The sequence below is a fragment of the Scyliorhinus torazame genome, chromosome 1, assembly GCF_047496885.1.
Source record: "Scyliorhinus torazame isolate Kashiwa2021f chromosome 1, sScyTor2.1, whole genome shotgun sequence".
In the NCBI taxonomy this organism is placed as follows: domain Eukaryota; kingdom Metazoa; phylum Chordata; class Chondrichthyes; order Carcharhiniformes; family Scyliorhinidae; genus Scyliorhinus; species Scyliorhinus torazame.
In genome coordinates this window covers 36427234-36715591 of record NC_092707.1, presented here as the reverse complement: position 1 = coordinate 36715591, position 288358 = coordinate 36427234, and the positions used below count along the sequence as shown (strand labels likewise).

The 288358-nt window shown below is 51.8% G+C and overlaps 2 protein-coding genes and 1 pseudogene across 3 annotated transcripts in view; 2 read left to right on the top strand and 1 right to left on the bottom strand.

Annotated features, from left to right (window-relative positions):
- Positions 1-6416, top strand: part of pla2g3 (phospholipase A2 group III) — a 240643-nt gene extending 234227 nt beyond the window's left edge. For both annotated transcript variants that reach the window (XM_072486308.1, XM_072486254.1), the window contains 3 exons: positions 1942-2071; positions 4205-4330; positions 5799-6416. In XM_072486308.1, coding sequence (XP_072342409.1) covers positions 1942-2071; positions 4205-4330; positions 5799-6012 — 470 coding nt within the window. In that variant the 3' untranslated portion in view covers positions 6013-6416. The remainder of the gene's footprint in view (positions 1-1941; positions 2072-4204; positions 4331-5798) is intronic.
- Positions 6417-70904: 64488 nt separating this feature from the next.
- inpp5jb (inositol polyphosphate-5-phosphatase Jb) lies at positions 70905-285679 on the bottom strand. Its single transcript, XM_072486193.1, has 13 exons — positions 285483-285679; positions 285287-285388; positions 160970-161077; positions 115095-115203; positions 112060-112176; positions 110071-110246; positions 108823-108934; positions 93049-93158; positions 89481-89697; positions 86820-86957; positions 77582-77665; positions 75381-75485; positions 70905-73168 (listed from the first exon to the last, which is right to left on the bottom strand). Exons 2-13 carry the CDS (start codon positions 285376-285378, stop codon positions 72539-72541), a joined length of 1998 nt encoding a protein of 665 aa, XP_072342294.1. The 5' UTR covers positions 285379-285388; positions 285483-285679; the 3' UTR covers positions 70905-72538.
- On the top strand, positions 186360-186435 carry LOC140430233 (U2 spliceosomal RNA; annotated as a pseudogene).
- Positions 285680-288358: the final 2679 nt, after the last annotated feature.

The following is a 288358-nucleotide window of genomic DNA, read 5'->3' as shown; positions in this document are numbered from 1 at the left end:
AAAGTGCAGAGGATATCGGAAGTCTGCAGAGGGATTTGGATAGGTTAAATGAATGGGCTAGGGTCTGGTAGATGGAATACAATGTTGACAAATGTGAGGTTATCCATTTTGGTAGGAATGACAGCGAAAGGGATTATTATTTAAATGATAAAATATTAAAACATGCTGCTGTGCAGAGAGACCTGGGTGTGCTAGTGCATGGGTCGCAAAACGTTGGTTTACAGGTGCTTCAGGTGATTAAGAAGGCAAATGGAGTTTTGTCCTTCATTGATAGAGGGATGGAGTTTAAGACTAGGGAGGTTATGCTGCAATTATATAAGATGTTAGTGAGGCCACACCTGGAATATTGTGTTCAGTTTTGGTCTCCTTCCCTGAGAAAGGACGTAAGGGGTTGGATTATGAGGATAGGTTGAGTAGACTGTGACTGTACTCGGAATTTAGAAGGATGCAGGGGGATCTTATAGAAATATATAAAATTATGAAGGGAATAGATAGAATAGATGCGGGCAGGTTGTTTCCACTGGCGGGTGAAAGCAGAACTAGGGGACATAGCCTCAAAATAAGGGGAAGTAGATCTAGGACTGAGCTTAGGAGGAACTTCTTCACCCAAAGCGTTGTGAATCTATGGAATTCCTTGCCCAGTGAAGCAGTTGAGGCTCCTTCATTAAATGTTTTTAAGATAAAGATAGATAGTTTTTTGAAGAATAAAGGGATTAAGGGTTATGGTGTTCGGGCGGGAACGTGGAGCTGAGTCCACAAAAGATCAGCCATGATCTCATTGAATGGCGGAGTAGGCTCGAGGGGCCAGATGGCCTACTCCTGCTCCTGGTTCTTATGTTCTCATTTTTTAAAAAACACCTTGATCACCCCTCAGTCTTCTTCACTAAAAAAAAATACAGGCCAGGCCTATGTTCTCATAATTTGACACTTTATACCCCAGTATCGTTCTGGTGAATCTGGGCTGGATGCCTTCAAAGGTCAATACAACTGTCCTGAGGTTTTGTGCCTAAGACTCCGGATGATAACTATCCAAGGCCCTGTGCAACTGAAGCATTGTTCCCTCATTATTGAAACCCAACCCGTACTCCTAGACATGGAAGACTTATTTTTGGTACAGTAAGAAGTCTTACAACACCAGGTTAAAGTCCAACAGGTTTGTTGGAATCAGTAGCTTTCGGAGCACAGCTCCTTCCTCAGGTGAATGAAGAGGTGGGTTCCAGAATCGCATATATAGACAAAGCCAATGATGCAAGACGATACTTTGAATTCGAGTCTTTGCAGGTAATTAAGTCTTTACAGGCCCAGATGGTGCGACTGGAGAAAGAGATAATCACTGGTTAAAGAGGTGTGAATTGTCTCAAGCCTGGACAGTTGGTAGGATTTTGCAAGCCAAGGCCAGATAGTGGGGAGTGAATGTAATGCGACATGAATCCAAGGTCCCAGTTGAGGCCGTACTCATGTGTGTAGAACTTGGATATCAGTTTCTGCTCGGTGATTCTGCGTCGTCGCGCGTCCTGAAGGCCGCCTTGGAGAATGCTTACCCGGAGATCAGAGGCTGAATGCCCTTGACAGCTGAAGTGTTCCCCGACTGGAAGGGAACATTCCTGCCTGGCGATTGTCGCGCGATGTCCATTCATCCGTTGTGTACCGCGTACCTGGTGGGTAGTGTTCTCACGTGTAATGGTGGTAAACTGAGGAGCTGCTGATGTTCTTTAACAATGCTACAGTAATTGTTACCAGCAGATCTGCCATTGCATTGCTCATAGTGAGTTGGAGAACGCACTATTTTAGAATAAGGAGAATGTACCCTGGAGGGATATTATTGGCAATGGTAGATTACCAAAAGTGGGGGAGTTGCAGCAGCTGAAAGGGGCACGAATTAATCCTATATCAAGAATTCTCCAGGAAAGTGCTTTAATAATGTGTACTTCTCCTTTGCAGGCAATTCCAGAAGCTGTAACTGTTACAAACCCCTGGATCGGTGTAAACACAAGATCTCTCCACAGGAATTCAAATTCTCTTACTACAACCAAGAGCACAAAACTCTGTATCACTGTGACTGCACTAAGAGGTAAACTCATTGCTCCACACGCTGTCAGGGCTATCTAAGATCCAGTTCTCCTCCAGTAGGAGTCACCAAACAGTGCCCTGGGAGGAAGCTTCTGGCACTAAGCAGAGGCTTGAACTTGCTGTTAAACATTTTCTTTCTGAGCCTCTGAGAGCTTAAATAACTTACTTCTCAGTTGAGAATCGCAGAAGAGGCCATTTGACCCATCGAGCTTGCACCTTGCATGAAAGGCCCTGACCTGCCCACCTAATCCCACTTGCCAGCACTTCGCCCATAGCCTTGCATGTTATGATGTGCCAAGTGCTCATCCAGGTACTTTTTAAAGGATGTGAGGCATCCCGCCTCTACCACCCTCCCAGGCACTGCATTCCAGACCGTCACCACCCTCTGGATAAAAAGGCTTTCCTCATATTCTCCCTAAACCTCCCACCTCTCACTTTTAACTTGTGTCCCTTCGTAACTGACCCTTCAACTAAGGGAACAACTGCTCCCTATCCACCTTGTCCATGCCCCTCATAATCTTGTACTCCTCGATCAGGTCACCCTCTCAGTCTTCTCTGCTCCAGCGAAAACAAACCAAGCCGACCCAACCTCTCTTGTAACTCAAATGTTCCACCCCAGGCAACATCCTGGTTCTCTGCACCCTCTCCAGTGCAATCACATCTTCCTGTAATGTGGCGACCAGAATTACACACAGTACGGCAGCTGTGGCCTCACCAAAGTTCTATACAGCTCCACCATGATGACCTTGCTTTTGTAATCTATGCCCCGATTGATAAAAGCAAGTGTCCCATATGGCTTTTTCGCTACCCTATTAACTTGCCCTTCTGCCATCAGAGATCTATGGACAAACACGCCAAAGTCCCATTGTTCTTTTGAACTTCCCAGTGTCGGACCTTCATAGTATACTTCCTTGTTAAATCACTCCTTCCAAAGTGTATCACCTCACACTTTTCAGGGTCAAATTCCATCTGCCACCTATCCGCTCATTTGCACATCCCGTCTATATCTTCCTGTAACCCAAGACACTCAACCTCACTGTTAACTACACAGCCAATCTTTATGTCATCTGCAAACTTACTGATCCGACCCCCACATAGCCATCCAGGTCATTTATATAAATGACAGACAATAGGGGACCCAGCACCAATCCCTGTGGTACGCCATTGGTCACTGGCTTCCAGACACTAAAGCCGCCATCTATCATCACCCTCTGTCTCCTACCGCTAAGCCAATTATGAATCCACTTTATCAAATCAGCCTGTATTCCATGTGCATTTGCCTTCTTAATAAGTCTCCCATGCGGGACCTTGTCAAAGGCTTTGCTGAAATCCATGTAAACTACATCAACTACACTACCCTCATCTACACACTTGGTTAAATGCTCAAAAAATTGAATCAAATTTGTTAGGCAACACCTCTCTTTGACAAAGCAGTGCTGACTATTCCTGATGAACCTTGCCTCCCCGGAATCTTCTCCAGTAGTTTCCCTACTACTGATGTGGGACTCACTGGTCTGTAATTCCCAGGCTTATCTCTCCAACCTTTCTTAAATAGTGGAACCACATTAGCTGTTCTCCGGTCCTCTGGCACCTCCCCTGTGGCCAGAGAGGAATTAAAAATTTGGGTCAAAGCCCCAGCAATCCACTCCCTTGCCTCCCACAGCATCCTGGGGCACAATTCATCTGGACCTGGATATCTGTCCACTTTTAAACCTCCAATACCTTGTCACTCCCTATACAATTTGCTCAAGAATTGTCATTCTTTTTTTGCCATTTCTGATTCTGAGTCGACCCAAATATGCTTAATATCTAAAGTAAATGTAGCCAGGGTTAAGAAGAGATTTTGCCATTGTTTGACAGATAATTGAAATGTGTGATCTGCTTCAGAAAGTGGAAGAATATACGGTTAGTCTTGATCAGACGAATCTACAAACTACTAGACATATTTATATAATCCCTCATAACAAAAAGTCTTCAGTTTTGTTACATTTATCAATGACTGCAAACGTTATTAAATTCAACCCTCACTTCATCAACATGTCTGACAAAATCAGGACGAAAGAGGGAACTTAAATATTACCAAGTGGAACATCTCTTGGATTTTGTCACTTTTGTCGAATCCCATTTCCTTTAGATTGGCAAAGCGGATGAGAAGAGTGAAAGTGAAGCCGGTGGCGCAGCAGTTGCTGGAATTTGTGTCGGCGAGCTGTTTCCGGCTCAGATCAGTGCTGAGGAATTGCAGCAAAGGGGAGCGGAGGCTGTGAGTGCTGTTTGCTTTTGGTTTCGGTGCTTTGTGCTGGTGTGGAAGGGGTCACCAGGGTCAATCACATGGTTTCCTTGCTGTGGTGTCCGGGGTGGGCATTTTCTCTGGCTCCCTAACACACCCTCTTGTTGCTGGCCCTCCAATCTCGGCCCTCTATCTGGAAATAGAGGAAACAGTTTAGTCCGGCCCAAGGATGCAAAAATCTACTGTATTGGGACATAGGTTCTCTGATTCAAACTTGTTGTTCCGTAGGTGGCTACAACTTATTTTCAAGTAAAATCAAATGGTTTCTGCCATCAAGACAGATTTTCCACATTGGAAGAGCAAGGCTGCTAAAGTAAATTAAGCAGTCAGCATGTGCTAAGTCAGTGTGTAGGCGATGCAGATTTGTTTTTGGCACAAATTGAATTGTATGTGAAGGAAGCCTGGAAGTTTAGGGGAAAAAGCTGAAGGTTTCTTCACATGTGTAATATTAATAAAAATGGATCTGTAAAGATTGTCCATGCTCTGCGGCCCTCGAATGTCTGAAGGTTATCATATCTGGCTCTAAAGTTTAAAGCGTTTTGCCATCCCTGTACTATTCCTCAGTCGGTCCTGAGGCAGATTAAAGGAGCAGAGTAGAGAGGAGCTTACTCTGCATTTAACTTGTGCTTGAAGAAGTTTTCCTCACCATTCGATCCATGGTGTACCTGGCCTGGGACCTACTTGATGTGGCAACTAACTGAGTTATACTCAACCTGGGAGTGCTCCATACTCACTTAAATGTAGCATTAGGGGCGAATGCATTCCAGTTGTTGGCATCCTTCGCACCTTTTAGGTTGGTGTCGTAAAATAAACAAGTCTTCAACAAATGGACAAAAGTGCAGGAATTAGTTTAACGGAAAAGTACGAAGGCCAGGTCTGTGTTGAATTAAATGATCTGAGGAGGGATGCTGTAATTGAAAATGAGCACCATCATAGAATCCCTACAGGGCAGAAGGAGGCCATTTGGGCCATCGAGTTGCACCGACCCTCTGAAAAAGCACCCTACCTTGGCCCACTCCCCTGTACCCCACCCAAACTGCACATCCCTGGACACGAAGGGGCAATTTAGCATGGCCAATCCACCTAACCTGCGCATCTTTGGACTGGGGAACGAAACCGGAGCACCCGGAGGAAACCCACGCAGACACGGGGAGAAAGTGCAAACTCCACACAGACAGTCACCCAAGGCCGGAATTGAACCCGGGTCCCTGGCACTGTGCGGCAGCAGTGCTAACCACTGTGCCAACATGAGATGAATAAAGATCATTGAGAAGTGAAGCAGAGAACACTGCATCATTCACAATGGCTCAAGAAAAGGTGGTGATTTTGGCTGTCTATTGATGTAAAGGTGGCCCATAATGCACAGAGTGGAGTGGGACATTTGCTCAGTCCTGGTAGTGTCCTCGATATTACCCTTTACAACAAATGATTTATTTTCTAGGTGCGAAAAACAGTTACGTTCCACTGTGGCCGTGCTTTCCAAACCCCAACATCTCCAGAAGATTCTGAAAGTCCAGAGGAGTGTGGATGAATCCCTCTATCCATTAACTGAGCAGCAAGAAAGAGGCATAAATGGAACATCTGTTGGCACCAACTCTGATAAACTCTACAACAAGTGTTTACAAATTACTCAGGCTTTAACTGTAAAGACTTAAGGAATTATTTGCAAGCTGTATTTGAATAATTTTTTTTTTTTTTACCAGATTTGGACAATCTGGGCATCTATGTAACAGAGCAAATATTTTTTATATTCAAGAGCTGAGTTCTGTAATGTGAGGTCACTGCCAAAGTTATTGATAAAAGGTTTACCAGATAGAAGTGGTCAGGTTATACTAGATCGCGTCTCTAAGAGAATGATAAATAAGGCAACGGGTTGAACAAAAGGGGGAAAAAATGTAAGATAAGGGCTTTTTAAACTACTTCAAAATTCTGAACTGTATGACAGAGCAACGATGTCGACAGGTGACAGAGGCCCATGGGTCACCATGGTAATGGGGCAATGTGGTCCAGTGCTGAAAGTGGAGAAAGTTGCATGATGTTAGTAAATGAGTTGACAGATTGATTGATCTCCAGTGCTCCTGTCTAAGTAGCGCCACCATCTCACGGAACATCCCAAAGTTGACTGTCTACCTAGATGCCTCGGGCAATGACATTTAATTCAGCAGATCTCCGTGTCGACTACGACAAGGGACTTATAACTGTTGCAAAACTGTAACGATAAATTACATTGGATTTTGAATAGAATAGTAAAGAGGGCAGCACGGTGGCAGAGCGGTTGGCACTGCTACCTCATAGTGCCAGGGACACGGGTTCGATTCTGACCTTGGGGGACTGTGTGGAGTTTGCACATTCTCCCTGTGCTGCGCGGGCTTCCTCCGGGTGCTCCGGTTTCCTCCCACAGTCCAAAGGTATGCGGGTTAGGTGGATTGGCCATGATAAATTGCCCCTTAATGTCCAAAATGTTAGGTGGGGTTACAGGGATTGGGTGGGTGAGTGGGGCTGGATGGGCTTCGGACGGTCGGTGCAGGCTTGATGGACCAAATAGCCTCCCTCTGCACTGTAGGGATTTTCTGTTCCACATTTTGTAATGCCACATCCCTTGGCCCAGAAGGTCTGTGGATTAGCAGTCATCGCCCGATTGCCACTTTGCGCCTCTCACACTGGAACAGAGCTGCATATCTTTCACCCGATTTCCCGACCCGGGCCTGGTGAGAAATGTGAGCGCAGCACCCAGCGCAGAGTCTTTGCAGCGCAGGAAAGCAGCGTCGACGCAAGTGAACCCCCCCCCCCTCCCCCTTTTACAGCACAAACTGCCATAAAGCAGTACATTTAAAGGTCCCAGATACTCTTGACAGGCGAGAAGGTAAGTATCGAAGTATCGAAGGTATGTGGGTGAAGGGGTCGTCAGATGGTTCGGAAGGGGTAGTTGGGGGCTTGGGGGGTGCGTTAGTTGGCTGGTTAGGGACATAGTTGGTGATGGGTGTAGTTGAGGGGAGATGGAGGGGTGGCTGGGGGGGGCCTCAGATGGTCAGAGAAGGAGTTGGAGGAGGGTAGTTAGGGGGTCAGAGGTTGGGAGGTAATCACGGGGGGTTGGAGCAGTCAGTAGCATAGTTACCCAGGAGTTAGAAGTAGTTTTAATCCTCCTAACTCTTCTGTAGAGAGAATCAGAACCATCCAAAGTCTCTTCCTTTCATTCCTCTGCCTCCACATGTGTCCCAATAACATTATCAGTTTGGTGTCAAATGATCTGACATGACATGGCAGCAGTCCAGTTTGTGTCTGTGACCCCGTACACGCTGGAATTACATCAGGTAAGGACAAGTTCAGGGTCAACAGTGAAACTTTGCTCAATCGATAACCTACTGGCACTCACTGTTGCATTGACACTGAGGAACATAGGAACAGGTGAGGCCATTCAGCCCCTCAAGCCTGCTCCACCATTCAATGAGATCATGGCCGATCTGTGGCCTAGCCCCATATCCCACAATATCTTTGCTTGAACAAAAACTGTTCAGGTTTAAAATGAACAACTGTTCCAGCTTCAACTGCTGTTTGTGGGAGACATTTTGAAACCTCCTTATAAAGAGATATAAAAGCTAGAATTCCATGAGTCTCCTTGGTTACTTTCTGTACTTGTTCGTGGCATTTTAAAGATCTATGCACCTGAACACCCAGGTCTCTGCTCATCCATTGAATTTAGCTTCATACCATCTAGAAGGTATTCTGATCTATCCTTTTCTGGCCCAAAATTGGTGGCACAGTGGTTAGCACCGCTGCCTCACAGCTCCAGGGACCCGGGTTCAATTCCCGCCTCAGGTGACTGTGTGGAGTTTGCACTTTCTCCACATGTCTGCGTGGGTTTCCTCCGGGTGCTCCGGTTTCCTCCCACAGTCCAAAGGTTAGGTGGATTGGCTGTGCTAAATTGCCCCTTAGTGTCCAAAAGGTTAGGTGGGGTTACGGAGATAGGGTGGGGGATCTTTCCAAGAGCCGGTGCAGTCTCGATGGGCTGAATGGCCTCTGTCTGCACTGTAAATTCTATGATTCTATGAAAATGGATATCCTCACACTTGCTTTAATTGAAATTCACCTGCCACAGTTTTGCCCATTCACCTAGTCTATCACTATCCCTTTGTAATTTTATGCTGTCGTCTAGCCTGTCTACAATGCCACCTAACGTTGTGTGACATTATGTAATGTACTGACAGCCTGTCATCCCCATAAACTATACCCCAACCAGTAATTCCAGAACCCAGGAGACAAAGAGCACAGTATTAAGTAATCAACTCCCCTTGCCCTGGCACTTGAAGTGATGGAATTCCTGTCTCCATCATTCCTGACTGACAAGTCCCAGATCACAGTTGATGACACAAACTACAGTGATTTGCAGTGTTAACTTATTGCGTGGTTTTTTTTAGTTGTATGTTTCAGCTGTAGTTTGGTCACAGGATCTAGGGACTGGGCAGGATTACAAAGTTAAATTGTAACTTCAGGACCTGAAATAATGAAGTTAAATTACTGAAACATACTCCAGATTATCTCATTCTTGATAACACACAAGCCAAGTTTGCATTTTTCTTTTATTCTACCAGTCTTTTCACTCTTAAATTGCACTGATATTTGTTGCGGGTGTGCGCATGGTAACTCGCTCCTCGCATTCTGAATGGATGAGTCTAGAAGAGGGATTGTCTGCAGGTTAATGAGTTGTGTAAGACCTCATCGCCAAGTCTGACCTGTCCCCAGTTGATGACCATGCAGGAACAATTCTGCAGCAGTCACTTTTCCGTGGTTAGAAGTGCAAACTCCATCAGATTATTTTCCCCTTCCCTCTCGCTGCCAGGGTGCAGGGGGAGTGGAGGCACTGAAGATAAATGCAGAGCTTAGCCCAGAGAGCAGCTGACGTTGCACAGACCATAACCCTTCCATGAGAACAGGGTGGGTGTGATTTTTCCCCCAGTTTTTAGCATGGTGGGTAGATTATCAAACCGTTACAGATAATGCCGATTCTGGGACTATGCCGGATGGTGTTAACTTTAGTGAAATCAGCCTTTTTTATGGGATGTTAGAGACCGGGTTCATTTTACAATTAGGAACAGGGGGCCTCAGGAAACATTGCACAGGATGGGGCTCCTTTCTCGAGAAGAGACCGAAGGGTGAATTGAAAGAGGTCTTTCAGATTATGCAGAGTTTGATCAGTTAGAGAAAGATAAAACGGGCGTGATTTAATGGCCTCGTTGTGTCTGATTTGGTGACACGTCGAGGCAGCTGAGATTCACGACGCTCGAAACGCCTCGTGAGATTTAACAGAATATCACAGGACGTCTTGCTGGGTGAGATCCAGATTAACAGTGAGCCATCAGGTTCATTTAAATATGTCTGTGTCATATTCACCCAGGGCCCGGGAACTAATAGCCTCGCCTGGGACACATCGCCATGGTACCATTTAGCGCTGGCTTCCACAAACACGGACTAGGCGTGACAGCACCTGTGGGGGTCTCCCAAGCCATTAGAGACCCCTGAGTGGCCAGGTTCTGGGCAGGGTAGTACCCTCTCACTCCCGCTGATACCTGGGCACCTTGGCACTGCCAGTGTGCCAGGTTGGCAGTGCTAGGATACCCAGGTGCCAGGTTGCTTGTGCTAGGGATGCCTTCCCCTGAAGAGGTAGGGTAAAGAGGGTGCTCGAGGACCCTCTAAGAGGCAGGTTGGGGGGGGGGGGGTGGTCGGGAGGTCGCTGTGGGGTGGCTGAATGGGGGGGGGGGGGGTCTAAAGATCAGGGTGGCATTTACAAATGGCGTCCTGATCCGGGAGTACGCGTCCTGCACTGGCGAGCTGAGCCCATCAGTGGGGGAAATTATGTAAGTGCGGCCTAGGTAGGGCATTCCTCGCCACTGCCAAAAAATAACGGCAAAGTGCCATTAAATAGCGGTGTCGCTCCGGGACTCTGTTTCTGTCCTGTTAAACTGTGCCCTATATTTCTACTTGAGGAGACCAGAACTAAGGCCCACAAATAAAGGACCATAAATCCAACAGGGATTTCGGGAGATACTGCTTTATGCAGGAAATGGTGAGAATGTGGAACTCACAGCGCACAGGGATTGGTTGAGGCGAAAGGCATAAGAAGCTAGATAGATAGAGGAGGGAGAAAGATAGGGATTGTGTTGGTAGGGATGGATGAAGAGACTTTGGAGGAGATTCATACGGAGCATAAAGACTGGCGAAGACCAGCCAAATGGTCTGTTTCTGGGTTGTAGATTATCTAATTTCTAAAGAGAAATCTCTGAATATGCACAAGTATTATATGCACCAGGAATCTATGTTTCACGGTGTCCTCAGAATGTTATTATTCATATTCTGTTGCACAATATTAATGGTGGTGTTTGTCTCCACCTTGTGGAAGCAGTGAGTAAAGCAGGGAATAGCGATCCTGTATATCAGTATATGCAAGTATCTACAAGCAGATCATTGAATAGAGTTTCTATTCGGTTGTATTAGTTTGTCTGTGTAAGTGTGCAAAAGATCATAGAATTTTAAACACAACTTATGTTTAGCACAAATCAAGTTCCCATAATTGTTTATCCTGGCTTAACAACATTGTACTGGAAACCAGCCATATCCACTAAACCAGAATTAATTTTCACCATTACAAGTTTCCACTAGTTGCACTCATTTTTGAGCCTTCAAAGAAGTTTGAAAATTAAGCTGGCTCCCTTTGTCATGAGGACACTGATCGGCCCATTTTAAAAGCTCCTGTTTTTTCCCCCAAAGAAACTGACCACTCCCCCCATAACGCAAATAGTCTTGCATTTTAAATTCATTTTCAATTCTTTAAAATTGGGTTGCTCACAGATGACAGGTGTAGGATCGGAATCACCTCCAACTGGACTTTTATTAAATATAAAACCCCAAACGCTTCATGGACAGAAATACTGCAATCAAGCGAAACCTCAACTGTGCGGTAAGGGGTTTGTTAACCTTCAAAACATATTGATACCTAAACTCTTGGGACATCTCAGAGACAAAACAGTGGTGGAGACCATCAGGGCTGATAGCCCCAGACAGGAGCCACTATACAAACAAACATCAACCACAGCTAAGGGGAAGTGGAACTCTTCACACAGTTGGGTGCCAGAGTGATCACATCTAAATGGGATCCATTGTTTCGGATGTGGAAACGCCACCATGATGAATGGTTTGTCTGGACTAAGAGATTAAACACTGGTCACCCAAACAGGGTGTCTCCAAGAATATGCTGTGATATATTTGTTAAAAGTTTTGTAATAAAAAGGGGAACTCAGTCTCATACTGCAGACATGGGGGGATGGGGGGGGGGGGGGGGGGGGGGGGTGGCAGGAGTGGTCACCCTGATTCACAGCCTACAGCTCATACAGGTACGACCAACTGTGTGGTGAGTTATATCAGCCAGATCTGAGGGTGTTGGGGCTGAGGTTTAAAGATAGTTTGAGGCTAGCAATCAAATCCTGAGGGGGTTTAAGTTGAGGGGTGGGCACAATGTGGTTTCTCGTGGAGGATTTTATTAATAAGTCGTTGTTTCGAGTGTTGATCTTCATCACTACATTAGTGTAAAGCTCATTAGACACGAGGAGTGTTTTTCTTCGAATAAAAATGTTTGTGGTTGAGCCTGAAGGCCTGTGTCTGTGTAAATTAGCCCTTTATAAAATCCTCAAGTCAAAACCAGCAGTAAGGGTAAACAGGAGTGAGCACCTCTTACATAAGCATCAGTGATACTTTTTGTGATAACCCATTTTCAGCTGTACTTATCACTCTTAAATATAGCGAGGATTATATTCTGAAGCTTTTAAATTAAACATTTCACTGCGCCTAATCATGGTGGATTTTACATTTATTGGTGTGGAAATAAGTTACAATTCAAGATAAAGCACTTCTCAAAACTAGTGCTACTTGTGCCCAGCTCACTTTTTGTACCCAGAGAGAAAACTACTCACCATATATTTATTATTAACTATGAACATTTTCCACAAAGTTGTTGTCCTGGCCCAAGTCCATCTCCAGCTGCGAGTCACTTGCATCGTTTTGACAGGTTCTGTAACCTTCACTGGGTATCTGCTTGGAAATGGCCACACACACCGACTGCACAGACCTTTCATTGTTTTGTGTTTCCTCTAGCCCCTGTTCTAATATAATAAAATACTTTTTTTAATGTAGCCCTCCAACACCTGAAAATGATTGCTTAAACCGCTAAATTTAATTGCTCAGCCTGAGCTTTTAAATGGATTTAAATTTTAAATGCCTCCTGTACTGCCCAGAAAGATGACCTACGTTGAGCAGGCACCTGTTTCCTATAATTCTTAACAGTGCAAAAGGAGGCCGTTTGGCCCATCAAGTCTGCACCGACCCTCTGAAAGAGCACCCTACCTAGGTCCAGTCCTCCGCCCTATCTCATTAATCCCATAACCCCACCTTTGGACACCAAGGGGCAACCTTTTAGCATGCCTGATGCACCTAACCTGCACATGGGAAGGTTGTGGACTGTGGGAGGAAACGGGAGCACTCGGAGGAAACCGGACCATCCTGTTGATTCCCTTTTTTGCCCCATTCATTGGGTGCAATCGAACAGCCACGCTGCGTCCGCAAAGCAGTGCCACAGCGCAATGTGGCCGATAGAAGCGGGAAACATTGCAATGTGAACCCCGCCCATTGTGGAGACCATGGGAGAGTCCCGTTCATTACTGATCTCCACAAACGGGGATCAGACAGAATGGAACTTGTGGGGGACTCCAGAGGACATGAGGCCATTGGAAAATGGTGTCTCAGTCTCTCGCTACACTGAGGAGTTCTGGCGAGCGGAATTCCTCAAGTGCAGAAAACAGGGCTATGTTCGGACTCGGCTGCACATTCACCAGGAAGACCCCTATCTAACTCAAGTGATGTTTGATAACGTTATTTCTCGCCATTGTGAGCGTCGGGAAACACGTGGACAAAAGCGTACGCTACGGGACTTTGTTCGCATTTAGTTAAATTGCGCTTGTTTTCATTTGATGTTATCATTTTGATCCATGGATGTTTAATGGACCATAAGACATAGGAGCAGAATTAGGCCACTCGGCCCATCGAGTCTGCTCCGCCATTCAATCATGGCTGATATTTTCTCATCCCCATTCTCCTGCCTTCTCCCCATAACCCCTGATCCCTTTATTGATCAAAAACCTATCTATCTCTGTCTTAAAGACACTCAGTGATTTGGCCTCCACAACCTTCTGCGGCAAAGAGCTCCGCAGATTCACCACCTTCTGGCTGAAGAAATTCCTCCTCATCTCTGTTTTAAAGGATCGTCCCTTTAGTCTGAGATTTGTGTCCTCTGGTTCTAGTTATTCCTACAAGTGGAAACATCCTCTCCATGTCCACTCTATCCAGGCCTCGCAGTATCCTGTAAGTTTCAATGAGATCCCCCCTCATCCTTCTAAACTCCAACGAGTACAGACCCAGAGTCTTCAACCTTCCTCATACGACAAACTCTTCATTCCAGGGATTATTCTTGTGAACCTCCTCTGGACCCTTTCCATGGCCAGCACATCCTTCCTTAGATACGGGGCCCAAAACTGCTCACAATACTCCAAATGGGGTCTGACCAGAGCCTTATAAAGCCTCAGAAGTACATACCTGGTCTTGTATTCTAGCCCTCTCGACATGAATACCAACATTGCTTTAACTTCCTAACTGCTGACTGAACCTGCCCATTAACCTTAAGAGAATCGTGAACAAGGACTCCCAAGTCCCTTTGTGCTTCTGATTTCCTAAGCATTTCCCCATTTAGAAAATAGTCTATTGCTCCTTCCATTGCTCCTTCCAAAGTGCATAACCTCCCACTTTTCCACATTGTATTCCATCTGCCACTTCTTTGCCCACCCTCCTAGCCTGTCCAAGTCCTTCTGCAGCTCCCCCGTTTCCTCAACACTACCTGCCCCCCTACAAATCTTATCATCTGCAAACTTAGCAACAGTTCCTTTAGTCCTTCTTCCAGATCATTAATGTATATTGTGAAAAATTATGGTCCCAGCACAGACGCCTGAGGCACACCACTAGTCACCGGCTGTCATCCCGAAACAGACCCCTTTATCCCCACTCTCTGCCTTCTGTCAGTCAGCCAATCCTCTATCCATACCAGAATCTTACCCGTAACACCATGGGTTCTTATGTGGCACCTTATCAAAGGCTCTCTGGAAATCTAAATAAATCAGGTTCACTGGTTCTCCTTTGTCTAACTTCCTTGTTATCGCCTCAAAGAACTGTAACAGATTTGTCAGACATGACCTCCCCTTGACGAAGCCGTGCTGACTCAGTCCTATTTTACCATGCACTTCCAAGTACTCCGCAATCTCATCTTTAATAATGGACTCCAAAATCTTATCAATGACCGAAGTCAGACTAACCGGCCTCTAATTTCCGTCTTCTGCCCCCCTCCCTTCTTAAGCAGCGGTGCTATATTACCCACTTTCCAGTCCTCGGGGACCCTTCCTGCCTCCAGTGATTCCTGAAAGATCACCACCAATGCCTCCCCAATCTCCTTAGTATCTCTTTTAGACCCTACGTCAAGCAGGGGGAGTGTGAAATTCGAAAAGTTACAAAATAGAAAACTTTCAGCTTTCGGACAGCAGAACGCGGACTTTTCGGCATGCGAGAGATCTGTGGGACTTGGTTCATTCAGTTGGCTGGTGGCTGTATTCTGCCCGGTAACAGGCGGTGATTGGGTTCTCTCTGAGTAGGCTGATTTTCAGAGAGCCAGGGTAAGTGCATTGGAGTCCTGAATGCTCAGAGGAAAGGACCCATTATCGCTCTCCAGAAAAGCTGCTGTATTTCTGTAACTGCAGAGACCTGAATGAATGTACAGTGAAAAACATTACAGACTGGAAGCAGAAATCTCGAAGCCTGAATTGAAGGAAGGTGTGCTTGAAACAACCATCTGAAACAAAATGTATCCTTTTACTTCCATTATTATTTTTACACCCCTGTGTTTGTCTTGTGTGTATGTGTAGACGGTCGGGCGAGTTTAAGTGGGAGGGTTTAGGACTTAGATGATAGCTAACCTATTGTATTTGCTGCATATTCTAATTATAGTTACCATTATTAATAACATTGTGTTTTATATTTAGAAACCTGGCAACTGTAATTATTGGGCAGCTAAGGGCCAAAGACTTTGGATGTTTTTCTCCGAATTATTTATTAATTTTAATTGTGTTGCAACTCCAGGTCAAGTGGGGCTGGAATTGACCGCGGACTAGCCCAGGAGGTCGCAACAACACAGATAGTTACCCAAGGTCAGAATTGAACCCAGGTCCCTGGCACTGTGAAGCAGCAGTGCTAACCACTAGGCCACCTTGCCACCCATTTCCAACCACTCAGAATAATAAACCATGATGAAAAAACACTCGGCTAAAATCTCTGTAAATTCAACACAAAGGTCACGATTACACTCAATAAACTTTATTGTGCATCATTGTTGAACCACGGTGAAACTTTTCCATCCACAGAGCACGTCACGTTTTACAGCTGACCTTAATCAATGGAAGATCAGAATCTCACACGCAACACACACACACACATACACGCACACAGCAATGACAGACAGGCAATGCCTCTAGTCCAAACTGCACTTAGAATCCTGCTGCAAAGTGAATGCAATAAATGTTAAGAGCTTTCCTCATATTTAGGCTACAGAATATCTCAATGCGTCACAAAGGTTTTACATTTAGAAAGTGAAGCAGCCTTTGAACTTACTGTGCCCTAGATTGTGAAAGAAAATTCTATCCTAATTTGAAATCCTATTGAAATGTTTCTGGTTGTAAAGTTTGGCTCTAAAAGCCTAAAGTTGTCTCTAAAATCTGTCTCTAAAGGCAAACTTGCTAACAAGTTCCACAAATGTAGAGTGGTTTAGAGTAGTAAAATGACTGCTGGTATACTGCAATTGTGCAGATTTGACAACACTGAACTACGCGGTATAGATGCCATGCTCTTTATTTCACCTCTGATCTCAGTATTTTTCTTTCCTTGCTTTCTCATTGCAAGCCATAAAGTTTTATGACGTGACACTGCTCTTCCCAATCCCCTGGCCATGTCTATACTGAAATGTGACATGTCTGTACTGAAGAATCTACATGTACAATGAATGAAATGAAAATGGAGAATCCGTGTCTACACTAAAGAGTCCTCATTTATACTGAAGAATTCACATGTACACTGAAGGGTCCTTAAACTGAGAAATCTTCCTCTTATACTGGAACGCACATTGAAGAGTCCTCGTCAATAAGAGTCCTCACCTATACCGAAGGATTGTTGTCTCTATTGGGGATTCCGCATGTTTACTTGAGATTTTTACAGTGAAGAGTCTTGATATCGATTAGTCTTAGTCAACACTGAAGGATTAACATATTTACCGAAGAGAGCTCGCCTATACTGTAAAGCTCTTGGGATTCTCCGATTCCGCGATCGACCGTAGAATAGGCTTTTATGCCGAAACGGTCCGCGAAATGTTTCGACGCCGATTTTGATTCTCCACACCCCACAAAATCATGCGATCACGGCGGGCGCCGCACGGCCCGGAGAATCATGACCGATTCTCCAGGCCCCGAACGATTCTGCGCCCTGGATAGGCCGAAGTCCCGACAGCGTGGTCCGAAGTCCCGACGGCGTGGTCCGAAGTCCCGACGGCGTGGTCCGAAGTCCCGACGGCGTGGTCCGAAGTCCCGACGGCGTGGTCCGAAGTCCCGACGCCGTGGTCCGAAGTCCCGACGGCCTGGTCCGAAGTCCCGACCGAGTGGTCCGAAGTCCCGACCGAGTGGTCCGAAGTCCCGACCGAGTGGTCCGAAGTCCCGACCGAGTGGTCCGAAGTCCCGACCGAGTGGTCCGAAGTCCCGACGGCGTGGTCCGAAGTCCCGACCGAGTGGTCCGAAGTCCCGACGGCGTGGTCCGAAGTCCCGACGGCCTGGTCCGAAGTCCCGACCGAGTGGTCCGAAGTCCCGACCGAGTGGTCCGAAGTCCCGATGGCGTGGTCCGAAGTCCCGACCGAGTGGTCCGAAGTCCCGACCGAGTGGTCCGAAGTCCCGACCGAGTGGTCCGAAGTCCCGACGGCCTGGTCCGAAGTCCCGAACGAGTGGTCCGAAGTCCCGACCGAGTGGTCCGAAGTCCCGACCGAGTGGTCCGAAGTCCCGACCGAGTGGTCCGAAGTCCCGACGGCCTGGTCCGAAGTCCCGACCGAGTGGTCCGAAGTCCCGACCGAGTGGTCCGAAGTCCCGACCGAGTGGTCCGAAGTCCCGACGGCGTGGTCCGAAGTCCCGACGGCGTGGTCCGAAGTCCCGACGGCGTGGTCCGAAGTCCCGACGCCGTGGTCCGAAGTCCCGACGGCCTGGTCCGAAGTCCCGACCGAGTGGTCCGAAGTCCCGACCGAGTGGTCCGAAGTCCCGACCGAGTGGTCCGAAGTCCCGACCGAGTGGTCCGAAGTCCCGACGGCGAGGTCCGAAGTCCCGACCGAGTGGTCCGAAGTCCCGACCGAGTGGTCCGAAGTCCCGACGGCGTGGTCCGAAGTCCCGACCGAGTGGTCCGAAGTCCCGACGGCGTGGTCCGAAGTCCCGACGGCCTGGTCCGAAGTCCCGACCGAGTGGTCCGAAGTCCCGACCGAGTGGTCCGAAGTCCCGATGGCGTGGTCCGAAGTCCCGACCGAGTGGTCCGAAGTCCCGACGGCGTGGTCCGAAGTCCCGACCGAGTGGTCCGAAGTCCCGACGGCCTGGTCCGAAGTCCCGACCGAGTGGTCCGAAGTCCCGACCGAGTGGTCCGAAGTCCCGACCGAGTGGTCCGAAGTCCCGACCGAGTGGTCCGAAGTCCCGACCGAGTGGCCCGAAGTCCCGACGGCGTGGTCCGAAGTCCCGACCGAGTGGTCCGAAGTCCCGACGGCGTGGTCCGAAGTCCCGACGGCCTGGTCCGAAGTCCCGACCGAGTGGTCCGAAGTCCCGACCGAGTGGTCCGAAGTCCCGATGGCGTGGTCCGAAGTCCCGACCGAGTGGTCCGAAGTCCCGACCGAGTGGTCCGAAGTCCCGACCGAGTGGTCCGAAGTCCCGACGGCCTGGTCCGAAGTCCCGACCGAGTGGTCCGAAGTCCCGACCGAGTGGTCCGAAGTCCCGACCGAGTGGTCCGAAGTCCCGACCGAGTGGTCCGAAGTCCCGACCGAGTGGTCCGAAGTCCCGACGGCCTGGTCCGAAGTCCCGACGGCCTGGTCCGAAGTCCCGACCGAGTGGTCCGAAGTCCCGACCGAGTGGTCCGAAGTCCCGACCGAGTGGTCCGAAGTCCCGACGGCGTGGTCCGAAGTCCCGACGGCGTGGTCCGAAGTCCCGACGGCGTGGTCCGAAGTCCCGACGCCGTGGTCCGAAGTCCCGACGGCCTGGTCCGAAGTCCCGACCGAGTGGTCCGAAGTCCCGACCGAGTGGTCCGAAGGCCCGACCGAGTGGTCCGAAGTCCCGACCGAGTGGTCCGAAGTCCCGATGGCGAGGTCCGAAGTCCCGACCGAGTGGTCCGAAGTCCCGACCGAGTGGTCCGAAGTCCCGACGGCGTGGTCCGAAGTCCCGACCGAGTGGTCCGAAGTCCCGACGGCGTGGTCCGAAGTCCCGACGGCCTGGTCCGAAGTCCCGACCGAGTGGTCCGAAGTCCCGACCGAGTGGTCCGAAGTCCCGATGGCGTGGTCCGAAGTCCCGACCGAGTGGTCCGAAGTCCCGACGGCGTGGTCCGAAGTCCCGACCGAGTGGTCCGAAGTCCCGACCGAGTGGTCCGAAGTCCCGACCGAGTGGTCCGAAGTCCCGACCGAGTGGTCCGAAGTCCCGACCGGGTGGTCCGAAGTCCCGACCGGGTGGTCCGAAGTCCCGACCGAGTGGTCCGAAGTCCCGACGGCCTGGTCCGAAGTCCCGACGGCGTGGTCCGAAGTCCCGACGGCCTGGTCCGAAGTCCCGACCGAGTGGTCCGAAGTCCCGACCGAGTGGTCCGAAGTCCCGACCGAGTGGTCCGAAGTCCCGACCGAGTGGTCCGAAGTCCCGACGGCCTGGTCCGAAGTCCCGACCGAGTGGTCCGAAGTCCCGACCGAGTGGTCCGAAGTCCCGACCGAGTGGTCCGAAGTCCCGACGGCCTGGTCCGAAGTCCCGACCGAGTGGTCCGAAGTCCCGACCGAGTGGTCCGAAGTCCCGACCGAGTGGTCCGAAGTCCCGACCGAGTGGTCCGAAGTCCCGACCGAGTGGTCCGAAGTCCCGACGGCCTGGTCCGAAGTCCCGACCGAGTGGTCCGAAGTCCCGACCGAGTGGTCCGAAGTCCCGACCGAGTGGTCCGAAGTCCCGACGGCCTGGTCCGAAGTCCCGACCGAGTGGTCCGAAGTCCCGACCGAGTGGTCCGAAGTCCCGACCGAGTGGTCCGAAGTCCCGACCGAGTGGTCCGAAGTCCCGACGACTTGGTTCAAACCACCTTAAAAAAAATCATCAAACAGAGGTGCTGGCTGACGAGACGTCCGGAGGAGGTAGGGGTTGGCATGGTTGGGCTTCAGGGGGGGGGGGTTGGCATGGTTGGGCTTCGGGGTGGGTTGGCATGGTTGGGCTTCGGGCGGGGTTGGCATGGTTTGGCTTCGGGGGGGGTTGGCATTGTTGGGCTTCGGGGGGGGTTGGCATGGTTGGGCTTCAGGGGGGGTTGGCATGGTTGGGCTTCAGGGGGGTTGGCATGGTTGGGCTTCAGGGGGGTTGGCATGGTTGGGCTTTGGGGGGGTTGGCATGGTTGGGCTTCGGGGAGGGTTGGCATGGTTGGGCTTCGGGGGGGTTGGCACGGTTGGGCTTCGGGGGGGTTGGCACGGTTGGGCTTCGGGGGGTTGGCACGGTTGGGCTTCGGGGGGGTTGGCACGGTTGGGCTTCGGGGGGTTGGCATGGTTGGGCTTCGGGGGGGTTGGCATGGTTGGGCTTTGGGGGGGTTGGCATGGTTGGGTTTCGGGGGGTTGGCATGGTTGGGCTTGGGGGGGTTGGCACGGTTGGGCTTCGGGGGGGTTGGCATGGTTGGGCTTCGGGGGGTTGGCATGGTTGGGCTTCGGGGGGGTTGGCATGGTTGGGCTTCGGGGGGGTTGGCATGGTTGGGCTTCGGGGGGGGTTGGCATGGTTGGGCTTGGGGGGGGTGGCATGCGGGGTGGGGGGGTGGAGAAAAGCTTTCCAGGGTCGGGGGAGTTTTGGGGAAGGTGGGGGAAACAGGCCGGGCGGCCGAGAGCGCCCCGTAATGACAGGGCGATGCCCACACAACAGATGCCAATACAGTGGCCATGTTGATGGGCATCACGGCAGTTTGGGTGTTTGCCGGGCCCCTCGCCGGCCACCCCACCCAGCCGCCAGCACCCACCGGGAGTGGAGACGCAGGGCCACACCCACGGGATGGTGGCCCTGACAGAAGGGATGGGCGACAATTGCGGAGGCACGACGGGGAGGGGGTGGGTGGGCATCCGTGGCTGAGTCGCCCGGTGCCAACCGGGGCGACCATGTAGGCCATGGCACCTGGTTGTGGACGGCTGTATGCGCCATGATAACATTTCGTTTCCCCACACCCCCTGCAGATCGTGTTTGGCCACCATCCAGCGAGGTTGGCCGCCGTGGCGGGGCTGCTGCCTGCATGTTGCCCTGTGGGAGTGTGAGCGGGGGTGACTCAGAGAGGAGGCAGAGGCCGCAGCAAAGGAGCAGCTGCAGAGGGGCATGTGCCAGCCGCTCAGGCTGCAGATCTGCCTGCCCGACAGGCCGAGGAGGAGGAGGCGGAGGAGGAGGTGGTGCCACGGACGCGCCTGATGAGGCCCCATGTGTACCGGCGCTGCATGTCCTTCCAGGACCTCCCAGTCAGGTCATGCAGGAGGAGACTGAGGATAAGCCGGGAAACAATGGCCCACATATGCCACATGATGGCACACCTGGCACAGCATCGGACTGGGAGAGGACACCCTCTCCCAGTGGCCGTCAAGGTTATGGTCGCCATAAACTTCTACGCCGAGTGAGGACCTGTCCGGCATCGGTGCACAGGTGCATCCATGCCGTGACTGACATCCTGTATGCCCTTGCGGACTGGTACATACAGTTCCCCGTGGGCCGCGGCCACCAGGATGGCCGGGCAGCGGCTTTCGTCGCCAGGATACCCATGATTCAGGTGGTGATCGATAGGGTTCACGTCGCCATGCGGCCACCATTGTATAACAGGCCGGTGTTCATGAACAGGAAGGAGTACCACTCCATGAACGTGCAGGTGGTCTGTGACCACCAGATGAAGATCTTGCCCGTCTGCGCCCAGTACCCAGGCTGTGTACATGATCCTTCGTGATGGCACAATCTGTGATTCCCGGCATGTTCAAGGGACACCCGCCCCCGGCTGCGGGGCTAGTTGCTGGGCAACAGGGGTTACCCGTTGTGGTCTTGGCTGATGACGCCTATACAGAGGTCACAGACCAACACGGAGCACCGCTACAATGAGGCCCACTGTGCGACCAGGCGTGTGGTCGAGAGATATTTTGTGATCCTGAAAATGCGCTTCAGGTGCCTGGACCGTTCTGGCGGGGCCCTCTAGTACGACTCAAGGAGGGTTGGCCGCGTTGCTGTGGTCTGCTGCGTCCTCCAAATATGGCCCAGCGGAGGGGCGATGCTCTGGAGGTAGAGGAGGGGGAGGAGGAGGATCAGGAAGAGGGGCTCCAGACCCTCCAGAGAGGGAGAGGCGGTCAATGGCATGGACGATGATGCCAGCCTGCTCTGCGATGAGCTCTGAGCTACAAATCAGTAGACAATGTCTCACTCATGCACACACTAAAACTCACCACCTTTTAGCAGGGGGCAGGTTGGTGTGGACGTCCGGGAGGGGGTGGGGGTGGGGGAGCTGCACGACACACCGACTGTGGATGTGTCCTGTGTGGATGTGTCCTGTGTGGATGTGTCCTGTGTGGATGTGCCCTGTGTGGATGTGTCCTGTGTGGATGCGCCCTGTGTGGATGCGTCCTGTGTGGATGCGCCCTGTGTGGATGCGCCCTGTGTGGATGTGTCCTGTGTGGATGCGCCCTGTGTGGATGTGTCCTGTGTGGATGCGTCCTGTGTGGATGCGCCCTGTGTGGGTGTGTCCTGTATAATTGTGTCCTGTGTGGATGCGTCCTGTGTGGATGCGCCCTGTGTGGATGTGTCCTGTGTGCATGTGTCCTGTGTGGATGTGTCCTGTGTGGATGTGTCCTGTGTGGATGTCCCCTGTGTGGATGTGTCCTGTGTGGATATGTCCTGTGTGGATGTGTCCTGTATAATTGTGTCCTGTGTGGATGTCCCCTGTGTGGATGTCCCCTGTGTGGATGTCCCCTGTGTGGATGTGCCCTGTGTGGATGTGTCCTGTGTGGATGTGTCCTGTGTGGATGTGTCCTGTGTGGATGTGCCTTGTGTGGATGTGTCCTGTATAATTGTGTCCTGTGTGGATGTGTCCTGTGTGGATGTCCCCTGTGTGGATGTCCCCTGTGTGGATGTGCCCTGTATGGATGTGTCCTGTGTGGATGCGTCCTGTGTGGATGCGTCCTGTGTGGATGTGCCCTGTGTGGATGTGTCCTGTGTGGATGTGTCCTGTGTGGATGTCCCCTGTGTGGATGTCCCCTGTGTGGATGTCCCCTGTGTGGATGTTCCCTGTGTGGATGTGCACTGTGTGGATGTCCCCTGTGTGGATGTCCCCTGTGTGGATGCGTCCTGTGTGGATGCGTCCTGCGTGGATGCGTCCTGTGTGGATGCGTCCTGTGTGGATGTTCCCTGTGTGGATGTCCCCTGTGTGGATGCGTCCTGTGTGGATGCGTCCTGTGTGGATGCGTCCTGTGTGGATGCGTCCTGTGTGGATGCGTCCTGTGTGGATGCGTCCTGTGTGGATGTGCCCTGTGTGGATGCGCCCTGTGTGGATTTGCCCTGTGTGGTTGTGCCCTGTGTGGATATGTCTTGTGTGCATGTGTCCTGTGTGGATGTGCCCTATGTGGATGCGTCCTGTGTGGATGTGTCCTGTATAATTGTGTCCTGTGTGGATGCGCCCTGTGTGGATGTGCCCTGTGTGGATGTGTCCTGTGTGGATGTGTCCTGTATAATTGTGTCCTGTATAATTGTGTCCTGTGTGGATGCGCCCTGTGTGGATGTGTCCTGTGTGGATGTGTCCTGTGTGGATGTGTCCTGTGTGGATGTGCCCTGTGTGGATGTGTCCTGTGTGGATGTGTCCTGTATAATTGTGTCCTGTGTGGATGCGCCCTGTGTGGATGTGTCCTGTGTGGATGTGTCCTGTGTGGATGTGCCCTGTGTGGATGTGTCCTGTGTGGATGTGTCCTGTATAATTGTGTCCTGTATAATTGTGTCCTGTGTGGATGCGCCCTGTGTGGATGTGCCCTGTGTGGATGCGTCCTGTGTGGATGTGTCCTGTATAATTGTGTCCTGTGTGGATGCGCCCTGTGTGGATGTGCCCTGTGTGGATGTGTCCTGTGTGGATGTGTCCTGTATAATTGTGTCCTGTATAATTGTGTCCTGTGTGGATGCGCCCTGTGTGGATGTGTCCTGTGTGGATGTGTCCTGTGTGGATGTGTCCTGTGTGGATGTGTCCTGTATAATTGTGTCCTGTGTGGAGGCGCCCTGTGTGGATGTGTCCTGTGTGGATGTGTCCTGTGTGGATGTGTCCTGTATAATTGTGTCCTGTGTGGATGTGTCCTGTGTGGATGTCCCCTGTGTGGATGTCCCCTGTGTGGATGTCCCCTGTGTGGATGTCCCCTGTGTGGATGTGTCCTGTGTGGATGTGCCTTGTGTGGATGTGTCCTGTGTGGATGTGTCCTGTGTGGATGTGTCCTGTGTGGATGTCCCCTGTGTGGATGTGTCCTGTGTGGATGTGCCCTGTGTGGATGTGCCCTGTGTGGATGTGTCCTGTGTGGATGTGTCCTGTGTGGATGTGTCCTGTGTGGATGTCTCCTGTGTGGATGTCTCCTGTGTGGATGTGCCCTGTGTGGATGTGCCCTGTGTGGATGTGCCCTGTGTGGATGTGTCCTGTGTGGATGTGTCCTGTGTGGATGTCTCATGTGTGGATGTCTCCTGTGTGGATGCGCCCTGTGTGGATGTGCCCTGTGAGGATGTGCCCTGTGTGGATGTGCCCTGTGTGGATGTGTCCTGTGTGGATGTGTCCTGTGTGGATGTGTCGTGTGTGGATGTGTCCTGTGTGGATGTGTCCTGTGTGGATGCGTCCTGTGTGGATGCGTCCTGTGTGGATGCGTCCTGTGTGGATGCGCCCTGTGTGGATGTGCCCTGTGTGGATGTCCACTTTGTGGATGTCCCCCGTGTGGATGCGCCCTGTGTGGATGTGCCCTGTGTGGATGCCCCCTGTGTGGATGCGTCCTGTGTGGATGTGCCCTGTGTGGATGCGTCCTGTGTGGATGCGCCCTGTGTGGATGCGTCCTGTGTGGATGCCCCCTGTGTGGATGTGTCCTGTGTGGATGTGTCCTGTGTGGATGTGTCCTGTGTGGATGTGCCTTGTGTGGATGTGTCCTGTATAATTGTGTCCTGTGTGGATGTGTCCTGTGTGGATGTCCCCTGTGTGGATGTCCCCTGTGTGGATGTGCCCTGTGTGGATGTGTCCTGTGTGGATGCGTCCTGTGTGGATGTGTCCTGTGTGGATGTGCCCTGTGTGGATGTATCCTGTGTGGATGTGTCCTGTGTGGATGTCCCCTGTGTGGATGTCCCCTGTGTGGATGTCCCCTGTGTGGATGTCCCCTGTGTGGATGTTCCCTGTGTGGATGTGCACTGTGTGGATGTCCCCTGTGTGGATGCGTCCTGTGTGGATGCGTCCTGCGTGGATGCGTCCTGTGTGGATGCGTCCTGTGTGGATGTTCCCTGTGTGGATGTCCCCTGTGTGGATGCGTCCTGTGTGGATGCGTCCTGTGTGGATGTGCCCTGTGTGGATGTGCCCTGTGTGGATATGTCTTGTGTGGATGTGTCCTGTGTGGATGTGCCCTATGTGGATGCGTCCTGTGTGGATGTGTCCTGTATAATTGTGTCCTGTGTGGATGCGCCCTGTGTGGATGTGCCCTGTGTGGATGTGTCCTGTGTGGATGTGTCCTGTATAATTGTGTCCTGTATAATTGTGTCCTGTATAATTGTGTCCTGTGTGGATGCGCCCTGTGTGGATGTGTCCTGTGTGGATGTGTCCTGTGTGGATGTGTCCTGTGTGGATGTGCCCTGTGTGGATGTGCCCTGTGTGGATGTGTCCTGTGTGGATGTGTCCTGTATAATTGTGTCCTGTGTGGATGCGCCCTGTGTGGATGTGTCCTGTGTGGATGTGTCCTGTGTGGATGTGCCCTGTGTGGATGTGCCCTGTGTGGATGTGTCCTGTGTGGATGTGTCCTGTATAATTGTGTCCTGTATAATTGTGTCCTGTGTGGATGCGCCCTGTGTGGATGTGCCCTGTGTGGATGCGTCCTGTGTGGATGTGTCCTGTATAATTGTGTCCTGTGTGGATGCGCCCTGTGTGGATGTGCCCTGTGTGGATGTGTCCTGTGTGGATGTGTCCTGTGTGGATGTGTCCTGTATAATTGTGTCCTGTGTGGAGGCGCCCTGTGTGGATGTGTCCTGTGTGGATGTGTCCTGTGTGGATGTGTCCTGTATAATTGTGTCCTGTGTGGATGTGTCCTGTGTGGATGTCCCCTGTGTGGATGTCCCCTGTGTGGATGCGTCCTGTGTGGATGTGTCCTGTGTGGATGTGCCTTGTGTGGATGTGTCCTGTGTGGATGTGTCCTGTGTGGATGTCCCCTGTGTGGATGCGTCCTGTGTGGATGCGTCCTGTGTGGATGTGCCCTGTGTGGAAGTGCCCTGTGTGGATGTGTCCTGTGTGTATGTCTCCTGTGTGGATGTGCCCTGTGTGGATGTGCCCTGTGAGGATGTGCCCTGTGAGGATGTCCCCTGTGTGGATGTCCCCTGTGTGGATGCGTCCTGTGTGGATGTGTCCTGTGTGGATGTGCCTTGTGTGGATGTGTCCTGTGTGGATGTGTCCTGTGTGGATGTGTCCTGTGTGGATGTGTCCTGTGTGGATGCGTCCTGTGTGGATGTGCCCTGTGTGGATGTGCCCCGTGTGGATGTGTCCTGTGTGTATGTCTCCTGTGTGGATGTGCCCTGTGTGGATGTGCCCTGTGAGGATGTGCCCTGTGTGGATGTGTCGTGTGTGGATGTGTCCTGTGTGGATGTGTCCTGTGTGGATGCGTCCTGTGTGGATGCGTCCTGTGTGGATGCGTCCTGTGTGGATGCGCCCTGTGTGGATGTGCCCTTTGTGGATGTCCCCTGTGTGGATGTGCCCTGTGTGGATGTGCCCTGTGTGGATGCCCCCTGTGTGGATGCGTCCTGTGTGGATGTGCCCTGTGTGGATGCGTCCTGTGTGGATGCGCCCTGTGTGGATGCGTCCTGTGTGGATGCCCCCTGTGTGGATGTGTGCTGTGTGGATGCCCCCTGTGTGGATGTGTCCTGTGTGGATGTGTCCTGTGTGGATGTCCCCTGTGTGGATGTGTCCTGTGTGGATGTGTCCTGTGTGGATGCGTCCTGTGTGGATGTCCCCTGTGTGGATGTCCCCTGTGTGGATGTGTCCTGTGTGGATGCGCCCTGTGTGGATGTGTCCTGTGTGGATGTGTCCTGTGTGGATGTGTCCTGTGTGGATGTGTCCTGTGTGGATGCGTCCTGTGTGGATGTGCCCTGTGTGGATGTGTCCTGTGTGGCTGTGTCCTGTGTGGATGTGCCCTGTGTGGGTGTGTCCTGTGTGGATGTGTCCTGTGTGGCTGTGTCCTGTGTGGATGTCCCCTGTGTGGATGTGTCCTGTGTGGATGTGTCCTGTGTGGATGTGTCCTGTGTGGATGTGTCCTGTGTGGCTGTGCCCTGTGTGGATGTGTCCTGTGTGGATGTGTCCTGTGTGGCTGTGCCCTGTGTGGATGTCCCCTGTGTGGATGTGTCCTGTGTGGATGTGTCCTGTGTGGCTGTGTCCTGTGTGGATGTGTCCTGTGTGGATGTGCCCTCTGTGGATGTGTCCCGTGTGGATGTGTCCTGTGTGGATGTGCCCTGTGTGGATGCGCCCTGTGTGGATGTGCCCTGTGTGGATGTGCCCTGTGTGGATGTGCCCTGTGTGGATGTGTCCTGCGTGGATGTGCCCTGTGTGGATGTGCCCTGCGTGGATGTGCCCTGTGTGCATGTGTCCTGTGTGGATGTCCCCTGTGTGGATGTGTCCTGTGTGGATGTGTCCTGTGTGGCTGTGTCCTGTGTGGATGTGTCCTGTGTGGATGTGTCCTGTGTGGATGTGCCCTGTGTGGATGTGCCCTGTGTGGATGTGCCCTGTGTGGATGTGCCCTGTGTGGATGTGCCCTGTGTGGATGTGCCCTGTGTGGATGTGCCCTGTGTGGATGTGTCCTGTGTGGATGTGTCCTGTGTGGATGTGTCCTGTGTGGATGTGTCCTGTGTGGATGTCCCCTGTGTGGATGTGCCCTGTGTGGATGTGTCCTGCGTGGATGTGCCCTGTGTGGATGTGCCCTGTGTGGATGTGCCTTGTGTGGATGTGTCCTGTGTGGATGTGCCCTGTGTGGATGTGTCCTGTGTGGATGTCCCCTGTGTGGATGCGTCCTGTGTGGATGTGCCCTGTGTGGATGTGTCCTGCGTGGATGTGCCCTGTGTGGATGTGCCCTGTGTGGATGTGCCCTGTGTGGATGTGTCCTGTGTGGATGTGCCCTGTGTGGGTGTGTCCTGTGTGGATGTGTCCAGTGTGGATATGTCCTGTGTGGATGTGCCCTGTGTGGATGTGTCCTGTGTGGATGTGTCCTGTGTGGATGTGCCCTGTGTGGATGTGTCCTGTGTGGATGTGTCCAGTGTGGATGTGTCCTGTGTGGATGTGTCCGGTGTGGATGCGCCCTGTGTGGATGTGTCCTATGTGGATGTGCCCTGTGTGGATGTGTCCTGTGTGGATGTGCCCTGTGTGTATGTGCCCTGTGTGGATGTGCCCTGTGTGGATGTCCCCTGTGTGGTTGTGCCCTGTGTGGATGTGCCCAGTGTGGATGTGTCCTGTGTGGATGTGTCCTGTGTGGATGTGTCCTGTGTGCATGTGCCCTGTGTGGATGTGTCCTGTGTGGATGTGTCCTGTGTGGATGCGCCCTGTGTGGATGTCCCCTGTGTGGATGTGTCCTGTGTGGATGTGTCCTGTATAATTGTGTCCTGTATAATTGTGTCCTGTGTGGATGCGCCCTGTGTGGATGTGTCCTGTGTGGATGTGTCCTGTGTGGATGTGTCCTGTGTGGATGTGCCCTGTGTGGATGTGTCCTGTGTGGATGTGTCCTGTATAATTGTGTCCTGTGTGGATGCGCCCTGTGTGGATGTGTCCTGTGTGGATGTGTCCTGTGTGGATGTGCCCTGTGTGGATGTGTCCTGTGTGGATGTGTCCTGTATAATTGTGTCCTGTATAATTGTGTCCTGTGTGGATGCGCCCTGTGTGGATGTGCCCTGTGTGGATGCGTCCTGTGTGGATGTGTCCTGTATAATTGTGTACTGTGTGGATGCGCCCTGTGTGGATGTGCCCTGTGTGGATGTGCCCTGTGTGGATGTGTCCTGTGTGTATGTCTCCTGTGTGGATGTGCCCTGTGTGGATGTGCCCTGTGAGGATGTGCCCTGTGTGGATGTGTCGTGTGTGGATGTGTCCTGTGTGGATGTGTCCTGTGTGGATGCGTCCTGTGTGGATGCGTCCTGTGTGGATGCGTCCTGTGTGGATGCGCCCTGTGTGGATGTCCCCTTTGTGGATGTCCCCTGTGTGGATGTGCCCTGTGTGGATGTGCCCTGTGTGGATGCCCCCTGTGTGGATGCGTCCTGTGTGGATGTGCCCTGTGTGGATGCGTCCTGTGTGGATGCGCCCTGTGTGGATGCGTCCTGTGTGGATGCCCCCTGTGTGGATGTGTCCTGTGTGGATGCCCCCTGTGTGGATGTGTCCTGTGTGGATGTGTCCTGTGTGGATGTCCCCTGTGTGGATGTCCCCTGTGTGGATGTGTCCTGTGTGGATGTGTCCTGTGTGGATGCGTCCTGTGTGGATGTCCCCTGTGTGGATGTGTCCTGTGTGGATGCGCCCTGTGTGGATGTGTCCTGTGTGGATGTGTCCTGTGTGGATGTGTCCTGTGTGGATGCGTCCTGTGTGGATGTGCCCTGTGTGGATGTGTCCTGTGTGGCTGTGTCCTGTGTGGATGTGCCCTGTGTGGGTGTGTCCTGTGTGGATGTGTCCTGTGTGGCTGTGTCCTGTGTGGATGTCCCCTGTGTGGATGTGTCCTGTGTGGATGTCCCCTGTGTGGATGTGTCCTGTGTGGATGTGTCCTGTGTGGCTGTGCCCTGTGTGGATGTGTCCTGTGTGGATGTGTCCTGTGTGGCTGTGCCCTGTGTGGATGTCCCCTGTGTGGATGTGTCCTGTGTGGATGTGTCCTGTGTGGCTGTGTCCTGTGTGGATGTGTCCTGTGTGGATGTGCCCTCTGTGGATGTGTCCCGTGTGGATGTGTCCTGTGTGGATGTGCCCTGTGTGGATGCGCCCTGTGTGGATGTGCCCTGTGTGGATGTGCCCTGTGTGGATGTGCCCTGTGTGGATGTGTCCTGCGTGGATGTGCCCTGTGTGGATGTGCCCTGCGTGGATGTGCCCTGTGTGCATGTGTCCTGTGTGGATGTCCCCTGTGTGGATGTGTCCTGTGTGGATGTGTCCTGTGTGGCTGTGTCCTGTGTGGATGTGTCCTGTGTGGATGTGCCCTGTGTGGATGTGCCCTGTGTGGATGTGCCCTGTGTGGATGTGCCCTGTGTGGATGCGCCCTGTGTGGATGTGCCCTGTGTGGATGTGCCCTGTGTGGATGTGCCCTGTGTGGATGTGCCCTGTGTGGATGTGTCCTGTGTGGATGTGTCCTGTGTGGATGTGTCCTGTGTGGATGTGTCCTGTTTGGATGTCCCCTGTGTGGATGTGCCCTGTGTGGATGTGCCCTGTGTGGATGTGTCCTGCGTGGATGTGCCCTGTGTGGATGTGCCCTGTGTGGATGTGCCTTGTGTGGATGTGTCCTGTGTGGATGTGCCCTGTGTGGATGTGTCCTGTGTGGATGTCCCCTGTGTGGATGCGTCCTGTGTGGATGTGCCCTGTGTGGATGTGTCCTGCGTGGATGTGCCCTGTGTGGATGTGCCCTGTGTGGATGTGCCCTGTGTGGATGTGTCCTGTGTGGATGTGCCCTGTGTGGGTGTGTCCTGTGTGGATGTGTCCAGTGTGGATATGTCCTGTGTGGATGTGCCCTGTGTGGATGTGTCCTGTGTGGATGTGTCCTGTGTGGATGTGCGCTGTGTGGATGTGTCCTGTGTGGATGTGTCCAGTGTGGATGTGTCCTGTGTGGATGTGTCCGGTGTGGATGCGCCCTGTGTGGATGTGTCCTATGTGGATGTGCCCTGTGTGGATGTGTCCTGTGTGGATGTGCCCTGTGTGTATGTGCCCTGTGTGGATGTGCCCTGTGTGGATGTCCCCTGTGTGGTTGTGCCCTGTGTGGATGTGCCCTGTGTGGATGTGTCCTGTGTGGATGTGTCCTGTGTGGATGTGTCCTGTGTGCATGTGCCCTGTGTGGATGTGTCCTGTGTGGATGTGTCCTGTGTGGATGCGCCCTGTGTGGATGTCCCCTGTGTGGATGTGTCCTGTGTGGATGTGTCCTGTATAATTGTGTCCTGTATAATTGTGTCCTGTGTGGATGCGCCCTGTGTGGATGTGTCCTGTGTGGATGTGTCCTGTGTGGATGTGTCCTGTGTGGATGTGCCCTGTGTGGATGTGTCCTGTGTGGATGTGTCCTGTATAATTGTGTCCTGTGTGGATGCGCCCTGTGTGGATGTGTCCTGTGTGGATGTGTCCTGTATAATTGTGTACTGTGTGGATGCGCCCTGTGTGGATGTGCCCTGTGTGGATGTGCCCTGTGTGGATGTGTCCTGTGTGGATGTGTCCTGTATAATTGTGTCTTGTATAATTGTGTCCTGTGTGGATGCGCCCTGTGTGGATGCGCCCTGTGTGGATGTGCCCTGTGTGGATGTGTCCTGTGTGGATGTGTCCTGTGTGGATGTGTCCTGTATAATTGTGTCCTGTGTGGAGGCGCCCTGTGTGGTTGTGTCCTGTGTGGATGTGTCCTGTGTGGATGTGTCCTGTATAATTGTGTCCTGTGTGGATGTGTCCTGTGTGGATGTGTCCTGTGTGAATGTGTCCTGTGTGGATGTCCCCTGTGTGGATGTGTCCTGTGTGGATGTGCCCTGTGTGGATGTGCCCTGTGTGGATGTGTCCTGTGTGTATGTCTCCTATGTGGATGTCTCCTGTGTGGATGTGCCCTGTGTGGATGTGTCCTGTGTGGATGTGTCGTGTGTGGATGTGTCCTGTGTGGATGTGTCCTGTGTGGATGCGTCCTGTGTGGATGCGCCCTGTGTGGATGTGTCCTGTGTGGATGTGTCCTGTGTGGATGTGTCCTGTGTGGATGTGCCCTGTGTGGATGTGTCCTGTGTGGATGTGTCCTGTGTGGATGCGCCCTGTGTGGATGTCCCCTGTGTGGATGTGTCCTGTGTGGATGTGTCCTGTATAATTGTGTCCTGTGTGGATGCGCCCTGTGTGGATGTGTCCTGTGTGGATGTGTCCTGTGTGGATGTGTCCTGTGTGGATGTGCCCTGTGTGGATGTGCCCTGTGTGGATGTGTCCTGTATAATTGTGTCCTGTATAATTGTGTCCTGTGTGGATGCGCCCTGTGTGGATGTGTCCTGTGTGGATGTGTCCTGTGTGGATGTGCCCTGTGTGGATGTGTCCTGTGTGGATGTGTCCTGTATAATTGTGTCCTGTATAATTGTGTCCTGTGTGGATGCGCCCTGTGTGGATGTGCCCTGTGTGGATGCGTCCTGTGTGGATGTGTCCTGTATAATTGTGTACTGTGTGGATGCGCCCTGTGTGGATGTGCCCTGTGTGGATGTGCCCTGTGTGGATGTGTCCTGTGTGGATGTGTCCTGTATAATTGTATCCTGTATAATTGTGTCCTGTGTGGATGCGCCCTGTGTGGATGTGCCCTGTGTGGATGTGTCCTGTGTGGATGTGTCCTGTGTGGATGTGTCCTGTATAATTGTGTCCTGTGTGGAGGCGCCCTGTGTGGATGTGTCCTGTGTGGATGTGTCCTGTGTGGATGTGTCCTGTATAATTGTGTCCTGTGTGGATGTGTCCTGTGTGGATGTGTCCTGTGTGGATGTGTCCTGTGTGGATGTCCCCTGTGTGGATGTGTCCTGTGTGGATGTGCCCTGTGTGGATGTGTCCTGTGTGGATGTGTCCTGTGTGGATGTCTCCTGTGTGGATGTCTCCTGTGTGGATGTGCCCTGTGTGGATGTGTCCTGTGTGGATGTGTCGTGTGTGGATGTGTCCTGTGTGGATGTGTCCTGTGTGGATGCGTCCTGTGTGGATGCGTCCTGTGTGGATGCGTCCTGTGTGGATGCGCCCTGTGTGGATGCGTCCTGTGTGGATGCGTCCTGTGTGGATGCGCCCTGTGTGGATGTGCCCTGTGTGGATGTCCCCTTTGTGGATGTCCCCTGTGTGGATGTGCCCTGTGTGGATGTCCCCTGTGTGGATGCGTCCTGTGTGGATGTGCCCTGTGTGGATGCGTCCTGTGTGGATGCGCCCTGTGTGGATGCGTCCTGTGTGGATGCCCCCTGTGTGGATGTGTCCTGTGTGGATGCCCCCTGTGTGGATATGTCCTGTGTGGATGTGTCCTGTGTGGATGTGTCCTGTGTGGATGTGTCCTGTGTGGATGTGTCCTGTGTGGATGTCCCCTGTGTGGATGTCCCCTGTGTGGATGTCCCCTGTGTGGATGCCCCCTGTGTGGATGTGTCCTGTGTGGATGCGCCCTGTGTGGATGTGTCCTGTGTGGATGTGTCCTGTGTGGATGTGTCCTGTGTGGATGTGTCCTGTGTGGATGTGTCCTGTGTGGATGCGTCCTGTGTGGATGTGCCCTGTGTGGATGTGTCCTGTGTGGCTGTGTCCTGTGTGGATGTGCCCTGTGTGGGTGTGTCCTGTGTGGATGTGTCCTGTGTGGCTGTGTCCTGTGTGGATGTCCCCTGTGTGGATGTGTCCTGTGTGGATGTCCCCTGTGTGGATGTGTCCTGTGTGGATGTGTCCTGTGTGGCTGTGTCCTGTGTGGATGTGTCCTGTGTGGATGTGTCCTGTGTGGCTGTGCCCTGTGTGGATGTCCCCTGTGTGGATGTGTCCTGTGTGGATGTGTCCTGTGTGGCTGTGCACTGTGTGGATGTGCCCTGTGTGGATGTGTCCTGTGTGGATGTGCCCTGTGTGGATGTGTCCTGTGTGGATGTGCCCTGTGTGGATGCGCCCTGTGTGGATGTGTCCTGTGTGGATGTGCCCTGTGTGGATGTGCCCTGTGTGGATGTGTCCTGCGTGGATGTGCCCTGTGTGGATGTGCCCTGTGTGGATGTGTCCTGCGTGGATGTGCCCTGTGTGGATGTGCCCTGTGTGGATGTGCCCTGTGTGGATGCGTCCTGTGTGGATGCGCCCTGTGTGGATGTGTCCTGTGTGGATGCGCCCTGTGTGGATGTGTCCTGTGTGGATGTGTCCTGTGTGGATGTGTCCTGTGTGGATGTGCCCTGTGTGGATCTGCCCTGTGTGGATGTGCCCTGTGTGGATGTATCCTGCGTGGATGTGCCCTGTGTGGATGTGCCCTGTGTGGATGTGCCCTGTGTGGATGTGTCCTGTGTGGATGTGCCCTGTGTGGATGCGTCCTGTGTGGATGCGTCCTGTGTGGATGCGTCCTGTGTGGATGTGTCCTGTGTGGATGTGCCCTGTGTGGGTGTGTCCTGTGTGGATGTGTCCAGTGTGGATGTGTCCTGTGTGGATGTGCCCTGTGTGGATGTGTCCTGTGTGGATGTGTCCTGTGTGGATGTGCCCTGTGTGGATGTGTCCTGTGTGGATGTGTCCAGTGTGGATGTGTCCTGTGTGGATGTGTCCTGTGTGGATGCGCCCTGTGTGGATGTGTCCTGTGTGGATGTGCCCTGTGTGGATGTGTCCTGTGTGGATGTGCCCTGTGTGGATGTGCCCTGTGTGGATGTGCCCTGTGTGGATGTGCCCTGTGTGGATGTGCCCTGTGTGGATGTGTCCTGTGTGGATGTGTCCTGTGTTGATGTGCCCTGTGTGGATGTGTCCTGTGTGGATGTGTCCTGTGTGGATGCGCCCTGTGTGGATGTGCCCTGTGTGGATGTGTCCTGTGTGGATGTGTCCTGTATAATTGTGTCCTGTATAATTGTGTCCTGTGTGGATGCGCCCTGTGTGGATGTGTCCTGTGTGGATGTGTCCTGTGTGGATGTGTCCTGTGTGGATGTGTCCTGTGTGGATGTGCCCTGTGTGGATGTGCCCTGTGTGGATGTGCCCTGTGTGGATGTGTCCTGTGTGGATGTGTCCTGTGTGGATGTGTCCTGTATAATTGTGTCCTGTGTGGATGCGTCCTGTGTGGATGCGCCCTGTGTGGATGCGTCCTGTGTGGATGTGTCCTGTATAATTGTGTCCTGTGTGGATGCGCCCTGTGTGGATGTGTCCTGTGTGGATGCGTCCTGTGTGGATGTGTCCTGTGTGGATGTGTCCTGTGTGGATGTGTCCTGTGTGGATGCGCCCTGTGTGGATGCGTCCTGTGTGGATGTGCCCTGTGTGGATGTCCCCTGTGTGGATGTCCCCTGTGTGGATGTGTCCTGTGTGGGTGTGTCCTGTGTGGATGTGTCCAGTGTGGATGTGTCCTGTGTGGATGTGTCCGGTGTGGATGTGTCCTGTGTGGATGTGTCCTGTGTGGATGTCCCCTGTGTGCATGTGTCTGTGTAGATATGTGCTGTGTAGATGTGTCTGTGTCGATGTGTACTGTGTCCATGTGTGCTGTGTAGGAGTGTCTGTGTCGATGTGTGCTGTGTCGATGTGTGCTGTGTGGATGTGTCCTGTGTGGATGTGTCCTCTGTGGATGTGTCCTGTGTGGATGTGTCCTGTGTGGATGTGTCCTGTGTGGATGTGTCCTGTGTGGGTGTGTCCTGTGTGGATGTGTCCAGTGTGGATGTGTCCTGTGTGGATGTGTCCGGTGTGGATGTGTCCTGTGTGGATGTCCCCTGTGTGGATGTCCCCTGTGTGGATGTGTCTGTGTAGATGTGTCTGTGTAGATATGTGCTGTGTAGATGTGTCTGTGTCGATGTGTACTGTGTCGATGTGTGCTGTGTCGATGTGTCTGTGTCGATGTGTGCTGTGTCGATGTGTCCTGTGTGGATGTGTCCTCTGTGGATGTGTCGTGTGTGGATGTCCCCTGTGTGGATGTGTCCTGTGTGGATGTGTCCTGTGTGGATGTGTCCTGTGTGGATGTGTCCTGTGTGGATGTGTCCTGTGTGGATGTGCCCTGTGTGGATGCGTCCTGTGTGGATGTCCCCTGTGTGGATGTGCCCTGTGTGGATGCCCCCTGTGAGGATGTGTCCTGTGTGGATGCGTCCTGTGTGGATGCGCCCTGTGTGGATGTGTCCTGTGTGGATGTGTCCTGTGTGGATGCGTCCTGTGTGGATGCGTCCTGTGTGGATGCGTCCTGTGTGGATGCGCCCTGTGTGGATGCGTCCTGTGTGGATGCCCCCTGTGTGGATGCGCCCTGTGTGGATGCGTGCTGTGTGGATGCCCCCTGTGTGGATGCCCCCTGTGTGGATGTGCCCTGTGTGGATGTCCCTGTGTGGATGTGTCCTGTGTGGATGCGTCCTGTGTGGATGTGCCCTGTGTGGATGCGTCCTGTGTGGATGCGCCCTGTGTGGATGTCCCCTGTGTGGATGAGTCCTGTGTGGATGTGTCCTGTGTGGATGTGTCCTGTGTGGATGTCCCCTGTGTGGATGTGCCCTGTGTGTATACGTCCTGTGTGGATGTGTCCTGTGTGGATGTGCCCTGTGTGGATGTGCCCTGTGTGGATGCGTTCTGTGTGGATGCGCCCTGTGTGGATGTGTCCTGCATAATTGTGTCCTGTGTGGATGCGCCCTGTGTGGATGTGCCCTGTGTGGAGGTGTCATGTGTGGATGTGTCCTGTATAATTGTGTCCTGTGTGGATGCGCCCTGTGTGGATGTGCCCTGAGTGGATGTGTCCTGTGTGGATGTGTCCTGTGTGGATGTGTCCTGTGTGGATGTGTCCTGTATAATTGTGTCCTGTGTGGATGCGCCCTGTGTGGATGCGCCCTGTGTGGTAGCGTCCTGTGTGGATGTGTCCTGTGTGGATGTGTCCTGTGTGTATGTGCCCTGTGTGGATGTGTCCTGTGTGGATGTGTCCTGTGTGGATGTGTCCTGTATAATTGTGTCCTGTGTGGATGCGCCCTGTGTGGATGCGCCATGTGTGGATGCGTCCTGTGTGGATGTGTCCTGTGTGGATGTGCCCTGTGTGGATGCGCCCTGTGTGGATATGTCCTGTGTGGATGTGTCCTGTGTGGATGTGCCCTGTGTGGATGTGCCCTGTGTGGATGCCCCCTGTGTGGATGCGTCCTGTGTGGATGTGTCCTGTGTGGATGTGTCCTGTGTGGATGTGTCCTGTGTGGATGTGTCCTGTGTGGATGTGTCCTGTGTGGATGCGTCCTGTGTGGATGCGCCCTGTGTGGATGTCCCCTGTGTGGATGCGTCCTGTGTGGATGCCCCCTGTGTGGATGCCCCCTGTGTGGATGTGCCCTGTGTGGATGTGTCCTGTGTGGATGTGTCCTGTGTGGATGCGTCCTGTGTGGATGTCCCCTGTGTGGATGTGTCCTGTGTGGATGTGCCCTGTGTGGATGTGTCCTGTGTGGATGTGTCCTGTGTGGATGCGTCCTGTGTGGATGTCCCCTGTGTGGATGTGTCCTGTGTGGATGTGCCCTGTGTGGATGTGTCCTGTGTGGATGTGTCCTGTGTGGATGCGCCCTGTGTGGATGCGCCCTGTGTGGATGTCCCCTGTGTGGATGCGTCCTGTGTGGATGCGCCCTGTGTGGATGTCCCCTGTGTGGATGCGTCCTGTGTGGATGCGCCCTGTGTGGATGTGTCCTGTGTGGATGTGTCCTGTGTGGATGTGTCCTGTGTGGATGTGCCCTGTGTGGATGTGTCCTGTGTGGATGTGTCCTGTGTGGATGCGTCCTGTGTGGATGTCCCCTGTGTGGATGTGTCCTGTGTGGATGTGCCCTGTGTGGATGTGTCCTGTGTGGATGCGCCCTGTGTGGATGCGCCCTGTGTGGATGTCCCCTGTGTGGATGCGTCCTGTGTGGATGCGCCCTGTGTGGATGTCCCCTGTGTGGATGTGTCCTGTGTGGATGCGCCCTGTGTGGATGCGCCCTGTGTGGATGTCCCCTGTGTGGATGCGTCCTGTGTGGATGCGCCCTGTGTGGATGTCCCCTGTGTGGATGTGTCCTGTGTGGATGTGTCCTGTGTGGATGTGTCCTGTGTGGATGCCCCCTGTGTGGATGCCCCCTGTGTGGATGTGTCCTGTGTGGATGCCCCCTGTGTGGATGTGTCCTGTGTGGATGTGTCCTGTGTGGATTCCCCCTGTGTGGATGTGTCCTGTGTGGATGTGTCCTGTGTGGATGCCCCCTGTGTGGATGCCCCCTGTGTGGATGTGTCCTGTGTGGATGCCCCCTGTGTGGATGCCCCCTGTGTGGATGTGTCCTGTATGGATATGTCCTGTGTGGATGTGCCCTGTGTCAATGTGCCCTGTGTGGATGTCCCCTGTGTGGATGCGCCCTGTGTGGATGTGTCCTGTGTGGATGTGCCCTGTGTGGATGTGCCCTGTGTGGATGTGCCCTGTGTGGATGCGCACTGTGTGGATGTGTCCTGTGTGGATGTGCCCTGTGTGGATGTGTCCTGTGTGGATGCGTCCTGTGTGGATGTGTCCTGTGTGGATGTGTCCTGTGTGGATGTGTCCTGTGTGGATGTGCCCTGTGTGGATGTGTCCTGTGTGGATGCGTCCTGTGTGGATGTGCCCTGTGTGGATGTGCCCTGTGTGGATGTGTCCTGTGTGGATGCCCCCTGTGTGGATGCCCCCTGTGTGGATGCGTCCTGTGTGGATGCCCCCTGTGTGGATGCCCCCTGTGTGGATGTGTCCTGTGTGGATGCCCCCTGTGTGGATGCCCCCTGTGTGGATGTGTCCTGTGTGGATGTGCCCTGTGTGGATGCGTCCTGTGTGGATGCCCCCTGTGTGGATGCCCCCTGTGTGGATGCCCCCTGTGTGGATGTGCCCTGTGTGGATGTGTCCTGTGTGGATGTGCCCTGTGTGGATGTGTCCTGTGTGGATGCGTCCTGTGTGGATGTGTCCTGTGTGGATGTGCCCTGTGTGGATGTGTCCTGTGTGGATGCGTCCTGTGTGGATGTGCCCTGTGTGGATGTGCCCTGTGTGGATGTGCCCTGTGTGGATGTGCCCTGTGTGGATGTGTCCTTTGTGGATGCCCCCTGTGTGGATGCCCCCTGTGTGGATGCGTCCTGTGTGGATGCGTCCTGTGTGGATGCCCCCTGTGTGGATGCCCCCTGTGTGGATGCCCCCTGTGTGGATGCCCCCTGTGTGGATGCGTCCTTTGTGGATGCGCCCTATGTGGATGCCCCCTGTGTGGATGTGTCCTGTGTGGATGTGTCCTGTGTGGATGTACCCTGTGTGGATGTGTCCTGTGTGGATGCGCCCTGTGTGGATGCGTCCTGTGTGGATGTGTCCTGTGTGGATGTGTCCTGTGTGGATGTGTCCTGTGTGGATGCGCCCTGTGTGGATGTGTCCTGTGTGGATGCCCCCTGTGTGGATGTGTCCTGTGTGGATGTGTCCTGTGTGGATGTGTCCTGTGTGGATGCCCCCTGTGTGGATGCCCCCTGTGTGGATGCCCCCTGTGTGGATGTGCCCTGTGTGGATGCCCCCTGTGTGGATGCCCCCTGTGTGGATGCGTCCTGTGTGGATGTGCCCTGTGTGGATGCGTCCTGTGTGGATGTGCCCTGTGTGGATGCCCCCTGTGTGGATGCCCCCTGTGTGGATGCCCCCTGTGTGGATGTGCCCTGTGTGGATGCGTCCTGTGTGGATGTGTCCTGTGTGGATGCCCCCTGTGTGGATGCCCCCTGTGTGGATGCCCCCTGTGTGGATGCGCCCTGTGTGGATGTGTCCTGTGTGCATGTCCCCTGTGTGGATGTGCCCTGTGTGGATGCGTCCTGTGTGGATGCCCCCTGTGTGGATGTGCCCTGTGTGGATGCGTCCTGTGTGGATGTGCCCTGTGTGGATGCCCCCTGTGTGGATGCCCCCTGTGTGGATGCCCCCTGTGTGGATGCGCCCTGTGTGGATGCGTCCTGTGTGGATGCGTCCTGTGTGGATGCGCCCTGTGTGGATGTCCCCTGTGTGGATGTCCCCTGTGTGGATGCGTCCTGTGTGGATGTCCCCTGTGTGGATGTGCCCTGTGTGGATGTGTCCTGTGTGGATGCGTCCTGTGTGGATGTGTCCTGTGTGGATGCGTCCTGTGTGGATGTGCCCTGTGTGGATGTGGCCTGTGTGGATGTGCCCTGTGTGGATGTGTCCTGTGTGGATGTGTCCTGTGTGGATGTGTCCAGTGTGGATGTGCCCTGTGTGGATGTGTCCTGTGTGGATGTGTCCTGTGTGGATGTGTCCTGTGTGGATGTCCCCTGTGTGGATGTCCCCTGTGTGGATGTGTCCTGTGTGGATGTGCCCTGTGTGGATGTGTCCTGTGTGGATGCGTCCTGTGTGGATGTCCCCTGTGTGGATGTGTCCTGTGTGGATGTCCCCTGTGTGGATGCGCCCTGTGTGGATGCGTCCTGTGTGGATGCGTCCTGTGTGGATGCGTCCTGTGTGGATGCGTCCTGTGTGGATGCGTCCTGTGTGGATGCGTCCTGTGTGAATGTGCCCTGTGTGGATGTGTCCTGTGTGGATGTCCCCTGTGTGGATGCCCCCTGTGTGGATGTGCCCTGTGTGGATGTGCCCTGTGTGGATGTGTCCTGTGTGGATGCCCCCTGTGTGGATGTGTCCTGTGTGGATGCGTCCTGTGTGGATGCCCCCTGTGTGGATGCCCCCTGTGTGGATGTGTCCTGTGTGGATGCCCCCTGTGTGGATGCCACCTGTGTGGATGCGTCCTGTGTGGATGCGCCCTGTGTGGATGCCCCCTGTGTGGATGTGTCCTGTGTGGATGTGTCCTGTGTGGATGCCCCCTGTGTGGATGTGTCCTGTGTCGATGTGTCCTGTGTGGATTCCCCCTGTGTGGATGTGTCCTGTGTGGATGCCCCCTGTGTGGATGCCCCCTGTGTGGATGCCCCCTGTGTGGATGCCCCCTGTGTGGATGCCCCCTGTGTGGATGTGTCCTGTGTGGATATGTCCTGTGTGGATGTGCCCTGTGTCAATGTGCCCTGTGTGGATGTCCCCTGTGTGGATGCGCCCTGTGTGGATGTGTCCTGTGTGGATGTGCCCTCTGTGGATGTGCCCTGTGTGGATGTGCCCTGTGTGGATGCGCACTGTGTGGATGTGTCCTGTGTGGATGTGCCCTGTGTGGATGTGTCCTGTGTGGATGCATCCTGTGTGGATGTGTCCTGTGTGGATGTGTCCTGTGTGGATGTGTCCTGTGTGGATGTGCCCTGTGTGGATGTGTCCTGTGTGGATGTGCCCTGTGTGGATGTGCCCTGTGTGGATGTGCCCTGTGTGGATGTGTCCTGTGTGGATGCCCCCTGTGTGGATGTGTCCTGTGTGGATGCGTCCTGTGTGGATGCCCCCTGTGTGGATGCCCCCTGTGTGGATGTGTCCTGTGTGGATGCCCCCTGTGTGGATGCCCCCTGTGTGGATGTGTCCTGTGTGGATGTGCCCTGTGTGGATGCCCCCTGTGTGGATGCCCCCTGTGTGGATGTGTCCTGTGTGGATGTGTCCTGTGTGGATGTGCCCTGTGTGGATGTGTCCTGTGTGGATGTGCCCTGTGTGGATGTGTCCTGTGTGGATGCGTCCTGTGTGGATGTGTCCTGTGTGGATGTGTCCTGTGTGGATGTGTCCTGTGTGGATGTGTCCTGTGTGGATGTGCCCTGTGTCGATGTGCCCTGTGTGGATGTGCCCTGTGTGGATGTGTCCTGTGTGGATGCGTCCTGTGTGGATGCCCCCTGTGTGGATGCCCCCTGTGTGGATGTGTCCTGTGTGGATGCCCCCTGTGTGGATGCCACCTGTGTGGATGCGTCCTGTGTGGATGCGCCCTGTGTGGATGCCCCCTGTGTGGATGTGTCCTGTGTGGATGTGTCCTGTGTGGATGCCCCCTGTGTGGATGTGTCCTGTGTCGATGTGTCCTGTGTGGATTCCCCCTGTGTGGATGTGTCCTGTGTGGATGCCCCCTGTGTGGATGCCCCCTGTGTGGATGCCCCCTGTGTGGATGCCCCCTGTGTGGATGCCCCCTGTGTGGATGTGTCCTGTGTGGATATGTCCTGTGTGGATGTGCCCTGTGTCAATGTGCCCTGTGTGGATGTCCCCTGTGTGGATGCGCCCTGTGTGGATGTGTCCTGTGTGGATGTGCCCTCTGTGGATGTGCCCTGTGTGGATGTGCCCTGTGTGGATGCGCACTGTGTGGATGTGTCCTGTGTGGATGTGCCCTGTGTGGATGTGTCCTGTGTGGATGCATCCTGTGTGGATGTGTCCTGTGTGGATGTGTCCTGTGTGGATGTGTCCTGTGTGGATGTGCCCTGTGTGGATGTGTCCTGTGTGGATGTGCCCTGTGTGGATGTGCCCTGTGTGGATGTGCCCTGTGTGGATGTGTCCTGTGTGGATGCCCCCTGTGTGGATGTGTCCTGTGTGGATGCGTCCTGTGTGGATGCCCCCTGTGTGGATGCCCCCTGTGTGGATGTGTCCTGTGTGGATGCCCCCTGTGTGGATGCCCCCTGTGTGGATGTGTCCTGTGTGGATGTGCCCTGTGTGGATGCCCCCTGTGTGGATGCCCCCTGTGTGGATGCCCCCTGTGTGGATGTGTCCTGTGTGGATGTGCCCTGTGTGGATGTGTCCTGTGTGGATGTGCCCTGTGTGGATGTGTCCTGTGTGGATGCGTCCTGTGTGGATGTGTCCTGTGTGGATGTGTCCTGTGTGGATGTGTCCTGTGTGGATGTGTCCTGTGTGGATGTGCCCTGTGTCGATGTGCCCTGTGTGGATGTGCCCTGTGTGGATGTGTCCTGTGTGGATGCCCCCTGTGTGGATGTGTCCTGTGTGGATGCGTCCTGTGTGGATGCCCCCTGTGTGGATGCCCCCTGTGTGGATGTGTCCTGTGTGGATGCCCCCTGTGTGGATGCCCCCTGTGTGGATGCCCCCTGTGTGGATGCGTCCTTTGTGGATGCGCCCTGTGTGGATGCCTACTGTGTGGATGTGTCCTGTGTGGATGTGTCCTGTGTGGATGTACCCTGTGTGGATGTGTCCTGTGTGGATGCGCCCTGTGTGGATGCGTCCTGTGTGGATGTGTCCTGTGTGGATGTGTCCTGTGTGGATGTACCCTGTGTGGATGTACCCTGTGTGGATGTGTCCTGTGTGGATGCCCCCTGTGTGGATGCCCCCTGTGTGGATGCCCTCTGTGTGGATGTGCCCTGTGTGGATGCCCCCTGTGTGGATGCCCCCTGTGTGGATGCGTCCTGTGTGGATGTGCCCTGTGTGGATGTGCCCTGTGTGGATGCGTCCTGTGTGGATGTGCCCTGTGTGGATGCCCCCTGTGTGGATGCCCCCTGTGTGGATGCCCCCTGTGTGGATGTGCCCTGTGTGGATGCGTCCTGTGTGGATGCCCCCTGTGTGGATGCCCCCTGTGTGGATGCCCCCTGTGTGGATGCCCCCTGTGTGGATGCGCCCTGTGTGGATGTGTCCTGTGTGGATGTCCCCTGTGTGGATGTGCCCTGTGTGGATGCGTCCTGTGTGGATGCCCCCTGTGTGGATGCCCCCTGTGTGGATGTGCCCTGTGTGGATGCGTCCTGTGTGGATGTGCCCTGTGTGGATGCCCCCTGTGTGGATGCCCCCTGTGTGGATGCCCCCTGTGTGGATGTGCCCTGTGTGGATGCGTCCTGTGTGGATGCGTCCTGTGTGGATGCGCCCTGTGTGGATGTCCCCTGTGTGGATGCGTCCTGTGTGGATGCGTCCTGTGTGGATGTCCCCTGTGTGGATGTGCCCTGTGTGGATGTCGCCTGTGTGGATGTGTCCTGTGTGGATGTGTCCTGTGTGGATGTGCCCTGTGTGGATGTGCCCTGTGTGGATGTGCCCTGTGTGGATGCGTCCTGTGTGGATGCCCCCTGTGTGGATGTGTCCTGTGTGGATGTCCCCTGTGTGGATGCGCCCTGTGTGGATGCGTCCTGTGTGGATGCGTCCTGTGTGGATGCGTCCTGTGTGGATGCGTTCTGTGTGGATGCGTCCTGTGTGGATGCGTCCTGTGTGAATGTGCCCTGTGTGGATGTGTCCTGTGTGGATGTCCCCTGTGTGGATGCCCCCTGTGTGGATGTGCCCTGTGTGGATGTGCCCTGTGTGGATGTGTCCTGTGTGGATGCCCCCTGTGTGGATGTGTCCTGTGTGGATGCGTCCTGTGTGGATGCCCCCTGTGTGGATGCCCCCTGTGTGGATGTGTCCTGTGTGGATGCCCCCTGTGTGGATGCCCCCTGTGTGGATGCCCCCTGTGTGGATGCGTCCTGTGTGGATGCGCCCTGTGTGGATGCCCCCTGTGTGGATGTACCCTGTGTGGATGTGTCCTGTGTGGATGCGCCCTGTGTGGATGCGTCCTGTGTGGATGTGTCCTGTGTGGATGTGTCCTGTGTGGATGTACCCTGTGTGGATGTGTCCTGTGTGGATGCCCCCTGTGTGGATGCCCCCTGTGTGGATGCCCCCTGTGTGGATGTGCCCTGTGTGGATGCCCCCTGTGTGGATGCCCCCTGTGTGGATGCGTCCTGTGTGGATGTGCCCTGTGTGGATGTGCCCTGTGTGGATGCGTCCTGTGTGGATGTGCCCTGTGTGGATGCCCCCTGTGTGGATGCCCCCTGTGTGGATGCCCCCTGTGTGGATGTGCCCTGTGTGGATGCGTCCTGTGTGGATGTGTCCTGTGTGGATGCCCCCTGTGTGGATGCCCCCTGTGTGGATGCCCCCTGTGTGGATGCGCCCTGTGTGGATGCGTCCTGTGTGGATGTCCCCTGTGTGGATGTGCCCTGTGTGGATGCGTCCTGTGTGGATGCCCCCTGTGTGGATGCCCCCTGTGTGGATGTGCCCTGTGTGGATGCGTCCTGTGTGGATGTGCCCTGTGTGGATGCCCCCTGTGTGGATGCCCCCTGTGTGGATGTGCCCTGTGTGGATGCGTCCTGTGTGGATGCGTCCTGTGTGGATGCGCCCTGTGTGGATGTCCCCTGTGTGGATGTCCCCTGTGTGGATGCGTCCTGTGTGGATGTCCCCTGTGTGGATGTGCCCTGTGTGGATGTGTCCTGTGTGGATGCGTCCTGTGTGGATGTGTCCTGTGTGGATGCGTCCTGTGTGGATGTGCCCTGTGTGGATGTGCCCTGTGTGGATGTGCCCTGTGTGGATGTGTCCTGTGTGGATGCGTCCTGTGTGGATGTTCCCTGTGTGGATGTTCCCTGTGTGGATGTGTCCTGTGTGGATGTGTCCTGTGTGGATGTGTCCAGTGTGGATGTGCCCTGTGTGGATGTGCCCTGTGTGGATGTGTCCTGTGTGGATGTGTCCTGTGTGGATGTGTCCAGTGTGGATGTGCCCTGTGTGGATGTGTCCTGTGTGGATGCGTCCTGTGTGGATGTGTCCTGTGTGGATGTGCCCTGTGTGGATGTGTCCTGTGTGGATGTGCCCTGTGTGGATGTGCCCTGTGTGGATGCGCCCTGTGTGGATGCGTCCTGTGTGGATGCGTCCTGTGTGGATGCGTCCTGTGTGGATGCGTCCTGTGTGGATGCGTCCTGTGTGGATGTGCCCTGTGTGGATGTGTCCTGTGTGGATGTCCCCTGTGTGGATGCCCCCTGTGTGGATGTGCCCTGTGTGGATGTGCCCTGTGTGGATGTGTCCTGTGTGGATGTGCCCTGTCTGGATGCGCCCTGTGTGGATGCGTCCTGTGTGGATGTCCCCTGTGTGGATGTGCCCTGTGTGGATGTGCCCTGTGTGGATGTGTCCTGTGTGGATGTGTCCTGTGTGGATGCGCCATGTGTGGATGTGCCCTGTGTGGATGTCCCCTGTGTGGATGTGCCCTGTGTGGATGTGTCCTGTGTGGATGCGCCCTGTGTGGATGCCCCCTGTGTGGATGTCCCCTGTGTGGATGCCCCCTGTGTGGATGTGTCCTGTGTGGATGCCCCCTGTGTGGATGTGTCCTGTGTGGATGCGTCCTGTGTGGATGTCCCCTGTGTGGATGTGCCCTGTGTGGATGTGTCCTGTGTGGATGTCCCCTGTGTGGATGTGCCCTGTGTGGATGTGTCCTGTGTGGATGTGTCCTGTGTGGATGCGTCCTGTGTGGATGTCCCCTGTGTGGATGCGTCCTGTGTGGATGTGCCCTGTGTGGATGTGCCCTGTGTGGATGTGTCCTGTGTGGATGTGTCCTGTGTGGATGTGTCCTGTATAATTGTGTCCTGTGTGGAGGCGCCCTGTGTGGATGTGTCCTGTGTGGATGTGTCCTGTGTGGATGTGTCCTGTATAATTGTGTCCTGTGTGGATGTGTCCTGTGTGGATGTGTCCTGTGTGGATGTGTCCTGTGTGGATGTCCCCTGTGTGGATGTGTCCTGTGTGGATGTGCCCTGTGTGGATGTGTCCTGTGTGGATGTGTCCTGTGTGGATGTCTCCTGTGTGGATGTCTCCTGTGTGGATGTGCCCTGTGTGGATGTGTCCTGTGTGGATGTGTCGTGTGTGGATGTGTCCTGTGTGGATGTGTCCTGTGTGGATGCGTCCTGTGTGGATGCGTCCTGTGTGGATGCGTCCTGTGTGGATGCGCCCTGTGTGGATGCGTCCTGTGTGGATGCGTCCTGTGTGGATGCGCCCTGTGTGAATGTGCCCTGTGTGGATGTCCCCTTTGTGGATGTCCCCTGTGTGGATGTGCCCTGTGTGGATGTCCCCTGTGTGGATGCGTCCTGTGTGGATGTGCCCTGTGTGGATGCGTCCTGTGTGGATGCGCCCTGTGTGGATGCGTCCTGTGTGGATGCCCCCTGTGTGGATGTGTCCTGTGTGGATGCCCCCTGTGTGGATATGTCCTGTGTGGATGTGTCCTGTGTGGATGTGTCCTGTGTGGATGTGTCCTGTGTGGATGTGTCCTGTGTGGATGTCCCCTGTGTGGATGTCCCCTGTGTGGATGTCCCCTGTGTGGATGCCCCCTGTGTGGATGTGTCCTGTGTGGATGCGCCCTGTGTGGATGTGTCCTGTGTGGATGTGTCCTGTGTGGATGTGTCCTGTGTGGATGTGTCCTGTGTGGATGTGTCCTGTGTGGATGCGTCCTGTGTGGATGTGCCCTGTGTGGATGTGTCCTGTGTGGCTGTGTCCTGTGTGGATGTGCCCTGTGTGGGTGTGTCCTGTGTGGATGTGTCCTGTGTGGCTGTGTCCTGTGTGGATGTCCCCTGTGTGGATGTGTCCTGTGTGGATGTCCCCTGTGTGGATGTGTCCTGTGTGGATGTGTCCTGTGTGGCTGTGTCCTGTGTGGATGTGTCCTGTGTGGATGTGTCCTGTGTGGCTGTGCCCTGTGTGGATGTCCCCTGTGTGGATGTGTCCTGTGTGGATGTGTCCTGTGTGGCTGTGCACTGTGTGGATGTGCCCTGTGTGGATGTGTCCTGTGTGGATGTGCCCTGTGTGGATGTGTCCTGTGTGGATGTGCCCTGTGTGGATGCGCCCTGTGTGGATGTGTCCTGTGTGGATGTCCCCTGTGTGGATGTGCCCTGTGTGGATGTGCCCTGTGTGGATGTGTCCTGCGTGGATGTGCCCTGTGTGGATGTGCCCTGTGTGGATGTGTCCTGCGTGGATGTGCCCTGTGTGGATGTGCCCTGTGTGGATGTGCCCTGTGTGGATGCGTCCTGTGTGGATGCGCCCTGTGTGGATGCGTCCTGTGTGGATGCGCCCTGTGTGGATGTGTCCTGTGTGGATGCGCCCTGTGTGGATGTGTCCTGTGTGGATGTGTCCTGTGTGGATGTGTCCTGTGTGGATGTGCCCTGTGTGGATCTGCCCTGTGTGGATGTGCCCTGTGTGGATGTATCCTGCGTGGATGTGCCCTGTGTGGATGTGCCCTGTGTGGATGTGCCCTGTGTGGATGTGTCCTGTGTGGATGTGCCCTGTGTGGATGCGTCCTGTGTGGATGCGTCCTGTGTGGATGCGTCCTGTGTGGATGTGTCCTGTGTGGATGTGCCCTGTGTGGGTGTGTCCTGTGTGGATGTGTCCAGTGTGGATGTGTCCTGTGTGGATGTGCCCTGTGTGGATGTGTCCTGTGTGGATGTGTCCTGTGTGGATGTGCCCTGTGTGGATGTGTCCTGTGTGGATGTGTCCAGTGTGGATGTGTCCTGTGTGGATGTGTCCTGTGTGGATGCGCCCTGTGTGGATGTGTCCTGTGTGGATGTGCCCTGTGTGGATGTGTCCTGTGTGGATGTGCCCTGTGTGGATGTGCCCTGTGTGGATGTGCCCTGTGTGGATGTGCCCTGTGTGGATGTGCCCTGTGTGGATGTGTCCTGTGTGGATGTGTCCTGTGTTGATGTGCCCTGTGTGGATGTGTCCTGTGTGGATGTGTCCTGTGTGGATGCGCCCTGTGTGGATGTGCCCTGTGTGGATGTGTCCTGTGTGGATGTGTCCTGTATAATTGTGTCCTGTATAATTGTGTCCTGTGTGGATGCGCCCTGTGTGGATGTGTCCTGTGTGGATGTGTCCTGTGTGGATGTGTCCTGTGTGGATGTGCCCTGTGTGGATGTGCCCTGTGTGGATGTGCCCTGTGTGGATGTGTCCTGTGTGGATGTGTCCTGTGTGGATGTGTCCTGTATAATTGTGTCCTGTGTGGATGCGTCCTGTGTGGATGCGCCCTGTGTGGATGCGTCCTGTGTGGATGTGTCCTGTATAATTGTGTCCTGTGTGGATGCGCCCTGTGTGGATGTGTCCTGTGTGGATGCGTCCTGTGTGGATGTGTCCTGTGTGGATGTGTCCTGTGTGGATGTGTCCTGTGTGGATGCGCCCTGTGTGGATGCGTCCTGTGTGGATGTGCCCTGTGTGGATGTCCCCTGTGTGGATGTCCCCTGTGTGGATGTGTCCTGTGTGGGTGTGTCCTGTGTGGATGTGTCCAGTGTGGATGTGTCCTGTGTGGATGTGTCCGGTGTGGATGTGTCCTGTGTGGATGTGTCCTGTGTGGATGTCCCCTGTGTGCATGTGTCTGTGTAGATGTGTCTGTGTAGATATGTGCTGTGTAGATGTGTCTGTGTCGATGTGTACTGTGTCCATGTGTGCTGTGTAGGAGTGTCTGTGTCGATGTGTGCTGTGTCGATGTGTGCTGTGTGGATGTGTCCTGTGTGGATGTGTCCTCTGTGGATGTGTCCTGTGTGGATGTGTCCTGTGTGGATGTGTCCTGTGTGGATGTGTCCTGTGTGGGTGTGTCCTGTGTGGATGTGTCCAGTGTGGATGTGTCCTGTGTGGATGTGTCCGGTGTGGATGTGTCCTGTGTGGATGTGTCCTGTGTGGATGTCCCCTGTGTGGATGTCCCCTGTGTGGATGTGTCTGTGTAGATGTGTCTGTGTAGATATGTGCTGTGTAGATGTGTCTGTGTCGATGTGTACTGTGTCGATGTGTGCTGTGTCGATGTGTCTGTGTCGATGTGTGCTGTGTCGATGTGTCCTGTGTGGATGTGTCCTCTGTGGATGTGTCGTGTGTGGATGTCCCCTGTGTGGATGTGTCCTGTGTGGATGTGTCCTGTGTGGATGTGTCCTGTGTGGATGTGTCCTGTGTGGATGTGTCCTGTGTGGATGTGCCCTGTGTGGATGCGTCCTGTGTGGATGTCCCCTGTGTGGATGTGCCCTGTGTGGATGCCCCCTGTGAGGATGTGTCCTGTGTGGATGCGTCCTGTGTGGATGCGCCCTGTGTGGATGTGTCCTGTGTGGATGTGTCCTGTGTGGATGCGTCCTGTGTGGATGCGTCCTGTGTGGATGCGTCCTGTGTGGATGCGCCCTGTGTGGATGCGCCCTGTGTGGATGCGTCCTGTGTGGATGCCCCCTGTGTGGATGCGTGCTGTGTGGATGCCCCCTGTGTGGATGCCCCCTGTGTGGATGTGCCCTGTGTGGATGTCCCTGTGTGGATGTGTCCTGTGTGGATGCGTCCTGTGTGGATGTGCCCTGTGTGGATGCGTCCTGTGTGGATGCGCCCTGTGTGGATGTCCCCTGTGTGGATGAGTCCTGTGTGGATGTGTCCTGTGTGGATGTGTCCTGTGTGGATGTCCCCTGTGTGGATGTGCCCTGTGTGTATACGTCCTGTGTGGATGTGTCCTGTGTGGATGTGCCCTGTGTGGATGTGCCCTGTGTGGATGCGTTCTGTGTGGATGCGCCCTGTGTGGATGTGTCCTGCATAATTGTGTCCTGTGTGGATGCGCCCTGTGTGGATGTGCCCTGTGTGGAGGTGTCATGTGTGGATGTGTCCTGTATAATTGTGTCCTGTGTGGATGCGCCCTGTGTGGATGTGCCCTGAGTGGATGTGTCCTGTGTGGATGTGTCCTGTGTGGATGTGTCCTGTGTGGATGTGTCCTGTATAATTGTGTCCTGTGTGGATGCGCCCTGTGTGGATGCGCCCTGTGTGGTAGCGTCCTGTGTGGATGTGTCCTGTGTGGATGTGTCCTGTGTGTATGTGCCCTGTGTGGATGTGTCCTGTGTGGATGTGTCCTGTGTGGATGTGTCCTGTATAATTGTGTCCGGTGTGGATGCGCCCTGTGTGGATGCGCCATGTGTGGATGCGTCCTGTGTGGATGTGTCCTGTGTGGATGTGCCCTGTGTGGATGCGCCCTGTGTGGATATGTCCTGTGTGGATGTGTCCTGTGTGGATGTGCCCTGTGTGGATGTGCCCTGTGTGGATGCCCCGTGTGTGGATGCGTCCTGTGTGGATGTGTCCTGTGTGGATGTGTCCTGTGTGGATGTGTCCTGTGTGGATGTGTCCTGTGTGGATGTGTCCTGTGTGGATGTGTCCTGTGTGGATGCGTCCTGTGTGGATGCGCCCTGTGTGGATGTCCCCTGTGTGGATGCGTCCTGTGTGGATGCCCCCTGTGTGGATGCCCCCTGTGTGGATGTCCCCTGTGTGGATGTGTCCTGTGTGGATGTGTCCTGTGTGGATGCGTCCTGTGTGGATGTCCCCTGTGTGGATGTGTCCTGTGTGGATGTGCCCTGTGTGGATGTGTCCTGTGTGGATGTGTCCTGTGTGGATGCGTCCTGTGTGGATGTCCCCTGTGTGGATGTGTCCTGTGTGGATGTGCCCTGTGTGGATGTGTCCTGTGTGGATGTGTCCTGTGTGGATGCGCCCTGTGTGGATGCGCCCTGTGTGGATGTCCCCTGTGTGGATGCGTCCTGTGTGGATGCGCCCTGTGTGGATGTCCCCTGTGTGGATGCGTCCTGTGTGGATGCGCCCTGTGTGGATGTGTCCTGTGTGGATGTGTCCTGTGTGGATGTGTCCTGTGTGGATGTCCCCTGTGTGGATGTGCCCTGTGTGTATACGTCCTGTGTGGATGTGTCCTGTGTGGATGTGCCCTGTGTGGATGTGCCCTGTGTGGATGCGTTCTGTGTGGATGCGCCCTGTGTGGATGTGTCCTGCATAATTGTGTCCTGTGTGGATGCGCCCTGTGTGGATGTGCCCTGTGTGGAGGTGTCATGTGTGGATGTGTCCTGTATAATTGTGTCCTGTGTGGATGCGCCCTGTGTGGATGTGCCCTGAGTGGATGTGTCCTGTGTGGATGTGTCCTGTGTGGATGTGTCCTGTGTGGATGTGTCCTGTATAATTGTGTCCTGTGTGGATGCGCCCTGTGTGGATGCGCCCTGTGTGGTAGCGTCCTGTGTGGATGTGTCCTGTGTGGATGTGTCCTGTGTGTATGTGCCCTGTGTGGATGTGTCCTGTGTGGATGTGTCCTGTGTGGATGTGTCCTGTATAATTGTGTCCGGTGTGGATGCGCCCTGTGTGGATGCGCCATGTGTGGATGCGTCCTGTGTGGATGTGTCCTGTGTGGATGTGCCCTGTGTGGATGCGCCCTGAGTGGATATGTCCTGTGTGGATGTGTCCTGTGTGGATGTGCCCTGTGTGGATGTGCCCTGTGTGGATGCCCCGTGTGTGGATGCGTCCTGTGTGGATGTGTCCTGTGTGGATGTGTCCTGTGTGGATGTGTCCTGTGTGGATGTGTCCTGTGTGGATGTGTCCTGTGTGGATGTGTCCTGTGTGGATGCGTCCTGTGTGGATGCGCCCTGTGTGGATGTCCCCTGTGTGGATGCGTCCTGTGTGGATGCCCCCTGTGTGGATGCCCCCTGTGTGGATGTCCCCTGTGTGGATGTGTCCTGTGTGGATGTGTCCTGTGTGGATGCGTCCTGTGTGGATGTCCCCTGTGTGGATGTGTCCTGTGTGGATGTGCCCTGTGTGGATGTGTCCTGTGTGGATGTGTCCTGTGTGGATGCGTCCTGTGTGGATGTCCCCTGTGTGGATGTGTCCTGTGTGGATGTGCCCTGTGTGGATGTGTCCTGTGTGGATGTGTCCTGTGTGGATGCGCCCTGTGTGGATGCGCCCTGTGTGGATGTCCCCTGTGTGGATGCGTCCTGTGTGGATGCGCCCTGTGTGGATGTCCCCTGTGTGGATGCGTCCTGTGTGGATGCGCCCTGTGTGGATGTGTCCTGTGTGGATGTGTCCTGTGTGGATGTGTCCTGTGTGGATGTGCCCTGTGTGGATGTGTCCTGTGTGGATGTGTCCTGTGTGGATGCGTCCTGTGTGGATGTCCCCTGTGTGGATGTGTCCTGTGTGGATGTGCCCTGTGTGGATGTGTCCTGTGTGGATGCGCCCTGTGTGGATGCGCCCTGTGTGGATGTCCCCTGTGTGGATGCGTCCTGTGTGGATGCGCCCTGTGTGGATGTCCCCTGTGTGGATGTGTCCTGTGTGGATGCGCCCTGTGTGGATGCGCCCTGTGTGGATGTCCCCTGTGTGGATGCGTCCTGTGTGGATGCGCCCTGTGTGGATGTCCCCTGTGTGGATGTGTCCTGTGTGGATGTGTCCTGTGTGGATGTGTCCTGTGTGGATGCCCCCTGTGTGGATGCCCCCTGTGTGGATGTGTCCTGTGTGGATGCCCCCTGTGTGGATGTGTCCTGTGTGGATGTGTCCTGTGTGGATTCCCCCTGTGTGGATGTGTCCTGTGTGGATGTGTCCTGTGTGGATGCCCCCTGTGTGGATGCCCCCTGTGTGGATGTGTCCTGTGTGGATGCCCCCTGTGTGGATGCCCCCTGTGTGGATGTGTCCTGTGTGGATATGTCCTGTGTGGATGTGCCCTGTGTCAATGTGCCCTGTGTGGATGTCCCCTGTGTGGATGCGCCCTGTGTGGATGTGTCCTGTGTGGATGTGCCCTGTGTGGATGTGCCCTGTGTGGATGTGCCCTGTGTGGATGCGCACTGTGTGGATGTGTCCTGTGTGGATGTGCCCTGTGTGGATGTGTCCTGTGTGGATGCGTCCTGTGTGGATGTGTCCTGTGTGGATGTGTCCTGTGTGGATGTGTCCTGTGTGGATGTGCCCTGTGTGGATGTGTCCTGTGTGGATGCGTCCTGTGTGGATGTGCCCTGTGTGGATGTGCCCTGTGTGGATGTGTCCTGTGTGGATGCCCCCTGTGTGGATGCCCCCTGTGTGGATGCGTCCTGTGTGGATGCCCCCTGTGTGGATGCCCCCTGTGTGGATGTGTCCTGTGTGGATGCCCCCTGTGTGGATGCCCCCTGTGTGGATGTGTCCTGTGTGGATGTGCCCTGTGTGGATGCGTCCTGTGTGGATGCCCCCTGTGTGGATGCCCCCTGTGTGGATGCCCCCTGTGTGGATGTGCCCTGTGTGGATGTGTCCTGTGTGGATGTGCCCTGTGTGGATGTGTCCTGTGTGGATGTGTCCTGTGTGGATGTGCCCTGTGTGGATGTGTCCTGTGTGGATGCGTCCTGTGTGGATGTGCCCTGTGTGGATGTGCCCTGTGTGGATGTGCCCTGTGTGGATGTGCCCTGTGTGGATGTGTCCTTTGTGGATGCCCCCTGTGTGGATGCCCCCTGTGTGGATGCGTCCTGTGTGGATGCGTCCTGTGTGGATGCCCCCTGTGTGGATGCCCCCTGTGTGGATGCCCCCTGTGTGGATGCCCCCTGTGTGGATGCGTCCTTTGTGGATGCGCCCTATGTGGATGCCCCCTGTGTGGATGTGTCCTGTGTGGATGTACCCTGTGTGGATGTGTCCTGTGTGGATGCGCCCTGTGTGGATGCGTCCTGTGTGGATGTGTCCTGTGTGGATGTGTCCTGTGTGGATGTGTCCTGTGTGGATGCGCCCTGTGTGGATGTGTCCTGTGTGGATGCCCCCTGTGTGGATGTGTCCTGTGTGGATGTGTCCTGTGTGGATGTGTCCTGTGTGGATGCCCCCTGTGTGGATGCCCCCTGTGTGGATGCCCCCTGTGTGGATGTGCCCTGTGTGGATGCCCCCTGTGTGGATGCCCCCTGTGTGGATGCGTCCTGTGTGGATGTGCCCTGTGTGGATGCGTCCTGTGTGGATGTGCCCTGTGTGGATGCCCCCTGTGTGGATGCCCCCTGTGTGGATGCCCCCTGTGTGGATGTGCCCTGTGTGGATGCGTCCTGTGTGGATGTGTCCTGTGTGGATGCCCCCTGTGTGGATGCCCCCTGTGTGGATGCCCCCTGTGTGGATGCGCCCTGTGTGGATGTGTCCTGTGTGCATGTCCCCTGTGTGGATGTGCCCTGTGTGGATGCGTCCTGTGTGGATGCCCCCTGTGTGGATGCCCCCTGTGTGGATGTGCCCTGTGTGGATGCGTCCTGTGTGGATGTGCCCTGTGTGGATGCCCCCTGTGTGGATGCCCCCTGTGTGGATGCCCCCTGTGTGGATGCGCCCTGTGTGGATGCGTCCTGTGTGGATGCGTCCTGTGTGGATGCGCCCTGTGTGGATGTCCCCTGTGTGGATGTCCCCTGTGTGGATGCGTCCTGTGTGGATGTCCCCTGTGTGGATGTGCCCTGTGTGGATGTGTCCTGTGTGGATGCGTCCTGTGTGGATGTGTCCTGTGTGGATGCGTCCTGTGTGGATGTGCCCTGTGTGGATGTGGCCTGTGTGGATGTGCCCTGTGTGGATGTGTCCTGTGTGGATGTGTCCTGTGTGGATGTGTCCAGTGTGGATGTGCCCTGTGTGGATGTGTCCTGTGTGGATGTGTCCTGTGTGGATGTGTCCTGTGTGGATGTGTCCTGTGTGGATGTCCCCTGTGTGGATGTGTCCTGTGTGGATGTGCCCTGTGTGGATGTGTCCTGTGTGGATGCGTCCTGTGTGGATGTCCCCTGTGTGGATGTGTCCTGTGTGGATGTCCCCTGTGTGGATGCGCCCTGTGTGGATGCGTCCTGTGTGGATGCGTCCTGTGTGGATGCGTCCTGTGTGGATGCGTCCTGTGTGGATGCGTCCTGTGTGGATGCGTCCTGTGTGAATGTGCCCTGTGTGGATGTGTCCTGTGTGGATGTCCCCTGTGTGGATGCCCCCTGTGTGGATGTGCCCTGTGTGGATGTGCCCTGTGTGGATGTGTCCTGTGTGGATGCCCCCTGTGTGGATGTGTCCTGTGTGGATGCGTCCTGTGTGGATGCCCCCTGTGTGGATGCCCCCTGTGTGGATGTGTCCTGTGTGGATGCCCCCTGTGTGGATGCCACCTGTGTGGATGCGTCCTGTGTGGATGCGCCCTGTGTGGATGCCCCCTGTGTGGATGTGTCCTGTGTGGATGTGTCCTGTGTGGATGCCCCCTGTGTGGATGTGTCCTGTGTCGATGTGTCCTGTGTGGATTCCCCCTGTGTGGATGTGTCCTGTGTGGATGCCCCCTGTGTGGATGCCCCCTGTGTGGATGCCCCCTGTGTGGATGCCCCCTGTGTGGATGCCCCCTGTGTGGATGTGTCCTGTGTGGATATGTCCTGTGTGGATGTGCCCTGTGTCAATGTGCCCTGTGTGGATGTCCCCTGTGTGGATGCGCCCTGTGTGGATGTGTCCTGTGTGGATGTGCCCTGTGTGGATGTGTCCTGTGTGGATGTGCCCTCTGTGGATGTGCCCTGTGTGGATGTGCCCTGTGTGGATGCGCACTGTGTGGATGTGTCCTGTGTGGATGTGCCCTGTGTGGATGTGTCCTGTGTGGATGCATCCTGTGTGGATGTGTCCTGTGTGGATGTGTCCTGTGTGGATGTGTCCTGTGTGGATGTGCCCTGTGTGGATGTGTCCTGTGTGGATGTGCCCTGTGTGGATGTGCCCTGTGTGGATGTGCCCTGTGTGGATGTGTCCTGTGTGGATGCCCCCTGTGTGGATGTGTCCTGTGTGGATGCGTCCTGTGTGGATGCCCCCTGTGTGGATGCCCCCTGTGTGGATGTGTCCTGTGTGGATGCCCCCTGTGTGGATGCCCCCTGTGTGGATGTGTCCTGTGTGGATGTGCCCTGTGTGGATGCCCCCTGTGTGGATGCCCCCTGTGTGGATGCCCCCTGTGTGGATGTGTCCTGTGTGGATGTGCCCTGTGTGGATGTGTCCTGTGTGGATGTGCCCTGTGTGGATGTGTCCTGTGTGGATGCGTCCTGTGTGGATGTGTCCTGTGTGGATGTGTCCTGTGTGGATGTGTCCTGTGTGGATGTGTCCTGTGTGGATGTGCCCTGTGTCGATGTGCCCTGTGTGGATGTGCCCTGTGTGGATGTGTCCTGTGTGGATGCCCCCTGTGTGGATGTGTCCTGTGTGGATGCGTCCTGTGTGGATGCCCCCTGTGTGGATGCCCCCTGTGTGGATGTGTCCTGTGTGGATGCCCCCTGTGTGGATGCCCCCTGTGTGGATGCCCCCTGTGTGGATGCGTCCTTTGTGGATGCGCCCTGTGTGGATGCCCCCTGTGTGGATGTGTCCTGTGTGGATGTGTCCTGTGTGGATGTACCCTGTGTGGATGTGTCCTGTGTGGATGCGCCCTGTGTGGATGCGTCCTGTGTGGATGTGTCCTGTGTGGATGTGTCCTGTGTGGATGTACCCTGTGTGGATGTACCCTGTGTGGATGTGTCCTGTGTGGATGCCCCCTGTGTGGATGCCCCCTGTGTGGATGCCCTCTGTGTGGATGTGCCCTGTGTGGATGCCCCCTGTGTGGATGCCCCCTGTGTGGATGCGTCCTGTGTGGATGTGCCCTGTGTGGATGTGCCCTGTGTGGATGCGTCCTGTGTGGATGTGCCCTGTGTGGATGCCCCCTGTGTGGATGCCCCCTGTGTGGATGCCCCCTGTGTGGATGTGCCCTGTGTGGATGCGTCCTGTGTGGATGCCCCCTGTGTGGATGCCCCCTGTGTGGATGCCCCCTGTGTGGATGCCCCCTGTGTGGATGCGCCCTGTGTGGATGTGTCCTGTGTGGATGTCCCCTGTGTGGATGTGCCCTGTGTGGATGCGTCCTGTGTGGATGCCCCCTGTGTGGATGCCCCCTGTGTGGATGTGCCCTGTGTGGATGCGTCCTGTGTGGATGTGCCCTGTGTGGATGCCCCCTGTGTGGATGCCCCCTGTGTGGATGCCCCCTGTGTGGATGCGTCCTGTGTGGATGCGTCCTGTGTGGATGCGCCCTGTGTGGATGTCCCCTGTGTGGATGCGTCCTGTGTGGATGCGTCCTGTGTGGATGTCCCCTGTGTGGATGTGCCCTGTGTGGATGTCGCCTGTGTGGATGTGTCCTGTGTGGATGTGTCCTGTGTGGATGTGCCCTGTGTGGATGTGCCCTGTGTGGATGTGCCCTGTGTGGATGCGTCCTGTGTGGATGCCCCCTGTGTGGATGTGTCCTGTGTGGATGTCCCCTGTGTGGATGCGCCCTGTGTGGATGCGTCCTGTGTGGATGCGTCCTGTGTGGATGCGTCCTGTGTGGATGCGTTCTGTGTGGATGCGTCCTGTGTGGATGCGTCCTGTGTGAATGTGCCCTGTGTGGATGTGTCCTGTGTGGATGTCCCCTGTGTGGATGCCCCCTGTGTGGATGTGCCCTGTGTGGATGTGCCCTGTGTGGATGTGTCCTGTGTGGATGCCCCCTGTGTGGATGTGTCCTGTGTGGATGCGTCCTGTGTGGATGCCCCCTGTGTGGATGCCCCCTGTGTGGATGTGTCCTGTGTGGATGCCCCCTGTGTGGATGCCCCCTGTGTGGATGCCCCCTGTGTGGATGCGTCCTGTGTGGATGCGCCCTGTGTGGATGCCCCCTGTGTGGATGTACCCTGTGTGGATGTGTCCTGTGTGGATGCGCCCTGTGTGGATGCGTCCTGTGTGGATGTGTCCTGTGTGGATGTGTCCTGTGTGGATGTACCCTGTGTGGATGTGTCCTGTGTGGATGCCCCCTGTGTGGATGCCCCCTGTGTGGATGCCCCCTGTGTGGATGTGCCCTGTGTGGATGCCCCCTGTGTGGATGCCCCCTGTGTGGATGCGTCCTGTGTGGATGTGCCCTGTGTGGATGTGCCCTGTGTGGATGCGTCCTGTGTGGATGTGCCCTGTGTGGATGCCCCCTGTGTGGATGCCCCCTGTGTGGATGCCCCCTGTGTGGATGTGCCCTGTGTGGATGCGTCCTGTGTGGATGTGTCCTGTGTGGATGCCCCCTGTGTGGATGCCCCCTGTGTGGATGCCCCCTGTGTGGATGCGCCCTGTGTGGATGCGTCCTGTGTGGATGTCCCCTGTGTGGATGTGCCCTGTGTGGATGCGTCCTGTGTGGATGCCCCCTGTGTGGATGCCCCCTGTGTGGATGTGCCCTGTGTGGATGCGTCCTGTGTGGATGTGCCCTGTGTGGATGCCCCCTGTGTGGATGCCCCCTGTGTGGATGCCCCCTGTGTGGATGTGCCCTGTGTGGATGCGTCCTGTGTGGATGCGTCCTGTGTGGATGCGCCCTGTGTGGATGTCCCCTGTGTGGATGTCCCCTGTGTGGATGCGTCCTGTGTGGATGTCCCCTGTGTGGATGTGCCCTGTGTGGATGTGTCCTGTGTGGATGCGTCCTGTGTGGATGTGTCCTGTGTGGATGCGTCCTGTGTGGATGTGCCCTGTGTGGATGTGCCCTGTGTGGATGTGCCCTGTGTGGATGTGTCCTGTGTGGATGCGTCCTGTGTGGATGTTCCCTGTGTGGATGTTCCCTGTGTGGATGTGTCCTGTGTGGATGTGTCCTGTGTGGATGTGTCCAGTGTGGATGTGCCCTGTGTGGATGTGCCCTGTGTGGATGTGTCCTGTGTGGATGTGTCCTGTGTGGATGTGTCCAGTGTGGATGTGCCCTGTGTGGATGTGTCCTGTGTGGATGCGTCCTGTGTGGATGTCCCCTGTGTGGATGTGTCCTGTGTGGATGTGCCCTGTGTGGATGTGTCCTGTGTGGATGTGCCCTGTGTGGATGTGCCCTGTGTGGATGCGCCCTGTGTGGATGCGTCCTGTGTGGATGCGTCCTGTGTGGATGCGTCCTGTGTGGATGCGTCCTGTGTGGATGCGTCCTGTGTGGATGTGCCCTGTGTGGATGTGTCCTGTGTGGATGTCCCCTGTGTGGATGCCCCCTGTGTGGATGTGCCCTGTGTGGATGTGCCCTGTGTGGATGTGTCCTGTGTGGATGTGCCCTGTCTGGATGCGCCCTGTGTGGATGCGTCCTGTGTGGATGTCCCCTGTGTGGATGTGCCCTGTGTGGATGTGCCCTGTGTGGATGTGTCCTGTGTGGATGTGTCCTGTGTGGATGCGCCATGTGTGGATGTGCCCTGTGTGGATGTCCCCTGTGTGGATGTGCCCTGTGTGGATGTGTCCTGTGTGGATGCGCCCTGTGTGGATGCCCCCTGTGTGGATGTCCCCTGTGTGGATGCCCCCTGTGTGGATGTGTCCTGTGTGGATGCCCCCTGTGTGGATGTGTCCTGTGTGGATGCGTCCTGTGTGGATGTCCCCTGTGTGGATGTGCCCTGTGTGGATGTGTCCTGTGTGGATGTCCCCTGTGTGGATGTGCCCTGTGTGGATGTGTCCTGTGTGGATGTGTCCTGTGTGGATGCGTCCTGTGTGGATGTCCCCTGTGTGGATGCGTCCTGTGTGGATGTGCCCTGTGTGGATGTGCCCTGTGTGGATGTCCCCTGTGTGGATGTGTCCTGTGTGGATATGTCCTGTGTGGATGTGTCCTGTGTGGATATGTCCTGTGTGGATGTGCCCTGTGTCAATGTGCCCTGTGTGGATGTCCCCTGTGTGGATGTGCCCTGTGTGGATGTGCCCTGTGTGGATGTGTCCTGTGTGGATGCGCCCTGTGTGGATGCCCCCTGTGTGGATGTCCCCTGTGTGGATGCCCCCTGTGTGGATGTGTCCTGTGTGGATGCGCCCTGTGTGGATGCCCCCTGTGTGGATGTGTCCTGTGTGGATGCGTCCTGTGTGGATGTCCCCTGTGTGGATGTGCCCTGTGTGGATGTGTCCTGTGTGGATGTCCCCTGTGTGGATGTGCCCTGTGTGGATGTGCCCTGTGTGGATGTCCCCTGTGTGGATGCGTCCTGTGTGGATGTGCCCTGTGTGGATGTGCCCTGTGTGGATGTCCCCTGTGTGGATGTGTCCTGTGTGGATATGTCCTGTGTGGATGTGTCCTGTGTGGATATGTCCTGTGTGGATGTGCCCTGTGTCAATGTGCCCTGTGTGGATGTCCCCTGTGTGGATGTGCCCTGTGTGGATGTGCCCTGTGTGGATGTACCCTGTGTGGATGTGCCCTGTGTGGATGTGCCCTGTGTGGATGTGCCCTGTGTGGATGCGTCCTGTGTGGATGCCCCCTGTGTGGATGTGTCCTGTGTGGATGCGCCCTGTGTTGATGCCCCCTGTGTGGATGCCCCCTGTGTGGATGCCCCCTGTGTGGATGCCCCCTGTGTGGATGCGTCCTGTGTGGATGTGTCCTGTGTGGATGCGTCCTGTGTGGATGTCCCCTGTGTGGATGTGCCCTGTGTGGATGTGTCCTGTGTGGATGTGCCCTGTGTGGATGTGTCCTGTGTGGATGTGCCCTGTGTGGATGTCCCCTGTGTGGATGCGTCCTGTGTGGATGTCCCCTGTGTGGATGCGTCCTGTGTGGATGTGCCCTGTGTGGATGTGCCCTGTGTGGATGTCCCCTGTGTGGATGTGTCCTGTGTGGATGTGTCCTGTGTGGATGTGTCCTGTGTGGATGTGCCCTGTGTGGATGCCCCCTGTGTGGATGTGTGCTGTGTGGGTGTGCCCTGTGTGGATGTGCCCTGTGTGGATGCCCCCTGTGTGGATGCCCCCTGTGTGGATGTGTCCTGTGTGGGTGTGCCCTGTCTGGATGCGCCCTGTGTGGATGCGTCCTGTGTGGATGTCCCCTGTGTGGATGTGCCCTGTGTGGATGTGCCCTGTGTGGATGTGTCCTGTGTGGATGTGTCCTGTGTGGATGCGCCATGTGTGGATGTGCCCTGTGTGGATGTCCCCTGTGTGGATGTGCCCTGTGTGGATGTGTCCTGTGTGGATGCGCCCTGTGTGGATGCCCCCTGTGTGGATGTCCCCTGTGTGGATGCCCCCTGTGTGGATGTGTCCTGTGTGGATGCCCCCTGTGTGGATGTGTCCTGTGTGGATGCGTCCTGTGTGGATGTCCCCTGTGTGGATGTGCCCTGTGTGGATGTGTCCTGTGTGGATGTCCCCTGTGTGGATGTGCCCTGTGTGGATGTGTCCTGTGTGGATGTGTCCTGTGTGGATGCGTCCTGTGTGGATGTCCCCTGTGTGGATGCGTCCTGTGTGGATGTGCCCTGTGTGGATGTGCCCTGTGTGGATGTCCCCTGTGTGGATGTGTCCTGTGTGGATATGTCCTGTGTGGATGTGTCCTGTGTGGATATGTCCTGTGTGGATGTGCCCTGTGTCAATGTGCCCTGTGTGGATGTCCCCTGTGTGGATGTGCCCTGTGTGGATGTGCCCTGTGTGGATGTGTCCTGTGTGGATGCGCCCTGTGTGGATGCCCCCTGTGTGGATGTCCCCTGTGTGGATGCCCCCTGTGTGGATGTGTCCTGTGTGGATGCGCCCTGTGTGGATGCCCCCTGTGTGGATGTGTCCTGTGTGGATGCGTCCTGTGTGGATGTCCCCTGTGTGGATGTGCCCTGTGTGGATGTGTCCTGTGTGGATGTCCCCTGTGTGGATGTGCCCTGTGTGGATGTGCCCTGTGTGGATGTCCCCTGTGTGGATGCGTCCTGTGTGGATGTGCCCTGTGTGGATGTGCCCTGTGTGGATGTCCCCTGTGTGGATGTGTCCTGTGTGGATATGTCCTGTGTGGATGTGTCCTGTGTGGATATGTCCTGTGTGGATGTGCCCTGTGTCAATGTGCCCTGTGTGGATGTCCCCTGTGTGGATGTGCCCTGTGTGGATGTGCCCTGTGTGGATGTACCCTGTGTGGATGTGCCCTGTGTGGATGTGCCCTGTGTGGATGTGCCCTGTGTGGATGCGTCCTGTGTGGATGCCCCCTGTGTGGATGTGTCCTGTGTGGATGCGCCCTGTGTTGATGCCCCCTGTGTGGATGCCCCCTGTGTGGATGCCCCCTGTGTGGATGCCCCCTGTGTGGATGCGTCCTGTGTGGATGTGTCCTGTGTGGATGCGTCCTGTGTGGATGTCCCCTGTGTGGATGTGCCCTGTGTGGATGTGTCCTGTGTGGATGTGCCCTGTGTGGATGTGTCCTGTGTGGATGTGCCCTGTGTGGATGTCCCCTGTGTGGATGCGTCCTGTGTGGATGTCCCCTGTGTGGATGCGTCCTGTGTGGATGTGCCCTGTGTGGATGTGCCCTGTGTGGATGTCCCCTGTGTGGATGTGTCCTGTGTGGATGTGTCCTGTGTGGATGTGTCCTGTGTGGATGTGCCCTGTGTGGATGCCCCCTGTGTGGATGTGTGCTGTGTGGGTGTGCCCTGTGTGGATGTGCCCTGTGTGGATGCCCCCTGTGTGGATGCCCCCTGTGTGGATGTGTCCTGTGTGGGTGTGCCCTGTGTGGATGTGTCCTGTGTGGATGCCCCCTGTGTGGATGCGTCCTGTGTGGATGTGTCCTGTGTGGATGCGTCCCGTGTGGGTGTCCCCTGTGTGGATGTGCCCTGTGTGGATGTGTCCTGTGTGGATGTGCCCTGTGTGGATGTGTCCTGTGTGGATGTGTCCTGTGTGGATGTGTCCTGTGTGGATGTGCCCTGTGTGGATGCCCCCTGTGTGGATGTGTCCTGTGTGGGTGTGCCCTGTGTGGATGTGCCCTGTGTGGATGCCCCCTGTGTGGATGCCCCCTGTGTGGATGTGTCCTGTGTGGGTGTGCCCTGTGTGGATGCGTCCTGTGTGGATGTGTCCTGTGTGGATGTGTCCTGTGTGGATGCCCCTTGTGTGGATGCGTCCTGTGTGGATGCCCCCTGTGTGGATGCCCCCTGTGTGGATGCCCCCTGTGTGGATGCCCCCTGTGTGGATGCCCCCTGTGTGGATGTCCCCTGTGTGGATGTGCCCTGTGTGGATGTGTCCTGTGTGGATGTGCCCTGTGTGGATGTGTCCTGTGTGGATGTGCCCTGTGTGGATGTCCCCTGTGTGGATGCGTCCTGTGTGGATGTCCCCTGTGTGGATGCGTCCTGTGTGGATGTGCCCTGTGTGGATGTGCCCTGTGTGGATGTCCCCTGTGTGGATGTGTCCTGTGTGGATGTGTCCTGTGTGGATGTGTCCTGTGTGGATGTGCCCTGTGTGGATGCCCCCTGTGTGGATGTGTGCTGTGTGGGTGTGCCCTGTGTGGATGTGCCCTGTGTGGATGCCCCCTGTGTGGATGCCCCCTGTGTGGATGTGTCCTGTGTGGGTGTGCCCTGTGTGGATGTGTCCTGTGTGGATGCCCCCTGTGTGGATGCGTCCTGTGTGGATGTGTCCTGTGTGGATGCGTCCCGTGTGGGTGTCCCCTGTGTGGATGTGCCCTGTGTGGATGTGTCCTGTGTGGATGTGCCCTGTGTGGATGTGTCCTGTGTGGATGTGACCTGTGTGGATGTGTCCTGTGTGGATGTGTCCTGTGTGGATGTGCCCTGTGTGGATGCCCCCTGTGTGGATGTGTCCTGTGTGGGTGTGCCCTGTGTGGATGTGCCCTGTGTGGATGCCCCCTGTGTGGATGCCCCCTGTGTGGATGTGTCCTGTGTGGGTGTGCCCTGTGTGGATGCGTCCTGTGTGGATGTGTCCTGTGTGGATGTGTCCTGTGTGGATGCCCCTTGTGTGGATGCGTCCTGTGTGGATGCCCCCTGTGTGGATGCCCCCTGTGTGGATGCCCCCTGTGTGGATGCCCCCTGTGTGGATGCCCCCTGTGCGGATGCCCCCTGTGTGGATGTGCCCTGTGTGGATGTGCCCTGTGTGGATGTGCCCTGTGTGGATGTGCCCTGTGTGGATGTGCCCTGTGTGGATGCCCCCTGTGTGGATGTGCCCTGTGTGGATGTGCCCTGTGTGGATGTGCCCTGTGTGGATGTGCCCTGTGTGGATGTGTCCTGTGTGGATGTGCCCTGTGTGGATGTGTCCTGTGTGGATGTGCCCTGTGTGGATGTGCCCTGTGTGGATGTGTCCTGTGTGGATGTGCCCTGTGTGGATGTGCCCTGTGTGGATGTGCCCTGTGTAGATATCCCATCTATTGATGTGTCATGGCTCGTGTCAGACGCAGGGCTGTTGTGACGGCTGGCCTCCTCGTCAGTGCTGGCGTCCCTGGGGTACACCGGCCCTGGCACTGGCTGAGGTTGGGGGGCAGTGGCTGTACCCGGAACATCGCCAACTGGTCCTGTAAGACACAAGGCAGCATGTATGGTTAGACCTACGGACGGGGGTGAGGGGGTTATGGTGAGGGGGGTTGTGGCGAGGGGTATTGTGGTGAGGGGGGGGGGGTGGGGTGAGGGGGGGGGTGAGGGGTGTTGTGGCGAGGGGGTGGGGTGAGGGGGGTGGGGTGAGGGGGGTTGTGGCGAGGGGTATTGTGGTGAGGGGGTGGGTGGGGTGAGGGGTATTGTGGTGATGGGGTGTGGGGTATTGTGGTGAGGGGGGTAGGGTGAGGGGGGTTGTGGTGAGGGGGGGGCGGGGTGAGGGGGGCTGTGGTGAGGGGGGTGGGGTGAGGGGTATTGTGGTGAGGGGGTTGCGGTGAGGGGTATTGTGGTGAGGGGGGTGGGGTGAGGGGGGCTGTGGTGAGGGGGGCTGGGGTGAGGGGGGCTGTGGTGAGGGGGGGTGGGGTGAGGGGGGTGGGGTGAGGGGGGTGGGGTGAGGGGTATTGTGGTGAGGGGGGCTGTGGTGAGGGGGGGTGGGGTGAGGGGTATTGCGGTGAGGGGGAGTGGGGTGAGGGGGGTTGTGGTGATGGTGGGGTGGGGTGAGGGGTATTGTGGTGAGGGGGGGTGGGGTGAGGGGTATTGTGGTGAGTGGGGCTTGGGTGAGAGGGGCTGTGGTGAGGGGGGTGGGGAGACGGGTATTGTGGTGAGGGGGGCTGGGGTGAGGGGGGCTGTGGTGAGGGGGGTGGGGTGAGGGGTATTGCGGTGAGGGGGGGTGGGGTGAGGGGGCTGTGGTGAGGGGGGTGGGGTGAGGGGTATTGCGGTGAGGGCGGTGGGGTGAGGGGGGTTGTGGTGAGGGGGGCTGTGGTGAGGGGGGGTTGGGTGAGGGGTATTGTGGTGAGGGAGGCTGGGGTGAGGGGGGCTGTGGTGAGTGGGGTGGGGTGAGGGGTATTGCGGTGAGGGGGGGTGGGGTGAGGGGGTTGTGGTGAGGGGGGGGTCGTGGTGAGGGGGGCTGTGGTGAGGGGGGTGGGGTGAGGGGTATTGTGGTGAGGGGGGCTGGGGTGAGGGGGGCTGTGGTGAGGGGGGTGGGGTGAGGGGTATTGCGGTGAGGGGGGGTGGGGTGAGGGGTTTGTGGTGAGGGGGGGTGGGGTGAGGGGGGCTGTGGTGAGGCGGGTTGGGATGAGGGGTATTGCGGTGAGGGGGTGTGGGGTGAGGGGGGTTGTGGTGAGGGGGGGTTGGGTGAGGGGTATTGTGGTGAGGGGGGTTGTGGTGAGGGGGGGTGGGGTGAGGGGTATTGTGGTGAGGGGGGGTGGGGTGAGGGGGGGTGGGGTGAGGGGGCTGTGGTGAGGGTAGGGTGGGGTGAGGGGTATTGTGGTGAGGGGGGGTGGGGTGAGGGGGGCTGTGGTGAGGGGGGTGGGGTAAGGGGGGTTGTGGTGAGGGGGGGTGGGGTGAGGGGTATTGTGGTGAGGGGGGTGGGGTGAGGGGTATTGTGGTGAGGGGGAAGGGGTGAGGGGGGGTGGGGTGAGAGGGGCTGTGGTGAGGGGGGGTGGGGTGAGGGGTATTGTGGTGAGGGGGGTGGGGTGAGGGGGGCTGTGGTGAGGGGGGTGGGGTGAGGGGTATTGTGGTGAGGGGGGGTGGGGTGAGGGGTATTGCGGTGAGGGGGGTGGTGTGAGGGGTATTGTGGTGAGGGGGGGTGGGGTGAGGGGGTGGGGTGAGGGGGCTGTGGTGAGGGTGGGGTGGGGTGAGGGGTATTGTGGTGAGGGGGGATGGGGTGAGGGGGGCTGTGGTGAGGGGGGTGGGGTGAGGGGTATTGTGGTGAGGGGGGGTGGGGTGAGGGGTATTGTGGTGAGGGGGGTGGGGTGAGGGGTATTGTGGTGAGGGGGGGTGGGGTGAGGGGGGGTGGGGTGAGGGGTTTTGTGGTGAGGGGGTGTGGGGTGAGGGGTATTGTGGTGAGGGGTGGTGGGGTGAGGGGGGTGGGGTGAGGGGTATTGTGGTGAGGCGGGTGGGGTGAGGGGGGCTGTGGTGAGGGTGGGTGGGGTGAGGGGTATTGTGGTGAGGGGGATGGGGTGAGGGGGGGTGGGGTGAGGGGTATTGTGGTGAGGGGGGTTGGGTGAGGGGTATTGTGGTGAGGGGGGGTGGGGTGAGGGGTATTGCGGTGAGGGGGGGTGGGGTGAGGGGGGTGGGGTGAGGGGTATTGTGGTGAGCGGGGTGGGGTGAGGGGGGCTGTGGTGAGGGGGGTGGGGTGAGGGGTATTGTGGTGAGGGGGGGTGGGGTGAGGGGTATTGTGGTGAGGGGGGGTGGGGTGAGGGGTATTGTGGTGAGGGGGGGTGGGGTGAGGGGTATTGTGGTGAGGGGGGTTGGGTGAGGGGTATTGTGGTGAGGGGGGGTGGGGTGAGGGGTATTGCGGTGAGGGGGGGTGGGGTGAGGGGGGTGGGGTGAGGGGTATTGTGGTGAGGGGGGGTGGGGTGAGGGGTATTGTGGTGAGGGGGGGGTGAGGGGGGGTGGGGTGAGGGGTATTGTGGTGAGGGGGGGGTGAGGGGGGGTGGGGTGAGGGGGGTGGGGTGAGGGGTATTGTGGTGAGGGGGGGTGGGGTGAGGGGTATTGTGGTGAGGGGGGGGTGAGGGGGGGTGGGGTGAGGGGGGCTGTGGTGAGGGGGGGTGGGGTGAGGGGTATTGTGGTGAGGGGGGGGTGAGGGGGGGTGGGGTGAGGGGTATTGTGGTGAGGGGGGGTGGGGTGAGTTGTATTGTGGTGAAGGGGGGTGGGGTGAGGGGGGGGTGGGGGGAGGGGAGGTGGGGTGAGGGGGGGTGGGGTGAGGGGGGTGGGGTGAGGGGTATTGTGGTGAGAGGGGGTGGGGTGAGGGGTATTGTGGTGAGAGGGGGGGTGAGGGGGGGTGGGGTGAGGGGTATTGTGGTGAGGGGGGGTGGGGTGAGGGGGGGTGGGGTGAGGGGGGGTGGGGTGAGGGGTATTGGGGTGAGGGGGGGTGGGGTGAGGGGTATTGTGGTGAGGGGGGGTGGGGTGAGGGGGGGTGGGGTGAGGGGTATTGGGGTGAGGGGGGGTGGGGTGAGGGGTATTGTGGTGAGGGGGGGTGGGGTGAGGGGTATTGTGGTGAGAGGGGGGGGTGAGGTGGGGTGGGGTGAGGGGTATTGTGGTGAGGGGGGGTGGGGTGAGGGGGGGTGGGGTGAGGGGGGGTGGGGTGAGGGGTATTGGGGTGAGGGGGGTGGGGTGAGGGGTATTGTGGTGAGAGGGGGTGGGGTGAGGGGTATTGTGGTGAGAGGGGGTGGGGTGAGGGGTATTGTGGTGAGAGGGGGGGGTGAGGTGGGGTGGGGTGAGGGGTATTGTGGTGAGGGGGGATGGGGTGAGGGGGGGTGGGGTGAGGGGGGGTGGGGTGAGGGGTATTGGGGTGAGGGGGGGTGGGGTGAGGGGTATTGTGGTGAGAGGGGGTGGGGTGAGGGGTATTGTGGTGAGAGGGGGTGGGGTGAGGGGTATTGGGGTGAGGGGGGGTGGGGTGAGGGGGGGTGGGGTGAGGGGGGGTGGGGTGAGGGGGGGTGGGGTGAGGGGGGGTGTGGTGAGGGGGGGTGAGGGGGGGTGAGGGGCACAGTGCTGGGTACTCACCCTGGCTGCCCTGAGTTGGTGGTGCAGGTTCTTCCCGCACTGGTCGACTGCCCGGACAAGCCCGACGGCACTGACGGCCTCGCCCACCTCCACCCACGAACGCCGGACGATGGTGGCTGGTGTCCTGTGACCGGGCGCGGGGTACAGGACCACCCTCCTTTGCTCCACGGCATCCAGGAGTGTGTCCAGTTCTCCCTCCTGAAATCTCGGCACTGCACGGCGGACGGCCATCTTCCCTGCGACGGAAGTGTGTTGGGGGAGATCCCATGGCACCTTGCTGGACCCTTGTGTGCCATTGAGTCAATGGACCTGGGGGCCCGTTGCCGCCTTCGTAAAACTCTACGGTCTTTACAACGGTGTGAACACTTAGCCCCATTATCAGAGAATCCAGCGCCTCGGCTGTACCAAAAATTCTTCATCTATACCCGAGTCCACCTATTTGCTGAAGAGTTCTCATTTATACTGGAGAGTCGAATCCTGGGAATCAAATAGGAGGACCGTTGGACCAACACTAATGTCCTTCCTGAAGCTGTATCTACCAGCATCAAAGCCCTGCTCCTGCGGAGCCAACTCCAATAGACGGGCCATTGCATCCAGGTGCCTGGAAACCACCTCCCTCGGCAGGTTCTCTTCTGCCAGCTTTCTATTGGCCAACGTGGTGAGGGCAGCCAGAGGAAAAGGTACAACAATATGCTCAAGGCCGCCCGAAAGCATGGAGGCATTACCACCACTGGCTGGGAGAAGATGGCTGCGGACCGCTTGGCATCGCTCCACCTGGTCCAACAAGGCTCAAGCCATTTCCAGGTTCCGCGGCTTGATGTCAAGGCAGAATGGCAACAGCAGAGGAAGGAGAGAGAAGGCAACGCAGTGCTGTGAATTTCACTCCTCCACAAAATAACATGCTCTCACTGCGGAAGAAGTTGTGGATCCAGAGTTGGATCTGAAGACTTTGATTTTACATCCTTACTGACGAGGTTTTATTTCCGATTGAAGAGTCCACATCCACATTGAAGAATTCTGATCTATACTAAAGAACCCATGTCTTAACTAACGAGCCCACGGGATGGATTCTCCGATGGCCGGCAGCACACTTACGCCCGCAGATTTCCCGATGGCGTGGGGTGCCCACAATGGAAATACTATTGGCCGGCTGCCAGGACGGAGAATCCTGCTATCAGCGGGATGGAGAATCCCACCCCACACCTTTAAGGAAGAGTCGTGGTCTTTTTTTAAAGTGTCCATGTGTATACTAAAGAATCTTTGCCCATATTGAAAACCCCAAGTCTACACTGGTGGATATACTAAAGAATGCTTGTCCAGGCTTTGGGTGCAATTTAACCAAAATAAATCTGGGCGGGATTGGAGAGGTGGTCCCGGCACGTGTAGTGGCAGGAACAATTCCGCTATCAAACGACACTCTATTGTGTTTTCGGACCATTGGGGGGGGGGGAACCTGACGAGCAGAGCTACTCAGTGCAGGAAGAGATCAGAGCACCATTTTTAAATGGCCCCCCGATCTGTCGACCCACAGACCACCCCCAACAACTCATCTATAAGGGGGTCCTCGAGCAACCCCCCCACACTCCACCTCATCCCCGGGCAAGGCATCCCCGGCACAGACAAAATGCCACCTGGGCAGCACTGCCAGCCTGGCACTTTGGCAGTGCCACGTGGACACCCAGGCAGTGCTAGGCTGGCACCCTGCCCACATATCTGCCACCCCAGGACCTCCAGTTGCCTGGGAAACCCCTTCCACGTGCTCTTCCTCCTGATCCCTGTTTGTGTGGACCGGTGCTGAATGGCGCCTGTCTAGGGTTTCCTCGGGAGGCCAGTAGATCCGGGGCTCCGGTTCCATCTGGTGTCGGCAGGTTAAGTGAGCTTTTAAACTCACCTAACTCTGCAGGTCGGGATCCCACCCATTGTGAGCGGGATCCAGATTGCACCGTCTCACAAGACCTCGCTAGATCCCGCAAAGCGTAACAACTGACGAGGATTCCGGCAAGACACGGCCGGTAAATCAAACCCAATTGTTGTCTCTTATGAAGCATCCTCGTCTCTACTGGTGTCCTCATCTTAAATGAAGACTCCTCGTCCATACTGTTTGATATTCATTTACAAGATGTGGGTGTCACTGGCAAGGCCAGCATCTATCGCCCATTCTGAACTGCCTTGGAGAAGGTGGTGGTGAAACACTTTCTTGAACAGCTGCAGTCCATGAGGTGAATGTTGTAACATTTTGTGAGTTGCTTGTTAAGCCATTCCAGAGGGCAGTTAAAAATCAACCACATTTCTGTGGGTCTGGAGTCACATGTAGGCCAGTTGGGGTAAGGACAGCGGATTTCCTTCATTAATAGGATATTAGGGAACCAGATGGATTTTTATAATAATCCAGTAGTTTCATAGTCACCATTACGGATACTAGGTTTAAAAAAATATCCACATTAATTTTATTTAAATGTCTTTAGCAGCTGCTGAGGATTTGAACTCACATCACTAGATCATCAGTCTCAATTACTAGTCCTGCAACATAACCATTATGCTATCGTACCAACACTAAAGAATCCATGTCTTAGGAGTTGTCATCTATACTGAGGAGTCGTCCTCTCTTATGAATCATCCTCATCTCTACTGAAGAGTTTTCATCTTGAATGAGGAATCCTCATCCATACTGAAGAGCCTTGATCTATACTGAAGAGTCCAAGCCTACACTTAAGAGTCTTGGGCTTATTCTAAAGAGTCCTCTTGTCTCTTTAGAAGTGTCCTTGTCTCTACTGAATAGTCCACATCTTAAATGAATAGTCTTCATCCATACTGAAGAGTCCCACCTTTACTAAAGAGTTCTCATCTACACTGAACAGTCCATGATTATACTGAAGGGGTTGCCAAATTATTTTCTGATTATAATTTTCACCAATACTGACTAACCTTACAGGTGAATCATGGCCAACAGGGCTAGGCAGTAGAAGACATTCAATGTCTCTAGAATCATGCCAAATCCGGTATATTCAGAAGAGGACTGATCCGAGTGGAGGAGGAAGCAAAATAAGTTAAAATATTTGATGAAGATGTTTATGCAGTTTATACGTACACCAGCATAATTTAGTTTTAATGCTTTTTTCCACATTGAGTGAAGCCTGATGTTCACAGTTACTGCACTCCCACATCTGTACTGGATGGATTTCTACATTTGTACTGGATGAATTGTTAACTATTAGCGGAGTTTTATACAGGAACCCCCACTGTTCCTGAGAGGGTGCGGGTCACCCAGCGGGTGAGACATCCCACCCTACACATTGGCTGCAGAAGTAACCCATCAGTGCAGGGTGGAGAGAGCAGCGAGTCCTTTGGGAATGAAGAAGAAAGCTGGACACCTGTTAATGGAGACCAGCAATCTGCTTTGCTCCAGCGTCAATGGGAAAGAAAGGCTGGGAACAGGTTGGGCAAGCAACCTTCCCCACAATTACCCGAGTGCTTGTGGGCAGCCAAGAACCAGCCAATGTTCCAGAGGCCTGCACTCCTCATGTCCTTCCTGATCAGGTAAGGAATGAACGGGTAGCATGCCCAGGAGTTAAAATACCTGGGATATTTTTTTTTGCAGCAGAGAATGATGTCTTGTCCTACATTTCCTAAATTCCTGCTGCTCACATGTATGGCAGCACAGTGGTTAGCACTGCTCCCTCACAGCGCGTGTGTGGAATTTGCACTTTCTCCCCCTGTCTGCGTGGGTTTCCTCTGGGTGCTCCCGTTTCCTCCCACAGTCCAAAGATTTTCAGGTTCGGTGGATTGGCCGTGCTAAATTGCCCCTTAGTGTCCAAGAATGTGTAGATTAGGTGAGGTTATGGGGTTAAGGGGATAGGGCGGGCGAGTGGGCCTCGGTAGGGATTCCATGATTCTATAAAATGACACTCACTGTTACAGTAAAGTTCAGGCAATAGTGAGATGGACGGTGACGATAATAGATAAACATTGAGACAGATTGGAGGCGATTTTGTAATCTCACTCCCAGTAAAAAGCCATACACGGAGTGGGTGGGGGGGAGGAGGAATGGATACAACGTTGTCTTATTGTCTTCCACCCATGCTGCTTGAGAACGTGGCTTCCCCAGGAGGGAACACAATTTCAGAATGACCCCGTTACAGAACTAAAGTGGTGCAAGGCAAATGTAGAGAGACAGACATTGAAAAGAGACAGAGATGAGGATGAATAAGGAAATACACAAACACACAGAGAGAAAAGAAAGCAGCACAAAGAGGGAATGACAGGAAGGCGACAGAAGAGAGAGAGAAAGGCCAGGAAGGCGGCGGAAGAGAGGAAGGCCAGGAGCAGATTTGTTGGCGTGAGCATGCACTGAATTCCAATCACACAATGGTGTTATTTACAGTGCAAATGAGGTAACTAATTCAATAATTACATAATGATTCCATTCACACAGCAACTCCACAGGCTGTAAAAATCATTAGGCCTTTTGGAGAAACTCATATCACATTAAAAATCAGGATAACCCTTACAGGCTGATTGTCCCATACATCTTTCCACTATCAGTAACAATTACAGTCTACAGTCTCTCTGTGCTTTGTTGACCTGACACGGCAACAATAGACCTTTGATTTCTTGTTACTTTGCCTTCTCCAGCGATCATACTCTTCACGCCATTGTTTCCCTCAGAATATACTGCACTGCCCTGGCCTCCTATTGCCATGTTGGTGGTAGTGACGCGGACACCTGAACTTGGACACTTTGACGTGACTTGCCAGTAGAGAGCTGATTTGCGACGGCTCCATGTTGAGGAGGTGATTGAAAGAGTTTTGGAGACAAATGTGGACTCTCATTTTGCTGTATGTCACGGGGTTGTACCCTGAGTTCCTGGGCCTGGCTACTAGGCCTCCCTATAGTGGCAGCTCCTGCATCAGGAATCTGATCTTTACCCCAGGTTGCTGGGTTTTTGAACGTAGACAGGGCTGAAGGTGAAAGTGTCCCTGTCAGGTTGCTTGCTGAGTTCTGGTCGTGTCCTGCAGTGGTTTTGCCTCCTGGCAGTTTGAGTTGTTTGGGGATTGACACCTGAGCTCCCCGAGGCGAGGGACTGCGACTTTTGCTTTTGTGCTTGGAGCTGACAGTGAGGTTGAGACCCTGCAGGGATCTGGTTATTGGAGCGGCCGGGCTCTTACTCCGACTTCGGCTCAGTCTCTTCTTTGTTTTGCCTGGGCTGGGGCTGCGGGATTTGGGTCGAATCAGCTTCAGGGTGCTCATCTCTTCTCCATCAGAGCTAGACTCGGAGCTGTCAGATTTGCTGGAGTCGGAACTTGTGGAGGGCAGAATTATCTGAGGGAAAAAAGAGATTTACTTTGAATTTGTCTGCATTTAATCTTTCCATGTTTGAGTAAAGCAGTGACAAACCTGGGTGTGTGTCTGACTGCCACCTCATACCAAGACAATTGGGAATGAATCATTGGGAGGGACAAAGCAGGAATGCCCAGGTGACACCATCAACTTTGTTTAATGTTCCTCGTTTAAAATACAATTTTACTCAAGAGCACATTGTGTGTGGTCAGGGTGGTCAGATTCTGACTTTGCAAAACTTCACTGTTGTTACACTTGCAAATCAAAAGGTTCTGGATTTAAATCCCACTAGTTGAGGCTGACAGTCTAGTGCAGGACTGAGGGAATGCTGCACTGTTACGGGAGACATGTCTTGACTAAAACACAAAATTGATTCGCCTGACTGCTCTCTCAGGTTACACAAAAGATCCTGTGGCGTGATTTCAAAGAACCGCAGGGGAATCCTCCCCAGTGTCCTGACCAATGTTTATTCCTCAAACAACACCTAGGAACTGATGATCTGATTGTCGTCACATTGCTGTTTGAGGGGGGCATGCTGGGTAAAGATTGGTGGCTACATTTCCTCCATTACAAAGAACAAACAAAGAACAAAGAAATGTACAGCACAGGAACAGGCCCTTCGGCCCTCCAGGCCCGTGCCGACCATGCTGCCCGACTAAACTACAATCTTCTACACTTCCTGGGTCCGTATCCCTCTATTCCCATCCTATTCATGTATTTGTCAAGATGCCCCTTAAATGTCACTATCGTCCCTGCTTCCACCACCTCCTCCGGTAGCGAGTTCCAGGCACCCACTACCCTCTGTGTAAAAAAACTTGCCTCGTACATCTACTCTAAGCCTTGCCCCTCTCACCTTAAACCTATGCCCCCTAGTAATTGACCCCTCTACCCCGGGGAAAAGCCTCTGACTATCCACTCTGTCTATGCCCCTCATAATTTTGTATACCTCTATCAGGTCTCCCCTCAACCTCCTTCGTTCCAGTGAGAACAAACCGAGTTTATTCAACCGCTCCTCATAGCTAATGCCCTCCATACCAGGCAACATTCTGGTAAATCTCTTCTGCACCCTCTCTAAAGCCTCCACATCCTTCTGGTAGTGTGGCGACCAGAATTGAACACTATACTCCAAGTGTGGCCTAACTAAGGTTCTATACAGCTGCAACATGACTTGCCAATTCTTATACTCAATGCCCCGGCCAATGAAGGCAAGCATGCCGTATGCCTTCTTGACTACCTTCTCCACCTGTGTTGCCCCTTTCAATGACCTGTGGACCTGTACTCCTAGATATCTTTGACTTTCAATACTCTTGAGGGTTCTACCATTCACTGTATATTCCCTACCTGCATTAGACCTTCCAAAATTACAACAGTGGCTTCACCTCGAAAGGGCCTCATTGTCTGGAATGCTCTTTGGGATGTCCTGAACTGGTGAAAGGCCCAATATAATTGCAAGTCTTTCTTTGTGACGTTGGGGAAAGAAAATTACTCCAGGTAATTGTTACATTCCTTCAAATGGTTGTCTTGAGAGGCAATGTTGGCCAAAATTGAAAGCTGGCCATGCAAATTCCCTTCCCCATTCTCACAAGCCCCTGTCATTCATAATGTACAGCAGTGCAGATTTGTTTTTGGGAGAGTAAGCTCTCGTCACCTCGGCCTTTTCAAAAGGGGAATGATCTTCCTGGTCTGTTCACTCAGTTACACATTAGATAGAGTTGTTCTGGGAGCCTCGGGAGTCATTGACAAGGTTTACACATCAAGACTGGCCAATTGGTTGAGGTGTCAGAAAATTCTGGCGCCCAGAGTCAGGATCTTCAGGAGAGGATGGGAGAAAATTCAATTTTGCAAAACAGCTTTCCTCATCATTAGCAGGATGTGCCCAGGTTTCTGGTGATGATTTAAGCTATTTGCCACTACAGGCACAGAAAATCAAGGAAGTCCTTGCATAACCCGAGAGCAAGTGGAATCGACAAGCACATCGCCAATTCCAGTCTCTCTAAACACAGACAAGGTTATCACCAAACTGCCCACTTAATTGCTAATAGACTGGCACTAGGCTTGGCATCTCATGGTCTACCAAACTGGGGCACTACATACATGGTGATACCCAATTGTGAAGTTCAACCTTGCAAACAAACACATGCAGCAGAGGTAGGTGGAATGCATTGAGGGCAGTTCTTGGGCTACATCTTCTGACCTGGAAGGGCTCAGTCACTCCGACAATGGTGTTGGAATTGTTGCTGTAGTAGCACAGGATGTACTCCCCAATGCCCTTGGGCACGGATTCTTCATTGAACACGACCTGCAAAGACACAGAAGAAATTCCACAACAGATAATAGGACGGAACTGTTACAGTGCAGCTTGCTTCTGGCCTCTGCTGAATTTTCTCTCCATTCTCTCTTTCCCTGAAGAAGTGGACTCTGGATGGGTGCCAGGCACCTTGCCACACCTCACCAGTCACCATTTTTATGTACCAGTCTAAGCAACGGATTAACATCAGGCTGTTCACTGAGCACTGAGGAGGGCATCACGGATTAACCTAATCCTAGCCCAACTCAATGGCCAAGTCTACAGTGGTCATTGCATAGCGTGGCTGAGTTTTCACCTCTTTTGGCAGAGGGTGGTGGGAAACTGGTGCTGCCAGGCCCTGGGTTGTCTTTAATCACTCAAGATATTTAAAGAGGGAGACGTTTCACTTTCATATAGGAACAAACTTGGGTATCCCTAACAGGTCAGTGTTTGAATGTACCATGTGGACTGGGATGGAGCAACACAGAGCAAGAGGAGAGTGAGCTAGCGGACCTCAGGGTAAGCAGAATGATACCTGGACTCCAAAGGTTAAGTTATTGAGGAGAGTTTACACACTTTAGGGCTGTAATCCCTGGATTTTAGAAAGCTACAGGTTATTTGATCAAAGTTTTCAAGATTTTAAGGGGAACATAGAGCACAGATAGAGAGAAACAATTTTTACTGGGTGGGAAGTCCTGGACTAGGCAGCATGGACTAAAATATTGAACCAGATCTTTCGGGGGTGAAATTAGAAACATTTCTGCACATTAAAGGAGGTAGAATTTGAACTCTCTTCCACAGAAGGCAATTGATGTTAGATCAATTGTTGGTTTTAAACCTGAGATTGATAAGATTAACTGAGGTTATTAAGGCATGTGGGGAAAAGGCAGGTACTTGGGGTTAGGCTGCAGATTAGCCATGACTTCATTGGAACAGACTTGAGGGAGCATAAGATAAGAAATAGGAGTCGGCCAGTTAGCCCACCGTGCCTACTCTGTCATTCAGTCAGATCACACGAATCCATTTTCCTGCCTGTTCCCATAACCCGCAAGACCCTTGTCAATCAAAAATCTGTCTAACACAGTCTTGAATATATTCAGGACCTAGCCCAAACTGCTCACTGTGGAAGAGAATCCTAAAATCTAATGTCACTCAGGAGAAATTCCTCTTCGTTTCCATCTTAAATGAGAGACCCCTCACTTCTAACCTGTGCCCCCTAATACTAGATTCCCCCATGACAGGAAACATACTCTCAACAGCTACCCGGTCAAACCCCCTCAGAATCTTAAATGTTTCATTGAGAGGGACTAAATTGTCTGATTGTGTTCATATGTTCCAACTGTTATTGTGACAATTGACACCATTGTCACTAGAGGGGGAACATCTGCCTGGATTCCTGTTCTTGACCATCAAAACTTACATCTTTGTTTGATTAAGTGGGTTGTTCACATTGATAATTGCTCTTATGCTTTTTGTAGCCATAGCTTTAATAAATGATTGAAATATTGAAATCGCTGCGACCTAGAAACTCAAGCTGGAGGCACCCAAATCAACGTTTTGGTGCCCAACAAGGTGAGGAACCTCAGGTATAGCCCACTTTAGATTCTGCACTGTTCCAAGGGCCTCATTGGAAAACAGCTACAAAACTGCAAAGTTAATGTCAGATTATTTGTGCAATGAGTTCATACCAATTTCAGTCGGATGTGATTGTCCAAACTGATTTCGGTAAGAGCCATCAGAGTGGAAGCTTGCATCTAAACACAATTTAAAACGTGGAAACAGGCCATTTATTCAAACCAGTCTTCCCAGTGTACCTTCCACGTGAGCAAACACTCTGAATTCTATATACCCACGTTGTTCCTATAATTCTCTTATCCTTAATCCAATGTAATCTTGAATGTTGACACGGTTTCTTCCTTGACCACTAATCCTTTGAAACAAATTCACATTTCGCAACTCTTCAATCACAAAGTCTCGCCTGCCAAAGCAATCTGGCTTTTGAACTGGGATTTGAACTCGTAAGACAGAAGAGATGTTTCGGTCTAACCATCCCAGGGCACAAGTTTGCTTCCAGTGTTACTGGGGAACGATTATGTGGCAGTAATTACCTGATAGCACTGCTTCATAGCATCAGCTTCATCATGCTTTGCCCAGACATATGTCACGTAATCCTTGTGATGTCTGAAGCCAACCTGCAGGCATGGATAGGAAAGAAAAGCAAAAGGGGTCTGTCAGATTTTTTTGTTTGAAGCTATTAGTCTATTTTCCCTTCAGTTGCCCTTGGCTCAATGTTTAATTTGACCCAGGGCAGGGCCTGCACTGCTGCCTCACAATTTCCTGCATGAATAGAAACTAAAATTTATGGTCATGAAATTAATTATATTCATTTTTTATGGCTTGTGTCAGAAATAACCTTGGGTTTCAAAAGAGTTGTACATTTTTTTAAACTGTCTAACTGGTAGTAAAATGGTCGCTGCTGGCAATTTATTAGAGGAAGCTACGGGGGAGTTCGGCCTGTTGGAAAACTGAAGCTGTTTCGTGTCTCTGAACGGCATCCCTACCTTCCATTCCTGTTTACACGGCAAGGGAGGAGAAGTAAAAACATTTTTCAGTGTGTCTAATGTATTTTTAATGCAGATTGCCTCCTTATTTTAATATTGAAATCCATGGCTCTGTTACCTTAGCCACACCCCAGGCAAGGTTGTGCAGGTCAGTGAGTCAGAAAGCTCATTGTAACCTTCACCAGAAGGATAACCCCATCAGATGGTGTTTATTTTCCCTCTAGCACAATAACATTTGTCCAGAACTACCTACAGAACAACTCTCTCAATGGGTATCGGTGCCATAGCAACAGAGCCATTTCCTCATGCGGAGCTCAACTACCAATGTCAGGGCATCTGTGGGAGACGTGCAAGTTAAATGTACCAACTTACACATCATCAGATTGCAGAGAAATTGGACCAATCTCTCCTCCATCCAGGATGAACTGGTCTCTAAACAAAATAACGTGGCCTGTCACAATGTGTATAAAGGGAAATATTTCGATGTATTCGCTCTCAGGATGTCATGAGTTGGAATTTATTGCCCAACCCCAGTGACTCTGAAAAAGTGGAGCTGGGCCTTATACTCAACCCCTGCACTGTTTGATACAATTGAATGGCTTGTCAGGCTTCTTCAGAGGGCACTTAAGCTTAAGCGTCAAGCACAGTGGTGTGGAACTGGAGGCACATATAGAACGGCAGGTCTCAAAATGGCATGGTTTCAGAAATTGACTGTTCCCGTGCTCGATCTACTACGCTCATGTAAGATTTTGGATTCTAGAAACATGGGGTACCCATGTTATAAAATGACAGATATGTAAAATGTCAATGATTCTTGTGTTATTCCTTGTGTCTGAATAAAGCTCGTAGTTTTACAGTTGAAGTAGATACTTTATTGTGTGAGTTTGTTCTCTCTCCAGCGCTTATACTATGTTACATCTGAGCTGCCTGTTTGTGTCCTGCTCACCAACTGACGTTCCTGTGAGGAGTTCCCCTTGACTTCCTGTTTTGTCTATTATATACATCTCTGGTGCTCCCGCTGGTGGTTACTTAGTTGTGATGTATTTATATTAACCCCTTGTGTATATACAGTGATGCATATCACTACTTCCCCCCTTTTCCTTTTTACATATTTTCTGTACGTTGTTGAAGAAAATTGTACAAAACATGTAGATAAATGATGATATTTTCAAGTTGTGATGATATTGATGATTATACAAAGCCAATTAATATTTATGAGTCCAATCTTAATTAAAAAATTTATGAGTCCAAACTTTATGAATTTATTCGGTTGAGTTTTTTTTTTCTGTTGTTGACGTGGTGATGTTGATATTGTAATTTCTTTGTGAATGTCGTCAGTGTTCTTGTCTTTAAGTAACCAACAAATCATAACAACGTGTTTGAATGGTCGAACCACTTACGTTGACTGACGTGGACTTTTTTCTGTGCTTGTGGCATCACTTTAGTGTGTCATCTGCCTTAAAAGCTGGTGTGCTTGGTTGTTCTGGAGCAAATGTGAATTTGTGAGATTCGTTGTCACACCATGGTATGTTTATACTCTTGTCATTGTTTTGGAATGTGCTGTTGCATTGTCCTTCATGTGCAGAGTTGTACCATGTTGCACAGGTTACTGTTCATTGTTGCTGTTTTTGTTGTCGTTCTTGTTGTTTTTGTTGTGCTTGTTGTTTCTGTTTTTCTTGTTTTTGTTGTGTTTGTTGTTGCTGTTGTTGTCTTTGTTATGCTTCTTGTTGTTGTTTTTGTTGTTGCTGTTGTTCTTGTTTCTGTTGTGCTTCTTGTGGTTTTTATTGTTCTTGTTGTGCTCAATGACTGTTCCGGGTGGGTAATTTGAGTCAGTGTACTTTGTGGTATCTGATGTTTCATTGAGCGTTTCTTCTTGAGGATTGTGAGAATGATCTGATGTTGCATTGATTCTGGTGACATCAGTCATTTGTGGTGGATTTTATTCCGCTTCTTTGCTTCCTTGGTGCTCCTCTTCTGGAGTCATTTCTGGTTGATCTGCTTCATCTCAGTCGTTTTGCACAGTGCTGAATTTGGGTGCATTTGAGTGCTGTAGTGAGAGTTTGGTGACTGACGAATATTAAGGGTTCATTTTTATCTAAAGTCTAGTCTTTCTTTTATTTAGTTAATTAACTTAAAAGTTGCTGTTTGGGTTTAGAAGAAGGTGAGTTTTCAATCAACTTTGAATTTGGGTGCATTTGAGTGCTATAGTGAGAGTTTGGTGACTGAGGGAGTTAGGTGAGGAGGGAGCAAGACGCTCCTTTCATTTTGTTTCCTACACATCCTCAAAGAGCGAGAAGGGAGCCAGGTGTTTACAGAGAGTGCAGCTGACTGGCAGCAGAGTCAGAGGGCGGAGTTCCAGTTGGTCCACAGGGCAGCTATATTCTGTAAGGTAAGAGGGGATGGAGGCTAGGGCAGTTGCATGCTTCTCCTGTAGGATGTGGGTGGTGAGGGATACCACTGGTGTTCCCGCTGACTACACCTGCGGGAAGTGCACCCAACTCCAGCTCCTCAGAGACCGTGTTAGTGAACTGCAGCTGGAGCTGGATGAACTTCGGATCATCCGGGAGGCAGAGGGGGTGATAGAGAGGAGTTACAGGGAGGTAACCACACCCAAGGTACAGAGCAAGAGTAGCTGGGTTACAGTCAGGGGAAAGAAAACAAACAGGCAGACAGTGCAGGGATCCCTCGTGGCCGTTCCCCTTCAAAACAAGTATACCGTTTTGGATGCTGTTGGGGGGGGGTGGCCTACCGGGGGAAGGCCTTAGCGGCCAGGTCTCTGGCACTGAGTCTGGCTCTGTGGCTCAGAAGGGAAGGGGGGAGAATAGAAAAGCAATAGTGATAGGAGACTCAATGGTTAGGGGAATGGATAATAGATTCTGTAGTCGCGAGCGAGACTCCCGGAAGGTATGTTGCCTCCCGGGTGCCAGGGCCAGGGATGTCTCAGATTGAGTCTACAGGATTCTTAAGGGGGAGGGGGAGCAACCAGAAGTCATGGTGCACATGGGCACCAACAACATAGCTAAGAAAAGGGATGAGGATCTAAAAAGTGATTTTGGGGAGTTAAGTTGGAAGCTAAAGAGCAGGACAAGCAGAGTAGTGATCTCAGGATTGCTACTGGTGCCACGAGCAAGTGAGGCAAGGAACAGAGAGCGAGTGCAGCTGAACATGTGGCTACAGGGCTGGTGCAGGTGGGAAGGCTTCAGATATGTGGATCATTGGGATATCTTCTGGGGAAGGCGGGACCTGTACATGAAGGACGGATTGCATCTAAACCGAGGGGCACCAATATCCTGGGTGGGAGGTTTGCTAGAGCTCTTCGGGAGGGTTTAAACTAGTTTGGCAGGGGGGTGGGAACCAGAGCTATGGATCAGAGGATAGGGTAGCTGTTGAACAGGCAGAAATACTATGCAGCAAGTCTGTGAGGAAGGATAGACAGTTGATAAGGCAAGGTTGCACTCAGTGGAATGGGTTAAAATGCGTCTGTTTCAATGCAAGGAGTGTCAGGCATTAAAAAAAAAAATTTAGAATAGCCAATTAATTTTTTCCAATTTAGCATGGCCAAGCCACCTAACCTGCACATCTTTGGGCTGTGGAGGCGAAACCCACGCAAACACAGGGAGAATGTGCAAACTCCACATGGTCAGTGACCCAGAGCCGGGATCGAACCTGGGACCTCAGTGCCGTGAGGCAGCAGTGCTACTCACTGCACCACCGTGCTGCCCAGGAGTGTCAGGAATGAGGGAGATGAACTTAGAGCATGGATCAGTACTTGGAACTACGGCGACATGGATTTCACAGGGGCAGGAATGGTTGTTAGATGTTCCGGGGTTTAGATGTTTTCAGAAGAATAGGGAGGGAGGTAAAAGAGGAGGGGGAGTGGCACTGTTAATTAGGGAGTGCACCACAGCTGCAGAAAAGGAGGTAGTTGAGGAGGGTTTGTCTACTGAGTCAGTATGGGTGGACACCAGAAACACAAAAGGAGCAGTCACGTTACTGGGAGTTTCCTATAGACCCCCCAATAGCAGCAGAGAGATAGAGGAACAGATTTGGCGGCAGATCTTGGAAAAGTGCAGAAGTAACAGAGTTGTTGTCATGGGTGACTTCAACTTCCCTAATATTGACTGGAACCTCCTTACTGCAAATCGTTTGGATGGAGCAGATTTTGTCGGGTGTGTAGAGGAAGGATTCCTGACTCAATATGCAGATAGGCCCACTTGGGGAGAGGCCATATTGGACTTTGTGGTCGGCAACGAACCAGGCCAGGATATCTCGGTGGGAGAGCATTTCGGTTACAGTGACCACAACTCCTTTACCTTTACGATAGTCATGGAGAGGGATAGGAACAGACAGTATGGGAAGGTATTTAATTGGGGGAGGGGAAATTATACTGCTATTAGACAAGAACTGAGCAGTATAAAGTGGGAACAATTGTTCTTGGGGAAATGCACAACAGTAATGCGGGGGTTGTTTAAGGAGTACTTGCTTCTAGTGCTGGATAGTTTTGGCCCACTGAGACAGGAAGGTGAAGGAGCCTTGCATGACAAGAGATATGGAGCTTCTAGTCAAGAGGAAGAAGGAAGCTTACGTAAGGTTGAGGAAGCAAGGGTCTGGCATGGCTCTAGAGGGTTACAAGGTAGCCAGGAAGGAACTCAAAATGGACTGAGGAGAGCTAGAAGGGGGCATGAAAAAGCCCTGGCGGGAAGGATTTGGGAAAACCCCAAGGCGTTCTACAGTTATGCGAGAAATAAGAGGATGATCAGAGTGAGAGTAGGGCCGATCAAGGATAGTGGAGGGAACGTGCCTAGAGTCTGAGGAAGGAGGGGAGGCCCTAAATGAATATTTTGCTTCAGTATTCATCAGAGAGAGACCTTGTTGCTCATGAGAACAGTGTGAACCAGGTTAATACATTTGAACAGGTTGAAGGAAGAATGTGCTGGAAATTTTGAAAAGCATCAGAATAGATAATTCCCCTGGGCCTGACGGGATATACCCAAGGTTACTACGGGAAGCGAGGGAGGAGATTGCTGCACCATTGGCTATGATCTTTGCATTCTCACTCTCCACTGGAGTAGTACCGGATGATTGGACGGAGGCGAATGTTATTCCCCTATTCAAGAAAGGGAATAGGGAATTCCCTGGGAATTACAGACCCATCAGTTTTATGTCTGTGGTGAGCAAAATAATGGAAAGGATTCTGAGAGATACGATTTATGATTAGTTAGAAAAACATAGTCTGATTAAAGATAGTCAGCATGGCTTTGTGAGGGGCAGGTCATGCCTCACAAGCCTCATTGAATTCTTTGAGGATGCGACGAGACACATTGATGAAGATCGGGCAGTGGATGTGGTGGATATGGATTTCAGTAAGATATTTGATAAGGTTCCTCATGGTAGGCTCATTCAGAAAGTTAGGGGGCATGGGAAACAGGGAAATCTGGCTGTCCGGATACAGAATTGGCTGGCCGAAAGAAGACAGCGAGTGGTAGTGGATGGAAAGTATTCCGCCTGGAGTTCGGTGACCAGTGGTGTCCCGCAAGGATCTGTTCTGGGACCTCTGCTCTTTGTGGTAATTACAAATGACTTGGATGAGGAAGTGGAAGGGTGGGTTAGTAAGTTTGCCGATGACACGAAGGTTGGGGGAGTTGTAGATAGTGTTGAGGGCTGTTGCAGGTTACAACAGGATATTGACATGATGCAGAGCTGGGCTGAGAAGTGGCAGATGGAGTTCAACCTTGATAAATGTGAAGTGATTAATTTTGGAAGGTCAAATTTGAATGCTGAATACAGGGTTAAAGGCAGGAGTCTTGGAAGTGTGGAGGAACAGGGGGATCTTGGGGTCCACGTACATAGATCCCTCAAAGTTGCCACCCAGGTTGATAGGTTTGTTAAGAAGGCGTATAGTGTGTTGGCTTTCATTAACAGGGGCTTGAGTTTAAGAGCCGCGAGGTTTTGCTGCAGCTTTATAAAACCCTAGTTAGACTTGGAATGTTGTGTCCAGTTCTGGTCGCCACATTACAGGAAGGATGTGGATGCTTTGGAGAGGGTACAGAGGAGATTTACCAGGATGCTGCCTGGAGCGGAGGGCATGTCTCATGGAGAAAGGTTGAGGGAGTTAAGGCTTTTCTCACTGGAGCGAAGAAGGCAGAGAGGTGACTTGATAGAGGTGTACAAGGTGATGAGAGGCATGGATAGAATGGATAGCCAGAGACTTTTCCCCAGGGCGGAAACGGCTGTCACAAGGGGACATCATTTTAAGGTGATTGGGGGAAGGTATAGGGGAGATGTCAGAGGTAGGTTCTTTACACAGAGAGTGGTGGGTGTGTGGAATGCACTTCCAGCAGAGGTGGTGGAGTCAGAGTCATTAGGGACAGTTAAGCGACTCTTTGACAAGCACATGGACAGCAGTAAATTGAAGGGGTGTAGGTTAGATTGATCTTAGATTAGGATAAGTGGTCAGCACAACATTGTGGGCTGAAGGGCCTTTACTGTGCTGTACTGTTCTATGTTCTATCTGTGATCTCTTGGTGCTCCTCTTCTGCAGTCATTTCTGGTTAATTTAAATCATCTTTGGTTTCTTGGTGCTCCTCTTCTGGAGTCAAAACCTTCAAGATTTCATTTACTTGTGGGTAGTTTAGAGTGGATGAGGTTTCAATTGACGTGGTCTCTGGACTCATGAGTAGCTCTACTCTGATTGTTGAGTGCTTCTGTACAGACGAGCTGAGATCTGTCAGTCTCGCTGTGATCCTGCACATCCTGTATGTCGATTGTTTTCACATTGTCACTGTTTTCACATACAGTGGGTAGACTTACATTGTCTTCTTGTTGATTATGTGAGCTGGATAGACTTTCATAGTCTGCTTCTGGTTGCTCAGATAAAGTGGATAGACCTTCATGGTCTTGATCATGAATGGCGTTCGCGATGGAGTCTTTAATTGCTTCCATTTTCGAGTCTGTCAACGAGCTCTCTGTGGAGGCTTGCGTCACTCTCTCTGTGGAGTCTTTCATCGCTCTCTGTGTGGAGTCGTGCAGTGTTCTCTCTGTGGAGTCGATCTGTGCTCGCTCAACGATGTCGGCCAGTACTCTCTGTGTGGCGTCATTTTCTTCTTGGGTATTTGACAGGTTGCTGTCATCCAATGTATCGACGATCTGCCATTGCATCATGGTATTGGATTCATCCACCACGAGTAGAGTCGTGTTGAGCTTTTCAACCGTGTCGCTGATGCTTTTATGATCATCATATCCGAATAACTCAGCCATGTCTGAGTAGTATTTTTCGCTAAACAAATCATCTTTTTTTGTTTCGGATTTGTCATTGCGCTCTTCATGTCCAATGAACAAAACATCTTCTTTGGTTTCGGATGTGTCATTGTGCTCTTCACTTTGGGTGGTGCAAACTGCTTGTTCCAGGGTGCTGCGAAAGTTATTTTCAACTCCTGGCAGAAGTTCAGGCAATGTTGTGCCTTTTGAGGTTGAATTTTTTGGTTTTGCGCCTTTAAGAGTCTTGTTTGTGATTTTCGGGCATTTCCCCTTTAAGTGGGTGTGGTCTGAGTCTTCTAATGTCATGACGCTCGTGACGTAAAGCGTAGGAATCGATTGCGCATGCGCATATCGATTTTCCTCCACCGTGCGTTTTTTCTTCAACTGCACAAGCGCGGCTTGCGCATGCGCAGATCTGTCTTCGAACGTTCAATCTTCTTCTGACTGCACATGTGCAGAACGATTTGCTTCCAACCCGGCTATTTTCAACTGCGCATGCGTGGCTGCAGTTTCCTGCGCATGCGCAGACCCAGATTTGCGTCTTTTGTTCCCCGGGCAGTTTAAAATGTGCTCAGACACCATTTTAACGTAGATTTCGGCGTTTTTTCTTGGTAAAAAGTTAATGTTATTTTTTCCTTTCGATCTGCACTTTTCAATCGCGATTTCCAGCATTGAACCTTTCTGTTCTGATAATGATTGTTTGAGTTTCGTATCACTCGTTCCCTGTGCAATTTGGTCTCCGAGCATTGAATGGCTTAAAGCAGCATTGTTACTGGTGTTACAGTGATCTTCAAATTTTTTGAGTATTACTTCTAATTTGGTGTTGTCTTCACCTTTCAAGTATTTAAAGCCGTTATAGATTTCTCTAGCTTCATGTCCTGCTGGGAGCAGTACTATTTTCATTTCTTCCAAGGCCGTTCTCAAATCATTAGCTGTGATATATATTTCGAACATTTGTTTAAACCTTTTCCATCTATGACTTAAATTACCGGTTGTGTTCAGATGCGGTGGAGTTCCAACGAGTTTCATTGAATCAGCGAAGTCACCCCACGTCGAATGTCCGGTACATGTTTTCTCGTCATTTCGATCTTTCTGTAAGCATTCTAAAGTCACCTGGTACCATGTGTTATTCCTTGTGTCTGAATAAAACTCATAGTCTTACAGTTGAAGTAGATGCTTTATTGTGTGACTCCATTCTCTCTCCAGCGCTTATACTATATTACATCTGAGCTGCCTGTCTGTGTCCTGCTCACCAGCTATGGTTCCTGTTTATTATATGCATCTCTGGTGCTCCCTCTAGTGGTTACTTAGTTGTGGTGTATTTACATTAACCCCTTGTGTACATACAGTGATGCATATCACTACAATTCTGTGTTGCTATCTTTCCTCTCATCCATGAAAATACCTTGTGGACATGATTGTCTCCGAGTTACAACATTCACACAACATTCACGCTCCGGCCATGCTCGGCCTGTTGTTGACTTTTGATTTCTAGCCATGCTGCAGAATTGGGCAGTAAAAAGCTTACCCTGTACAAACCAAGCCAATCCCACGAGCTCTTGGCGAAGGAGCTTGCTACCCTGTACCTAACCACGGCGTCTGACGGCTTGTTCCATTCATCCTCCACTTGGAGCTGAATCAAAGGATTCTGCATTTTATGGGAAAACTACAGAAACAAATTTAAAAAAAGAAAAACAGAGCCTTGAGTGAAATACAAATTTTGGTATATGCTATTAATTGATCAACTGAGTGTGCGATTGTCTGGATAGATTTCTAAGAGTGGTAGCGAGCGGAACTGTTGCGAGCTTCCTGGCCCTCGGCCCAGCAAGGCTGGGAATGCTATTCAACGTTAACTGGTCCACTTAACGAGGCCCCACAGGCTTCATGCCACAAACGAAGGCTCACCAGCCGATTCACTGGGACCGCGCTCGCCAGTCCCCCGCTAACAAGGTTGAGAAGCACTTAAACAGCACCAGCCAATACGAGGTGGCCCCCTCCCCTGACCCCCATGAGACCGCCTTGGAGGAGAGCTCCGAGGGTCACAGGCGTCACAGCTGTCATCCCCACCCTCCACCAGTGCAGAGGCACGCACCTCGGTGGGCAATGTTAGTGGACAGGTTTCTGGGGCACAATCTGGCGAGGACCACACAGTCGCTGATGTACATCAGGTGGAGTCGGGAATGCCCAGGCAAGACAGCAGTCGGTGGACCCCAGATCCCAGCTGGATTCCAGCCAGATGCAGTGCCTATGGAACATGCTATCCCTGAACTGATGGAGAATTTAGGGTGTGTCCGGGTCTTTCAGAGGGAAATGTCATTGCCAATTGGAGGAGTCCGAGGCTAGGGGCACTGGAGATGTCGTCGCCAATGCGTGGCACCAATGCCAACACTGCCAGGGAGGCAACCGCAATGGAGGACCTGGCGCATGAGGTCAGCAGCATTAGTGGAGGTGCCCAAGGCCTGGCTCAGTCGATGACGGCCATGGCTGAGGGTCTCAGCAGAATGTCCACCTCATTGAGGGACATGACCCAGTGCCAGGCTGACCTTGAGGGACCCGTCCCGGTCTCAGATGGGAATGGCCGAGGTGCTGCGGAGCTTGTCCCATACACAGGTGGGCACAGCTGAAGCAGAGCATGGCCCAATCCTTGAGGAACATCGCCGAGGGCGTTGGCACCATGGTGCAGCCAATGGGGAACCACCAGGGCTGGCAGAGCCAGGTGACACATGGGCTCCACCATCCCGAGGTGAACCTCAGGGCCCTATGGGCACCGAGCAGAAGGTGGGGCACAGGATTGCAACCCGGACCCTTCCTATGGTGTGGCGATGGTGGCCAATGCTGCCCGAGTTCCACCCCTCTGATGAGGCTGCATCTCGATCAGGGTGGCACGGCTGTGCATGCACCCTCCGGCCTCAGAGGATGCCTGCCAGGGGCAGCGAAGGCCTTGTGATGGGGTAAACAGCTGGCTGCCTCCATCTCTGATGTCCTGGGGATACAGCTAGGTAGAGCAAGGAAGGCCAAGCACCTCGAGGATCACTGAGAGGGCATGGGGGAAAGGGGGGAGAAGAGAGAAGAGAAGAGAAGATGGAGAGGGGCAGGGGGAAGGTGGGGGATACTGGGGCAGCACCCCAGTAACAGTAAACAGGTGGAGTACAGTAAAATACCCTCACCGCAACCAGTATGACCACTCTGGCACATTCAGCCGTGGACATGGCCCGGGGTTGGGGCCCATACCCAGGGTGTTCTGATGTTGGCTGTTGTGTGTGTGGTGCTGTCTCCTGCAGTGTTCAAGCACAGTGTCCATACATCAAGATGTGATTGGGATGCCAGGCAATGAGCCCCACATTCGACATGGCCCACCCACCCATGGGGATGCACTTGGGATGTGTGAAGTGCTCAGTTAACCACAAGTTCCAATTCCCTATTAACAACAACCTTTAGCCGCACAGCCAGAGGCCTCTGTGGTCAACAGGAGTTATGCATGGTCGGTGGGCAAACAGGCAGGGACAAGGGTTGCGCTCGGAATGGGAACACACTGTCCAGGGGTTGATATGAAAGACCCACGCACGGTCGCCACCCCCCCCCCCCCTCCACCCCCCCCCCCCCTCACACACAGCCCTGAGACTCTCTGCACCCCAAGGCGGCCCATCTCCAACTGGGGCTACACCCCCAGGCATGTTCCCTCCCCAGAGCACAGGGCAAGCATGCCCAGTGCCCCCGGGCCCATCGCCTGTGAGCGAAGATGGTTGCTCACCTCCTCGGCTCCCCGACAGCCCTTCCGCCAGGTTCACGTTTTTCAAAAAGAGTACTAATCAATGCCAGCGTGACCACTTGCTGGGAGGCCATTGGATGGTGGGAGCCCGTTGGATATGGGGTGGCTCCTGTTAATTGTATGGACATAGGGCCTAAGTGGTGATAATTGGTTTCTCACCACGCTATGGCAGGATCCTGATTTTGCCTATGGGTCGGTTGCACCGCAAACTGTTTGGCACCCGGCGCAGTTCTCGTTTTTGGTCTCTCTCGCTCTTCACCAGCCTCACCACGCTCTCGCTCGAGCGAAACGAGGTGAGAGAATCACACCCAGAGAGCAAAACTATTCTACATACAGTCGCTATATTGCAATCCTCTGCTCCCACACTGTGCAGAGATGGCTTTTCTTATTTTCTGCTTTTTAGGGCTGTTATTGACCCACCTTCAGGGAGAAGGTGGCTGTGACAGGTTTGTGGTCGCTGATGAGGTACTCCATGTGACTACGATAAACATGCTGGAGCACTTCAATGTGGCGGTTTTTGTTGTCCAGTGATTCGCTCCTCGCCAATAACGTGGTATTGACTGAAAGGTCATAGCAGTCGGACATTTTCACCCTCCAGAGTATCCGATCTGTCCAAGCAGGTTTGCGTTTCTTAGAACTAGGAAACATTGGATAATTGGTTCAGCGTGTACTTTCAAATAAAAAAATAACACATTAGCCAGTCTTTGCTCTGAAAATCATGATGAGGTCAGCAGCACTTGCTGTTACTTATGCCTAGATCAGATGGCAACTTCCAGCCAGCAAAGGTGCACAGTTAAACACAAAGATTAGGAATTTATTGTCCGAGATACTGAGCTCCTTCACAAGCTGCACAAAACCAACATCCTCGCCATCTGACCCCGCCTCCCCCATTCAAATATTTTGACTGTTCTGAGGTTACTATACTTACACGGTGGATAAGGGCTGAACTCACCATGAAAGGTTAGGACTCGTCCGATACAGTCTAAAGATGTTTGAAGTTGTGCGGCTTAATTACTGCCAAACTCTCTAACGCTGAAATTAAAATTTATATGTGTGGAGTCTCATTCCTTCAGCTTTTAATTATTTGTTGTGTAATGAAGGGAGTAAACCAACACATATTCAGCGCCAGGCAGCCACGACTGAACTAACTTTATTGACACCTCCCTGAAAGAGAGGGCAGCAGAGAGGGTAATACAGCAAAATGCTCAGATTTTGCAATGAACTGCAATGTTGTTGGGGATTTTATTAAAATGTTTAAATATATTTTATTTATATTGTTCTTTCTGTCTCTCATCTCTCCCTATCCAATTATCCTTTCCTTCTCTTTATTTCACTTTCTGTATGCAGATAACTTCCTGCTGTATATCACGGACCTGGGTTCTTCGGTGAGGGACATAATGAGGTTGCTAGGTAAATTTGGGGCACTTTTGGGGTATAAATTGAATTTAGGGAAGAGTGAGTGTTTTGTCGTGGCTCCTTCGGGTGGAGGGGCAGGCGTGGAGGGGTTGCCATTTAGGGTGGCAACAACTCACTTTAGGTACTTGGGGATGCAGGTAGCGCAGGGCTGGGCGTGACTCCGTAAGCTAAATTTCACGAAGGTGAAGGAGGATCTGGGAAGGTGGGATAGTCTCCCTTTGTCGCTGGCTGGCTGGGTGCAGGCAGTCAAAATGAATATTTTGCCACGGTTTTTGTTCCTGTTCCAGTGTCTGCCAGTCGTTTTGCCAAAGGCATTTCTCAAGAGGTGGATAGGCTGGTCTCATCGTTGTATGGGCAGGGAAGATGGCGAGGATAAGGAAGGCGGTGCTCCAAAGGGGTCAGCAGTCGGGGAGCTTGGCTCTTCCGAATTTGTTGCACTATTACTGGGCGGCGAATGCGGAGAAGGTAAGGGGCTGGAGGAAGGAGTCGGAAGCTTTGTAGGTGTGGATGGAGACAGGGTCCTGTCAGGGATCGGGCTGTGGGCGCTGGCAATGGCACAGCTGCCGCTAGCCCTAAGGAGGTATTCCGGGAATCCGATTGTGGTAGCCACACTGAGGATCTGGGGGCAATTTCGACAGCTCAAGACAGGGTCGTGGATGATGCCGATAAGAGGGAAACATGGGTTTGAGGCAGGGAGGATTGGTGCGAAGTTCCGGGGATGGGAGGAAAAAGGGGTGAATGAGATGAAGGATCTGTTTCTGGAGGGGAGATACACAAGTTTAGAGGAGTTGGGGGTGAAGTATGGGCTGCAGCGTGACAAAGGCTTTAGGTATATGCAGGTACGGAATTTCACAAGAAAGACTTTTCCGAGTTTCCCCGTGGTGCCGACCTCCTCGTTGCTGGAGGAGGTGCTGCCGGTGGGGGTTGTTTCAGCAATCTGGAGTAGGATTATGGGGGAGGATAAGGAGTCTACGGAAGGGATTAAAGCCAAGTGGGAGGAAGAGCTGGGGATGGGGCTGGAAGAAGGATTCTGGTGCGAAGTGCTGCGAAGGGTCAATTTCTCAACCTCATGTGCGAGGCTGGGGTTGATTCAGTTAAAATTGTATAGAGCGTCCTTAATGAAGGTGAGGATGTGCCGGCTGTTTCAGGGGCTGGATGACAATAGTGAGGGGCATGAGAGGAGCCCAGCCAATCATGTCCATATTTTCTGATCCAGCCCGAAGTTGGAGAGATGTTGGGAGTCATTTTTAGCACCGTTTCCGAGGTTCTGCTTATGAATTTGGAGCTGGGTCCTCCTGGAGGCCATATTCGGGGTGTCTGAGCTGCCGGAGTGCAGACAAAGGCCGGAGCTGATTTGCTGATCGCTTGCAGGCGGGTCCTGTTGGGGTGAAGGTCAGCTTCTCTCCCCCGCCCCCCAGTGCCTTGTTGTGGCCAGGAGTCCTGTTGGAGTTTTTGGCCTTGGTAAAGGCAAAATTTGCCCTGAGAGAGGCAGATGAGGGGTTCCACCTGAGATGGGGGTTGTCCATTTTGCCTTTTGGAGACCTGGTTATCGCCAAGAGTTTTGGGGGGGGGGGGGGGGGGTACGCGTCAGGTACTGTTTGGGTAGAAATGCAAAAATGCTGAAAATGTTGAATAGAAATATTTTTCTAAATAAAAAAGAAGAATTAACTATGCGCATAAAGAGCTTGAGAAAACACTTTCTCTGATTTATTCTTTGCATTGTGGATAGACACCCAGGCAGTGATAGTCTGAGCTTGCATCACCCTACAACAGTGCATGGACTCTCCCACACGCCACACCAAGGTGTTATTGGAGTGGTACTGAGGCGCCTTTCTGAAATCCATTCAATGCTTGGGTCCTCTCCAGGCACTAAGCTCTGTAGAGTCTGGCAGAGCCACACACGGAGGATTCCTGTCCAACATACAGTAATGCAAAGTGCAGCATGTTGGGAGGCAGGAGGTGAAAGTGGAGCAAGAAAATTACACATTTTCAGACGCCTACCTGGTCTCATCAGCCTCTACGACGGGCTACTGAACTAGACACCCTTCGTCAATGCAAAGGAAATGGGAAAACACATTAATAGCTCCCTACACTGGATCAGTTCCTAGGTGGCAGGCCTGGCTCGATGGTAAGAATGATCTGGCCTGGCCTGCCTGAAACTCGATCTTCCAGTGAAAGGAACTGTCCACAACCAAGTGTCGCTGGCATTGTCCTGGACTAAATGCAGAGGGACACACCAACTTTGGGGCAGTCCCACAAATGTTAAATGGGGAACAGCCTCAAGCCCTCATCACCTCAGTGTTTTTTTCACCACGACCTTCTGACCAACATTGAGAATGTAAAGGGAAAAATATGTTTCAAATATCGATTGTGATAATTTCCCATCAAAACGGAGGCAACAAACTGTGAATTCCTTTTGAAATGTACCAAGTAATTCAGATTAAGTTCCTTTTCCAGTGGGTGTATAAAATGTATTTGTCTATGTTTATACATAATAGTCATACAGTTTACTGAGTGTTCCCTGTTGTATACAGAGCAAGTGGAGAGATCCCAGATGCTGAAGCTGCATTACCTGGTGTCAAACGTGTTGGTGCCCACATCATACTTGTATGTTGGCCTGAAGTTGAGAGGACCTTCCTGAAATCCATTCAGTGCTGGCTCAATTGCCTTTGCAATGTTCAACTGTCATGAGAACAAACAGTTCAGAAACAGGGCACACAAATTAACTTAGCATCGACTGATAAGTGGCAGCAGTCTCACCGCGTCGCAGTCAAACGTTTATGGCTTCCAACATTTGAGCGTATAACCTAGGGTAATACTTCAAGGCAGTGGTGAGAGTGCTCCACTGCCAGCAATGCTGAACTTTCAAATGAGACATTAAACCAAGGCCCCACTCACCTCACTGCAGCCCTTTGTCAACACCTGAAAAATAACTGGGGATTCTCCCGGTGCTCTGGCCAACATTGACCCTTCAAGTGACATTATCTAAGGCAGATAATCTGATTATTGTTGTTTCTGCAATTTATAAACGAAAAGGATAAGTTGATAGTGTTAGATGAAGCAGGTGGAAGAAGGAGGGTGTTGAACAGTTATAATAATCTTAATTAGTGTCACAAGTAGGTTTACATTAACACTGCAATGAAGTTACTGTGAAAATCCCCTAGTCGCCACATTCCGGCGCCTGTTCAGGTACACCGAGGGAGAATTCAGAATCTCCAATTCACCTACCTAACAAGCACGTCTTTCGGGACTTGTGGGAGGAACCAGGAAACCCACACAGACATGGGGAGAATATGCAGAATACGCACAGTGACCCAAGCCAAAATCTAACTGGGGTCCCTGGTGCTGTGAAGCAACAGTGCTAACCACCATACAACCATGCCACCCAAAATGGCCCTTTTCTTTGCTGAAGACTGAATGTAATCTATGTAAATTAACAAACACATTTCTCTACATTACAACAGTGCCTACAATTCAAAACCACTTCATTGTGAAGTGTTTATACATGTTTTGCCAGAGCCTGATGCGAAAGGTGTCTGATGTGTGAAAGTAAGTTAGAACATAGAACATAGAACAATACAGCGCAGTACAGGCCCTTCGGCCCACGATGTTGCACCGAAACAAAAGCCATCTAACCTACACTATGCCATTATCATCCATATGTTTATCCAATAAACTTTTAAATGCCCTCAATGTTGGCGAGTTCACTACTGTAGCAGGTAGGGCATTCCACGGCCTCACTACTCTTTGCGTAAAGAACCTACCTCTGACCTCTGTCCTATATCTATTACCCCTCAGTTTAAAGTTATGTCCCCTCGTGCCAGCCATATCCATCCGCGGGAGAAGGCTCTCACTGTCCACCCTATCCAACCCCCTGATCATTTTGTATGCCTCTATTAAGTCTCCTCTTAACCTTCTTCTCTCCAACGAAAACAACCTCAAGTCCGTCAGCCTTTCCTCATAAGATTTTCCCTCCATACCAGGCAACATCCTGGTAAATCTCCTCTGCACCCGCTCTAAAGCCTCCACGTCCTTCCTATAATGCGGTGACCAGAACTGTACGCAATACTCCAAATGCGGCCGGACCAGAGTTCTGTACAGCTGCAACATGACCTCCCGACTCCGGAACTCAATCCCTCTACCAATAAAGGCCAACACTCCATAGGCCTTCTTCACAACCCTATCAACCTGGGTGGCAACTTTCAGGGATCTATGTACATGGACACCTAGATCCCTCTGCTCAGCCACACTTTCAAGAACTTTACCATTAGCCAAATATTCCGCATTCCTGTTATTCCTTCCAAAGTGAATCACCTCACACTTCTCTACATTAAACTCCATTTGCCACCTCTCAGCCCAGCTCTGCAGCTTATCTATATCCCTCTGTAACCTGCTACATCCTTCCACACTATCGACAACACCACCGACTTTAGTATCATCTGCAAATTTACTCACCCACCCTTCTGTGCCTTCCTCTAGGTCATTGATAAAAATGACAAACAGCAACGGCCCCAGAACAGATCCTTGTGGTACTCCACTTGTGACTGTACTCCATTCTGAACATTTCCCATCAACCACCACCCTCTGTCTTCTTTCAGCTAGCCAATTTCTGATCCACATCTCTAAATCACCCTTAATCCCCCACCTCCGTATTTTTTGCAATAGCCTACCGTGGGGAACCTTATCAAACGCTTTGCTGAAATCCATATACACCACATCAACTGCTCTACCCTCGTCTACCTGTTCAGTCACCTTCTCAAAGAACTCAATAAGGTTTGTGAGGCATGACCTACCCTTCACAAAGCCATGCTGACTATCCCTGATCATATCATTCCTATCTAGATGATTATAAATCTTGTCCCTTATAATCCCCTCCAAGACTTTACCCACTACAGACGTGAGGCTCACCGGTCTATAGTTGCCGGGGTTGTCTCTGCTCCCCTTTTTGAACAAAGGGACCACATTTGCTGTCCTCCAGTCCTCTGGCACTATTCCTGTAGCCAATGATGACATAAAAATCAAAGCCAAAGGTCCAGCAATCTCTTCCCTGGCCTCCCATAGAATCCTAGGATAAATCCCATCAGGTCCCGGGGACTTATCTATTTTCAGCCTGTCCAGAATTGCCAACACCTCTTCCCTACGTACCTCAATGCCATCTATTCTATTAGCCTGGGGCTCAGCATTCTCCTCCACAACATTATCTTTTTCCTGAGTGAATACTGACGAAAAATATTCATTTAGTATCTCGCCTATCTCTTCAGACTCCACACACAATTTCCCATCCCTGTCCTTGACTGGTCCTACTCTTTCCCTAGTCATTCGCTTATTCCTGACATACCTATAGAAAGCTTTTGGGTTTTCCTTGATCCTTCCTGCCAAATACTTCTCATGTCCCCTCCTTGCTCGTCTTAGCTCTCTCTTTAGATCCTTCCTCGCTACCTTGTAACTATCCATCGCCCCAACCGAAACTTCACACTTCATCTTCACATAGGCCTCCTTCTTCCTCTTAACAAGAGATTCCACTTCCCTGGTAAACCACGGTTCCCTCGCTTGACGCCTTCCTCCCTGTCTGACCGGTACATACTTATCAAGAACACGCAGTAGCTGATCCTTGAACAAGCCCCACTTATCCAGTGTGCCCAACACTTGCAGCCTACTTCTCCACCTTATCCCCCCCAAGTCACGTCTAATGGCATCATAATTGCCCTTCCCCCAGCTATAACTCTTGCCCTGCGGTGTATACTTATCCCTTTCCATCATTAACGTAAACGTCACCGAATTGTGGTCACTGTCCCCAAAGTGCTCTCCTACCTCCAAATCCAACACCTGGCCTGGTTCATTACCCAAAACCAAATCCAACGTGGCCTCGCCTCTTGTTGGCCTGTCAACATATTGTTTCAGGAAACCCTCCTGCACACACTGTACAAAAAATGACCCATCTATTGTACTCGAACTATATCTTTTCCAGTCAATATTTGGAAAGTTAAAGTCTCCCATAATAACTACCCTGTTACTTTCGCTCATATCCAGAATCATCTTCGCCATCCTTTCCTCTACATCCCTAGAACTATTAGGAGGCCTATAAAAAACTCCCAACAGAGTGACCTCTCCTTTCCTGTTTCTAACTTCAGCCAATACTACCTCGGAAGAAGAGTCCCCATCTAGCATCCTCTCCGCCACCGTAATACTGCTCTTGACTAGCAGCGCCACACCTCCCCCTCTTTTGCCTCCTTCTCTGAGCTTACTAAAACACCTAAACCCCGGAACCTGCAACATCCATTCCTGTCCCTGCTCTATCCATGTCTCCGAAATGGCCACAACATCGAAGTCCCAGGTACCAACCCACGCTGCCAGTTCCCCTACCTTGTTTCGTATACTCCTGGCATTGAAGTAGACACACTTCAAACCACCTACCTGAACGCTGGCCCCCTCCTGCGACGTCAAATCTGTGCTCCTGACCTCTATACTCTCATTCTCCCTTACCCTAAAACTACAATCCAGGTTCCCATGCCCCTGCTGCATTAGTTTAAACCCCCCCAAAGAGCACTAACAAATCTCCCCCCCAGGATATTTGTGCCCCTCAGGTTCAGATGTAGACCATCCTGTCTGTAGAGGTCCCACCTTCCCCAGAAAGAGCCCCAGTTATCCAAAAATCTGAAACCCTCCCGCCTGCACCATCCCTGTAGCCACGTGTTTAAATGCTCTCTCTCCCTATTCCTCATCTCACTATCACGTGGCACGGGCAACAACCCAGAGATAACAACTCTGTTTGTTCTAGTTCTGAGCTTCCATCCTAGCTCCCTGAAAGCCTGCCTGACATCCTTGTCCCCTTTCCTACCTATGTCGTTGGTGCCAATGTGGACCACGACTTGGGGCTGCTCCCCCTCCCCCCTAAGGACCCGGAAAACACGATCCGAGACATCACGTACCCTTGCACCTGGGAGGCAACATACCAAACGTGAGTCTCTCACGCTCCCACAAAATCTCCTATCTGTGCCCCTGACTATAGAGTCCCCAATTACTAATGCTCTGCTCCTCTCCCCCCTTCCCTTCTGAGCAACAGGGACAGACTCCGTGCCAGAGGCCCGTACCCCATGGCTTACCCCTGGTAAGTCGTCCCCCCCACAAGTATCCAAAGCGGTATACTTGTTTCTCAGGGGAACGACCGCAGGGGATCCCTGCACTGACTGTTTTTTCCCAGTCCCTCTTACAGTTACCCACCTATCTCCAATCTTTGGTGTAACTAATTCCCTGAAGCTGCTATCTATGACCCCTTCTGCCTCCCGAATGATCCGAAGTTCTTCCAACTCCAGCTCCAGTTCCCTAACTGTTCCCTAACAGTTCCCTTCTTTCCTCATTACTGACCATTTTATAATGATTGTGATGAGAGAGTTTGGACTGAGGTTTTCTCAATTCATTAATGGGATGCAGCTAGGCCAGCATTTATTGCCCATCCCTAGTTGCCCTTCAGAAGGTGGTGGTGAGTTGCCTTCTTGAACCGCTGCAGTCCCTGAGGTGTAGGTACACCCATAGTGCTGTTAAGGAAGGAGTTCCAGGATTTTGCCCCAGCGCCAGTGAAGGAACAGCGATATATTGCCAAGTCAGGGTGGTGAATGACTTGGAGGGAACCTCCAGGTGGTGGTATTCCCAGGTATCTGCTGCTCTTGTCCTTCTAGATGATAGTGGTTGTGGGTTCGGAAGGTGCTGCCTATGGAACCTTGGGTAGTTCCTGCAGTGCATCTTGCAGATGGCACACACGGTTGGCACTTTGCGTCGGCGCTGGAGGGATTGAATGTTTCTGAAAGGGGGAGTAAGCAAGGGGGCTGCTTTGATCTGGATGATGTCGAGCTTCTGGATTGTTGTTGGAGCTGTACTCATTCAGGCAAGTGGGGAGTATTCCATTACACTCCTAATTTGTGCTTTGCAGATAGTGGACAGGCTCTGGGGAGGTCAGGAGGTGAGTTACTCACCATAGGGTTCCTAGCCTTTGACCTGCTCTGGTAGCCACTGTATTAATATGGCTGGTTCAGTTTCTGATCAATGGTAACTCCCAGGAAGTTAATTGTGGGGATTCAGTGATGGTGATGCCATTGAACGTCAAGGGGCAGTGGTTAGATCTACTCTTGTAGGAGATGGCCACTGCCTGGGACTTGTGTGGTGTGAATGTCAAGCCTGGATATTGTCCAGGTCTTGCTGCATTTGGACATGGACTGCTTCATTATCTGAGGAGTCACGAATGGTGCTGAACATTGCATCAGCAAACATCCCCATTTCTGAGCTTAAGATGGAAGGGAGGTCATTGATGAAGCAGCTGAAGAAGGTCGGGCCTAGGACATTACCATGAGGAACTCCTGCAGTGATGTCCTGGAGTTGAGATGATTGACCTCCAACCGCCACAACCATCTTCCTTTATGCCAGATATGACTCCAACCAGTGGAGAGTCAGGAGCTGAATGACACTGGAGGAACCCAAACGGTCTGTCCGTAAGCAGGTTATTGCTGAGTAGGCGTCGCTTGACAGCACTGAAATGATTCCTACCATCACTTTGCTGATGATGGAAAGTAGACTGATAGGGCGATAATTGGCTGGGTTGGATTTGACCTGCGTACATTTTCTACATTGCAGGTAGATGACAGTGTTGTAGCTGTACTGGAACAGCTTGGCTAGATGTGTGGCAAGTTCTGGAGCACAAGTCTTCAGTACGATTGTCGGGGTATTGTCAGGTCCCATGGCCTTATATCGTCCTTCTCAGTCACAACCCAGGTGAATGTGTCTGCTGTTCGTTGTCTGTATGGATCTGAAGTTGATCAGCTTGGGGCCATCACAACCCAGTTCCTACTGGATATGGGTCCACACCATAAGCCTGTCTTGAATCCAGCAGTAGACTGATAAATCTCACTCAGGGAAGCTGGGGAATGGAAAAATCTCTCACTCGAGCACTCTGGAGATGGGCCTGAGACCCAATGTTGAGTGAACGTGAGTGACCTTTACTCGACCTCTGACAGGGAAGGCTTTATTTGGCACAGCATGGAGATAGAATAAAATTCCATTCAGAGCATTCACATCCCTAAATTTGATAAACATTTTGATAAAATTCATAATGATTTAATATAAATTGGTGCTGATGTCAAGGGCCCTTCAATTAAATTTTATAGCGCATACAAGTATCTGCTATTGATATCTGTATTTAAAGCGTTATGAAGTGTGTCACAACATTGGTTAATGAAGCTGAATGATTTGTGTTTTGCTGTTACTTTTTCTGGCATTTAAAGTGAGGGGATTGCATTTGGTGTGTTTTATTGAAACGCCATGTGGTTAAAATAGTGTTAAATATATTGAAATAAGAAATATCTATAATCCTGGTAAATGAGAAACTCAGGTTTATGATCTATTCTTTTAGTCTCAGGAACGTCAATCAGCAAACACGAAATCAGGTCAGCCGGGAGATACATCACCAATAGAGGGCGCTCAGATCTCACTGAAGTGGCAGATGGTGCTCAGATTTGGTAGTCAGCCATGCAGGCACACAATTGAGAGAGTGCAGCCAGGCTTCACAGTGTAATCAGAGTGTACTCGCTCTTCATGATACCAACAAAGGTATCCAGAGCCTACCTGAATGTTGCCAGACCTGCGCAAGAGGTCTCTTCGGTATTCCTGGCAGTCATTGTGCCGGGACAATCTAACGAGATCTTGCGAGACATTACGATCTGGATCTGGCCAACAATGGGCAGGATCCTGACTTGCATAGTTAAGTGGGCTTAACTGTTCACTTAACTATAACTACGCCAGATCTGACCGATCACCGGGGAGACCCCAGCTGGGCGCCGTTTAGCACTGGTCCCCACAAACAGGGAGCAGGGGGAATGGCAGTTCACCCGGGCATTTTTACATTTCATGATCACCGATATTAATGATGACCATTATTAAGGCTAGTTTTATATTTCAGATATATCAATTGAATTAGCTGCCATGGTGGGATTTGAACCCATGTCCCTATGAGCCTGGGCCTCTGGGTTACTAGTGTAGTGATGTAGCCACTGTCATGTTATGCTTCTTGACGTGGCATAAGCTGCTTCCTTGATGTACACTCTGACAAAGGAAGGTTCAGACTTGGAGATAGCTTTAACACATTTATTGAACTGTTAACTATTCTCCTACTTGAGTTCAACTCTCTTGCTAATCTAACTATAGTAACTATATCTAACTAACCAGTCTGCTCTAATCCATGCAGTGGGGGTGTGATGCTTTCCTGATCTGTCCCTGTGTCTCTGAGTGTCGCTATGGAAAGAGAAAGAGCATGTGTGCCCTGTCCTTTTATATGGGTAGCCCCCTTGTCGCAGTGACACCTCTGGGTGTGTCGTGACTGCCATTTGGTCATGTCCTATCTTACTGACCTATTGGTTGAATGTCTGTGTGTCATGATGTCTCTGGTGCTCCCTCTAGTGTTTAATTAATCCAAGTGTATTTACATTAACCCCTTGTGTATTTACAGTGTCCTAGTGTGTCTACATTAAGCCCCTGTATATTTACAGTGATGCAGGCTAGTTTTATATTTCAGATATATTAATTGAATTAGCTGCCTTGGTGGGATTTGAACCCATGTCCCTATGAGCCTGGGCCTCTGGGTTACTAGTCCAGTGATATAGCCACTAAACCACCATCTCCCCTTGGGCTTTGTTCTTGCTCCACAGGAGGAGGGCATCGTGGGCAATACCCACCCGGGGAGAATCGGCGCTTTCAGATCGGGGCGGAAAATAACAAAGAACTGGAAGTAAAGATAATGCTAAAAGAATCAAGTCTTGGCCCTTCCCAGAACAATTCAGAAAATGAGGCCTGGGTTTGAATGAAGATTCTACACCTCAGTTTTATCTCCATTCAGTGCCTCTGTGCTTTTGCAGTGACTTTCGTTTTCTTTCAGTTTGCTTTGTCAGTCAGGCAGAAAAGCTTTAGGTTCAGCCAGGGGGCTCTGGAATATTCTATTTTTACAATTCCCAAAATGGACTCGTTGCCCTGACAACATGCCATTTTTTCAGACTCTATTTCCTTGGGCAATGACAAAATGGGCAGCTCTATGTCCATGATAGATTCTATTGAGGTAAAGGTAGGCCAAGAGCACAGAGAGGACAGACTGTGCAGAGCGAGTATTAACTCTTTGTCAATCGCATTTGTCACAACCATTTCCCGTTTGCGAGGCCTGAGGTCTCATCGCAGCCAACGTAATGAGCAGTTGCTGCTTTGCTGTAGCCTATTTATGAAGCATGCACCTTAAAAACAGTTTTCTGTAAAATGTCCCATTGCTTATCCAGGCCAGGAAAGGTAAGTCTCTAGTTGCAATCATTACCACACCATGTATTCACCCCATTGAGCTATCGAGTAGGTTCTGGTTTAAATTCTGGTGGATTTTATGTTCATTTTCATAAGAGATTAACCTTTCTTTTCCATGATATTTTTATTGTATTCTATGCCAGACCCACCCACAACCAAGATTCGACACAGAATAAAACTCCCACTTACCACCCCACCCACCATATTCAGCCCCAAATCAAGGGAAGGCAGTGGCACAGTGGTATTGTCACTGGACTAGTAATAAAGAGACCCAATGATATGGGGACCCGGATTCGAATCCCACCACGGCAGATGGTGGAATTTAAACTCAATAAAATATCTGGAATTAAAAGTCTAATGATGACCATGTAACCATTGTTGATTGCCGTAAAAACCCATCTGGTTCATGAATGCCCTTTAGGGTAGGAAATCTGCCACCCTTATCATGACCTGGTCTGGCATACATGTGACTCCAGATCTACACTAATGTGATTGACTCTTAAATGGATCAGCAAGTCACTCAGTTGTATTCAAAGGCTACGAAAACACAAAAAAGGAATTAGCTGTCATGGTGGGGTTTGAACTCATGTCCCTATGAGCCTGGGCCTCTGGGTTACTAGTCCAGGAGGGTGTGCACCGGAGCAATAGGTAAGAAGGTGAAAAAATTGAGGGAGAACTAGGGAATAGGGCCAGTATGGCTCTGAGGAAGAACAGACAGGGAGATGTTGCTGAAAACAGGGGGACTGATGGCCTGAAGTGCATATGTTTTAATGCAAGAAGTATAACAGGTAAGGTAAATGAACTTAGAGCTAGGATTAGTACTTAGAATGATGTTGTTGTTGCCATTAAACAGATCTGGTTGAGGGAAGGACAGGAATGGCAGCTAAATGTTCCAGATGTTTCAGGCGGGATAGAGGGGGAGGTAAAAAGGGTGGAGGAGTTGCACTCGTGGTTAGAGAGAGCATCACAGCTGTACTGCGAGAGGGCACCTCAGAGGGCAGCGAGGCTATATGGTTAGAGATCAGGAATAAGAAGGGTGCAGTCACAATGTTGGAGGTTTGCTACAGGCCTCCCAACAGCCAATGGGAGATAGAGGAGCAGATAGGTAGACAGATTTTGGAAGGAGTACCATGTGAGAGTACCTTTAAGAAATGGGTGTTTAAGAAATGTACCTTTAAGAAATGGGTGTTTAAGAAATGTACCTTTAAGAAATGGGTGTTTATCAGTGATGTCAGTGTGGGTGGAGCTGCGCTGTCTGTCAGCTTTTTACTTTTGTTTTAGGCTGTTTGCTGCAGGGTGTGCTTTAGTTTCGTTTTCAGTGTTGGAGCTGAAGCCAGACAGAGCAAGTGTACTGTTAATCTCTCTGCCATGGAATGACTATCTCTTGATCATTTGGTGAATTCAGAATTATAAATGTTCTCAGTAGTGAATGTAAACCTAATGTGCTTTTGTTAAAAGGTGTTTCTTTTGTCTTCTGGATGTTGTTTGGGAAGTCATTAAGGATTACATAGTGTTGTATTCTTTGGGGGTTGTATTTGAATTAATGGTTGCTAAGATGTTCACTGTATGTTTTAAAAAGGTTAACTTGAATTCATAGAATAAACATTGTTTTGCTTTAAAAAATACTTTTCCATTTCTGCTGTACCACACCTGTAGAGTGGGCCGTGTGCTCCCCATACCACAATCTATTATAAGTTGTGTGTCAGGTGAACTCCATGATACACTTTGGGGTTCTCTAAACCCAGGCCCATTACAAAAGCAACAGGGTTGTTGTGATGGGAGACTTTAACTTCCCTAATATTGACTGGGACTCACTTAGTGCCAGGGGCTTAGACGGGGCAGAGTTTGTAAGGGGCATCCAGGAGGGCTTCTTAAAATAATATGTAGATAGTCCAACTAGGGGAGGGGCTATACAGGACCTGATATTGGGGAATGAGCCTGGCCAGGTGGTAAAAGTTTCAGTAGGGGAGCATTTCGGGAACAGTGACCACAATTCAGTAAGTTTTAAAGTGCTGGTGGACAAGGATAAGAGTGGAACTAGGGTGAATGTGCTAAATTGGGGGAAGGCTAATTATAACAATATTAGGCGGGAACTGAAGAACCTAGATTGGGGGCAGATGATAGAGGGTAAATTAACATCTGACATGTGGGAGGCTTTCAAATGTCAGTTGAAAGGAATTCAGGACTGGCATGTTCCTGTGCGGAAGAAGGATAAATCTGGCAAATTTAGGGAACCTTGGATAACGAAAGATATTGGGCGCTATTCTTTGAGCCCCGCGCAGGGCCGGAGAATCAGGGCAACCGCGTCACGCCGCCCCGACGCTGGCGCGTGATTCTCCGAGGTGCGGAGAATCGGCGCCATTTGCGCCGGCGCGTTTGGCGCGGCGCCGGTCACGGGCCGCTGTCCGCGGCTGGGCCGCTTATTCTCCGGCCCAGATGGGCCGAGTGGCCGCGCAGAAACGGCAGAGTCCTGCCTGCGCCGTTCACCCCTGGTCGATGCCAGCGGGAATTCTGCGCGAAGGGTCGGGGGGTGGCCTGTGGGGGTGGGAGGGGTGGGGGAGGGGGCTCCGTCCCGGGGGGGGGGGGGGGGGGGGGGGCCTCCGATGGGGTCTGGCCCACGATTGGGTCCCACCAATTGGCAGGCCGGCCTCTTCCCCCCCCCCGCCCCCCCCCCCCCCCCCCCCCCAAGGCCTACCTTTTTGCACAGCTGGCCCCTGAACCCCCACGCCATGTTTTGTAGGGGCCGGCGCGCTGAAGAAGTCCCCCGCGCACGCATGCTGAACCACTCCAGCACCGTGCTAGTCCCCTGTGGGGGTCAGAATTGGTTGTCCCCGTGCCCGTTTCGTGCCGTCGTGAAACGCGATGGCGTTCACGACGGCGTGAACACTTAGTCTCCATTTTGGAGAATCGCACCCAGTGTAGGTCTCGTCAAAAAGAAAAAGGAGGCATTTGTCAGGGCTAGAAGGCTGGGAATAGACGAAGCCTGTATGGAATACAAGGAAAGTAGGAAGGTATTTAAGCAAGGAGTCAGGAGGGCTAAAAGGGGTCACGAAAAGTCATTGGCAAATAGGGTTAAGGAAAATCCCAAGGCTTTTTACACGTACATAAAAAGCAAGAGGGTAGCCAGGGAAAGGGTTGGCCCACTGAAAAACAGGGGAGGGAATCTATGTGTGGAGCCAGAGGAAATGGGTGAGGTACTAAATGAATACTTTGCATCAGTATTCACCAAAGAGAAGGAATTGGTGGATGTTGAGTCTGGAGAAGGGCGTATAGATAGCCTGGGTCACAGTGAGATCCAAAAAGACGAGGTGTTGGGCTTCTTGAAAAATATAAAGGTTGATAAGTCCCCAGGGCCTGATGGGATCTACCCCAGAATACTGAAGGAGGCTAGAGAGGAAATTACTGAGGCCAAAGAGATCCTCTCTTTGGATCCGCACTGTCTTCAGATGATGTCCCGGAGGACTGGAGAATAGCCAATGTTGTTCCTTTGTTTAAGAAGGGTAGCAAGGATAATCCAGGGAACTACAGGCCGGTGGAGCCTTACGTCAGTGGTAGGGAAATTACTGGAGAGAATTCTTCGAGACAGGATCTACTCCCATTTGGAAGCAAGTGGACGTATTAGCGAGAGGGAGCACGGTTTTGTGAAGGGTAGGTCGTGTCTCACTAACTTGATAGAGTTTTTCGAGGAGGTCACAAAGATGGTTGATGCAGGTCGGGCAGTGGATGTTGTCTATATGGACTTCAGTAATGCCTTTGACCAGGTCCCTCATGGCAGACTGGTACAAAAGGTAAAGTCACACGGGATCATGGGTGAGCTGGCAAGGTGGATACAGAACTGGCTAGGTCATAGAAAGCAGAGAGTAGCAATGGAAGGGTGCTTTTCTGATTGGAGGGCTGTGACTAGTGGTGTTCCACAGGGATCAGTGCTGGGACCTTTGCTGTTCGTAGTATATATAAATGATTTGGAGGAAAATGTAACTGGTCTGATTAGTAAGTTTGCGGACGACACAAAGGTTGGTGGAATTGCGGATAGCGATAAGGACTGTCAGAGGATACAGCAGGATTTAGATCGTTTGGAGACTTGGGCGGAGAGATGGCAGGTGGAGTTTAATCTGGACAAATGGGAGGTAATGCATTTTGGAAGGTCTAATACAGGTAGGAAATATGCAGCGAATGGTAGAACCCTCAAGAGTATTGACGGTCAGAGAGATCTAGGTGTACAGATCCACAGGTCACTGAAAGGGACAACACAGGTGGAGAAGGTAGTCAAGAAGGCATATGGCATGCTTGCCTTCATTGGCCGGGGCATTGAGTATAAAAATTGGCAAGTCATGTTGCAGCTGTATAGAACCTTAGTTAGGCCACATTTGGAGTATAGTGTTCAATTCTGGTCACCACACTATCAGAAGGATGTGGAGGCTTTAGAGAGGGTGCAGAAGAGATTTACCAGGATGTTGCCTGGTATGGAGGGCATTAGCTATGAGGAGATGTTGAATAAACTCGGTTTGTTCTCACTGGAACGACGGAGGTTGCGGGGCGACTGATAGAGGTCTACAAAATTATGAGGGGCATAGACAGAGTGGATGGTCAGAGACCTTTTCCCAGGGTGGAGGTGTCAATTACTAGGGGGCATAGGTTTAAGGTGCGAGGGGCAAGATTTAGAGGAGATGTACGAGGCAAGTTTTTTGCACAGATGGTAGTGGGTGCCTGGAACTCGCTACCGGAGGAGGTGGTGGAAGCAGGGACGATAGTGACATTTAAGGGGCATCTGTACAAATACATGAATAGGATGGGAATAGAGGGATACGGACCCCGGAAGTGTAGAAGATTTTAGTTTAGACGGGCAGCATGGTCGGCACAGGCTTGGAGGGCCGAAGGGCCTGTTCTGTGCTGTACTTTTCTTTGTTCTTTGTTCTTTGAAACCGGACAGACCACCCAGCATTGACCTGGGCACCCACAACTACAATTGCAAACCCAGCCCTGTCTATCCTGAAAGGTCCTCCTTGCTAACATCTGGGACCTGTGCCAAAGTTGGGAGAGCTGTCTCACAGATTAGTCAAAGAACAGCCTGACAGAATCATACCTTACAGACAATATCCCAGACACAACTATCACCATTCCTGGATATGTCCTGTCTCACCGGCACAGACCCAACAAGGATGGCATTATGGCACAGTGGTTAGCACTGCTGCCTCATGGCGCTTAGGACCCGGGTTCGATCCTGGCCCCGGGTCACTGTCTGTGTGGAATTTGCATATTCTCCCAGTGAATGCGTGGGTCTCACCCCCACAACCCAAAAAGATGTGCAGGATAGGTGAAGTGGCCACTCTATTAATTGAAAAAATTAATTGGATACTCTAAATAAGAATTTTTTTTTAAAAGACAGAGCCAGCAGAGATGGTGGCACAGTGGTACACAGTTGGGAGCGAGTGCCCTTGGGAGTCCTCGTCATCAACTCTGGACCCCAGGAAGTCTCATATCTTAAACATGGGCAAGGCAACCTCCTGCTGATTACCATGTACCGTCTATCATCAGCTGATGAATCAGTACTTCTCCATGTTGAACACCACCTGGAGGAATTTTAACATTCAATGTCATTACCATCACTGAATCCCCCACAATCGACATCCTGAGGGTTACCGTTGATCAGAAACTGAACTGGACTAGCCATATTAATACTGTGGCTACCAAAGCAGGTCAATGGCTAGGAATCCTACAGCAAGTACCTCACCTCCTGACACCCCAAAGGCTGTCCACCATCTACAAGGCACAAGTCAGGAGTGCAATGGAATACTCTCCACTTGCCTGGATGAGTGCAGCTCCAACAACACTCAAGAGGCTTGACACCATCCAGCACTAAGCAGTCTGCTTGATTACTTCCCCTTCCACAAACATTCAATCCCTCCACCACTGTCGAACAGTGGCAGCCATGTGTAGCACCTACAAGATGCACTGCAGTAACTCACCAAGGTTCCTTTGACAGCACCTTCCAAACCCACGACTGCTACCATCTAGAAGGACAAGAGCAGCAGATACCTGGGAACCCCACCACCTGGAGGTTCCGCTCCATGTCACGCACCACCCTGACTTGGAAATATATCGCCGTTCCTTCACTGTCGCTGGGGCAAAATCCTGGAACACCCTCCCTAACAGCACTGTGGGTGTACCTACACCTCAGGGACTGTAGTGGTTCTAGAAGACAACTCACCACCACCTACTCAAGGTTAACTAGGGATGGGCAATAAATGCTACCCAACCAGCGACGCCCACAACCCCTAAAAAAAAATTTTTTTAAGCATGGCATTTACCAAATTTACCAATTGGCTGGCTTCTCTCAGTGAGATTGACAATGAGAACCAATTGGTGAGATTGTTATTGACTCATTGTCCACTGGGAACTGGCGTGAGATTAGTCCTAAGAGTGACAACCAGGGAACCTTGTACCCGATTAGCCCGAGCTGAAGTGAAGTCTAAGATCTTGAGGTGAAAGGTCAGCAGCAGGTTTTTTTTTCTTACTTGTTCTTGGGATTGGAGTGTTGTGGTAAGGTCAACATTCATTGCTCATCCCTTATTGCATTGAACGGTGGTGGTGAGCCACCCACAACTGATTGGCTTGCTAGGTCATTTCAGAGGGCAGTTAAATGTCAAGTACATTGGTGTGGTCAGACTGGTTAAAGACAGGAGGCTTCTTCCCCTGTCGGGGACTTGTGAACCAGATGGGATTTTATAACTGGCTGGTACTTTCACAATCTTTATTAATGAAACTTACACTTTATTCTCCAGTTGCCATGGTGGAATTTGAACTTGTGTCTCCAGAGCAAGTCACTGATTTACTAGTCCAATAATACTAATACGATATTACCATCCCATTGTGGGACAGGGCCACTTGCTTCCTGAACACACAATAACACATTGGCCCACAATCCTGATATCGGTCTTTGTAAGGCTCTTTATTTCGATAAGTTAGACAATGATGCTGGGTTCGAGGTTCCTGGCAAGGGTGTTTGTCTCATTGATCCTACCTGGTCCTTCTCCCACAAAAGGCCCAACTTGTTCCTTTCGATGGCACTTTTCACAAAACGAATATCGTACTGTTCGATTCGAAAGTTCAAATCACCAAACCAGAACACAATGCTGTACCAAAATACAACACAACAGCTATTATGATTCATCAGAATTCCCCCATCCCCCTCCCCTAAATCAAACCTTGCTTTCCTCCTACACTCTTCCGAACTTCAAAATTCTTGGGCTGGATTCTCCGATTTTGAGGCAATGTCCGGAGGAAGTGTCTGATTTTACGATGAAAATGTTGGTGACGCTCCTGCACTGATGCTCCGACCGGTGTGGGGCTAGCAGCCACGCCACATAAAACGCACGGCCTTCCCGATATATGAGCCTGGAGAATTGCCGGGTCCGTGGTTGCGCATGTGCACGACAGCGACCTGCTGCGGTTTCACCGTACAACATGATGCCGGCCGCGTGCAGACCCAACCTGACAGATAGTGTGTCCTTGGACACCCCTGGGCCTCCCCCTTCCAGCCCTCTAGCCCTCGCCGAAGCCCCCCCCCCCCACCCGGCCAGCAACACGGCACCCCCCCCCCCCCCCGACTGTGGCGCCGCTGGACACAGTCCGCAGCCGCCACGCCGGGTTCCTGACCGCTGAGACTATGAGTCAATTGCACGCCGGGAACACTGGCCATCGGGGGCGGAGCATCGGGGGAGGGCCTTCAGGTAACGTCCTGAGGCCGTCCCAACGGCATGCGGCATACCCAGCGATGACACCATTTTATCGGGGGTGGCGCCTGCTCGGTCGTAAAAAGGGATTCTCCGCTCGATCGCCGATTATGACATTAGTGTCGCAAACAGAGAATCCCGCCCCTTATCCACCACAGTTTTGCCCCACTTTATCTCTGTCTCTTCCTCCAGTGCACCACTAGGGCTCGCATCCTTGGCACTGCTAAGCCTGTGTTACTGTACGTTTCTCTCCCCAAACACCTTTCCCTTAACTCAATCACGAGTAGGACTTCCAGCCTCTAGTCTAGAATTCCCCTCCAGCCTAGAATTCTTACTGAAATTCTTCACCTTTCTAACATAGCATCATAAGACAGCATATCTCAGAAGGATGCCTTTTGATTCAGCCAGCTGGCCCTCTATTTCAAACCTGCTTAAAAACTTCCCCTTCTACTAAAGCCTGAGGTAAATGTCCCTTAATCTCCTCCCATAGGGCACTGGATAAAGGACTTATTATGAGGGGCGAGGTTGACACTTACTCGTGGTCGAGGACACCACTGGCAACAGGCCCGTTGAACTGCTGCAGCTGTAGAATGCTCTCAAAGTTATCCATTCTCTGATCAGAGTTCTCCATGTGAGCTGGCAAATGGCAGTTGAGGAAACAAATCATGTGACCACACAGAGATAGTCTGGCACTGACTCCTCCCTTGTTCCCCTGCGACAATGATGAGAAAAAGTTGGCCATTTATATGTCACCAAATTACAGGGGCATTATTGCACAGAGCCGTTCACTCACTGTAGATGGAGGATCTGAAAATGATGGGGTCCTGCTTTTCCATTGAAGTGCAGCATGATGGGAGTTCTGACCACTGACTGCTCAACACATAGGCCCCATCCCAAATCATGGGATGGCATTAGGGTTGGGCAGTCAGAGGCTCCTTAACAGATTGAATATTAATCTTTTATCACAATATAAATCTTATTTCCCTCTGCCATTTTGGGATAATTGATCCCCAGCTCAGATTCAAAACCTTTGACCTCTGAAGTTTTGGGGGCTTTCAGAAGGTCCAGTGTAGAACCAATTCCTGCTGTTAGCAAGTGTGGCTCCAGTGGTCCTGTAAGCTAGCGTGCTGTGGTAGGATTCCTGGGGTCAACTGGGAATGTCCCTTAGACATGCCCCGTAACCACACTCTCTCAACTGGGATTGACAATGTTGTGTCAATGGGATTCTATCCAAAAATATGCTCCTTTTCTGGTGATCCACCCACCCACAGTGATCCACCAAGTGACAGACAGTGAGTTATGGGGTGATGGACAGTAAACCACAGAGTGAAAGGCAGTTTGTCGTGGAATGAACATTTAACTTCCTGCAACAACTCAATCTCAGAACAAAATTGGAGATCTACAAATACACATCCACGTACACACTGTCAATCACGTGCAGGCACACATGCTGTCTCCCCGTCACTTCCCCCACAGCAAGGGCTGTACAAACAGCACGACATTGTCAAGTCTACATCAAAGAATAGATTAACCATCTACAGACAGTAATTAGAGAACAGGTTCATGTTCATGGATCCTGGAATAATGAGCTGATTCCGATATCAAACGACAATAAAACAAATGTGGGCAGGATATGGACGAGCAGTACAATGGGCTGTTTCTGACCTAACGCACTAAAAAAAAACTATGAATGTTTATATAACCGAACTGGGCTAATTACAGAGCTGCAATCTCAATGAGAGGTTCAAGGCAACCTCGAGTTGCTGCAATACTTTCAAATCCCTCTCCGCAAAATGAAATGGTTTCTGATTTTTGTGGTGGGAGTTCTGCTTTTTATTTATTTTTTCCTGGGGCCGAGATCATTTTCTGGGATGATTCGCGGTGGCGTGATTGGCGTTTGTGCTGAAACTATACATGAAAAATGAGTGTGATGTAATCAAAACAGATTTATAATCTGTTAACCAGCACCCGGTTCCTAGTTAATCATAGATTCAGTGTTAGTTTTAAATTCCGCTTTCTAGAGCTTATCTCACAGTTCAGTCGATCAATGCGTGCATATATTACTGTGTTGTACTAGAAAGGTCAAGCTTTATTTTACTAGCCTATGCTGATTTAATTGCTGGTGATAGAGTTGGCCTCAGGACCAAGTGGTTCTACAGAGGGCAAACTCAGCTAGTGGACCGGTTCTCCATTGCTACCCTAAACCTTTTCCCCATGTCAGCTGAAGCCCAGCTTGGCTGTGACACTCTCAGGGTGCAATTGCTATCTCACCCCGAGTGATCAGACTTGTGGTCATTATGACAAGACACTGAAAGAACATTGAAACTAGTAAAGCTGTATTCCAGCCCCCTCCGGGGTGAGAGGATAAATATGAGGCACAGGGAGAGACAGTGCAGAGTGATCCCCGCACCATCTCAGACCCGACTGAACATCTTTAGAAGATGAAGATTGTGATTTGCAACGGAGAAAGAACAGACGATTCCTCCAAATCCAAGATTTCTATCCACCAGGACCTTGAGGCTTACCCAGTATCCACCAAGCCCAGTTCTGGTGCAGTCAGTTTGGATGTCCTGCAAATTAGGAAGGAGATAGTATTTGGCAAACACTAGCAGTAGTTGCCCCTGCATCCTCTCGGAGGTCACCTAAACCAGGGAGACAGACTGTCACTGCCTTTTAAACACAGATATATCTCCTCAATAATACATTACGAAAAGCAATATCTTCCATTAACATAGGAATATCACCTGAGGCACTTCAGAGTTGAGTAATCGAGGCAAAAACAGAACAAGTATTGTTAGTGAAAGGGATAGTTTTTGAGGAAGATCTAAAGGAGGGGAGGGAGGTGGAAGATTTAAGGAAGAAATTCGAGGGTGTGGGGCCGAGGCAGCTGAAGGCAAAGTTGCCAATGGCGGGGGAAAGACAGGGAGAGGATTGTCAAGAGAACAGGGTTAGTGATACGAGTTCAGAGAGCAGAGATTACAGAGGTCGGGGGTACAGATTTGGTTGAGCTAATGAAGCTTACAAACAGTCGGTCGGGGGAGAATTGGGGTCTGAAGATGCTCAGGGGCACAGATAAGGGATGAGGGCTTCAGCACCAGGTGACCAGAGGCAGGAGCAGAGTCAGGTAATGTTCGAGACAATCTTTGTGAGAGAGGGAATATGGAGATCAGAAATTCAGCTTTGCTTCAATCTGGACACTGAAGTTGTGAAAAGTCTGATTCCGCCTGAGACAACGGATAAAGAGGAGGATGGAATCAGTGATTAGAGTAAGGAGTTTATGGTAGCAGCCCAAGACAATGCTCAACTATTTTATCAGCTCATCTAACACCAGGCATCGGACAGTCAGTCTGACAGGTGTTACATTTCCCATAGAGATTGATAACTTTAAAAAAGATATTAGAATTTCCAGTGACTGACTGGAAACATCAACCAACAGGTTTTCTAATTAGACTTTTCTGTAACAAGAAAAAAAAACCAACAGCGACTAAACTCCTTCAATAGACAGATTACAGTCTTTTTCCTCATTTAACTTTTCAAACAACTGAAAATCCCCTCCATGGTTTTCCTTCATCTCTTAAGTGACACTTTCTTTTCCAGAAACCAGTCCAAAGGTATCTTCAGCTCCCAATAGCTTGCTTCCATTTTGCTTTTCCAGCCAGATAATTCCTAATGCCTAAACTGATTTGTATAGTGAGGGTTACTCTGAAGATTCCTCCCTTCAGCCAAATCTAGGTAATTCTTGTTTAAATCCTCATGAACTTGGTCTCTTCAATCGGAGCGTGAGCTCCCACCCGCATTCTGCATGGTGATCAATACAGATTAGCTGCCTCTATGTGTCTACTTTCCCACTCTCAGATTCTTGCAGACTGACCAGGTGTTCAGGAATACCTTAAGAATATTACAATGGCTAGCCAGGTACTCTTCCTTCCTAAAGCCTGCTTCCATGGCAATGTGAATCACAAGTATCCAAGCAGCACTGCTAATTAGCTATCCCAAAAACCCCCAACTCCATTCTACCTTGAACTTAAATAGACAATTTGATTATAAAACCTGACATTCCTAACACTTCCTTACGAGACTTGGAAACTAACAGTCTATCCATCATCAACACAGCTGCTCTGTTCATTGTTTATATGTCTGAATGTGTTCTACTTTCTTCCCAATAAATCAATCTGGGCCTCACTGGCCCCATAGCAACCAAGTTACCCAGGCTGGTTGTCAAACAGGATTTGGAGCAGGTCATATGATCCCCCTCATTACTCCATTTTACCTAAACTATACAGACAATCCCAAAACATACCAAACTTATAAACTTCCTATTTGTAACAGAGTGCAGAGGGTACAACAAATAAAGAGCGATGTGCTGTAACTGTTTACAGGTAAGGTAGTGTGATGGATATATTACTAGATTACTAATCCAGAAGTTTAGGCTGAGTGCCCAGAGATAATTATTTCAAATTGAGCCATGGCAGTCTGAAAATTTGAATTCAGTTTGGATGAAATCTTGAATACAAAGCTGGTATCAATGATCATGAAGCTAGGAGGTTGTCGGTAGATCCCAACTGGGTCATTTAAAATAATAATAATAATAGCTTATTGTCACAAGTAGGCTTCAATTAAGTTACTGTGAAAAGCCCCTAGTCGCCACATATTCGGGGAGGCTGGTATGGGAATGGAACCCACACTGCTGGCCTTGTTCTGCATTACAAGCCAGCTATTTAGCCCACTGTGCTCCGTTTAATATCCATTAGGGAAGTAAATCTGTCTTTATCTGGTCTGGCCTATTCGTGACTCCAGTCCCAAAGCAACATGGTCGCCTCGGGGATGGGTAATAAATGCCCATCCAAATGCCCACATCCCATGTCCAAGTATGTATTTACTGCAAGTAATTAGGAAATCTAATAGAATGTGATCATTTATTGCATGGGGATTTGAGTATTCTTCAGCTATGCTTCAATTGTACAGGGCACTAGTGAGACCACATCAGGAGTATGGTGTACAGTACTGATCTCTTCATTTAAGGATGGATGTAAATGCGTTGGAAGCAGTTCAGAGAAGGTTTACCAGACTAATAGCTGGAACGAGTGGGTTGGCTTATGGGGAAAGGTCGGACAGGCTAGGCTTGTATCCACTGGAGTTTAGAAATGATGGCCTGATTGAAACATAGATCTTGAGGAGTCTTGACAGGGGGGATATGGAAAGGGTGTTTCCTCTTGTGGGAGAATCTAGAACAAGGGGGTCACTGTTTAAAAATAAGGAATGGCCTATTTAAAACAGAGATGAAGTGAAATTATTTCTCATGGGGTAGTGAGTTTTTGGAATTCTCTACCTGAAAAGGTGATGGAAGCAGAATCTTTGAATATTTTGAAGGCAGAGGTCTCTTGGCAAACAAGGAAGTGGTAGGTCATCGGGGGCTAGACTGGGTGCAGATTTGAGGTGACTATAAGATCAGTCTTGATCTTATTAAATGGTGAAGCAGGCTTGAGGGCCGAATGGCCTATTCCTCCTCCTTGTTTGCATGTTCATATGAATCAACAGGGCTATATCCTTATAAACTTACCAGCACATAACCAAAGGGACTAAGTGTGTCCATAAAGAGCTCACTCCATTGGTCAGTGAAGATGGCATCCTTCAGTCTTTTATTTATCATTGAGTTCACTTCCTGCAAACTTCAAACAGAAAAAGATTGTTATCGAATTTTTTCAAAGGAATTAATTGCTTTCCCAATTCTCTCCCTTCCTCTCCTGAAAGTGGTTCCTCTGCCACAGTCTTCAGGTGCTGTCAGCCTTCTCCTACCTCTTATTGCTGACTTTTCTTGATCTGTGGGTTATTTGATTCTGGACAGACCATATACCTGAGTCAGATGCCTCCTTCAAGTCCACTCAGCCAGAAACAGAGAGTCAAATCAGCCATTGCCCACCTTGATCACTACCCGGGACTCCTGCTGGATGAGGGGGAATAGGTTCAGCTGGGATTTAAATCCCCAACTCTATAGCTGCGATTTGGTCTCTTCCGATCAGGCAGACACAGGCGGAAAAAGGCAACAGGGCAGTGGAAGGAACTAGAAAATAAGTGTCCAAAATTTTTGTGAGCCTGACTTTCTAACACTCCTGGCTGATTAGCAGCAAAATGAGTCAAACCTTTTTGGTGTCCATTTCAGGATCTCAGAAAACTATCTCACATGCCACAGGCAGAGAACAAGCAACAGCATGGAGTGTCAGCTCTTTCAACCTCCCCGACAAAGGCAGGCAAGATACAGGCAGATCTATGTTCCTCCTCCTATTGGTATTCTGAAAACAATCACACTGTTCACCTTATATGAATAGCTGTAGAAGCCTGCACCCTATTCAGGGGCTTATTCACACTGTATCTGGCAATATCTGTTGTCAACTTCCCCAACAGAGATTTACTTACATGGAGGACCTGAAAAACTGTTCCTCCTCAGCAACTGGGTGTTACCAAGAGATCCAATACATCTGTCATCAGTATCTCTTCGCAACAGCAGGCTTCAACTAACTATCTGAATCTTCCACATCACGTCAATAAAAAGTAGGGTTCCAGAGGAGGCATCCAGGTGTTTGGAGAACTGACTCCCCCTCAGGACAGGATGGTGGGCTGGTGGAGAGGCTCTGGCTATGGGGGATGAGAGATAGTCAGATTGTGGAATAGAGCAGATCCAGGCAATTGCCCGAGCACCTTTGTGAATAGGAGGTCACCACAATCTCCCTCACTCTACCACAAGGTGTTCTCCTCAAATATTTTTACTTTGTGTCATCCTATCTGCTGGTCCATTATAGCAATAATTCCTTAGGATGATGGGGAGGAAGAGAATGATGCTGCCAATACCATGCAGCCTTATTGGACTTCGCGCCCGGCACGTCACCCGACGTGCTACACCTGATGCGATCTGGATCACCCCCTCACTGGGCCATTAAGCTCATTTTGATATACACAATACACAACCCCAGGTTTTACTGTCCCAGTGCCCTCAATGTCACTTCCATGTACTCTCAAATACCTCCAATAGAAAAAAGGGGAAAAAAGATACTTGTAATTAATTAGCGTTGTTCACAACCTCAGAAGTGCCAAAGCAGTTATAACCAATGAAATAACTTTGAAATGTAAACACTGCTATAACAACCAATTTGCACAAAGCAAGTTCCCACAAACAATGATGGTGGTAATGAGATCATCTGGGTTCTTTTAGGTATTGCTAGAGGTATAAATATTAGTCAGAAACTAGGAGAACTGTCCATCTGAAAGAGCAGATGAGGCCTTGTTCAACAACTAACCTCCCACAGTGTAGCACACCCTCAATTAGGGCAGAGATAAATGCAAGATGCTGGGAGATGGTAGTGGGGGCAGGGGGAAATATGGGACCTGATTCACCAGACAAATGTCAAAGTGCGGTTTCAGCTGGGTTTGGCAGGGTGTTTGGTGGTGGCTGCAATGCTGAGATTGAGACTGTTTTTCAATAGCAAAGCCATTTTTTGCAGCCTCACGGAGTGTCTCCCTGGTCGAGACCACATTTTGACATTTTTCTGGCACTGGAGAGCCGAGTCCGCCAGCAGGACCGACTCCTCACAGATCAGGGTGCCATTTTGAAAGGCTGCCCCAATCTCTACAGCACCACCCCCCGCTCCCCCCTTTCAGGAATCCCCTTCACTTCCCAAACTTTTCTGCAGCCCCCTCAAAAAACCCTCATGCATGGCCACCCAGGCCCCAGCCCTTGGCAGTGCCAATCTGACATCCGGTCACCTTGGAAATGCCAGGCTGGCACCCTGGAAGTGACCCTGGCACCCCAACAGTGCCAACCAGGCACCCTGGCAGTGCAAGGTACTACCTTGCCCTGTCTGCAGCCAACCCGGGAACTCTAATGGCCTCCAAGACCCCCTGACGTGCCATCGCAGCTGGCCCGCACATGTGTAAACCAGTGTTAATCTGCGCCCGGTTGAGGCCTCGCAGGTACACTGCGGACTCCTGGGCGCCGGGTGAGTACAGCGTCAGGATATCGAAATGAGCTTAATGGCCCATTGAGGGGGGGATCCAGTTCGCATCAGGTGTAGCACGTCGGGTGACGTGCCTGGCGCGAAGTCCAATCTGGGGCTCTCCCGGGATTCGCCCGTCGTTCATGGCTCCGCGCCAGGCACAGCGGGTGGCTGAATTGACAAAGAAAATTCAAGGGGGAGGGGGGGAAGGTGGGGGGGGGGGGGGTGGATAAGGAGAAAGACTTTTACACAGAAAGTGGTTATGATCTGGAATGCACTGCCTGAATGGCTGAATGGTCTTCTTCTGCGTTGTATGATTCCATGATTTCCAAACACGATGCGAATTAAGACATAATATCATGTATCTGAGGGCAACAGATACTCAAGATGTGCTCGGAGGATGGGTGTTGTGAGAAAAAAAATCCCTTTGCTTCCTTCTCAGCATCTTTCCTTCCACTCCTCGCCAACAACAAAAGATTGGAATATGTTGCACAGTGGTACCACTGGTTGATCAGGTGGCATCAAACAGCAGGAAACCATGCCCTTCACCTCCCTCTGCTCAAATTGGCTGCAGGAGTAAAGACACAGCTATCTAGGTAATATGTGGCATTGTGCTGCTGTCACATGTCTCTGGTGATCAGCCAATAAGACCACAGGTGGAACTTTTGTCATCTGCTTGCTGTCAGGAAAGGTGTTTTCATTTGTAATATTTTGGGGCTTATTGTGTTGTTAAGCAGGTTTGGGTATGTGTGTGTGTGTGTGTGTGTGTGTGGGCGCGACTAATTCAATTAAACTGAAGACAATAAGGTTCAGGACATCAAATGGAGTCTAGGTGTGAAAGGTGTGCGCACTTGTAGTAAATATAGCTAAACTGAATTTTCTATAAAAAGCCATAGGTAGAAATTTGCATTAGATGAAGAAAGTTTGTGTTTAGCTGTTAAACTTCAAGGGGAATAAAAAGGGTTTACAATTTGGAAACGGTCATCAATAAATAAGGCACAGTTCTTAGATTTTATTTAACCTGAGAGTGGTAGTAATAAAGGTATGTTAAGATCCTAGGTTTTTTTTAAACTTAAATTTAGAGTACCCAATTCTTTTTTTCAAATTAAGAGGCAATTTAACGTGGCCAATTCACCTACTCCGCACAGCTTTTTGGGTAGTGGGGTGGGACCCAAGCAGACACGGGGAGAATGTGCAAACTCCACACAGACAGTGACCCAGGGCCGGGATCGAACCCGGATCCTCTGCATCCTGAGGCAGCAGTGCTAACCACTGTGCCACCATGCTGCCCTGTTGCGATCCTAGGTGATGGTATAACTGGATGGGAAGATCCAAGAATAGAATACTGGCTCAAAAAAATTTAACTTTTATTTTTCTTTTATAAATGTGGAGGAATAGTCAAGGGATTGCTAATTAGATGCAACAAGAAAAAATTCATTAAAAAATTTTTTTTTTACAGTACCTACTTCACTTTTTTCCAAATAAGGGGCAACTTAGTGTGGCCAATCCACCTACCCTGCACATCTTGAGGTTGTGGGGGAGACACCCACGCAGACACGGGGAGAATGTGCAAACTCCACGCGGACAATGACCCAGGCCGGGATTGAACCTGGGTCCTTGGCACCGTGAGGCTGCAGTGCTAACCAACATGCCACCATGCTGCCCGAAATAAAAAATATTTATTAAACATGAAAAAATTGGGTTATGGTACATTACCCATGAGAGCTCCCAAACTCTACTCCCAAAAACACATTTTAAAATTTCTCATGACAACAGTTTCCCTCTGCGGTTTGCATTCATAAATCCAGATTAGATTTTCCAAATGACACCTTCCAACAAAGCTCCTGCTACATTTTTATACAGCGAATCCAGTCCAGGATTTTACACCACCCCTTTAGGATTTATTTTGTCTGCTTTTACACAAACTCCAAGGTCCAGCCACCGATTTCATTGTTATTTCAACGCATGTTGGTCGGAACAGTTCTCTGTTTTATTACCTTTAACTTTAGACTTCTTGGAAACTTATTTTAATTTCTCCAGTTCCCTTAACTAGCTGCTCTTCAGACTTTGGCACTTGTTTTCTTAATCATTATTCCATGGTGTGGCTTTTCTTTTAGAAAAGCTGAGAGAGATATTCCCTCTCTAGTCTTCTAATCCAACTACTTCTAGTAGAGCTGTGAGAGCTGCCTTCTCTCTCACTACCTATCTTCAACTGCAATCAAATTAGCTTAACTAAAACTAAAAGCTTACAAGGCCCCAGCTGGTAAGCAATCGCTGCTGGTGTATTTATTATTCACGCCGTAGCCATTACTAAGCACAATAAAAATACAGTTGGTACTTAAACAACCCCGGCACATACAAACACTTTTGTCTAGCATGAATCTAATCTAGCTATAGCCACAATGCCTCCTAGGCACAGAGGCATTAAATTAAACCTACTTTAAAGTATAGCTTATTTCTAATGTTTATCAATCCAAATATAATTCCCTTAAAATTACCTTTATTTTTCTAACAGATAACATAAAAGATTTTTATATTCTGGGAAAGTAAAATTTCAAATAAGGGCCAAGGATAATGGAATATAGATGAAATAAAATAAAGACTGCTTAAGGAGACATGTGAGAGCTGTGTGGGGAGTGGCCATGTAAGAATTCCTGGAGTGGGCTCTGTGCTGGAGGAGAACTGTAAGAGGAAAGGTGAAGCAGCCTTCAGGGGGCTTTCAGAAGGGTTTTGTTTTAAAATTTCTTGTATTTCTACAGCAGAGTGGAAGTAAGAGTGAGAAGCCCAGTGACATTCCTTCCTGACAGACACAGTAGGTTTATCTTGTAGTATTTTACCAGATTTTTGATAGTGAAATAAAAGGGATTGTTGCCTAAAGGGTTGTTTATTTTGTGCGTCTACTCAAGTAGGAAATCCTTTTTGGGGAATGGTCTGCAAGACTAACTTTAACTGTGTAAATGTAATCCTGTGTGCTTACGTTTTCTTTTGTTAATAAATGTTTTAATTTAATATTTAAAATCCCCAAAATTATCGCTGGAATTTGTGGCTTCTTATTTCAGTACACACATCTTCCCATGGTCAAAATACAGAAAGAAAAGTTATAATAATCTTGCCAATTTTCCCTTTGGGATTTGGTTTGGAAAGTATAACATTTTGACAGGGCTGGACAGTCTAGGTGCATTGAAGTTGTTGCATCAGGGCTGTGGGGGAGGGGCATCTAGAACAAAGGGTCACAGTCTCAGGGTATGGGGTAGGCCATTTAGGACTGAGATGAGGAGAAATGTCTTCACTCCGAGGATGGTGAACCTGTGCATTTCTCGACCACAAAAAGCTGCGGAGGCCAAATTACTGAATGTATTTAAGTAGTAAGAAGTTTCAGAACACCAGGTTTATTTGAAATCACAAGCATTCGGAGCCCTGTTCCTTCATCAGGTGAAGTGGCGGCGGGTTCACAATCACAGCACATATAGGAGAGACACAACTGCAAGATAATTACAGATTGGAATATGAAGAATGGTTGGAATGTGAGTCTTTACAGGAACAAAGAGTGTGAATGGAGCGAGTGATATATTTAAGAAGGGAATAGATAAATTTCTAGACACTAAAGGTGTCAAGGGGTACGGGAAGAGAGCAGGAGTATGGCTTCGAGATGGAGGATCAGCTGTATCATATTGAATGGTGGAGCAGGCTTGAAGGGCCGAATGGCCTACTTTGTTCCTATCTCCAATGTGGGGGCAGCACGGTAGCACAAGTGGATAGCACTGTGGCTTCACAGCGCCAGGGTCCCAGGTTCGATTCCCCGCTGGGTCACTGTCTGTGCGGAGTCTGCACGTTCTCCCCTTGTCTGTGTGGGTTTCCTCCGGTTTCCTCCCACAGTCCAAAAGACGTGCAGGTTAGGTGGATATGGCCATGATAAATTGCCCTTAGTGACCAAAAAAGGTTAGGAGGGGTCTTCCGGGTGCGGCAATGACCAGCTAAGTCGCACGTTTCGGCAGCTCCCGGTGGAGAGGACTTTTGGGCTCTTAATAGGAGCCCCAACGGCAATTTTAACGGCTAAAAACACTGTGCGGTAAACCAGAAGGGAATCCCCCCTGGACACGGATGGAAAAAGGAGAGGAAAGTGGCCGGATTGCGGTGGATCCTCTAGAGCAGCGGCCAGGAAGGCAGGCACAAAGCAAGATGGCGTTGGAAGGAGGCAGTTTAATATGGGGCCCTGACCAACAAGAGTTCCTGCGGCGCTGCGTGGAAGAACTTAAAAAGGAGATGAAGAAGGAGCTGTTGGCCCCAATATTACAGGCGATTGAAGGGCTAAAGGAGGAGCAAAAGACCCAGGAGCAGGAGCTTCGGGTTGTGAAGGCAAAGGCTGCTGAGAATGAGGACGACATACAGGGCCTGGTGGTAAAGACAGAGATGCACGAGGCACAACACAAAAGGTGTGTGGAAAGGCTGGAGGTGCTGGAGAATAATGCGAGGAGGAAGAATTTAAGGATTCTTGGTCTTCCCGAAGGTGCAGAAGGGGCGGACGTCGGGGCATATGTGAGCACGATGCTGCACTCGTTAATGGGATCGGAGGCCCCGACGGGCCCGTTGGAGGTGGAGGGAGCTTATCGAGTTATGGCGCGAAGACCGAGGGCTGGAGAAATTCCCCGAGCCATAGTGGTGAGATTTCTCCGATATAAGGACAGAGAGATGGTCCTCAGATGGGCAAAGAAAACTCGGAGCAGTAGGTGGGAGAACGCGGTGATCCCCGTATATCAAGATTGGAGTGCGGAGGTGGCGATAAGGAGGGTAAGCTTTAATCGGGCCAAGGCGGTGCTGCACAAAAGGAAGGTTAAATTTGGAATGCTGCAGCCGGCAAGGCTGTGGGTCACACATCAAGGGAAACACCACTACTTTGAAACGGCAGAAGAGGCGTGGACATTTATTGTCGAGGAGAAACTGGAATAAGCGGGCTAGAAAAAGAACGTTTGGGACAAAGTGGTGGGGCGAATATGTGGGGTGAAGAGGGGGAAAAGGGGGAAGAGATGATTTCCCAAGTTGTTAATCCTGCGACCCTGTAACTTTTCTCTCTTCCCCATGTCGTGGGGAGGGGGGGAGGGAGGATGAGGAGCTGGGGGCGCCGGCCATTGGGGGCGGGGCCAAATGGGAAGCGCGGGCTTTGTTCCCACGCTATGGTAATCATGGCGGGAACAGGGAAGCAGGAAGGAGGGGGCCTCGCACAGTGGGAGCTGAGGTCACGGGGGGAAGCCGAGGTCGGCCAGAGTTTGCTGACTTCTGGGAGCAACATGTGGGGTGCAATTACGCGAGTGAGGGATCTAGCGGGGGGGGTTAACTGGGTTGCTGCTGCTGGGGAGAAGGGGGAGCTGGTATGGGGTGGGGTGGTCGGGGCGGGAGGGCGCCGTTGGGGGGAGATACGGCTACGTGGGAACCGGGTGAGGAGCTGGATAGAAAAAGGAGATGGCTAGTCGACAAGGGGCGGGGGGGGGGGGGGGGGGGGGGTAAAGAGCCGCCCAACCCGGCTGATCACGTGAAATGTGAGAGGGCTGAACGGGCCGATAAAGAGGGCACGGGTACTCGCACACCTAAAGAAACTTAAGGCAGATGTGGTTATGCTGCAGGAGACGCATCTGAAACTGATAGACCAGGTCAGACTACGCAAAGGATGGGTGGGGCAGGTGTTTCATTCGGGGCTAGACGCAAAAAACAGGGGGGTGGCTATATTAGTGGGGAAGCGGGTAATGTTTGAGGCAAAGACCATAGTGGCGGATAGTGGGGGCAGATACGTGATGGTGAGTGGCAAATTGCAAGGGGAGGCGGTGGTCTTAGTGAACGTATATGCCCCGAACTGGGATGATGCCAAGTTTATGAGGCGTATGTTAGGACGTATCCCGGACCTAGAGGTGGGGAAGTTGGTAATGGGTGGAGATTTTAATACGGTGCTGGACCCAGGGCTGGACAGATCGAGGTCCAGGACCGGAAGGAGGCCGGCTGCAGCTAGGGTGCTTAAGGAATTTATGGAGCAGATGGGAGGAGTAGACCCCTGGAGATTTAGTAGACCTAGGAGTAAGGAGTTTTTGTTTTTCTCCTATGCCCACAAAGTTTATTCACGGATAGACATTTTTGTTTTGGGAAGGGCACTGATCCCGAAGGTGACAGGGACGGAGTACACGGCTATAGCTATTTCGGATCACGCTCCACATTGGGTGGACCTGGAGATAGGGGAGGAAAAAGAACAGCGTCCACCCTGGAGAATGGACATGGGATTATTGGCAGATGAGGGGGTGTGTTTAAGGGTGAGGGGGTGTATTGAAAGGTACTTGGAACTCAATGATAATGGGGAGGTTCAGGTGGGAGTGGTCTGGGAGGCGCTGAAGGCAGTGGTTAGAGGGGAGCTGATATCTATTAGGGCACATAAAGGAAAGCAGAAGGGTAGGGAAAGGGAGCGGTTGTTGAAAGAACTTCTGAGGGTGGACAGACAATATGCTGAGGCACCGGTGGAGGGACTGTACAGGGAAAGGCAAAGGCTACATGTAGAATTTGACTTGTTGACTACGGGTAATGCAGAGGCACAATGGAGGAAGGCACAGGGTGTACAGTACGAATATGGGGAGAAGGCGAGCAGGTTGCTGGCCCACCAACTGAGGAAAAGGGGAGCAGCGAGGGAAATAGGGGGAGTGAGAGATGAGGAGAGAGAGATGGAGCGGGGAGCGGAGAGAGTGAATGGAGTGTTCAAGGCATTTTATGAAAGATTATATGAAGCTCAGCCCCCGGATGGGAAGGAGAGAATGATGTGCTTTCTGGATCAGCTGGAATTTCCTAAGGTGGAGGAGCTGGAGAGGGTGGGACTGGGAGCACAGATTGAGACGGAGGAAGTAGTGAAAGGGATTGGGAGCATGCAGGCGGGGAAGGATTTCAGACGGATTCCCAGTTGAATTCTATAGGAAATATATGGACTTGCTGGCCCCGCTACTGATGAGAACCTTTAATGAGGCGAGGGAAAGGGGGCAGCTGCCCCCGACTATGTCAGAGGCAACGATATCGCTCCTCCTAAAGAAGGAAAAAGACCCGCTGCAATGCGGGTCCTATAGGCCTATTTCCCTCCTGGATGTGGACGCTAAGATTCTGGCCAAGGTAATGGCAACGAGGATAGAGGATTGTGTCCCGGGGGTGGTTCATGAGGACCAAACTGGGTTTGTGAAGGGGAGACAGCTGAATACAAATATACGGAGGCTGCTAGGGGTAATGATGATGCCCCCACCAGAGGGGGAAGCGGAGATAGTGGTGGCGATGGATGCCGAGAAAGCATTTGATAGAGTGGAGTGGGATTATTTGTGGGAGGTGCTGAGGAGATTTGGTTTTGGAGATGGGTATATCAGATGGGTACAGTTGCTGTATAGGGCCCCGATGGCGAGCGTGGTCACGAATGGACGGGGGTCTGATTATTTTCGGCTCCATAGAGGGACGAGGCAGGGATGTCCTCTGTCCCCGTTATTGTTTGCACTGGCGATTGAGCCCCTGGCCATAGCATTGAGGGGTTCCAGGAAGTGGAGGGGAGTACTCAGGGGAGGAGAAGAACACCGGGTATCTCTGTATGCGGATGATTTGTTGCTATATGTGGCGGACCCGGCGGAGGGGATGCCAGAGATAATGCGGATACTTGGGGAGTTTGGGGATTTTTCAGGGTATAAATTGAACATGGGGAAAAGTGAGTTGTTTGTGGTGCATCCAGGGGAGCAGAGCAGAGAAATAGAGGATTTACCGTTGAGGAAGGTAACAAGGGACTTTCGGTACTTGGGGATCCAGATAGCCAAGAATTGGGGTACATTACATAGGCTTAATTTAACGCGGTTGGTGGAACAGATGGAGGAGGACTTTAAGAGATGGGACATGGTGTCCCTGTCACTGGCAGGGAGGGTGCAGGCGGTTAAAATGGTGGTCCTCCCGAGATTCCTTTTTGTGTTTCAGTGCCTCCCGGTGGTGGTCACGAAGGCTTTTTTCAAAAGAATCGAGAAGAATATTATGAGTTTTGTGTGGGCCGGGAAGACCCCGAGAGTGAGGAGGCGATTTTTGCAGCGTAGTAGGGACAGGGGGGGCTTGCACTACCGAGCCTAAGTGAGTACTACTGGGCCGCCAATATTTCAATGGTGTGTAAGTGGATGGGAGAAGAGGAGGGAGCGGCGTGGAAGAGATTGGAGAGGGCGTCCTGCAGTGGGACTAGCCTACAAGCTATGGTGACGGCACCGTTGCCGTTCTCACCGAAGAAATACACCACAAGCCCGGTGGTGGTGGCTACATTGAAAATTTGGGGGCAGTGGAGACGGCATGGGGGAAAGACGGGAGCCTCGGTGCGGTCCCCGATAAGAAATAACCATAGGTTTGTTCCGGGGAGAATGGATGGGGGATTTGGAGCATGGCAAAGAGCAGGGGTAGCACAATTGAGAGATCTGTTCGTAGATGGGACGTTTGCGAGTCTGGGAGCGCTGACGGAAAAATATGGGTTGCCCCAAGGGAATGCATTTCGGTATATGCAATTGAGGGCTTTTGCGAGGCAACAGGTGAGGGAATTCCCGCAGCTCCCGACGCAGGAGGTGCAGGATAGAGTGATCTCAGAGACATGGGTGGGGGATGGTAAGGTGTCGGACATAAATAGGGAAATGAGGGACGAGGGGGGAGATCATGGTAAATGAGCTGAAAGGGAAATGGGAAGAAGAGCTGGGGGAAGAGATTGAGGAGGGGCTGTGGGCTGATGCCCTACGTAGGGTAAACTCATCGTCCTCGTGTGCCAGGCTAAGCCTGATACAATTTAAGGTGTTACACAGGGCGCATATGACTGGAGCACGGCTCAGTAAATTTTTGGGGTAGAGGATAGGTGTGCGAGATGCTCGAGAAGCCCAGCGAATCACACCCACATGTTCTGGTCATGCCCGGCACTACAGGGGTTTTGGGTGGGGGTGGCAAAGGTGCTTTCGAAGGTGGTGGGGTCCAGGTCGAATCAAGCTGGGGGTTGGCTATATTTGGGGTTGCAGAAGAGCCGATAGTGCAGGAGGCGAGAGAGGCTGATGTTTTGGCCTTTGCGTCCCTAGTAGCCCGGCGCAGGATATTGTTAATGTGGAAGGAAGCCAAACCCCCGGGTGTGGAGACCTGGATAAACGACATGGCAGGGTTTATAAAGTTAGAACAGATTAAGTTCGTACTAAGGGGTGCGGCTCAAGGGTTCACCAGGCGGTGGCAACCGTTCGTCGACTACCTCACAGAAAGATAGAGGGAATGGAAAAGAAGAAAACAGCAGCAACCCAGGAGGGAGTGGGGGGGTGGGGGAGGAGGGGTGGGGGGGGGGGGGGGAGAGTGATCGGACGGACTCTCAGGGATGTTTTGTATATGTATAGGCACTTGTTTTAGGTAATGTATATTGGACTGTTGGATTGTATCTTTGGAGAGTATTTATTTTTGACCAGGCAGTTGCCATTTAGTTTGGTTTATGTTTCTGTTCATATATTATTTATTTATTTGTTTAAAACTGGCCACTGTTATTTATATTGCTTTATTGTTGTTTAGAAGAAACACTACGTACTGTTATGGTTGGCCAAAAAATCTTGACTAAAATATATATTTTTTAAAAAAAGGTTAGGAGGGGTTATTGGGTTGCAGGGATAGGGTGGAAGTGAGGGCATAAGTGGGTCGGTGCTAACTCGATGGGCCGAATGGCCTCCTTCTGCACTCTATGTTCTATGTTTCTATGCTTGCGTGGCAATTACCACCTGCTGGATCATAACACTGCACCATCAGTGACAGGAGTATGTAATGGAGAAAGCAGAGTGTCACTGCCTTCACCAGAGAGCAAATACTTCCAAAACTGAATGGAACAGATTGGAAAGATCTAGATTATAGCACTTAGATAATATTCAAGTTATAAACAGGCCAACAATATTCTACCATTTCAGCTGGATCAGTGTCACTGCAAAGTGAAATGCCTATGGTGTCACGTTGATGTATTCAGTGTGCGCGTGTGTGTGCGTGTGCGTGTGTGTGTAACAGCAGCCTTTAACACAGTTTCAATGGGCACAAACCAAAGATCAGGAGATGCACAAAAATCAGAAGCAACAAATCAAGTTCTCCATGGAAACGGTGGGAGGGAGTTAGCTGGAGGCTGAAAATAACAGTGGTGGGATCTGTCAGCATCTAAACACAGTGAGAAATAACTCCAAAGAGTCGCGAGTAACAGTGAATTGTATTCCAGACATTCCTTTATAAACCAGAAACAGAAAATGCTGACAATACTTGGTCGCTCAGTCAGCATCTGTACAGACAACAGACAACCTGTGCAGGTGGATATTAATTCCTTGGCACTACTTGAAAGAAACTAGGGAATTTTTCTGGTATCATTACCCAATATTCTTCCTTCAACCAGCACTAGAAGAATATTGACAGGTATGCCGTTTGCAGAGCACTGCTGTGAATGCTTTGTTTGTCGACATAACATGGTGACTGCACTTTAAAGCAATTCCTTACAGGGCCGGTTCGGCACTCCAGTGGGAAACTGTAATAATCCACAGGAGGCAGGGGTACCGTCACTACATCAGTATTTATTTGCAATAACTTATATACAAGAACAGCTCCAAACAGTGCTGCTAGCACCCCAGTCAACTTAAAACTGCCTCACTAAGCCTACACAGGTGCTTATATGGGCCCCCTCAATGAGCTATCATTGAGGGAGCTCATACTCCAATTGGCCAACCAATAATGCCAATTGGAGGTCATTACAGAAACAAATTGCAGGAGATCATAGACACATCGCCGATCACTTTCCACTATTGAAGTGAATCAATGGAAATTGCAGCTTGTTTTCACACTATGGGTGCAATTCTCCCAAAAGGGAACAAAATCCCCTAGTGAGTGCATTTAGCTGCGGGTTTCCCAGCGCTCACAGTGCTGAGAAACACATGGCTATTCATCACGACTTGCGTTGAATAAGGGGCTGGACATGGGAGGGTTGGAAACCAGAGAACACAGATTTGAGGTAATTGACAAACAAACATGATTGTTTTCTTCAAGGAGTTGCTCTGACCTGGAATTCATTGCCTGAAAAGATGGTGGAAGTACAGTCAATAGCAACTATTGAGGAGGACAGTTTGTGGCTCAGATGATTGGATTGGATTTGTTTATAGTCACGTTTTTTCTGCGAGCAGCTCAAACAGATCATTTAGTACATAAAAAGAAAAGAAAATACACAACATAATAGGGCAACACAAGGCACACAATGTATATACATAGGGATGGATTCTCCAAAAATGGGGCTATGTCCCCTCGCCAACGTAAAAACGCTGGGGTTTTACTCTGGAGATTCCTTAGAAATATTAGCAGCTGTTCACCTACCTGCAGGGAGCTGGCAGGGCCCCAGAGTGCTTCTCGCAGCTTCAGCTGCGGATACGGGCCCCCACACCTCCGGTTCCAAGTCCGCGCATGCGCACAGCGGCGGCCTCAAGTGGCCACACTGGACGCGATGGCAGACTCAGCCGGTGGACCCGGACGAGGAAAGAAGGTCCCAACAATCGGCCCCGCACCGCTACATATAACACGACCAATCGCCGCCCATAAGGCCCCCCACAGTACTTGATCCACCCGCCCCCCACCAGGGTGGCCGTGGACTGAGTCCGCAGCCGCCACCCGTAGTTCCCGACCGGCCAGACGTGATTAGAACCACGCCGTCGGGAACTCGGCCAGTTTTGCCCGGAGAATCGTGGAGGGGGGGGCCTCTGTCAATGGCCCCCCAAACGCGCTCCGTAATGCACGCGCGGGGACCGGAGAATCGTGATAGCGGCGCCGGGTACAATTCCCGCCTGAACATCGATTCTCCGGCCCCGCCTCAAACGCGATTTCAGCGCAGGGCTGCGAAGATTCCCACCCATAGACACCGGCATCGGGTGAAGCATACATGGTGTAGTATTAATCAGGTCAGTCCATAAGAGGGCCGTTTAGGAGTCTGGTAACAGCGGGGAAGAAGCTGTTTTTGAGTCTGTGCGTGTTCTCAGACTTCTGTATCTCCTGCCCAATGGAAGTTGGAAGAGTGAGTAAGCCGGGTGGGAGGGGTCTTTGATTATGCTGCCCGCTTTCCCCAGGCAGCGGGAGGTGTAGATGGAGTCAATGGATGGGAGGCAGGTTCGTGTGATGGACTGGGCTGTGTTCACGACTCTCTGAAGTTTCTTGCGGTCCTGGGCCGAGCAGTTGCCATACCAGGCTGTGATGTAGTCAGATAAGATGCTTTCTATGGTGCATCTGCAAAAACTGTTGAGAGTCAGTGTGGACATGCCGAATTCCCTTAGTTTCCTGAGGAAGTAACGGTATCCTCCAGTTCGACAGATAGTCAGTTTATCCACTTACAATAAGGCATTTCCACTGGGTGAAAGAACCAGAGGGCAGACCACACCTACAGGAGGATGGCACTCGGTGAAATGCCCATTTGGAGAGTCAGTGCAGATAAATGGGCCAAATGGCCTCCTGCTTCACTGTAACAATTCTTGAACAAGTCAAAATTCCCAGCTTGAATGGGTTATACCTAAGGTTACTCCAAAAAGCGAGGGAGGAGATTGCTGCCCCGTTGCCGATGATCTTTGCGTCCTCACTCTCCACTGAAGTAGTACTGGATGATTGGAGGGAGGCGAATGTTGTTCCCCTGTTCAAGGGAATAGGGAAATCCCTGGGATTTTAGGGAGTTAGGTTGGAAGCTAAAGAGCAGGACAAGCAGAGTAGTGATCTCAGGTTTGCTACCGGTGCCATGGGCAAGTTAAGCAAGGAACAGAGAGCAAGTGCAGCTAATACGTGGCTACAGGGCTGGTGCAGGAGGGAAGGCTTCAGATAGGTGGATCATTGGGATACCTTCTGGGGAAGGCGGGACCTGTACATGAAGGACGGATTGCATCTAAATTGGAGGGGCACCAATATCCTGGGTGGGAGGTTTGCTAGAGCTCTTCGGGAGGGTTTAAACTAGTTTGGCAGGGGGATGGGAACCAGAGCTATGGATCAGAGGATAGGGTAGCTGTTGAACGGGCAGAAATAGCATGCAGCAAGTCTGTGAGGAAGGATAGACAGTTGATAAGGCAAAGTTGCACTCAGTGGAATGGGTTAAAATGTGTCTGTTTCAATGCAAGGAGTGTCAGGAATAAGAGAGATGAACTTAGAGCATGGATCAGTACATGGAACTACGATGTTGTGGCCCTTACGGAGACATGGATTTCACAGGGGCAGGAATGGTTGTTAGATGTTCCGGGGTTTAGATGTTTTCAGAAGAATAGGGAGGGAGGTAAAAGAGGAGGGGGAGTGGCACTGTTAATTAGTGAGTGCACCACAGCTGCAGAAAAGGAGGTAGTTGAGGAGGGTTTGTCTACTGAGTCAGTATGGGTGGAAGTCAGAAACAAGAAAGGAGCAGTCACTTTATTGGGAGTTTTCTATAGACCCCCCAATAGCAGCAGAGAGATAGAGGAACAGATTGGGCAGCAGATCTAGGAAAAGTGCAGAAGTAACAGAGTTGTTGTCATGGGTGACTTCAACTTCCCTAATATTGACTGGAACCTCCTTAGTGCATATGGTTTGGGTGGAGCAGATTTTGTCAGGTGTGTACAGGAATGATTCCTGACTCAATATGTAGATAGGCTGTCTAGGGGGGAGGCCATATTAGACTTGGTGCTTGGCAACGAACCAGGCCAGGTGTCAGATGTCTGGGAGAGCATTTCGGTGACAGTGACCACAACTCCTTGACCTTTACCATAGTCATGGAGAGAGATAGGAACAGACAGTATGGGGAGGTATTTAATTGGGGGAGGGGAAATTATACTGCTACTAGACAGGAGCTGAGCAGTATAAAGTGGGAACAATTGTTCTTGGGCAAATGCACAACAGTAATATGGGGATTGTTTAAGGAGCGCATGCTGTGAGTGCTGAACTGTTTTGTCCCACTGAGACGAGGAAGGAATGGTAAGGTGAAGGAGCCTTGGATGACAAGAGAAGTGGAGCTTCTAGTCAAGAGGAAGAAGGAGGCTTACGTGAGGTTGAGGAAGCAGGGATCTGACTCGGCTCCAGACTGTTACAAGGTAGCCACGAAGGAACTCAAAAATGGACTAAGGAGAGCTAGAAGGGGGCATGAAAAAGCCCTGGCGGGAAGGATTAGGGAAACCCCAAAGCGTTCTACACTTATGTGAGAAATAAGAGGATGATCAGAGTGAGAGTAAGGCCGATCAGGGATAGTGGATAGAGTCTGAGGAGATGGGGAGGCCCTAAATGAGTATTTTGCTTCAGTATTCACTAGAGAGAAGGACCTCGTTGCTCATGAGAACAATGTGAACCAGGTTAATAGACTCAAACAGCTTGATATTAAGAAGGAGGATGTGCTGGAATTTTTTTTCCGGTGCTCGCAGTGCCGGGAAACACGTGGCTATTCAACGAAACTCATGTTGTATAAAGGGCCTCAACGGGGAACGCACGGCTGAGGCCGCACATAGCCCCATTTTGAGCACTGGGAAGCTCTGCTCTGTTACAAGGCCCCAAAGTGGTCCCTGACCTCCCCCCAGCCCAAACTCACTATGGGAGGGTCACAGGCCCCCCAACACCCACGCAGGGCACCCCTGGCCTGGTTATGCGTGCAAAGAAAATGCCAGCTTGGCACTTTGGTAGTATTGACCTGGCACCCTGGCAGTGCCCATGCCAGCTCTCAATACCACCTCTGCACCATGGCAGTGCTAGGCTGGCACCCAGATGGCACTGTCAGGGTGCCAGGCTGGCACAAGGTGCCCAGATAACACCAGCAGTGCCAGGACACTACCCTGCCCAAAGGGCATGCAGCTGGGGTCTTGTGATTCCTTGGGTGGCCCCCACGAGTGCCGCTCCGGCTGGTCCCCGTTTCTGGGGGGCAACGCTGAACGGTGCTCGCCCGAGGTCTTCGAGGCGAAGGGGATGAATCCCAAAGCCTCCGGTACTTCGGGAAGCTGCATATTAGTGTGAGACGAACTGTCTCGCTCTACGTGCACATTTGCCAAAAGGTGATCCTGCCCACAATGGATTTTTAAAATAAATTTAGTGTCCCCAATTTTATTTTCCCCAATTAAGAGGCAATTTAGCGTGATCAATCCACCTACCCTTCACATCGTTTTGGGTTGTGAGGGTGAGGCTGACGCAGACACGGGGAGAATGTGCAAACTCCAGAGGGACAGTGACTCGGGGCCGAGATCGAACCCGGGACCTCAGTGCCATGAGGCAGCAGTGTTAAACACTGCATCGCCGTACCCTGCAATGGGCGGTATTTACATCGCAACCGTTGCAAAATCATGTGAGGTGTTGTGAGCCGGATAAATTGGGAGCGAGGTCTCCCAGCTTTTATCAGCCATGTTGTGGTACGTGAGCTGCTTTTCAGGCCCAGCGTGGCCATTGGAATGTGCTCATAGGTTTTTGATTAATAAGGGGACCAGAGGTTATGGGGAGAAGGCAGGAGAATGGGATGAGAAACATCAATCATGATTGAATGGCACAAGCAGACTCGCTGGGCTGAATGGCCTAATTCTAATCCTATCTTATGGTCAGCATTGCAGCCTCTGGTGTCAGGGACCCGGGTTCTGTTCTGACTTTGGTTAACTGTGAGGCATTTGCATGTTCTCCCCGTGTTTGTGTGCATTGCCTCCGGGTGCTCCGATTTCCTCCCACAGTCCAAAGATGTGCAGGTTAGGTGGATTGGCCATGCTAATTTGCCCCTTAGGGTCCAGAAAGTTAGGTGGGGTTACTGGTTGACGGTGATAAGGTGGGACCGTGGGCCTAAGTCTCTTTCGGAGGGTCGGTGCAGCCTTGATGGGCTGAATGACCTCCTTCTGCACTGCAGGGATTCTTCCCTAAAGTGTTCCAACTAGCTCTATTTATAGTACAATCGATGTCCCATGTTTAGTAGCAATTCTCTCAACAAGGTAAACACTGGTTTGCAGTACATTGACAGAGAGATTCCAGCTTCGATCCCCAATCCCTGCTGAATCAGCAGCAAGCAGAGATTGAGGGCAGCTGGGCCCAGGGTCCTATAACTAGTCTGTGTCACGGACGATGGATTAACCGTGATTCTTTACCAAGTTACTCCCCGAGGAATTTTGTGAAGACAGGGCCAGCATGCTTCTGAGGCTGACACTCACTGCAAAGAAAAATAGACCAGGGGCGAAATTCTCCGGAAACGGCGCGATGTCCGCCGACTGGCGCCCAAAACGGCGCAAATCAGATGGGCATCGCGCTGCCCCAAAGGTGCGGAATGCTCCGCATCTTTGGGGGCCGAGCCCCAACCTTGAGGGGCTAGGTCGGCGCCGGACGAATTTCCGCCCCGCCAGTTGGCGGAAAAGGCCTTTGGTGCCCCGCCAGCTGGCGCGGAAATGACATCTCCGGGCGGCGCATCCGCGGAAGCGTCAGCGGCCGCTGACGGCATTCCCGCGCATGCGCAGTGGAGGGAGTCTCTTCCGCCTCCGCCATGGTGGAGACCGTGGCGGAGGCGGAAGGGAAAGAGTGCCCCCACGGCACAGGCCCGCCCGCGGATCGGTGGGCCCCGATCACGGGCCAGGCCACCGTGGGGGCACCCCCCGGGGCCAGATCGCCCCGCGCCCCTCCCAGGACCCCAGAGCCCTGTCCCGCCGGTAAGGTAGGTGGTTTAATTTACGCCGGCGGGACAGGCATTTTAGCGGCGGGACATTGGCCCGCCAACCGGCGCGGCGCGGCACGATTCCCGCCCCCACCGAATATCCAGTGCCGGAGACTTCGGCAACCAGCGGGGGCGGGATTCACGCCAGCCCCCGGCGATTCTCCGACCCGGCGGGGGGTCGGAGAATCTCGCCCCAGAATGGGAGATGAAGGGCAAGTGTTGAGGACAGATGGAAAATGTCACCCAACCATGGAGTCAGCACCTTTAGAGAAGAATAATGAACATTCAGACAACAATCAAACTAAATGCAGTTGACATTGAAATTATAACAAACTGAGCTTGTGTAATAAACAGAAATGGTACTTCCTATTAAAGACCAAATGATTGCCACAAAGACATTTCCTTGTTCACACACTCTGATAACATTTCATACTGTGACACATATTTATCAGCAACAGTACGTAACCTTCTGATTACCCCATACACCATAAATGCACATTCAGAATGTTGGGGGATGAAAAGAACTCCATGATAGTACAACTTGAATCCAATTGTTTGTGTAGTGGTATTGTCACTGGATTAGTAATGCAGAGACTCGGAGTACTCTGGGGTCCCAGGTTCAAATCCCACCACTGAACAAAGAACAAAGAAAAGTACAACACAGAAACAGGCCCTTCGGCCCTCCAAGCCCGTGCCGACCATGCTGCCCGACTAAACTACAATCTTCTACACTTCCTGGGTCCGTTTCCCTCTATTCCCATCCTATTCATGTATTTGTCAAGATGCCCCTTAAATGTCACTATCGTCCCTGCTTCCACCACCTCCTCCAGCAGCGAGTTCCAGGCACCCACTACCCTCTGCGTAAAAAACTTGCCTCGTACATCTCCTCTAAACCTTGCCCCTCGCATCTTAAACTTATGCCCCCTAGTAATTGACCCTGCAGATGGTGAAATTTGAATTCAATAAAAATCTGGAATTAAAAGTCTAATATGACCATGACATCATTGTCGATTATCGGAAAAACCCATCTAGTTTACAAGGCGGCACGGTAGCACAGTGGGTAGCACTGTTGCTTCACAGCTCCAAGGTCCTAGGTTCGATTCCCGTCTGTGTGGAGTGTGCATATTCTCCCCATGTCTGAGTAGGTTTCCTCCGGGTGCTCCGGTTTCCTCCCTCAAGTCCCGAAATTAGGTAATTTGGACATTCTGAATTCTCCGTCAGTGTACCCGAACAGACGCCGGAATGTGGCGACTAGGGGCTTTTCACAGTAACTACATTGCAATGTAAGCCTACTGGTGACAATAAAGATTATTATTATAATAATGTCCTTCATGGAAGGAAATCTGTCGTCCTTACCTGGTCTGGCCTACATGTGACTCCAGATCCGCAGCAATGTGATTGACTCTTAACTGCCCCCTCAAGGAAAATTAGGGATGTGCAACAAATGCTGGCATAGCCTGCAACGCCCACTTCCCATGAACGAAAAAAAAAACTAAAATCTTAACTGCTACCCTTGCACAAGTGGCAAGTGCAGTGTTAATCAATTTGCAGTTTGTGCAAAGTCCACAGCTGAGTTTATTTTGAAATTGGTTTTGTTTTAACGGTTGGTTGCATTGCCCATATTGCAGTGCTTGGAATACACTCACCCTGAGGCAGATGGTCAGGGTCGAAAGTTCACAGTCTCGGCTAGCATGGCAGTGCAGTGTGGAATGGATTGCATTTGTCTGAGGTGTCAATCTTCACTTGACATGTTAAACTAATGCCCCAACTGCTTGGTGATCAGAAGCACTTATGGTGCTACTCAAACCAGAGCAGGAAACACTCCAGGTGGACCAGCAAACACTCCTCCTTCATCTGACATCAGGGGGGAAAAACCTGATTAGCCCGATTCATCTCACTGCCTTCTGTAGAACCTCATGTGCAAAATGTCAGACACACGTCTGCCCAACAGTTACTGCAATACAAAGTCATTCATTCTATGTGAAACATGTTGGAATGTTAATAAGGATTTTGATAAGGCAGGGTACAGGATTGTTTTGGATCATTTACTTATCATGAACCTTTGACTCTTTGGAATGAGCTCACATGGTAAAAATGCCGGGCGGGATTCATCATCCAGCGATGCCGGAATCGTAAAATACGATTGGGCGGAGAATTCGGAGTCAGCGAATGCCATGCTCCAGTCCCTCGACAGCGGTGTGAATGCGTTCTACACCACATGCCCGCGTGGGCATGCAACGTGTATAGTAAATGCCATTGACATATCATTGCCGGGCCCGACCCGGCATTTTCCCAGCCTCCCGCGATGCTCCACCTCCGCCAGGAAGAATTACCGACGACGAAGTTCCCTTACGGTATTTACAACGGGGAAACAGGCACCGTGGTTGCTGAGGGGGAGAGAGGGGGTACGAGTAGTGCCTAAAATAGCTATAGTGTGCTGCCACTTGTGCTGCTGACTGGGGGGCATCTGCCAGGGCCGGGCGGAGTAGTTGGGGAAGCCATGACGTGAGCCGTGGGTTGGGGTGGCCGATCACAGACTACCATTATCACAGCCGGCAAGGCAGCCAACCGGCTGAGCACACCGCTGACTGCTCACTGTGAACTTAGTGCCACAGGTCAGAGGGTGCCCCCGCCTGGCCACCTCTCTACGTAACCTCTGGCCACAGACGACCCATCAACCGAGTGTGCATGCTTCAATGCAACCAGTGCCATGTTCATGGCTGGGATGATGGTCGGCATGCATTGGAATTCCATAGCTACCACGGGGCCCCCGGTGCTAGCCCATTAACGAGACCTGAAATGCCCAGGGACGGTACCACTTTCATTTCTTTTAAAAAATATATATTTATTCAAATTTTTCAAAAGATTTTCAACAAACCCCCCCCCCACAACAAAAAAAGAAACAAGAACACAACAATCAAAAATTGTACATTGGATTTCCCCCATCCACAATAACCCCCCAGAAAACATTTAAAAACACAAATAGGGAAAACCTCCCCAACCTCACCCAAACGGCACCCCAAGAGAAACCCCCCCCTCCCTCCCCCCGCCCCTGCCCTTGGGCTGCTGCTGCTGCTGACCTCCTCCTAACGCTCCGCGAGATAGTCTAGGAACGGTTGCCACCGCCTGAGGAACCCCTGCACAGACCCTCGCAAGGCAAACTTTATCCTCTCCAGCTTGATGAACCCTGCCATGTCATTGATCCAAGCTTCCACACTGGGGGGCTTCGCATCTTTCCATAGTAACAAAATCCTCCGCCGGGCTACCAGGGACGCAAAGGCCAGAATACCGGCCTCTTTCGCCTCCTGCACTCCCGACTCGTCCGATACCCCAAATAATGGCAATCCCCAGCTCGGCTTGACCCGGTAGTTCACCACCACGGACATAGTCCTCGCAAAACCCATCCAGCGCCGGGCACGACCAGAACATATGGATGTGATTTGCCGGGCTCCCCGAGCACCTCCCACATCTGTCCTCCACCCCAAAGAACCTACTCAACCTCGCCCCTGTCATGTGCGCTCTGTGAGTAACTTTGAACTGTATTAGGCTGAGCCTGGTGCAAGAGGAGGAAGAATTAACCCTACTCACGGCATCAGCCCACAGACCCTCCATATATCTCCTCCCCAAGCTCCTCCTCCCACTTGCCCTTTAACTCCTCCACCGAGGCCTCCTCCTCTTCCTTCACCCTGTCCTGAATCCCAGTGGGAATTCCCTCACCTGCCGCCTCACAAACGCCCTCACTTGCATGTACCTGAAAGCGTTTCCCGGGGGTAGCCCAAACTTCTCCTTCAGCGCCCCTAGGCTCGCAAACGTCCCATCGATGTACTGATCCCCCATTCTTCTAATCCCTGCCCGATGCCAGCTCCGAAACCCCCCATCCATCCTTCCCGGGACGAACCGATGATTCTCCCGAATCGAGGACCAAACCGAGGCCCCCACCTCGCCCCTGTGTCGCCTCACCTGCCCCCAGATCTTCAGCGTCTCCACCACCACCGGACTCGTGGTGTACCTTGTTGGCGAGAGCGGCAGTGGTGCCGTCACCAGCGCCCTCAGGCTCGTGCCCACACAGGACGCCATCTCGAGCCTCTCCCACGCCGCCCCCTCTCCCTCCATTACCCACTTACGGATCATCGCCACATTGGCTGCCCAATAATAGCCACACAAATTCGGCAGCGCCAGCCCCCCCCACCCCCTGTCCCTGCTACGGTCCAGAAACACTCTCTTCACCCTCGGGGTCTTATTTGCCCACACAAATCCCATGATGCTCCTGCTTACCCATTTGAAAAAGGCCTTGGGGATCATAATGGGAAGGCACTGGAACACAAAGAGAAACTTCGGGAGGACCGTCATTTTGATCGACTGCACCCTACCCGCTAGTGAGAGTGGCAGCATATCCCATCTTTTAAAATCCTCCTCCATCAGCTCCATCAACCGTGTCAAATTGAGCTTGTGCAGGGCCCCCAACTCCTAGCTACTTGGATCCCTAGGTACCGAAAGCTCCTTTCCGCCCTCTTCAGCGGTAGCTCATCTATCCCCCTTCCCTGGTCCCCTGAATGCACCACAAAGAGCTCACTCTTCCCTACATTGAGTTTATACCCCGAAAAGTCCCCAAACTCCCTTAGGATCCGCATGACCTCCGCCATCCCCTCCACTGGATCTGCCGCATACAGCAACAGGTCGTTAGCATACAACGACACCCGGTGTTCCTCTCCCCCCAGACCAGTCCCCTCCACTTCCTGGACTCCCTCAGTGCCATGGCCAGAGGCTCAATTGCCAATGCAAACAACAAGGGGGATAATGCCTTGTCCCCCGGTACAGCCAAAAGTACTCCGACCTCCGCCGGTTCGGAGCCACACTCGCCACCGGGGCTCTATATAGCAGCCTGACCCAACTGATGAACCCCTCCCCGAACCCAAACCTCCGCAACACTTCCCAAAGATACTCCCGCTCCACCCGATCAAAGGCCTTCTCCGCGTCCATAGCTGCCACTACCTCCGCTTCCCCCTCCACCGAAGGCATCATAATCACATTGAGGAGCCTCCGCACATTTGTGTTTAGCTGCCTACCCTTCACAAATCCCATCTGGTCCTAATGAATCACCCCCGGGACACAGTCCTCAATTCTCGTAGCCAGCACCTTCACCAGCAACTTAGCGCCAACATTGAGGAGCGAGATCGGTCTATACGACCCACGTTGCAATGGATCCTTGTCCCGCTTCAAGGTCAAAGAAATCAGCGCCCTAGACATTGTCGGGGGCAAGGTCCCCCCCTCCCTCGCCTTATTAAAAGTCCTCACTAACAACGGGCCCAGCAGGTCCACGTATTTCCTGTAGAATTCAACCGGGAACCCATCCGGTCCCGGGGCCTTCCCCGCCTGCATGCTCCCCAATCCTTTAACCAGCTCCTCCAGCCCAATCGGCACCCCCAAACCAGCCACCTCCTCCTCCTCCACCCTCGGAAACCTCAGCTGATCTAAGAATCGTCGCATCCCCCCCTCCCCCGCTGGGGGCTCAGACCTGCACAGATCCCCATAGAAGTCCCTAAATACCTCGTTTGTTCTCTCCGCACTCCGCACCATATTCCCCCCTCTATCCTTAACTCCATTAATCTCCCTCGCTGCCTCCCTCTTACGAAGCTGATGTGCCAGCATCCGACTCGCCTTCTCCCCATACTCATACGTCGCCCCCTGCGCTTTCCTCCACTGTGCCTCTGCTTTCCCCATGGTCAACAGGTCGAATTCCGTCTGGCGGTTCCTTCGCTCCCTAAGTAGCCCCTCTTCGGGGGCCTCTGCATAACTCCTGTCTACCCTTAGAATCTCCTCCACCAACCTCTCCCTCTCCCTCCTCTCTCTTCTCACTGTGGGCCCTAATGGAGATTAGCTCTCCCCTGACCACCGCCTTCAACGCCTCCCAGACTACCCCCACCTGCACCTCTCCGTTGTCGTTGGCCTCCAAATATCTTTCAATACATACCACACCCGCCCGCATACCCCCTCGTCTGCCAACAATCCCAGATCAAGGCGCCACAGCGGGCGCTGGTCCCTCTCCTCCCCCAACTCCAGCTCCACCCAATGCAGGGCGTGGTCCGAGATGGCTATGGCCGAATATTCCGTTCCCTCCACTTTTGGGATTAGCGCCCTACTCGAAATGAAAAAATCTATCTGGGAGTAAGCTCTATGGACGTGGGTAAAGAAGGAAAATTCCCTGGCCTGCGGCCTGGCAAACCTCCATGGATCCACTCCCCCCATCTGGTCCATAAACCCCCTGAGCACCTTGGCCTCAGCCGGCCTCTTACCCGTCCTGGACCTAGAACGGTCCAGTGCTGGGTCCAGCACCGTGTTGAAGTCCCCCCCCATTATCAAGCTTCCTACCTCCAGATCCGGAATCCGACCCAGCATGCGTTTCATAAATCCAGCATCATCCCAATTCGGGGCATATACGTTTACCAGTACCACCCGCACCCCCTGCAACCTACCGCTCACCATCACATATCGACCTCCATTATCCGCTACAATATTCAGTGCCTCGAACGACACCCGCTTCCCCACCAGTATTGCTACCCCTCTGTTCTTCGCATCCAGCCCTGAATGAAAGACCTGCCCTAACCATCCCTTTCTCAGCCTAACCTGATCTGCCACCTTCAGATGTGTCTCCTGGAGCATAACCACGTCTGCCTTCAGACCCTGTAAGTGCGCGAACACCCGGACCCTCTTGACCGGCCCGTTCTCCTACCCTTTTGGCCAATGCAGCAGTAACCCAGTTCCCCCCCTCCTCCACGCTAGATCCTCATCGAGCCATTTTGCTCCCCCCATGTCACTCCCATAAGTCAGCTGACTCCTGCTGACCCCGGCCTCTCCCGCCATTCCATCGACCCCCCCAGTGTGAGAATCCCCCCACACCTTGGCAGTCAGTGTGCACTCCTCTCCAGCAGCCGCTCCCCCGCCCCCCTCCCCCACCCCCCCCCCCCCCCCCCCCCAAACCGGCTCTGCCCCCATCCTTCCCTAATGCAGGAAAAAGCCCGCACTTTCCTGAGCCGGCCCCTCCCCCTCTGGCGCAGCTCCTTTTTGCGGCCTTACCCCAACTCCCCATCCCCGGGCCTCCACCCCCCTCTTCCTCCGTGGGGCCCTACCCCTCCAACACCGACGCCCACACACTCCCGCAGCCCCCACATCAAATACATTTTCACCCATCCCCGCCCAGCACTCAAACAAAAAGAACATTCCCCAAACGCGGTAAACACAGTAAACATCCCCCCACGACAAACCCTCAATTTGAGTCCAACTTTTCAGTCTGTATAAAGTTCCATGCCCCATCAGGCGTTTCAAAATAGTGGTGCCGATCTTGGAACGTGACCCACAATCGCACTGGCTGCAGCATCCCGAACTTCACCCCCTTCCGATGGAGCACCGCCTTAGCCTGGTTGAAACCAGCTCTCTTCTTAGCCACCACCGCACTCCAGTCCTGATAAATTCGGATCTCCGTGTTCTCCCACCTGCTGCTCCGCTCATTTTTGGCCCATCTCAGGACACACTCTCTGTCTATAAGGCGGTGGAACCTCACCACTACAGCCCTTGGCGGCTCGTTGGCTTTGGGTCTCCTTGCCAGGACCCGATGAACCCCATCCAGCTCCACGGGCCTCGGGAAAGCTCCCGTGCCCATCAGCAAATTGAGCATCGTGCTCATATATGCCCCGGCATCGGGCCCCTCCACTCCTTCAGGGAAACCCAGAATCCGAAGATTCTTCCTCCTCGACCTATTCTCCAGGTCCTCGAATTTTTCCGCCCACCTCTTGTGCAGCGCCTCCACCTTCACCGCCAGGCCCAAAATCTCGTCCTCGTTCTCCAAAGCTTTTTGCCGCACCTCCCGGATCGCCGCCCCTTGGGCCTTCTGGGTCTCCACAAGCTTCTCAATCGCCGCCTTCATTGGCGCCAGCATTTCTGTCTTCAGCTCCTCAAAGCAGCGTTTAAGAAACTCCTGCTGCTCCTGTGACCACTGCGCCCATTCTGCTTGGTCTCCACCCGCCGCCATCTTGCTTTTCCTCTCTCGCACTTTTTGCTGCACCAGGATCACTTTTTTAACCGCTCCATTCCTGGTCCAATACATATAATGTCGGGGGGACCTTGCTGTCACCTTCCCACAGTGGAAGCCATCGAACAACTGACATTGGGGCCCCTCTGAAGAGCCCAAAAGTCCGTTCCCAGCGGGAGCTGCCGAACGTGCGACCTACCTAGGCATAGCCGCAACCGGAAGTCCTCACGGTACCACTTTCATGAACATAGAACACTCGCGATTCAGTCCCGGCGTCAGTGATATGGGCCAGAGTATAGAGAACCCCAAAGTGTATCATGGAGTTCACCTGTCCCACAACTTTTAATATATTGTGGTACGGGGAGCACAGGGCCCACTCTACAGGTGTGGTACAGCAGAAATGGAAAAGTATTTTTTAAAGCAAAACAATGTTTATTCTATGAACTCAAGTTAACCTTTTAAAACATACAGTGAACATCTTGGCAACCATTAATTCAAATACAACCCCCAAAGAATACAACACTAAGTAATCCTTAATAACTTCCCAAACAACATCCAGAAGGAAAAAGAAACACCTTTTAACAGAAGCACATTAGGTTTACATTCACTACTGAGAACATTTATAATTCTGAATTCACCAAATGATCAAGATATAGGGCGGGATTCTCCGACCCCCCCCAACGGGTCGGAGAATCGCCAGGGGCTGGCGTGAATCCCGCCCCCGCCAGTTGCCGAATTCTCCAACACCGGATATTTAGCGGGGGCAGGAATCGCGCAGCGCCAGTCGGCGGCCCCCCCCCCCCCCTGCGATTCTCCGGCCCTCGATGGGCCGAAATCCCGCTGCTGGAATGCCTGTCCCGCCGGCAAGAATCAAACCACCTCTGTTACCGGCGGGACTAGGCAGCGCGGGCGGGCTCCGGGGTCCTGGGGGGGGGGGGGGGGGGGGGGGGGGGCGTGGGGCGATCTGGACCCGCAATCGGGTCCCACCCATCCGCAGGTGGGCCTGTACCGTGGGGGCACTCTTTTCCCTCCGCCACGGCCACAGCCTTCACCATGGCCAATGCGTAAGAGACCCCCCACCCCCTGCGCATGCGCGGGAATGACGTCACAGCCGCTGACGCTCCTGCGCATGCGCGGACTTCTGCCGGCCAGCGAAGTCCTTTCAGCCCCAGCTGGCGTGGCGCCAAAGGCCTTCCACGCCAGCCGGTGGAACGGAAACTACTCCGGCGCACGCCTGGCCCCTCACGGTGTAGGCGTGGCCCCTAAAGTTGCGGACAAATCTGCACCTTTGGGGCGGCCCAACGCCGGAGTGGTTCACGCCACTCCATCCCGCCGGGACCCCCTGCCCCGCCGGGTAGGGGAGAAGCCCGGCCATAGTATTTTCATGTACACCTGCTCTGTCTGGCTTCAGCTCCAACACTGAAAACGAAACTAAAACACACCCTGCAGCAAACAGCCGAAAACAAAAGTAAAAAGCTGACAGACAGCCCAGCTCCACCCACACGCTGACATCACTGATAAACACCCATTTCTTAAAGGTACATTTCTTAAGCACCCATTTCTTAAAGGTACTCTCAAGACATCAGCACTTAATCTCTCAAAAGGAGAATCCAGCCCGACATTTTCCAATATATTTGCAGTTTACATTGAATAACTTGAAACAAATACAAGAGCAAAACACTGCAGAAACTGAAATGTAAGTCAAAACATAAGATGCTAGAAATCCTCAGCAGGTCAGGCAGCATCTGTGGAGAGAAACAGAATTAACCCGTTTCAGGTTAATTATCTTTCAACAGAACTGATAAAAGTTAAGAAATGTGACAGGTTATAGACAAGAAAAATGTCAGGGAAAGAGTGGAGGAGAGGGAAGAAGACGCGGGAAGATCTTTGATAGGATGGGAGAAATTAAGTGGCAAATGGGACACTGGCACAAAGCGAGAGGGAATGATAATAGAGGAGGGGGTGTAAATGGGAAAAGCACAATCATTACCACAGCTACCTTCGGAAAAATGGGAGCAACACAATGCTGAGTACAAACGTTTGTAAAGTGCCCGATCGGAAGACGTATGATTTGGGCAGGAGCAGGAAATTACCGTTAAAGGAGGTGATGGATAGGACCCGAGTAGGAGTTCCACACATCCCGTGAAGCAGACATAGCTAAGATCCGTACCGGTGCCTACAGCAACACCTCTTATTTGGAGGATGAGTGGAGGCAAAGGGAGAAGCTGTTCAATGCTAGGCCGAAGATGAGGGATGGGTGGTTGGGCCCCCGATCAGGGAATAAGTAAATTTTGCACTGACATGAATGAAATTTCCACTTAATTTTGCAAGATTACTTCATTATCATACTAAAAGCCTATCCACGGGTGTTACTTTGGACCCATGCAAAGAACACATTAATGGCAGCAATGGAAAATTGTGCGTGAATCAAGTGATGGTGGAGAATGTCACAATAACAACTGTACAAACCTCTGGAGACATCAGAACCTATTGACATCCTTTCCCAATGCTGAGGGAGGAAAGAGTACCAATGACAGGAAAAATAAGGTGCTGGTATGAGCCTTCAGAGAGGTGGTGAAACAGCCCCATTGTCTGCCAAGTTGGACTTTGTGAAGACACTTACGCCACAGTTTTTGCCAATTAGGTTTGTCAAAGCTGCAGAAACACTTGGCAGGATCTTGGTGGACACAGCAAATCGATGCTATCTATTGAGTGGCAGTCACTAAACAGAGACAGGGAACAAGAATGGGCGGCACGGTAGCACAGTGATTAGCACTGTTGCTTCATAGCGCCAGGGACACTGGTATGATTCCCGGCTTGGGTCACTGACTGTGCGGAGTTTGCGCTTTCTTCCTGTGTCTGCGTGGGTTTCCTCCGGGTGCTCCGGTTTCCTCCCACAGTCCAAAGATGTGCAGGATAGGTGGATTGGCCACGATAAATTGCCCTGAGTGACCAAAAAGGTTAGGTGGGATTACTGGGCTAGGGTGGAGGTGTGGGCTTAAGTAGGGTGCTCTTTCCAAGGGTTGGTGCAGACTCGATGGGCTGAAGGGCCTCCTTCTGCACTGTAAATGATTTTCAGTGCTGTGTTTTAATACATAAGGTTGCCTGTCAATGATATCAAATTCCAATAAGGACAGCTCCCTTCAAGATATCTCTTGTTCTGGGCTGTCATTCTCCTACTTTGCTATTTATCAACCTCCCAGGGCCCAGCCAGGACTGGTAATTACCCAGTGCCTTGTTGTTTGGGGGAGCTTTAAATTGCTCAGCATGGTCAGTATTGCTTGACCATGTTCTCACACTCAAAATCTGTGCATCTACCCACCCCCCCAAATAGCCAGGATCCCGAGCTGAAAAAGTATCATAAATACTCTGCTAGATGATTAGAAGGTGGGTAATCGGTGTTATGTGTGTGTGCTGTTGTGAGGCAGTTACAATGAATCTTTGAAATAGCTCACGACAGGCAGGGATTTGTTACAAGAGTGCTGTGTGTCACAACCACAGTACACCATGTTACGATACTGGGATCTCACTCAACATGTTCGAACTGAAAGTACAGGCATATAGCCAGCTGCTAACTTAATTGAGCTGCAACTCCAGTTAACTGTATTCAATTATTCAGACAGCCACACACATTGCTGCTGATCAAATTTGCGCTCACACCGCAAGAACCGAGAAGAGGAAGTCACCCCTTCGCTGTCCAAAGATGAGATCATACAGTATTTACAGAATCATAGAATCTACAGTGCAGAAGGAGGCCATTCGGCCCATTGAATCTGAACCGGCCCTTGGAAAGAGCACCCGACCTAAGCCCACACCTCCACCCTTTCCCCACACTTCCACCCTACCCCCGTAACCCGACCTTACCTTACCTTTTTTGGACACAGGGCAATTTAGCATTGCCAATCCACCTAACCTGCACATCTTTGGACTGTGGGCAGAACAGTGATAGGTGTATTTCAACACAGATAAATGTGAGGCCATTCATTTGGGTCCAAAAGGGAGAATGTGAATATTAGTCAAATGGTGAAAGTCTGGGAACAGATAATAGAAAGTCAGCCTATATAACTTACAGGCTGGAATATGAAAGAAAGGAAGTTGTGTTGCAGCTATATAAAATGTTAGCTACACTACATCTGAAAGATGGCAAAGGGTTGCCACTCCAGGATTGGCCTGGAGCCCCTAGGGATTGAAGATCAATCTGAGGACACTGTTGTGTGCTGCTCTGGAGGAAAAAAAATCACAGGGACATAAAAAATATTTATTTTGTCATTTTCTTTAAACATTTCACTTTACCAGATAGGGAAACTTTGATAAAGGTTGTTTGATTGACAGTCAAGCATCATCCAAATGGGAAATTAGTCTTTTTGGCTTTCCAGTTGGAAGGCAGAACATCACATGGATGGATGTATGGGCCAAATAATGGTTGAAGCATGGGGAATACATTTAATCACAGTTGGCAATCCTAATACAGCATAGGGTTCCGAGCACTGCACCTGAGAAAGGATATAAGCATCAGAATGTTACCAGGGTTTCAAGGGCAAGGTCAGAAGAGATCACAGTAACTTAGATACAAAACCAAAAATGCTGGAAATACTCAGCAGATCTAGCAGCATCGACGGAAAGAGAACCAGACTGAACATTTCAGGTCAATAACCTCTCGTCAGTCCAAGGGAAAGTGGATTTCAAGCAACTGAAATTGGGAGGGCGGGGATTGGAAGCAGTGAATAACTGCTCAAAACTTGCTTAAAATCTGAAGCTGCTCAAAACTTGCTTAAAATCTGAAGCCGACTGATTTTGGTGTTAAATGTTAGCACTTATTGCAAAAGGTCTGAAGTATAAAAGTGGAGAAGTAGTGTTGCAATTGTATAGGGTGTTGGTGAGACCACATCTGGAGTATTGTGTCCAGTTTTGGTCTCCTCATTTGAGGAGGGATGTGGCGGCATTGGAGGCAGTTCAGAGGAGATTCACCAGATGATTCCGGGGATGAAAGAGTTGAGGTATGAGGAGAGATTAAACCATTTGGTCTTATACTCACTGGAGTTTGGGAGAATGAGAGGGGAGCTTATTGAGGTATAAAAAATACAAAAAGGGATTGATAAAGTAAACGTAGACCAAATGGTCCCCCTTATAGGGAAATCTAAAACGACAGGTCACGAATATAGGTTGAGAGGTGGTAGATTTAGAACTGAGATGAGGAGGAACTACTTCTCGTAGAGGGTGGTGAATTTGTGGAACTCGCTGCCCCATAGTGTTTTCAAGAAGGACAGACATATTTCTGATTTTTAAAAATGGGTTAAAGGGCTATGAGGAACAGGCAGGAAGGTTTATTTGAAACCAGGAAGAGATCATCCATGATCTGGTTGAATGGTGGAGCAGGCTCGAAGGGGTGAATTGCTGACTTCTATTCCTAATTCCTATATAAACCCAGTAGTGACAGTGCCAGTGTGAGGTATGCAGTTGCTTTCTCCATCTTCGTCCACTTTTCAGCCAGTCCGGCAGCATTGACATAGCAATCTATTCATTCATCTGGTAAAGGAGATGCTTAAGGTGCAGCTGACTGCCCACACAAACTCCAGTTAACATTATAATTTGCCAAACAAACTGCATGTATTTATTTTCTTAAGCCTCCATAAATTGTCATTCAAAAAATATTTTGCTAATTAAAGTCTTGATTATAAACATTGTTTTAATTTTAATTTGATCCAAAAATTTTATTTTAGAATAAGTTCTGAAAAAAAAATTCAGGAAATCTAAGGGAAGCTGTGAGCTGTACGTTCGAACAGGACAAATCACGATGTTTTCACAAGGGGTCATGGTTTGTCACGAGATCTAAATGTTTTCACGTAGAATTACAGCCTGTCTATTTGGGGCTGACCGTTTGATTTCAAGTAGACTAAACACACAAAAAAGATGTTTTGTAATAAAAATTCATTCTTATCATGCTTGCTTCTCTATCTCAAAATGTGGGGGCTTCAATCAATGATTCACATTATTGCGTAATTATTTGTCCTGACAGGGGTTCTCGGATGTGATGTCCAAGGTTCTGAGTGTGGAGGTGATTTCAAGTCCAGAGGTGGCGCTATTTGGGATGTCGGAAGACCCAGGAGTCCAGGGGGTGAGAGAGGCCGATGTTTTGGCCTTTGCCTCCCTGATAACCTGGAGACGGATTTTATTAAGACGGTGGCCGCATTCGGAGCCACCAAAAGCGGGAGTGTGGGTGAGCGACCTGGCAGAATTCCTGAGGCTGGAAAAGGTTACGTTCGCTCTGCGAGGGTTGGCAGATTCACCCGGAGTTGAAAACCGTTTATCGATTTCTTTAAGGAGCATTGAGGGGTCAGCATTATTCCTGACTGAGGTTATAATTGAATCTCCATCATCAGCAACTCAATCCTCCAAACTCAAACTGTGATCCCACCCTGACCTGTTCTTGCTCTGCTCAAGTCTGTATCCAATCCATTTGCTCAATTCCAGCAGGCATGGATGACAATGTTTTACTCTGTTCAAAACAAGACAGAAGAATAGAAGCAGTGGAAAGAAATGTGGATCAGCACATTCACTGCAAACGACAGTCCAATTGCACATACCCACACATTGGAGAAACAGATTTTCTTCGTCCATTTTTCCTTTATCCTAAGTCGGTTCTTGGGAGAACTACCTGGGTACACTGTTCCCCGCCTCCACGTTCAAAAGGTGCACTGAGAACGGCAAGGGCTCAGCTGTGAAGGCTCTGATATGTTGCAGAGGCACAAGAGCGGCCATGACAGTTCGGCTATTACACCTGCGCAAAATACTATGATTACACTTCAATAAATTGCAAGACACATCGACACGCAGGGCAGCACGGTGGCGCAGTGGGTTAGCCCTGCAGTCTCACGGCGCCGAGGTCCCAGGGTTGATCCCGGCTCTGGGTCACTGTCCGTGTGGAGTTTGCACATTCTCCCCATGTTTGCGTGGGTTGCGCCCCCACAACTCAAAGATGTGCAGGGTAGGTGGATTGGCCACGTTAAATTGCTCCTTAATTGGAAAAAAATGAATTGGGTACTCTAAATTTATAAAGACACATCGACACGCCTGATGACACTATAGGGTCAAGTTATTGCTGGAGTAGTGACTGGGCTCAGAAAGAGATCCTTGTAAGTCGGGAAGACAGCTGCTGAATGGCGGTCATTAAATCTCTGAGGAGTTTCGTTTTGCCAACGACAGCAGAAAAAAACAACTTAAATTATCTATGAGTTGTAATTTAACGCCCAAACTGAATTATGTAATATCTGTGAAAACCAATAAAAACATTTATTAAAAAAATATCTATGAGCTCTTCAGTTAGCCATGGTGGAAGGGGCAGAATAAATACAAATCTGCTGCTTTTTAAAAAAACAAAACAACCAAAATCCTTTTAAGGATCATCATGGTTTCCAGACGAACCAAGGGCCGTTTGTTGAGACAACACAAATGATCCCAAACGATCCCTGCTGTTAAAATATTAATTTGGATTATTAACAACATTGGTAAGTAATAATAAAAATCTTTATCCAATATTGTACTCTGGCTTTTTACAGACTTGAACACATCTGTCAATGGAAAGGAAAATAAAATCTTAATTGTGTAAATAATCATTTTTGACAACACTTGTTTAGTACTTTCCAGTAATTGAAGCTGTTGCCCCAAACCGGTGACTGCTTCACTCAGGTGCAGAGTCAAGTAGCACGTGCCAGTAATAGGCATCTTAACGGGGAATTGACTTTGTGGGAAAAAAATGCCTGGTAAACCCTTCCACATTTGTTTGGAGATGTCTGAATGTTTAGATCATGTCAGAAACCACCGTTACGAGTATGTAACCCCACAAAGATGAAGAGTACAAATGGCTGCTCTAAATTTTGTACCACACCGAAAATAAAAGTATTGGCAAAGACCTGGTTAATGGAGCCATGGAAAAAGATGAGTGAAATATCCATTTAAGGGGAAGGGAGAGACAAAGAGAATGGAAGTGAATGTACTTCGGAAGGAGGCTCCTGTGAATCACAACACCAGATGGAGCAGTTGGGCCAACTGGCCTGTTTTTCTGCTATACATTCCATGTGGTTCATGTAAAGGTGAGTAACGGAGGGATGGAAGGAGCCTGTGACCAGAGATACAGAGGTGCAGTTTAGGCACAGAAGGATACCTTCTAAAGAGAGGGGATGAACAATGTCAGAGGAACCACTCAAGATCAAGATTCACAGAGGTAGATTTTGACTTTGTGCGACAGTGTAACAACAACCTGCAATTAGAAAGCACCTTCAAACTTTCTCTCCATATAGGAGCTATCAGGACAGTTTTGATCAAGGAACTAGTTTTTAAGGAATGTTTTAAAGGAACTGAGCATGGTAGAGAGAATTAAGAAACCAATTCCAGAACATAGGGTCAAGATGCTGAACAGTAAGAAATCTTACAACCCCAGGTTAAAGTCCAACAGGTTTGTTTCAAATCACTAGCTTTCGGAGCACTGCTCCTTCCTCAGGTGAATGCCTGGTGTTGTAAGACTTCTTACTGTGCTCACCCCAGTCCAACGCTGGCATCTCCACATCAAGATGCTGAAGGTATGGTTGCCAAACAAACAGGTAATCATAAATTGGCAGGCCATTTAAATCTCTCCCAAGCTTGTTTCCCAATCCTGTCCATTGGAAGGAATTTTTTTTATTTTTTATTATTTGTTCATGGGATATGGGTGTCGCTGGTTGAGCCAGTATTTATTGCTCATCCCTAATTGCTCTTGAGGGGGCAGTTAAGAGTCAACCACATTGCTGTGGGTCTGGAGTCACATGTAGGCCAGACCAGGTAAGGATGGCAGATTTCCTTCCCGAAAGGACATTGGTGAACCAGATGGATTTTTCCGACAATCGACAATGTTTTCATGGTCATCATTAGACTTGATGATGACCTGCTGTGGTGGGATTCGAGCCCAGGTCCCCAGATCATTATTCTGGGACTCTGGATTACTGGTCCAACGACAATACCACTATGCCACCACTTCCCACGGTGTAGACTGGCCTCCTCGTTCAAGATCAAAATCTGCCTCATTGCTCTGGAACTGATTTTATAGTGTGTGTTACAGTTTGGAGATGATCCAAGTTCATTAATCTGAAGTCAGAACATGAGCACATTTTGATGCATTTCAGTGAGTGTTAATTAGCCTTTACAATATACAGAGAAATGCTTCAGTAAAAACCCTACATCCTGTGGTCACCGGATGTTGGTAATTTTCAGTGCTCAAGTTAAAGTACCTTCTCAGGCACTTTGTTAACAATATAAGATTCAGGAAATGCTGGAAAACTCAGCCTGTCTGGCTGTATCTGTGGAGAAGGAAACAGAGTTAATTCTGAGTTCATGAATCATATGGACTCAAAATATTAACTCTGGTGGGAATTTCTGCGCAACCCGCCGTGTGATTTTCGGCGGTGGAGGCAGCCCACCAGCGGGAAATTCTGGTTGTCCAACGGGATTTCCCGTTGAATGCACCCCTTGTCACCGGGAAATCGGCCGGAATATCCTGACGGAGTAAACAGCCGGTAAATTCCACCCTCTGTTTTTCTCTCTCCACAGATGCTGCCCGAACTGCTGAGTTTTCCCAGCAATTTTCGGCTTGATTTCAGATTTCCAGCATCCACAGTGTGACATTATGTGGAATGTCTAGAATATAAAAGGTTAATGTAATATCATAATTGACCACTAGATGGAGCTTGATGCAGAACTATATAAAGCACTGACTCTCAGGCTTCTTGGAGAGGGCTGGAGAGAGTGCAGAGGAGAGATCTAGAGAGGCCAGAGTACAGTTATAGACAGAGTGTAGAGACTAGTGTCAGTAGAGTGTAGATTACTAGATTATTGTTTGCTATAGGAGTAACTGGTCGAGCTTTGATAAGTAGTGTAATAAATGTTGGCTTTGTTATTGAATTTAGCTTCTGTGGTCTTTGTGAAAACTACGACATCTATCCTGATAATAAGAATCAGAAAGAACACAGTATTTTGCTTTTATTAACACAAGATTCACATTAGGTTGGAGGGTGACCGAGTAGATCTTGTACTTTCATCAACTCCCTGTCCCCATATTAATACACATGTGCACAATGTTACAAACATCTTGATGCAATCGGAGTTTATTTCATTCCAGCACGTGCTGGAATAGCTGACTCCTTCAATCTCAGAGAGATTCAGCACTGCAAAGCATTCCTGGAGAATTGTGAAAGGGTGTTTTGAAGAAGTCTGCAATTCATGCTGTGCTCAATCCTAACATCCCTGTCCTGCTGCTTCCTGCCAGCAACAAGTGCAATGAACCCAGATCAATAATTAATGCAGGCACCACAACGAGCTGCTGACAGTTTCTGGTATTTTTCCACTTCTCCCTTGCCAACAAATTTGATGGATGAAATATTTGGAGAGAATACCTCAGTGGCTCATTTGGTGTGATCAGAGAAAGGAACAAACACATTTCATACCTGCTCACACCCACCTCTTGCTGGCTCCCTCGCTTAAGAAACATTTGCATCTATTTTAAAGGCAGGTTTATACAGAAACAAAAGTAGAATATTCTACTTGTCCAGACAATTACATCTAACACACATCTGGAGAGGTTCATGAGGAACTTTCCGTCTGAAAGCAAACAATAACACAGCAGAAGGATCTGGGGGTCCAGCTGCTGGTCAGTGCTGAGCGAGCAAGTCCCAACTGGATCATTTCAGCTAAAGTATCCTTGAGCTTGGGAGTGGAAAAGGAATAAAACATCCCAGCCCCTGATCCCTAGGCAGTGAAAAGAACTTGTGTACAGACGCCATGATCAGGAAACAGAACATCATCCCAGGAGGTATTTGGGAAAGGAAGGTTGAAATTCTGAATGGATGCACGACAGGTTTAACATTTTCTAGATCCGTACTGAAAACACCGATCTCTTAGTAACTATAAAAATATTAGTGAAGATTTCGGGTATCGATCTCTTTGATCCGACTACACCGCACGCACATGTCCTAGACTAGAAAAAGCTGTTCATTCTAAAAGTCTAATGGGCATCATTCATGAGATTACTGGTTGCTATGCCGACGCTTGTAATCTAAATCATCCACAAATCCTGAAGAGGAGCCGATTTCCCTCGAAATAAAACATCAATCCACAGGTTTTTATTTGTCCTAACATCCTCACAGTGGCAGTTCCAAAGAAAAACCCGTCTTCATCAAGCATGCACGTGAAACACTATTTTCGAAAACTGTTTTGTTCTGTAAACCAAAGCTACAGTGTGTACAGAAAATAAATGAATGACCAATGAATCTATCGATGTTGAGATTCATCACCCTAATCTTGCAGGACCTCAAATCAGTGGGACACCAACATCCCTCAGTATTGTCTTCCTTTCCAATGTGAAAAGCTTTTAAAAACAAGCTCGGCATTATTGGCAGTTAAATCTAATGCAGTGCAGTGAGGAATGATTCATTTTAGTGGGAAGAACGAGGAGAGGCAAAATAAACTGAAAGATACAATTCTAATGAGGGTGCTGAGGTAGATGCACCTGGGGCTATGAGTGTACAAACTATTGAAGGTGGCAGGCTGGTTGAGAAAGGCAAACATCCTGGGCTTTATACATATAATGCAGGGACGTATCGTACAGAAACAAATAAGTTGTGAGGAACATTTATACAACATAGGTCCGGCATCAATTGCAATATTGTGCCCAATACTGGACACCCCATTATGGGAAGGATGTGAAGAAGATGCAGAAAAGATTTACAAAAACGGTTCCTGGGATAGATGGACTGGAAAAGATGGGGCTGTCTCCCAAGAGGAAACAGAAACATAGAAACACAAAAGGTAGGAGTAGGAATAGGCCATTCGCCCCTTCGAGCCTGCTCTACCATTTATCACGATCCTGGCTGATGATAGAACATACAGTGCAGAAGGAGGCCATTCGACCCATCGAGTGTGCACCGACCCACTTTTTAAAAAAAAATTCATTTCTTCCAATTAAGGGGCAATTTAGCATGGCCAATCCACCTAGCCTGCACATCTTTTGGGTTGTGGGGGGCGAAACCCACGCAAACACGGGGAGAATGTGCAAACTCCACATGGACATTGACCCAGAGCCGGGATCGAACCTGGGAACTAGGCGCCGTGAGGCAGCAATGCTAACCACTGCGCCACCGTGCTGCCCTCACCAACCCACTTAAGCCCAAACTTCCACCCTATCCCCGTAACCCAATAACCCCTTCTAACCATTTTGGACACCAAGGGCAATTTATCATGGCCAATCCACCTGACCTGCACCAGTTTGGACTGTGGGAGAAAACCGGAGCACCCGGAGGAAACCCACGCAGACACAGGGAGAACGTACAGATTCCGCACAGACAGTGACCCAAGCTGGGAATCGAATCTGGGACCCTGGCACTGTGAAGCCACAGTGCTATCCACTTGTGCTACCATGCTGCCCGACTCAATCATCCAACTCAATAGCATAATCCTGATTTCTCCCCATAACCCATGGTCCTATTCACCTCAAGTGCCATATCTAGCAGCCTCTTGAATCAATTCAATGTCTCAGCCTCAACTACTTCCTGTGGTAATGAATTCCACAGGCTCACCACTCTTTGGGTGGAGAAGAAATTTCTCCACATCTCTGTCCTAAATGGTCTACCCCGAATCCTCAGATTGACCCTTGGTTCTGGACACACCCACCATCGGGAACATCTTCCCTGCATCCACCTTATCTAGTCCTGTTCGAATTTTATAAGTCTCTATGAAATCCCCCCTCATTCGTCTGAACTCCAGCGAAAACAATCCTCAACCCTCAGAGAGAAGAGGGGAGTTAATAGAGGTATTCAAAAACGTGAAGGGTCAGGACAGAGCAGAGAAGGAGAAACAGTTCCTGTTGGTGGAAGGATTGGGAATCAGGGACTGGTAACAAAGCCAAAGATGACATGAGGAAAAACCGTTTTTTTACACAGTGAGTGGCTGGGCCTGAAATGCACTGTCTGCGAATGTGGCCAAGGCAGTTTCAATTGTGGGTTTCAAAAGGAAATTGGAGAAGTGCCTCCAGAGAAATATTTGCAGGGCAAGAGGAAGAGGCGGGAGAGTGGGACGATATGATGCTCTTGCAACGAGCTAGCACGGTGGACTGAATGGTTCACTTCTGTGCTACAACCATTCTATTTAATGACTATTCCTGATTTAGGTAATCTCCTATCAGTCTTGAAGGTGCCCTGCACAGGGCACATTATCCTTTTAGTTACGTTTCTCAAGTTAAAAATGTAGTCGGTACAAAAATCAATCAAGGCAAATTTTCTGCCTGTTTTGGGTTTTGCTGGTGAAACGACGCAAGACTGATTAGGACCTGGGCAAAGACTGCAAAGCATGATCATTCACCGCACAGTAAGTGATAACAGTCTACAATTCTTTTGATAACCAAAGCCTAGTCTTGCCGCACTCTGTGCTGATCCTCTCCAGTAGTTAAGGGTTACAACCACCGGTCTTCTCGAAAGTTACAGACTCCAGGGGCGTGAATCCCGCCCCCGCCGGCTGCCAAATTCTCCGGCGTCGGAGATATGGCAGGGGCGGGAATCGCTGGCAGCGCCCCCCCCCCGGCGATTTTCCGGCCCGCGATGGGCCGAGCGGCCGCCCGTTTTTTTGCCGGTCCTGCCGGCGTAAATTAGAGTAAGTCCTTACCGGCGGGACCTGGTGGCGAGGGCGGCATCCGGGGTCCTCGGGGGTGCGCGGGGTGATCTGGCCCTGGGAGTTGCCCCCACGGTGGCCTGGCCCGCGATCGGGGCCCACCGATCCGCAGGCATGCCTGTGCCATGGGGGCACTCTATTCCTCCACATCGGCTGGTGTGGTCCTCTGCCATGGCCAATGCGGAGATGATCCCCCCTGCGCATGCACTGGGATGACCCCAGCACACGCTGGCGCTCCCGCGCATGCGCCAACTCGCGCCGGCCGGCAGAGGCCCTTCAGCGCTGGATGGCGTGGCGCCAAACCCCTTCCCCGCCAGCCGGCGCGGCGCAAACCACTCCGGTTCACGCCACTCCTCGGCGCCGGGACCCCCACCCCGCCCCTGATTCTCTACTCCAAAATACGGCTTCTACCTCATGAACTCACTTCTCTCCTTCGCTCACTCAAGGAAATCACTTATATCTAATGTGAACTGAGAGCACCTTGCCTCGCACTGTCTTACATTTCTCTCTTATAATAAATTACCAACGACGTAGGTAGGAAAAGGGATGTGGGTGCAATAAACGAGTTTAGGGAGTTAGGCTGGAAGTTAAAAGCCAGGACAGACAGAGTTGTCATCTCTGGTTTGTTCCCGGTGCCACGTGATAGCGAGGCTAGGAATAGGGAGAGAGTGCAGCTGAACATGTGGCTGCAGGAATGGTGTAGGAGGGAGGGCTTCAGGTATTTGGATAATTGGAGCGCATTCTGGGGAAGGTGGGACCTGTACAAGCAGGACGGGTTGCATCTGAACCAGAGGGGCACCAATATCCTGGGAGGGAGGTTTTCTAGTACTCTTCGGGAGGGTTTAAACTAATTTGGCAGGGGAATGGGAACCGGATTTGTAGTCCAGCAACTAAGGTGGCCGATGTTCAGGACGCCAAAGCGTGTAATGAGGCAGTGGGGAAGGGAACACTGACAAAGGAGAGTACTTGCAGGCACGGAGATGGGTTGAAGTGTGTATACTTCAACGCAAGAAGCATCAGGAATAAGGTGGGTGAACTTAAGGCATGGATCGGTACTTGGGACTACGATGTGGTGGCCATTAGTGGGGGGGCATTTTGGAGATAGTGACCACAATTCTGTGACTTTCACTTTAGTAATGGAGAGGGATAGGTGCGTGCAACAGGGCAAGGTTTACAATTGGGGGAAGGGTAAATACGATGCTGTCAGACAAGAACTGAAGTGCATAAGTTGGGAACATAGGCTGTCAGGGAAGGGCACAATCGAAATGTGGAACTTGTTCAAGGAACAGGTTCTACGTGTCCTTGATATGTATGTCCCTGTCAGGCAGGGAAGAGATGGTCGAGTGAGGGAACCATGGTTGACAAGAAAGCTTGAATGTCTTGTGAAGAGGAAGAAGGATACTTATGTAAGGCTGAGGAAACAAGGTTCAGACAGGGCATTGGAGGGATACAAGATAGCCAGGAGGGAACTGAAGAAAGGGATAGGAGAGCTAAGAGAGGGCATGAACAATCTTTGGCGGGTAAGATCAAGGAAAACCCAAAGGCCTTTTATACACGTGAGAAATATGAGAATGACTAGGGCGAGGATAGGTCCGATCAAGGACAGTAGCGGGAGATTGTGCACTGAGTCTGAAGAGATAGGAGAGGTCTTGAACGAGTACTTTTCTTCTGTATTTACGAATGAGAGGGGCCATATTGTTGGAGTGTGAAACAGACTGGTAAGCTCAAGGAGATACTTGTTAGGAAGGAAGATGTGTTGGGCATTTTGAAAAACTTGAGGATAGACAAGTCCCCCGGGCCTGACGGGATATATCCAAGGATTCTATGGGAAGCAAGAGATGAAATTGCAGAGCCATTGGCAATGATCTTTTCATCCTCACTGTCAATAGGGGTGGTGCCAGGGGATTGGAGAGTGGCGAATGTCGTGCCCCTATTCAAAAAAGGGAATAGGGATAATCCTGGGAATTACAGGCCAGTTAGTCTTACTTCGGTGGTAGGCAAAGTAATGGAAAGGGTACTGAGGGATAGGATTTCTGAGCATCTGGAAAGACACTGCTTGATTAGGGATAGTCAGCACAGATTTGTGAGGGGTAGGTCTTGCCTCACAAGTTTTATTGAATTCTTTAAGGCGGTGACCAAGCACGTGGATGAAGGTAAAGCAGTGGATGTAGTGTACATGGATTTTAGTAAGGCATTTGATAAGGTTCCCCATGGTAGGCTTATGCAGAAAGTAAGGAGGCATGGGATAGTGTGGAATTTGGCCAGTTGGATAACGAACTGGCTAACCGATAGAAGTCAGAGAGTGGTGGTGGATGGCAAATATTCAGCCTGGAGCCCAGTTACCAGTGGCGTACCGCAGGGATCAGTTCTGGGTCCTCTGCTGTTTGTGATTTTCATTAATGACTTGGATGAGGGAGTTGAAGGGTGGGTCAGTAAATTTGCAGACGACACAAAGATTGGTGGAGTTGTGGATAGTGAGGAGGGCTGTTGTCGGCTGCAAAGAGACATAGATAGGATGCAGAGCTGGGCTGAGAAGTGGCAGATGGAGTTTAACCCTGAAAAGTGTGAGGTTGTCCATTTTGGAAGGGCAAATATGAATGCGGAACACAGGGTTAGAACATAGAACATAGAACATAGAACAATACAGCGCAGTACAGGCCCTTCGGCCCACGATGTTGCACCGAAACAAAAGCCATCTAACCTACACTATACCATTATCATCCATATGTTTATCCAATAAACTTTTAAATGCCGTTAATGTTGGCGAGTTCACTACTGTAGCAGGTAGGGCATTCCACGGCCTCACTACTCTTTGCGTAAAGAACCTACCCCTGACCTCTGTCCTATATCTATTACCCCTCAGTTTAAGGCTATGTCCCCTCGTGCTAGCCATTTCCATCCGCGGGAGAAGGCTCTCACTGTCCACCCTATCTAACCCTCTGATCATTTTGTATGCCTCTATTAAGTCTCCTCTTAACCTTCTTCTCTCTAACGAAAACAACCTCAAGTCCATCAGCCTTTCCTCATAAGATTTTCCCTCCATACCAGGCAACATCCTGGTAAATCTCCTCTGCACCCGCTCCAAAGCCTCCACGTCCTTCCTATAATGCGGTGACCAGAACTGTACGCAATACTCCAAATGCGGCCGTACCAGAGTTCTGTACAGCTGCAACATGACCTCCTGACTCCGGAACTCAATCCCTCTACCAATAAAGGCCAACACTCCATAGGCCTTCTTCACCACCCTATCAACCTGGGTGGCAACTTTCAGGGATCTATGTACATGGACACCTAGATCCCTCTGCTCATCCACACTTTCAAGAACTTTTCCATTAGCCACATATTCCACATTCCTGTTTTTCCTTCCAAAGTGAATCACCTCACACTTCTCTACATTAAACTCCATTTGCCACCTCTCAGCCCAGCACTGCAGCTTATCTATATCCCTCTGTAACCTGCTACTTCCTTCCTCACTATCGACAACACCACCGACTTTAGTATCGTCTGCAAATTTACTCACCCACCCTTCTGCGCCTTCCTCTAGGTCATTGATAAAAATGACAAACAGTCATTAACGGTAGGGTTCTTGGCAATGTGGAGGAGCAGAGAGATCTTGGGGTCTATGTTCATGGATCTTTGAAAGTTGCCACTCAAGTGGATAGAGCTGTGCAGAAGGCCTATGGTGTGCTAGCGTTCATTAGCAGAGGGATTGAATTTAAGAGCCATGAGGTGACGATGCAGCTGTACAAAATCTTGGTAAGGCCACATTTGGAGTACTGTGTGCAGTTCTGGTCGCCTCATTTTAGGAAGGATGTGGAAGCTTTGGAAAAGGTGAAAAAGAGATTTACCAGGATGTTGCCTGGAATGGAGAGTCGGTCTTACGAGGAAAGTTTGGGGGTGCTAGGCCTTTTCTCATTAGAATGGAGAAGGTGAGGGGCGACTTGATAGAGGTTTATAAGATGATCAGGGGAATAGATAGAGTAGACAGTCAGAGACTTTTTCCTCGGGTGGAACAAACCATTATAAGGGGACATAAATTTAAGGTGAATGGTGGAAGATATAGGGGGGATGTCAGAGGTAGGTTTTTTACCGAGAGAGTAGTGGGGGCATGGAATGCACTGCCTGTGGAAGTAGTTGAGTCGGAAACATTATGGACCTTCAAGCGGCTATTGGATAGGTAGATGGATTACGGTCGAATGCTAGGGTGTAGATTGATTTGTTCTTAATCTAGGACAAAGGTTCGGCACAACATCGTGGGCCGAAGGGCCTGTTCTGTGCTGTATTTTCTATGTTCTTATTATTGTCACAAGTGGGCTTACATTAACACTGCAATGAAGTTACTGTGAAAATCCCCTAGTCACCACAGTCCGGCGCCTGTTCGGGTACACAGAGGGAGAATTCAGAATGTCCAAATTACCTAACAGCACGTCTTTCGGGACTTGTAGGAGGAAACCGGATCCAACAGGAACTCAGGCAAACATTTTTCCTTCTTACTGATGGATACTAAGGTAAACTACAACATCCATCATGAACCACAGCTGACATAGAATCCCTACAGTGCAAAAAGAGGCCATTTGGCCCATCGAGTCTGCACCAACCCTCTGAAAGAACATCCCACCCAGGCCTAATTCCCCACCCTATCCCCATTACCCCACCTAACCTTTGGACACTAACGGGCAATTTGGCACGGCAAATCCACCTAATCCGCACATCTCTGGACTGTGGGAGGCAACCGGAGGAAATCCACACAGACACGGGGAGAAAGTGCGAACTCCACACAGACAGTCACCCGAGGTCGGAATCAAACCCACGTCCCTGGCGCTGTGAGGCAGCAGTGCTAACCACTGCACCACCCGTGCCAGTCTCAGCCCAAACTCGGAGCCTGAAGTAAAACACCACAGGGTGCAATGGGGGATACAATCTGTGAACTACACAGCCCCAAAGGTCTTGCCATTGATACCTAATTTGCATTGAGTTAGCAAATGTAAATGAAGAGACATTCCATTTCTTTCCACTAACGTCACTCATCCACTTGACAAATACAAGATTCCCAACTGCTAAAAAAAAGAAAAGTCTTTACTTACCCAATGACGTACATGTCGATTCTTGCATCAACCGAATTAAGGCCCAAAAGAGAAGTGACGTCATCAGGGGGGACAGCAGTGCCAACATTCCATGTGACTATTTGCATACTGTCAAAATATGAAATAAGTTTTTTTTTAAAAGGAGGAAACAGCTTTGAAGCAGAGCACATTGAACAAGCACAGGCCCAGCTTACTCCTTTGTGTTGCTGAATAAGTGGGATTGGGGCCTACAGAGTTCAGTGCCAACTAAGACTCTCCACGAGATAAAGTGGGTTTCGCCCTGCCCGAAAGGCTGGGGAGAGGATTGTTGTGTGTGAGGCAGCAGGAAAGGAAGGATTGAGTACTGGTGTTGTAGGCCTGCATCAGCACTCTGGAGTTTGCTCCAAAACCTTTTGGTATCAGGGAGAACTTATGCAAGACTTTCTTTCAAGAGCAAACAGATGGCAAGGTATATGGCAAAACGTGCGTGGAAGGAAAGGATTGGATTGGCCAATTATCCCTCTTCCATTTTATGTTCCCTTGATCCTTTCTTCTAGTTACTTTATTTTCAGGAGGATCAGGTTTTGCAATGGCTCCCAGCCTACTTGCTTCATCAACATTCATCTGTTTAGTTTTAATTTCAGAGGCACTTTTTGACTCTCAAGTTCCACTGCACGCACTCAATGTTCCTGTTTCTCGGTGTTCTTTCATTCTGTCCTGAAAATTCTTAAATACAAAATTGCAAACAGAGTAACCTCTGAATTAAAATAAGTAAACAGGAAACACAGTTGGAACAAGTAGATTCACTGAGCGAGATCTTCTGGTTGCTCATGCCGATGGGAGGTTTTGGTCCCGCCGATGGCACACCAACGCCCGGTTTCCTGGCGACATGGGATTCAATCGGAAACCCCATTGACAGCGGCGGGAGAAGATCCCAGCACTGGCCAAAGGCAGGCTGCCTCCCGCCACAGAGAGACATATCACAGGAAAGCCAAAGAACCTCGTCCACTCTCAAACCCTTCATCATTTTAATAATATCTTCTTAGCCTTTTTCTGCTCAAGTGGAGGTGATCCCAATATCTCACAAGTTTCTCATCCCGGTGAATCTACCTGTTTGAAACGGGTGTCCGATTTAATACCATAGAATCATAAAATTTACAGTGCTGAAGGAGGCCATTCGGCCCATCGAGTCTACACTCCGGACCTTGAAAAGAGCACCCCACCCCAGCCCACACCTCCACCCTATCCCCGTAACCCCACTTAACCTTTTTTGGACACGAAGGGCAATTTATCATGGCCAATCCACCTAACCCGCACGTCTTTGGACTGTGGGAGAAAACCGGAGCACCCGGCGGAAACTCACGCAGACACAGGGAGAACGAGCAGACTCCACACAGACAGTGACCCAAGCCGGGAATCGAACCTGGGATCCTGGAGCTGTGAAGCAACTGTGCAAATCACTATGCTACAGTACTGCCCCTCACTAAAATATGTTTTAGTTAAAAAGTCGCTCTTTCATTGAAGAAAGTTACTTCATTTGAAATATCTTATTTAAGAGTTTCCATAACAGAATGAGAAATAATTGGGCTATGCAGTTGAATTGCAACTCTCCTCAGATTAATGGGAGTATTTATCATTCATCCTGCTCAGTCATTCAAGTGTGCTGGGAAATGATGAGTCTCAATGTTAATATTAAATAGGTGTCTAATTGTATTCAGATAGTGGGCATTAACTGAGGATTAACATGTGCTTCCACATATAGAATCAGGGTGAAACAATGGATTTGGAAGCACATGTTTGTAATATGTTTCTCTGCAATTAAATATTACCATTGTGTAAAGGCTCAGCTCCAGTTTAATCCATCACGGCCTAATTATCTTAACGGTAATACTTGTTGATCTTAGTCACAATTGTGGGAAAGATACTACAATTGATCTTAGCTTTCCTAATTGGTCTTAGCTTTCCTAATTAGGGTCCTGTTTGCCACTTCTTAACGTATCTTAGAAAATGAATATCAGAAGAGAGAATATTAGTTTGTGATGGTCGCCATATTAAAATAATCTGCCCATAATTGCTCCATGTTAAAAAAGCTAATTACCTACAATAGAAGCACTCAAGCGCTTTGAGACATTTTGAACTTGTGAAAGGTCCTATATGAATGCAAGAGAGGATCTAACCATCACCCCTTGACATTCAATGGCATGCCCATTGCTAAATCCCCATTATCAACATCCTGGGGGTTACCATTGACCAGAAACTGATATCAAACTAGCTATATAAATACTGTGGCTACCAGAGCTAGTCAAAGGCGAGAAACTCTGCAACGTGTACCTCACCTCCTGACTCCCCAAAGTCTGTCCACCATTTACAAGGCACAAGTCAGGTGTGTAATGGAATACTCTCCACTTGCCTGGATGAGTGCAGCTCCAACAACACTCAGAGGCTTGACACCATCCAGGACAAAGCAGCCCACTCAATTGCTACCCCTTCCACAAACATTTGCTCCCTCCATTTCTGATGAGCAGTGGCAGCCGTGTGTACCATCTACAAGATGCACTACAGTAACTCACCAAGGTTCCTTAGACAACGCTTTCCAAATCCACAACCACTACCATCTAGAAGGACAAGAGCAGCAGATACCTGAACCCCACTACCTGGAGGTTCCCCTCCAAGTCACTCACCAACCTGACTTGGAAATATATAATAATAATGTATAATAATCTTTATTAGTGCCTCAAGTAGGCTTACATTAACACTGCAATGAAGTTACTGTGAAAATCCCCTAGTCACCTCACTCCGGCGACTGTTCGGGTACACTGAGGGAGAATTCAGAATATCTAATTCACCTAATAGCACGTCTTTCGGGACTTGTGGGAGGAAACCAGAACACCCAGAGGAAAACCATGCAGACATGGAGAGAACGTGCAGACTCCGCAGACAGTGACCCAAACCTGGAATCGAACCCGGGTCCCTGCTGTGAAGCAACAGTGCTAACCACTGTGCTACCACACCACCCGCTTGCGGGCATTCCTTCACTGTCGCTGGGTCAAAATCCTGGAACTCCCTCCCTAACAGCACAGTGGATGTACCTACACCTCAGGAACTGCAGCGGTTCAAGAAGGTAGCTCACCACCACCTTCTGAAGGGCAACTGGGAATGGGCAATAAATGTTGGTCTAGCCAGCGATGCCCACATCCCGTAAATTAATTTTTAAAAGTCTTTCTTTCTATTTGGGTGAGGTGCAGAAGGGTTTCCCAGTTGCATGGAACTATATCATGACAGGGGTCTTCATCTTCAGGACACAAGAGACAGACTCTCAGGTGGATGGTCATTACCAAGATAGAGTCACACATTCACTGATGGAAATCTAACCGCACAGGAGGAAATAAACCTGAGAGCAATTCCATCTTTGAAGATGTAACTAGTAGTGTTGACCAGGGAGAACCAGTGGATGTGGTTTATTGAGACTTTCAGAAGGCGTTCGACAAGGGGCGCTATTCTCCCAAAAGGGAACAAAGTCCCCTAGTGAGCGCATTTCGCCACGTGTTTCCAGATGCTCGCAGTGCTGAGAAACACATAGCTGTTCAACAGAATTCGCATTGAATAAGGGACCTGAACGGGGAACACGCGGCCGAGGCTGCACAAAGCCCCGTTTTGTACAGTATTAAATGCCGTCCCGATCGCAGAGGCCCCAAAACGATCCCCGAGCGCACCCCAGCCCGAACGCACTATAGGAAGGTCCCCGCACCCACTCTAACACACACACAAAATCACACGTGTGCATAAAATGCCAGCTTAGCACCTTGGCAGTGCAAACTTGGCAATATCCATGCCAGCTGGCAGTGCCACCTGTGCACCTTGGCAGTGTCAGGCTGGCACCCATGTAGCACTGCCAAGGTGTCAGGTGGCACCAGCAATGCTAGGGCACCACTCTGCCCAAAGGGCATGCAGTTGGGGCCTCCGATTCCCAAAGAGACTCCCGTTTGTCGGGACCAGTGCTGAACGGAGCTCGCTCGAGTTCTCTGAGGTGAAGGGATTGAATCCCAAAGCCTCAGTTACCTCGGGAATCGGCACATTAGAGTGCGGCTTACTGCCTTGCTCTAATATGCAGATTTGCAAAAAAGCGATCCCATGGGCGCGATTTACATCACAAAGTCTTGCGAGATCGCATTGGATCTCGCGAGGCATGGCAAGCCGGGTAGATCCGGGGAGCAGGGTCTCCCAGCTTTCAACGGCCATGCTGCGCCACGGCGAGCTGCTTTCTCTGTGCAATGCGACCGTTGGATCGCATCCAAGGTCTCACATAGCAGATTAATAGTAAAGTTAAAAGGCATGGGATTACAGGTAGTGTCTTGAGATGTATAGAAATCTGGTTAGCAGACAGGAAGCAAAACATTGGAATAAATGGGTCGTTTTCTGATTGGCAGGCAGTGTCTATTAGGGTACCGCATGGATCGGTGCTCGGACCACAACTGTTCACATTATGTATTAATGATTTGGATGAGAGAACTAAATGTATTAGCTCCACATTTGCAGATGATACAAGGTTGGGTGGAAGGATGAGCTATGAGGAGGATGCAGAGATGCCTCAGTGTGATTTGGACAGGCTGAGTGAGTGGGTATATGCATGGCAAATGCAGTATAATGTGGATAAATGTGAGGTTATCCGCTTCGGTAGCAAAAATAGGAAGGCAGATTATTATTTGAATGGATGTAAATTGGGAGAGGTAGATACTCAGTGAGACCTTGGTCCCCTCGTGCACCAGTCACTGAAAGGAAGTGCGCAGTACAGCAGGGATTAAAGAAGGCAAATGGTATGTTGGCCTTCATAGCGAGAGGATTTGATATAGGAATAGAGATGTTTTACTGCAATTCTACAGGGCATTGGTGAGGCCACATCTGGAGTATTGTGTGCAGTTTTGGTGTCCTTATCTGAGAGGGATGTTCTTGCTCTCGAGGGAGTGCAGCGAAGGTTTACCAGGCTGATTCCTGGGATGGCGAGACTGTCATATGAGGAACAACTAAGTCGGTTAGGATTATATTCATTGGAGTTTAGAAGAGTGAGAGGAGTTCTCATCATAGAAGTTACAGTGCAGAAGGAGGCCAATCGGCCCATCAAGTCTGCACCGGCTCTTGGAAAGAGCACCCCACTTAAGCCCACACCTCCACCCTATCCCCGTAACCCAGTAACCCCACCTAACCTAAGAGCAATTTAGCATGGCCAATCCACCTAATCCTGCACATCTTTGGAGTGTGGAAGGAAACCGGAGCACCGGAGGAAACCCACACACACGCGGGGAGAACGTGCAGAGTCCGCACAGACAGTGACCCAAGCCAGGAATCGAACCTGGAACCCTGGAGTTGTGAAGCAACTGTGCTAACCACCGTGCTACCATGCTGCCCCTGAGTTTCTCATAGAGACTTACAAAATTCTAACAGGATTAGACAGGGTAGATTCAGTAAGTATGTTCCCGAGGACTCGGGGTCATATTTTGAGGATCAGGACTGCGGTGAGGAGAAATCTCTTCACCCAGAGAGTGGTGAATCTGTGGAATTCACTCCCACAGAAAGTAGTTGTGGCCAAAACATTGCGGGATTTCAAAAAGGAATTAGATATAGCTCTTGGGCTAAAGGGCTCACGGGAAATGGCGGGGGGGGGGGGGGGGGGGGGGGGAACTAGTTGTGACTCTAAAAAAAAAAATCCTCAATTGGATGAGAGATTTTGATTCAACAAGATAAGGAGAAATTACAATGCAATATAACCCATGACCTCCTCAACCAAACATATAGCCATTAATTATTTCTTATTTACCCTATAATCACCTCTCAGTGACATCAATCAGTACAATGTCAGTCGCACAGTTGTTTCCAAACACAGCAAATTATATATAAAGCTCATCGAGTAGGAGGCTGCAATTGCGATGACGTCAATAATTCTCTCAAACTGTTCTCAAGCTGCCATCGCCTCCTCCTCCTCAATTAGCTCTCTGCATTGATGCTGTTGGGAGTTCTCGCAGAATGCAAAGATCAGGTAGAGGGTCACCAACAGGAAAGCTCTCCAATTTTGAAAGAACCAATGCTATCACTGGGACTGGCAAAGCTGAACACACAGACGAGGAGAGACACATCCAGCAGCTGAGCTGGCCTTGTAATGACTCAAATACAATAACGGCAACACACCATGGTGCAAGTGACACTTAGTTCACTTCTTCTTAAACAATCATTGCTCTAAGCCTCTCCATAGCCCCTTCACAGAACGGAGAGATTGTCATTTTCTCATTCATTCCAGGTGCCCTACAATTAACAATTGCTTCCATTTTCCTTATTAGGTGGGTGATGCGACCATCAATTCACTTGAGACAGAGAGTTGAAGTGAACAGTGGCTTTAATCAACTAGAACAGTGCCTGCCTGCGACTGCTCTGCACTGAGAGCCACCGACAGGGCAGCTGTTCTTTATACCTCCCCTCAAGGGGGCGGAGCCAGGGGTGGAGCCCACAAGGGCACCAACATGATACAATCAGTGTAGTACAGTACAATGGTCCATAGGTGGAGCCCACATGGGCAACAGCATGGTACAGTGTAGTACAGTGGTGAATGGTTACCATAATACGTTCACCACAGTGGGTATCGTTGACATTCAGATCACATAATACCTCGTTTCGATCTGCTTTAACAGTTAGTTAAATTGGGAATAGTTGCCAACAATACAGCTCTAACACCCTACTTTATACTGGAACACACTGTATACAGCTCACTGTATATCAAAGGAATGCAATTTGCATAATTATTGCTTTTCATATATGATCAGATAACTGGTTCATTTGCATGTGATTAGTTCAAAATTGTAACTGACGGTAATGTTCCAATGATTGCAGCTCAGCTTTTTCCCTTCACTCCTCCCCTGAAGGATTTACATTTGTTGAGGTGCAGCTCTATCATTCTGGTTAACCCACAGTGTCTCAGCCAGGTTAGACAGCAAGTGTTGGAAGGTTTCTCAACTACTGGCTCCACCACAGCCACATGTACTATCTTCACTCCATCCTAACACATGCACATTTCTCAGCAGAAGTCACTGGATAACTATTAGCAGCAGGAGACATATAACCATAAGAAATAGAATTCAAACATTTGACCCTTCGAGCCTGCTTCGCCATTGAATGTAATCTTCCACATCAACTCCACCTTCCTCCTCCATTCCCATATCCGTCCTTCCTCTTAGAATCCAAAAGCCTCTGTTTTGAATAAATTCATTGCCGGAATTTTCCGGCCCCTCTGCGGTAGGTTTTCCCATGGCATAAGCGACTTGCCATCGACCGCTGGTGGAATCTTCCAGTCCTGCCAAAGTCAATGTCCATTTGCTATGCTCGCCCGTCCCACCACTGGAGAACCCGGTGCGGAAGATCGCCTTCAGCAGGACCAAAGGACCCTGCTCTCCGGAAGATCAAAAAAAAGCTTTCTCAGAGAATTCCGAATGAGTGCAGAAATTTCTCCTCACAAAATGGTTGATCCCGTCTTCTCAAGATGGTGACTCTGGTTCGAGGTACCCAGCCGGGGAAACATTCTCAACACCTAAGTTCCTGAAGAATTATATGTTTTAATTAGATCACAACTCATTCTTTTGAATTCTAGGACCTGTAGATCAAGGATTCTAGGACCTGTAGATTCTAGGACCTGTAGATTCTAGGACCTGTAGATCAAGGCCACATATGATTGTAATAAGGCTTAAACTCCAATCCCTCATAATGAAGGTTAGTTAGCTTCTCATTTGCTTTCCCAATGGCTTGCTGTACAGGCATGCCAACCTCCGACAGATTGTGCATGAGAACTCCCAGACTCCTCTGAACACAGGCGTCTCTCACCAATCACAGAATATTCCACCTTTTTATTATTTCTTCAAAAGTAGATAACTTCCCAAAATGTTATTCCACTGTCATATTCTTTCCCACTCACTTAACCTGTCTAAATCTTTTCTCAGCCTCAATGCGAGCTCCTCACAGTTTACATTCCCACCTAGCTTTTTACCTTCAGAAAATTTAAAGGCATATAGAATCATTTCATTTATGAGCTGAGGCATAGAATACAAGAGGAAGGAGGCTGGAACTATATAAACCTTTAGTTAATCCACAACTTGGCTACAGTGTGTAGCTCTGGTCACCTTATTACAGAAATTGCATGAGAGATGGTGTAGAGGAGATTTCATAGAATCATAGAGTCTACGGCATGGAGACAAGCCCTTCGGCCCAAACTGATCCATGCCAACTAAAAAGCCCATGAAAGCTAACCCCATTTTCCTGCATTTGGCCCATATCCCTCTCAACCTTTCCTATCTGTGTATCTGTCAAATTGCCTTTTAAATGCTGTCAATGTCCCTCCCTCAACCACTTCCTTTGGCAGCACATTCCACATACGTACCATCCTCTGTGTAAAAAAAAGTTGCTCCTCAGGTTCCCATTAATTCTTTCCCCTCTTAACTTAAACCTATGCCCTCTAGTCCTCGATTCCCCAACCCTGGAAAAAGATTGAGTGCTTTCACCCTATCCATGCCTCTCATGATCTTATACACCCCTGCTGCCTCATGGCGCCGAGGACCTGGGTTCGACCCTAGGTCACTGTCCATGTGGAGTTTGCACATTCTCCCGGTGTCTGCGCGGGTCTCACCCCCACAACCCAAAGATGTGCAGGGTAGGTGGATTGATCATGTTAAATTACCCTTTAATTGGAAAAAAATAATTGGTTACTCTTAAATTTATTTTTAAAAATTATCTTATTCGCCTCCATAAGATCACCCCTCAGTCTCCTACGCTCCAAAGAAAAAAGTCCTCGCCTGTCCAATCTCTCCCTATAACTCAGTCCCTTGAGTTCTGGCAACATTCTTATAAATCTCTTCTGCACTCTCTCCAGTTTAATAACATCTTTCCTATAGATTTACGAGTGCGCTGCCAGGACTGAGGAAATTGCAGCTATGAGGTAAGATTGGATGGGGTGGGGTTGTTTTCCTTTGAACAGAAGAGGCTGAGAGGAGATTTGATTGAGATGCACAAAATTATGAGGGGCCTGGGTGAAGTAGATGGGAAGGGCCCCACAGCATAGAGGTCGGTAACTAGAGGGCATTAAAGTGATTGGTCAAAGGATTAAAGAGGAGATGAGGAAGATGTTTCTCACCCAGGGGGTGGGAACCCTCAGCACATTTAAAAGGTGTCGGGATGTGCACCTGAAGTGCTATAACCTGCAGAGCTAAGGGCCAAATGCTGGAAAGTGGGATGAGGCTGGGTGGCTTGTTTTTGGGCCGGCACAGACATGATGGACCGAGTGGCCTCTGTTTTCTGTCCTCAATCCATGTTAATATATTATCCAAAATCCCATGAACCCTAATCTTGTGTGATAACATTTTACGCTACATCTTATTGAATGCTGTTTGAAAATTCAAATGCAACATTCTCTGGTTCCCCCTTATCTACCCTGCTAGCCACACCTTCAGAAAACTCTAAATAGTTTGTCAAACATGATTTCCCTTTTATAAATCCATGCTGATTTTGTCTAATCATATTCTGATTCCTTAAGTGCTCCATTGCCAGGTCCCTAATAGTAGATTTTGGCTTTTGCTCTACTACTGATATCGGGCTAACTAGCTAATATCTTCAGGTTTCCTCTCCCCCTCCCATTTTGGAATAGCAGGGATATGTTTAACACCTTCTAATCCATGGACTCTGTTCTAGAATCTAGGGAATTCAGAAAGACCACAGCTAATGCCCACACTAACTCTGTAGCTACCCCTTTAAAAACCTTCGGATACATGTTACCAGCTCGAGAGGATTTGCGGACTTTCAAGTTCCATTAATCTTCCCAGTAATATTTCTTTATTAATAATAATATCCTTAAGTTCCTCATTTTTACCAGAGCATTGGTTCATTACTCCTTCCAGAACATTTGTGTCTTCTACCTTGAAGACAGATACAAGGTTTAATATCTCTACCATTTTCTTATCTTCTATTAGGATTTTTCCTGTCTCTGACTCTAAGGAACCCACGTTTACTTGAGCTAATCCCTTCCTTTTACATACAGATCGAAGCTTTCACAATCCTGTTTTTATGTCTCTTGATAGTTTAATCTCACATTCTCTGTTTCTTTATCAATTTCATGGTCATACTTTGCTGAATTCTATAATCCTCGCAATCTTCAGGCTTATTCTGTTCCTAGTAATGTTATAAGCATCTTCCTTTAATCCAATATTATCTTTTCCATAGAATCCCTCCAGTGCAGAAGGGGCCATTCGGCCCATCGAGTTTGCACTGACCCGGACTTCCGGTTGCGGCTATGCAGAGCTAAGTCGCACATTCGGCAGCTCCCGCAAAAAACGGACTTTCGGTTTTTTTCAGGGCCCCCAACGGAATTTTTTTCGACGTATCCCGCTGTGTGAAGGAGAGTACAATAGTTCCCCGACAGTATATGGCTTTTACCAGGAGCGGGGCGACTAAAAAAATGGTGGTGGACCCGAAGAAGGTACGAGGGAAGAAGAACAAAATGGCGGCGGGCAGAGACCAGGCAGCGTGGATGCAGTGGGCGGAGGAGCAGCAGGAGGGTATCCAGCGCTGCTTCAGAGAGATTAAAGCGGACCTGCTTGAGCTGATGAAGGCTTCCATCGATAAGCTGCTGGAGACACAGACGGCCCAGGGGGTGGCGATCGGCGAGGCCCGACAAAAGATCTCCGACAACGAGGACGAGATCTTAGGCCTGGCGGTAAAGGTGGAGGCGCACGAGGCGCTCCACAAGAAATGGCAGGAGCGGTTCGAGGAGATGGAGAATCGGTCGAGGCAGAAGAACTTGCAGATTCTGGGCCTGCCGGAGGAGCTGGAGGGGCCGGACGTGGGGGCCTATGTGGTCACCATGCTAAGCTCGCTGATGGGAGCGGGGTCCTTCCAGGGGCCGCTGAAGATGGAAGGGGCTCATAGAGTGCTGGCGAGGAGGCCCAAGGCTAACGAGCCTCCGCGGGCGGTGTTGGTGCGGTTTCAGTGGTTCGCTGATCGGGAGTGTGTGCTCATGTGGGCCAAGAAGGAGAGGAGCAGCAGGTGGGAGAACGGTGAGGTTCGAATATACCAGGACTGGAGTGCGGAGGTGGCGAAGAGGAGGGCCGGGTACAATCGAGCGAAGGCGGTGCTGCACAGGAAGGGGGTGAAGTTTGGCATGTTGCAGCCGGCGCGACTGTGGGTTACCTACAAGGACCGGCACCATTATTTTGAGTCTCCGGAGGACGCGTGGACTTTTGTTCAGGCCGAGAAGTTGGACACAGATTGAGGGTCGGGATGGGCTTTTGGGGATTGAGGTTGATGTGGTACTTTTTGAGGGGGGGTCCTTTGCTCTTGTTTTTTTTTCTTTCTGGTTGGGTGAGGGTGGTTAGGGCGGGTTGGGCACTGTTTTGGTTGGGTTGGTCAGGGGGCTCTTGGAGGGCGGTAAGCAAATGGAACAGGGGTGGATGGCCAGCAGTGAGATGGGGCCCCGCGGGGGAGGGGGCGGCCCGAGTCGGAGGTGAGGGGACTGGGCCTGTAAAAGGAGCTGCGTCAGAGGTGGCAGGGCCGGGTAGGTGGTAAGCACAGGCTTTTTCCCACGCTGAAGACTGGAGGGGGCGGGGACGGAGCGGGGAAGCGAGGGTTGTTTCCCGCGCTTGGGATGGAAGGGGGGAGGTGGAGAGCCTGTGGATGGGTAATGGAGGAGGAGGGTGTGTCACACAATGGGAGGAGTCGAAGGAGAGGCGTGAGTGGCCGGGGTCAGCAGGAGTCAGCTGACTTGCGGAAGTGCAATGTGGGGAGTAAAGCAGCTAGGAGGGGTCCTGGAGTTGCTTCTATGGTCAAGGGGGAGCTGGAGCGAGTGGGGGGGCGAGACTGGGGTCTGCCGCCGTGGGGAACGGGCCGGGCGTGAGGTGCAGGCGCGTGGCTGGCCGAGTAGGGGTTATGGCTAGTCGGCGGGGGAGGGGGCGGGTAGCCCCCTGATCTGGCTGATAACCTGGAATGTAAGGGGACTGAACGGGCCGGTCAAGCGGGCCCGCGAGTTCGCGCACCTGAAGGGGCTGAAGGCGGATGTGGTCATGCTCCAGGAGACACACCTGAAGGTGGCAGACCAGGTAAGATTGAGGAAAGGGTGGGTAGGTCAGGTGTTTCATTCGGGGCTGGATGCCAAAAATCGCGGGGTGGCGATCTTGGTGGGAAAGAGGATGTCGTTCGAGGCGTCGAGCATTGTGACAGACAATGACGGTAGGTACATAATGGTAAGTGGTAAGCTGCTGAGAGAGAGGGTGGTACTGGTCAATGTGTATGCCCCGAACTGGGATGATGCGGGTTTTATGCGGCTCATGTTGGGTCGGATCCCAGACTTGGAAGTGGGGGGCCTGATAATGGGGGAGACTTTAACACGGTGTTGGATCCGGCACTGGATCGCTCCAGGTCTAGGACGGGTCGGAAGCCGGCGGCGGCTAAGGTGCTGAGGGGGTTTATGGACCAGATGGAAGCGGTGGACCCTTGGAGATTTGCAAGGCCGGGGGCTAGGGAATTTTCATTCTTCTCGCATGTTCATAAGGCTTATTCCCGGATCGATTTTTTATTTTGAGCAGGGCGCTGATAGCGAGAGTGGAGGATACGGAGTACTCGGCGATAGCCATTTCGGAACACGCCCCGCATTGGGTGGACTTAGAGCTGGGGGAGGAGAGGGACCAGCGCCCGTTGTGGCGCTTGGAGGTGGGGCTGTTGGCGGACAAGGTGAGTGAGCGGGTCCGAGGAAGCATAGAGGGATACCTGGAGGCCAACGATAACGGGGAGGTCCGAGTGGGCATGGTATGGGAGGCGCTGAAGGCGGTGGTGAGGGGAGAGCTGATCTCCATTAGGGCCCACAAGGAGAGGAGGGAGCAGAGGGAGAGGGAGAGGCTGGTGGAGGAGATGGTGAGGGTAGACTGGAGGTATGCGGAGGTGCCTGAGGAAGGGCTGTTGAGGAAGAGGCGCAGCCTCCAGGCCGAATTCGACCTGGTGACCACTAGGAAGGCAGAGGTGCAGTGGAGGAAGGCCCAGGGGGCGATTTGAGTATGGGGAAAAGGCAAGTCGGATGCTGGCGCATCAGCTTCGGAAGGGGGACGCAGCTAGGGAGATCGAGGGAGTTAAGGACAGGGGAGGGAGTGTGGTGCGGAGTGAGGTTGGCATCAATGGGGTCTTCAGGGACTTTTATGAGGAATTGTATCGGTCCGAGCCCCCACTGGAGGAGGGAGGGATGGGTCGCTTTCTGGACCAATTGAGGTTTCCGAAGATGGAGGAGGGACTGGTGGCGGGACTGGGGGCCCCGATTGGGCTGGAGAGCTGACCAAAGGGATAGGGTGCATGCAGGCGGGGAAGGCACCGAGGCTGGACGGTTTCCCGGTCGAATTCTATAAAAAATACATGGACCTGTTGGGGCCGTTGCTAGTTAGGACCATCAATGAGGCAAGGGAGGGGGGAGCATTGCTCCCAACGATGTCCCGGGCACTGATCTCCTTGATCCTGAAGCGGGACAAGGATCCCCTGCAGTGTGGGTCTTACAGACCGATTTCCTTGCTAAATGTAGATGCCAAGGTGCTGGCGAAGGTCTTAGCCACGAGGATTAAGGACTGTGTGCCGCAGGTCATCCACGAAGACCAGACGGGGTTCGTGAAGGAGATGCAGTTGATCGCGAATGTGCGGAGGCTTCTGAACGTTATCATGATGCCGGCGAGGGAGGGGGAGGCGGAGAGAGTGGTGGCGATGGATGCTGGGAAAGCCTTCGATAGGGTAGAGTGGGGGTACCTGTGGGAGGTGCTGAAGGGGTTTGGGTTTGGGGAGTGGTTTGTCAGGTGGGTTAGGCTGTTGTATGAGGTCCCGATGGCGAGTGTGGCCACAAACAGGAGGAGGTCTGAGTGCTTTCGGTTGCACCGAGGAACGAGGCAGGGGTGTCCCCTGCTCTTTGCATTGGCGATTGAACCCCTGGCTATGGCACTGAGGGAGTCGAGGAACTGGAGGGGGTTAGTGCGGGGTATGGAGGAGCATAGGGTGTCGCTCTATGCGGACAAATTGCTGCTCTCTGTGGCGGACCCGGTGGGGGGGAATGCCGGAGGTAATGAGGATCCTCAGGGAATTCGGCGATTTCTCGGGGTACAAGCTCAACATGGGGAAGAGCGAGCTGTTCGTGGTTCACCCAGGGGACCAGGAGAGGGGGATTGGCGAGCTCCCACTAAAAAGGGCGGAGAGGAGCTTCAGGTATTTGGGGGTCCAGGTGGCCAGGAGCTGGGGGGCCCTGCTTAGGTTTAATTTCACAAGGCTGGTGGAGCAAATGGAGGAGGAGTTCAAGAGGTGGGATGCGTTGCCGCTGTCCCTGGCGGGTAGGGTGCAGTCAGTCAAAATGACGGTGCTCCCAAGGTTTTTGTTCCTGTTCCACTGCCTCCCCATGTTTATCCCGAGGGCCTTCTTTAGGTGGGTCAACAGGAAAATTACGGGGTTTGTGTGGGCGCGAGGGACTCCGAGGGTGAGAAGGGTGTTCCTGGAGCGGAGTAGAGATAGTGGGGGACTGGCGCAGCCCAACCTCTGTGGGTACTACTGGGCTGCCAATGCGACAATGGTGCGCAAGTGGGTGATGGAGGGGGAGGGGGCTGCATGGAAGATGCTGGAGACGGCGTCTTGTGTGGGTACGAGTCTGGGGGCGCTGGCAACGGCGCCGCTGCCGCTCCCTCCAAGGAGGTATACCACAAGCCCGTTGGTGGCGGCTGCCCTCAAAATCTGGGGGCAGTGGAGGCGGCACAGGGGGGAAGTTGGGGCCTTGGTGTGGACCCCAATACGGGGGAACCACCGGTTCATCCCAGGGAGGACAGATGGAGGGTTTTTGGGGTGGCACAGGGCAGGGATACGAAGGTTGGGAGACCTGTTTGCGGACGGGATGTTCGCGAGCCTGGGTGAGCTGGAGGAGAGGTACGGGCTCCCCCCGGGGAACACCTTCAGGTACTTACAGGTAAGGGCGTTTGCTAGGCAGCAAGTGGTGGAATTCCCGCGGCTGCTGCCACGCACAGTACAGGACAGGGTGCTCTCGGGGGGGTGGGTGGGAGTGGGGAAGATCTCGGAAACTTACCAGGTGATGCAGGAGGAGGAGGCCTCGGTGGTGGAGTTGAAAGGTAAGCGGGAGGAGTTGGGAGAGGAGATCGAAGAGGGGATGTGGGCAATGCCCTCGGGAGGGTGAACTCTTCCTCTTCGTGCGCGAGGCTCAGCCTCATACAGCTTAAGGTGCTGCACAGGGCACACATGACCGGGACAAGGATGAGCCGGTTCTTTGGGGGCGAGGACAGGTGTGTTAGGTGCTTGGGGAGCCCAGCAAATCACACCCATATGTTCTGGGCATGCCCAGCGCTGGAGGAATTTTGGAGGGGTGTAGCGAGGACGGTATCGAGGGTGGTAGGTTCCAGGTCAAGCCGGGCTGGGGGCTCGCAATGTTTGGGGTGGCAGAGGAGCCGGGAGTGCAGGAAGCGAAAGAGGCCGGAATTCTGGCCTTTGCGTCCCTGGTAGCCCGGCGAAAGATTCTTCTTCAGTGGAAGGATGCGAAGCCGCCAAGCGTGGAATCCTGGATCAACGATATGGTGGGATTTATTAAGTTGGAGGGGGTGAAATTCGCCTTGAGAAGGTCGGTACAAGGGTTCTTTCGGCGGTGGCAACCGTTCTTCGACTTTCTGGCAGAACGGTAGACATTGGTCAATGGCAGCAGCAACTCGGCGGGTGGGGGTTACTTTATTTTTTGTTTTAGTTTATTTACACTGGGGGGGTCTGAGGGGGTGTATATATTTGCTATGTTTGCTTTGTGTTAAGTCGGGGTGTTAATTTATTATTTATGTACAGGGGGGAGGGGGGGGATGGAGGGTTGCTCCTTTGGACTGTGTTTTGTACTTAACCCTGTTAGGTTCCTTTTTCATTTTGTTACTGATATTCTGTGAAAACCTTAATAAAAATTATTTTTTTTTTAAAAAAAAGAGTCTTCACCGACCCTCGCCCACTCCCCCGTCGAATCCCCGGAACCTCACCCTAACCTGGACAACTTTGGACTGTGGGAGGAAACCCAAGCAGGCACGGCGAGAACGTGCAAACTTCACACAGTCACCCGAGGCCGTAATCGAACCCAGGTCCCTGGCACTGTGAGGCAGCAGCGCTACCACTGTGCCACCCTGTCGCCCTCTTTACTTCTCTTGTTAGCCACCCCAGGACCACTTGTCCCATTGGGTTTTCATTTTTCAAGGAAATTGTATATTTGTTTCAAATTATTGAATTAACAGTGACAGGCATTTAAATTAACATCTGCCATCATATCTTTGAATCTAAGGGCAGCACGGTGGCGCAGTGGGTTAACCCTGCAGCCTCGCGGCGCCGAGGTCCCAGGTTCGATCCCGGCTCCGGGTCACTGTCCGTGTGGAGTTTGCACATTCTCCCCGTGTTTGCGTGGGTTTCGCCCCCACAGCCCAAAGATGTGCAGGGTAGGTGGATTGGCCACGCTAAATTGCCCGTTCATTGGAAAAAATGAATTGGGCACTCTAAATTCATTTTAAAAAAAGCTTTGAATCTAGCTTAGAACCAGGAAAGTGGTTATCTGATTTGTTCTACCGTAGCTGCCCCCCAGCCTGGCAACAGTGCGTCGCCACAATTGTTGTCAGTGTCCTGGGGGACATGGAGACAATGAAGTCAAATAAATCAGGTTTCTCCTTCTGATCACTATCCAGGGAGTATGCAGGGCAGGTCTGGTCATCGAACTCAGTAGCGTGATCCCTCCATCCCCCATAGCCTGTGATTCACCTTCACACCAAGTGTTATATCTAATTGCTGCTTGGAAACATACAGGGGTGAATTCTCTGTCCTGGGATACCCGAAGCGTGTTTCCTGATGGGAGGGAGGATCGAAAAATCAGGATGGGGGCCAGGCGTCGGCTGATCCGGACACGATGCTCCGACCCCCCAGCTGGCAGCGGGATCAAGGTTCACACCCATGCACCAGGGGGAGGATGTAAATTAATACACATGAGCCTTATTGGCCCATTTGCATCCATTTAGCCCAGCATCCTATTCTCCAGCCCTCCCAAGGAACCCCATAATAGGGAGATCCCCCTCCCCAGGGACCCCCTTAATAGGGAGATCCCCCTCCCCAGGGACCCCCTTAATAGGGAGACCCTCCTCTCTAGGGACCCCCTTAATAGGGAGATCCCCCTCCCCAGGGACCCCCTTAATAGGGAGACCCTCTCTCCAGGGACCCCCTTAATAGGGAGACACCCTCCCCTAAGGACCCCCTTAATAGGGAGACCACCCCTCCCCAGGGACCCCCTTAATAGGGAGCCCCCCCAGGGACTGGGACCTCCTTAATAGGGAGACCCCCTTCCCCAGAGGCCCCCAGAGGGGCTGTTTAGCACAGGGCTAAATCGCTGGCTTTGAAAGCAGACCAAGGCAGGCCAGCAGCACGGTTCAATTCCCGTACCAGCCTCCCGAACAGGCGTCGGAATGTGGCGACTAGGGGCTTTTCACAGTAACTTCATTTGAAGCCTACTTGTGACAATAAGCGATTTTCATTTCATAATAGGGAGACCCCCCTCCCCAGGGACCCCCTTAATAGGGTCCCCTGGGGCTGGAATCACATGGGCAGGGACTACTACAGGGCCCAAACATGGGCCTGACATGGTGGTCTTTGCTGTGGGTCAAGGGGGTAACCCCCTTAAGGGAGTTAACCCCAAAGTCAGCGGAGGGCCATCCTCACCCCCCTCAATGCATTACTCGCCCAGTCTTCCCACCACACCCCCCAGAGACCTCCTTAATAGAGAGATCCCATTCCCCAGAGACTCCCTTAATAGAGAGACCCCCTCCCCAGAGGCCCCCTTAATATAAAGAGCCCCCTCCCCAAGGACCCTCTTAATTTTTTTAAATAAATTTAGAATACCCAATTATTTTTTTCCAATTAAGGGGAAATTTAGTGTGGCCAATCCACCTAACCAGCATATCTTTTGGGTTGTGGGGGTGAAACCCACGCAAACACGAGGAGAATGTACAAACTCCACACGGCCGGTAACCCAGGGCCGGGATTCGAACCCGGATCCTCAGCGCTGCAGTCCCAGTGCTAACCACTGCGCAACTGTGCTGCCCCTGGGACCTCCTTAATAGAGAGACCCCCCTCCCCAGGGACCTCCTTAATAGAGAAATGCCCCCAGGGACCCCGTTAATAGAGAGACCCCCCTCCCCAGGGACCTCCTGAATGGAGAAATGCCCCCAGGGACCCCCTTAATAGGGCGCCCCCTCCCCCAGGGACCCACTTCATAGGGAGAGCCCCCAGGGACCCCCTTAATAGGGAGAACCCCCCAGGGACCGGGGGCCCCCCAATTGGGAGACCCCCCTCCCCAGAGACCCCCTTAATAGGGAGAACCTCCTCCCCAGGGACCCCCTTAATAGGGAGACCGCCCTCCCCAGGGACCCCATTAATAGGGAGACCGCCCTCCCCAGGGACCCCATTAATAGGGAGACCCCCCTCCCCAGGGACCCCATTAATAGGGAGACCCCCCTCCCCAGGAACCACCTTAATAGGGAGACCCCCCTCCCCAGAGACTCCCTTAATCGAGCCACCCACCCTCCCCAGCACCCCCTTAGGGAGACCCCCCCTCCCCAGGGACCCTCTTAGGGAGACCCCCCTCCCCAGGGACTCCCTTAATACGGAGAGCCCCCTCCCCAGAAACTCCCTTAATAGAGCCCCCCCCCCCCCACTCCCCGGCACCCCCTTAGGGAGACCCTCCCTCTCCAGGGACCCCTTTAGGGAGCCCCCTCTCCCCAGGGTCCTCCTTAATACGGAGAGCCCCCTCCCCAGAGACTCCCTTAATAGAGCCCCCCCTCCTCCCTGGCACCCCCTTAGGGAGACCCCCCCCTCTCCAGGGACCCCTTTAAGGAGACCCCTCTCCCCAGGGACCCTCTTAATACAGAGAGCCACCTCCTCAGGGAGACCCCCCTCAAGAGGGTGGCCCCCTCTCCAAGGAACACCTTAATAGGCAGACCCCCGGGACTCAATTAACAGGGAGACCCCCACAGACACCCCCCTACAGAGACCCCCTAACTGAAGGGACACCCAACAGACCCCCCTCAAAAAAGAGACCCCTGTCTGAAAGTTAGAGAGCTGTCCAGACAGGGGCAGTGAAAAAAATTACAGTTGTAACACATACCTGGAAGCTCCACTGTCCATTCCTGGAAGGAGAACATCTGTGACCTGTGTTTCAAACCTTCAGATCCATTAGCTGCAAACCATTCATTCATTCTAGTAGTGGGCTGTGATTGACAGTTTCCACAAAACAGCTGTAGCCTGGATTCATTCATCCCCCTTCATGAATGAGTGACTCTAAGCGCAGAAACCCAATGTATACAAACATCAACCACATCAAAGAGAGCTAAGTGTCTTCCAATCACGCGCTTGAGTGATTGGAATGCACTTACCTCTTGCCAGTGATGGGGGAGGAGGAGCCTTGCCAGTAATTGTGGGCGGGAGCTTTGCCAGTGTTTTGGACGGGGTATTGCCAGCGATCTTGGGGGGGAAGCACCAATGATTTGGGAGAAGGAGGCATTGCCAGTGATTTGGGCAGAGCGGGGGGCATTGCCAGCGATTTGGGAGTGGGGCTGTAGGGTTATTCTGAGATTAGGGTGCACTTTAAATAGGAGGCTCTGATCTCGGAGATCCGGTCTTGCCGTTTTCTGTGGGTCCCACAGTGCGATCTCCCCAACTCCAAAATAATATCTAAGTATCGGTGGATTACGCTCTGGATCGCACCAATCCACCTGGTGAGAATTGCACATTGTGTCTTTTCCACCACAGACCACACTTACAAATTTCTCCTGAGAATTGCACCCCAGAAACCCTCGAAGGAAGGGCAAAAAGAAAATAATTAAGACTCAATGAGGGAGAAGGTGGTGTGGTGGTCATGTCACTAATCCAGAGGCCCAGGCTAATGCTCAAATCCGACTACGGCAGGTGATGGAATTTCATAGAATCATAGAATTTTTACAGTGCAGAAGGAGGCCATTCAGCCCATCGAGTTTGCACGGCCCTTGGAAAGAGCACCCTACCCAAGCCCACACTGCCATCCTATCCCCGTAACCCCACCTAACCTTTTTTGAACACGAAGGGCAATTTAGCATGGCCAATCCACCTAACCCGCACATCTTTGGACTGTGGGAGGAAACTGGAGCACCCGGAGCAAACCCACACAGACATGGGGAGAATGTGCGGACTCCGCACAGTCAGTTACCCAAGCCAAGAATCGAACTTGGGACCCTGGAGCTGTGAAGTAACTGTGCTAACCACTATGCTACCATGGTGCTAACAATACATTTTTAAAACTGTAATTGAAAGACATACAGGAATGGTGAGCATGAAATTATCACTAGTTATCATGAAAACCGACCTAGTTCACGAATATCCTTCAGTAAAGTAAATCTGCAGTCCTTACCTGGTGTGGTCTGCATGTGACTCCAGGCCCACAACAATGTGATTGACACTTAACTTCCCTCAGAAAAGGGGTGGCACAGTGTGGTGCAGTGGTTAGCACTGCTGCCTCATGGCACTGAGGACCTGGGTTTGGCCCCAGGTCAGTGCCCATGTGGAGTTTGCACATTCTCCCTGTGCCTGCGTGGGTCTCACCCTCACAACCCAAAGATGTGCAGGGTAGGTGGATTGGCCACGCTAAATTGCCCCTTAATTGGAAAATATAAGAGAATTGGGTACTTAACATTTCTTTAAAAAAAGAGGATAATAAAAAAATTCCCTCTGAAATGGCCTAGTGCAGGTATTTTCTAGTGGGGGTCGTGACCTGTGGGTGGGTCGCAGGCAGGTGTCGGGAGGGTCGCAGCGTTCCCGATCACGCAAATTCACGCGCAATAGCCACATAAGCCGGCTTTTAACAATGCCGGCTGCGAGCGGCTTTGAAAGTGACGGCCGCGACCATATAAAAAATATGTGGGCACGCTCATCAGTACGCATGCGCAGCACCCAGCGAGGAGCACCGCCTCCTCCTAACGTCAGCGTGCTGATGCAGAAGATTTTTCAAAAATTCATTGTAATCTTCCTGCCTGAAGCGAGACAGAGAGCAGGTCACATGCCCGAACGCTGACATCATGCGCTTTGGGCATGACTGCAAATCCTCCATTTTGTCAGCAGCAAATAGGTAAATGAGGACCAAGCAGGCTCACCTCTCGCATTAAAGGTAAGAGAAAATGGTGGGTCGTGAATGTCGGCCCGCGTGAGTCACGAAGGTCGGCCGGTTGGTAAAAATGGGTTCCCGGAAAAAAAGTGTGAAAAGCACTGGCCTAGTGAGCCACCCAGTTCGAGGGCAATTAGGGATAAGCAACAAATGCTGGCCTCGTCAGTGACATGCCTGTCCCTTGAATGAATAAATAAAATTACTATCCCGGTGCCCCTATCTCTTCTTGCATTGAGGAACTCCACTAGTCTGAGCTCCTCTGCAGGAAATGCAGCTAAGTGCAGCCTCGGGGAGAGGCGTTCCCCATGGGGGGCCGAAATAGCAAGAAACCACCATTAGGGAGCGGGATCGTTCCCAGCGCTTAACAGACTGATTTTTGGGGATTAAGTTGCGCCTCAAATGTGTTATCTCGTAGCTGAAATAATAATAATCTTTATTAGTGTCACAAGTAGGCTTACATTAACACTGCAATGAAGTTACTGTGACCAACCCCCTAATCGCCACATTCCGGTGCAGGAACATACTCCAGCTGTTCGGGTACACAGAGGGAGAATACAGAATGTCCAATTCACCTAACAAGCACGTCTTCGGGACTGTGGGAGGAAACCGGAGCACCCAGAGGAAACCCACGCAGACACGGGGAGAACATGCAGACTCCGCACAGACAGTGACCCAAGCTGGGAATCGAACCCGGATCTCTGGAGCTGTGAAGCAACAGTGCTAACCACTGTGCTACCGTGCCGCCCTAATTAACCAATATCATGATCAGGTGATATTCAAAATTTGGGTTCAGAAATGGGTTCGGAAGCAGACAATTTAAAGGTTTAAACAGACTGAAGCAAATTGCTGTTAGCCCGAAACTCAAAAGGTATACCCCACACTTGGCTGAGTCACGTGCTCCCATTCAGACTTAAACTCATTAGGGAATGCAGAATGTGATTATCCAAATGCGGACAGAGTATCATTGGGCGAGATTATCCGGGTGTTTCCCAGCACTCGGAGTGCTGAGAAACTCCCCGCTATCTAACACCAATCCGGGAAATTCAGAGAGCCTCAGGTGTTTTCAGCTCACCGGACGGAACTCATCAGTGCAGCAAGAGACCGGATGCCATTTACTCTCGAGGCAACCACCAAACCGCGCCTATGCCCTAAGTCACTATGTCCCCAGGTGCCCCCCGCACCCCTCCACACCCTCGCAGGGCACACCCCAGCCCAATCACCGCCGTGCAAAACAAATGCCAGTTAGGCACCTTGACAATGCCAGCCTGGCACCTTGGCAGTGCCGCTGCTGGCCTCCAATCCCCTGGAAGATCCCCACCCGGGGATCCCACTGGAAGTGCCGTTCTGTCTGGTCCCTGTTTGTGGAGACCAGCACTGAATGACACTTGCCCAAGGTCTCCAAGGCAAGGGGTTAGATCCCACGCCTTGGTTAGATCTCAGGAATGCACATTAGCACTGCTGCCTCATGGCGCTGAGGACCCGGTTTCAATCCATGCCTTTGCATATTCTCTCCATGTCTGCTTGGGTCTCACCCCAACAACCCCAAAGATGTGCAGGGTACGTAGATTGGCCACGCTAAATTGCCCCTTAATTGGAATTTTTAAAAAAAACAGGAATATATATTAAAGTGAGACTAGCTGTCTCTTGCTAATATGCAGAATTGCCATAAAGTAATCCCACCCACAATGGGCGGGGTTCACATCACAACATTTCGTGAGATCACATTAGATCTCACGAGGCATGGAGAACCGGGTAGATCCCGGATGCTTTTTGGGTGCAACGCGACCGGTCGACCCTGCCCATTGTCTTGCAGGACATTCCTGCATGACCAGCCATTATCCCATTCACAGAGTGTGATAGTTACATATGAATGGCATAGCTCTGGCCTTTTGTGTAAATGGGCTATCAACCAAATAACGAGAATAGATTCAAGTTTGACCACCTCGGGGGGGTGAAGCTTTGTTTGAAGGGCTGGGCGGTACTTAAGAGAGGGAGAGAGCATGTCTTTTGGGAACAAAGGCAGAAGTAGATGGGAAACCAAGATGACAGGTCAGGAAACATGGAAGTAGAAGTCTGTGGAGAGCAGCCAGTCAGGTCATGAAGCCTACTAGCTGAAAGATTTAAGCAGCCTTGGAACAGGCCATGGAAAACTGCCACAGAGAGAGAAAGCTTTGAAAAAGGATTCTGAAAGAGATATCCTAACAGAAGAAAGATTGCTTCCTAAATGAAAGAGCTGCCTTTTCCTGGGTGTGTAAGTGGAACAAGAGCTGTATTTTCATGCCAAGTGTTGTTTAATGGGACCTTGTTTCTTAAAAGTTAAGAATCTGCATAGAATTTGTTAGTGTTAGTACTCTGAAGTTTGAAAGTTTAAATATTGTTCTCTTTTCTTTTGTTTTAATAACGTTTTGTTTATAAAATAACAACGTCCAATTTCTTATATTATCACTTCCAAAATGAACCTATCTTTTCGGCACAGTAATAAAATTTAAAAACATTAAAAGCATCGGGTTCAATATCTGAACCTTTGTTGAGGGGCGTCCATAACACTAAACAAATCAGTGGAATATGAGATTCATGCAATGGCCTCAGTGAAGGAGGGCCTTGTCAGACCAGCCAAGAGTACTTTACGAAGCAAATTGGATGCAAACAGTCGAGTTGGCAACTGCTTCTGTACAAAGAAACCAGATGGCTGTTCATTCAGTCCTTATTTATTCAATATTTTGCCCTTTTGGAATAGCTTCCACTCCTGAAATTTTCCAGAGAACAATGTCTCACAGTCTAGAAGGCATGGAAGGAATAATATGCCATATGGACGACATACATGTACATGGCGCCATGAGAGGTGAACATAATCGCAGAGTAAGATCTGTCCGTGAGTCTTACAGGAAGCAGGCCTAACGCTGAATAAAAATGTGAATTTGTCAAACCTACCTCCAAGTTTCTAGGTCACAGTGTAAGCCACTTGAATTACAGTTGATCCACAAGAAAATAAGTAACCAAAGGATTTGCACAACCCAAGGACATACTGAGCTTCAAAGTTTCTTTGGGATGGTCAACCAAGAAGGCAAATTAAGACCAAATACAGCCGAAGAGGTCAACAAGCTTTTGAGGCAGCTGTTGAGAAGGGTCAACAGTGGAACTGGATTATGAACGGATTAAAACATTTCTAATCCCTTCTCAAATCTCGGCACCTTACGTCCCAGAATTACCATCCATGGTACCAACAGATGCATCATTTTACTACACGGGCTTGGAGGGCCGAAGGGCCTGTTCCTGTGCTGTACATTTCTTTGTTGTTCTTTGTTGTACAGGGAAAAGTTTTATTTCATATGCAAAGAGATGTCAAGCGCAGACCAGTCTACTCTGGCTCTAGTTCACAAACAGAAATATTGGCGGCAACATGGGTGTGCAAAAAAAAAACCCAGGCCATGTTATGGGATTGCGTTTCAAAGTCAAAACAAACTATAAACCACTAGTCACCCTTCTGACTATGAAAGAAATTGTGAAGTTGCTGACCAGGAGCCAATGATGTAGACTGACCTTAAGGAGATATGACTCCATCACAGAGTATGTGCAAGGGATGTATTGAGCAAGGCAGACATACTGTCAGGGGAGGTGGTGGCGTAGTGGTATTGGCACTGGACAATAGTAATCCAGAGACCCAGAGTACTGCTCTGGGGCCCCAGGTTCAAATCCCGCCACTGCAGATGGTGAAATTTGAATTTTAAAAAGTCTGGAATTAAAAGTCTAATGATGTCAATGAAACCATTGTTGATTGTTGTAAAAACCCATCTGGTTCACTAATGTCATTTAGGGAAGGAAATCTGCCATCCTTACCTGGTCTGGCCTGGTTCACTAACGTCATTTAGGGAAGGAAATTTGCCATCCTTACCTGGTCTGGCCTCTATGTGACTCCAGACCCACAGCAATGTGGTCAAGTCTTAACTGCCCCTCAAGGGTAATTAGGGATGAGCAATAAATGCTGGCACAGACTGCAACACCGGACGGTCACCCGAGGCCGGAATTGAACCCAGGTCGCTGGCTTGTTAGGCAGCAGCGCTAACCACCGTGCCGCACTGTAATCTAAATCCTCCTATAATCCAAGGCTATTTACCACCCCACCAATTTTCGTATCATCTGCAAACTTATTGGTCAACTGCTATATTCATGTCTAAATCAATCGCTTCTCGGCCTTTTGGCTAAGATCAAGTGTAGTATTCATGGCGAAATCATTTATATAAATCACAAACTGATTCTCCCAAATGGAGAATCTTGCTCATTGTCTAAAAGGATGGCCAGACTATATTGCTAGGAAAACAAAAGGTAATTTTAAGGAATTTATATTTGTATTGGTAAACATTAGAAGGCATAGTTTTAAGTGGGTTTAATTTCATGTTTCTGTGCCTGGAAGGGAATCTAACCTATTGTTAGATTCATGCTTAATAAAGGTGTTTTGTATGTGTGGGGGTTGGTTTCAATTCAATCCAACTATAATTCTATTGTGCTTAGAAGGGGTTACAGCATGAAGCATAAATAGAACTAGCAACTGGAAGGCCTTGTACGGATAAAAAAGTTTTACATTTTTTGTTTTCGCTGAATATATTGGCAGTTGGAGGCAGGACCTTGGTGGACAGGATGGGAGCTGCAAAGAGGCAGGCTTCCTAAAGTACAAGTTACAGTCCAGATAACTAGGAATGTTGGGGCAGAAAGAATGTTTAAGACAACTTTGAATTGGATTTGTTTATTGTCACGTGTACCGGAGGTATAGTGAAAAGTATTTTTCTGCAGATCATTAAGTGCATGAAAAGAAACTGGAGGTAAGTGAACAGAGACCAAGGTATTGTTCAGAAAAATTCAAGGAACAGTAAACAAAGCATTCTGAGTTAAAGAGACAATTACAGTAACCAGATTTAAAGTGGGACAGCAGCCTTCAAAAGGTAAATCAAACATCTAATGCCTAGCAGTCTTGCAAATTTTAATACAGTCTGGAATCGAGAGTTAAAGCAATTGTTAGCAGTTTGTACAGCAGTCAAGACAAAGAAATCCTGAAGGTGTTGGTGCAAAACCCTGGACTGGATCCGCTGTTAAAAGTGGAGCAGGAGCGATATTTAAATGTGTCATTTGGATAACCTGCTCTGAATTTCAGTATGCAAACCACTAAGGGAAAGCATAATGAGAGAAGATTTTAAAACTTATTTTTGGGAGTGGTGTTTGGAAACTCTCACATGACAATCATCTGGGGGATTCTGAGGAGACATCACTTGGAGTTCAGAGTACTTTCCCACAGTCACCTTGTTTGCTTAAAAGGAACTTTGTGTAAAGGAGATCATTTGTGTACTTTGCAATCCATGTTATTCTTAAAACCTGGGTGTAATTGTGAAGATCAAGGCATATCGTATAATAATCCAATTTTTTCATGCTTAATAATTGTTTTTTTCTTCTTCTCCCTTTTTAAAAATTCCGATCTCTTGAGCCAGGGTTCCATTCTGGGATCTTCCCGTCCAGTTATAACACCAACTGGGATTGTAACAATATCCCCATTAATCCAATACTATGGAGGCAATTTGAACAGTACAAGCACCTTATAGCCATGGACAATTTACTTGCCTTCAACAAGAGAACAGTCAAACCAAGAACACTTTGGTTTGATATTCTTCAAAGACTTCACCAAGATCCTGTAGAAACAGCAAAATGTCATATTTCCAACCGTCTTACTTGTGCCTTCAACAATCAAGAACAATAGAACCACTCTGACCTTCTACTTCTCCATCAAGGTCGTGGGAGCGCCTGGGAATTGACTTATTTGAATTTAGAGGGAAAACCTTCCTCATTATCATTGATTACTAATCACAGTGCATTACAGTAAAGCAGAAGCAGTCATGAAATCCCTCAAGAGAATTTATCCCAGACATCGTGGTATTTGTCAATGGGCCGCACTTTGCTAATAATCTATTCCACAATTTCACACATGAATGTGACTTCAGTCATGTAGTCAGTTCACCTTGCTATTGTCACAGTTGAGACGTGATTTTTTTATTTGATTTATTGTCACATGTACCGAAGTACAGTGAAAAGTATTTTTCTGCGGCTGAGGGAACGTACACAGTACGTACATAGTAGACAAAAAGAATAATCAACAGAGTACATTGAGAAATGGTACATTGACAAACAGTGATTGGTTACAGTGCGGAACAAGGGGCCAAACAAAGCAAATACATGAGCAAGAGCAGCATAGGGCGTCGTGAATAGTGTATATATATCAGCTGGACTACGTCATAAAGTCTTTTTTTTTGTGTTTTTCAAAATGGACAAATCTGAGTTGGCGAGATGTCTCCATCAGCTTCAAAATAAACAAAGGTTAACACTTCAAACAACTGGAATGTAACCACCCCCTCCCCCCCAATCCTGGCACAACATAAACATTCCACATTCCAAACAAGCTACCGCAATGGCCCAGGAGACAATCAGTCTGCTCCAGCCAACTTCGAATAAAGACAACCCTTTGCTTATCCTAATCTCCAGTAATGCTGCTAATGGCCTAAGCATTAGCTGCTCTAACTTCAGCAAGAGGGCCTCGTTTAACACAAGTAAAACCCTAGCTTGTATCATTGTGGCCGTGCCCACAATCAGCTTCCTTTTCCTTATCCCCTGTTTATTGTGTGAATGAAATGGGGTGGACTTTGCAAAACCCCGCTTGCACGTGTAAAAACTAACTTTATCTTACCTCAGGTTTGCTGTGCAAGTGATTCACAGTGGTTTGGAAGACTCCAAATTTAAATGTTGGGGAAAATACGTCTCATAGATTATCATGGAATTTACACTGCAGAAGGAGGCCATTTATAAAGGGGGAAATCAGAAGAAAAAAAATCACCTGACTGTTCACAGACTGTAGCAAGCAGGGAAATCAGGACAGTTTAAATTGATCCCCCACACCTCCTGCCCATGACACTATCCTCAATGGAGGTGCTGAGAAAGGAGCACAAACCATCAAAGATTCATTGCCGAAAAATTAAGGCTTAATCTAGCTATTCTGAGTTATCGAACCTCGCCACTACAAAATGGTTTCTCACCATCAGAGTTACGAATGGGTCGGAGATTGAGGGCAAGACTTCTGTCTCTCGGACAAAAACTCAACCCTAACGTCACCACAAAATGACCATGAGAGGGTAAAACTGTGTGAGGAAGATTCGAGGTAACCAGGCTCGGAACTTAAATCATAGGAATAGAACACGTGAATTACCAGTGCTTCAGCCCGAGGATAGGGTGTGGATATGAGACCAACAGAAGGAAGGCACGACCATCGAAAATACTGCAGAACCAAGATCATACAGGATTGAGAGGGACCAGGGTATCGAAGAGAGGCCACAGTGCCTTAATATCCTTGGAGAGAAAGCCAATAGAAACTTGGACTTGTCATAATATATACATCAGTATATGATGGTGCAGAGACACACACTGACTGACACACTGCAAGACCAATCAACACACACAACACAGCAGCCAATCACCAGTTCGGGCACGGTCACTATAAAGACAGAGGGCACTAGTTTTCCCGCTCATTCGGGATGCGGCCTCTGAGACAGACAGAGCCCGCAGTCACTAGCACAAACATCCACCATGTGCTAGCAGTACAGGCTGGTCAGGTTAGGCATAGGTCTTCAGTCAATCTAACCTAGTGTTGACCCACAGTGCAAGTATGTTTAACAGCTCTTAGATAAATAAAATAGAGTTGTACTATTACAAGTGTTGGTAGCCTGTCTATGTTACTGCTAAGGTAAACACAGTCTCCACAGATCCAGAGTACCCAACACATCAGGGCTTACTGTTCAGATCCTGACTGAGAAAAAGGAAGGCTTATTGCAGGCTCTACAGCTACCCAGGAGAATATCACTCATGAGGATAGGAGGCAGAACGTGGAATATCTTCAACCCCAAAGAGCGATCAGAATGAGATCAGGGCGATCCGAGACGTAGACACTAAACCTGGGAAGCCTGAGACTTTGGGAGAACATGTAGGAAGATGTAAGTATGGCAAAGACTTGCAGGGAGATGTAAAGAGTGAACTGCAGAAGCATACATGATGATGATATAGTAATAATGGCAGATTACATGCCTGAGAAGAAAGAAAGATCTGGGAGGAGGTAAAGTTCCAACCTCATGTGAAGGTCCAAATGTGTAAATATCTTTTCTAAATAAAGAGTAATGGCTTTGGAATGTATATTTGGGGAGAATCGACAATCCCCAAACTCTTGTCTAGACCCCGATCAGCCAATGAGACACTAAGAAAAGAATCTATACATTCTCCTTGTGTCTGCGTGGGTCTCACCCCCACAACCCAAAGATGTGCAGGGGGGGTGGATTGGCCACGCTAAATTGCCCCTTAATTGGAATTTTTTAGAATAAGTAAAAAAAATAAAGAATAGAATCCATAGAATTCCTATTCAGCCCATCAAGTCTACACTGATCCTGCGAAAAAGCACACTACCTCGGCCCACTCCCCTGCCCTATCCCCATAACCCCATTCAGCCTACTCATCCTTGGACACCAAGGGGCAATTTAGCATGGCCAATCCACCCAACCTGCACATCTTTGAACTGTGAGGGGAAACCGGAGCACCCGGAGGAGACCCACGCAGGCACGGGAAGAGTGTGCAAACTCCACACAGACAGTGACCCAAAGCTGGAATCAAACCCGGGTCCCTCGCTGAGAGGCAGCGGTGCTAACCCCTGTGCCACCCAGCTTTGTGCTGGTTATGTCCACTGCTTTAATATCTTCCTGTATTTCTAAGACCAGCATTGGAAGCTGCACAACCTGCCCTCTGACAGGGACACAGTCGGTGTTTTTGACTATTTTGACCCTGTAGCTCCATATTTACATTGTTGATTGCTGATACTCAATGGCTGGACATTTTGACAAACAAACATAAAAAAACCTCAAAGAATGTCAAAGATTTCTTCCTAATTACCGATTCCAACACCACTCAGTGAGTACAACTGTAATCCATTCCCAATTACTCTTGGGGAATTTTACATTTGTTCATATTAGATTTCAACTGACATTATTCGTCTTGCACACAGTGCCAGTAAGCACCACAATCGGAGGCTTTTTACAGGTCAGATTGATACAAAAGAGGTACAAGTAAACAAAATATATTTTCTATGTGTTGTTGGACATTGTTATGGGAGAGGCGTATTCAGAGCCCCAAAATGTATCATGGAGTTCAACCAACCTCCCCCTTTAATGTATTGTTGCTTTTCCGAGCACACAGCTTGTTCTCCAGGTGTGGGATTACAATTAAGGACACATGGGTTTTTTTAAACACAAAACACTGTTTATTTCATGAACTCAACTTAACCTTTAAAATAAACATTGGTTCATTTAACAGCCCTTACTTCAAAGATAACCCCGAAAATAATACAACACTAAATAATCCTTCAGTTATTCCTTTCTACATCCAAGAGACTTTACACCTTTAAACAGAAACACATCAGGTTAAAGGCTTTACTATTATGAGTTTAAATCACCCAAATAATCCAGAGATAGTCTTTCATGGCAGAGATCACAGCAGATCCAGCTCACTGCCAACACAGACACACCCAAGCTCTTTAAAACTGAAACTAAAAACTGCAAAATGGCTGATCTAAAGCCCAGCTCCACCCACACTCTGACATCACTGCATTTCTTAAAGGTACATTGCGTAAACATCCATTTCTTCAAGGCACTCTCACATGACACCTCCCCCCAAGAAAAAAAATAAACCATCAACTTCAAGGTGGTTTCATTTTTCACTTTTGCACCATCCACCAAGAAATGCACACATTAAAAATACCTTTTCGTTTCACCAAAAAAACACATACTCAAACAGGCATAATAATATAGTCCATTTTTCTCATTCTTCCGCCTCCAACCGAAATCGTTCTCGATTAACAGTCTCTTTGAACAAAGTCTCTGCATGATCCATCCATTCCTCTACTCCTCGGCATTTCTCTTTAGAATCAGATACATTAGTTCAATCTGACCACAGAGTCCCTTGCAATTCTCCAATATAGGTAATTTAACAGCCCTTACTTCAAAGATAACCCCGAAAATAATACAACACTAAATAATCCTTCAGTTATTCCTTTCAACATCCTATAGGCATTGGTAATCATAGCTTTCAGGCAGTCAAATGCCTGTTGAAAGTCCGCTGTCCATTGAATTCTTTGACGTGTCTTCAGCAATTCTATCAGTGGAGTAATCACGTCACAAAACTTTTGCACAACTGTTCGATCAAATCCACTCATGCTACAAAATCGCATTATTTCCCTTCGTTTTGAGGGTATCGGAAACTCCGCAAGGAAAGTGATTCGGGCTTCTCCAAATTCACTTTCGACTAAGTTCATCACCAAACCCGCTGCCTGAAGACGATCGAAGAACGATGTTTTAAATGTTCTTTCCATGTCTGGAAGTTGTAAATAAAAGCAGATTGTCCCAATTTCTCAATGCAATCCTTCAAACACGGGAGAGGATAAGAGTCCGTTTTTGTAACTACATTCACCTTTCGATAGCCCACACACAACCGTTGGGTACCGTCTGGTTTAAGTACCATCACTATGGGTGAGCTCCATTGGCTGCAACCCACTTCAATTATGCCATTCTTCAGCATACTCTCAATCTCTCTGTTAACCTGTGCCAATTTTAAAGGATTAAGTCTATATGGATGTTGTTTGATAGGAACAGCATTTCCCACATCTACATCATGTATAGCCATTTTAGTACTTCCCAATTTATCTCTACAAACTTGCCCATGTGATATCAATAACTCTTTCAGGTCAGTTTGTTTTTCCTCTGGAAGGTAACTTAACAATTCATCCCAATTTTTAAGAACATCCTCATGTTCCAATTTAATTTGAGGTATGTCAAATTCACAGTCATCTGGATTTGGTTCGTCACTTTGAGTTAGAATCATTAAAACCTCCTTTTTCTCTCCTTCCCTTTCAAAGTACCTTTTAAGCATATTCACATGACACACTCAGTGAGGCTTCCTTCTCTCTGGTGTTTTTACCACATAATTCACCTCACTTAATTTCCTTTCTATCTGATAAGGTCCACAAAACCTAGCTTTTAAAGGTTCACCTACCACTGGTAACAACACTAACACTTTATCTCCACTGGCAAAACTACGAACTTTGGATTTCTTGTCCGCTACCCATTTCATCACATGTTGTGCAACTTTCAAATGTTGTCCAGCCAATTCACCTGCTCTATTTAATCGTTCCCTAAAATTTGACACGCAATCCAATAGTGTAATTTCTGATTTCTCACCCACCAATTTTTCCTTAATCAATTTAAGAGGCCCTCTTACCTCATGACCAAAAATTAGTTCAAAAGGACTAAATTTGGTAGACGCATTTGGTGCATCCCTAATTGCAAACAATACGAATGGAATTCCTTTATCCCAATGCTCTGGATAATCTTGACAATACGCCCTCAACATTGTCTTTAATGTCTGATGCCACTTTTCTAACGCTCCTTGCGATTCTGGATGGTACGCAGTTGATTTAAATTGTTTTATTCCTAAGCGATCCATAACTTCTTTGAATAACTTTGAAGTAAAATTTGATCCTTGATCCGATTGAATTTCTGTAAAGAATTTAAGTAACTCCTCCACAATCGTTTTAGCGGTAATATTACGTACTGGAATGGCCTCTGGAAACCTAGTAGACACATCCATTATAGTCAAAAGATATTGATTCCCACTTTTTGTTTTAGGAAGAGGTCCTACACAATCAATTATGACCCTCGTAAAAGGTTCTTCAAATGCTGGAATGGGTATTAAGGGCGCTGGTTTTATAACTGCTTGAGGTTTCCCCATCACTTCACGTGTGACATGATTGAAAAAATTCGGCCTTCGATAGGGTAGAGTGGGGGTACTTGTGGGAGGTGCTGAAGAGGTTCAGGTTTGGGAGGGGTTTGTCAGGTGGGTTAGGCTCTTGTACGAGGTCCCGATGGCGAGTGTGGCCACGAACAAGAGGAGGTCTGAGTACTTCCGGTTGCATCGAGGGACGAGGCAGGGGTGTCCCCTGTCCCCCCTGCTCTTTGCACTGGCGATTGATCCCCTGGCTATGGAGTATTTCTCATGTCCCCAGTTTCTATCCCTCACCGGCTGAAACTGATGTTGGAAATCAATCTTTGATTTATGAACTAATTCATAATCATCTGCCATTTCTGCTGCTAATCTCACAGTTTTAACCCTCTGTTTTTCCACATGAGTTCTCACTACATCAGGAATTGAATTTTTGAACTCCTCCAAAAGTATAATTTCGCTGAGAGCTTCATACGTATGGTCTATTTTAAAAGCCCTTATCCACCTATCAAAATTACTCTGTTTGAGCCTTTCAAACTCCATGTATGTTTGACCAAATTCTTTCCTTAAATTTCTAAATCTTTGTCTGTAAGCTTCAGGCACTAGCTCATATGCACTTAAGATGGATTTCTTCACCTCCTCATACGTTCCAGAAACCTCCTCCGGCAGTGATGCAAACACTTCACTAGCTGTACCTACCAGCTTTGTTTGAATCAGTAACACCCACATGTCCTGTGGCCATTTCATTTGTTTAGCTACCTTCTCAAATGAAATGAAAAAGGCTTCCACTTCCTTCTCGTCAAACCTTGGCAATGCTTGGACATATTTAAATAGATTCCCACCAAGCCTTCGACTATGACGCTCTTTCTCACTATCCTCATCACTATCATCCAACTGTACGTTTCCCTTTACGTCTGCCAATTTTAATTGACTGTCATGTTTCATGGCCATTTTCTGAAGTTCAAACTCCCTCTCGTTATCTTTTTTCCTGAGCTGTATCTCCCTTTCTTTTTCTTTTTGTTCTGCTAGGGCTATTCCTTCTTTTCTCCTTTCTTCTCTCTCCTCTCTCCTTTTCTTTTTGCTCTCTCTCTCTTTCGTTTTCCTCTCTCTCTCTTTTTCCTCTCTCCCTCTCTCGTATTCCAGCCGCTTTAATTCTTTCTCATGTTCCATTTGTTTAATTTGCAACTGAATTTTTGCCATATCTAATGAGTCAGAATGTATCACAGGCAAACTTAAATGCGCAGATACCGCGTTAAGTACCTCATCTTTTCGTATTTTGCTAGGCAGTGTTAACTGCAATGCATTTGCCAAACCTAACAGTCTGTTTTTACTCTCTGAAAGTAAGGTATCACGTGTCACCGTGTCCACCCCCAAAAACTTCTGAGCCTCTGAAAGAGCCATTGTCCACAACACACTTAAACTAAAATACCACACCGGAAAAGCAACAATCCTTCACTGTCTTTAAGTTCACAAAAGCCAATCTAATAGATAGACGTTTATCCCCCTCGAGCCCCCAATTTTTATAGGAGAGGCATTTTCAGAACCCCAAAATGTATCATGGAGTTCAACCAACCTCCCCCTTTAATGTATTGTTGCTTTTCCGAGCACACGGCTTGTTCTCCAGGTGTGGGATTACAATTATAGACACGTGGGTTTTTTAAATACAAAACACTGTTTATTCCATGAACTCAATTTAACCTTTTAAATAAACATTGGTTCACTTAACAGCCCTTACTTCAAAGATAACCCCGAAAATAATACAACACTAAATAATCCTTCAGTTATTCCTTTCAACATCAAGAGACTTAACACCTTTAAACAGTAACACATCAGGTTAAAGGCTTTACTATTATGAGTTTAAATCACCCAAATGATCCAGAGATAGTCTTTCATGACAGAGATCACAGCAGATCCAGCTCACTGTCAACACAGACACACCCAAGCTTTTTTAAAACTGAAACTGAAAACTGCAAAATGGCTGATCTAAAGCCCAGCTCCACCCACACTCTGATATCACTGCATTTCTTAAAGGTACATTGCATAAACATCCATTTCTTAAAGGCACTCTCACATGACAACATAATAAATTAGCTTTTGTGTTCAGCATTCAGAGATATTTCTGCAGTATGATATGGATATTGGGTCAAGCACGCCTATCTTTTTTTAACTTTCTTCTCACCATAGCCTTGAATCTTCTTTCTCTAGAATATAACATTTTTATATTTTGTTATATATATTTTGTTTTATATACACAACACATAGAAAATATTTTTTGTTTACTTATACCTCTTTTATATCAATCTGTCCTGTAAAAAGCCTCCGATAGTGGTGTTTACTGGCACGGTGTGCTTAGCTATCAAAAAGAAAAGATTTGCATTTATATAGCACCTTCACAACCACCGGACAGGTTTCAAAGCATTTTGCAGCCAATTAATTATTCCTGAACTGTAGACACCGCTCAGCAAACTCCCACAGACAGCAAAGTGATAATGGCCAAATAACCTGTTTTTTTTGTGACGTTAATTGAGGGATAAATATTGGCAGGACACCAGGCACAACACCTCACCATGAAAAAATACACCCTGAAAAACACGCCCTCAACAGTGTAGAACTCCTTCAATACTGCACTGGTGTGTCAGCCTTGATTTATATTCTTAAATCCTAGAGTGGAACCTATACCCACAACCTTCAAACTCAGGAGCAAGGGAGTTACCAGCTAAACGACAGCCGACAGACATGCCAACAGGATGGGGCCTGAGGCAGCTGAAGACACAGCTGCCAATGGTAGGGTCAGGTGAATCATAGAATTACAGAGCCGTGGGCAGCACGGTGGCCCAGTGGTTAGCACTGCTGTCTCACAACACTGAAGACACGGGTTCGATCCTGGGAAGCACAGCAGCACAGTGGTTAGCACAGTTGCTTCACAGCATCCGGGTCCCACGTTCGATTCCCGGCTTGGGTCACTGTCTGGGCGGAGTCTGCATGTTCTCCCCGTGTGCGTGGGTTTCCTCCGGGTGCTCCGGTTTCCTCCCACAGTCCAAAGATGTGCAGGTTAGGTGGATTGGCCATTCTAAATTGCCCTTAGTTTCCAAAAAGGTTAGGTTGGATTACAGGGATAAAGGGGATAGGAGGGAGGCGTAGGGCACACGTAGGGTGCTCTTTCCAAGGGCTGGTGCAGACTTGATGGCCTCCTTCTGCACTGTAAGTTCTATGATTCTATGATCCCGGCACCGGGTCACTGTCTGTGTGAACTTTGCACATTCTCCCCGTCTCTGCGTGGGTCTCACGCCCACAACCCAAAACGTGCAGGGTAGGTGGATTGGCCACACTAAATTGCCTCTCAATTGGGAAGAAAAGAATTGGGTACTCTTAAAAAAAATTTTTTTTAACAATCATAGTGTCACTTCAGTGGAGAGGGGGGGCCATTCAGCCCATCGAGTCTACACCGACTCTCCGAAAGAGCACCCCGTCCAGGCCCACTTCCCCGCCACCCCTCCGCAACCCCATCCAATCGTTTTGAACACTGAAGGGGCAATTTTGCATGGCCAATCCACCTAACCTACACATCTTTGGACTGTGGGAGGAAACCGGAGCACCCGGATGAAACCCACGCAGACACGGGGTGAATGTGAAAACTCCAGACAGAATGAAGCCTGGTATCTGTGACACTTGCGAATGGCAGTTGGTTAAAAATTGTGCTTGCAGCTTCTGGCTGAGAGGAGAAGTGCTAATCTGGGCCGTAGGCACTGCTTTTTATATTACATCTCTGTTACGCGTCATTACACTGTCTCACCAAAAAGCAAAGAGCCAACCTCATAACCTTGATGACAAGAATTAACTATTGAACACTGCTGTACCTGGTTGACAGGTGCTGCCCTCAAGCTACAGTTTTGGTTACATCAGGAAGCAAAGAGTCAAAATAGACGCCTTCTAATGACAGAATCGCTTAAGCGCCTCCGTCATGAATGGCTAAACCTCAGAATGAATAAACAATTATCCAGCCCGTGTGCAGCTCCCATCTGACCAGACCCAATCCCAATACAAAACTGGTATGGGTAAACCCATTTGAACACGAGCCAGTCCCAGGTCAAAGGAAACTTGGGTGAGAAATACGATCCACAGCTGATCTCAGGCTGAAGATGTGTGCAGTCTAAAAGCAGCACGTGGCTGGCTCCCTCTCCTCTGCGTTCTGTCACTGATTCAGCTCCAGCTTACTCTGTCCTTTCTCATTAGACACAGAGACTATTCTTAGCTTCTAGTTTATCAGACATTCCACCTGAGGAGAGCAGTCAGAAAACAGGGCTAAAAACAACGGCATATTCCAAAGCTGCAATTAGGGGGAAAACACCATCTCTTTGAGAGGGTTTGGCTTCCTCTGTCTAATGAAGGTAATTGTGACAGGTAACCGGAGGTTCTGGGATTTGTGCCAGAATAAAGGTGCACATTTCTGAAAAATACCAAGGCCTGTCACATGCCCCCTGGCCCCCATTACACTGAGCTGCTGAGATGGCTATCGGTACAGTGCAAAGCCAGATGGTATCTGAATTATTTATTGCAACAAATTCTCCTTTCTCACAAACAGTGGCAGTAGCATGGGGGGGGGGGGGGGGGGGGGGTAGCACGAGGAAAACTGGCAATGATGGAAGCAGGTCAAGCTTCAAAATCACCACAATATTAAAAGCTTCCCTCCCTTCTCATCCGGCAGCTCTTCTTACTGGTATGCAGAGTCCCAATTCCAACAGCCCTCTGTTAGTTCACCCCAGTAACAATCCCTCATTTAGGTGATCAGACAATCAGCATCAGTAGCTACTCCACTACAGGAGGTATCACAGGCAACTTGACTATCTCTTCAACATTACTAACTCTGAAATTACAGTCAAGGGCTTCATTTTGTAATAATAATAATCGTTATTGTCACAAGTAACACTGCAATAAAGTTAATGTGAAAAGCCCCTAGTTGCCACATTCCGGCACCTGTTTGGGTACACGGAGGGAGAATTCAGATTGTCCAAATTACCTAACAGCACGTCTTTCAGGACTTGTGGGAGGAAACCGGAGCACCCAGAGGAAACCCACACAGACACGGGGAGAACGTGCAGACTCCGCACAGACAGTGACCCAAGCCAGGAATCGAATCTGGGACCCTGGCGCTGTGAAGCAACAGTGTTAACCACTGTGCTACCGTGCTGGATGAGTTAGCAGAGCCTTGCATAGCAGGGGCACTCCAGCTTTGATCACTGGTCTATTGAATAAGATGGTCTTTGCTTAGATGGACATACAAATGATTGTGGGAAATACTCAACAGGTCAGGCAGCAACTGTGGAGGGAGAAACAGAGTCAAATGCTTCAGGTCGATAACCACGCTTTAGAACAATAACTCTGTTTCCCCCTCTGCTGCTACTATCTGACCACTGAGTATTTACAGCAGTTCCTGTTTCTGTTCCAGATTTTCAACATCTGCATTAATTAGCTTTTGTAAAAAAGATTTTGGTGGTCGGACACGCATCCCAGCGAGAATCAGAGTTAAGAATGGAACAGAAAACAAATTCATCATTCCTCCAAAAAGTGATCAACCAGCAACAAATTGAAATGTAGTCACCATTGTTGTGTAAACATGAAGGGCGAAGAGCAAGATCTCATAAACGACAAATGAATGAATTTGGAATGTGTTGTGTTGGGTGCTCTGGATCCGTGGAACACATAATGGGCAGCACGGTAGCCTTGTGGATAGCACAATTGCTTCACAGCTCCAGGGTCCCAGGTTCGATTCTGGCTTGGGTCACTGTCTGTGTGGAGTCTGCACATCCTCCCCGTGTGTGCGTGGGTTTCCTCCGGGTGCTCTGGTTTCCTCCCACAGTCCAAAGATGTGCGGGTTAGGTGGATTGGCCATGATAAATTGCCCTTAGTGTCCAAAATTGCCCTTAGTGTTGGGTGGGGTTACTGGGTTATGGGGATAGGGTGGCGGTGTTGACCTTGGGTAGGGTGCTCGGTGAGCCGGTGCAGACTCGATGGGCTGAATGGCCTCCTTCTGCACTGTCATATGTTCTATGTTCTGTTCTATGATACAGGCCACCAACACTTAAAATAGTACAACACTATTTTATTAAGTTAGAAACTGTTGAGCATACTTTCACTGTGGGTTAACACGATGTTAGATTAAACTAAAGACCTATGCCTGTCCTAACCAGTCTATGCACTCAGCACATGGTGAAGATAGGGTGGACAGTGAGAGCCTTCTCCCGCGGATGGATATGGCTGGCACGAGGGGTCATAACTTTAAACTGAGGGGTAACAGATATAGGACAGAGGTCAGAGGTAAGTTCTTTACGCAAAGAGTAGTGAGGCCGTGGAATGCCCTACCTGCTACAGTAGTGAACTCGCCAACATTGAGGGCATTTAAAAGTTTATTGGATAAACATATGGATGATAATGGCATAGTGTAGGTTAGATGGCTTTTGTTTCGGTGCAACATCGTGGGCCGAAGGGCCTGTACTGCGCTGTATTGTTCTATGTTCTATGTTCTAAGATCTGTGCTGTAAACTCTGTCCTTCTGCGAAGCTGCATCCCGAATGAGCGGGAACTCTGATGCCCTCTGTCTATATAGTGAGTGTGCTCTAACTGGTGATTGGCTGCAGTGTTGTGTGTGTTGATTGGTCCCGCTGTGTGTCCATCAGTGTGTGTGTGTATCTGCACCATGACATACTGGTGTATATTATGATGTGGAGATGCCGGCGTTGGACTGGGGTGAGCACAGTAAGAAGTCTTACAACACCAGGTTAAAGTCCAACAGGTTTGTTTCGATGTCACTAGCTTTCGGAGCGCTGCTCCTTCCTCAGGTGAATGAAGATGCATGTTCAGAAACATATATATAGACAGATTCAAAGATGCCAGACAATGCTTGGAATGCGAGCATTAGCAGGTGATTAAATCTTCACAGATCCAGAGATGGGGTAACCCCAGGTTAAAGAGGTGTGAATTGTGTCAAGCCAGGACAGTTGGTAGGATTTCGCAGGCCAGATGGTGGGGGATGAATGTAATGTGACATGAATCCCAGGTCCCGGTTGAGGCCGCACTCATGTGTGCGGAACTTGGCTATAAGTTTCTGCTCAGCGATTCTGCGTTGTCGCGCGTCCTGAAGGCCGCCTTGGAGAACGCTTACCCGGAGATTAGAGGCTGAATGCCCTTGACCGCTGAAGTGTTCCCCGACTGGAAGGGAACATTCCTGCCTGGTGATTGTCGCGCAATGTCTGTTCATTCGTTGTTGCAGCGTCTGCATGGTCTCGCCAACGTACCACGCTTCGGGACATCCTTTCCTGCAGCTTATGAGGTAGACAACGTTGGCCGAGTCGCACGAGTATGTACCGCGTACCTGGTGGGTGGTGTTCTCAAGTGTAATGGTGGTATCCATGTCGATGATCTGGCACGTCTTGCAGAGATTACCATGACAGGGTTGTGTGGTGTCGTGGTCACTGTTCTGAAGGCTGGGTAGTTTGCTGCAAACAATGGTTCGTTTGAGGTTGCGCGGTTGTTTGAAGGCAAGTAGTGGGGGTGTGGGGATGACCTTGGCAAGATGTTCATCTTCATCGATGACGTATTGAAGGCTGTGAAGAAGATGTAGTTTCTCCGCTCCGGTAAAGTACTGGACGACGAAGGGTATTCTGTTGGTTGTGTCCCATGTTTGTCTTCTGAGGAGTTTGGTGCGGTTTTTTGCTGTGGCACGTTGGAACTGTCGATCGATGAGTCGAGCGCCACAAAGCAAAAAGTGCAGAGGATACTAAAGCCAAAAGTGCAGAGGATACCGTAAGTCTGCAGAAGGATTTGGATAGGTTAGGTGAATGGGCTAGGGTCTGGCAGATGGAGCTGCTGAAAGCTAGTGTTTGAAACAAACCTGTTGGACTTTAACCTGGTGTTGTAAGACTTCTTACGGTGCATATTATGACAGAATGAACTTTTCTTTTTGGTTAAGGAAAGATTGCCAACTAGAACAGCACAATACTCACTACTCCTCTGAATGGAATCATGGGATCTTTTTCCATTCCCCAGAAAAGGCAAGCGGTGACTTGACTTAACATCTCACCTAGAAAATGACACATCTGCCACGTCCTGCTGCCTCACAGCGCCTGGGACCCAGGTTCAATTCAGACCTCGGGTGACTGTCTGTGTGGAGTTTGCACTTTCTCCCCGTGTGTGTGTGGGTTTCCTCCGGATGCTCTGGTTTCCTCCCACTGTCCAAACATGTGCAGGTTAGGTGGATTGGCCATGCTAAATTGCCCCTTCGTGTGCAAAAGGTGAGGTGGGGTTACGTGCATAACGTGGGGGAGTAGGCCTAAATAGGGTGCTCTTTCCAAGGGTCAGTGCAGACTTGATGTGCCAAATGGCCTCCTTCTGCACTGGAGGGATTCTATGATTCCTGCCAAGCTGCACTATGTGCTCAAGTCGTGGAATATGCTTTAGAACCCCCAATTATCTTAATCTGATGTGAGAACCCTACCAATCATGTTAAACTGACATACATTTAATATCCACATAAAAGATACAAATAACAGATTCAAATCAAACAGGATATTGCCACAGCAATGCCAGCATTGATCAAAATGCTGATTAGGATAATGTTTAGCTAGGCACCATCAATACTGGTCCAGGGCATGGTTCCCAGCCGACACTCTCTCTCTACAGCTGAGATCTTAACAGTACAGACTCTGGGTTTTACTATTTTCCATAAAACACAATAAGACCCACAGTAATCCAATCTATCAGAATTATCACAAATATTTTCAAGCCTCAGAAATGCCAGGCAGGCAGTTCCTCAACATACATATTCGCACAGCCCTACACATTCACACAGCCCGACACGTTCACACAGCCCTACACATTCACACAGCCCTACACATTCACACAGCCCTACACCATCGCGCAGCCCTACACAATCACACAGCCCAACACAATCACACAGCCCGACACAATCACACAGCCCGACACAATCACACAGCCCGACACAATCACACAGCCCGACACGTTCACACAGCCCGACACGTTCACACAGCCCGACACGTTCACTCAGCCCGACACGTTCACTCAGCCCGACACAATCACACAGCCCGACACAATCACACAGCCCGACACGTTCACACAGCCCGACACGTTCACACAGCCCGACACGTTCGCACAGCCCGACACGTTCACACAGCCCGACACGTTCACACAGCCCGACACGTTCACACAGCCCGACACGTTCACACAGCCCGACACGTTCACACAGCCCGACACGTTCACACAGCCCGACACCATCGCACAGCCCGACACGTTCACACAGCCCGACACGTTCACACAGCCCGACACGTTCACACAGCCCGACACAATCACACAGCCCGACACAATCACACAGCCCGACACGTTCACACAGCCCGACACGTTCACACAGCCCGACACGTTCACTCAGCCCGACACGTTCACTCAGCCCGACACAATCACACAGCCCGACACGTTCACACAGCCCGACACGTTCACACAGCCCGACACCATCGCACAGCCCGACACGTTCACACAGCCCGACACGTTCACACAGCCCGACACAATCACACAGCCCTACACAATCACACAGCCCTACACAATCACACAGCCCTACACATTCACACAGCCCTACACAATCACAGAGCCCGACACGTTCACACAGCCCGACACGTTCGCACAGCCCGACACGTTCACACAGCCCGACACGTTCACACAGCCCTACACAATCACACAGCCCGACACGTTCACACAGCCCTACACAATCACACAGCCCGACACGTTCACACAGCCCGACACAATCACACAGCCCGACACAATCACACAGCCCGACACGTTCACACAGCCCGACACGTTCACACAGCCCGACACAACCACACAGCCCGACACGTTCACACAGCCCGACACATTCACACAGCCCTACACAATCACACAGCCCGACACGTTCACACAGCCCGACACGTTCACACAGCCCGACACGATCACACAGCCCGACACGTTCACACAGCCCGACACGTTCACACAGCCCGACACGTTCACACAGCCCGACACGTTCACACAGCCCGACACGTTCACACAGCCCGACACAATCACACAGCCCTACACGTTCACACAGCCCTACACGTTCACACAGCCCTACACGTTCACACAGCCCTACACAATCACACAGCCCTACACAATCACACAGCCCTACACCATCGCACAGCCCGACACATTCACACAGCCCTACACAATCACACAGCCCCACACAATCACACAGCCCGACACGTTCGCACAGCCCGACACGTTCACACAGCCCGACACGTTCACACAGCCCGACACGTTCACACAGCCCGACACGTTCACACAGCCCGACACAACCACACAGCCCGACACGTTCACACAGCCCTACACGTTCACACAGCCCTACACAATCACACAGCCCGACACGTTCACACAGCCCGACACGTTCACACAGCCCGACACGTTCACACAGCCCGACACGTTCACACAGCCCGACACGTTCACACAGCCCTATACGATCACACAGCCCGACACGATCACACAGCCCGACACGTTCACACAGCCCGACACAACCACACAGCCCGACACGTTCACACAGCCCGACACATTCACACAGCCCGACACGTTCACACAGCCCGACACAATCACACAGCCCTACCCAATCACACAGCCCGACACAATCACACAGCCCTACACCATCGCACAGCCCGACACATTCACACAGCCCTACACAATCACACAGCCCGACACATTCACACAGCCAGACACAATCACACAGCCCTACACAATCACACAGCCCTACACATGCGCACAGCCCTACACAATCACACAGCCCGACACATTCACACAGCCCGACACAATCACACAGCCCTACACAATCACACAGCCCTACACATTCACACAGCCAGACACAATCACACAGCCCGACACAATCACACAGCCCTACACAATCACACAGCCCTACACAATCACACAGCCCTACACATTCACACAGCCCTACACAATCACAGAGCCCGACACGTTCGCACAGCCCGACACGTTCGCACAGCCCGACACGTTCACACAGCCCGACACGTTCACACAGCCCGACACGTTCACACAGCCCGACACGTTCACACAGCCCGACACGTTCACACAGCCCGACACGTTCACACAGCCCGACACAATCACACAGCCCGACACGTTCACACAGCCCGACACGTTCACACAGCCCTACACGATCACACAGCCCGACACGTTCACACAGCCCGACACGTTCACACAGCCCGACACGTTCACACAGCCCGACACGTTCACACAGCCCGACACGTTCACACAGCCCGACACGTTCACACAGCCCGACACGTTCACACAGCCCGACACGTTCACACAGCCCGACACGTTCACACAGCCCGACACATTCACACAGCCCTACACAATCACACAGCCCGACACGTTCACACAGCCCGACACGTTCACACAGCCCGACACAATCACACAGCCCGACACGTTCACGTTCACACAGCCCTACACAATCACACAGCCCTACACAATCACACAGCCCGACACGTTCACACAGCCCGACACAATCACACAGACCTACACGATCACACAGCCCGACACAATCACACAGCCCGACGCGTTCACACAGCCCGACACGTTCACACAGCCCGACGCGTTCACACAGCCCGACACAATCACACAGCCCTACACATTCACACAGCCCTACACGTTCACACAGCCCTACACAATCACACAGCCCTACACAATCACACAGCCCTACACCATCGCACAGCCCGACACATTCACACAGCCCTACACAATCACACAGCCCGACACAATCACACAGCCCGACACGTTCACACAGCCCGACACGTTCACACAGCCCTACACAATCACACAGCCCGACACGTTCACACAGCCCGACACGTTCACACAGCCCGACACGTTCACACAGCCCGACACGTTCACACAGCCCTACACGTTCACACAGCCCGACACGTTCACACAGCCCTACACGTTCACACAGCCCGACACGTTCACACAGCCCGACACGTTCACACAGCCCTACACGTTCACACAGCCCGACACGTTCACACAGCCCGACACGTTCACACAGCCCGACACGTTCACACAGCCCGACACGTTCACACAGCCCGACACGTTCACACAGCCCGACACGTTCACACAGCCCGACACGTTCACACAGCCCGACACGTTCACACAGCCCGACAGGTTCACACAGCCCGACACGTTCACACAGCCCTACACAATCACACAGCCCTACACCATCGCACAGCCCGACACATTCACACAGCCCTACACAATCACACAGCCCGACACATTCACACAGCCCGACACGTTCGCACAGCCCGACACGTTCGCACAGCCCGACACGTTCACACAGCCCGACACGTTCACACAGCCCGACACGTTCACACAGCCCGACACGTTCACACAGCCCGACACGTTCACACAGCCCGACACGTTCACACAGCCCGACACGTTCACACAGCCCGACACGTTCACACAGCCCGACACAATCACACAGCCCGACACAATCACACAGCCCGACACGTTCACACAGCCCGACACGTTCACACAGCCCGACACGTTCACACAGCCCGACACGTTCACACAGCCCGACACAATCACACAGCCCTACACATTCACACAGCCCTACACAATCACAGAGCCCGACACGTTCACACAGCCCGACACGTTCGCACAGCCCGACACGTTCACACAGCCCGACACGTTCACACAGCCCGACACGTTCACACAGCCCGACACGTTCACACAGCCCGACACGTTCACACAGCCCGACACGTTCACACAGCCCGACACGTTCACACAGCCCGACACGTTCACACAGCCCGACACGTTCACACAGCCCGACACGATCACACAGCCCGACACGATCACACAGCCCGACACGATCACACAGCCCGACACGTTCACACAGCCCGACACGTTCACACAGCCCGACACGTTCACACAGCCCGACACGTTCACACAGCCCGACACGTTCACACAGCCCGACACGTTCACACAGCCCGACACGTTCACACAGCCCGACACGTTCACACAGCCCGACACGTTCACACAGCCCTACACATTCACACAGCCCTACACAATCACAGAGCCCGACACGTTCGCACAGCCCGACACGTTCGCACAGCCCGACACGTTCACACAGCCCGACACGTTCACACAGCCCGACACGTTCACACAGCCCGACACGTTCACACAGCCCGACACGTTCACACAGCCCGACACGTTCACACAGCCCGACACGTTCACACAGCCCGACACGTTCACACAGCCCGACACGTTCACACAGCCCGACACGATCACACAGCCCGACACGATCACACAGCCCGACACGATCACACAGCCCGACACGTTCACACAGCCCGACACGTTCACACAGCCCGACACGTTCACACAGCCCGACACGTTCACACAGCCCGACACGTTCACACAGCCCGACACGTTCACACAGCCCGACACAATCACACAGCCCGACACGTTCACACAGCCCGACACGTTCACACAGCCCGACACGATCACACAGCCCGACACGATCACACAGCCCGACACGTTCACACAGCCCGACACGTTCACACAGCCCGACACGTTCACACAGCCCGACACGTTCACACAGCCCGACACGTTCACACAGCCCGACACGTTCACACAGCCCGACACGTCCACACAGCCCGACACGTCCACACAGCCCGACACGTCCACACAGCCCGACACGTTCACACAGCCCGACACGTTCACACAGCCCGACACGTTCACACAGCCCGACACGTTCACACAGCCCGACACAATCACACAGCCCGACACGTTCACACAGCCCGACACGATCACAGAGCCCGACACTATCACACAGCCCGACACGTTCACACAGCCCGACACGTTCACACAGCCCGACACGTTCACACAGCCCGACACGTTCACACAGCCCGACACGTTCACACAGCCCGACACGTTCACACAGCCCGACACGTTCACACAGCCCGACACGTTCACACAGCCCGACACGATCACACAGCCCGACACGATCACACAGCCCGACACGATCACACAGCCCGACACGTTCACACAGCCCGACACGTTCACACAGCCCGACACGTTCACACAGCCCGACACGTTCACACAGCCCGACACGTTCACACAGCCCGACACGATCACACAGCCCGACACGATCACACAGCCCGACACGTTCACACAGCCCGACGCGTTCACACAGCCCGACGCGTTCACACAGCCCGACACGTTCACACAGCACGACACGTTCACACAGCCCGACACGTTCACACAGCCCGACACGTTCACACAGCCCGACACGTTCACACAGCCCGACACGTTCACACAGCCCGACACAATCACACAGCCCGACACGTTCACACAGCCCGACACGTTCACACAGCCCGACACGATCACACAGCCCGACACGATCACACAGCCCGACACGTTCACACAGCCCGACACGTTCACACAGCCCGACACGTTCACACAGCCCGACACGTTCACACAGCCCGACACGTTCACACAGCCCGACACGTTCACACAGCCCGACACGTTCACACAGCCCGACACGTTCACACAGCCCGACACGTTCACACAGCCCGACACGTTCACACAGCCCGACACGATCACACAGCCCGACACGATCACACAGCCCGACACGTTCACACAGCCCGACACGTTCACACAGCCCGACACGTTCACACAGCCCGACACGTTCACACAGCCCGACACGTTCACACAGCCCGACACGTTCACACAGCCCGACACGTTCACACAGCCCGACACGTTCACACAGCCCGACACGTTCACACAGCCCGACACGTTCACACAGCCCGACACAATCACACAGCCCGACACGTTCACACAGCCCGACACGTTCACACAGCCCGACACGTTCACACAGCCCGACACGTTCACACAGCCCGACACGTTCACACAGCCCTACACATTCACACAGCCCTACACAATCACAGAGCCCGACACGTTCACACAGCCCGACACGTTCACACAGCCCGACACGTTCACACAGCCCGACACGTTCACACAGCCCGACACGTTCGCACAGCCCGACACGTTCACACAGCCCGACACGTTCACACAGCCCTACACATTCACACAGCCCTACACAATCACAGAGCCCGACACGTTCACACAGCCCGACACGTTCACACAGCCCGACACGTTCACACAGCCCGACACGTTCACACAGCCCGACAAGTTCACACAGCCCGACACGATCACACAGCCCGACACGATCACACAGCCCGACACGTTCACACAGCCCGACACGTTCACACAGCCCGACACGTTCACACAGCCCGACACGTTCACACAGCCCGACACGTTCACACAGCCCGACACGTTCACACAGCCCGACACGTTCACACAGCCCGACACGTTCACACAGCCCGACACGTTCACACAGCCCGACACGATCACACAGCCCGACACGATCACACAGCCCGACACGTTCACACAGCCCGACACGTTCACACAGCCCGACACGTTCACACAGCCCGACACGTTCACACAGCCCGACACGTTCACACAGCCCGACACGTTCACACAGCCCGACACGTTCACACAGCCCGACACGTTCACACAGCCCGACACGTTCACACAGCACGACACGTTCACACAGCCCGACACGTTCACACAGCCCGACACGTTCACACAGCCCTACACGATCACACAGCCCTACACCATCGCACAGCCCGACACATTCACACAGCCCTACACAATCACACAGCCCGACACATTCACACAGCCAGACACGTTCGCACAGCCCGACACGTTCGCACAGCCCGACACGTTCACACAGCCCGACACGTTCACACAGCCCGACACGTTCACACAGCCCGACACGTTCACACAGCCCGACACGTTCACACAGCCCGACACAATCACACAGCCCGACACGTTCACACAGCCCGACACGTTCACACAGCCCGACACAATCACACAGCCCGACACGTTCACACAGCCCGACACGTTCACACAGCCCGACACGTTCCCACAGCCCGACACGTTCACACAGCCCGACACGTTCACACAGCCCGACACATTCACACAGCCCTACACAATCACAGAGCCCGACACGTTCGCACAGCCCGACACGTTCGCACAGCCCGACACGTTCACACAGCCCGACACGTTCACACAGCCCGACACGTTCACACAGCCCGACACGTTCACACAGCCCGACACGTTCACACAGCCCGACACGTTCACACAGCCCGACACGTTCACACAGCCCGACACGTTCACACAGCCCGACACGTTCACACAGCCCGACACAATCACACAGCCCGACACATTCACACAGCCCTACACAATCACAGAGCCCGACACGTTCGCACAGCCCGACACGTTCGCACAGCCCGACACGTTCACACAGCCCGACACGTTCACACAGCCCGACACGTTCACACAGCCCGACACGTTCACACAGCCCGACACGTTCACACAGCCCGACACGTTCACACAGCCCGACACGTTCACACAGCCCGACACGTTCACACAGCCCGACACGTTCACACAGCCCGACACGTTCACACAGCCCGACACAATCACACAGCCCGACACAATCACACAGCCCGACACAATCACACAGCCCGACACGTTCACACAGCCCGACACGTTCACACAGCCCGACACGTTCACACAGCCCGACACGTTCACACAGCCCGACACGTTCACACAGCCCGACACGTTCACACAGCCCGACACGATCACACAGCCCGACACGATCACACAGCCCGACACGATCACACAGCCCGACACGTTCACACAGCCCGACACGTTCACACAGCCCGACACGTTCACACAGCCCGACACGTTCACACAGCCCGACACGTTCACACAGCCCGACACGTTCACACAGCCCGACACGTTCACACAGCCCGACACGTTCACACAGCCCGACACGTTCACACAGCCCGACACGTTCACACAGCCCGACACGTTCACACAGCCCGACACGTTCACACAGCCCGACACGTTCACACAGCCCGACACGTTCACACAGCCCGACACGTTCACACAGCCCGACACGTTCACACAGCCCGACACAATCACACAGCCCGACACAATCACACAGCCCGACACGTTCACACAGCCCGACACGTTCACACAGCCCGACACGTTCACACAGCCCGACACGTTCACACAGCCCGACACGTTCACACAGCACGACACGTTCACACAGCCCGACACGTTCACACAGCCCGACACGTTCACACAGCCCGACACGTTCACACAGCCCGACACGTTCACACAGCCCGACACGTTCACACAGCCCGACACGTTCACACAGACCGACACGTTCACACAGCCCGACACGTTCACACAGCCCGACACGTTCACACAGCCCGACACGTTCACACAGCCCGACACGTTCACAGAGCCCGACACTATCACACAGCCCGACACTATCACACAGCCCGACACTTTCACACAGCCCGACACGTTCACACAGCCCGACACGTTCACACAGCCCGACACGTTCACACAGCCCGACACGTTCACACAGCCCGACACGTTCACACAGCCCGACACGTTCACACAGCCCGACACAATCACACAGCCCTACACGTTCACACAGCCCTACACGTTCACACAGCCCTACACGTTCACACAGCCCTACACGTTCACACAGCCCTACACGTTCACACAGCCCTACACGTTCACACAGCCCTACACGTTCACACAGCCCTACACGTTCACACAGCCCTACACAATCACACAGCCCTACACCATCGCACAGCCCGACACATTCACACAGCCCTACACAATCACACAGCCCCACACAATCACACAGCCCGACACGTTCACACAGCCCGACACGTTCACACAGCCCGACACGTTCACACAGCCCGACACGTTCACACAGCCCGACACGTTCACACAGCCCGACACGTTCACACAGCCCGACACGTTCACACAGCCCGACACGTTCACACAGCACGACACGTTCACACAGCCCGACACGTTCACACAGCCCGACACGTTCACACAGCCCGACACGTTCACACAGCCCGACACGTTCACACAGCCCGACACGTTCACACAGACCGACACGTTCACACAGCCCGACACGTTCACACAGCCCGACACGTTCACACAGCCCGACACGTTCACACAGCCCGACACGTTCACAGAGCCCGACACTATCACACAGCCCGACACTATCACACAGCCCGACACTTTCACACAGCCCGACACGTTCACACAGCCCGACACGTTCACACAGCCCGACACGTTCACACAGCCCGACACGTTCACACAGCCCGACACGTTCACACAGCCCGACACGTTCACACAGCCCGACACAATCACACAGCCCTACACGTTCACACAGCCCTACACGTTCACACAGCCCTACACGTTCACACAGCCCTACACAATCACACAGCCCTACACAATCACACAGCCCTACACCATCGCACAGCCCGACACATTCACACAGCCCTACACAATCACACAGCCCCACACAATCACACAGCCCGACACGTTCACACAGCCCGACACGTTCACACAGCCCGACACGTTCACACAGCCCGACACGTTCACACAGCCCGACACGTTCACACAGCCCGACACAACCACACAGCCCGACACGTTCACACAGCCCTACACGTTCACACAGCCCGACACGTTCACACAGCCCGACACGTTCACACAGCCCGACACGTTCACACAGCCCGACACGTTCACACAGCCCGACACGTTCACACAGCCCGACACAATCACACAGCCCGACACAATCACACAGCCCGACACAATCACACAGCCCGACACAATCACACAGCCCGACACGTTCACACAGCCCGACACGTTCACACAGCCCGACACGTTCACACAGCCCGACACGTTCACACAGCCCGACACGTTCACACAGCCCGACACGTTCACACAGCCCGACACGTTCACACAGCCCGACACGTTCACACAGCCCGACACGTTCACACAGCCCGACACGTTCACACAGCCCGACACGTTCACACAGCCCGACACGTTCACACAGCCCGACACGTTCACACAGCCCGACACGTTCACACAGCCCGACACGTTCACACAGCACGGCACGTTCACACAGCCCGACACGTTCACACAGCCCGACGCGTTCACACAGCCCGACGCGTTCACACAGCCCGACGCGTTCACACAGCCCGACACGTTCACACAGCCCGACACGTTCACACAGCCCGACACGTTCACACAGCCCGACACAATCACACAGCCCTACACCATCGCACAGCCCGACACATTCACACAGCCCTACACAATCACACAGCCCTACACAATCACACAGCCCGACACGTTCACACAGCCCTACACGTTCACACAGCCCTACACGTTCACACAGCCCTACACGTTCACACAGCCCTACACGTTCACACAGCCCGACACGTTCACACAGCCCGACACGTTCACACAGCACGGCACGTTCACACAGCCCGACACGTTCACACAGCCCGACGCGTTCACACAGCCCGACGCGTTCACACAGCCCGACGCGTTCACACAGCCCGACGCGTTCACACAGCCCGACACGTTCACACAGCCCGACACGTTCACACAGCCCGACACGTTCACACAGCCCGACACGTTCACACAGCCCGACACAATCACACAGCCCTACACCATCGCACAGCCCGACACATTCACACAGCCCTACACAATCACACAGCCCTACACAATCACACAGCCCGACACGTTCACACAGCCCTACACGTTCACACAGCCCTACACGTTCACACAGCCCTACACGTTCACACAGCCCTACACAATCACACAGCCCTACACAATCACACTGCCCGACACAATCACACAGCCCGACACGATCACACAGCCCGACACGATCACACAGCCCGACACGTTCACACAGCCATACACAATCACACAGCCCTACACAATCACACAACCCGACACGTTCGCACAGCCCTACACAATCACACAGCCCGACACAATCACACAGCCCTACACAATCACACAGCCCTACACAATCACACAGCCCTACACAATCACACAGCCCGACACATTCACACAGCCCGACACATTCACACAGCCCTACACAATCACACAGCCCGACACAATCACACAGCCCGACACAATCACACAGCCCGACACAATCACACAGCCCGACACAATCACACAGCCCGACACAATCACACAGCCCGACACGTTCACACAGCCCGACACGTTCACACAGCCCGACACGTTCACACAGCCCGACACGTTCACACAGCCCGACACGTTCACACAGCCCGACACGTTCACACAGCCCGACACGTTCACACAGCCCGACACGTTCACACAGCCCTACACGTTCACACAGCCCTACACGTTCACACAGCCCGACCCGTTCACAGAGCCCGACACTATCACACAGCCCGACACGTTCACACAGCCCGACACGTTCACACAGCCCGACACGTTCACACAGCCCGACACGTTCACACAGCCCGACACGTTCACACAGCCCGACACGTTCACACAGCCCGACACGTTCACACAGCCCGACACGTTCACACAGCCCGACACGTTCACACAGCCCGACACGTTCACACAGCCCGACACGTTCACACAGCCCGACACGTTCACACAGCCCGACACAATCACACAGCCCGACACGTTAACACAGCCCGACACGTTCACACAGCCCGACACGTTCACACAGCCCGACACGTTCACACAGCCCGACACGTTCACACAGCCCTACACGTTCACACAGCCCGACACGTTCACACAGCCCGACACGTTCACACAGCCCGACACGTTCACACAGCCCGACACGTTCACACAGCCCGACACGTTCACACAGCCCGACACGTTCACACAGCCCGACACGTTCACACAGCCCGACACGTTCACACAGCCCGAGACAATCACACAGCCCGACACGTTCACACAGCCCGACACGTTCACACAGCCCGACACGTTCACACAGCCCGACACGTTCACACAGCCCGACACGATCACACAGCCCGACACGTTCACACAGCCCGACACGTTCACACAGCCCGACACGTTCACACAGCCCGACACGTTCACACAGCCCGACACGTTCACACAGCCCTACACAATCACACAGCCCGACACGTTCACACAGCCCGACACGTTCACACAGCCCGACACGTTCACACAGCCCTACACAATCACACAGCCCGACGCGTTCACACAGCCCGACACGTTCACACAGCCCGACACGTTCACACAGCCCGACACGTTCACACAGCCCGACACGTTCACACAGCCCGACACGTTCACACAGCCCGACACGTTCACACAGCCCGACACGTTCACACAGCCCGACACGTTCACACAGCCCGACACGTTCACACAGCCCGACACAATCACACAGCCCTACACATTCACACAGCCCTACACGTTCACACAGCCCTACACAATCACACAGCCCTACACAATCACACAGCCCTACACCATCGCACAGCCCGACACATTCACACAGCCCGACACGTTCACACAGCACGACACGTTCACACAGCCCGACACGTTCACACAGCCCGACACGTTCACACAGCCCGACACGTTCACACAGCCCTACACAATCACACAGCCCGACACGTTCACACAGCCTGACACGTTCACACAGCCCGACACGTTCACACAGCCCGACACGTTCACACAGCCCGACACGTTCACACAGCCCGACACGTTCACACAGCCCTACACGTTCACACAGCCCTACACAATCACACAGCCCTACACAATCACACAGCCCTACACCATCGCACAGCCCGACACATTCACACAGCCCTACACAATCACACAGCCCGACACATTCACACAGCCAGACACAATCACACAGCCCTACACAATCACACAGCCCTACACATGCACACAGCCCTACACAATCACACAGCCCGACACATTCACACAGCCCGACACAATCACACAGCCCGACACGTTCACACAGCCCGACACGTTCACACAGCCCGACACGTTCACACAGCCCGACACGTTCACACAGCCCGACACGTTCACACAGCCCGACACGTTCACACAGCCCGACACAATCACACAGCCCGACACGTTCACACAGCCCGACACGTTCACACAGCCCGACACGTTCACACAGCCCGACACGTTCACACAGCCCGACACAATCACACAGCCCGACACAATCACACAGCCCGACACAATCACACAGCCCGACACAATCACACAGCCCGACACCTTCACACAGCCCGACACGATCACACAGCCCGACACGTTCACACAGCCCGACACGTTCACACAGCCCGACACGTTCACACAGCCCGACACGTTCACACAGCCCTACACCATCGCACAGCCCGACACGTTCACACAGCCCTGCACATTCGCACACCCTTTCACAATCACACAGCCCGACACATTCACACAGCCCTACACAATCACACAGCCCTACACAATCACACAGCCCGACACAATCACACAGCCCGACACAATCACACAGCCCGACACAATCACAGAGCCCGACACAATCACACAGCCCTACACATTCACACAGCCCGACACCATCGCACAGCCCTACACAATCACACAGCCCGACACAATCACACAGCCCGACACAATCACACAGCCCTACACATTCACACAGCCCGACACCATCGCACAGCCCTACACAATCACACAGCCCTACACATTCACACAGCCCGACACAATCACACAGCCCTACACATTCACACAGCCCGACACCATCGCACAGCCCTACACATTCACACAGCCCGACACCATCGCACAGCCCTACACAATCACACAGCCCGACACAATCACACAGCCCTACACATTCACACAGCCCGACACGTTCACACAGCCCTGCACATTCGCACAGCCCGACACCATCGCACAGCCCTACACAATCACACAGCCCGACACAATCACACAGCCCGACACAATCACACAGCCCGACACATTCACGCAGCCGGACACAATCACACAGCCCGACACAATCACACAGCCCGACACATTCACACAGCCCTACACGTTCACACAGCCCGACACGTTCACACAGCCCGACACGTTCACACAGCCCTACACGTTCACACAGCCCTACACAATCACACTGCCCGACACAATCACACAGCCCGACACGATCACACAGCCCGACACGATCACACAGCCCGACACGTTCACACAGCCCTACACGTTCACACAGCCCTACACAATCACACAGCCCTACACAATCACACAACCCGACACGTTCGCACAGCCCTACACAATCACACAGCCCGACACAATCACACAGCCCTACACAATCACACAGCCCTACACAATCACACAGCCCGACACATTCACACAGCCCTACACAATCACACAGCCCGACACAATCACACAGCCCGACACAATCACACAGCCCGACACGTTCACAGAGCCCGACACGTTCACACAGCCCGACACGTTCACACAGCCCGACACGTTCACACAGCCCGACACGTTCACACAGCCCGACACGTTCACACAGCCCGACACGTTCACACAGCCCGACACGTTCACACAGCCCGACACGTTCACACAGCCCGACACGTTCACACAGCCCGACACTATCACACAGCCCGACACGTTCACACAGCCCGACACGTTCACACAGCCCGACACGTTCACACAGCCCGACACGTTCACACAGCCCGACACGTTCACACAGCCCGACACGTTCACACAGCCCGACACGTTCACACAGCCCGACACGTTCACACAGTACGACACGTTCACACAGCACGACACGTTCACACAGCACGACACGTTCACACAGCCCGACACGTTCACACAGCCCTACAAAATCACACAGCCCGACACTATCACACAGCCCGACACGTTCACACAGCCCGACACGTTCACACAGCCCTACACGTTGACACAGCCCTACACAATCACACAGCCCTACACAATCACACAGCCCTACACCATCGCACAGCCCGACACAATCACACAGCCCGACCCAATCACACAGCCCGACACAATCACACAGCCTGACACAATCACACAGCCCGACACGTTCACACAGCCCTACACAATCACACAGCCCTACACAATCACACAGCCCTACACAATCACACAGCCCGACACAATCACACAGCCCGACACGTTCACACAGCCCGACACGTTCACACAGCCCGACACGTTCACACAGACCGACACAATCACACAGCCCGACCCAATCACACAGCCCGACACAATCACACAGCCCGACACGTTCACACAGCCCGACACAATCACACAGCCCGACACGTTCACACAGCCCGACACGTTCACACAGCCCGACACGTTCACACAGCCCGACACGTTCACACAGCGGGACACGTTCACACAGCACGACACGTTCACACAGCCCGACACGTTCACACAGCCCGACACGTTCACACAGCCCGACACGTTCACACAGCCCGACACGTTCACACAGCCCGACACGTTCACACAGACCGACACGTTCACACAGCCCGACACGTTCACACAGCCCGACACGTTCACACAGCCCGACACGTTCACACAGCCCGACACGTTCACAGATCCCGACACTATCACACAGCCCGACACGTTCACACAGCCCGACACGTTCACACAGCCCGACACGTTCACACAGCCCGACACGTTCACACAGCCCGACACGTTCACACAGCCCGACACGTTCACACAGCCCGACACGTTCACACAGCCCGACACGTTCACACAGCGGGACACGTTCACACAGCACGACACGTTCACACAGCCCGACACGTTCACACAGCCCGACACGTTCACACAGCCCGACACGTTCACACAGCCCGACACGTTCACACAGCCCGACACGTTCACACAGACCGACACGTTCACACAGCCCGACACGTTCACACAGCCCGACACGTTCACACAGCCCGACACGTTCACACAGCCCGACACGTTCACAGATCCCGACACTATCACACAGCCCGACACGTTCACACAGCCCGACACGTTCACACAGCCCGACACGTTCACACAGCCCGACACGTTCACACAGCCCGACACGTTCACACAGCCCGACACGTTCACACAGCCCGACACGTTCACACAGCCCGACACAATCACACAGCCCTACACGTTCACACAGCCCTACACGTTCACACAGCCCTACACAATCACACAGCCCTACACATTCACACAGCCCGACACGTTCACACAGCCCGACACGTTCACACAGCCCGACACGTTCACACAGCCCGACACGTTCACACAGCCCGACACGTTCACACAGCCCGACACGTTCACACAGCCCGACACGTTCACACAGCCCGACACGTTCACACAGCCCGACACGTTCACACAGCCCGACACGTTCACACAGCCCGACACGTTCACACAGCCCGACACGTTCACACAGCCCGACACAATCACACAGCCCGACACAATCACACAGCCCGACACAATCACACAGCCCTACACATTCACACAGCCCTACACAATCACACAGCCCGACACAATCACACAGCCCGACACGTTCACACAGCCCGACACGTTCACACAGCCCTGCACATTCGCACACCCTTACACAATCACACAGCCCGACACATTCACACAGCCCTACACAATCACACAGCCCTACACAATCACACAGCCCGACACAATCACACAGCCCGACACAATCACACAGCCCGACACAATCACACAGCCCGACACAATCACACAGCCCGACACGTTCACACAGCCCGACACGTTCACACAGCCCGACACATTCACACAGCCCGACACCATCGCACAGCCCTACACAATCACACAGCCCGACACGTTCACACAGCCCGACACGTTCACACAGCCCGACACGTTCACACAGCCCGACACGTTCACACAGCCCGACACGTTCACACAGCCCGACACGTTCACACAGCCCGACACAATCACACAGCCCTACACATTCACACAGCCCTACACGTTCACACAGCCCTACACAATCACACAGCCCTACACATTCACACAGCCCGACACGTTCACACAGCCCGACACGTTCACACAGCCCGACACGTTCACACAGCCCGACACGTTCACACAGCCCGACACGTTCACACAGCCCGACACGTTCACACAGCCCGACACGTTCACACAGCCCGACACGTTCACACAGCCCGACACGTTCACACAGCCCGACACGTTCACACAGCCCGACACGTTCACACAGCCCGACACGTTCACACAGCCCGACACAATCACACAGCCCGACACAATCACACAGCCCGACACAATCACACAGCCCTACACATTCACACAGCCCTACACAATCACACAGCCCGACACAATCACACAGCCCGACACGTTCACACAGCCCGACACGTTCACACAGCCCTGCACATTCGCACACCCTTACACAATCACACAGCCCGACACATTCACACAGCCCTACACAATCACACAGCCCTACACAATCACACAGCCCGACACAATCACACAGCCCGACACAATCACACAGCCCGACACAATCACACAGCCCGACACAATCACACAGCCCGACACGTTCACACAGCCCGACACGTTCACACAGCCCGACACATTCACACAGCCCGACACCATCGCACAGCCCTACACAATCACACAGCCCGACACAATCACACAGCCCGACACAATCACACAGCCCGACACGTTCACACAGCCCTGCACATTCACACAGCCCGACACCATCGCACAGCCCTACACATTCACACAGCCCGACACGTTCACACAGCCCGACACCATCGCACAGCCCTACACAATCACACAGCCCTGCACATTCACACAGCCCGACACCATCGCACAGCCCTACACAATCACACAGCCCGACACAATCACACAGCCCGACACAATCACACAGCCCGACACGTTCACACAGCCCTGCACATTCACACAGCCCGACACCATCGCACAGCCCTACACATTCACACAGCCCTGCACATTCACACAGCCCGACACCATCGCACAGCCCTACACAATCACACAGCCCGACACAATCACACAGCCCGACACAATCACACAGCCCGACACGTTCACACAGCCCTGCACATTCACACAGCCCGACACCATCGCACAGCCCGACACATTCGCACAGCCTTACACAATCACACAGCCCGACACATTCACGCAGCCGGACACAATCACACAGCCCGACACAATCACACAGCCCGACACATTCACACAGCCCTACACGTTCACACAGCCCGACACGTTCACACAGCCCGACACAATCGTACAGCCCGACACAATCGTACAGCCCGACACAATCGTACAGCCCGACACAATCACACAGCCCGACACAATCACACAGCCCGACACAATCACACAGCCCGAAACAATCACACAGCCCGACACGTTCACACAGCCCGACACGTTCACACAGCCCGACACCTTCACACAGCCCGACACAATCACATAGCCCGACACGTTCACACAGCCCTACACGTTCACACAGCCCTACACGTTCACACAGCCCTACACAATCACACTGCTCGACACAATCACACAGCCCGACACGATCACACAGCCCGACACGATCACACAGCCCGACACGTTCACACAGCCCTACACAATCACACAGCCCTACACAATCACACAACCCGACACGTTCGCACAGCCCTACACAATCACACAGCCCGACACAATCACACAGCCCTACACAATCACACAGCCCTACAGAATCACACAGCCCTACACAATCACACAGCCCGACACATTCACACAGCCCTACACAATCACACAGCCCGACACAATCACACAGCCCGACACAATCACACAGCCCGACACAATCACACAGCCCGACACAATCACACAGCCCGACACAATCACACAGCCCGACACAATCACACAGCCCGACACAATCACACAGCCCGACACAATCACACAGCCCGACACGTTCACACAGCCCGACACGTTCACACAGCCCGACACGTTCACTCAGCCCGACACGTTCACACAGCCCGACACGTTCACACAGCCCGACACGTTCACACAGCCCGACACGTTCACACAGCCCGACACGTTCACACAGCCCGACACGTTCACACAGCCCGACACGTTCACACAGCCCGACACGTTCACACAGCCCGACACGTTCACACAGCCCGACACGTTCACACAGCCCTACACGTTCACACAGCCCGACACGTTCACAGAGCCCGACACTATCACACAGCCCGACACGTTCACACAGCCCGACACGTTCACACAGCCCGACACGTTCACACAGCCCGACACGTTCACACAGCCCGACACGTTCACACAGCCCGACACGTTCACACAGCCCGACACGTTCACACAGCCCGACACGTTCACACAGCCCGACACGTTCACACAGCCCGACACGTTCACACAGCCCGACACGTTCACACAGCCCTACACAATCACACAGCCCGACACTATCACACAGCCCGACACGTTCACACAGCCCGACACGTTCACACAGCCCGACACGTTCACACAGCCCGACACGTTCACACAGCCCGACACGTTCACACAGCCCGACACGTTCACACAGCCCGACACGTTCACACAGCCCGACACGTTCACACAGCCCGACACGTTCACACAGCCCGACACGTTCACACAGCCCGACACGTTCACACAGCCCTACACGTTCACACAGCCCGACACGTTCACACAGCCCGACACGTTCACACAGCCCTACACGTTCACACAGCCCTACACGTTCACACAGCCCTACACAATCACACAGCCCTACACAATCACACAGCCCGACACAATCGCACAGCCCGACACAATCGCACAGCCCGACACAATCACACAGCCCGACACAATCACACAGCCCGACACAATCACACAGCCCGACACGTTCACACAGCCCGACACGTTCACACAGCCCGACACGTTCACACAGCCCGACACGTTCACACAGCCCGACACGTTCACACAGCCCGACACGTTCACACAGCCCTACACGTTCACACAGCCCTACACGTTCACACAGCCCGACACGTTCACACAGCCCGACACTATCACACAGCCCGACACTATCACACAGCCCGACACGTTCACACAGCCCGACACGTTCACACAGCCCGACACGTTCACACAGCCCGACACGTTCACACAGCCCGACACGTTCACACAGCCCGACACGTTCACACAGCCCGACACGTTCACACAGCCCGACACGTTCACACAGCCCGACACGTTCACACAGCCCGACACGTTCACACAGCCCGACACGTTCACACAGCCCGACACGTTCACACAGCCCGACACGTTCACACAGCCCTACACAATCACACAGCCCGACACTATCACACAGCCCGACACGTTCACACAGCCCGACACGTTCACACAGCCCTACACATTCACACAGCCCGACACGTTCACACAGCCCGACACGTTCACACAGCCCTACACGTTCACACAGCCCTACACAATCACACAGCCCTACACAATCACACAGCCCTACACCATCGCACAGCCCGACACAATCACACAGCCCTACACAATCACACAGCCCTACACAATCGCACAGCCCGACACAATCGCACAGCCCGACACAATCGCACAGCCCGACACATTCACACAGCCCTACACAATCACACAGCCCGACACATTCACACAGCCCGACACAATCACACAGCCCTACACAATCACACAGCCCTACACATTCACACAGCCGTACACAATCACACAGCCCGACACATTCACACAGCCCGACACAATCACACAGCCCGACACAATCACACAGCCCTACACATTCACACAGCCAGACACAATCACACAGCCCGACACAATCACACAGCCCTACACAATCACACAGCCCGACACATTCACACAGCCCTACACAATCACACAGCCCGACACAATCACACAGCCCGACACAATCACACAGCCCGACACAATCACACAGCCCGACACAATCACACAGCCCGACACAATCACACAGCCCGACACAATCACACAGCCCGACACAATCACACAGCCCGACACAATCACACAGCCCGACACGTTCACACAGCCCGACACGTTCACACAGCCCGACACGTTCACTCAGCCCGACACGTTCACACAGCCCGACACGTTCACACAGCCCGACACGTTCACACAGCCCGACACGTTCACACAGCCCGACACGTTCACACAGCCCGACACGTTCACACAGCCCGACACGTTCACACAGCCCGACACGTTCACACAGCCCGACACGTTCACACAGCCCGACACGTTCACACAGCCCTACACGTTCACACAGCCCGACACGTTCACAGAGCCCGACACTATCACACAGCCCGACACGTTCACACAGCCCGACACGTTCACACAGCCCGACACGTTCACACAGCCCGACACGTTCACACAGCCCGACACGTTCACACAGCCCGACACGTTCACACAGCCCGACACGTTCACACAGCCCGACACGTTCACACAGCCCGACACGTTCACACAGCCCGACACGTTCACACAGCCCGACACGTTCACACAGCCCGACACGTTCACACAGCCCTACACAATCACACAGCCCGACACTATCACACAGCCCGACACGTTCACACAGCCCGACACGTTCACACAGCCCGACACGTTCACACAGCCCGACACGTTCACACAGCCCGACACGTTCACACAGCCCGACACGTTCACACAGCCCGACACGTTCACACAGCCCGACACGTTCACACAGCCCGACACGTTCACACAGCCCGACACGTTCACACAGCCCGACACGTTCACACAGCCCTACACGTTCACACAGCCCGACACGTTCACACAGCCCGACACGTTCACACAGCCCTACACGTTCACACAGCCCTACACGTTCACACAGCCCTACACAATCACACAGCCCTACACAATCACACAGCCCTACACCATCGCACAGCCCGACACAATCACACAGCCCTACACAATCACACAGCCCTACACAATCACACAGCCCGACACAATCGCACAGCCCGACACAATCGCACAGCCCGACACAATCACACAGCCCGACACAATCACACAGCCCGACACAATCACACAGCCCGACACGTTCACACAGCCCGACACGTTCACACAGCCCGACACGTTCACACAGCCCGACACGTTCACACAGCCCGACACGTTCACACAGCCCGACACGTTCACACAGCCCTACACGTTCACACAGCCCTACACGTTCACACAGCCCGACACGTTCACACAGCCCGACACTATCACACAGCCCGACACTATCACACAGCCCGACACGTTCACACAGCCCGACACGTTCACACAGCCCGACACGTTCACACAGCCCGACACGTTCACACAGCCCGACACGTTCACACAGCCCGACACGTTCACACAGCCCGACACGTTCACACAGCCCGACACGTTCACACAGCCCGACACGTTCACACAGCCCGACACGTTCACACAGCCCGACACGTTCACACAGCCCGACACGTTCACACAGCCCGACACGTTCACACAGCCCTACACAATCACACAGCCCGACACTATCACACAGCCCGACACGTTCACACAGCCCGACACGTTCACACAGCCCTACACATTCACACAGCCCGACACGTTCACACAGCCCGACACGTTCACACAGCCCTACACGTTCACACAGCCCTACACAATCACACAGCCCTACACAATCACACAGCCCTACACCATCGCACAGCCCGACACAATCACACAGCCCTACACAATCACACAGCCCTACACAATCGCACAGCCCGACACAATCGCACAGCCCGACACAATCGCACAGCCCGACACATTCACACAGCCCTACACAATCACACAGCCCGACACATTCACACAGCCCGACACAATCACACAGCCCTACACAATCACACAGCCCTACACATTCACACAGCCGTACACAATCACACAGCCCGACACATTCACACAGCCCGACACAATCACACAGCCCGACACAATCACACAGCCCTACACATTCACACAGCCAGACACAATCACACAGCCCGACACAATCACACAGCCCTACACCATCGCACAGCCCGACACCATCACACAGCCCGACACGTTCACACAGCCCGGCACGTTCACACAGCCCGACACGTTCACACAGCCCGACACGTTCACACAGCCCGACACGTTCACACAGTCCGACACGTTCACACAGTCCGACACGTTCACACAGTCCGACACGTTCACACAGTCCGACACGTTCACACAGTCTGACACGTTCACACAGCCCGACACGATCACACAGCCCGACACGATCACACAGCCCGACACGATCACACAGCCCGACACGATCACACAGCCCGACACGTTCACACAGCCCGACACGGTCACACAGCTCGACACGTTCACACAGCCCTACACGTTCACACAGCCCGACACGTTCACACAGCCCGACACGTTGACACAGCCCGACACAATCACACAGCCCGACAAGTTCACACAGCCCTACACAATCACACAGCCCTACACAATCACACAGCCCGACACGTTCACACAGCCTGACACGTTCACACAGACCGACACAATCACACAGCCCGACCCAATCACACAGCCCGACACAACCACACAGCCCTACACAATCACACAGCCCGACACGTTCACACAGCCCGACACGATCACACAGCCCGACACGTTCACACAACCCGACACGTTCACACAGCCCGACACGATCACACAGCCCGACACGTTCACACAGCCCTACACAATCACACAGCCCGACACGTTCGCACAGCCCGACACGTTCACACAGCCCGACACGTTCACACAGCCCGACACGTTCACACAGCCCGACACGTTCACACAGACCGACACGTTCACACAGACCGACACGTTCACACAGGCCGACACGTTCACACAGGCCGACACGTTCACACAGCCCGACACCTTCACACAGCCCGACACAATCACATAGCCCGACACGTTCACACAGCCCTACACGTTCACACAGCCCTACACGTTCACACAGCCCTACACAATCACATAGCCCGACACGTTCACACAGCCCTACACGTTCACACAGCCCTACACGTTCACACAGCCCGACACCTTCACACAGCCCGACACAATCACACAGCCCGACACGTTCACACAGCCCGACACGTTCACACAGCCCGACACGTTCACACAGCCCGACACGTTCACACAGCCCGACACCTTCACACAGCCCGACACAATCACACAGCCCGACACGTTCACACAGCACGACACGTTCACACAGCCCGACACGTTCACACAGCCCTACACGTTCACACAGCCCTACACGTTCACACAGCCCTACACGTTCACACAGCCCTACACAATCACACAGCCCTACACAATCACACAGCCCTACACCATCGCACAGCCCGACACAATCACACAGCCCTACACAATCACACAGCCCTACACAATCACACAGCCCGACACAATCGCACAGCCCGACACAATCACACAGCCCGACACAATCACACAGCCCGACACAATCACACAGCCCGACACAATCACACAGCCCGACACGTTCACACAGCCCGACACGTTCACACAGCCCGACACGTTCACACAGCCCGACACAATAACACAGCCCGACACGTTCACACAGCCCGACACATTCACACAGCCCGACACGTTCACACAGCCCGACACGTTCACACAGCCCGACACAATAACACAGCCCGACACGTTCACACAGCCCGACACGTTCACACAACCCGACACGTTCACACAGCCCGACACAATCACATAGCCCGACACAATCACATAGCCCGACACGTTCACACAGCCCTACACGTTCACACAGCCCTACACGTTCACACAGCCCTACACAATCACACAGCCCTACACAATCACACAGCCCTACACCATCGCACAGCCCGACACAATCACACAGCCCTACACAATCACACAGCCCTACACAATCACACAGCCCGACACAATCGCACAGCCCGACACAATCACACAGCCCGACACAATCACACAGCCCGACACAATCACACAGCCCGACACAATCACACAGCCCGACACTTTCACACAGCCCGACACGTTCACACAGCCCGACACGTTCACACAGCCCGACACGTTCACACAGCCCGACACGTTCACACAGCCCGACACGTTCACACAGCCCGACACGTTCACACAGCCCGACACGTTCACACAGCCCGACACGTTCACACAGCCCTACACGTTCACACAGCCCGACACGTTCACAGAGCCCGACACGTTCACAGAGCCCGACACTATCACACAGCCCGACACGTTCACACAGCCCGACACGTTCACACAGCCCGACACGTTCACACAGCCCGACACGTTCACACAGCCCGACACGTTCACACAGCCCTACACGTTCACACAGCCCTACACAATCACACAGCCCTACACAATCACACAGCCCTACACCATCGCACAGCCCGACACAATCACACAGCCCTACACAATCACACAGCCCTACACAATCGCACAGCCCGACACAATCGCACAGCCCGACACAATCGCACAGCCCGACACATTCACACAGCCCTACACAATCACACAGCCCGACACATTCACACAGCCCGACACAATCACACAGCCCTACACAATCACACAGCCCTACACATTCACACAGCCGTACACAATCACACAGCCCGACACATTCACACAGCCCGACACAATCACACAGCCCGACACAATCACACAGCCCTACACATTCACACAGCCAGACACAATCACACAGCCCGACACAATCACACAGCCCTACACAATCACACAGCCCGACACATTCACACAGCCCTACACAATCACACAGCCCGACACAATCACACAGCCCGACACAATCACACAGCCCGACACAATCACACAGCCCGACACAATCACACAGCCCGACACAATCACACAGCCCGACACAATCACACAGCCCGACACAATCACACAGCCCGACACAATCACACAGCCCGACACGTTCACACAGCCCGACACGTTCACACAGCCCGACACGTTCACTCAGCCCGACACGTTCACACAGCCCGACACGTTCACACAGCCCGACACGTTCACACAGCCCGACACGTTCACACAGCCCGACACGTTCACACAGCCCGACACGTTCACACAGCCCGACACGTTCACACAGCCCGACACGTTCACACAGCCCGACACGTTCACACAGCCCGACACGTTCACACAGCCCTACACGTTCACACAGCCCGACACGTTCACAGAGCCCGACACTATCACACAGCCCGACACGTTCACACAGCCCGACACGTTCACACAGCCCGACACGTTCACACAGCCCGACACGTTCACACAGCCCGACACGTTCACACAGCCCGACACGTTCACACAGCCCGACACGTTCACACAGCCCGACACGTTCACACAGCCCGACACGTTCACACAGCCCGACACGTTCACACAGCCCGACACGTTCACACAGCCCGACACGTTCACACAGCCCTACACAATCACACAGCCCGACACTATCACACAGCCCGACACGTTCACACAGCCCGACACGTTCACACAGCCCGACACGTTCACACAGCCCGACACGTTCACACAGCCCGACACGTTCACACAGCCCGACACGTTCACACAGCCCGACACGTTCACACAGCCCGACACGTTCACACAGCCCGACACGTTCACACAGCCCGACACGTTCACACAGCCCGACACGTTCACACAGCCCTACACGTTCACACAGCCCGACACGTTCACACAGCCCGACACGTTCACACAGCCCTACACGTTCACACAGCCCTACACGTTCACACAGCCCTACACAATCACACAGCCCTACACAATCACACAGCCCTACACCATCGCACAGCCCGACACAATCACACAGCCCTACACAATCACACAGCCCTACACAATCACACAGCCCGACACAATCGCACAGCCCGACACAATCGCACAGCCCGACACAATCACACAGCCCGACACAATCACACAGCCCGACACAATCACACAGCCCGACACGTTCACACAGCCCGACACGTTCACACAGCCCGACACGTTCACACAGCCCGACACGTTCACACAGCCCGACACGTTCACACAGCCCGACACGTTCACACAGCCCTACACGTTCACACAGCCCTACACGTTCACACAGCCCGACACGTTCACACAGCCCGACACTATCACACAGCCCGACACTATCACACAGCCCGACACGTTCACACAGCCCGACACGTTCACACAGCCCGACACGTTCACACAGCCCGACACGTTCACACAGCCCGACACGTTCACACAGCCCGACACGTTCACACAGCCCGACACGTTCACACAGCCCGACACGTTCACACAGCCCGACACGTTCACACAGCCCGACACGTTCACACAGCCCGACACGTTCACACAGCCCGACACGTTCACACAGCCCGACACGTTCACACAGCCCTACACAATCACACAGCCCGACACTATCACACAGCCCGACACGTTCACACAGCCCGACACGTTCACACAGCCCTACACATTCACACAGCCCGACACGTTCACACAGCCCGACACGTTCACACAGCCCTACACGTTCACACAGCCCTACACAATCACACAGCCCTACACAATCACACAGCCCTACACCATCGCACAGCCCGACACAATCACACAGCCCTACACAATCACACAGCCCTACACAATCGCACAGCCCGACACAATCGCACAGCCCGACACAATCGCACAGCCCGACACATTCACACAGCCCTACACAATCACACAGCCCGACACATTCACACAGCCCGACACAATCACACAGCCCTACACAATCACACAGCCCTACACATTCACACAGCCGTACACAATCACACAGCCCGACACATTCACACAGCCCGACACAATCACACAGCCCGACACAATCACACAGCCCTACACATTCACACAGCCAGACACAATCACACAGCCCGACACAATCACACAGCCCTACACCATCGCACAGCCCGACACCATCACACAGCCCGACACGTTCACACAGCCCGGCACGTTCACACAGCCCGACACGTTCACACAGCCCGACACGTTCACACAGCCCGACACGTTCACACAGTCCGACACGTTCACACAGTCCGACACGTTCACACAGTCCGACACGTTCACACAGTCCGACACGTTCACACAGTCTGACACGTTCACACAGCCCGACACGATCACACAGCCCGACACGATCACACAGCCCGACACGATCACACAGCCCGACACGATCACACAGCCCGACACGTTCACACAGCCCGACACGGTCACACAGCTCGACACGTTCACACAGCCCTACACGTTCACACAGCCCGACACGTTCACACAGCCCGACACGTTGACACAGCCCGACACAATCACACAGCCCGACAAGTTCACACAGCCCTACACAATCACACAGCCCTACACAATCACACAGCCCGACACGTTCACACAGCCTGACACGTTCACACAGACCGACACAATCACACAGCCCGACCCAATCACACAGCCCGACACAACCACACAGCCCTACACAATCACACAGCCCGACACGTTCACACAGCCCGACACGATCACACAGCCCGACACGTTCACACAACCCGACACGTTCACACAGCCCGACACGATCACACAGCCCGACACGTTCACACAGCCCTACACAATCACACAGCCCGACACGTTCGCACAGCCCGACACGTTCACACAGCCCGACACGTTCACACAGCCCGACACGTTCACACAGCCCGACACGTTCACACAGACCGACACGTTCACACAGACCGACACGTTCACACAGGCCGACACGTTCACACAGGCCGACACGTTCACACAGCCCGACACCTTCACACAGCCCGACACAATCACATAGCCCGACACGTTCACACAGCCCTACACGTTCACACAGCCCTACACGTTCACACAGCCCTACACAATCACATAGCCCGACACGTTCACACAGCCCTACACGTTCACACAGCCCTACACGTTCACACAGCCCGACACCTTCACACAGCCCGACACAATCACACAGCCCGACACGTTCACACAGCCCGACACGTTCACACAGCCCGACACGTTCACACAGCCCGACACGTTCACACAGCCCGACACCTTCACACAGCCCGACACAATCACACAGCCCGACACGTTCACACAGCACGACACGTTCACACAGCCCGACACGTTCACACAGCCCTACACGTTCACACAGCCCTACACGTTCACACAGCCCTACACGTTCACACAGCCCTACACAATCACACAGCCCTACACAATCACACAGCCCTACACCATCGCACAGCCCGACACAATCACACAGCCCTACACAATCACACAGCCCTACACAATCACACAGCCCGACACAATCGCACAGCCCGACACAATCACACAGCCCGACACAATCACACAGCCCGACACAATCACACAGCCCGACACAATCACACAGCCCGACACGTTCACACAGCCCGACACGTTCACACAGCCCGACACGTTCACACAGCCCGACACAATAACACAGCCCGACACGTTCACACAGCCCGACACATTCACACAGCCCGACACGTTCACACAGCCCGACACGTTCACACAGCCCGACACAATAACACAGCCCGACACGTTCACACAGCCCGACACGTTCACACAACCCGACACGTTCACACAGCCCGACACAATCACATAGCCCGACACAATCACATAGCCCGACACGTTCACACAGCCCTACACGTTCACACAGCCCTACACGTTCACACAGCCCTACACAATCACACAGCCCTACACAATCACACAGCCCTACACCATCGCACAGCCCGACACAATCACACAGCCCTACACAATCACACAGCCCTACACAATCACACAGCCCGACACAATCGCACAGCCCGACACAATCACACAGCCCGACACAATCACACAGCCCGACACAATCACACAGCCCGACACAATCACACAGCCCGACACTTTCACACAGCCCGACACGTTCACACAGCCCGACACGTTCACACAGCCCGACACGTTCACACAGCCCGACACGTTCACACAGCCCGACACGTTCACACAGCCCGACACGTTCACACAGCCCGACACGTTCACACAGCCCGACACGTTCACACAGCCCTACACGTTCACACAGCCCGACACGTTCACAGAGCCCGACACGTTCACAGAGCCCGACACTATCACACAGCCCGACACGTTCACACAGCCCGACACGTTCACACAGCCCGACACGTTCACACAGCCCGACACGTTCACACAGCCCGACACGTTCACACAGCCCGACAGGTTCACACAGCCCGACACGTTCACACAGCCCGACACGTTCACACAGCCCGACACGTTCACACAGCCCGACACGTTCACACAGCCCGACACGTTCACACAGCCCGACACGTTCACACAGTCCGACACGTTCACACAGCCCGACACGTTCACACAGCCCGACACGTTCACACAGCCCGACACGTTCACACAGCCCTACACAATCACACAGCCCGACACTATCACACAGCCCGACACGTTCACACAGCCCGACACGTTCACACAGCCCTACACGTTCACACAGCCCGACACGTTCACACAGCCCGACACGTTCACACAGCCCTACACGTTCACACAGCCCTACACAATCACACAGCCCTACACAATCACACAGCCCTACACAATCACACAGCCCTACACCATCGCACAGCCCGACACGTTCACACAGCCCTACACAATCGCACAGCCCGACACCATCGCACAGCCCTACACATTCACACAGCCCGACACGTTCACACAGCCCGACACGTTCACACAGCCCTACACAATCGCACAGCCCGACACCATCGCACAGCCCTACACAATCACACAGCCCGACACAATCACACAGCCCGACACAATCACACAGCCCTACACAATCACACAGCCCGACACAATCACACAGCCCGACACAATCACACAGCCCTACACAATCACACAGCCCTACACATTCACACAGCCCGACACGTTCACACAGCCCGACACAATCACACAGCCCTACACAATCACACAGCCCTACACATTCGCACAGCCCGACACAATCACACAGCCCGACACATTCACACAGCCCTACACAATCACACAGCCCGACACAATCACACAGCCCGACACAATCACACAGCCCGACACCATCGCACAGCCCGACACGTTCACACAGCCCGACACCATCGCACAGCCCGACACGTTCACACAGCCCTGCACATTCGCACAGCCTTACACAATCACACAGCCCGACACATTCACGCAGCCGGACACAATCACACAGCCCGACACAATCACACAGCCCGACACATTCACACAGCCCTACACGTTCACACAGCCCGGCACGTTCACACAGCCCGACACAATCACACAGCCCGACACAATCGTACAGCCCGACACAATCGTACAGCCCGACACAATCACACAGCCCGACACAATCACACAGCCCGACACAATCACACAGCCCGACACAATCACACAGCCCGACACAATCACACAGCCCGACACAATCACACAGCCCTACACATTCACACAGCCCGACACGTTCACACAGCCCGACACCTTCACACAGCCCGACACGTTCACACAGCCCGACACGTTCACACAGCCCGACACGTTCACACAGCCCGACACGTTCACACAGCCCGACACAATCACACAGCCCTACACAATCACACAGCCCGACACAATGACACAGCCCGACACAATCACACAGCCCGACACAATCACACAGCCCTACACGTTCACACAGCCCGACACGTTCACACAGCCCTACACCATCACACAGCCCTACACGTTCACACAGCCCTACACAATCACACAGCCCGACACAATCACACAGCCCGACACAATCACACAGCCCGACACGTTCACACAGCCCGACACAATCACACAGCCCGACACGTTCGCACAGCCCGACACCTTCACACAGCCCGACACAATCACACAGCCCGACACAATCACACAGCCCGACACGTTCGCACAGCCCGACACCTTCACACAGCCCGACACCTTCACACAGCCCGACACAATCACATAGCCCGACACGTTCACACAGCCCGACACCTTCACACAGCCCGACACGTTCACACAGCCCGACACGTTCACACGGCCCGACACGTTCACACAGCCCGACACAATCACATAGCCCGACACGTTCACACAGCCCTACACAATCACACAGCCCGACACAATCACACAGCCCGACACAATCACACAGCCCGACACGTTCACACAGCCCGACACCTTCACACAGCCCGACACCTTCACACAGCCCGACACGTTCACACAGCCCGACACATTCACACAGCCCGACACGTTCACACAGCCCGACACGTTCACACAGCCCGACACGTTCACACAGCCCGACACGTTCACACAGCCCGACACGTTCACACAGCCCGACACGTTCACACAGCCCGACACGTTCACACAGCCCGACACGTTCACACAGCCCGACACGTTCACACAGCCCGACACGTTCACACAGCCCGACACAATCACACAGCCCGACACGTTCACACAGCCCGACACCTTCACACAGCCCGACACGTTCACACAGCCCTACACAATCACACAGCCCGACACGTTCACACAGCCCGACACCTTCACACAGCCCGACACAATCACATAGCCCGACACGTTCACATAGCCCGACACGTTCACATAGCCCGACACGTTCACACAGCCCGACACGTTCACACAGCCCGACACGTTCACACAGCCCGACACCTTCACACAGCCCGACACCTTCACACAGCCCGACACCTTCACACAGCCCGACACGTTCACACAGCCCGACACGTTCACACAGCACGACACGATCACACAGCCCGACACGTTCACACAGCCCGACACGTTCACACAGCCCGACACGTTCACACAGCCCGACACGATCACACAGCCCGACACGTTCACACAGCCCGACACGTTCACACAGCCCGACACGTTCACACAGCCCGACACGTTCACACAGCCCGACACCTTCACACAGCCCGACACCTTCACACAGCCCGACACAATCACATAGCCCGACACGTTCACACAGCCCGACACCTTCACACAGCCCGACACAATCACATAGCCCGACACGTTCACACAGCCCTACACGTTCACACAGCCCTACACGTTCACACAGCCCTACACAATCACATAGCCCGACACGTTCACACAGCCCTACACGTTCACACAGCCCTACACGTTCACACAGCCCGACACCTTCACACAGCCCGACACAATCACACAGCCCGACACGTTCACACAGCCCGACACGTTCACACAGCCCGACACCTTCACACAGCCCGACACAATCACATAGCCCGACACGTTCACACAGCCCTACACGTTCACACAGCCCTACACGTTCACACAGCCCTACACAATCACACAGCCCTACACAATCACACAGCCCTACACCATCGCACAGCCCGACACAATCACACAGCCCTACACAATCACACAGCCCTACACAATCACACAGCCCGACACAATCGCACAGCCCGACACAATCACACAGCCCGACACAATCACACAGCCCGACACAATCACACAGCCCGACACGATCACACAGCCCGACACGTTCACACAGCCCGACACGTTCACACAGCCCGACACAATAACACAGCCCGACACGTTCACACAGCCCGACACGTTCACACAGCCCGACACGTTCACACAGCCCGACACGTTCACACAGCCCGACACAATCACATAGCCCGACACGTTCACACAGCCCTACACGTTCACACAGCCCTACACGTTCACACAGCCCGACACGTTCACAGAGCCCGACACGTTCACAGAGCCCGACACTATCACACAGCCCGACACGTTCACACAGCCCGACACGTTCACACAGCCCGACACGTTCACACAGCCCGACACGTTCACACAGCCCGACACGTTCACACAGCCCGACACGTTCACACAGCCCGACACGTTCACACAGCCCGACACGTTCACACAGCCCGACACGTTCACACAGCCCGACACGTTCACACAGCCCGACACGTTCACACAGCCCGACACGTTCACACAGCCCGACACGTTCACACAGCCCGACACGTTCACACAGCCCGACACGTTCACACAGCCCGACACGTTCACACAGCCCGACACGTTCACACAGCCCGACACGTTCACACAGCCCGACACGTTCACACAGCCCGACACGTTCACACAGCCCTACACAATCACACAGCCCGACACTATCACACAGCCCGACACGTTCACACAGCCCGACACGTTCACACAGCCCTACACATTCACACAGCCCGACACGTTCACACAGCCCGACACGTTCACACAGCCCTACACGTTCACACAGCCCTACACAATCACACAGCCCTACACAATCACACAGCCCTACACCATCGCACAGCCCGACACAATCACACAGCCCTACAAATTCACACAGCCCGACACCATCGCACAGCCCTACACAATCACACAGCCCGACACAATCACACAGCCCGACACAATCACACAGCCCTACACAATCACACAGCCCTACACAATCACACAGCCCTACACATTCACACAGCCCGACACCATCGCACAGCCCTACACAATCACACAGCCCGACACAATCACACAGCCCGACACAATCACACAGCCCTACACAATCACACAGCCCTACACAATCACACAGCCCTACACATTCACACAGCCCGACACCATCGCACGGCCCTACACATTCGCACAGCCTTACACAATCACACAGCCCGACACATTCACGCAGCCGGACACAATCACACAGCCCGACACAATCACACAGCCCGACACATTCACACAGCCCTACACGTTCACACAGCCCGGCACGTTCACACAGCCCGACACAATCACACAGCCCGACACAATCGTACAGCCCGACACAATCGTACAGCCCGACACAATCACACAGCCCGACACAATCACACAGCCCGACACAATCACACAGCCCGACACAATCACACAGCCCGACACAATCACACAGCCCGACACAATCACACAGCCCGACACGTTCACACAGCCCTACACCATCACACAGCCCTACACGTTCACACAGCCCTACACAATCACACAGCCCGACACAATCACACAGCCCGACACAATCACACAGCCCGACACGTTCACACAGCCCGACACCTTCACACAGCCCGACACCTTCACACAGCCCGACACAATCACATAGCCCGACACGTTCACACAGCCCGACACCTTCACACAGCCCGACACAATCACATAGCCCGACACGTTCACACAGCCCGACACCTTCACACAGCCCGACACCTTCACACAGCCCGACACGTTCACACAGCCCGACACGTTCACACAGCACGACACGTTCACACAGCCCGACACGTTCACACAGCCCGACACGTTCACACAGCCCGACACGTTCACACAGCCCGACACGATCACACAGCCCGACACGTTCACACAGCCCGACACGTTCACACAGCCCGACACGTTCACACAGCCCGACACGTTCACACAGCCCGACACCTTCACACAGCCCGACACAATCACATAGCCCGACACGTTCACACAGCCCGACACCTTCACACAGCCCGACACCTTCACACAGCCCGACACAATCACATAGCCCGACACGTTCACACAGCCCTACACGTTCACACAGCCCTACACGTTCACACAGCCCTACACAATCACATAGCCCGACACGTTCACACAGCCCTACACGTTCACACAGCCCTACACGTTCACACAGCCCGACACCTTCACACAGCCCGACACCTTCACACAGCCCGACACAATCACACAGCCCGACACGTTCACACAGCCCGACACGTTCACACAGCCCGACACCTTCACACAGCCCGACACAATCACATAGCCCGACACGTTCACACAGCCCTACACGTTCACACAGCCCTACACGTTCACACAGCCCTACACGTTCACACAGCCCTACACAATCACACAGCCCTACACAATCACACAGCCCTACACCATCGCACAGCCCGACACAATCACACAGCCCTACACAATCACACAGCCCTACACAATCACACAGCCCGACACAATCGCACAGCCCGACACAATCACACAGCCCGACACAATCACACAGCCCGACACAATCACACAGCCCGACACAATCACACAGCCCGACACGTTCACACAGCCCGACACGTTCACACAGCCCGACACAATAACACAGCCCGACACAATAACACAGCCCGACACGTTCACACAGCCCGACACGTTCACACAGCCCGACACGTTCACACAGCCCGACACGTTCACACAGCCCGACACAATCACATAGCCCGACACGTTCACACAGCCCTACACGTTCACACAGCCCTACACGTTCACACAGCCCGACACGTTCACAGAGCCCGACACTATCACACAGCCCGACACGTTCACACAGCCCGACACGTTCACACAGCCCGACACGTTCACACAGCCCGACACGTTCACACAGCCCGACACGTTCACACAGCCCGACACGTTCACACAGCCCGACACGTTCACACAGCCCGACACGTTCACACAGCCCGACACGTTCACACAGCCCGACACGTTCACACAGCCCGACACGTTCACACAGCCCGACACGTTCACACAGCCCGACACGTTCACACAGCCCGACACGTTCACACAGCCCGACACGTTCACACAGCCCTACACAATCACACAGCCCGACACTATCACACAGCCCGACACGTTCACACAGCCCGACACGTTCACACAGCCCTACACATTCACACAGCCCGACACGTTCACACAGCCCGACACGTTCACACAGCCCGACACGTTCACACAGCCCGACACGATCACACTGCCCGACACGTTCACACAGCCCGACACGTTCACACAGCCCGACACGTTCACACAGCCCTACACGTTCACACAGCCCGACACGTTCACACAGCCCGACACGTTCACACAGCCCGACACGTTCACACAGCCCTACACGTTCACACAGGCCGACACGTTCACACAGCCCGACACGTTCACACAGCCCGACACGTTCACACAGCCCTACACATTCACACAGCCCGACACGTTCACACAGCCCGACACGTTCACACAGCCCTACACGTTCACACAGCCCGGCACGTTCACACAGCCCGACACAATCACACAGCCCGACACAATCGTACAGCCCGACACAATCGTACAGCCCGACACAATCACACAGCCCGACACAATCACACAGCCCGACACAATCACACAGCCCGACACAATCACACAGCCCGACACAATCACACAGCCCGACACAATCACACAGCCCGACACAATCACACAGCCCGACACGTTCACACAGCCCTACACCATCACACAGCCCTACACGTTCACACAGCCCTACACAATCACACAGCCCGACACAATCACACAGCCCGACACAATCACACAGCCCGACACCTTCACACAGCCCGACACCTTCACACAGCCCGACACCTTCACACAGCCCGACACAATCACATAGCCCGACACGTTCACACAGCCCGACACCTTCACACAGCCCGACACAATCACACAGCCCGACACGTTCACACAGCCCGACACCTTCACACAGCCCGACACCTTCACACAGCCCGACACGTTCACACAGCCCGACACGTTCACACAGCACGACACGTTCACACAGCCCGACACGTTCACACAGCCCGACACGTTCACACAGCCCGACACGTTCACACAGCCCGACACGATCACACAGCCCGACACGTTCACACAGCCCGACACGTTCACACAGCCCGACACGTTCACACAGCCCGACACGTTCACACAGCCCGACACCTTCACACAGCCCGACACCTTCACACAGCCCGACACAATCACATAGCCCGACACGTTCACACAGCCCGACACCTTCACACAGCCCGACACCTTCACACAGCCCGACACAATCACATAGCCCGACACGTTCACACAGCCCTACACGTTCACACAGCCCTACACGTTCACACAGCCCTACACAATCACATAGCCCGACACGTTCACACAGCCCTACACGTTCACACAGCCCTACACGTTCACACAGCCCGACACCTTCACACAGCCCGACACAATCACACAGCCCGACACGTTCACACAGCCCGACACGTTCACACAGCCCGACACCTTCACACAGCCCGACACAATCACATAGCCCGACACGTTCACACAGCCCTACACGTTCACACAGCCCTACACGTTCACACAGCCCTACACAATCACACAGCCCTACACAATCACACAGCCCTACACCATCGCACAGCCCGACACAATCACACAGCCCTACACAATCACACAGCCCTACACAATCACACAGCCCGACACAATCGCACAGCCCGACACAATCACACAGCCCGACACAATCACACAGCCCGACACAATCACACAGCCCGACACAATCACACAGCCCGACACGTTCACACAGCCCGACACGTTCACACAGCCCGACACAATAACACAGCCCGACACAATAACACAGCCCGACACGTTCACACAGCCCGACACGTTCACACAGCCCGACACGTTCACACAGCCCGACACGTTCACACAGCCCGACACAATCACATAGCCCGACACGTTCACACAGCCCTACACGTTCACACAGCCCTACACGTTCACACAGCCCGACACGTTCACAGAGCCCGACACTATCACACAGCCCGACACGTTCACACAGCCCGACACGTTCACACAGCCCGACACGTTCACACAGCCCGACACGTTCACACAGCCCGACACGTTCACACAGCCCGACACGTTCACACAGCCCGACACGTTCACACAGCCCGACACGTTCACACAGCCCGACACGTTCACACAGCCCGACACGTTCACACAGCCCGACACGTTCACACAGCCCGACACGTTCACACAGCCCGACACGTTCACACAGCCCGACACGTTCACACAGCCCGACACGTTCACACAGCCCTACACAATCACACAGCCCGACACTATCACACAGCCCGACACGTTCACACAGCCCGACACGTTCACACAGCCCTACACATTCACACAGCCCGACACGTTCACACAGCCCGACACGTTCACACAGCCCGACACGTTCACACAGCCCGACACGATCACACTGCCCGACACGTTCACACAGCCCGACACGTTCACACAGCCCGACACGTTCACACAGCCCTACACGTTCACACAGCCCGACACGTTCACACAGCCCGACACGTTCACACAGCCCGACACGTTCACACAGCCCTACACGTTCACACAGGCCGACACGTTCACACAGCCCGACACGTTCACACAGCCCGACACGTTCACACAGCCCTACACATTCACACAGCCCGACACGTTCACACAGCCCGACACGTTCACACAGCCCTACACGTTCACACAGCCCTACACAATCACACAGCCCTACACAATCACACAGCCCTACACCATCGCACAGCCCGACACAATCACACAGCCCTACACAATCACACAGCCCGACACATTCACACAGCCCGACACATTCACACAGCCCTACACGTTCACACAGCCCGACACAATCACACAGCCCTACACAATCACACAGCCCGACACATTCACACAGCCCGACACGTTCACACAGCCCTACACGTTCACACAGGCCGACACGTTCACACAGCCCGACACGTTCACACAGCCCGACACGTTCACACAGCCCTACACATTCACAAAGCCCGACACGTTCACACAGCCCGACACGTTCACACAGCCCTACACGTTCACACAGCCCTACACAATCACACAGCCCTACACAATCACACAGCCCTACACCATCGCACAGCCCGACACATTCACACAGCCCGACACCATCGCACAGCCCTACACAATCACACAGCCCGACACAATCACACAGCCCGACACAATCACACAGCCCTACACAATCACACAGCCCTACACATTCACACAGCCCGACACCATCGCACAGCCCGACACGTTCACACAGCCCTGCACATTCGCACAGCCTTACACAATCACACAGCCTTACACAATCACAGAGCCCGACACAATCACACAGCCCGACACAATCACACAGCCCGACACATTCACACAGCCCTACACGTTCACACAGCCCGGCACGTTCACACAGCCCGACACAATCACACAGCCCGACACAATCACACAGCCCGACACAATCGTACAGCCCGACACAATCGTACAGCCCGACACAATCACACAGCCCGACACAATCACACAGCCCGACACAATCACACAGCCCGACACAATCACACAGCCCGACACGTTCACACAGCCCTACACCATCACACAGCCCTACACGTTCACACAGCCTGACACTTCACACAGCCCTACACAATCACACAGCCCGACACAATCACATAGCCCGACACAATCACACAGCCCGACACCTTCACACAGCCCGACACAATCACATAGCCCGACACGTTCACACAGCCCTACACGTTCACACAGCCCTACACGTTCACACAGCCCTACACAATCACATAGCCCGACACGTTCACACAGCCCTACACGTTCACACAGCCCTACACGTTCACACAGCCCGACACCTTCACACAGCCCGACACAATCACACAGCCCGACACGTTCACACAGCCCGACACGTTCACACAGCCCGACACCTTCACACAGCCCGACACAATCACACAGCCCGACACAATCACACAGCCCGACACGTTCACACAGCCCTACACAATCACACAGCCCTACACAATCACACAGCCCTACACCATCGCACAGCCCGACAGAATCACACAGCCCTACACAATCACACAGCCCTACACAATCACACAGCCCGACACAATCGCACAGCCCGACACAATCACACAGCCCGACACAATCACACAGCCCGACACAATCACACAGCCCGACACGTTCACACAGCCCGACACGTTCACACAGCCCGACACAATAACACAGCCCGACACGTTCACACAGCCCGACACGTTCACACAGCCCGACACGTTCACACAGCCCGACACAATCACATAGCCTGACACGTTCACACAGCCCTACACGTTCACACAGCCCTACACGTTCACACAGCCCTACACGTTCACACAGCCCTACACAATCACACAGCCCTACACAATCACACAGCCCTACACCATCGCACAGCCCGACACAATCACACAGCCCTACACAATCACACAGCCCTACACAATCACACAGCCCGACACAATCGCACAGCCCGACACAATCACACAGCCCGACACAATCACACAGCCCGACACAATCACACAGCCCGACACGTTCACACAGCCCGACACGTTCACACAGCCCGACACGTTCACACAGCCCGACACGTTCACACAGCCCGACACGTTCACACAGCCCGACACGTTCACACAGCCCGACACGTTCACACAGCCCGACACGTTCACACAGCCCGACACGTTCACACAGCCCGACACGTTCACACAGCCCGACACGTTCACACAGCCCTACACGTTCACACAGCCCGACACGTTCACAGAGCCCGACACGTTCACAGAGCCCGACACTATCACACAGCCCGACACGTTCACACAGCCCGACACGTTCACACAGCCCGACACGTTCACACAGCCCGACACGTTCACACAGCCCGACACGTTCACACAGCCCGACACGTTCACACAGCCCGACACGTTCACACAGCCCGACACGTTCACAGAGCCCGACACGTTCACAGAGCCCGACACTATCACACAGCCCGACACGTTCACACAGCCCGACACGTTCACACAGCCCGACACGTTCACACAGCCCTACACGATCACACAGCCCTACACAATCGCACAGCCCGACACAATCACACAGCCCGACACGTTCACACAGACCGACACGTTCACACAGACCGACACGTTCACACAGACCGACACGTTCACACAGCCCGACACGTTCACACAGCCCGACACGTTCACACAGCCCGACACGTTCACACAGCCCGACACTATCACACAGCCCGACACGTTCACACAGCCCGACACGTTCACACAGCCCGACACGTTCACACAGCCCGACACGTTCACACAGCCCGACACGTTCACACAGCCCTACACGTTCACACAGCCCTACACAATCACACAGCCCTACACAATCACACAGCCCTACACCATCGCACAGCCCGACACAATCACACAGCCCTACACAATCACACAGCCCTACACAATCACACAGCCCGACACAATCGCACAGCCCGACACATTCACACAGCCCTACACAATCACACAGCCCGACACATTCACACAGCCCGACACAATCACACAGCCCTACACAATCACACAGCCCTACACATTCACACAGCCGTACACAATCACACAGCCCGACACATTCACACAGCCCGACACAATCACACAGCCCTACACAATCACACAGCCCTACACATTCACACAGCCAGACACAATCACACAGCCCGACACAATCACACAGCCCTACACCATCGCACAGCCCGACACCATCACACAGCCCGACACGTTCACACAGCCCGGCACGTTCACACAGCCCGACACGTTCACACAGCCCGACACGTTCACACAGCCCGACACGTTCACACAGTCCGACACGTTCACACAGTCCGACACGTTCACACAGTCCGACACGTTCACACAGTCCGACACGTTCACACAGTCCGACACGTTCACACAGCCCGACACGATCACACAGCCCGACACGATCACACAGCCCGACACGATCACACAGCCCGACACGATCACACAGCCCGACACGATCACACAGCCCGACACGTTCACACAGCCCGACACGGTCACACAGCTCGACACGTTCACACAGCCCTACACGTTCACACAGCCCGACACGTTCACACAGCCCGACACGTTCACACAGCCCGACACGTTCACACAGCCCGACACGTTCACACAGCCCTACACAATCACACAGCCCTACACAATCACACAGCCCGACACAATCACACAGCCTGACACAATCACACAGCCCGACACGTTCACACAGCCTGACACGTTCACACAGACCGACACAATCACACAGCCCGACCCAATCACACAGCCCGACACAATCACACAGCCCGGCACAACCACACAGCCCTACACAATCACACAGCCCGACACGTTCACACAGCCCGACACGATCACACAGCCCGACACGTTCACACAACCCGACACGTTCACACAGCCCGACACGATCACACAGCCCGACACGTTCACACAGCCCTACACAATCACACAGCCCGACACGTTCGCACAGCCCGACACGTTCACACAGCCCGACACGTTCACACAGCCCGACACGTTCACACAGACCGACACGTTCACACAGACCGACACGTTCACACAGACCGACACGTTCACACAGGCCGACACGTTCACACAGGCCGACACGTTCACACAGGCCGACACGTTCACACAGGCCGACACAATCACACAGACCGACACAACCACACAGCCCGACACAATCACACAGCCCGGCACAACCACACAGCACGACACAATCACACAGCCCGACACGTTCACACAGCCCGACACGTTCACACAGCCCGACACGTTCACACAGACCGACACGTTCACAGAGCCCGACACGTTCACAGAGCCCGACACTATCACACAGCCCGACACGTTCACACAGCCCGATACGTTCACACAGACCGACACGTTCACACAGACCGACACAATCACACAGCCCTACACAATCACACAGCCCTACACAATCACACAGCCCGACACAATCACACAGCCCGACACAATCACACAGCCCGACACAATCACACAGCCCTACACATTCACACAGCCCGACACCATCGCACAGCCCTACACAATCACACAGCCCGACACAATCACACAGCCCGACACAATCACACAGCCCTACACATTCACACAGCCCGACACTATCGCACAGCCCGACACGTTCACACAGCCCTGCACATTCGCACAGCCTTACACAATCACACAGCCCGACACATTCACGCAGCCGGACACAATCACACAGCCCGACACAATCACACAGCCCGACACATTCACACAGCCCTACACGTTCACACAGCCCGGCACGTTCACACAGCCCGACACAATCACACAGCCCGACACAATCGTACAGCCCGACACAATCGTACAGCCCGACACAATCACACAGCCCGACACAATCACACAGCCCGACACAATCACACAGCCCGACACAATCACACAGCCCGACACAATCACACAGCCCGACACGTTCACACAGCCCGACACGTTCACACAGCCCGACACGTTCACACAGCCCGACACGTTCACACAGCCCGACACAATCACACAGCCCGACACAATCACATAGCCCGACACCTTCACACAGCCCGACACCTTCACACAGCCCGACACAATCACATAGCCCGACACGTTCACACAGCCCTACACGTTCACACAGCCCTACACGTTCACACAGCCCTACACGATCACATAGCCCGACACGTTCACACAGCCCTACACGTTCACACAGCCCTACACGTTCACACAGCCCGACACCTTCACACAGCCCGACACAATCACACAGCCCGACACGTTCACACAGCCCGACACGTTCACACAGCCCGACACGTTCACACAGCCCGACACCTTCACACAGCCCGACACAATCACACAGCCCGACACGTTCACACAGCCCTACACGTTCACACAGCCCTACACGTTCACACAGCCCTACACAATCACACTGCTCGACACGATCACACAGCCCGACACGATCACACAGCCCGACACGATCACACAGCCCGACACGATCACACAGCCCGACACGATCACACAGCCCGACACGTTCACACAGCCCGACACAATCACACAGCCCTACACAATCACACAACCCGACACGTTCGCACAGCCCTACACAATCACACAGCCCGACACAATCACACAGCCCTACACAATCACACAGCCCTACACAATCACACAGCCCTACACAATCACACAGCCCTACACAATCACACAGCCCGACACATTCACACAGCCCTACACAATCACACAGCCCGACACAATCACACAGCCCGACACAATCACACAGCCCGACACGATCACACAGCCCGACACGTTCACACAGCCCGACACGTTCACACAGCCCGACACGTTCACACAGCCCGACACGTTCACACAGCCCGACACGTTCACACAGCCCGACACGTTCACACAGCCCGACACGTTCACACAGCCCGACACGTTCACACAGCCCGACACGTTCACACAGCCCGACACGTTCACACAGCCCGACACGTTCACACAGCCCTACACGTTCACACAGCCCGACACGTTCACAGAGCCCGACACTATCACACAGCCCGACACGTTCACACAGCCCGACACGTTCACACAGCCCGACACGTTCACACAGCCCGACACGTTCACACAGCCCGACACGTTCACACAGCCCGACACGTTCACACAGCCCGACACGTTCACACAGCCCGACACGTTCACACAGCCCGACACGTTCACACAGCCCGACACGTTCACACAGCCCGACACGTTCACACAGCCCGACACGTTCACACAGCCCGACACGTTCACACAGCCCGACACGTTCACACAGCCCGACACGTTCACACAGCACGACACGTTCACACAGCACGACACGTTCACACAGCCCGACACGTTCACACAGCCCGACACGTTCACACAGCCCGACACGTTCACACAGCCCTACACAATCACACAGCCCGACACTATCACACAGCCCGACACGTTCACACAGCCCGACATGTTCACACAGCCCTACACGTTCACACAGCCCGACACGTTCACACAGCCCGACACGTTCACACAGCCCTACACGTTCACACAGCCCTACACAATCACACAGCCCTACACAATCACACAGCCCTACACCATCGCACAGCCCGACACAATCACACAGCCCGACACAATCACACAGCCCTACACAATCACACAGCCCGACACAATCACACAGCCCTACACAATCACACAGCCCGAAACAATCACACAGCCCGACACATTCACACAGCCCTACACAATCACACAGCCCTACACAATCACACAGCCCTACACAATCACACAGCCCGACACAATCACACAGCCCGAAACAATCACACAGCCCGAAACAATCACACAGCCCGACACATTCACACAGCCCTACACAATCACACAGCCCGACACATTCACACAGCCCGACACATTCACACAGCCCGACACATTCACACAGCCCGACACAATCACACAGCCCGACACAATCACACAGCCCTACACAATCACACAGCCCGAAACAATCACACAGCCCGACACATTCACACAGCCCTACACAATCACACAGCCCTACACAATCACACAGCCCTACACAATCACACAGCCCGACACAATCACACAGCCCTACACAATCACACAGCCCGAAACAATCACACAGCCCGACACATTCACACAGCCCTACACAATCACACAGCCCGACACATTCACACAGCCCGACACATTCACACAGCCCGACACATTCACACAGCCCGACACATTCACACAGCCCGACACAATCACACAGCCCTACACAATCACACAGCCCTACACATTCACACCGCCGTACACAATCACACAGCCCGACACATTCACACAGCCCGACACAATCACACAGCCCTACACAATCACACAGCCCTACACATTCACACAGCCAGACACAATCACACAGCCCGACACAATCACACAGCCCGACACGTTCACACAGCCCGGCACGTTCACACAGCCCGACACGTTCACACAGCCCGACACGTTCACACAGCCCGACACGTTCACACAGCCCGACACGTTCACACAGTCCGACACGTTCACACAGCCCGACACGTTCACACAGCCCGACACGTTCACACAGTCCGACACGTTCACACAGCCCGACACGTTCACACAGCCCGACACGTTCACACAGCCCGACACGTTCACACAGCCCGACACGTTCACACAGCCCGACACGTTCACACAGCCCGACACGTTCACACAGCCCGACACGTTCACACAGCCCGACACGTTCACACAGCCCGACACGTTCACACAGCCCGACACGTTCACACAGCCCGACACGTTCACACAGCCCGACACGTTCACACAGCCCGACACGTTCACACAGCCCGACACGTTCACACAGCCCGACACGTTCACACAGCCCGACACGTTCACACAGCCCGACACGTTCACACAGCCCGACACGTTCACACAGCCCGACACGTTCACACAGCCCGACACGTTCACACAGCCCGACACAGTCACACAGCCCGACATGTTCACACAGCCCGACAAGTTCACACAGCCCGACACTATCACACACCCCGGCACAATCACACAGCCCGACACGTTCACACAGCCCGACACGTTCACACAGCCCGACACGTTCACACAGCCCGACACAATCACACAGCCCTACACGATCACACAGCCCGACACGTTCACACAGCCCGACACGTTCACACAGCCCGACACGTTCACTCAGCGCGACACGTTCACACAGCCCGACACGTTCACACAGCCCGACACGTTCACACAGCCCGACACGTTCACACAGACCGACACAATCACACAGCCAGACACAATCACAGAGCCCGGCACAATCACACAGCCCGACACGTTCACACAGCCCGACACGTTCACACAGCCCGACACGTTCACACAGCCCGACACGTTCACACAGACCGACACAATCACACAGCCCGACACAATCACACAGCCCGACACAATCACACAGCCCGACACGTTCACACAGCCCGACACGTTCACACAGCCCGACACGTTCACACAGCCCGACACGTTCACACAGACCGACACGTTCACACAGACCGACACGTTCACACAGACCGACACAATCACACAGCCCGACACAATCACAGAGCCCGGCACAATCACACAGCCCGACACGTTCACACAGCCCGACACGTTCACACAGCCTGACACGTTCACACAGACCGACACAATCACAAAGCCCGACACAATCACACAGCCCGGCACAATCACACAGCCCGGCACAACCACACAGCCCTACACAATCACACAGCCCGACACGTTCACACAGCCCGACACGATCACACAGCCCGACACGATCACACAGCCCGACACGTTCACACAACCCGACAAGTTCACACAGCCCGACACAATCACACAGCCCTACACAATCACACAGCCCTACACAATCGCACAGCCCTACACAATCACACAGCCCTACACAATCACACAGCCCTACACAATCACACAGCCCTACACAATCACACAGCCCGACACGTTCGCACAGCCCGACACGTTCGCACAGCCCGACACGTTCACACAGACCGACACGTTCACACAGACCGACACGTTCACACAGGCCGACACGTTCACACAGGCCGACACGTTCACACAGGCCGACACAATCACACAGACCGACACAATCACACAGACCGACACAACCACACAGCCCGACACAATCACACAGCCCGGCACAACCACGCAGCACGACACGTTCACACAGCCCGACACGTTCACACAGCCCGACACGTTCACACAGACCGACACGTTCACACAGACCGACACGTTCACACAGACCGACACGTTCACACAGCCCGACACGTTCACACAGCCCGACACGTTCACACAGACCGACACAATCACACAGCCCGACACAATCACATAGCCCGGCACAATCACACAGCCCGACACAATCACACAGCCCGACACGTTCACACAGCCCGACACGTTCACACAGCCTGACAAGTTCACACAGACCGACACAATCACACAGCCCGACACAATCACACAGCCCGGCACATCCACACAGCCCTACACAATCACACAGCCCGACACGTTCACACAGCCCGACACGTTCACACAGCCCGACACGTTCACACAGCCCGACACGTTCACACAGCCCGACACGTTCACACAGCCCGACACGTTCACACAGCCCGACACGTTCACACAGCCCGACACGTTCACACAGCCCGACACGTTCACACAGCCCGACACGATCACACAGCCCTACACAATCGCACAGCCCTACACAATCGCACAGCCCTACACAATCACACAGCCCTACACAATCACACAGCCCTACACGATCACACAGCCCGACACGTTCACACAGCCCGACACGTTCGCACAGCCCGACACGTTCACACAGACCGACACGTTCACACAGACCGACACGTTCACACAGCCCGACACGTTCACACAGCCCCACACAACCACACAGCCCGACACAACCACACAGCCCGACACGTTCACACAGCCCGACACGTTCACACAGCCCGACACGTTCGCACAGCCCGACACGTTCACACAGACCGACACGTTCACACAGACCGACACGTTCACACAGCCCGACACGTTCACACAGCCCCACACAATCGCACAGCCCGACACGTTCGCACAGCCCGACACGTTCACACAGCCCGACACGTTCACACAGGCCGAAACAATCACACAGACCGACACAATCACACAGACCGACACAATCACACAGACCGACACAATCGCACAGCCCGGCACAACCACACAGCCCGGCACAACCACACAGCCCGACACAATCGCACAGCCCGACACGTTCGCACAGCCCGACACGTTCACACAGCCCGACACGTTCACACAGGCCGAAACAATCACACAGACCGACACAACCACACAGCCCGACACCATCACACAGCCCTACACAATCACACAGCCCTACACAATTACACAGCCCGACACAATCACACAGCCCGACACAATCACACAGCCCGACACGCTCACACAGCCCGACACGCTCACACAGCCCGACACGCTCACACAGCCCGACACGTTCACACAGCCTGACACGTTCACACAGCCCGACACAATCACACAGCCCGACACAATCACACAGCCCGACACAACACACAGCCCTACACATTGGGCAGCACGGTGGCATGGTGGTTAGCACAATTGCTTCACAGCTCCAGGGTCCCAGGTTCGATTCCGGCTTGGGTCACTGTCTGTGCGGAGTCTGCACATCGTCCCCGTGTGTGCGTGGGTTTCCTCCGGGTGCTCCGGTTTCCTCCCACTGTCCAAAGATGTGCAGGTTAGGTGGATTGGCCATGATAAATTGCCCTTAGTGTTCAAAATTGCCCTTAGTGTTGGGTGGGGTTACTGGGTTATGGGGATCGGGCGGAGGTGTTGACCTTGGGTAGGGTGCTCTTTCCAAGAGCCGGTGCAGACTCGATGGGCTGAATGGCCTCCTTCTGCACTGTAAATTCTATGTTAAAAAAATTCTATGTTCCCACAGCCCTACACGTTCACACAGCCCGACACGTTCACACAGCCCGACACGTTCACACAGCCCGACACGTTCACACAGCCCGACACGTTCACACAGCCCGACACGTTCACACAGCCCGACACGTTCACACAGCCCGACACGTTCACACAGCCCGACACGTTCACACAGCCCGACACGTTCACACAGCCCGACACGTTCACACAGCCCGACACGTTCACGCAGCCCGACACAATCACGCAGCCCGACACAATCACGCAGCCCGACACGTTCACACAGCCCGACACGTTCACACAGCCCGACACGTTCACACAGCCCGACACGTTCACACAGCCCGACACGTTCACACAGCCCGACACGTTCACACAGCCCGACACGTTCACACAGCCCGACACGTTCACACAGCCCGACACGTTCACACAGCCCGACACGTTCACACAGCCCGACACGTTCACACAGCCCGACACGTTCACACAGCCCGACACGTTCACACAGCCCGACACGTTCACACAGCCCGACACGTTCACACAGCCCGACACGTTCACACAGCCCGACACGTTCACACAGCCCGACACGTTCACACAGCCCGACACGTTCACACAGCCCGACACGTTCACACAGCCCGACACGTTCACACAGCCCGACACGTTCACACAGCCCGACACGTTCACACAGCCCGACACGTTCACACAGCCCGACACGTTCACACAGCCCGACACGTTCACACAGCCCGACACGTTCACACAGCCCGACACGTTCACACAGCCCGACACGTTCACACAGCCCGACACGTTCACACAGCCCGACACGTTCACACAGCCCGACACGTTCACACAGCCCGACACGTTCACACAGCCCGACACGTTCACACAGCCCGACACGTTCACACAGCCCGACACGTTCACACAGCCCGACACGTTCACACAGCCCGACACGTTCACACAGCCCGACACGTTCACACAGCCCGACACGTTCACACAGCCCGACACGTTCACACAGCCCGACACGTTCACACAGCCCGACACGTTCACACAGCCCGACACGTTCACACAGCCCGACACGTTCACACAGCCCGACACGTTCACACAGCCCGACACGTTCACACAGCCCGACACGTTCACACAGCCCGACACGTTCACACAGCCCGACACGTTCACACAGCCCGACACGTTCACACAGCCCGACACGTTCACACAGCCCGACACGTTCACACAGCCCGACACGTTCACACAGCCCGACACGTTCACACAGCCCGACACGTTCACACAGCCCGACACGTTCACACAGCCCGACACGTTCACACAGCACGACACGTTCACACAGCCCGACACGTTCACACAGCACGACACGTTCACACAGCCCGACACGTTCACACAGCCCGACACGTTCACACAGCCCGACACGTTCACACAGCCCTACACAATCACACAGCCCGACACGTTCGCACAGCCCGACACGTTCGCACAGCCCGACACGTTCGCACAGCCCGACACGTTCGCACAGCCCGACACGTTCGCACAGCCCGACACGTTCGCACAGCCCGACACGTTCACACAGCCCGACACGTTCACACAGCCCGACACGTTCACACAGCCCGACACGTTCACACAGCCCGACACGTTCACACAGCCCGACACGTTCACACAGCCCGACACGTTCACACAGCCCGACACGTTCACACAGCCCGACACGTTCACACAGCCCGACACGTTCACACAGCCCGACACGTTCACACAGCCCGACACGTTCACACAGTCCGACACGTTCACACAGCCCGACACGTTCACACAGCCCGACACGTTCACACAGCCCTACACGTTCACACAGCCCGACACGTTCACACAGCCCGACACAATCACACAGCCCGACACAATCACACAGCCCGACACGTTCACACAGCCCTACACGTTCACACAGCCCGACACAATCACACAGCCCGACACAATCACACAGCCCGACACGTTCACACAGCCCTACACGTTCACACAGCCCTACACAATCACACAGCCAGACACAATCACACAGCCCGACACAATCACACAGCCATACACAATCACACAGCCCGACACGTTCACACAGCCCGACACGTTCACACAGCCCGACACGTTCACACAGCCCGACACGTTCACACAGCCCGACACGTTCACACAGCCCGACACGTTCACACAGCCCGACACGTTCACACAGCCCGACACGTTCACACAGCCCGACACGTTCACACAGCCCGACACGTTCACACAGCCCGACACGTTCACACAGCCCGACACGTTCACACAGCCCGACACGTTCACACAGCCCGACACGTTCACACAGCCCTACACAATCACACAGCCCGACACGTTCACACAGCACGACACGTTCACACAGCACGACACGTTCACACAGCCCGACACGTTCACACAGCCCGACACGATCACACAGCCCGACACGTTCACACAGCCCGACACGTTCACACAGCCCGACACGTTCACACAGCCCGACACGTTCACACAGCCCGACACGTTCACACAGCCCGACACGTTCACACAGCCCGACACGTTCACACAGCCCGACACGTTCACACAGCCCGACACGTTCACACAGCCCTACACAATCACACAGCCCGACACAATCACACAGCCCGACACGTTCACACAGTCCGACACGTTCACACAGCCCGACACGTTCACACAGCCCGACACGTTCACACAGCCCGACACGTTCACACAGCCCGACACGTTCACACAGCCCGACACGTTCACACAGCCCGACACGTTCACACAGCCCGACACGTTCACACAGCCCGACACGTTCACACAGCCCGACACGTTCACACAGCCCGACACGTTCACACAGCCCGACACGTTCACACAGCCCGACACGTTCACACAGCCCGACACGTTCACACAGCCCGACACGTTCACACAGCCCGACACGTTCACACAGCCCGACACGTTCACACAGCACGACACGTTCACACAGCCCGACACGTTCACACAGCCCGACACGTTCACACAGCCCGACACGTTCACACAGACCACCACAATCACACAGCCCTACACGTTCACACAGCCCGACACGTTCACACAGCCCGACACGTTCACACAGCCCGACACGTTCACACAGCCCGACACGTTCACACAGCCCGACACGTTCACACAGCCCGACACGTTCACACAGCCCGACACGTTCACACAGCCCGACACGTTCACACAGCCCGACACGTTCACACAGCCCGACACGTTCACACAGCCCGACACGTTCACACAGCCCTACACGTTCACACAGCCCTACACGTTCACACAGCCCTACACGTTCACACAGCCCGACACGTTCACACAGCCCGACACGTTCACACAGCCCGACACGTTCACACAGCCCTACACGTTCACACAGCCCTACACGTTCACACAGCCCTACACGTTCACACAGCCCTACACAATCACACAGCCCGACACGTTCACACAGCCCGACACGTTCACACAGCCCGACACAATCACACAGCCCGACACGTTCACACAGCCCGACACGTTCACACAGCCCGACACGTTCACACAGCCCGACACGTTCACACAGCCCGACACGTTCACACAGCCCGACACGTTCACACAGCCCGACACGTTCACACAGCCCGACACTATCACACAGCCCGACACGTTCACACAGCCCGACACGTTCACACAGCCCGACACGTTCACACAGCCCGACACGTTCACACAGCCCGACACGTTCACACAGCCCGACACGTTCACACAGCCCGACACGTTCACACAGCCCGACACGTTCACACAGCCCGACACTATCACACAGCCCGACACTATCACACAGCCCGACACGTTCACACAGCCCGACACTATCACACAGCCCGACACGTTCACACAGCCCGACACGTTCACACAGCCCGACACGTTCACACAGCCCGACACGTTCACACAGCCCGACACGTTCACACAGCCCGACACAATCACACAGCCCGACACAATCACACAGCCCGACACGTTCACACAGCCCGACACGTTCACACAGCCCGACACGTTCACACAGCCCGACACGTTCACACAGCCCGACACGTTCACACAGCCCGACACGTTCACACAGCCCGACACGTTCACACAGCCCGACACGTTCACACAGCCCGACACGTTCACACAGCCCGACACGTTCACACAGCCCGACACGTTCACACAGCCCGACACGTTCACACAGCCCGACACGTTCACACAGCCCGACACGTTCACACAGCCCGACACGTTCACACAGCCCGACACGTTCACACAGCCCGACACGTTCACACAGCCCGACACGTTCACACAGCCCGACACGTTCACACAGCCCGACACGTTCACACAGCCCGACACGTTCACACAGCCCGACACGTTCACACAGCCCGACACGTTCACACAGCCCGACACGTTCACACAGCCCGACACGTTCACACAGCCCGACACGTTCACACAGCCCGACACGTTCACACAGCCCGACACGTTCACACAGCCCGACACGTTCACACAGCCCGACACATTCACACAGCCCGACACAATCACACAGCCCTACACAATCACACAGCCCTACACAATCACACAGCCCGACACGTTCACACAGCCCGACACGTTCACACAGACCGACACGTTCACACAGGCCGACACGTTCACACAGGCCGACACGTTCACACAGGCCGACACGTTCACACAGGCCGACACGTTCACACAGACCGACACGACCACACAGCCCGACACAATCACACAGCCCGACACAATCACACAGCCCGACACAATCACACAGCCCGACACAATCACACAGCCCGACACAATCACACAGCCCGACACAATCACACAGCCCGACACAATCACACAGCCCGACACAATCACACAGCCCGACACAATCACACAGCCCGGCACAATCACACAGTCCGACGCGTTCACACTGCCCGACACAATCACACAGCCCGACACAATCACACAGCCCGACACAACCACACAGCCCGACACAACCACACAGCACGACACAATCACACAGCCCGGCACAATCACACAGTCCGACGCGTTCACACTGCCCGACACAATCACACAGCCCGACACGTTCACACAGCCCGACACGTTCACACAGCCCGACACGTTCACACAGCCCGACACGTTCACACAGCCCGACACAATCACACAGCCCGACACAATCACACAGCCCGACACAATCACACAGCCCGACACAATCACACAGCCCGACACAATCACACAGCCCGACACAATCACACAGCCCGACACAATCACACAGCCCGACACAATCACACAGCCCGACACAATCACACAGCCCGACACAATCACACAGCCCGACACAATCACACAGCCCGACACAATCACACAGCCCGACACAATCACACAGCCCGACACAATCACACAGCCCGACACAATCACACAGCCCGACACAATCACACAGCCCGACACAATCACACAGCCCGACACAATCACACAGCCCGACACAACACACAGCCCTACACGTTGGGCAGCACGGTAGCATGGTGGTTAGCACAATTGCTTCACAGCTCCAGGGTCCCAGGTTCGATTCCGGCTTGGGTCACTGTCTGTGCGGAGTCTGCACATCGTCCCCGTGTGTGCGTGGGTTTCCTCCGGGTGCTCCGGTTTCCTCCCACTGTCCAAAGATGTGCAGGTTAGGTGGATTGGCCATGATAAATTGCCCTTAGTGTTCAAAATTGCCCTTCGTGTTGGGTGGGGTTAATGGGTTATGGGGATCGGGTGCAGGTGTTGACCTTGGGTAGGGTGCTCTTTCCAAGAGCCGGTGCAGACTCGATGGGCTGAATGGCCTCCTTCTGCACTGTAAATTCTATGTTAAAAAAATTCTATGTTCACACAGCCCTACACGTTCACACAGCGCTACACGTTCACACAGCCCGACACGTTCACACAGCCCGACACGTTCACACAGCCCGACACGTTCACACAGCCCGACACGTTCACACAGCCCGACACGTTCACACAGCCCGACACGTTCACACAGCCCGACACGTTCACACAGCCCGACACGTTCACACAGCCCGACACGTTCACACAGCCCGACACGTTCACACAGCCCGACACGTTCACACAGCCCGACACGTTCACACAGCCCGACACGTTCACACAGCCCGACACGTTCACACAGCCCGACACGTTCACACAGCCCGACACGTTCACACAGCCCGACACGTTCACACAGCCCGACACGTTCACACAGCCCGACACAACCACACAGCCCGACACAACCACACAGCCCGACACGTTCACACAGCCCGACACGTTCACACAGCCCGACACGTTCACACAGCCCGACACGTTCACACAGCCCGACACGTTCACACAGCCCGACACGTTCACACAGCCCGACACGTTCACACAGCCCGACACGTTCACACAGCCCGACACGTTCACACAGCCCGACACGTTCACACAGCCCGACACGTTCACACAGCCCGACACGTTCACACAGCCCGACACAATCACACAGCCCGACACGTTCACACAGCCCGACACGTTCACACAGCCCGACACGTTCACACAGCCCGACACGTTCACACAGCCCGACACGTTCACACAGCCCGACACGTTCACACAGCCCGACACGTTCACACAGCCCGACACGTTCACACAGCCCGACACGTTCACACAGCCCGACACGTTCACACAGCCCGACACGTTCACACAGCCCGACACGTTCACACAGCCCGACACGTTCACACAGCCCGACACGTTCACACAGCCCGACACGTTCACACAGCCCTATACGATCACACAGCCCTATACGATCACACAGCCCGACACGTTCACACAGCCCGACACGTTCACACAGCCCTACACAATCACACAGCCCTACTCAATCACACAGCCCGACACAATCACACAGCCCGACACAATCACACAGCCCGACACGTTCACACAGCCCGACACGTTCACACAGCCCGACACGTTCACACAGCCCGACACAATCACACAGCCCGACACGTTCACACAGCCCGACACGTTCACACAGCCCGACACGTTCACACAGCCCGACACGTTCACACAGCCCGACACGTTCACACAGCCCGACACGTTCACACAGCCCGACACGTTCACACAGCCCGACACGTTCACACAGCCCGACACGTTCACACAGCCCTATACGATCACACAGCCCTATACGTTCACACAGCCCGACACAACCACACAGCCCGACACGTTCACACAGCCCGACACAACCACACAGCCCGACACAACCACACAGCCCGACACAACCACACAGCCCGACACAACCACACAGCCCGACACAACCACACAGCCCGACACAACCACACAGCCCGACACAACCACACAGCCCGACACAACCACACAGCCCGACACAACCACACAGCCCGACACAACCACACAGCCCGACACAACCACACAGCCCGACACAACCACACAGCCCGACACAACCACACAGCCCGACACAACCACACAGCCCGACACAACCACACAGCCCGACACAACCACACAGCCCGACACAACCACACAGCCATAAATTCCTATATTTTTAAATTACAAGAACAAATTATTTGGATTCACTTGCAATGCTATACTTCTGTCAGGAATTGATTTTAAAACATTCCTCTTGGATCACCATCTTCCCAGTTACACCGTTCATTTGCTGAATGCAAAGACATAACTGCTTGACCCAAATCTGTATAAAAGATGTTAATTCTGAGGACACTCGATTAACAAGGTACCTCAGTTGGGTTCTGTCTTGCTTCTCACTTCACAAAATTCTCCACATTCAGTGGGGTTAATGTTAAATTTTGCTGCGGTATTTAATGATTCAATATCAGATCACATGCCTACATATCTCTCTCCTGATTTTCAGTTCTGAAACAAGTACTGGGAGAGGTGTACAACAGGCAGGCAATCCAATGTCAATTTGTTTAGTCCCCCACCATCAACATCTTGGGGGTCATCCAGAAACTGAACTGGCCCAGCCACATGAGCAGGTCAGAGGCTGGGTATTCTGCAGCAAGTAATTCACTTTCCGTCTCTCCAAAGCCTGTCCACTAAGATACAAGTCATGAGTGTGGGGGAATATAATCCTCTTGGCTTGGTGGGTGCAGCTCTAACAACACTGAAGAAGCTCAAGACCATTCAGGTCAAAGCCACTAGTTTGGCAATCCAGCCACTACCTTAGACATCCATTCCTTCCATTACTGGTGCACAGCAGCAGCAGTGTGTAACATGTACATGATACCATGACTGGGAAAAATATTGCTGTTCTTTCATCAAAATCCTGGACCGACCTTCCTAACAGGTGTACCTGCACAATAATGACTGTAGCAGTTCAAGAGGGCAGCTCACCAAGGGCCTTCTCAAGGGCAATTAGGGGTGGCCCATAAATTTTGACCTCGCCAGCGAAGCCCACATACCGTGAATGAATAAAAATGCACTCTCGGCAAGAGTTTAAATTAAGTGAATCTGCAATCAGACCAACTGTCAAAGAATAGAGACAGACTTAGGATCAACTAAGAGAGTATTATTTTTTTTAAGTGAACAAGTCAGAAACCAATAGCTGCACATAATGGGATTATATTTCAGAGGAATTCATATCATCATGGTGAGAAAACTTGGTGTCAGGACCAGGCCGTTGAATCTCGCGAGAAGGTGTGGCCCAGATCAGAGTATCGCGAGAGGGCGTGGTCCAAGTGAGCGTATCGTGAGAGGGCGTGGTCCAGGTGAGCGTATCATGAGAGGGCGTGGTCCAGGTGAGCGTATCACAAGAGGGCGTGGTCCAGGTGAGCGTATCATGAGAGGGTGTGGTCCAGGTGAGCGTATCACAAGAGGGCGTGGTCCAGGTGAGCGTATCGCGAGAGGGCATGGTCCAGGTGAGCGTATCGCGAGAGGGCGTGGTCCAGGTGAGCGTATCGCGAGAGGGCGTGGTCCAGGTGAGAGTATCGCGAGAGGGCGTGGCCCAGCTGAGCGTATCACGAGAGGGCGTGGTCCAGATGAGTGTATCGCGAGAGGGCGTGGTCCAGGTGAGTGTATCGCGAGAGGGCGTGGTCCAGGTGAGCGTATCGTGAGAGGGTGTGGTCCAGGTGAGTGTATCGTGAGAGGGCGTGGTCCAGATGAGCGTATCGCGAGAGGGCGTGGTCCAGGTGAGCGTATCGTGAGAGGGCGTGGTCCAGGTGAGCGTATCGCGAGAGGGCGTGGTCCAGGTGAGCGTATCGCGAGAGGGCGTGGTCCAGGTGAGCGTATCGCGAGAGGGCGTGGTCCAGGTGAGCGTATCGTGAGAGGGCGTGGTCCAGGTGAGAGTATCGCGAGAGGGCGTAGTCCATGTGAGCGTATCGCAAGAGGGCGTGGTCTAGGTGAGAGTATCGCGAGAGGGCCTGGGCCAGATCAGCATATTTAAATGAATCATTCGAGCACTCATTTCAGCTCGCCAGCAGGTAATGAATCCCGGTGCGGTCTTGGCAGAGAGAAACTTCCCACGGCCAAAAGAAAACGACAAAGTGCCGTTAAATAGCGGGGTTTCCAACATTGCAGCTGCCGAGATACACCCCGGTAAACGCGCCCAAAACCGGACATAAATTCTTTCTGGTTAAATCAGGCCCTAAAAATGGCAGTGCAATTAGAAAGAAAAATGTTAAATTACCTACTTCCTGTAATGTAGTAGTGTGTAAGTGTACCCAGTATACTCTGCCGTACAGGGTTAGAAGGATCAGATTTCATTGGCAGGTCGGGAATTTACCAAGACGGATGTAGTAAGGGTGAAGAAAGCTGAGCTGGCAGAGTGAATCCTGATCACCTGATTTTTGATTGGTTACAGGAAATTTGAGATTTTGTACTGACAAGTTGTAAAGTGTTACATGTATGATATACAGGAATCTTAATATATTACATAGCAAGCTTTTACATAATCTACAAAATAATTTTTATATCTTAGGAATTAGGAACAGAGTGTTATAATATGCATTGTGGTCTTATAAATTGTGATTTACAACCAGCACAAAGTACCATGGGCGGGATTCACTCAGCCCAGGCTGGGCCGGAGAATCACCGGGATGGGCGCGAATCGCGAGACGCCACCCCGATGCCGGTCCGCCAATTCTCCAGTGGGCGGAGAATCGGCAGCACTGGCACCGGGACAACGCTGGTCGGGGGCCGCTCTACGCGCATCCCGCCCCCCCCGGTGATTCTCCACCCGGAATGAGCCGAGCGGCCGCGCAAAAAATCCGAGTCCCGCTGGCGCCGTCCACTTGTGCTTCTACCTGGCGGGACCTCGGGGTGCATGCATCCGGGGCGGCCTGGTTGGGGTGGGGAGGTTCGACCCCAGGGGGGACTCCGTTGTGGCCTGGCCCGCGATCGGGGCCTACTGTTCGGCCTCTCAGGCTGGGAGCCTCTTTTGCTCCACGCCATCCCCTGTAGGCCTACGCCATGTTGCGTCGAGGCCGGTGTGGAGAAGGGAGCCACTGCGCATGCGCGCATTGGCGACGGTCCCACTGCGCAAGCGCAGACCCGTGGCGCCCATCTGACACCAGTATCAGCAGCTGGAGCGGCGTGGGTCGCTCCAGTGCCGTACTGGCCCCCTGTAAGGGTCAGAATCGCTGCTCCTGAGGGCATGTTGACGCCATCAAGAAACGCAACGGCGTTTACGACAAAATCAACACTTAGCCTGAGGGTCAGAGAATCCCGCTCCTTATTGCGTCTTTCTCGAATTGATCTGCATAAATTGGTTGTTGGATTTCCTACAATCACAAAAATCCCGATAAATCGAGACAAAGTAAAAGTATTTTGGCTGTAAGGGGTGCTTTCTTTATACAAGTATGTTTCCTAGTATAGAAATATACTTCAGAAATAATCTGTATTTATGTTGCATTTTTAATAGGAACATAGGAATTAGGAGCAGAAGTAGGCAATTCAGCCCTTCGAGCCTGCTCGATCATGGCTGATCTCTTCCTGGTCTCAAATCCACCTCCCACCTCTTACCCATATTCCGTTAACACACTTATTTTAAAAAATCAGAAATATATCAATCTCCTTCTTGAAACCATTTAATGACTCAGATTCCACCGCACTATGGGATAGCAAGTTCCTCAAATTCACCACCCTCTATGAGAAATAGTTTCTTCTCATCTCAGTTTCAAATCTACCGCCTCTCAACCTATATTCGTGACCTCTCGCTCTAGATTGCCCCACAAGGGGAACCTTTGGTCTACATTTATTTTATCAATCCCTCTTGGCATTTTATGTACCTCGATCAGATCCCCTCTCATTCTTTTAAACTCCAGCGAGCAGAAGCCTAAACTGTTTAATCTCTCCTCATATGTCAACCCTTTCATCCCCGGAATCAATCTGGTGAACCTCCTCTGAACTGCCTCCAATGCCGCCACATCCCTCCTCAAATGAGGAGACCAAAACTGGACACAATACTCCAGATGTGGTCTCACCAACACCCTATACAATTGCAACACTACTTATCGACTTTTATACACCAGTTCTTTTTCAATAAATGCTAACATTCCTTTGCCTGTTTTAATTACCCCAAACAGGCGCCGGAATGTGGCAACTAGGGGTTTTCACGGTAACTTCATTTTTTGAAGCCTACTTGTGACAATAAGCGACTTTCATTTCATTTTGATTAATTACATGCTGTATCTGCATACCGACTTTCATAGAATTTACAGTATAGAAGGAGGCCATTCAGCCCATCGAGTCTGCACCGGCTCTTTGAAGGAGCACCCTACATAAGTCTACACCTCCACCCTATCCGCGTAACCCAGTAACCCCAGCTAACCATTTTTTTTTTGGACACTAAGGGCAATTTATCATGGCCAATCTACTTAACCTGCACATCTTTGGACTGTGGGAGGAAACCGGAGCACCTGGAGGAAACCCACGCACACACAGGGAGGATGTGCAGACTCCGCACAGACAGTGACCCAAGCGGGAATCAAACCTGGGACTCTGGAGCTGTGAAGCAACTGTGCTAACCACTGTGCTACCCTGCTGCCCACTTTCTGCGATTCATGAACAAAAACATCCAGGTCCCTCTGCCCAGGTGCAGCTTGAATCTGCTTTCCATTTAGATCATAATTTGCCTTCCTATTTATCCAACCAAAATGGATAGCCTCACACTTATCTACATTAAACTTCATCTGCCAAACTTTGGTCCAAGCTCCTAACCTATCTATATTGGTGTTATAACCTGCCTGCTTACCATTGGCTGGGGACTAATGACAATCCCACAATCCTGTGGGAGTATGAGCTTCCCCAATGAGGGGGGCGGAGAAACCATTAGTAAACACCATGTATAAATAAAGCTGGCCAGTTTGGAACCAGCAGGAAGGAGTGTGCAGCAGGGGAAGTTGCTGCTGCTGTTATATATGTTATTGTAAATAAATGTTATTACTTTGTATCCTTAAAACTCATGCTGGATTTTTTGTGGCCCTCACAAAACTGGCGACGAGGGTTAAAGTGAATAGCTGTCTACACTGCTGAAGCCACCTCCCTGGATTTTTGTTGGAAGTTGTTTTCTATTATACCATGCCTCTGTACGGACGTTTGGATGTTTTTGATGCTGCGCTGGAAAGCTGGAACCAGTACGCACAACGGATGCGTTACTATTTCCGGGCAAACAATATCACCGAAAACGAGCGCCAGGTGGTCATATTGCTCACTGCCTGCGGCCCGCATACGTTTGGGGTGATTAGGAGCCTTACCCAGCTGCGCCGGACACCAAACCGTTTGATGAACTTGTGAATATAGTGGCGCAACATTTTAACCCAACTCTGTCCACGATAGTCCAGCGTTACCGGTTTAATATCGCTGAGAGGATCCCTGGAGAATCCCTTGCCGATTTTCTATCCAAGCTACGCAGGATTGCGGAGTACTGTGACTATGGTGAGACCTTGTCAGAAATGTTACGCGACCGTTTGGTTTGCGGTATAAACAATGCGGCCACCCAGAGAAAGTTGTTAGCTGAGCCAACATTGACTTTTCAACAGGCCATTCAAATAGTATTGTCCTGAGAGAGCGCAGAACGAGGAGTGCAGGAGCTACAGGGAATGGAAGTGCATGCCTTGGGGCGCAACCCCTTCCGTCAGAAAACCGCACTCCTGCGGTACCTTGGGCGAGGCGACGTCCGGACCGACGCCAGTGGCCGTCGGACATTCCTCCCCGAAAGGAGCCTTCTCCATAACCAATGGATGAGGAGCCATGTCCGTGTCAGACTTGTAGGCGCCGACCCCGTCGCGGACGCCGGTCCTGGGGGCGTCAGAGGCGCCGTCGTTCCAACCGAAACTGGGACCAACCCAGGGGCCGTACCTTCCATGTGGATGAACCTGCGCCGACTACTCCTGAGGACGTGGAGACGGAGGACGACTGCCTGCAGCTGCATTGTGTGGCAGCTCCCCGTGTGGCCCCCATTAAGGTGACAGTACGGGTCAATGGTCACCCGCTTGAGATGGAGTTGGACACTGGCGCAGCAGTCTCCGTGATCGCCCAGAGGACATTCGACCGCATCAAGCAAGGTATACAGACCCTTACATTAACCGACTCACAGGCCAGGTTGGCCACCTACACGGGGGAACCACTGGACATTGCAGGAACTACAATGACCCCTGTTGTTTATGGACGCCAGGAGGGGCATTTCCCACTTATCGTGGTGCGCGGCCATGAGCCCAGCCTGTTGGGTCGGGACTGGGTGCGCTATTTGCGGTTGCAATGGCAGCACATCCTCCAAACAGTTTCTGAAGGGTTGACTGAGGTGCTAGGACGATACCCAGATGTATTCCAGCCTGGTTTGGGGAAAATAAAAGGGGCCGTAGCCCGTATCCAAGTCGAACCAGGAGCCACACCGCGCTCTTTCCGGGCGCGCCCGGTGCCTTACGCCTTGCTTGAGAAGGTAGAAGGGGAGCTCACTCATTTGGAGAGTTTGGGTATTATCAGGCCCATCCGTTTTGCTGACTGGGCAGCACCAATTGTACCTGTAATGAAGCCAGATGCCACAGTTCGCTTGTGTGGCGACTATACACTTACAGCGAATACGGCTTCCCGACTCGACCGATATCCAATGCCTCGCATAGAGGATCTCTACGCGAAGCTTGCAGGCGGACTCTCCTTCACAAAATTAGATAGGAGTCACGCCTACCTACAGTTGGAGCTGGACCTTGCCTCCCGACCATATGTAACGATTAATCCACACCGGGTCCTGTATGAATATACACGGTTGCCCTTTGGAGTATCCTCTGCCTGCGCTATTTTTCAACGTGTTATGGAGGGCATTTTGAGAGGTTTACCACGTGTCGCTGTCTACTTAGATGACGTTTTGATTACAGGGACGTCGGAGCAGGAACATTTGGAAAATCTGGAGGCTGTCCTTAGACGCTTTTCGGAGGCTGGAGTCCGTTTACGTCGCACAAAGTGCGTATTTCAGGCAAAGGAAGTAGTCTACCTAGGTTATCGGGTGGACCACGAAGATTTGCACCCCGCCGCAGAGAAGGTGCGTGCGATTCAACAGGCCCCCGCCCCGACTGACACTTCGCATCTTCGTTCTTTTCTCGGTCTCGTAAACTATTACGGGAAGTTCCTCCCCAATCTGGCAACTACGCTGGCCCCGTTGCACCTTCTGCTAAAGAAAAATCACACCTGGGTTTGGGGTCAGCCGCAAGAAACCGCTTTCCGGCGGCTAAAGCAACAATTGTTGTCGTCTGGGTTACTAACCCACTATGATCCTGGAAAGCCTTTGCTCGTCACATGTGATGCATCCCCGTATGGTATTGGGGCCGTCCTGTCCCACAAGATGGAGAATGGGGCCGAGCGACCGATAGCTTTCGCCTCCCGCACATTGACTGCAGCGGAGAAAAAGTACGCGCAGATCGAGAAGGAGGGCCTGGCAGTGGTCTTTGCGGTGAAACGCTTACACCAGTACGTGTATGGCCGCCATTTCACTATCGTGACTGATCACAAGCCTCTGTTGGGACTTTTCAGAGAGGATAAGCCAATACCGCCCATTGTTTCCGCATGGATCCAGCGCTGGGCTTTGTTGCTTGCTGCATACGAGTATTCTCTGGAGCACAAACCAGGAACGCAGATAGCAAATGCCGACGCACTGAGCCGATTGCCTTTATCGACCGGCCCCATGTCGACCCCCACGACCGGTGAGGTGGTTGCAACCCTAAATTTTATGGGCACCTTGCCTGTCAAGACATCACAGATCCGTGAGTGGACCCAGACAGAGCCAGTCCTGTCAAAGGTTCGGCACATAGTCCTGTATGGCGGGCAGCATAGACAGCTCCCAGGTGAGTTGCGCGCATTTTCCTCCAAGCTGTCAAAATTCAGCGTGGAAGACGGCATCCTCTTGTGGGGGACGCGTGTGATTGTCCCGGAAAAAGGCCATGAGCTGATACCAAGAGACTTGCACAATTGGCACCCAGGTGTGACCAAAATGAAAATCATCATCATCATAGAATTTACAGTGCAGAAGGAGGCCATTTGGCCCATCGAGTCTGCACCAGCTCTTGGAAAGAGCACCCTACCCAAGGTCAACACCTCCACCCTATCCCCACAACCCAGTAACCCTACCCAACACGAAGGGCAATTTTGGACACTCAAGGCAATTTATCATGGCCAATCCACCTAACCTGCACATCTTTGGACTGTGGGAGGAAACCGGAGCACCCGGAGGAAACCCACGCACACGTGGGGAGGATGTGCATACTCCGCACAGACAGTGACCCAAGCCGGAATCGAACCTGGGACCCTGGAGCTGTGAAGCAATTGTGCTATCGACAATGCTACCGACTGCCCCAATGTTGGCCCAGAGTTATGTCTGGTGGCCAGGCCTCGACACCGACATTGAGAAGGTGGCCCAAAACTGCTCCATTTGCCAGGAGCATCAGAAGCTTCCGCCGGCCGTGCCCCTACATCACTGAGAATGGCCAGGGCGGCCTTGGGCACGCTTGCATGCAGATTTCGCAGGCCCTTTTCAAGGATCCATGTTCCTTCTATTAATCGACGCCCAGTCTAAATGGCTAGAGGTGCATAAGATGCAGGGGACAACGTCCTGCGCAACAATTGAAAAGATGCGTTTGTCTTTTAGTACGCATGGCCTCCCCGAGGTGCTGGTCACGGATAATGGCACTCCATTCACGAGTGAGGAGTTTGCGAGGTTCATAAAGATGAATGGCATACGCCATATCTGCACTGCCCCTTACCACCCGGCTTCAAATGGGTTAGCAGAGCGCGCAGTGCAGACATTGAAAAGAGGCCTAAAGAAGCAGTCTTCCGGATCAATGGACACGAGACTGGCTCGCTTTTTGTTTACGTATAGGACCACCCCCCATGCGGTGACTGGGGTAGCTCCCGCAGAACTCCTAATGGGCCGGAGACTTCGCACCCGCCTTAGTATGGTTTTCCCGGACATTGGCGCAAAAGTACGCCGCACACAAGAACGGCAGGGACAGGGATTTTCTCGGCATCGGCCGATTCGGCAGTTTGCGCCCGGTGACCCAGTGTTCGTTCGGAATTTTGCTGGTGGTGCCCAGTGGGTTCCTGGCGTAATCTTTCACCAAATGGGCCCTATATCTTACCAGGTGCAAGCCCAGGGTCGTCTCCAGCGCCAACATGTAGACTGTCGGTCCAGAAGACTATCCCCTCTAAAGATTCCCCGCCCCCGGAGCTCATTTATACAGCCGCAGAGACCAGAGACAAGGGAAGGTAGTCCTCACAATCTTCCACTAGTGCCTCACTCGAAGCCTGCGCAGGTCGTTACAGAACCAAATGGAGATAGAGACGCTGACATGACGGAGGCAGCAGACTCTGACTCCGAGATGGAGACACAGGACGCATCAGAGGGGGAATCCTCGGGTCCACGGGCCGTGGATGTACAACCGTTACGCCGTTCATCACGGAAGCGCCGGTCTCCGTCTTGTTACACGCCGCCTGATCCAGCGCCGCGTGCAAATGGTGTCCGGCCTGCGGCAAAACGAGTCCGACGCCCTCCTTCGCCAGGGTCTTCTGTGGATTCCTTGGACTTTGGGGGGGAGGGATGTTATAACCTGCCTGCTTACCATTGGCTGGGGACTAATGGCAATCCCACAATCCTGTGGGAGTATGAGCTTCCCCAATGAGGGGGGCGGAGAAACCATTAGTAAACTCCAAGTATAAATAAAGCTGGCCAGTTTGGAACCAGCAGGGAGGAGTGTGCAGCAAGGGAAGCTGCTGCTGCTGTTATATATATATATATATGTGTTATTGTAAATAAATGTTATTACTTTGCATCCTTAAAACTCGTGCTGGATTCTTCGTGGCCCTCACAAAAATCGGTCTATAAAATCTTTATCTCCTCTTCACTGCCTGCTTTCCCACCTCTTTTAGTGTCATCCGCAAATTTTGTTATGTTACACTCTGTCCCTGCTTGCACGGAGGACTGACCCCTGCGGCATCTCACTGGTTCCTGTTCACCATCCAGAGAAGGACTCATTTATCCTGACCCTCTACTTTTTGTCAGTCAGCCAATCCTCAATCCAGCCTAGTATTCTACCCCCAACCCCCTGCGATCACACCTTATGGATCAGTCTTTTATGTGGCACCTTGTCAAATGCCTTCCAGAAGTCTAGATATACCACATCCACAGGTTCCCCATTATCCGCCTTGCTGGTTGCATCCTCAAAGAACTCAAGCAAGTTTGTCAAACATGACTTACCCTTCATAAAACCATGCTGACAATGGTGGATTGAGCTTTGTCTTTCCAAATGTTCAGTCATCTCCTCCTTAATGATTGATTCCAGCAACTTCTCCACCACAGAGGTCAAGCTAACTGGTCTATAGTTTCCTACTTTTTGCCTCCTCCCTTTTTGAATAGAGGTGTCACATTACCATGTTTCCAACCCACAGGGACCCTTCCAGAGTCCAGGCAATTCTGAAATATCATAACTAATGCAATCACTATCTCCGCTGCCACCTCCCTTAATACCCCTGGGTGCAGGCCATCAGGGACCGGAGACATTTCTGCCCTCAATACCATCAGGTTATTCAACACCGTATCCCTAGTGATGGTAAGAAATAATCTAAGCGACATTAGTCAGGAGGGAAACATGGGATTGAATGAAAGCTTCGTCAAAGAGATGAGTTTTGAGAAGCTTTTTATAGGTCGAGAAAGAGGAATGGGGAGCGCGTTCCAAAATGTGGGATTGAGGCAGCTGATAGATCCCTTTCCCAGTGAAGGAAATGAACAGGGAAGGAAATGCAGGTGATGGAGTCTGAAGAATGAAGCACTCAGGGGGAGAAGAAGAGCAGGAGGATTTTAGATCGGGAGCAGCCCAATTGTACATATAACGTATTGGGGTCTGACAGTCAATGTATGTTTGAGAGACTGAGCAATGGGTGTAGACAATTCCGTCAAACATGAGGATATGTAAGGCAGATGTTTGGAGTTTATGGAAAGTATAGTCTCAAGAGGGTCAAAAAACGAGAGGTGAATAAGATAAAGTTTACAGTTCATCTTGCTTAATATTTGTGAATTCTTTAAAGGATTAGATTACAGGATATATCTGTCGTTTTAACTGGCCAGATTTCTCTGGTCACTTTTCCCACCAGCAGCGTTTCCCCGCTGGCGGGTTTCGCAGTGATGTGGGATGTTACAATGAGAAATCCCACTGACAAGCGGCGACAAGATAGAATCCCGCTGCCAGCGAAAGTGCGCCGTCAAGAAACACATGGCTGGAGAACGGGAGAAGCCAGCCCGTTGAGACTGATGGTAATCAAATGACAAAACCTGATAGGCCCAAAACTGGTGAAGTATTGTTTTACCCAATGTTAATATTGATAAATATGGACAAGTGAAGAAATTTTAATTTCAACAGCACATGTTACATTTACACTAATAATTGGGCGGAGTGTCATTTTGGGCAGGAAAACCAGTGCAAATCCTGCCAGTTGTTTCGGTGCAATTCCCATTGCAAATCACCCACTCCTAAATCATTTATTTGGAGCCTCCGTGAAACCCACCGAGAAAGTGATGTGTGGGACCTGGAAAAGGCGGCAAGCTCAACTTCACGGAGATCGGGACAAACTTCTAAAAGTGAGAGTGCAGCCGCCCCCCCCCAACCGCCGAGCTGACCCAAAGAATCACTGGTATCAGGGCCTTCATTAAGGGTCTCCCTTCAAGCCCGCCCCCTTCTAGCCAGCATCAGACCCCTCCACCCCAATTGTCACCCCTCCCCTATGGGGTCGCCAGGTGCCCCCCCCCCCCTTTTATGGCCCTCTTTTAATACCTGTCCATCCATGGCCCCATCTTTCATGACCACACCCCACTTACATGCCCCACCTCTTGACAGTGCCCCTTGGCACCCTGGCAGTGCCAACCTGTCACTCTGATTGTGACCAGATTGCATCCGATGCTGTGGGCATCACGCTCCATTCGGCACTAACTTGAACCCCACTTAGGGGCTCTCCCGTTATTCTCCTGGCTCCTCCGATAATTCTCCATTCACATTCAGTTACTCAAGCACCAACGTTTACACGCGCATTGCAATAAAATTGCTTACTATGGTCAATTCACGATTAAAGAACTTAGTTACGTTTAAGGGATAAAAAAGAGCTCTTCAAGATGGATACCAGATGTGCTGGTGCTTGGGAGTCGACATTTACCAAAACCCAGGGCTTTTAGTGTTTTGACTGACGGGCTTAGATCAGTTAAAGGAAACGTGATGGCGTCTTAATGAAGAAATGATCAGCAGATTGGAATGCCCTTGGATGCTGAAGTAAAAGAGTGGTAGCTTTATCCCAGTTATCCAGAGATGAGAGAGGCAGAAAGAGACATGTCAAAACTAGAAGAGGAGGCAACACAAAGGAAGAGAAAGATGTTTGTGCAGAAGAAGCAGAGTCAGAATAAAGTCAGTTCAGAGAGAAATGAAAATCGCTTATTGTCACAAGTAGGCTTCAATGAAGTTACTGTGAAAAGCCCCTAGTCGCCACATTCCGGCGCCTGTTCAGGGAGGCTGGTACGGGAAGGATAGGTGATTGTAACCAACCATTTTCTGAAAGTAGAATTCTAGAAATCAAGATCCACTGTTAGCAGCAGAGGACCTTACACATTCCTAGAGGTCCCAGTGTATTCAGACTTATGGAAGCATTAGGCCATTTCATAGAAATAATGGATCCATTTACAAAACTGGCATGGGAATGTTGTACAAACTGGTTAATCAATGATTTCCTTGTATTGTTATCAACAGTAGTGTCTGGAGTATAGAGTGAACAAAGTAAGTGGGGAAAGTGCCACCTGATAACCAAGCATGCGAGTTAGTCAGTGTGAACCTGCTGAAGCTCTAACCGGCCATAACAAGTATATTAAACAAGGAGACGGAACCAGCTCACTGTAGAACATTCAAACAAGAGCAAACGATTCTCAACCTTCTATTAGTACCATTGGCTTAAACAGAAATTATGCAACTGCTGTCAATTATGCTACTTCACAAGATTACCTAGGAACACAGAGGCAGAAGTCGGCTATTTAGAAGCCTATTTCTCCATTCAATGAGAGCACGGCTGGTCTGTGATCAAACTCCACCTATACCCCATACCCTTAAAACCTTTGGTTAGCAAAAATCTATCAATCTCAGACTCAAAACTAACAATTGGCCGAGCATTGATTGTCATTTGCAAGAGATTTCCAGACTTCTGCCATTCTTAACTTCAATCCTGAAAGATCCTGCTCTCATTTTTTGACTATGCCTCCAGTCCTAGACTCCACAGCAATGGAAATAGCTTCCTTCTATCTATCCTATCTTTTCCCCTTATGATCTTGAAAACATTGATCAAATCATCCCTTAACCTTCTAAATACCAGGGAATAAAACCTTATTTTGTTATGTAACAGGCGGAGGCGATGGGCAGGATTCCCCCTTGTACTCTAGTCCTCCAGATATAAAGACCGCATTCTGTTAGCCTGTCTGATTATTTTCTATGCCTCTTCATGACATTAATTATTTGTCTACATGGATTTCAAAGTCTCTTTGGACTTCCATAGTTTCTAGATTTTCAACATTCAGAAAATACTATGTTCTATGTTCTAGAACCTTAGTTAGGCCACACTTGGAGTATAGTGTTCAATTCTGGTCGCCACACTACCAGAAGGATGTGGAGGCTTTAGAGAGGGTGCAGAAGAGATTTACCAGAATGTTGCCTGGTATGGAGGGCATTAGCTATGAGGAGCGGTTGAATAAACTCGGTTTGTTCTCACTGGAACGAAGGAGGTTGAGGGGAGACCTGATAGAGGTCTACAAAATTATGAGGGGCATAGACAGAGTGGATAGTCAGAGGCTTTTCCCCAGGGTAGAGGGGTCAATTACTAGGGGGCATATGTTTAGGTGAGAGGGGCAAGGTTTAGAGTAGATGTACGAGGCAAGTTTTTTACGCAGAAGGTAGTGGGTGCCTGGAACTCGCTACCGGAGGAGGTGGTGGAAGCAGGGACGATAGTGACATTTAAGGGGCATCTTGACAAATACATGAATAGGATGGAAATAGAGGGATACGGACCCAGGAAGTGTAGAAGATTGTAGTTTAGTCGGGCAGCATGGTCGGCACGGGCTTGGAGGGCCGAAGGGCCTGTTCCTGTGCTGTACATTTCTTTGTTCTTTGTTCTCCCGTTTCTAACTCTGGGATTAAAACTATTGTGTCCTGGGGATTTGCCATTCTTGAGTGCCATTATTTTCTTCATCACTGTTAACTTGCTTATGTAAATTCTCATGAATTCTCATCCTTAATTCCTCAAGATGTCCAGCATGGTGTCCTCTTCATCTGCTGTAAATACTGCCATGTCCATTTTCTTCTTTTCATTTTTATTGTTATCATTTTTCAAACACTACATTGTTCCCTTCCACCCTCTCCGTGCTTAATTTGATATTCCTGACAAGTTTATTTTCCTACTCCCTTTTTGTAGCTCTTACTATCTGTTTCTTCACTTTTAGCTGGTTCTCTGTGTCTCTCAGTTGCCAAGATCTGTGCTAGATTTTGCATTTTCTATGTCCTTTCTTTAGTTTTATGTTGTCACTTATCTCTTTAATCATCCACGGCTGATTTTTTTGGCATGTAGATCTGTTATCCCTTAAGAGGTATAAACTGGTTCTGTATCATACTAAATTCATTTTTGTACACCTCCCACTGATCTTCCATCATTTTACCCATTGCCAGATTTGCCCAGTTTACTTGAGACTGTCTCGGTCTTATCATATTGAAGGTTCTTAACCGTTTCATGTTTCTCTCTTTCAAACACCATATTGAACTTGATCATATTATGATCACTATTAGATAAGTGTTTATGTCCTGTTAGGTTGCTAACTAAATTGATTCATTACTCATTATTAAATCTAATATGCTCCAGCCCCTTGTTAAGTCTTGGACACAGTGTTGCAGAAAATGTCCATTAACGAACTCAGGAAAATGACTGTCTTTTTGGGCTGAGCTCGGTCTGCTTATCCCAATTTATATTGAAATTTAAAACCATTCTGACTTGCTACATCCTTGGCCAATCTCTGTACTTACACATTTACCAATTCATACTGCTAGTAGAGATCTATACTCAACTCCCAACAGAGTCCTAATTCCATTTATTTTTCTTAATTCTACCCATGAAGTCTCCATTGTCCCCTTACCTATCATTATAACTGAAGTGATTTGATTTCATCCTTAATCACTAAAGCTACACTTCCCCTTCTACTGTCTTTCCCCTAGACCTTGTAACCTGGTATGTTAAGTTCCTGGACCACTATGTTTCGCAGCCTTGCATCAGTAATAGCTACCATGCCATATCTTCCCCAAGTTGAATTTGAACCTGAAATTCATTCAATTTGTTCCTTATACTCGATACTTATTTGGATCACACATCCTCAGAGTAGTGTCTCAGGCCCGACCACCTTCAGCTGCTTCATTAATGACCTTCCCTCCTTTATACGGTTAGAAGTGGGGATGTTCGCTGATGGTTACATACAAAATAGGGGCAGAAGTAGGTCATTTGGCCTCTTGAATGTGCTCTGCCATTCATTGAGATCATGGTTGATCTGTTTATGTTGAATTTCACATTCCCCATCTACCCTCGGCAACCTTTGATTCCTTTGCCTAATAAGAATCTGTCAACCTGCCTTAAAAATATTCAGTGATCCCATTTCCACCGCCTTCTGAGGCAGAGTTACAACGCGCAGAGAAAAAAAATTCTCCTATCAAGGCGCCCCTAATTTTAAAACAGTGCCTCCTATTTCTGGACTCACACACAAGAGGAAACATCCTTTCAACGTCCACCTTGTCAATACCGTTTAAGATCTTGGCTAGAAATCTCCGGCTGTTAGGATTCTCTTTTCCTACCGGCAGAGCACCCCTATCCACAGGTTTCCCGGTGGCGTTGGGTGGCTTCAATGGGGAATCCCATTGACAAGCGGCAGCAGTAGAGAATCCCGGCTGGGGGATTGGAGAATCCAGCCCATTATATACTTCAATCAAGTCAACACACCCTCTTCTAAACTCTAGTGAAAGCAAGCCCAGCTTTTCCAACTTATCCTCATTAGACAACCAGCTCATTGCAGATATCAATCTAATCAACCTCCTCTGAACCGTCTTAAAAACATTTACATCCTTCCTGAAAAAAGGAGACCAGACCTGCACACAGTATTTGAAATGTAGTCGCACCAATGCCCTGTATAACTGAAGCACAACATCCTTACTTTTATGTTCAATTCTTCTTGTAAGGTATAGCATTCCATTAGCTATTTTGATTACCTGCTGCACCTGCATACTAACCTTTTGTGACTCCTGCATGAAAACAGCTACATCCCTCTGCACCTTGGCATTCTCCATTTAAAAAGTACTCTGCTTTTTTATTCTTCCTGCCAAAGTGAACAACTTCACATTTTCCCATATTATACTCCATCTGCCAGATGTTTGCACACTCATTCAACCTATCTATATCTATCTGCAAATTCCGTACGTCTTCTTCACAACACACTTTCCTACCCAACTTTGTGTCGTCTGCACATTTAGCTACCATGCTTTGCTCCCCTCATCTAAGACATTAATGTAAATTGTGAAACATTGAGACCCAGAACAGGCCCCTGCAGGACTCCACTCGTCACATCCTGCCATTCAGACAAAGACACATTTAAGCATACACTGTTTTCGGTCAGCCAGCCAATCTTCAATCCAGGCTAATGTGTTACACCACGAGTGTTTATTTTTTGTAACAAACTTTGATGTGGCACCTTCTCAAATGTTTTCCAAATACAATGTTCAACACCATTTGCGACTCCTCTGAAACTGAATCAGTCTATGTCTGTATGCAGCAATATTAAGCTTTGGGCTGATAAGCAACATTCACGTCACACAAGTTCCAGGCACTGATCAGCCCCAACAAGAGAGAATTTAACAATTGCCCCTTAACATTCAATGGCATTATCATCACTGAATCCCCCACTATTAACATCCTAGAGGTTACCAATGAGTAGAAACTGAACTGGACCCACCATATAAATACTATGGCCACCAGAGCAACTCACCTCCTGAATCCCCAAAGCCTGTCCACCATCCACAAGGCACAAGTCAGGAGTGTGGTGGAATACTCTCCACTGATCTCCAACAACACTCAAGCTCGCGCCACCCTGAATAAAGCAACCCACTTGATTGGTATCCCATCCACCACCTTAACCTTTTACCTCCCCCACCACCAACATATTGCAGCAACAGTTTGAACCATCTATAAGATGCACTCCAATAACGCACCAAGTTTCCTTTGACAGCACCTGCCAAACCTGCGACCTCCACCATCTAGAAGGAGAGCTGTAGATACATGGACACACCACCACCTGCAAGTTCCCCTCCAAGCCAAACAGAAACCTGATTTGGAACTGTATCGTGGTTCCTTCACTGTCGCTGGGTCAAAATCCTGGAATTCCCTTCCTAACAGCACTGTGGGTGTACCTACACCACATGGACTGCAGCGGTTCAAAAAGACAACACAACACCACCTTCTCAGGAGCAATCAGGAATGGACAATAAAATGGCCACATCCCATGGACAAATACGCAAAACAAAACTATCTTACTGTTCTCATGTTTTGCTCACATGTGCCTGATTTCTCTCTTCTGGGTCACATAAGAACTAGGAGCAGGAGTAGGCCATCTGGCCCCTCGAGCCTGCTCCACCATTCAATGAGATCATGGCTGATCTTTTGTGGACTCAGCTCCATGTTACGGCCCGAACACCATAACCCTTAATCCCTTTATTCTTAAAAAAACTATCTATCTTTATCTTAAAAACATTGAACGAAGGAGCCTCCTCTGCTTCACTGGGCAAGGAATTCCATAGATTCACAACCCTTTCGGTGAAGAAGTTCCTCCTAAACTCAGTCCTAAATCTACTTCCCCTTATTTTGAGGCTATGCCCCCTAGTTCTGCTTTCACCCGCCTGTGGAAACAACCTGCCCGCATCTATCCTATCTATTCCCTTCATAATTTTATATGTTTCTATAAACTCACCCCTCAGCCTTCTAAATTCCAACGAGTACAGTCCCAGTCTACTCAACCTCTCCTCGTAATCCAACCCCTTCAGCTCTGGGATTAACCTAGTGAATCTCCTCTGCACACCCTCCAGTGCCAGTACGTCCTTTCTCAAGTAAGGAGACCAAAGCTGAACACAATACTCCAGGTGTGGCCTCACTAACACCTTATACAATTGCAGCATAATCACCCTAGTCTTAAACTCCATCCCTCTAGCAATGAAGGACAAAATTCCTTTTGCCTTCTTAATCACCTGTTGCACCTGTAAACCAACTTTTTGCGACTCATGCACTAGCACACCCAGGTCTCTCTGCACAGCAGCATGTTTGAATATTTTATCATTTAAATAATAATCCCTTTTGCTGTTATTCCTACCAAAATGGATAACCTCACATTTGTCAACATTGTATTCCATCTGCCAGACTCTAGCCCATTCACTTAGCCTATCCAAATCCCTCTGCAGGCTTCCAGTATCCTCTGCACTTTTTGCTTTACCACTTATCTTAGTGTCGTCTGCAAACTTGGACACATTGCCCTTGGTCCCCAACTCCAAATCATCTATGTAAATTGTGAACAGTTGAGGGCCCTACACTGATCCCTGAGGGACACCACCAACTACTGATAGCCAACCAGAGAAACACCTATTAATCCCCACTCTTTGCTTTCTATTAATTAACCAATCCTCTATCCATGCTACTACTTTCCCCTTAATGCCATGCATCTTTATCTTATGCAGCAACCTTTTGTGTGGCACCTTGTCAAAGGCTTTCTGGAAATCCAGATATACCACATCCATTGGCTCCCCGTTATCTACCGCACTGGTAATGTCCTCAAAAAATTCCACTAAATTAGTTAGGCACAACCTGCCCTTTATGAACCCATGCTGCGTCTGCCCAATGGGACAATTTCCATCCAGATGCCTCGCTATTTCTTCCTTGATGATAGATTCCAGCATCTTCCCTACTACCGAAGTTAAGCTCACTGGCCTATAATTACCCGCTTTCTGCCTACCTCCTTTTTTAAACAGTGGTGTCACGTTTGCTAATTTCCAATCCACCGGGACCACCCCAGAGACTAGTGAATTTTGGTAAATTATCACTAGTGCATTTGCAATTTCCCTAGCCATCTCTTTTAGCACTCTGGGATGCATTCCATCAGGTCCAGGAGACTTGTCTACCTTTAGCCCCATTAGCTTGCCCATCACTACCTCCTTGGTGATAACAATCCTCTCAAGGTCCTCACCTGTCATAGCCTAATTTCCATCAGTCACTGGCATGTTATTTGTGTCTTCCACTGTGAAGACCGACCCAAAAAACCTGTTCAGTTCCTCAGCCATTTCCTCATCTCCCATTATTAAATCTCCCTTCTCATCCTCTAAAGGACCAATATTTACCTTAGCCACTCTTTTTTGTTTTATGTATTTGTAGAAACTTTTACTATCTGTTTTTATATTCTGAGCAAGTTTACTCTCATAATCTATCTTACTCTTCATTATAGCTTTTTTAGTAGCTTTCTGTTGCCCCCTAAAGATTTCCCAGTCCTCTAGTCTCCCACTGATCTCTTTGCTACTTTGTATGTTGTTTCCTTCAATTTGATACTCTCCCTTATTTCCTTAGATATCCACGGTCGATTTTCCCTCTTTTTACCGTCCTTCCTTTTTGTTGGTATAAACCTTTGCTGAACACTGTGAAAAATCACTTGGAAGGTTCTCCACTGTTCCTCAACTGTTTCACCATAAAGTCTTTGCTCCCAGTCTACCTTAGCTAGTTCTTCTCTCATCCCATTGTAATCTCCTTTGTTTAAGCACAAAACACTAGTGCTTGATTTTACCTTCTCACCCTCCATCTGTATTTTAATTTCCACCATATTGTGATCGCTCCTTCCGAGAGGATCCCTAACTATGAGATCCTGAATCAATCCTGTCTCATTACACAGGACCAGATCTAGGACCGCTTGTTCCCTCGTAGGTTCCATTACATACTGTTCGAGGAAACTATCGCGGATACATTCTATAAACTCCTCCTCAAGGCTGCCTTGACCGACCTGGCTAAATCAATCGACGTGTAGATTAAAATCCCCCATGATAACTGCTGTACCATTTCTATATGCATCAGTTATTTCTTTGTTTATTGCCTGCCCCACCATAAGGTTACTATTTGGTGGCCTATAGATTACTCCTATCAGTGACTTTTTCGCCTTACTATTCCTGATTTCCACCCAAATGGATTCAACCTTATCCTCTATAGCACCGATGTCACCCCTTACTGTTGCCAGATGTCATCCTTAAATAACAGAGCTACACCACCTCCCTTACCATCCACTCTGTCCTTCCGAATAGTTTGATACCCTCGGATATTTAACTCCCAGTCGTGACCATCCTTTAACCATGTTTCAGTAATGGCCACTAAATCATAGTCATTCACGATGATTTGCGCCATCAACTCATTTACCTTATTCCGAATACTACGAGCATTCAGGTAAAGTACACTTATGTTGGCTTTTTTACCTCTGTTCTGAACCTTAACACCTCGATCAGTAACCTCTCCTAAGTTATATTTCCTCTTAACCTTTCTCCTAATTTTCCTTGTCGTTGAACCCATATCTTCATGTAACAACCTGCCGCGTTGCTTACCATTAATGTTTTCACTTCCCGTTTTATTCCTTTTGGTATTCCTGGTCCTATTCACGGAGCTCACCTCAGTACCTTGTACTGTCGCCCTTTTTGATTTTTGACTATGGCTTCTCTGCCCTACACTTTCCCCCTTACTGCCTTTTGTTTCTATCCCTGTTTTACTACCTTCCAACTTCCTGCATCGGTTCCCATCCCCCTGCCACATTAGTTTAAACTCTCCCCAACAGCTCTAGCAAACACGCCCCCCCCCCCCCCTCCTAGGACATCGGTTCCAGTCCTGCCCAGGTGCAGACCGTCCGGTTTGTACTGGTCCCACCTCCCCAGAACCGGTTCCAATGTCCCAGGAATTTGAATCCCTGCCTCTTGCACCATCTCTCGAGCCACGCATTCATCCTCTCTATCCTGACATTTCTACTCTGACTAGCTCGTGGCACTGGTAGCAATCCTGAGATTACTACCTTTGAGGTCCTACTTTTTAGTTTAACTCCTAACTCCTGAATTCAGCTTGTAGGACCTCGTTCCATTTTTTACCTATATCGTTGGTGCCTATGTGCACCACGACAGCTGGCTGTTCACCCCCCCCCCCCCAGAATGTCCTGCAGCCGCTCCGAGACATCCTTGACCCTTGCACCAGGGAGGCAACATACCATCCTGGAGTCTCGATTGCGTCCGCAGAACCGCCTGTCTATTCCCCTTACAATTGAGTCCCCTATCACTATAGCCCTGCCATTCTTCTTCCTGCCCAGCTGCGCAGCATAGCCAGCCACGGTGCCATGAACCTGGCTGCTGCTGCCTTCCCCTGGTGAGCCATCTCCCTCAACAGTATCCAAAGCGGTATATCTGTTTTGCAGGGAAATGACCGCAGAGGACACCTGCACTGTCTTCCTACTCTTGCTCTGTCTTTTGGTCACCCATTTTCTATCTCTCTCAGTCCCCTTCACCTGTGACCAACTCGTTAAACATGCTACCCACGACGTCCTCAGCATCGCGGATGCTCCAAAGTGAGTCCATCCGCAGCTCCAGAGCCGTCAAGCGGTCTAACAGGAGCTGCAACTGGACACACCTCTTGCACGTGAAGGAGCCAGGGACAGTGGACGTGTCCCTGAGCTCCCTCATCGCACACGAGGAGCATGACACGGGTCTGAGATCTCCTGCCATGTCTTAAACCTTCGGTTAACTTCAACAATTACAATTTCCCCCCCCCCCAAATTAAATAAATAAATAAACAACGAAGAAAAAAATATATATATATACTAATGAAAAGAAACAGAAAAACAGAAACACTACTTACCAGTCACTTACCAGGGATAAAAAGCACCTCCTCCCCACCCAGCTTTGAATTCCCACCGAGATTCAAATTCCCATACTCACTCTTGGTTCTGTCTCACTCTGGCTGTGTCTTCTCTGGCTCACTGGGAGAACTCACTGAACATATTTTATAGTTTTTGTAATTCCGCTTGCCTGTAGTTCCTAAAGGAAAATTTCTGACTTATTGCTCTACTCTCGTTCAATTTGTTTATTTTAAAATTATATAAAATATTATTTAGTCCACCTTTCCCTTATTTAGAGTTTAAGGATCTCGCGATAACCCCATCTTTCATCTTTGAGAAAGAATGCTGAATGGAGATGTTTCGGGAAGTTGAACCAAGTTAAAGGTTGAACTGACATTGTGATAAACTGAACTATGCCATATTGGTGTGAACCCTGTTAATAATGTGCTGCTATAAATCGTTATTGTTGGTGTAATTGTTAGTATTTGTGATGATTTGACAAATGTGCCATTTTTGTATACCTAAAAGTAAGAAAATGAAGTAATGTTGAAGATACAGCTGAATATTGTCATTATTTCTTGGTCTCTGGTTAGCCAAGTGTTCCATGGTTTTCAACAAATACTGCTATTTATTCAGATTGTTATTAGAACATATTCTTCTTATCATTCAGTTTGCTTTAATACAGGACTCTGCGGGTAAGCTCTTTCCTCCTACAATTCAAAGATGTGTGTGTTAGGTGGATTAGCCATGCTAAATTGCCCTTACTGTCCAAAAAGGTTAGGTGGGGTCACTGGGTTACGGGGATAGGGTGGAGGTGTGAGCTCAGGTAGGGTGCTGTTTCCAAGGGCCGGTGCAGACTCGATGGGCCGAATGGCCTCCTTCTGCACTGTAAATTCTATGATTCTATGATAATTCAACAAAGTATTGAGAATACAACTTGGGCCTTTGCTGTGTTACATATTTGTTGATCGTATAAAGATCTTTGATACAATCATTAGAAGTTACAGAAAAATGTTGGCTAGCCCAAAATGCTTTTCTCCTACCTTGCTTAATATATTTTATTTGCTTCTATGCTTACGTTTACCTTCAGGAATTTGTATAAAGTGGATATTCACTTCAGACTGATTCACAACTGTACAAGATCCCAGGTACTAGAGCCCTCATAACAGTAAATATGCCAGGCATGAGGGCATTGATGTTGAAGATAAAGCAGAGGTGGGCTGGTCACCTTACACCACCCAAAACTGCCCAGAAAGATATTCTACGGTGAGATGAAATGGGAAATTCTCTTGTGATGGTCATTTCGAGCAGCTGCACAATCTGGAGGAACATGACAGCTCAACAGACACATGGAGCCACAATCATTGTGACAGGGGAACAAATGGCATAAGACAACTAATTATGGTACAACAAAGCTTGAAGTAGCTTGTCAAAGAAGAGGACCCCAAAGGAAACCAAAGAAAATCCAAGTCCGATCAACCCTCAGATCAGTCTAACATCCGATTTCCTTTCTGTGGGAAAATATGATTGAGCTGCAGGCTCAATTTCATTTAGTTTGGGTATTCTTCTTTAATTCTCTGCCTGAAGGCAGGTCCTTGACAATCATTCACCTAGCCATGGCAAAGTGCCATGATAGGCCAAGGAAGCAGGCCCCGACTCTACCTGTGCTGCTGTTGGCATTAATCTGATCCACATGCTAGCTATCTAACTGCCCCCCTCCCCCACCTAGGTATTAGTTTTTTTAAGCAATTCCTTTGCTCTTTCACATTTGAAATGAAATGAAATGAAAATCGCTTATTGTCACGAGTAGGCTTCAATGAAGTTACTGTGAAAAGCCCCTAGTCGCCACATTCCGGCGCCTGTTCGGGGAGGCTGACCATTTCTTCACCCCTCACCATTTAGAAAATATTTAGATTTATCTTTCTCAGATCCAAAGTGGATGGTCTCACACTTCCTCACATCTGCCACATCTGTCCGGGCCCCTTTGTAACTGTCTTCTTCCAGCTACATGTGTTATTAAGGATTTAAACTGCAATGAAGGTAAACAAATAGGTGAGCCTAGTTCTGCTGTTGAAGTGGAAGATAATAAGCAGATACTGCCTGGCCTACTGCGTATTTCCAACATCTTCTGTCCACATCTCAAATTTTCAGCATCTTTCCAAGGGCTGGTGCAGACTTGATGGGCCGAATGGCCTCCTTCTGCACTGTAAATTCCATGATTCTATGATAGGCTATGGGGTCTGAAGCTCAGTTCAGTGTCTAACAGGATATCCAACAGTAAAACATTTCAATTAGTCTCCACACGGTTTGGAATGGGGTTGTGGCAAAGCTGCAGATTTTTTAGCCAAAGCCAAAGAAAAGGTGCTTTCAGTCCTCCCAGTCTCAGTTGGAGCAAGTTCTACCATATCCCTGACTTGATATTAAAGAGTCTGACAGCGCAGTGATACTGCTGAAATTAAGGTGCTGGAGGATTTGAGTTTGCTGTGATCAACATCCATGTGGAAACTGGTCAGACACCACGGTTAGTGCCGCCAGGGAGCTACGTGACTGAGGAAAAGGGTGGTGGGGGCAAGGATGAAGCTTTGGTCAGTCCTGAAGTGACCTTGCAGAGCCCCCAAAAAGTCACTGGAATTGGTGTGCCGGCTGCACTCGGGCGAGTAGCAGTGAAGACAGACACAAGGAAGGATCCATGGGTGAGAGGCAGTCCAAGAGGATGGAGTTGGTAACCATGTAGAATTCTGCAACACTGTCACATGTTGACATGACTCCAACCAAATGCACTGGTCTGGGCGGAAACGGACTAAAGGGATTAAAACCAAAAAAAGGGAGACATTTTAAAAGAAAACACAGTCCCAACCGTGCCAGAATATCAGATATCTAAGTGACTGGGTGAGTGTTTAAGTGAGATGGTTGAGATAGTGATAGATTCTCACCTGAACCCTTCGCCTCCAGTGTAGTCGGTCTCGGGCACAGACAGGGAGCCCAAACTCACCGCCGGCGGCTCCTGGACCAAAGCTGTGTTCATCGTGCAGGAGCTGCGGTGAAGCAAGAGAACAGATTGTGAGAGATATTCAGGAGACACAGAGATTAACTATCAATATATCCAAGAAAGGAAACGTGGAAACGTACAGTGTGTAGAACAGAGAGAGATTGTATCCGGGAAGGTCACACTGTGTCCTGTGTCCTGTGGCTGGGTGTCTCAGTCTCTGACTCCTGATCAATGAACCTCAACAGCTCTGGATCCTCACTCAGCTCAGCGAGTGCCCGCTGCCCGCTGCCTGCCCCCAGCACCTTCCCCTGCGGCTCCCGATTGTTTTGCCCTCCCAGTCGCTGCAGAATCGCGGCTGGATCACCTCCCGGAATCTGTTCCTGCTCCTGACGTCATCCCAATTCCATTTAAAGGGGCAACGCGGAGAGACCCCGGGTTCAGAACCAAAACCGGGGGTCAGAACCTCGGGGGTCAAACCTGGAGCGGGGGTCAGAACCAAAACCCGGGGCCAGAACCAAAACCCGGGGGTCAGAACCAAAACCGGGGGTCAGAACCTAAACCCGGGGTCAGAACCAAAACCCGGGGGTCAGAACCAAAACCGGGGGTCAGAACCTCGGGGGTCAAACCTGGAGCGGGGGTCAGAACCAAAACCCGGGGGTCAGAACCAAAACCCGGGGGTCAGAACCAAAACCGGGGGTCAGAACCTAAACCCGGGGTCAGAACCAAAACCCGGGGGTCAGAACCAAAACCGGGGGTCAGAACCTCGGGGGTCAGAACCTGGAGTGGGGGTCAGAACCTGGAATGGGGGTCAGAACCAAAACCGGGGGGTCAGAACCAAAACCCGGGGGTCAGAACCAAAACCGGGGGTCAGAACCTCAGGGGTCAAAACCTGGAGCGGGGTTCAGAACCAAAACCCGGGGGTCAGAACCAAAACCCGGGGTCAGAACCAAAACCCGGGGGTCAGAACCAAAACCCGGGGGTCAGAACCAAAACCGGGGGTCAGAACCAAAACCGGGGGTCAGAACCTCGGGGGTCAAAACCTGGAGCGGGGTTCAGAACCAAAACCCGGGGGTCAGAACCAAAACCCGGGGTCAGAACCAAAACCCGGGGGTCAGAACCAAAACCCGGGGGTCAGAACCAAAACCGGGGGTCAGAACCAAAACCGGGGGTCAGAACCTCGGGGGTCAGAACCTGGAGCGGGGGTCAGAACCAAAACCGGGTGTCAGAACCTCGGGGGTCAGAACCTGGCCCGGGGGTCAGAACCAAAACCCGGGGTCAGAACCAAAACCCGGGGGTCAGAACCAAAACCCGGGGGTCAGAACCAAAACCCGGGGGTCAGAACCAAAACCCGGGGTCAGAACCAAAACCCGGGGGTCAGAACCAAAACCCGGGGGTCAGAACCAAAACCGGGGGTCAGAACCAAAACCCGGGGGTCAGAACCAAAACTGGGGGTCAGAACCAAAACCGGGGGTCAGAACCTCGGGGGTCAGAACCTGGAGCGGGGGTCAGAACCAAAACCGGGGGTCAGAACCTCGGGGGTCAGAACCTGGCCCGGGGGTCAGAACCAAAACCCGGGGTCAGAACCAAAACCCGGGGGTCAGAACCAAAACCCGGGGGTCAGAACCAAAACCCGGGGTCAGAACCAAAACCCGGGGGTCAGAACCAAAACCGGGAGGTCAGAACCAAAACCGGGGGTCAGAACCAAAACCCGGGGGTCAGAACAAAAACCGGGGGTCAGAACCAAAACCCGGGGGTCAGAACCAAAACCGGGGGTCAGAACAAAAACCGGGGGTCATAACCTGGAGCAGGGGTCAGAACCAAAACCGGGGGGGTCAGAACCAAAACCGGGGGTCAGAACCAAAACCGGGGGTCAGAACCAAAACCGGGGGTCAGAACCAAAACCGGGGGTCAGAACCTCGGGGGTCAGAACCTGGAGCGCGGGTCAGAACCAAAACCGGGGGTCAGAACCTGGCCCGGGGGTCAGAACCAAAACCCGGGGTCAGAACCAAAACCCGGGGGGTCAGAACCAAAACCGGGGGTCAGAACCAAAACCCGGGGTCAGAACCAAAACCCGGGGTCAGAACCAAAACCCGGGGGTCAGAACCAAAACCGGGGGTCATAACCTGGAGCAGGGGTCAGAACCAAAACCGGGAGGTCAGAACCAAAACCGGGGGTCAGAACCAAAACCCGGGGGTCAGAACCAAAACCGGGGGTCATAACCTGGAGCAGGGGTCAGAACCAAAACCGGGGGGTCAGAACCAAAACCGGGGGTCAGAACCAAAACCCGGGGGTCAGAACCAAAACCGGGGGTCATAACCAAAACCGGGGGTCATAACCTGGAGCGGGGGTCAGAACCAAAACCGGGGGGTCAGAACCAAAACCGGGGGTCAGAACCAAAACCGGGGGGTCAGAACCAAAACCGGGGGGTCAGAACCAAAACCCGGGGGTCAGAACCAAAACCCGGGGGGTCAGAACCAAAACCGGGGGGTCAGAACCAAAACCGGGGGGTCAGAACCAAAACCCGGGGGTCAGAACCAAAACCCGGGGGTCAGAACCAAAACCGGGGTCAGAACCAAAACCCGGGGGTCAGAACCAAAACCGGGGTCAGAACCAAAACCGGGGGTCAGAACCAAAACCGGGGGGTCAGAACCAAAACCCGGGGGTCAGAACCAAAACCGGGGGTCAGAACCAAAACCCGGGGGTCAGAACCAAAACCGGGGGTTAGAACCAAAACCGGGCGTCAGAACCTGGAGCGGGGGTCAGAACCAAAACCGGGGGTCAGAACCAAAACCCGGGGGTCAGAACCTCGGCGGTCAGAACCAAAACCCGGGGGTCAGAACCGGAACCGGGGGTCAGAACCAAAACTCGGGGGTCAGGATCTGAACCGGGACCGGGGGTCAGAAACAAAACCCGGGGGTCAGAACCTGGCCCGGGACTGTGGTCAGAGCCAAAACCTGGGGGTCAGAACTGAAACCTGGGGCTCAGAATCAGGACCCGGACCGGGGATCAGAACCAA

Bases quoted from the DNA above. Each gene is read 5' to 3' on its own strand.
- inpp5jb (XM_072486193.1), bottom strand. From the start codon at position 285,378: ATGAACACAGCTTTGGTCCAGGAGCCGCCGGCGGTGAGTTTGGGCTCC. The intron at 108,935-110,070 runs GTAAGTGTCAAC...ATTTTGGTACAG, and splicing joins AGTGGTGTCCTCGACCACGA to CATTGTGTTCTGGTTTGGTG. The intron at 75,486-77,581 runs GTAATTACTGCC...GTGTCTTTGCAG, and splicing joins CTATGAAGCAGTGCTATCAG to GTCGTGTTCAATGAAGAATC.